The sequence below is a fragment of the Capricornis sumatraensis genome, chromosome 1 (assembly GCF_032405125.1).
Source record: "Capricornis sumatraensis isolate serow.1 chromosome 1, serow.2, whole genome shotgun sequence".
NCBI lineage: Eukaryota > Metazoa > Chordata > Mammalia > Artiodactyla > Bovidae > Capricornis > Capricornis sumatraensis.
The window spans coordinates 46593304-46881661 of NC_091069.1; the positions used below are offsets into that span (position 1 = coordinate 46593304).

At 37.1% G+C, this 288358-nt stretch overlaps 3 protein-coding genes, 1 non-coding gene and 2 pseudogenes across 4 annotated transcripts; 2 read left to right on the forward strand and 4 right to left on the reverse strand.

Moving 5' to 3' along the window:
• The first annotated feature begins 25929 nt into the window (after positions 1–25929).
• On the forward strand, positions 25930–206682 carry USP34 (ubiquitin specific peptidase 34). The gene is given in 79 exon segments (XM_068984030.1): positions 25930–25963; positions 25966–26027; positions 37459–37509; positions 37666–37815; positions 49420–49487; positions 52988–53180; positions 54641–54702; positions 64777–64858; positions 64942–65034; positions 74593–74718; positions 74886–75015; positions 75664–75699; positions 76064–76194; positions 76472–77082; positions 79485–79699; positions 83599–83714; positions 83809–83936; positions 90636–90725; positions 92938–93033; positions 96895–96977; positions 100844–100998; positions 102386–102499; positions 104214–104313; positions 104448–104607; positions 107413–107539; positions 107636–107783; positions 115930–116030; positions 116239–116448; positions 121579–121704; positions 123161–123283; positions 123404–123487; positions 123999–124085; positions 129542–129742; positions 132944–133026; positions 135768–135808; positions 135967–136091; positions 137065–137217; positions 138159–138263; positions 140094–140149; positions 140241–140361; positions 145961–146144; positions 146662–146822; positions 148985–149050; positions 151056–151202; positions 151293–151349; positions 151445–151522; positions 151947–152041; positions 155494–155666; positions 157647–157800; positions 159884–159962; positions 161151–161204; positions 161313–161408; positions 167315–167379; positions 167475–167550; positions 167641–167688; positions 167780–167845; positions 169581–169661; positions 171544–171629; positions 172002–172170; positions 172270–172344; positions 173739–173890; positions 177416–177464; positions 177550–177654; positions 177738–177782; positions 178516–178620; positions 180051–180198; positions 184376–185010; positions 186727–186884; positions 188117–188195; positions 190003–190129; positions 190819–190926; positions 191965–192069; positions 192186–192310; positions 193326–193449; positions 200908–200987; positions 203371–203511; positions 203618–203761; positions 204667–204826; positions 204994–206682. Coding segments are annotated over 79 exon segments (10185 nt in total). The 3' UTR covers positions 205602–206682.
• Positions 68987–69059, reverse strand: TRNAG-CCC (transfer RNA glycine (anticodon CCC)). Its single transcript has one exon. It is a non-coding gene; the product is annotated as a tRNA-Gly (tRNA).
• LOC138090457 (sentrin-specific protease 8-like) lies at positions 99289–99969 on the reverse strand (annotated as a pseudogene).
• On the reverse strand, positions 206460–226167 carry LOC138088687 (activator of 90 kDa heat shock protein ATPase homolog 2). Its single transcript, XM_068984037.1, has 9 exons — positions 226048–226167; positions 224609–224799; positions 212118–212203; positions 210276–210390; positions 209121–209209; positions 208273–208383; positions 207807–207908; positions 207198–207249; positions 206460–207062 (listed from the first exon to the last, which is right to left on the reverse strand). The coding sequence occupies exons 1-9, from the start codon at positions 226125–226127 to the stop codon at positions 206890–206892; spliced, it is 999 nt and encodes a 332-aa protein (XP_068840138.1). The 5' UTR covers positions 226128–226167; the 3' UTR covers positions 206460–206889.
• A 17456-nt stretch (positions 226168–243623) lies between these two features.
• On the reverse strand, positions 243624–245646 carry C1H2orf74 (chromosome 1 C2orf74 homolog). Its single transcript, XM_068966113.1, has 4 exons — positions 245552–245646; positions 245209–245319; positions 244952–245108; positions 243624–243797 (listed from the first exon to the last, which is right to left on the reverse strand). The coding sequence occupies exons 1-4, from the start codon at positions 245644–245646 to the stop codon at positions 243624–243626; spliced, it is 537 nt and encodes a 178-aa protein (XP_068822214.1).
• Positions 245647–280691: 35045 nt separating this feature from the next.
• On the forward strand, positions 280692–281173 carry LOC138096265 (large ribosomal subunit protein eL21-like; annotated as a pseudogene).
• Positions 281174–288358: the final 7185 nt, after the last annotated feature.

Genomic DNA, 288358 nt, shown 5'->3' on the forward strand with positions numbered 1-288358 from the left:
TACCATTTGTCTCTTTTTATAATGGTCGTTCTAACAGATGTGAGGTAATAGCTCATTGTAGTTCATTTGCATTCCCCTGATGGTTAGTAATGTTGAACATCTTTTAAGTACCCGTTGGCTATTTGTATTAATATGTTGTCTTTGAAAGAATGTCTGTTTAGGCCATTTGTCATTTTTAATTGTTTATTTGATTTTTTTGCTTATGAGTTTCTTGTATCTTTTAGATATTAACTGTGTATAAAATAACTGGTTTGCACGTATTTTCTCCCTTTCTGTAGGCTGATTGTTTCTTTTGCTGTGCGGAAGCTTCTTAGTTTGATTTAGTCCTAGTTTATTTTGTTGTCACTGCTTGTGCTTTTGGCTGTGATAGCCAAAAAAACTGTTACCAAGACCACTGTCAAATAACTTTTTCTTTATGATTTTGGTTTCAGATCTGATGCTTGAGTGTCTAATCCATTTTGAGTTCATTTTTGTGTCTGATGTAAGATAAGGGTCCAGTTTCATTCTGTTACATGTAGCTATTCAGTTTTCCCAGCACCCTGTGTTGAAGAGACTGTTTTTTCCCCATTGAATATTCTTGACTTCCTTGCCAAATATTAGTTAACCATTTATGCATAGGTTTATTTCTGGCCTCTTCATTCTATTCCATTCATCTCTATGTTTTTATGCCAGTGCTGTACTGTCTGGATTATCATAATTTTGTAATAGAATTTGTAACAAGGAGTTGTGATGCCTCTAGCCTTGTTCTTTCTCAGAATTGCTCTGGCTATTTGGAGACTTATGTGGTTTCATGTGAATTTTAGGAATTTTTTTCTACTTTTTTGAAAATGCCTTTGAAAGTTTGAGGGATTGCACTGAATTTTTAAATGGTTTTAGGTATTATGGACATTTTAACAATGTTAATTCTTCTGCTCTTTGAAAACAAGATATCTTTCCATTTATTTGTGTCTTCTTTAGTTTTCTTCCTCCTTGTCTTCTAGTTTTCAGATTTTCCACCTTTTTTTTAAAAATATGATGAATATTTTTACTTCGGAATATTTTAAATAATGCTACTGTAAATGAGATTCTTTTTCAGATAATTCATTGTTAGTATATTGGAAAATAACTTATTTCTCTATGTTGATGTTGTATCCTGCTACTTGACTGGATTTGTTTACTCTTAACAGTTTTTTGTTTGTTTTTGGTAGAGTCTTTAGAATTATTTTATTTACTGTGTTTTATTTTGGTCCTTGGCTTTTCATTGTTGGGAGGTTTTGATTACTAACTCCATTCTCCTCCTAATTATTGTTCTCTTCAGATTTTCTGTTTCTTTACGATTCAGTCTTTGTTGTATGTTTTTAGATATTTGTCCGTTTTTGTAGGTTGTCTAATTTGTTGCCTTATATTGTTTATATTCTTGTTGTTCAGTCAGTCAGTTGTGTCTGACCCTTCGTGACCCTGTGTTCTCTAGCATGCCAGGCTTCCCTATCCCTCATCCCCTGGAGCTTGCTTAAACTCAGGAAAACATCAGGTATACATCTTTCTATATCGGGTGTCCATTAACATTATCTTAGTTATATTTATTTTTAGCAGTTTTGCCATTTAACCTTTATGCTAAGAGTTAACTGATTGATACACCACCATATTATAGTAAAAGTCTTCATTTCTGAGGGACAACTTTTCTGGGTTTCTTGGTTGGCAATTTTTTTCTTTCAGCACTTTGAATATATCATCCCATTCTTACTGGACTTCAAGGTTTCTTCTGAGAAATCCACCGATAGCCTTATGGGGGTTCCTTTGTGAGGAAACTCTTTTTTTCTCTTTCAGGTAATTTCATTATAATATGTATGGGAAAATATCTCTTTTGAGTTGAAAGTTTTGAGGAATTATGAGCTTCACGAACCATGGAGGTCCAAATATGTTTATAGATTTGGACAGTTCTCAGCCATTATTTCTTTGTAAACTACTGCTCCTTTATCCTATTTTTTGCATAGATTGTTTCTCTCATTTGTATCCCAGTTTCTGTGGGCTTCCTTTACTCTTTCTTCTTTTTTTGTTCTCCTCTAATTGGATAATTTCAATTGAACTGTCTTCCACTTCATAGTTTCTTCTTAATCAAGTCTGCCATTGAAGCTCATCACATCTTTATTTCATTCATTGTATTTTTTAGTCCTGGAGTATTTGCTTGTTTCTGTTTTATTATAATTTCTTTTAACTTCTCATTTTGTTTGCATTATTTTCTGATTTCATTGAAATTGTCTTTCTGTGTTTTCTTGTAGCTCACCGACCTTCCTTAAAACAACTTCTTTAAGTCATTTATTTAACAAAATTTCAGATCTCATTTCCTTAGAGTTGGTTACTGGAAAATTATTGTGTTCCCTTGGTGGTTTAATGTTGATTTTTCATGTTCTGTGGTGCCTTGAGTTGCTGTTTATGCCTATAGGGAAGAAGTAATCTTCAGTTTCTTTCTGACAGGCTTTGGGAGAGGCATGTCTTTTGTCAGCCCTGTTAAGAATTGTGAAGCTTTCTCAGACCTTTTAAAGTGATGTGTCTGCTCCTCATTTCTTACTCTCTTTTGGAGCATAATTCTAAGATTGTGTATCCTCTCCTGATCATGCAAATCCAGGTTGAGTGCTGACAGCCTTTCATTTGCTTTTCTTGCAGCTGTGCTGAATTCTCAAGTTTGAGTACTTTCTCCCACTTCTGCAGAGTCTGGACAGCTTTTTGCTCATGCTCACTAACTGTCGGTGAAGACTTGCTTTTGCTGCCCTTAGGGATACAGTCAGGGGACCAGCCACAGGGTGAGAGTGTGTGAGTGAGGTACATGGAGAGTGCTGGGTGCTTATGTGGGGTTGGGGCATCTTCAGACAAGATCTCTCTTGGCACTGTGCTGTGCTGCCTTGGGGGAAGGGTGTCACAGGTAAAGTGAAATTGTTCCTCTTAATCTCTTAAGTGTGTCCCAGTCTTGGATATTTTTTGTGTGTGTGTCAGAACTTCTCTGCTGTACTCCTAGACATCCACAGAGGCACTGTTGTCTGTGGTGATGGTCAAAATCAGTGTTCTTTGGAACATGGTAAAAGCTCCCATTTTGCTATTTTGATGACATCACTATCTACTGATGTACTTATACAACCCAAGCTTAGATTTGTCTTTTGTATAATATTAATATAACTAATTAAAATGGAAATAAACTATGTTCTCTATGTATCTGACTTTTTTTTCATTTAGTATATCATTGTATGTTACCCATGTTGCTCATTAGTGTACCAGTAGTCTGTTTCTTTTCACTGTTGAATAGAAAACTATAATTTTTTTCTTCTTTGGACAGGTGGTGTGTTTCTAGTTTAAGACTGCTTCAGTTCAGCTCAGTTGCTCAGTCGTGTCCGACTCTTTGCGACCCCATGAACCGCAGCACGCCAGGCCTCCCCATCCATCACCAACTCCCGGAGTTCACCCAAACCCATGTCCATTGAGTTGGTGATGCCATCTAACCATCTCATCCTCTGTCATCCACTTCTCCTGCCCTCAGTCTTTCCCAGCTTCAGGTTCTTTTCCAGTGAGTCAGCTCTTTGCATGAGGTGGCCAAAGTACTGGAGTTTCAGCTTCAGCATCAGTCCTTCCATTGAACGCCCAGGACTGATCTCCTTAGGATGGACTGGTTGGATCTCCTTACAGTCCAAGGGACTCTCAAGAGTCTTCTCCAACACCACAGTTCAAAAGCATCAATTCCTCTGGGCTCAGCTTTCTTCACAGTCCAACTCTCACGTCCATACATGACCACTGGAAAAACCATAGCCTTGACTAGACAGACCTTTATTGGCAAAGTAGTGTCTCTGCTTTTGAATATGCTATCTAGGTTGGTCATAACTTTCCTTCCAAGAGTAAGCGTCTTTTAATTTCATGGCTACAGTCACCATCTGCAGTAATTTTGGAGTCCAAAAATAAAGTCAGCCACTGTTTTCCACTGTTTCCCCATCTATCTGCCATGAAGTGATGGGACATAGTTTTTATTTATTTTGCTTTTTTGTGTTTTTGTTGTTGTTGCTTCATTGGCTACCTGCCTGGACTGATTGTATAGATTCTGGTTGCCCTGCCGTTTGTAGTCAGCCTTGCTGATGTGTTTGTTGTGTGTGTACACACAGACAGACCAAGACAGCTTTCTGTGAGTCCTTCCTCAGATAGCTTAGTGGTTTTGCTTATTTGTTTCTTGAAACTATTTTAGTTTCCTGGTACCCTTGTTAACCTTTTTTTGGTTTGTTTGTTCTTGTTATTTATCTGTTGAAGAAACTACTGATTACATGGATCATTCCACCCATAAAGGTTTTTCATTTTGGATCTTGTTATCCTTGTGGAATTATTGAACATTTTTCCTGTCTCCTCTATTTTTATAATTTGATTATTAGATTTAGAGGCTGGATCAGATTTAGATTAGATTTCTTGGCAAGAATTTTATAGAATGTGTTGTATTTTGTCAGAAGGCAGATAATGTCATGTTGTTGCTTTTTTTGTAATGCCAGCAGCCATTGCCTAGATCTTTTACTTCATTAGTAGTTGTGAAATAGTGATATTCTTTTAAAAAAAATAATTTTATTTATTATTTTTGGCTGTGTTGGGTCTTTCTTGCTGCATAGGTTTTTCTCTAGGTGCAGAGAGTGGGGCTACTCTAGTTGTGGTGTGTGGGCTTCTCATTGCAGTGGTTTCTCTTGTGGAGCACAGGCTCTCGGGTGTAGGGGCTTCAGTAGCTGTGGCATGCGCGCTCAGTAGTTGTAGCTCCTGAGTACAGGCTCCGTAGTTGGGGTGCGCAGGCTCAATAGTTGCGGCACATAGGCTCAGTTTCTCTGCGCATGTGGAATCTTCCAGGATCAGGGATCAAACCTGTGTCCTCTGCAGTGGCAGGTGTATTCTTTACTACTGAGCTGCTAGGGAAGCCCCTAAATAGTGATATTCTAATCTTGTCTTTTTTTTTTTTTTTAAACTAGCTGGTCTGTCTGTATAAGGAGAGACTTTCTTTTAGAACCTATTACTTTGAATTACTGTTTGTACAGGAAGGAGGATACATTTCTCAATTTTCTCCTTTTATTTACCAGTTTCAAACAGTGAATTCTTTAAAACGTTTAACGTCTGATTGAAATTGGTCCTCTTTTTTTCAGGATTATTATAAAATTATGTCATTAAAAGTAATGTTTTTACTTTTATTCACCTAACTTTTGGGGAGTTATTTTATATTGGTTTATAAAGAGAATCCTCTTTTTTCCTGATGCATAGTTTTCCATGGTCAGGATGAATTTAACTTGTATTGGTAGACTTTTAGGTTATTTCCAGTCTTTTGGTATTCAGAACAGTGTTGAGTTGAGTATCCTTGGGTGCTATTTTAGATGAGAAAAAGTGTGTTAGAAAAGGAGGATTAAAGTAGTACTCAGGGGATCAGTGTAGTTTTCATTTTGATAAATACTGTCGCATTTTTACTGATGTATGAAAGCATAAGTATGTATGTAGGAGGAGAAGGGGATGACAGAGGATGAAATGGTTGGATGGCATCACCAGCTCAATGAACATGAGTTTGAGTAAGCTCAGGGAGATGGTGAAGGACAGGGAAGATTGGCATGCTGCAGCCTGTGGTGTCGCAAAGAGCTGGACATGACTGAGCGACTGAACAACAACAAATGTTTTCTTTTGAGTTTATCAATACTAAGTGTTATTTAAACTTTTTGCAATCTGTTTATAAGAAAACATAGTACTTCAGTGGTATATTTGAATCTGATGTGTATCAGTTCTTCCTTTTAAATACTACTCAGTTTTTCTAATGTTTTCTAATGTTTCTTTGAGCTCAGAGAGGTCACTGTTTTGTAGAGACTTTTCCTGGTTTGTGGTTCCTTTGAGGTTTTGCTTTTTGTTGTTTTTATCTATAATTAAACTTTTTATGTGCTCAGATGTATCAATTCAGAACAGTTTAAAAATGCCACTGCCATCTTCTATGTTATCTAGTATTTCAGTTGACTTTAAAGATTCCCAAACTACAGATAGTACCTGACTTGCAACTTTGTGATGGTGAGAAAGTGATGTACATTCAGTGGAAACTGTACTTTGAATTTTGGTCTTTTCCTGGGCTAGCAATATGGGTATGATACTCTTGTATGAGGATGGACAGCAACAGTAAGCCCCATAGCTTGCAGTCAACCTTGCTCCCAGTCAACTTTGCAGTTTTGAGGGTAAACAGCTGATATACTTACCATTTTGTACCTGTAGATTCACTCTGATTTTAACTTTAAATACATTATTAAATAAATTACATGAGAGGTTCAGCAGTTTACTGTAAAACAGGCTTTGTGTTAGATGATTTTGCCCAGCTGTAGGCTAATATAAGTGTTCTGAGCATATTTAAGGTAGGTGAGGATAAGCTATGATGCTTGGTAGATTAGATGTAATAAGTGAATTTTCACAATTTATGGTATTTTCAACTTACAATGGGTTTATAGTTATATAATCACATTGTAAATCAAGAAAAGTCTGTCATAAGTATTTGTTAATTTTTCATGAGTTTGCTTAGTTAGATTTACCCATGTGCTTATTTCCTTTTTTGGGATTTTTTCTTTTTTTCTTTTTTTTGGTTTTTGCTCTTAGATTCTTTTCCTTTTTTCCCTTTTCCCCACTTTGGAAGTACCTCTTAATATTTTTTAAAATTTGATTTTTCTATTCATGACCTATCAATGATAAACATATAATACATTTGTCCAAAGTTTTGTTTGACCCTTCCTCTTGAGGTCTACCCTTGGTATCAAATTCTAGATTGAGGCTTACTTGGGTGTAAAATGGTAGATTAACCATTATTTTAACATCGTTTTAATGTTTTAAAGAACAGCTTTTTCTTTTGGTCAGAAGTCTGCTTCTCAATCTGTGGTGGTGTTACTCTGTAGTTTTTTTCTCTGAAGATTTTACTAAAATTTTCTTTGGAAAATTTCCAATACGTGCAAAAGAATAATACACTTATTAAAAGGTAAATTTTGTCAGTAGTTCATCCAAGTTCATAACTATGTAGTACCTTTCTTTAATTGGCTTGTATTCACTTAATTGGACCCTTGAATGGTCTTTTAAATGTGTTTGTAACTCTGTCAAGTAGATAACACTTTACCTTGAAGGCAACCAGTTCTAAAGAATTTATGACTTATGATTGTTGATAGAATTTTCTAATAGCATCTTGTTACATTATTTAGTGAATCAAGCCTTAGATAATATATTAGCTGCCTCAACAGCTTTATCTTCACATCCCTTTATTGAGCTGTTATCTAGCACATAATGTTTCTCTTAATTGTCTTTTCCTTTGCACATGATGATCCTTCTGACTAGGATTCCATCCCCTGTGAGCCTCTTTGTCATCACTCCTCCTTCTTATTCCTTTTCTACTGTCCTTCTTGCTTCCCTTTTTACTAATTCCTATCTTTCAGTTATTTCTTTTAGGGAACTTTCCTGAATCCTTTCCAAGACTTAGTTTCCATTTCCTGCTTGTTAGGTTAAGAAAAAAAAAGTTGGAAAGAGTTAGTGATGATGAGTTGTACTAAAAAAGTTCTTTTGAACTAGGTATTGTTCAGATAGGTTGGGAATTGTTTTAAAAGTGTAGAAAGTATTCTATATTTAGACTGCTTTGCAAATTAAGTGTTTAAATTACTGTAATAGCTGAAATGGAAATGACAGCCAGTGTACGGCTTTTATTCTTTTGAAATAAAAGATGCAGAACTCCAGTCATTGAACCAAAATCCTAAGAAAAGATCCTATGTCTAAAGATCGGTGAATATGTATTATTCCAAGTTTTAAAATGATGCATTAGTTGTAATTTCTGTATACCCAAGGAACAACTCAGGCTAGGTGTGCTAGCTGGTTCTGGTCTCCTGGGTTGTTTATACTTATTTTAACCATTTTACTCACCTGTGTAGGTCTCTGTGGCTAACCTTGGTGCTGACTAGGGTTCTGGATAGGGCCTAGCTTCTTGCATGTACCATTCTTTTGGGACTTTGCTGAGAGTATTCTGTCTCCTACATACAAATGTTTCATTCCAAGAGTGTGTTTTTAAGTCCAATGAAGTTAGCCTAGGTACCCAACTAATACAATCAGCTATATCAGTTCAGTTCAGTCGCTCATTTGTGTCCGACTCTTTGCAACCCCATGAATTGCAGCACGCAAGGCCTCCCTGTCCATCACCAACTCCTGGAGTTCACTCAAACTCATTTCCATCGAGTCCATCCATCTCATCCTCTGTCGTCCCCTTCTCCTCCTGCCCCCAATCCCTCCCAGCATCAGAGTCTTTTCCAATGAGTCAACTCTTCGCATGAGGTGGCCAAAGTACTGGAGTTTCAGCTTTAGCATCAGTCCTTCCAATGAACACCCAGGACTGATCTCCTTTAGAATGGACTGGTTGGATCTCCTTGCAGTCCAAGGGACTCGCAAGAGTCTTCTCCAACATATATATAGTACTGTATTATAATAGATTTGACTCTTTTCACAGAAATAATACATACAAGACAAAAATTAAAACATTTTTAATCTTTTAAATTTTAATTTCAAGTACAATGGTGGCTCAGACGGTAAAGTGTCTGTCTACAATGTGGGAGACCCAGGTTCGATCCCTGGATGGGAAGATCTGCTGGAGAAGGAAATGGCAATCCACTCTAGTACTATTGCCTGGAAAATCCCATGAACAGGGGAGCCTGGTAGGCTACAGTCCAAGAGGTCGCAGAGTCGGACACAACTGAGCAACTTCACTTCACTTCACCATACCTTGAAGAGTACAGTAGTATAGTACAACAGTTGGTATGCAGGGGCTGGCATTGAGTGAATAGAAAGAGTTGCTGACTGTGGGAGGGAGAGAAGACGAGAGATGGTAGAGTACTACCGTATTCTATACAGTACTGTACGTATAATAAAGTACACAAGGACAACCACTTGTAGAGGATTCTTGCATGTCATTATATGTGAGGCACGTGAATTAACTTGGGTGATTGGGCATGCAAACACATGTTCACATCTTTGAATGTTTGTAACTTGAAGGTTCATATGTAGGGGACTTTTGTACCCTTCTTACTGGCTTGTAAGAAGTATATGAGGTTGTGTTCAGCACTTTTGGCCTGGTAGTGGTCATGAAGTTTTTCATCTGATAATTGTGAGATTGTGTATGGGAATATTTACCCTTTGCTTGGGGTAGGATCTTGGTCATATCTACTAATGGTTTCTTACTAGATTTGTGGGTTAATGCCTCCTGTCCTCCTATGTTTCCCTTTGGGATTCTGCTTGCCATCATATTATCATAATGTCCATTTGTGGTCTTGAAGTTTTCACGAGCATTTTCTATTTAAATCTTAAGTGATGAGAACCATTTACTTTTCACCTTATTTCTGTCCTGCTACCTCACACATTGTGTCAGTTGGGTACATTTCTTTCAGTTACTGAACTTTCTTGCTTTTGAGGGATGTCTGATTACCCAGCCTTAATGTTTCGAATTCCACTTTGATCTTTTCTCTTGGGCTATTATTTTTGGTGTTCTTTAGATCTGTGTGACAATCCATCAGTCCCTCTTAGCTGTCTGGGTGGTTGTCCCCTGAGAGTTGAAATACAGTTTCTCTTCTATAGGAAATTGCGGAAGGATTTCTTAAAGTTGCCTTCCTTCTTTCCTATATTTATTATATTCTGGACTTTAATGGATCTTTGATTGGTAAAGATCAGTGGCTTCTTTTAAACTGAAGTTTGGGCTTCTCTGTTTTCTTTTTTTATTGTAGAAAACACATAACAAATTTTCTCATCTTAGCTATTAAAAAAAATATTGGAGTGCACTTCATTTATAATGTGTTAGCTCCTGGTGTACAGCAAAGTGACTTGTTTATATATATATATTTTTTCATGATGGGTTATTCCAAGATATTGACTAGAGTTCCCTGTGCTGTACAGTAGGAACTTGTTTATTTCATCTTGCTGTGAAGAAGGCTGAGCGCCGAAGAACTGATGCCTTTGAACTGTGGTGTTGGAGAAGACTCTTGAGAGCCCCTTGGACTGCAAGGAGATCCAACCAATCCATTCTGAAGGAGATCAGCCCTGGGATTTCTTTGGAGGGAATGATGCTAAAGCTGAAACTCCAGTACTTTGGCCACCTCATGCGAAGAGTTGACTCACGGGAAACGACTCTGATGCTGGGAGGGACTGGGGGCAGGAGGAGAAGGGGACGACAGAGGATGAGATGACTGGATGGCATCACGGACTCGATGGACGTGAGTCTGAGTGAACTCTGGGAGTTGGTGATGGACAGGGAGGCCTGGCGTGCTGCGATTCGTGGGGTCACAAAGAGTCTGATACGACTGAGCAACTGAACTGAACTGAACCATTTCTAAGTGTATGATTTAGTGTTAAGAATATTCACATTGTAATGCAACAGATCCTCAGAACTCTTTCATCTTGAAAACGGAAATGCTATACCCATTAAACAATTTCTCACTTCCATCTCCTACTGACAACCACCATTCTACTTTGTTTTTGGTGGATTTGATTACTCAAGGTCTTTTATAAGTAGAATCAACAGTATTTTGTCTTTCTGTGCCTGGCTTATTTACGTAGCATGATGTCTTCAAGGCTTATTCATGTTGTAGCATGTGATGGGATTTTCATCCTTTTTAAGGCTAAATAGCATTCCTCTGTATGTATGCAGGACGTTTTGCTTATTCATCTGTTTGTATACATTTGGGTTACTTCTATCTCTTGCCTATTGTGAATAATGCTGATAGAAACATAGGTGTACAAGTATCTCTTTGAGGTTCAGTTTTCAGTTCTTTTATATATACCCAGAAGTGGAATTGCTGAATCACATGGTAATTCTTTTTGAAATCTTTTGAGGAAGTACTGTATTCTTTCCCATAGTGGTCGCACCATTTAGTATTCCCACCAGCATTGCTCAAGGATTTCAGTTTCTCCACATCCTCATCTATATCTGTTATTTTATGATATTTTAATAGTAGCTATCTTTAAAAAAAAATTATTCAATGGTTGTGCTGGGTCTTTGTTGCTCTTGGCTTTTCTCTGGTGGCGAGCAGAGGCTACTCTCCAGTGGGCATGCATGGGCTTCCCATTGCAGTGGCTTCTCTTGTTGAAGAGCATGAACTCTAGGATGCGTGGGCTTCAGTAGTTGCAGCACTTGGGCTCAGTAGTCGTGGCTCCCAGGCTCTAGAGCACAGGCTCAGTAGTTGTGGTGCACGGGCTTAGTTGCTCTGTGGCATATGGGATCTTCCTGGACCAGAGATTGATGTGGGGCCTTCTTGGACCAGGGATCAAACCTGTGTCTCCTGCATTGTGAGACAGTTCTTTACCACTAAGCCACCAGGGAAGTGGGGAAGGCAATGGCAACCCACTCTAGTACTCGTGTCTGGAAGATCCCATGGTCGGAGGAGCCTGGTAGGCTGCTGTCTATGGGGTTGCACAGTCGGACACGACTGAAGTGACTTAGCAGCAGCAGCACCAGGGAAGCCCAGTAGTAGCCATCTTAATGGGTGTGAAGGGCTAGCTCATTGTGGTTTTTTATTTGTGTACTTTGTTTTGAAATCATGAGATTTGAGCCTTCCATCTTTGTTCTTGTTTTACAAAATTGTTTTGGTTATTTGGGATCCTTTGAAATTTTATATAAATTTAAGAGTAGAATCTTCTGTTTCTGCAAAAACATTGTTGGGATTTTGGTTGGGATTGTATTGACTGTATAGATCACTTTGGGCAGTGTTGACATTTAATGATGTTAAAAGTTCCGTGGATATGAGACTTCTATTTATTTGTATCTAATTTTTGGAACCTGATGGACTGCAGTGTGCCAGGCTTCCCTGTCCCTTACCAACTCCCAAAGTTTACTCAAACTCATGTCCATTGATTGGTGATACCATCCAACCATTTGATCATCCTCTGTTGTCCCGTTCTCCTGCTTTCAGTCTTTCCCAGCATAGGAGTGTTTTCAAGTGAGTCTGTTCTTTGCATCAGGTGGCCAAAGTATTGGAGTTTCAGGTTCAACATCAGTCCTTCCAATGAGTATTCAAGACTGATTTCCCTTGGGATGGACTGGTTGGATCTCCTTGCTGTCCAAGGGACTCTGAAGAGTCTTCTCCAACACCACAGTTCAAAAGCGTCAATTCTTTGGCGCTCAGTTTTCTTTATAGTCCAACTCTCAGATCCTTACATGACTACTGGAAAAACCATAGCTTTGACTAGATGGACCTTTGTTGGCAAAGTAACGTCTCTGCTTTTTAATATGCTGTCTAGGTTGGTCATAACTTTTCTTCCAAGGAGCAGGCATCTTAATTTCATGGGTGCAGTCACCATCTGCAGTGATTTTTGGAGCCCCCCAAAATAAAGTCAGCTACTGTTTCCACTGTTTACCCATCTATTTGCCATGAAGTGATGGGACTGGATGCCATGATCTTAGTTTTCTGAATGTTGAGCTTTAAGCCAACTTTTTCAGTCTCCTCTTTGACTTTCATCAAGAGGTTCTTTAGTTCTTCACTTTTTGCCGTAAGGGTTGTGTCATCTGCATATCTGAGATTATTGATATTTCACCTGGCGGTCTTGATTCCAGTTTGTGTTTCTTCCAGTCCAGTGTTTCTCATGATGTACTCTGCGTATAAGTTAAAGAAGCAGGATGACAATATACAGCCTTGATGTACTCCTTTCCCGATTTGGAACCAGTCTGTTGTTCCATGTCCAGGTCTAACTGTTGCTTCTTGACCTGCATACAGATTTCTATACCCATCTCTTTCAGAATTTTCCACAGTTTATTGTGATCCACACAGTCAAATGTATATAGTCTGATCTAGAATAGGGAGAGGTTTTTATTTTTACAAATGAAAGTTAAGCCATACACAGTTGGTAAATAGTGGAAAGATACTAGTGTAATGGGACATCTTACTAGTTCATATGAGATTTTCCACCATCACATTGTTTTATAGTAATTCATGCAAGGTTTCTTGTGATTAAAGACAAGACACTAGTAGTATATGAAAAAAAGAGTAACAAAGCTGACATTCCTCAAAAATGCCTTCTTGTGCATGTGATTGCTTTATTGCCTTCAAGAACCCCTGTATTTTCTACTTTGTAGAGCTGTGTGGAGATGCAGAGTCATAAAAAAAGGATAGATTCATGAGAATGATTATATTGGATCTTTAATTTTTTGGAAATGATCTTTGTTAGAATTGAATGTCCTCAAGCACTTTGATATCAAAAGATGAAGCATGAACCTCATGGTTTAAAGCTGAAGAATGTTAATTGACACTAGTTAGCACAAATGCCAATGGATTTAACTGTGCTTGTATTTTTTAAAAAAGCTTAAATCAGACTAGTTACTGGTTCTTATCAGTGCTCTGGTTATAGTTTCATAGGTTTTGAGTAGTCTGCTTGTAACATTTTATTGTTAGTCTCATTTTCTTTATTGTAAGATTTTATATTATATGAAGATTCATAGCAATGTTTACATTACATAGTAGGGAATGCTTGTACAGAGAGATTAAATGTTTTCAGTGTGATACTCTTGGCTTTCAGCTATCTGAATGTTGAAAACCCAGCTCTCTTTCTGGTTCAACATCTCCAGAGAAACTTTTGGAGGTCTTGTGTGTGTGTGTGCACGCGCGCACGTGTGTGTGCTTGCGCACACACACAAAGGTGTGTGGGGTGGGAGGGTAGTGAAGGGTATGGGGGTTTGTTTAACTGCTTCTTAATAAGACTCTGCTAGTTTTTAGCCTCACTTATATTCCTCCTTTTAGAAGTACTCAATGTTTCTAATTACTGAGTTTTTCTGAGACTTTGTGGGACAAAGCATCATATTAGTCATTAATTAAACATATCTATTTTCTTTAGTGAAAGCAAAAACAAATTATGTGAAATATTTGTAAATCTAATTTTTTTTAAGTATGGCTTTTTTTTTTTTTGGCCACTGTGTGTAGCATGCAGGATCTTAGTTCCCTGACCAGGGATTGAACCTGTGTACCTTGCAGTGGGAGCATGGAATCTTAGCCATTGGACTACCAGGGAAGTCCCTCTTGACTTTAATATTGATTTAGCATTGTTTATTCATAATTTAAAAGTTACTTTTTCTACTTTCTTTCAGTATCTGATATAGAAGGTGGTGATGGACTGCAGCTCAGAAAGGAACATACTCTCAAAATATTTGCTTATATCAATTCCTGGACACAGAGGTATGCGTCTTTAAGTACTTTGAAGACTAACTTTGTGAGTTGTATTTTATTTTATATTTTAATTTTTTTTTTTTTTTTTGGTCACACCCATGTGGCTTATATTATCTTAGTTCCCCAACCAGGGATTTACTTTCTTGGCAGTGAAAGCATGGAGTTCTAACCACTGGATCACCAGGGAATTTTTAGTTATATTCTTTTTTTAAAAAAAGCTTCATTAATTCATTTAGGCCATGCTGCAGGGCTTATGGAATCTTAGTTCCCTGACCAGGGATTGAACCTGTACCCCTGCAGTGGAAGCTCAAGTACTAGACCCTCAGGGAATTCCCCCTTGTTATATTTTAAATTAACATTGTCATCAAATTTTTTCTTTAGGGTCTTGGTTTATACACCTTTTGTCATTAAATCACAGTTTATCAATATTAAATCTCCAGTTATTCTTGGGATCATTCATGGTTTTCTTTTTAAAACATGAATTGTTAAAAATATGAGAATGATTCTGTCATTACTTAGAAACATGGAAATGATTGAAATGGTAAAAAATAATTATTTTGAGAGACTGAACAATCATTATGTCATAGCTAGAGATTATCACAAACTTAATTTTTTAAAACAGTATTATAGTAGAGGACACTTTGACCATTCTGGAAGCTACTTTCTATTTGTTCCTTCCATAATAAATATGTATATTAGGTTAATTTTAAAATTTCATATATATATATATATAGAGAGAGAGAGAATAAAATTGTACAGAGCAGTCAGTATATCCACAGTGAATAGCAGGGATTTGCAAATTACTGTTCCTCGACATGAGTTTAGCTGGCCATGGCTAAAAAATTCTTTTACTTATGTACATATATGTTTAAAGATTCTTAGCTCTTCTGAAATTTTCTGGGAAAAGAAAATGTTTGAAGCATTGTGTGCAGTGATTAATGAACACATTAAATACAGTAATAACATAAGTGAATGTCATGAGGTAACAGACTGATCATGGAGTTTGTCAGAATAGTTTAATTTCAAACAGCATTTGCTTTATAGTAACATCCCTTTATCCTGTGTTTTCTCTTTCTCTCTTGTCAATGAAGCAGTGCTTGTATTTGTTCCAAAAAGATTGTAGATTTTAAAACATAAGTGCCATTATTATTGGGCATCTCTTTGCTGAGTCTCATTGACTTGAGTTTCTTTTGACTTAAGCTTGCTGTTTGTCCCTTTCATTATGGGTAGGATAGATGATTGGATATTTTGTAATACTAATGATTTAAAATTAACATTAAGAATCTAAAGTATTTGCTGAGAAATGATACATTTGAGTCATAATTTTGAATTTATTGCAGCTACAGCTCGGTAGGAACATGTTACTTACTGGGATAAAATCTTATTCCTGATTTCAGAATTTATAAGGGTGCCACTAAATAGAATGAAATTCAGAGAATTACCATTTTCCTGGCACCTCACCATTAGTTATCAGTGGAGCTGAATGAGTCCTTTCCTAGTTCACATTTATCCTAGATGTATACTCTTAATCCTTGTATCAGGAAACTTTAACTTGGAGTCTGTGGATTGGGAATGAAAATATAAATGAAATTTTGATATGTACAGTTTTAGGCAGTAATTTGTAGCTCTCATTGTAGAGACTCTGCCTTTTATCTGATGCTGTTCCGGAATATAGTGGTTAAGAGTGTGGTCTTGGAGCCAGGTAGATGTGGCTTCCAGTCCTCCATCACCTGTATACTAGGTGATTATGACAAATTAGCTAACTTCTGTAAACTCTTAATTCCTTACTTGTGAAATGAGTAATAATAAAGCTACTACTGTCTTCATGAGGTTGAAGAAACAAGATACTTAGTACAGTATCTAAACAAAGGAACTTAATTAAACACTTATTTTAATTAAAATTGTTAAAACTTATTTTAGAAAATGAAATGTATGTTGAAGGGGTACATAAGCTAAAGAATGAAATGTCAAATTGGAAAACAGTTTGTCATATTTATAATGCTGTTCACATGTTGATAAGTAGCGATAGTTATTTAGCTGATAGTAAAAAGTACCAAAAAGTAGAATATTACACTTTTAATCATTCATACTGATAGAGAAGTGACAGTAAAACATCCAGTTGGATTGCAGTGCTGTATAGTAAAAGTTGTTGCCTATTCGCCTGCTCTGCCCTTCCTGCTCCTATTTCTCTCTAGGGCATCAAAGAATATTGTTGCTTAGGTTAAGATTGTGGTTCTTGTAGGGAATAATTGGCTACTAATAAGACAGAGTTAGTTCTTTGGAAGGAATGATGCTAAAGCTGAAGCTCCAGTACTTTGGCCACCTCATGTGAAGAGTTGACTCATTGGAAAAGTCTTTGATGCTGGGAGGGATTGGGGGCAGGAGGAAAAGGGGACGAGAGAGGATGAGATGGCTGGATGGCATCGCTGACTTGATGGATGTGAGTCTGAGTGAATTCCGGGAGATGGTGATGGACGAGGAGGCCTGGCGTGCTGCGATTCGTGGGGTTGCAAAGAGTTGGACATGACTGAGCAACTGAACTGAATTTACTAAAGAAATTCTTAACTTGGTGGCTCATGACCATGGAAGATCCATCAGTGTAACTTCGTGCGCAAATGGACCCATGACATCTCATACAAAATGTTCTTTATAGGTTTTCTGGGAGAAAAGTGTTAACTTTCATAAGATTATGAATGATGAAGAATCACTTTTCTGATACATTGATTGGCCAGGATATAGGTGAAAGAGAATGTTTACTTGAAAACACAGTATGTTAAAAGTTTAATATTTATATAAATTTCAAAGGCTTTAATATTTTATAATATTGCTCCTGTTTAAAGGATATACTTACTGTGAAAATCTTTTTAGAAAATACAGAAGATCAAAATTTAAAAGAAAAATATGCCGTCACCAGATTAACAACTGGTAAATTTTTTTGTCATAACCTTGGTGTAAGATTGGAAACAGTACAGTTTAAAGTTTTACAAAAATACGATTATAAAACTGTATCTTTTATAATCTAATTTTTTTCATGTGAACTGTGGTCAGTCTCTATATCATCAAATATTCTTTTAAACTGTTTTATATAATCGGTTAACAATGTTCTGGTAGTTTCAGGTGCACAACAGAATGACTGTGTCATCCTTATTTCGTCATCATTTTTAATTGCTTCATCACAGTAATATAGCTGTCACTTCTTTGTAAGATTTAAGAAGTTATTTATGTATGTTACTTTAACAGATTAGCATTATTTTATCACTATTGGAATGGGAAACTGGAATGAAATGGGAAATAAAATGAATTCTCAGAGAACGGGGAGAGAATATTAGAATAAATTTAAGAATATAAATTTGGAAAAGAGCATATATGGATCTGAAAGGAAATGTCATTAATGATGAAGGCATTGATCCTACAAGGCAAAATCCTTCTTGTTGGAATTGCTGCTAGATTTTTGTTTTTTTGACTTGTTTAAAGCCTATTATAAAATAGGCTTATTATATCTTGCCAGATGCCTTAGTAGCCATTCAGGTTTCCTCATTGTCTCCTGCTTGTCTACTTTCTAATCTTATTTCTCCCCTGAAAGAATTCTGAGTGCTAGGTAGGGGGTGATTCTTTGTATTTTCAGGCTAAAAATTGTACCTTTCTTATTTGTCATTTGTTACTTAATAAATATTTGAGGCTATTGCTTATTTTCATTGTTTCAATCAACTTTATTTTTATTTTAAAACTGTTTTAGAATGTTTTTTAGATACTACTGCTTTTGAATAGGTTAATGTATATTCTCCACTATTTAAGAGTTTAGTCTTTATTTTGGCATTAAGAAATGTGGCCAGTGGGATATTGATATTGACCACTATTCAAAGTAGTGCTTTTCAGAAATTAGCTCATAAATAAGCTTTTGCTAAGGTTGGATACTATAGATGAACAGTTCTTTCTCATGTTTAGCAGTACCAGGCCAGGAAAATGTTAGATCTGTTGGAATATTTGTTAGATCAAATTATGGAATCCAGGTTGAAATAATTTGATTTTGACATATAGCTTCCTCATGAATGTGTAGTTAGTATGTTTATTATATTAATTAATGCTACGTATTTTATGTTGGGAGCTTCCCAGGTGGCTCAATGGATAAAGAATCCACCTGTAAAGCAGGAGACATGGGTTCGATCCCTGGGTTGGGAAGATTCCCTGGAGTAAGAAATGGTAACCCACTCCAGGATTCTTGCCTGGAGAATCCCATGGACAGAGGAAGCCTGGTGGGCTACAGCCCATAGGGTCACAAAGAGTCAGATATGATTGAAGTGACTGAGCACACATGCATTTTATGTTATCATTTAGAAATTTTTTTCATTGTGTGTTCTTAAGTGTAACCATACTCCACTCACATAGGCAGCACAAAACTCTACTTAAGTAATAAAGTCTTATCAGGCTGGTAGTAATAGGTGTAGGACTGAGAATGAACTAGCATAAGCTCAGGTAGTCAAAGGTAATGTATGATTTTGGCTTACAAATAAATACAAAGCAATATGTGTAGACTTTAAAAAATAAAATGGGAGGAAAGGCCTGTAAAAAAGTCCATTGTCTCCTGTCTTCTCAGCCCTGTTTCTGTTTTCAGACTCTTTAAAATGTTGGTTTTGACATTAACTTATTTTCTGAAATAATAATTATATTTCAGTTATATTAAAAATCATAATGCTATTGCTTTATTAATTTAGATATAATTTGTGAACTTCCTTTTCTGATGCATAATGGTTTCACCCACTTAACCTTCCCCATCCTCTCAATATAGTTATGTCAGTTCTTGAGGTAGTTCTAAAAATGAAAATAATTGCTCAGTTCAGTTCAGTCACTCAGTCGTGTCCGACTCTTTGCAACCCCACGAATCGCAGCACGCCAGGTCTCCCTGTCCATCACCAACTCCCGGAGTTCACTCAGACTCACGTCCATGGAGTCCGTGATGCCATCCAGCCATCTCATCCTCGGTCGTCCCCTTCTCCTCCTGCCCCCAATCCCTCCCAGCATCAAAGTCTTTTCCAATGAGTCAACTCTTCTCATGAGGTGGCCAAAGTACTGGAGTTTCAGCTTTAGCATCATTCCTTCCAAAGAAATCCCAGGGCTGATCTCCTTCAGAATGGACTGGTTGGATCTCCTTGCAGTCCAAGGGACTCTCAAGAGTCTTCTCCAACACCACAGTTCAAAAGCATCAATTCTTTGGCGCTCTGCCTTCTTCACAATCCAACTCTCACATCCATACATGACCACAGGAAAAACCATAGTCTTGACTAGACGGACCTTAGTCGGCAAAGTAATGTCTCTGCTGTTGAAAATGGATCTAGGTTGCTCATAACTTTCCTTCCAAGGAGTAAGTGTATTTTAATTTCATGGCTGCAATCACCATCTGCAGTGATTTTGGAGCCCCCCAAAATAAAGTCTGACACTGTTTCCACTGTTTCCCCATCTATTTCTCATGAAGTGATGGGACCGGATGCCATGATCTTAGTTTCTGAATGTTGAGCTTTAAGCCAACTTTTTCATTCTCATCAAGAGGCTTTTTAGTTCTTCTTTACTTTCTGCCATAAGGATGGTGTCATCTGCATATCTGAGGATATTGATATTTCTCCTGGCAATCTTGATTCCACCTTGTGCTTCTTCCAGCCCATCGTTTCTCATGATATACTCTGTATATAAGTTAAATAAGCAGGGTGACAATATACAGCCTTGACGTACTCCTTTTCCTATTTGGAACCAGTCTGTTGTTCCATGTCCAGTTCTAACTGTTGCTTCCTGACCTGCATATGGGTTTCTCATGAGGCAGGTTAGGTGGTCTGGTATTCCCATCTCTTTCAGAATTTTCCACAGTTTATTGTGATCCACACAGTCAAAGGCTTTGGCGTAGTCAATAAAGCAGAAATCGATGTTTTTCTGGAACTCTCTTGCTTTTTCGATGATCCAGCGGATGTTGGCAATTTGATCTCTGGTTCCTCTGCCTTTTCTAAAACCAGCTTGAACATCAGGAAGTTCATGGTTCACGTACTGCTGAAGCCTGGCTTGGAGAATTTTGAGCATTCCTTTACTAGCGTGTGAGATGAGTGCTATTGTGCAGTAGTTTGAGCATTCTTTGGCATTTCCTTTCTTTGGGACTGGAATGAGAACTGACCTTTTCCAGTCCTGAGGCCACTGCTGAGTTTTCCATATTTGCTGGCATATTGAGTGCAGCACTTTCACAGGATCATCTTTCAGGATTTGAAATAGCTCAACTGGAATTCCATCACCTCCACTAGCTTTGTTCATAGTGATGCTTTCTAAGACCCACTTGACTTCACATTCACATTGCTCAGTGATTGCCAAGAAAGATTCTGTTTCACTTTATATCTTAAAAGATATAAATTGTTGTTTTTCTTTTGTTATTCTTTGTTTCATTGAGTTTAGTGGCTTGTTTTTCATTTGATTAATTTTCTGGGTGGGAATTGCTTATTCTTCCCCCAAATCTACAGCCTTTCTTAGTGCTAGTTTTTATATTTTATACATCATTAAGTGATCTGTTATTTCTTTCCTTCTCTCCGTCTCCTTTGGACTTCATCTTCCTACTCCAGTCTGTATTGATTTCTCATTAGGGTTACTGAAACAGCTATCTGCTCTTTAGATCATCCTTGAAATTTCTTTTGCTTTTCTATTGTATTGGATCTCTAGTTTCATGGATTGCATGCCATCTTTATTAGTTTACTTCTTTGTTTTGTTTGGATGATGTGTTTTCTGAGAAAAATTACCAGGGAGATAAATGGTTTTTAGACCTTTGTGGCCTAAAAAAGAAGTGTCTCTTCTGCCCTTACTTTTATTTTATTGATAACTTTTGTTAGATATAGAATACTAGATAGAAAATTATTATCTCAGAATATTGAAAGTGTTATTCCATTGTATTTTATCTCTTAGTATTACTTTGAGGAAGTATGCACTGTTTTTATTTCCTGAGCTTTTCCATGTCACTCTTTCCACTCTTCCTGCAAGCTTTTAGGATCTTTATCCCTCCTTGGCTTCAGAAATTTCATGATATGTGTTCTGGAGGCTTTTCAGTTCTGAAGTTTATTTTAGTTTCAGTTTCCTTAGCTCTGTATTTTCTGCTGTCTTCTTGCTAATATCAGTCAGTAATTATACCTCCTTGATTGATAGTTTTTCTTTTTCTCCCCATTGTTTTTCTTTGTCTAGTCTACTTTCTGGGAGATTTTTCCAGTTTTACCTCTGGATCTTCTATTGAATTTTACAAATTGATATAATTTTAATTTCTTTTTAAATTGTCAATGGTATATAAGCAAAAGCTATATAGTGCACATCTGTACACAGTAAATGGCTCTGTTTTGTAACTGGAATGCATTTTTTAACAGTATTCTGTTGTTTCGGTAATTGAGTATCTTTCACTTCTCTGAGGATATAAATTAAAACCTTTTTTCTTGCTGTGTTTTATCTGTTGCCTCTAAATTTCTTTTGTTTGCTTTCATCTGTTTTTAGTGACACAGTTTTTCCTGGAAAGTCTTAGTATCCGTGGCTATCTTTTCATAGTTAAGAGAGGGCCACTGAAAAATAGATTGCAAGTTCTGTGTGAATGGGGCGTCTCAGATTTTGGCCTGTAGTGTATGATGTGGTAAAATGTTGAGCACACTTTATTATAGGCTTTTTCTCTTGCATTGTCCACATTTTCTAAGTCTTTCCCCTTGAGATACATTAATCTGATTGTTGGGCAGAGAAGGATACTTGAGGGAGGTTCACCATTCGGTCATAATTTTACAGAATTCTCACTTTCATTTTCTTATATCTCTATCTTCTTCAGTATCTTACGTTCCTGAGTTTATCTTGTTCATTTTATGTACAGTAAGAATTTCTTCGTTTCCTGGGTCAGGTAGGGGTAGTATTCTTGCTGTCTGGATGGGAGCCTGCAGGTTTTAACAGTACCTTTCATTTAGTCCTATTTCCTATTATGCTTTATTTCTGCCTTCCGAGGTGTTTGAAGCTCTTCAGTACTGAGCTTTTCCAGTGTTCTGTGGGGTGAATCTTTTTGCTGATAGTTTTCTCCTGTGGCCCCTTGTAAGTTTGTTTATTTGGAACACAGTTACTTATTTTTCTGCCCTTTTCTATCATCCAGAATTTCTTGCTGTCATCTTTTCTTCCATTATCCCTTTGATGATTTTTTTCCTTATGTATATTTGTAGTGTGATTTACAACATAGAAGAAATAAGTTTATTTATAAAATCAGATTGGGCTTAACTGAAAAAGTGATGTTTCTGTTTTAAACTAAATTTTTTTCCCTCCTTGTTTTGTGGGTGTGGATACAGAGAGACATGCTGAATTGAGAACTGAGATACGTAGACGTCTCAGAATTGAGTAGGCAGTACAGTGTATAATTTATATAGTATACAATTATTTTAAAGACATGTGTTTGTGTGTGCGTATTCACTTAGATCCTCAACTCTCCTTGAATGTATATTCTACATCTGTAAGGACCTGGACCTAGTTTGTTACTTTGTTCATATATCAATTTAGTATTTTACGATTGGTTTCCTAGTCAGTTATTGCTCATATCATGATAGTGAATTTTAATTTTATTATTTCTTAATTTTGTTGTATACTAGAGTTTAGTTGATCTACCATATTAGTTTCAGGTGTATAGCAAAGTGACTCAGTTACACATATATCTATTCTTTTTCAGATTCTTTTCCTACATAGGTTATTACAGAATATTGAGTAGAGTTTGCTGTGCTGTATAGTAGGTCTTTGATTATCTGTTTTATATATAGTAGTATATATATGTTAATACCAAGTTCCTAAATTATCCCTCCCCCCTACCTTTCCTCTTTGGCAACCATAAATTTGTTTTTGAAGTCTGAGTCTGTTTTGTAAATAAGTTCATTTGTATCTTTTTTTTTTTTTATTTTAGGTTTCACATATAAGAGATTATCATATGATATTTGTCTTTCTCTGTCAGATATACTTCACTTAGTATGATAATTTCTAGGTCCATCCCTGACAGTGAATTTTTAAAGTAAATTTGACTCACTGTTTGGCTTTACTGATCTGAAACCTGATCTGAAGTTTGTTTTTTGAGGAGAAACTCAAGATGCCATTTTCACTAAAGATAGTCAAATGTATGGTTCTTCCCTTTGACCTTGGTTTTTCCTAAACCTAAAGAAAGAAGCTATTCATCAGAAAAATGTTGATTAATGTCTTTATTTTTCTTCTAGTAGATATTATAATATTATAGAACTTAAAGATGGAGGAGGCCTTAGAGATAAAATTCCTTTCATTTTGCCATCTAGAAAATAGTCCTGATATATCATTTATGTATTTCTGTGTAACAAAGTACTCCTAAATTAGTGTTTTAAAAATAACAATAGGAAATTCTCTGGTGGTCCAGTGGCTAAGACTTTGTGCTCCCAATGTAGGGGCCTGGGTTTGATCCCTGGTCATGGAACTACATCCCCCATGCTGCAGCTAAGTTCTGGCACAGCCAAATAAATAATTGAAAAAAAAATACACAAGCATTTATTATCCTGAGAGATACATTTATTATCTCATTTATAAACATTTGTCATCAATCACTGTATGAATAGGAGTTTGGAAGTGGTTTAGTTGGTTGGTTCCAGTTGTAGTCGTGACCTTACATGAGGCAGGAGGATCTATTTCTAAGTTGACTCCCTTTCATGGTTGGCAAATGGGTGGCTAGTGGAAGGCTAGTTTTTTCTCATGTGGACCTTGCTTTGGCCTCCTTGAGTGTCTTACATGTTAGCTGGCTTCCTTCAGAGTAAGTGATCCAAAAGAGCAAGGCAGAAGCAAGGTCTTTTATGACCTAGTCTTAGATGTCACACATTGTCACTTCTGCCACATTCCGTTCATTGGTCATTAAGTCCGGTCCACATTCAAGAGGAGGAAAATTGGGCTTCCCTTTTTAAAGGGAAGAGTGTTAAAGAATTGTGGATATACTTCAAATCTTCCACACCTAGAGAAAGTGAAATTATTCTTACATGGCCATACAGGAAGTTGGTGATCTTTTTGGTACAATAAGAGTTTTGATTTGTTTTGATAAATAGATGCAAATTGTGATAGTCGCTTAACTGTCATTTGTGTTTGGTTACATTATAACGTGGTACTTGTGTATCATTTACTTATTGACTCACCAGACCCCTTTGATTATCTATAAATGCTAGACATTGTTCTAACTGAACATGTCTGAGAGAACTATAATTATGTGTAATAATTAGACTCTTATTATTTTTATTCTTGTTTTTTACTGGAACTGAAGTAAGTGTGTGTGTGTGTTATTCCTAAACACTTTTGATCTGCCAGATAGGGTAGGAATGCCTTCTAAATAGCCTTCAAGTAAATTATTATTTTTGGCTACTGCACAGCTGGCATGTGGAATCTTAGTTCCCTGACCAGAGTGCGAGCACAGAGGCTTAACCATTGGACTTCAGGAAAATCCCAAGAAAATTATTTTTTTATTTTTATTTAACAGTTTTTTTTTTGGCTGTGCTGCATCTTCATTGTGGTGCAGGGGCTTCTTGCGGCATGTGGGGTCTTAGTTCCCCAACCAGGAATTGAACCTGCATCCTCCCTTTGGAAGGCAGATTCTTAACTACTGTACTACCAGGGTAGTCCCCTGCAAATTATTTTAAAATGTAACTTAAAGAAACTTTTGTTGGTGGATAGCTGATTAACGAACAGTGTTCTGATAGTTGCAGATGAACACCAAAGGGATTCGGCTGTACATATTCATTTACCCATTCTCCCCCCCAAAATGTAAATTTTTTTATTAGTTGACAGCAAAACCCCTTATGTAAGATAATGAGTCAAGTTTACCAACAAGGTATTTTATTATAGTCAGTTTTGTAATAACTTATTAAACATGCATTGAGTACTTACTACTTAGAGAAGCAAAGATACAGCCGTAATTCTTGTTCTTAAATAGTTATTTGTCTGGAGGGATAAATAAGTAAGTGTTAGTCGCTCAGTCGTGCCCGACTCTTTGCAGCCCCATGAACTGAAGCCCACCAGGCTCCTCTGTCCATGAGATTTTCCAGGCAAGGATACTGGAATGGGTTGCCATTTCCTTCTCCAGGGGATCTTCCCAACCCAGGGAATGAACCTGGGTCTCCTGCACTGCAGGCAGATTGTTACCAACTGAGCTACAAGGGAAGAGGAGTCTGGAGGGATAGATAAAATACAAAACTGAAGATGATAGCTGTCAATCTAGTGATTTTTTACCAGTATCAGTTTTTGGTGTGATGCTATCTTTTAAAGTTTTTATAGTGCTACTCTATCAGAAGGGAGGAAATAACAATTATTTGAAAAAAATACTTTAGTATCTATTTTTTTAATGCTGTTTTTTAGAAGGATATAATTGTTGCCTCTTTAGGAAGCATTTATTAATTAAAAAAATTTTTTTTCTCTTGTAGGCAATGTCTCTGCTGCTTCAAAGAGTATAAGCATTTGGAGATTTTTAACCAAGTAGTGTGTGCACTTATTAACTTAGTGATTGCCCAAGTTCAAGTGCTCCGAGATCAGCTTTGTAAACATTGTACTACTATCAACATAGATTCCACATGGCAAGATGAGAGTAATCAAGCGGAAGAACCACAGAATATAGAAAGAGAATGTAATGAAGGAAGTACAGAAAGACAAAAATCAATAGAAAAAAAATCAAACTCTACAAGAATTTGTAATCTGACTGAGGAAGAATCTTCAAAGAACTCTGATCCTTTTAGTTTGTGGAGTACAGATGAGAAGGAAAAACTCTTACTGTGTGTGGCAAAAATTTTTCAGATTCAGTTTCCCTTATATACTGCTTACAAGCATAATACTCATCCTACTATAGAGGTATGTAAAAACAGGTATTGCGAATTTTAAGTAATACCCAGTCATGGTTATGTTGGTAATTTCTCACTTATGAATAAATATGAAGATAGTCATTATTGATGGAAAATTATAAAAATTACTGTTATGAAAATTATTTTGGATTTCTTCAGAGCATTTCTGTAGTGACTTGTGTTGAACATTTGCTCAGTGTAGTTCTAGGGAAAGATTTATAAATTGAACTCATAAAAATTAAACTATCAGTGATAGATATTTTGCTAATGTATACCTATGCTCTACTTACTGTGACTTTCAAAAACTAGTAATTGAGGAAAAAGAAGAACATGGGATTTCATTCTTAGAAATGTAGGTTAACAGAATTTGGAATTCCTTTTATAAAGAAAAAATGCTTGACAAATTATCTGTAATTATTTTCTTTTGCACTCAAGATGCTTAACTTATTCCACTAGTGATTTTTTTTCTCTCCCTCCCTCCCTCTCTCCTCCACTAGTGATATTTATACAAGCTTTTCCATCTTAGGTTTATTTAGATAATGGCCTTTATTTCTCCAGATAGTAGGAATTGAAAGAGTTATGTGATAATGTATTGTAATAATGGCTTAAAACAATAGTGATTATTTCTCATGATTCCATGGCTTGCCTGGTCAATTCCTTTGCTGGTTTTTGTATGGCCTCACTTAACGCAGATGCATTAATTTTGGAAGTTGAATGGGTTTGAGAGTCCAAGATGGTCTCGTTCACATGTCTGATTGTGCTGGCTGCTCCTGAGGGCTCCTTGGACTTTTCTCTGCATGACCTCTCATTCTTTACTAGGGTAGCTTGGCTTCCTTACACGATAGTCTTAGCATTGATCCAGGAAGGCAAAATGGAAGCTGTCAGTTCAGTTCAGTTGCTCAGTTGTGTCCGACTCTTTGCGACCCCATAATCACAGGACGCCAGGCCTCCTTGTCCATCACCAACTCCTGGAGTTTACTCAAACTCATGTCCATTGAGTTGGTGATGTCATCCAGCCATCTCATTCTCTGTCGTCCCCTTCTCGTCCTGTCCCCAATGCCTCCAGCATCAGGGTCTTTTCCCATGAGTCAGCTCTTTGCATGAGGTGGCCAAAGTATTGGAGTTTCAGCTTCAGATTCAGTCCTTCCAATGAACACTCAGGATTGATCTCCTTTAGGATGGACTGGTTGGATCTCCTTGCAGTCCAAGGGACTCTCAAGAGTCTTCCCCAACACCACAGTTCAAAACCAAAAATTCGTTGGCACTCAGCTTTCTTCATAGTCCAACTCTCACATCCATACATGACCACTGGAAAAACCACAGCCTTGACTAGCTGGAGCTTTGTTGGCAAAGTAATGTCTCTGCTTTTCAATATGCTGTATAGGTTGGTCATAACTTTGCTTCCAAGGAGTGTCTTAATTTTATGGCTGCAGTCACCATCTGGAGTGATTTTGGATCCCCAAAAAATAAAGTCTGACACTGTTTCCACTGTTTCCCCATGTATTTGCTATGAAGTGATGGGACCAGATGCCATGATCTTAGTTTTCTGAATGTTGAGCTTTATAAGCCAACGTTTTCACTCTCCCCTTTCACTTTCATCAAGAGGCTTTTTAGTTCCTCTTCACTTTCTGCCATAACGGGTGGTGTCATCTGCATATCTGAGGTTATTGATATTTCACCCGGCAATCTTGATTCCTGCTTGTGCTTCTTCCAGCACAGTGTTTCTCATGATGTACTCTGCATATAAGTAAAATAAGCAGGATGACAATATACAGCCTTGATGTACTCCTTTTCCTATTTGGAAGCAGTCTGTTGATCCATGTCCAGTTCTAACTGTTGCTTCCTGACCTGCATATGGGTTTCTCATGAGGCAGGTCAGGTGTTCTGGTATTCCCTTCTCTTTCCGAATTTTCCACAGTTTATTATCATCCACACAGTCAGAGGCTTTGGCATAGTCAATAAAGCAGAAATCGATGTTTTTCTGGAACTCTCTTGCTTTTTCGATGATCCAGCGGATGTTGGCAATTTGATCCCTGGTTCCTCTGTCTTCTGTAAAACCAGCTAGAACATCTGGAAGTTCATGGTTCACGTATTGCTGAAGCCTGGCTTGGAGAATTTTGAGCGTTGCTTTACTAGCGTGTGAGATGAGTGCAATTGTGCGGTAGTTTGAGCATTCTTTGGCATTGCCTTTCTTTGAGATTGGAATGAAACTGACCTTTTCCAGTCCTGGGGCCACAGCTGAGTTTTCCAAATTTGCTGGCATGTTGAATACAGCACTTTCACAGCATCATCTTTCAGGATTTGAAATAGCTCCGCTGGAATTCCATCACCTCCACTAGCTTTGTTCATAGTGATTCTTTGTAAGTAAGACCCACTTGACTTCACATTCCAGGAGTCTGGCTCTAGGTCAGTGATCACACCATCGTGTGATTATCTGGGTCGTGAAGATCTTTTTTGTAAAGTTCTTCTGCGTATTCTTGCCACCTCTTCTTAATATCTTCTGCTTCTGTCAGGTCCATACCATTTCTGTCCTTTATTGAGCCCATCTTTGCATGAAATGTTCCCTTGGTATCTCTGATTTTCTGAAGAGATCTCTACTCTTTGCCATTCTGTTGTTTTCCTCTATTTCTTTGCATTGATCGCTGAAGAAGGCTTTCTTATCTCTTTGCTATTCCTTGGAACTCTGCATTCAGATGTTTATATCTTTCCTTTTCCTGTTTGTTTTTCGCTTCTCTTCTTTTCACAGCTATTTGTAAGGCCTCCCCAGACAGCCATTTTGCTTTTTTGCATTTCTTTTCCATGGGGATGGTCTTGATCCCTGTCTCCTGTACAATGCCACGAACCTCCATCCATAGTTCATCAGGTACTCTGTCTATCAGATCTAGTCCCTTAGATCTATTTCTCACTTCCACTGTATAATCATAAGGGATTTGATTGAGGTCATACCTGAATGGTCTAGTGGGGGTTTTCCCCACTTTCTTCAGTTTGAGTCTGAATTTGGCAATGAGGAGTTCATGATCAGAGCCACAGTCAGCTCCAGGTCTTGTTTTTGCTGACTGTATAGAGCTTCTCCATCTTTGGCTGCAAAGGATATAATCAGTCTGATTTTGGTGTTGACCATCTGGTGATGTCCCTGTGTAGAGTCTTCTCTTGTGTTTTTGGAAGAGGGTGTTTGCTATGACCAGCGCGTTCTCTTGGCAGAATGCTATTAGCCTTTGCCCTGCTTCTTTCCATATTCCAAGGCCAAATTTGCCTGTTCCTCCAGGTGTTTTCTTGACTTCCTACTTTTGCATTCCAGTCCCCTATAATGAAAAGGACATCTTTTTGGGGTGTTTGTTCTAAAAGGTCTTGTAGGTCTTCATAGAACCATTCAACTTCAGCTTCTTCAGCATTACTGGTTGGGGCATAGACTTGGATTACCGTGATATTGAATGGTTTGCCTTGGAAATGAACAGAGATCATTCTGTTATTTTTGAGATTGCATCCAAGTACTGCATTTCGGACTCTCTTGTTGACCATGATGGGTACTCCGTTTCTTCTAAAGGATTCCTGCCCACAGTAGTAGATATAATGGTCATCTGAGTTAAATTCACCCATTCCAGTCTATTTTAGTTTGCTGATTCCTAGAATGTCGACATTCACTCTTGCTATCTCCTATTTGACCACTTCCAATTTGCCCTGATTCATGGACCTGACATTCCAACTTCCTATGCAATATTGCTTTTTACAGCATCGGACCTTGCCTCTATCACCAGTCACATCCACAGCCGGGTACTGTTTTTGCTTTGGCTCCATCCCTCCATTCTTTCTGGAGTTATTTCTCCACTGATCTCCAGTAGTATATTGGGCACCTGCCGACCCGGGGAGTTCCCCTTTCAGTATCCTATCATTTTGCCTTTTCATACTGTTCATGGGGTTCTCAAGGCAAGAATACTGAAGTGGTTTGCCATTCCCTTCTCCAGTAGACCACATTCTGTCAGACCTGTTCACCATGACCCTCCCGTCTTGGGTGGCCCCGCAGGGCATGGCTTAGTTTCATTGAGTTAGACAAGGCTGTGGTCCGTGTGGTCAGATTGTCTAGTTTTCTGTGAGTATGGTTTCAGTGTGTTTGCCTTCTGATGCCCTCTTGCAACACCTAACATATTACTTGGGTTTCTCTTACCTTGGACGTTGGGTATCTCTTCACGGCCGCTCCAGCAAAGTGTAGCCGCTGCTCCTTACCTTGGACGAGGGTAAAAGTCTTAAAAGTCCAGCCTCAGAAGTCACACAGTGTCAACTTTGCCATAATCTGTTGGTTGAAGCTGTTCACAAGGACAGCTCAGATCAAAGGGGTGTGAAGTAGATTCTATATGTGGATGGGAGGAGAGGTAAAGTTTCACTTTAAACTTTAAAGTACATTGTGTTTTTCTGTACATCCACGAATAGGTAGAGTTGTGGGCATTAACAGATCTACCATGTTTTTTTTTTTTTTTTTAAAGGCTGTTTTCTCCAGCTTATTTTTTCTATAACCTCCATACTGACTTCTCTAAGCTTCTTTCTTCATCTAGAAAAAAACTGTTCTTTACTGAAAATGTTTCTAACACTGAATTGAGACTACTTAAAAATATAGTCCAGGAGGTTGGTATTTTCCCTATTAGAATTCTCCATAAGAATACTTTAAATCAGTTTGTTCTCTGTCTTCTAGTATTCTTAATTACTGTTATCGTCCCATAGAGAAACCTTTTAATAAATCTCCTGTATGACATCAGATGTTTATTAATCATTCTAAAAAATGTTACCTTGGTCAACAAAAAGGGGATCAGTTCATGCAAAACTGCAAAATTTAGTCTTAAGAACACCACATGAATCGTGTTTTTAATGCTTTACATTGAAAATTGAAAGATGCTATGAATCATTTGGTTAGGGGTGTAAATATGTGAAATTTACTCAAAATGTTTCAGAAATACTTTTTTGCCCAGTTAAATCTCTTGATAAGAATTATACCAATACTAAATTTGTCATTTTGTTCTTAAAATCAGTTTCCTTGTCAGTTTTTTTAAAAAAGTGATTTTCAGAATCACTTTTGAAATAGGTAATAGGTATAGTCACCCTCCCCTGTACTTTTCCTTGAGGATTGAAATGCCCTAGTAACCATTTTTGAGGGTCATTCCATGTAACTACTTGGTTGAAAGCAATGCCTTTATGATCTTTAGGTAAAATTCTAATAAACACCACTCTTGGATAAAATAAAGGAGGGCTTTCCTTTTACAGAATTCTATATTCTTATACAGAATTCTCTTCTCTTTATATTGAATTTATATGTGCATCTTTAATATTCTGTTCATAATAGCTGTTTCCCAAGTTTCTATTAATGAGATGTTACCAGTATTCTAAAATTTCTAGTTTCTGTCCTATGGGCATGTTATTAAATATGTTAAGGGCCAGTTGTTTCAAAGGTTCTTTGATGTAGTGTACATATATATTATAAAATTATATGTATGTGTTTATACATACAGATGTCTTAAAAGCTAGTATTTATTATGCAATACTGTAGAGTTTACTAATGGTTTAATTCCACCTTTTATAAGGAGGTAGTTCATCTAGTCTTCCCTCATACAGCTCTCTGCATCCTTTCCTGATAAGGCCTTTTACTTTATTTAAGAGGAACAAATTGACCTAGACTCTGAGAAGATGCAGTGCTCGTATGTTAGTGTTTGACACCTTTAGAAACTTAGTAAATATGCTTGTTGCATATAAGAGAAAACGGATTTAGAGAGATTAAAAGTTCTGGTTAGGCTTACATAGCATATTGCTGAGAGAATTCTATAATTCAGGTCTTCATTCTGCATTGCTTCTCACATGCTTCAGTCTAATCACTGTAACTGTTGTAATTCATTGTCAGTAGTGAATAAGATGGGAACTTGGAGTCTCTCTTCCTTCTCCCTTTCTCTCTGCATCCTTCTTTCCCTCCTATCAAAGTTGAAAATATTTTGAAAGACATAATCATTTAAATAGTCAAAATAATAATTCTGAGGGTGAAGGAGGGGAGTGAAACAGCTGGCTAAAAGCTAAATATTGAAAAAAACTTAAGATCATGGCATCTGGCCCCATTACTTCATGACAAATAGAGGGGGGAAAGGTGGAAGTAGTGACATATTTCCTCTTCTTGGGCTCTAAAATCACTGTGGATGGTGACTGCAGCTGTGAAACCAGAGGACATTTGCTTCTTGGCAGGAAAGCTATGACACACCTAGATAGTGTGTTGAAAAGCAGAGACATTACTATGTTGACAAAGGTCCATATAATCAAGGCTGTGTGGTCTTCCCAGTTGTCTTGTACAGTTGTGAGAGCTGGACCATGAAGAAGGCAGAGCACTGCAGAACTGATGCCTTCAAACTGTGATGCTGGAGAAGACTCCTGAGAGTTCCTTGGACAGCAAGGAGATCAAACCAGTCAATCCTAAGGGAAATCAACCCTGAGTACTCATTGAAACGACTGATGCTGAAGCTGAAATTCCAGTATTTTGGTCAGAAGGTGTGAATAGCTGACTCACTGGAAAAGTCCCTGAGGCTGGGAAAGATTGAGGGCAGAAGGAGCAAAGAGCATCAGAGGATGATGAGGTGGCTGGGTGGCATCACCAACCCAGTGGACATGAACTTTGAGTTAGAGGAATGGTGAGGGATAGAGAGGCCTGGTATGCTGTAGTTCATGGGGTTTCAGAGTCAGACACAACTGGGCAACTGAACAGCAACAACTCACAGAAAAAGTTTGTGGAGGCCAGTGACATTGTTTTCCTAATCCTGAATAATACAGGTAATTCTAGCAGATGAATTATTGCCCTAATGTTTCTTCCTCGGTGTTAAATGAGTATAAAAATTATAGAGAGAAGAGAGATTATGCCCTCTCTTGTTATTCAGTCACCAAGTCACGTCCGGCTCAGTGAACCCATGTACTGTAGCACATTAGGCCTCCCTGTGTTTCACCATCTCCTGGAAGTTCTCCCAAGTTCATGTCCATTGAATTGGTGATGCTATCCAACCATCTCATCCTCTGCTGCCTTATGCTCCTTTTGCCTTCAGTCTTTCCCAGAATCAGGGTTTTTTCCAACGAGTTGGGTGTTGGCATCAGGTGGCCAAAGTATTGGCCCTAAGCTTCAGCGTCAGTCCTTCCAGTGAATATTCAGGGTTGATTTCCTTTAGGATTGACTGGTTTGATCTCCTTGCTTTCCAAGGGACTCTCAAGAGTCTTTTCAGCACCACAGTTTAAAAGCATGAGTTCTTCGGCATTAGGTCTTCTTCATGGTCTGTCTCTCACATCCGAACATGACTGCTTGGAAAGCCATAGCTTTGGCTATATGGAGTTTTGTTAACTTTGTTAACCCATGTTGACTCTACATAATACTGAAAATGAGATTATAACACCACCTTAGGGTAGTGGCTTCGTGTATCCAGAGTAGAAATACGAAATGGTAAAACAGATCTTTTGAGGAGCCAAAATACTTATAACCAAGTCTATGAGTAACACTGGGCATACCAGAACAGAATTCTGTTAGGAGAATTTCTCGTTTGGTCCATGATAAGTGCTAGAAATCTTATTCCAGTCTGGTATTCTAGCATGGTTCATCTGGTCCATGAATTGTATTTAGTAATACCACAGGAATTTTTATATTCTGAATTTTTTTTAAAGACAAAAGGTTTGTTACGAATAACTTAAAACTTTAACCATGGCCCTGGTAGTAGAGGCGAATACTTTGGTACAGTTATTTTGACAAGTGTTTTGACCTCTCTGAGAACTTTTTTAGATTGTTCTTCTATGTTCTGAGACTTTTATGTATAATCAGTTTTCAAACTTGATTTCAGCAGTTGAACTTAAATATTTAAAATGGGTAACAGCAATGAATGAATAGGTTCCTTTGGCAGCTAACTTTTTAGCTGAAAATATCTTTCTGATTATGAAAGTAGCAGCTTCAGGATGACTAAAACATAGGACTATACAAAATAATGTTTAAAAAGCTTTGAAACTTCCAATCTTTCCATTTTTTCCTAAAAAAAAAAAATTATGAAATTAGTTCAGATTTTTTCAAGCATTTAAAAAATTATGAAAATCAGATCATGTTTATAAATTCTATTTTTAACAAATATATTATCCTTTTATGCATTTGCATATGGAATTCAATTTTTAAAAAATTGACCTTATTTTAACGGTATTTTAAAGATATACTTTAATCACCCTAAAAATTAGTTGCTTAAAATATATATTATTTTCATAAATTTATGGAGTTGTATAACCATTACCACATTTCAATTTGAGAACATTTTCATCATTCCAAAAAGATCATCTCTCATGCCATTTTGCCTTATTATTTTTGAAGGCTGCATAAGACCTGTGATGGTTATGTCACCATTTATTTAGCCATCCTGTTGATGGACATTTAAGTTGTTTCCAATTTTGAGATGTTATTAATAATTTCCTTGAGCATCATTATGCATATTCTTTACTAGTTGTTTAGCATAAATAACCAAAAGATGAATTGCTAGTTCAAAGGGAATGTACATTTTAAACATTGTTAGGTAACTGCAACGTTATGATTCAGAAAGTCATACCAGCTTTTATTCATACCAACAGTGGATGAGATGCTTTTAGGAAGTTTAAATCTTAATTTCTGCAGACACCTTGTGAAACTTTTGAGTATACCTCTAGAGAATTACAGTTTCTAAACCACTAAACTAAGTTCAGTTCAGTCGCTCAGTCGTGTCCGACTCTTTGCGACCCCATGAATCGCAGCATGCCAGGCCTCCCTGTCCACCACCAACTTCTGGAGTTTATTCAAACTCATGTCCATTGAGTCCGTGATGCCATCCAGCCAACTCATCCTCTGTCGTCCCCTTTTCCTCCTGCCCCCAATCCCTCCCAGCATCAGGGTCTTTTCCAATGAGTCAACTCTTCGCATGAGGTGGCCAAAGTATTGGAGTTTCAGCTTCAGATTCAGTCCTTCCAGTGAACACTCAGGACTGATCTCCTTTAGGATGGACTGGTTGGATCTCCTTGCTGTCCAAGGGACTCTCAAGAGTCTTCTCCAACACCACAGTTCAAAAGCAAAAATTCTTTGGCGCTCAACTTTCTTCACAGTCCAACTCTCACATCCATACATGACCATAGGAAAAACCATAGCCTTGACTAGACGGAGCTTTGTTGGCAAGTAATATCTCTGCTTTTTAATATGCTGTCTAGGTTGGTCATAACTTTCCTTTCAGGGAGTAAGTGTATTTTAATTTCATGGCTGCAGTCACCATCTGCAGTGATTTTGGAGCCCCAAAAAATGAAGTCTGACATTGTTTCCACTGTTTCCCCATGTATTTGCTATGAAGTGATGGGACCAGATGCCGTGATCTTAGTTTTCTGAATGTTGAGCTTTATAAGCCAACTTTCTCACTCTCTCACTTGCATCAAGACGCTTTTGAGTTCCTCTTCACTTTCTGCCATAAGGGTGATGTCATCTGCATATCTGAAGTTATTGATATGTCACCCGGCAATCTTGATTCCTGCTTATGCTTCTTCCAGCCCAGTGTTTCTCACGATGTACTCTGCATATAAGTAAAATAAGCAGGATGACAATATACAGCCTTGATGTACTCCTTTTCCTATTTGGAACTAGTCTATTGTTCCATGTCCAGTTCTAACTGTTGCTTCCTGACCTGCATATGGGTTTCTCATGAGGCAGGTCAGATGGTCTGGTATTCCCATCTCTCTCAGAATTTTCCACAATTTATTATCATCCACACAGTCAAAGACTTTGGCATAGTCAATAAAGCAGAAATCGGTGTTTTTCTGGAACTCTCTTGCTTTTTCGATGATCCAGCGGATGTTGGCGATTTGATCTCTGGTTCCTCTGCCTTTTCTAAAACCAGCTTGAGCATCTGGAAGTTCACGGTTCACGTATTGCTGAAGCCTGGCTTGGAGAATTTTGAGCGTTGCTTTACTAGCGTGTGAGATGAGTGCAATTGTGCAGTAGTATGAGCATTCTTTGGCATTGCCTTTCTGGGACTGGATGAAAACTGACGTTTTCCAGTCCTGGGGCCACTTGTGCTGCTGCTGTTGCTGCTGCTAAGCCACTTCAGTCGTGTCCAACCTGTGCGACCTCATAGATGGCAGTCCACCAAACTCTACCGTCCCTGGGATTCTCCAGGGAAGAACACTGGAGTGGGTTGCCATTTCCTTTTCCAATGCATGAAAGTGAAAAGTGAAAGTGAAGTTGCTCAGTCGTGTCCAACCCTCAGCGACCCCATGAACTGCAGCCTTCCAGGCTCCTCCATCCATGGGGTTTTCCAGGCAAGAATACTGGAGTGGGGTGCCATTGCCTTCTCCAGGGCCACTGCTGAGTTTTCCAAATTTGCTGGCATATTGAGTGCAGCACTTTCACAGCATCATCTTTCAGGATTTGAAATAGCTCCGCTGGAATTCCATCACCTCCGCTAGCTTTGTTCATAGTGATGCTTTGTAAGTAAGACCCACTTGACTTCACATTCCAGAAAGTTTGGCTCTAGGTGAGTGATCACACCATCGTGTGATTATCTGGGTCGTGAAGATCTTTTTTGTAAAGTTCTTCTGCATATTCTTGCCACCTCTTCTTAATATCTTCTGCTTCTGTCAGGTCCATACCATTTCTGTCCTTTATTGAGCCCATCTTTGCATGAAATGTTCCTTGGTACCTCTGATTTTCTGAAGAGATCTCTACTCTTTGCCATTCTGTTGTTTTCCTCTATTTCTTTGCATTGATCGCTGAAGAAGGCTTTCTTATCTCTTTGCTATTCCTTGGAACTCTGCATTCAGATGTTTATATCTTTCCTTTTCCTGTTTGTTTTTCGCTTCTCTTCTTTTCACAGCTATTTGTAAGGCCTCCCCAGACAGCCATTTTGCTTTTTTGCATTTCTTTTCCATGGGGATGGTCTTGATCCCTATCTCCTGTACAATGCCACGAACCTCCATCCATAGTTCATCAGGTACTCTGTCTATCAGATCTAGTCCCTTAGATCTATTTCTCACTTCCACTGTATAATCATAAGGGATTTGATTGAGGTCATACCTGAATGGTCTAGTGGGGGTTTTCCCCACTTTCTTCAGTTTGAGTCTGAATTTGGCAATGATGAGTTCATGATCAGAGCCACAGTCAGCTCCAGGTCTTGTTTTTGCTGACTGTATAGAGCTTCTCCATCTTTGGCTGCAAAGGATATAATCAGTCTGATTTTGGTGTTGACCATCTGGTGATGTCCCTGTGTAGAGTCTTCTCTTGTGTTTTTGGAAGAGGGTGTTTGCTATGACCAGCACGTTCTCTTGGCAGAATGCTATTAGCCTTTGCCGTGCTTTAAAATTTTTTTAAAAATTTTAAAAAATTTGTGGTTTTAAAAGATGTGATAGTGTGATGGAATTTCATTTACCTTTTTTTTTTTCTTTTTCTTAATCAGGATATATCAACCCAAGAAAGCAACATTTTAGGGGCATTCTGTGATATGAATGTAAGTGCTTATCTTTTTTCATTTTTTAATTTATGGAAATCTTTATTATTTTGTTCATACATGTCTGAGTTTATGTCTGACCAGTGTCTTTCCAGTATCGGTAATAAAATGAAAATTACCTCATAAGTTTAAAAATAGTTTTATTTTTTTCTTCAGGATGTAGAAGTACCATTGCATTTGCTTCGTTATGTATGTTTGTTTTGTGGAAAAAATGGCCTTTCCCTTATGAAGGACTGCTTTGAATATGGAACTCCTGAAACTTTACCATTTCTGATAGCACATGCGTTTATTACAGTTGTGTCTAATGTAAGTATTGTTTGAAATTGATTATTGATTTTAATTGATTATTGATTTTAATCTTGGGAACCAAGCCTATTATGTTAATAACATACATTTATACGTCCAGAAAAAGGTTTTGAGTGATTTGTTATGTATAATACTTTTTTTTTCTGGATTATACTTTGAAAAAGTTGAGTATAGAAATCTTTTTCTTTTTTTCAGTCTTCACTAAAGTAAATTAAAATTTGTATCAGTGGTTATGACTCAGTGCTTTCAGTGCATGGCCTGGGTTTAATTCCTGGTCGGAGAAGTAAGATTTCACAAGCTGTGTGGCATCCCCAGAAAAAATTAATGAATTTAAGTAAAATTATAAATTTATCTACCTCTTTTGTTTGAAAGATAACATGGATAGCTTTGTACAGTCTGATTTTTAGCTTTCCTTGTCTAGAATTTTGTACTGGTAAATTTTTGACTATTTAGGGTTTTTGGTTTCTTAAATAATGGTTAGCCTAGCCCAGGGCTTTATTACAGTGTGTTTGACTTCCCTCTGTATTACAGATGAAAAGCTAACATTTCTTTTGCTTTTGTAAAGAAGATAATTCTTCAGTCAGATACTGTGAAGCACAATATGTGGGGAAACAGAAATATTTTTTGTTGTCTGTATATTAAAATTTAGCCTGAAATAACCTTTTATTTTGGTCATCATTTAAAAAAATTGTACAGTAAAATTTAAATCTAACTTTGCCAAAGCCAGAATTCTTGTGTTTAACTGACTCACCGTAAGTAATAACTACTCTGAAATATTTCAATTGTGTATGTAAAATAAAAATACAAGGTGTAAAAAAGACCCAACAAAATAACTTTGTTTCATTGTTTCCAGCGTAGAAGTACACTGGAAAGGACACTGACTTTCTAAAATGTTTTGGATACTTGCACTTCCATATTTGAACCATTTTTAGCCCTGAGATTCCTTGGTTCCTTGGATAGGTTGAAAATACTACCTGTAACGGCAATGTAGCTTTGTAGGTTAGGAATATACGCTTTGAGTTCATAGTTGGCATTTGGATTAACAATTGTGTTTGAATTCTAAATCTGAGCTTCAATTTTTTAATTTATAGAATGGGAATGATAAGTATGGTGATCTGCCTTTAAAGATGGTGGTGAGGTTTTAAGATAGATTTAAAATTCTTATTAATAGAACTTGACAAATAGTAAGTACTTAGTTACTGATAGCTGTTATTTATTGTAGCTGTTATTAAGACTTAATTCTGTTAATCTGGTTGACTTTGTTTGAAAGGAAGTCCTGTTCATTTTGGCTTCCTTTGGTAGAAAAAGGAAAAAGTAAAATTTTGAGTGAATCCTGTGTTGACATTTTAATTTTAAGCTGTAATAAATTTAGACAAGGTGTTTGACTGAGTTTGATATCAAAAATTCACAAAATAATTTATCAGCTATTTTCCTTAGGAATATTACCTTCATTAAATTTATTTCTTGAAATAATTTTACTAATTCTTGGTTAAAATCTTTTACGGAAGTCTTATTAAAGACTAATTTATTACTCTCTCTTTAAAAGGAATCCTTTACTAGAGAAAAAGTTTGAATTCTCTTTCAGTTTTCTGTTCTCAGCCTTTTTGTGACAGCTAACTATGGGCTCTTGTCAGTTTGCATAACATTAATCTTAGAGCTCAACTGAGACCATTAAACCAGAGTTAAAATTAGTCATACTGTTTTAATTAATAATGTAATTGTTTGGATACTAAAATGATGTGTTTTTTTCCTGAGAGTATAACATAATGTACTTTCCAACCAAAGATTTTATAACTTGAATAGGTAACTATCATTTGGCACTGTTTCCTCATAAGAAAATATTTTTTGATTTTGCCCTTTTCATTCTGTTTTTCTAAATACAGTTAATACTTTGGTGCTGTTAGGAGTTTAAAATTCCGGGGTTTTTTGGTAATTATGTTTTCTGCAGACCCTGTAGTTAATTTTTTTCAGAGTTTTGACATTTAAAGCAGTATGAGTTTTGGCATGATTTCTGACCTTTCTTGCGGTTTTGACCACTCTGCCTGAAGTTTATAGAAAGCACTTAGTGATCAGTTTAAGCAGTTGAAATAGACATCACTTTTTAGGCCTTTAAATTTCAGAATTTTCTTGTCACATACAAATTGATTTAGAGCAGAGTAGTTTTCCTTTAGTGGAGCATTGTAAATTATAAACCCTGGTGGTTTAAGTCTCATTTATTTATTTATTTATTTATTAATTGGCTGCACTAACAGGAAAGAAGAACCTATATTATATGATTCATAGTGTTTGGAATTTGATTCTTATAATATTTTGCATTATAATAGTATAAAGAATGTAGATTTTACAGAGAAATAATTCTGGGCTTGAATAGTTCTGTTGTATTATCTTTTTGGTATTGTTTGCTTAGTATTATTTAATACTTTTTATTTATTTTAAAAATTTATTTACTTTTTAATTTTTTTGGCTGTGTTGCATGTGTGTAGCTTTTCTTTAGCTGTGATGAGTGGAGGCTAGTCTTTAGTTGCAGTTTCCATGCTTCTCATTGCAGTGGTTTCTCTTGGCATGGGCTTAGTTGCTCCACAGCATGTGGGATCTTCCTGGACCTAGGATCGAACCTGTGTCTCATGCATTGGCAGCGGATTCTTTACCACTGAGCCACCAGGGAAGCCCACTTTTTATCTAATTTTGATTACATTATAAACTTCACTCCTTTCATCTATCGGAATTATGAGAATATTAAGGGATCAACAAGTGGTAGCTCTTTCTATTAAAAATTTCTTTCCATTGTTGACATTTTCCCTTGTCATTTTCATTTACACTTTTATTCGTTGATGTCTTTATCTGCAAATAAAAGGTATCACTGTACCTATTTTCATCTAATGTATCTTGTATATAATTGAATGTTAACCTTTTAAAAAAAATTTGAAATACACATTGAAACAGAAGAGTACACAGAATAAGGCTTATGATTTATCAGTGAATACCCTTCTAATCACTACCCTTCTAACCACTACTATGCCAAGAAACAAAACACTGTTAACTCCCCAGAAGCCTCCTGTATGATTCCTGTAAGTCACTATCCCATCTCTTTGCCCTTAAAGGCAAACACAATTCATATTTTTATTTCTTGCTTTTCTTTACTGTTTTATTACTTAAGCTTATAGCCTTAAATACTATAATTTAGTTTTGTCCCTTGTTAACCATGTATGGTTAACCATGATTGCTGGGAGAAATACCAGTAACCTCAGAGATGCAGATGACACCACCCTTATGGCAGAAAGTGAAGAAGAACGAAAGAGCCTGTTAATGAAAGTAAAAGAGGAGAGTGAAAAAGTTGACTTAAAACTCAACACTCAAAAAACCTAAGATCATGGCATCTGGTCCTATCACTTCATGGCAAATAGGTGGGGAAACAATGGAAACAGTGACAGACTTTATTTTTTGGGGCTCCAAAATCACTGCAGATGGTGACTGCAGCTGTGAAATTAAAAGACGTTTGCTTCTTGGAACAAAAGCTATGACCAACCTAGATAGCATATTCAAAAGCAGAGACTTTATTTTGCTGACAAAGGTCCGACTAGTCAAGGCTTTGGTTTTTCCAGTAGTCATGTATGGATGACTTGTAGTCATGTAAGGGCTTCTCTTGTGGCTCAGCTGGTAAAGAATTCTCTTGCAATGCGGGAAAGCTGGGTTTGATCCCTGGGTTGGGATGATCCCCTGGAGAAGAGAAAGGCTACCCACTCCAGGATTCTGGCCTGGAGAATTACATGAACTTTATAGTCTGTGGGGTTGCAAAGAGTTGGACACGACTGAGGGACTTGCACTGCACTTCACTGCATGTATGGATGAGAGAGTTGGACTATAAAGAAAGCTGAGCACCAAAGAATTGATGCTTTTGAACTGTGGTGTTGGAGAAGACTCTTGAGTGTCCCTTGGACTGCAAGGAAATCAGACCAGTCAATCCTAAAGGAAATCAGTCCTGAATATTCATTGGAAGGACCAATGCTGAAGCTGAAACTCCAATACTTTGGCCAGCTGATGTGAAGAACTGACTCATTTGAAAAGACCCTGGTGCTGGGAAAAATTGTAGGCAGAGGATGAGATGGTTGGATGGCATTACCGACTTGATGGACATGACTTTGATCAAGCTCTGGAAGTCGGTGATGGACAGGGAAGTCTGACGTGCTGCAGTCCATGGGGTCACAAAGAGTCAGACGTAACTGAGTGGCTGAACTGAACCGAACCATGTATATGAAATTACACATAATGCATTTTTCATGTATGGCTGCTGCTGCTGCTGCTAAGTCGCTTCAGTCGTGTCTGACTCTGTGCGACCCTATAGACAGAAGCCCACCAGGCTCCTCTGTCCCTGGGATTCTCCAGGCAAGAGCACTGGAGTGGATTGCCATTTCCTTCCCCAATGCAGGAAAGTGAAAAATGAAAGTGAAGTCGCTCAGTCGTGCCTGACTCGTAGCGACCCCATGGACCACAGCCCACCAGGCTCCTCAGGCCATGGGATTTTCCAGGCAAGAGTACTGGAGTGGGTTGCCATTGCCTTCTCCTCATGTATGGCTAGTTTTATTTAAAATTGAGATTGCATATAGCTGAAGTAGCTCAATTTCATTGTATAATTTTTAAAATACACTTCTACTGATCTGTTTTACTAGTGTTGGACATTTAGATTATTAATAGTTATGTGCTGTCAGCAACCTCTTACATGTCTTTTGGTGCATATATACATGTGTTTTATTTTGATATATATCTAGTAGTGGAATTTGTTGATGACAAGTTATACATAAAATCACTCTTACACATTAATGTTAAGATTTCCCTAAGTGATTGTATTTATACTCCTACCGGGATTGAGGTTTCCCATTGCTCCATATCCAAGCAAACATCTAGTGTTCTTACTACTGAGGAATGAGTAGTGGTGTCTCATTATGGTCTCCTTTTGAATTTTTAAATGACTAAAGAAATTGAACACAATTTCATGGGCTATTAGCCATTTGAATATTTTTTGAGAAGTGTCAGTTCAGGTTTATTAAATTCATTTAAAAAATCAAATTGTTTGCCTTTCCCTTAACTGATATATGGAGATTCCTGGTATGTTCTTTATACAAGTCTTTTGCCTAACATCCATGGATTACTAATACCTTCTTCAACTCTGGTTTTGCTTTTCATTCTCTTGTATCTTTTAAAGATGATTATTTTTAATATAACTGGCTCAGTGGTAAAGAGTTCATCTGTAATGCAGGAGACGCAGCAGTAGTAGTGGATTTGATCCCTAGGTTGAGAAGACCTCCCAGAGAAGGAAATGGCAATCCACTTGCCTGAAAAATCCCATGGACAGGAGCCTGGGGGGCTACAGTCCATGGGGTCGCAAAGAGTCAGATACAGCTTAGCAACTGAAACAACAAATAGTTGATTTACAATATTATGTTAGTTTTAGGTACACAGCTTCATTTTCACTTTAGGTTAGTACAAAATCCTGAACATAGTCCCATGCGCTATACAGTAAATCCTTGCTGTTTATTTTAAAAAATTTTTGTTTATTGAAATTTTTGGCTGTGCCGGGTCTTTGTTGTTTCATGCAGTTTTCTGCAGTTGCAGTGAGTTGAGGCTGGCTTCTCGTTGTGGTGTGTTCCCTTGTTCTGATACACAGGCTCTAGGGTGAGTGGGCTGCAGTGGAACATGGGCTCATGTATGTAGTTGTGACACAAGGGTTTGCTTAGTTGCTCTCCAGCATGTGGGATCTTCCCAGACCAGAGATCTATCCCATGTCTTCTGCATTGGCAGGCAACTTCTTTACCACTGAACCACCAGGGAAGTCCTTATTGTTTATAAGCCCTTATTTATATCTAAGTTGTGGTATGTATCTGTTAATCTCATTGTTGTAGTTCAGTTGCTCAGTTGTGTCTGACTGTTTGTGACCTCATGAACAGCAGCACGCCAGCCTTCCTTGTCCTTCACTGTGTCCCAGAGTTTGCTCAAATTCGTGTCCATTCTTTGGTGCTCAGACTTTCTTATGGTCCAGCTGTCACATCTGTACATGACTGCTGGAAAAACCATAGCCTTGACTATGCAGACTTTTGTCAGCAAAGTGATATCTCTGCTTTTTAATATGCTGCCTAGGTTTGTCATAGCTTTCCTTCCAAGGAGGAAGCATCGTTTAATTTCATGGCTGCAGTCACAGTCTGCAGTGATTTGGAGCCCCCTAAAGTAAGTCTGTCGCTGCTTTCACAGTTTCCCTTTCTATTTGCATGAAGTGATGGGACCAGATGCCATGATCTTAGTTTTTTTAAATGTTGAGTTTTAAGCCAGCTTTTTCACTCTCCTCTTTCACCTTGATCAAGCTGCTGTTTAGTTCCTCCTCACAGTCTGCCATTAGGGTGGTATAATCTGCATATCTGAGGATGTTGGTACTTCTGGCAGTCTTGATTCTAGCTTGTGATTTATCCAGCCCGGCATTTTGCGTGATGTATTCTGCATAGAAGTTGCATAAGTAGAGAGACAGTATACAGCCTTTTTGTACTCCTTTCCTAATTATCAACCAGTCAGTTGTTCCATGTAAGAGTCTAACTATTGCTTCTTGACCCACATACAGAATTCTCAGGAAACATAATGTTGTCTGTATTCCTATCTCTTAAAGAACTTCCCACAGTTTTTTGTGATCCACATAGTCAAAGGCTTTCACATAGTCAGTGAAGCTGAAGTAGATGTTAATCTCATACTCCCAATTTATCCCTCCCTCTCACCTTTCCCTTTGGTGACCATAAGTGTTCTATTTTGTACAGAAGTTGATCTGTATTATTTTTTTGGATTCTGTGTATGGAGTGATATCATATAGAATTTGTCTTTCTCTGCCTGACTTTCTTCACTATGTATGATAATGTCTGGGTCCATTCCCATGTTGCTGCAAATTGCAAGTTGTTTTTTTTTTTAATGGTTTAGTAATATTCTGTCATATATATATTATATACACATACACACACACACCCCCCACTTAATGGATCATAGTCTTGTGGCCAAGGGGCTTGTGTAAATAAATGAAGTTATGAGCCACACTGCAGGGCCACCCAAGATGGACGGATCATAGTGAAGAGTTCAAAGAAAATGTGGTCCATTGGAGGAGGAAATGGGAATCCACTCCAGTATTCTTGCCTGGAGAACCCCATGAACAGTATGAAAAAGCAAAAAGGTATGACACCGTAAGCTGAGCCCCCTAGGTTAGAATGTCCAGTATGCTATTGGGGAAGAGCAAAGGACAGTTAACTAAGAGCTCAGAAAGAATGAAGGGGTTGCTGCTGCTGCTAAGTCACTTCAGTCATGTCCAACTCTGTGCAACCCCATACACGGCAGCCCACCAGGCTCCGCCATCTCTGGGATTTTCCAGGCAAGAACACTGGAGTGGGTTGCCATTTCCTTCTCCAGTGCATGAAAGTGAAAAGTGAAAGTGAAGCCGCTCAGTCATGTCCAACTCTTTGCAACCCCATGAACTGCAGCCTACCAGGCTCCTCCGTCCATGGGATTTTCCAGGCAAGAGTACTGGAGTGGGTGGCCATTGCCTTCTCCATGAAGTGGTTAGATCAAAGCAGAAATGACATTCAATTGTGGTGAGATGTGGTGAGCTCAGATGATGCTCATCTGGTGGTGAAAATAAAGTCTGATGCCATAAAGAAGTGTATTGCGTAGGAACCTGGAATGTTACGTCCATGAATTAAGGTAAACTGGGTATGTCAAGGAGGAATTGGTAAGATCGAACATTGACATCTTAGGAATTAGTGAACTGAAATGGATGGGAATGGTCAAATTTATTCAAATGACCATTATATCTACCATTATATCTACTGCTGTAGGTAAGAATCTATTGAAAGAAGTGGAATAACCCTCATAGTCAATAAGAGTCCAAAATGCAGCACTTGGTTGCAGTCTTAAAAATGACAGAATGGTCTCTGTGTCAAAGGCAAACCATTCAACATCACAGGAATCTAAGTCTGTGCCGTAACTGCTGATGCTGAAGAAACTGAAGTTGACTGGTTCTGTGGAGACCTACAAGACCTTTGGAACACACACCAAAAAAAGGTGTCCTTTTTGTCATAGGGATTAGAAAGTAGGATTAAAAGTGGGAAGTCAGGAGTTTGACAGGCAAGTTTGGACTTGGAATACAAAATGAACAGGGCAGAGGCTGAGATTTTGTCAAGAAAACATGCTGGTCATAGCAAAAACCCTTTTCCAATAACCCAAGAGACTCTACATGTGGACATCACCAGATGGTCAGTACTGAAATTAGATTGATTATGTTATTTGCAGCCAAAGATAGAGAAGCTCAGTACAGTCAGCAAACACAAGATCTGGAGCTGACTGTGGCTCAGATTATGGATTCCTTATAAAATTCAGGCTTAAATTGAAGAGAGTAGGGAAAACCCCTAGATTGTTGAGGTATGACCTAAATCAACTTCTTTATGATTATACAGTTGAGGTGACAAATAGATTGAAGGGAGTAGATGTGGTAGAGTGCCTGAAGAACTATGGATGGAGGTTTGTCACATTGTACAGCAGGCAGTGACCAAAACCATCCGAAAGAAAAAGAAATGCAGGAAGGCTGTTTGTCTGTTTGAGGAGGCTTTACAAATAGCTTAGGAAAAGGAAGCCAAAAGCAAGGGAGAAAGGGAATGATATACCCAAGTGAATGCAGGGTTCCAGAGAATGGCAAGAAGAGATGAGAAGGCTGGCTTAAATGAACAATGCAAGGAAAGAGGAAAACAATTAGAAGGGAAAAACTAGAGATCACTTCAAGAAAATTGGAGATATCGGGGTACATTCACGCAAGGATGGGGCTGATAAAGGACAGAAATGGTAAAGATCTATCAGAAGCAGAAGAGATAAAGAAGAGGAGGCAAGAATACACAACTATGCAAGAAGTCTTAATCACCTGATAACAAAGATGGTTTGGCCACTCACTTAGAGCCAGACATCCTGGAGAGTAAAATCAGGTGGGCCTGAGGAAGCATTACTATGAACAAAATTAGTGGGGGTGACAGATTCCAGCTGAACTGTTTCAAATGCTAAATGATTCTGTTAAAGTGCTGTGAACAAGAATTCCAGAAAAATACCTACTTTTACTTCATTGATTACGCTAAATAAAGCCTTTGACTTGTGAATCACAACAAACTGTGGAAAAGTCTTAGAGATGGGAATAACAGACCATATTACCTGTCTCCTGAGAAACCTGTATAAGGGTCAAGAAGCAACAGAACCAGACATGGAACAAAGGAATGGTTCAGAATTGGGAAAGGAATATGAAAAGGCTGTATATTGTCACTGTGCTCATTTAATTTCTTTGCAGGGTACATTATGCAAAATGCTGGGCTGGATGAATGACAAGCTCAAATCAAGATTGCCAGGAGAAATACCAACAATCTCAATATGCAGATATCCTTCTAGTGTCAGAAGGTGAAGAGTAACTCAAGAGCCTCTTGATGAAGGTGCAAGAGAAGAATGAAAAAGTTGGCTTGTAATTTGATTGTAAAAAATCTAAGATCATGATATCCGGTCCCATCACTTCATGGCAAATAGAAGGGGGAAAAGTGGAAATGGAAACAAATTTTATCTTCTTGGGCTCCAGAATCACTGTGGCTGGTGACTAGTCCCATGAAATTGAAAGATGCTTGCTCCTTGGAAGGAAAGCTATGACAAACCTGGAGAGTGTATGTATTAAAGAGCAGATATATCACTTTGCCGACAAAGGTTTGCATAGTCAAAGATACGGTTTTTCTGGTAGTCTACAGGTGTGAGAGTTGGACAGGAAAGAAGGCTGAACACTGAAGAATTGATGCTTTCAAATCGTGGTGATGGAGAAGACCTTGGACAGCAAGGAGATCAAACCAGGCAAATTTAAAGGAGATCAACCCTGAATTTTCATTGGAAGGACTGATGCTGAAGCTGAAGCTCCAGTACTTTGGCCACCTGATGCAGAGAGTCAACTCATTGGAAAAGTCCCTGATACTGGGACAGATTTAAGGCAAAATGAGAAGGGCACGGCAAAGGATGAGATGGTTAGATAGCTGCATCAACTCAGTGGACATGAATTTAAGCAAACTCTGGGAGATAGTGGAGGATAGGGGAGCCTGACATGCTGCAGTTCATGAGGTCACAAAGAGTTGTACTTAGCAACTGAACAATAGCAACAAATGTGTATATCCCGTTTTGTTTATTCATTCGTCTGTCGATGGACATTTAGATTACTTCCATGTCTTCACTATTGTGAATAGTGTTCCTATGGACATTGGGGATGGATGTATCCTTCTGAATTAGAGGTTTTTTTTTTTTCTTTCTTTTCAGAATGTATGTCCAGAAGTGGGATTGTTGGATCATGTGATAACTATTTTTAGTTTTTTATCAGAATCTCTAGACTTTTTCATTGTGGCTTCACCAATTTACATTGCCACCTATGCTGCAGGAAGGTTCCCTTTTCTCTACTCTCTTCAGCATTTGTTATCTGTGTGATAATGGCCATTCTGAATTATGTGAGGTGACAGCTCATTGTAATTTGGATTTTCATTAAGGATTGCTTTTAATCTTAATGAAGTATAATTTATAAGAAATTTTTTCCTTATGGTTAATATTTTCATTATTGGTTAAAAAAATCTTATTCTCAGGTTATGAAGATATTTTTCCATTTTCTGGAAGTTTTTTTATGTTACTTTGTCATTTTGACCTGTAATTCCATGGTAATTGAATGTGTGTGGTGTATGTGAGGGATTAGGATTCATTTTCTTTTCATATAGCCAACTACTGGTCCTGTCATTTTGTAGCAAAGACAGTTCTTTCCTCTTTGTTTTGCAGCATCATTTTGTCATAAATCAAGTATCTTTATGTGTCTTCTTGAGCATAGTCTCAGATTTCTGGTATGTTCCATTTGTCTATTTAATTAGTCTTGTGCTGTTTTTCATACTATCTTAATTTCTGCTTCTTTTAAAGAAGTCTTGTTATGTGGTAAAGCAACTTCTGCCTCCTTGTCATTTTTCAAAAAAATTTAAGGTGTAATTGACATACAGGGCTTTCCAGGTGGCTCAGTGGTTAATAATCCATCTGTCAGCACAGGAGACATGGGCTCAATCCCTAGTCGAGGAGCTAAGATGCCACATGCCATGGGGAAGGTCATCTGCACTACAGCCACTGAGCCTGTGTGCCGCGTCTGGAGAGAGGCTGGAGTGCCGCAACTAAGACCCAACACAGCCTGATAAATAAATAAATACATGATTTAAAACCTAAGAAGATTTATGAAAAGATCATATAGTTCTGTTGTATTTGGGTTGCTGCCATGCAAAGAGGTATAGAATAGCAGGTAGTAGGATACTTCTTGGGTTGATGGTTCTCCCTTTTTATCAAGATGCTGATAGTAATTCTTCAAGTTGATTTTAGGTATATGTATTAAAAATGTATAGGTTAAACTACTTGTATGTGTTCAGTCATATTTCTTAGTTTATCCTTTACAAAATATTTAGGTTTTAGATGTAGCAAAATACTAAATGTTCTTGTTCTTAAAGACATGTATTTCATATATTCATTATACATTAATGTTGCTTTTATGTTTCTTTATAGATTAGAATATGGCTGCATATCCCTGCTGTCATGCAGCACATTATTCCTTTTAGGACATATGTTATCAGGTAAGTTTAAAAAACTTTTCTCCCCTTGTTGTCAATATAGTAGTGTTTAAACTGTTCATATAATAGTACAGAATTGTATTGTTTGAAACTCCTTTGTATTCACATTCTCCAGAGAAAATTTAATTGACAATTTATAGTTTTTAATGAACATATGTATTTTTGTATTTAATGTTTACTTTTAAGCAATTCATGTTGGAATTTTTTTCCATCAGTATAAAAAATGAGAGATTAACAGTGGTTCCATGATATTCAGCTATATTTATTCAGTAAGCAAATACATACGAAGTTTTATAGGCACAGGGAATATAGCAGAGAAGAAAAATTACCTCCTTTTGTATAGTCTGTGTACACAATAAAAATAAGAGAGTCCATTAGAAAGTCATGAATACCAGCTATTAAAAGGAATGCATTTGAATCAGTTCTAATGAGGTGGATGAAACTGGAGCCTATTATACAGAGTGAAGTCAGTCAGAAAGAAAAACACCAATACAGTATATTAATGCATATATATAGAATTTAGAAAGATGGTAATGATGACCCTATGTGTGATACAGCAAAAGAAACACAGATGTAAAGAACAGTCTTTTGGACTCTGTGGGAGAAGATGAGGGTGGGATGATTTGAGAGAATAGCACTGAAACATGTATATTATCATATGTGAAACAGATCGCCAGCCCAGGTTCGATGCATGAGACAGGGTGCTCAGGGCTGGTGCACTGGGATGACCCTGAGGGTTGGGATGGGGAGGGAGGTGGGGGGTGAGGATGGGTTCAGGATGGGGAACACACGTACACCCATGGCTGATTCATGGCAAAAACCACTACAATATTATAATTAACCTCCAGTTAAAATAAATAAATTAAAAAATAATAAATTCATGAGTACTACAGAGAAAAATAATGACAAGAGTGGATTGAGAGTTCTAGAAGGTGGGTCATGATTGGTAACTGTGGGTATGGAGAAGGTCTCATTGAGGAGCAAGTGATACTTGTGGTTTGTAAGTCCCAACCTATGAACGAAACCTATAATGAAGATAGAGAAAAAATTGTATTGTTTAAATGTAGGATGTCTGCTGTTGGTGTTCTCAGATTGTGTTACTTGATAATATTTAAGAGTTCTTTATAATTTTTCTTATTCTTGCATTAGCAAAAATTTGAGTGCCTACTGTTTTCCAGTTACTGTCTAAGTTATTGGAGAAAGTATCAGGAAAAGAATCAGATAATGCTGAATCCTGTGCAAGAAAAGATATAAGGTGATAGAGAATATGAGGCCTTTCAGAAAGGTGACATCTGAAGAACATGAATCTGCTCATCAGATATTAATTAGAAGGACATATTTCAGCTAGAAGGAACATAAAGGCATAGGCTTTGAAGTTGGAAAGAATATGACATTAAAAAACTAGAAGTAGATTGGTAGAGAATAATGTACAGGGAAGTTCGATTATGATATGATTGATAAAATTATTTAGGACCGTCAAGCTGATGCAAGGAATTTGAATTTACTTTTAGCAGTGGGGTCTATTAAAGGGTTTTAAGTAGATGAATCCTGATTTTTTTTTTTTAATAGGTTAATTTTCTAAAAAGATTTGGTTATTTTATTTGTGGCTGTGCTGGGTCTTCACTGCCTCAAGCCCATGGGCTCTGTCCAGTTGTGGGGAGTAGGGGCTTCTCTTGCTGCAGAGCACCGGCTCCAGGCACACAGGCTTCAATAGTTGTGGCACACAGGGCTCAGTTGCCTTGCAGCATGGGATCGTCCTGGACCAGGGATTGAAAGTGTGTCCACTGCATTGGCAGATGAATTCTTAACCACTGGATCACCAGGGAAGCCCTCATAGTGGGTTTTAAAAGATCAGGTTGGCCTTTCAGTAGCTTGGAAATTGCCTCATAAATTATAGGAGGGTTGAAGGAGAAGCTGGGAGACCAACTGAAAAGTTAATGCAGTAGTCCTGGAAAGAAATTTTGGATACTTGTTCTAGGATTGTTGATAAGCAATAAACTTGTACAAGGTTATTGTTATGTTTTGCAGATTCACTGGATATAGTTGAGAATGAAAGCAATTAGATTGATGATTGTGGGGTTTTTAGAAAAGGGATAGCATAGTGGATGACACTTAACCCTCTTCTCCTTGATTCCTCTTGTTGCAGTTAGTATCATTAACTGAGATGGGAAAGACTGGGAGAGTTTAAAGACTTCAGTTTTACATGCCTGTGGGACATTTAAGTGACAGTAGGAAATTGGGAGTAAAAGCATGTCATTTAGAACAACAGCATTAATTTAGGAGTTGTCAGCATAAAGAATCACTCTTAGAATCGTCTGGAGTAAATAAATGAACTCATCTAGGGAGAGAATGTAGAAAGAGAATAGAAGTGAATCTAGGATGGAGGCCTGTATCAGGTAGCTTTTGCTGTGTAAGAAAACACCCAGCACTATTTTAAGCACTAGTAGCTTAAAATAACAGCCATTTATCATTTCTCACAGGTCTCCGGTTGGTTAGCTCTTCCGATCTGTGTTGACTTGGCTGGACCTGGATGCTCTAGGATAGATAACTTCATTCGTTTGTCTTGTGGTTGGCAGGTGGATTGGTCTTGGGTGGAGAGAGGTGCTCATATATATTTTGGCATTTGGCTGGATTTTATTTGGGGCATTAACTATGTGTCTTTCATCCAGTAGGCTTTCCTGAGTCCATTTTCTTAGTAGTTGAAGAGTTCCCAGCAATAGAGAGCAAGCCCGAATGCTTTTAAGTTTCTGCTGTGTCACATTTCTTTGTGCCATTGGCCACAGGTACTTTCATGGCAAAGTTCAGGTGCAAGGAAATAGAGAAATGACACTTTTGAAAGGAAGCGTGGCGAAGTCACATTGCAAAGACTGCTGTATGAAGTGATGGGAGGGATATGGAGTCTTTTTGCAATCCATTATGAGCCCTGAGGAGCAGTAATGTTGAAAGGTTGGGTAGAGGAGGAGGAACCAACCAAATAATATAGATAGGGCCTGAGAGGAAAACCAGTGGATTGTGATTTTTGAAACCCAAATAATGCTGTTTAAAATGTATACATTTGGAAGGATTTTGGCTGTGTCAGAAAGTAGATATGTTGTTTGTATGAAGTTATCTGAAACTTATTAAAAGCAAGAGCTGTATACATGACAGGTATTAGAGAATAGAAAGCTTTATTGGAGGTGCAGGTACGGAATCTGATGTTAAACCACTTGTCTCTGTGTAGTTTCTTCCTCCTTCCCTCCCTCCACCCACCTTCTATGTTGTTTTGGACTTTGCAGTTTCTGATTCATGTTGAACTCTCAGCAAAGGACACATTGCCACAGGTCACAATCCTTGAAGCATCACTTAGAAATAGTTTAAATTGGGGATGTTAATCCCAGGATGTCAGGTTCTACTGTACTAAACATTTTGAAGTTAGGGAGCAAAGGAATATTATTAAATTTTTAAGTGGGATTAAGAAATAATTTGCAAGTTTTTGTGTATGTTGTATTTCTGAATCATTTCAGGTATTTATGCAAGCTCTCTGATCAGGAGTTAAGGCAGAGTGCGGCTCGCAACATGGCTGACTTAATGTGGAGCACAGTGAAAGAACCATTGGACACGACGTTGTGCTTTGATAAAGAAAGCCTAGATCTTGCATTTAAGTACTTTATGTCACCTACTTTGACTATGAGGTTGGCTGGACTAAGTCAGATAACTGTAAGCTATTTTTGTTTTATTTTTGGTAATTTTTTGTTTGCTTTCTCAGGGTGTCATTATCATCATCATAATACCTACTGCTTATGGAGCCACCTGTGCCATGCTCGGCATTGTGCTAAGGACTTTAAGTGCATTACTTTGTGTGGGCCTTAGAGATCATTTCTTATGTGTTCTCTTTCCTCCTATTTTAAATGTGAAGATGCAGGGACTTAGAAGGATTTATACCTTAGGTCTTTTTGATTTCCAGGTCCAACTCCTTCAGTTTATATATATATATAGTTATTTTTTGTAAAATTTTCCCCTTCTTTTTTTAAAAAAACATTGATTGTTATTTCATTGTGCCAGATCTTAGTTGCAGCATGTCAGACCTAGATCCCTGACCAGGAATTGAACCCAGGCCCCCTGCATTTGGAGCATGGAGTCTTAGCCACTGGACCACCAGGGAAGTCCTAGCTGTTCAGTTTTTTACATTTAGAAAGCAGTGTTTTCACGGAGAAAAAGAATTGAAGATTATAAGTAACTAATTCATTTCAGGTAGAAGCCACAGATAATTGGGCCATAGGCCAAATTTGACTAACAGAAACTTTTGGTTTGCACAGTAGCAAATACTGTTTTAAATGGTGAGAAACACATATTATTAGCTTCTCTCAGAGGAGCGGTGGCAAGAATATGGTGTTCTTGAATCTGTCTTCTTGCATGGCAATTTGCTTAGAGCTAAGTAGTTAGCTGCATTTTTCAGAATGGATATGCTTACTCTGGTTTACAGAGGTCTGTATTAGATTTACTCCTTTATATTTACTACCTGTTTTTATAGTGTAGTTATTCTGAAGTGGCTAGATTTTACCCATGTATTAGACTGTAAATGTAGAAAACAATGGCAGGTTCCCCAATCAAATCTTAAAAGTATAGGTCTAGGAAGACTTTCTTGAAATTCACTGGGCTTCTCAGGTGGCACTAGTGGTAAAGAACCTGTCTGCCAATGCAGGAGACATAAGAGGTGGCGGTTTGGTCCCTGGGTTGGGAAGATCCTCTGGAGGAGGGCATGGCAGTCCACTCCAGTATTCTTGCCTGGAGAATCCCCATGGCAGAGGAGCCTGGCAGGCTACAATCCATGGGGTAGCAAAGAATCTGACACAACTGAAGTGACTTGGCGTGCACACAATGACACATTACTTGCTGCTTTGCATTAAATTTTTGTGATTTTTTTTTCCCCTTATTCAGCTTTTTTCTAACATTCTCAGTGAAATAAAGCCCAAGTATTGCTTGTGGAATGAATTCATGTTTAAAAACGATAAACAAAATAGGGTAATTGGGAAGTATATATCTGATGATCTTATATTTTATAATTTTGATCTGATTATTGCTTTCTGATCTACATATCAAATACATCAAACTGTGTTTCTTGCCAGTTGCTAACATGCAATAATAATTTTGGAAAAATATGTTTCTTTTCTGCATAGAATCAGCTTCACACCTTCAATGATGTGTGCAATAATGAATCATTGGTATCAGACACAGAAACGTAAGTAATTTATGCATAAGTACACTATTTCAGTGTGTAGCTATTTATGATAAATATAACTGGCTTTATTTGATTTGAAGTGTTCACTGGAAATATTTTGCCTTGTGGTATAGCCTTTAATAAGCTTTCAGAGAAATATATTGCAACACTTAAACATATAGTTATTTTTCACAAAATACAAAGAGAGACTATACAGGAGAACTTAATAGTAAAGAATATGGTACTGATAGTTTTTGGAAACTGCACTTGATGCAGGAAAAGCTCTCATTTAACACTTTTTTTTTTTTTGGAAAAACCAATTTCATGATGCTCATGTATGAAAAGTAGTTTTTATAACCTACAGCTTTTTAAAGTACTTAGAAATGCTTATTTTTCTAATATTCTATTTAGTTGTTCATCCAGTATGGAAGTCATTTTTTAAAATCTCAGTTGGGTAGTAGTATTTTCTGCTTTAACAGAGTTCGTTAGTTTTATTTTTGCTGTGCGACTGCACAGCTTGCAGAATCTTAGTTTCCTGTGGTTGTTTAGTGGCTGAGTTGTGTTGGACTCTTTTGTGATCCCATGGACTGTAGCCCCTCATACTCCTCTGTCCATGGTATTCCCCAGGCAAGAATACTGGAGTGGGTTGCTATTTCCTCCTCTAGTGGGTTCTCCAGAACCTAGGGATTGAAGTCTCCTGCTTGGTAGGCAGATTCTTTACTTCTGAGCCACTGACTTGGGATCAGACCCATACTCTTGGTTGTGAAAGTGTGGAATCCTAACCACTGGATCGCCAGAGAATTCCTGAGTTACATAGTTCTAAGGTGTTAGAAAATTAGTAATGATATAATGAGTCATATTTTTGGTTTACTATAACTTTTATGCATTGATCTTAGTTCTGCTCTGTGGAGCTAATTTCAGTTGAACCCATCCCTTCATGAGTTTGGAAACCAGAGGCTATGCCTGTACTTTTTTTTTTTTCACATATTATGGTTATTAGATATATGGCCAGGCAAGTCATTCACTTTTGGCAACATTCTTTGTCAGTTTAAGTCCCCTTAAAATGTGTGGCCCAGAATTGGTAGTAGCTTTATAAATTCTGGTTCATACTGGAGTACTATTTCACACAGTCAAGATGGTAAGTAGATTATATCCAATGTATATTAAACTACATGTCTGTATTTCCCTTTTGACACCTCAGTGCATCCCCTTGTACCCCTTCAGACTGCCTTTAAGATAATTTTAAAATTGCCAATGAAGTAATCACTCCCCATCCCTGCAAAAAGACAAATTAAAAGTCTTCCAGTGCAGTAACCCTACATGTACAGGGTAGGTTTTTATGTTCCTGTGGATAGAGAGTAAGAAGGAATTCCATTAAAAAAATGTGTGAAGTTTATACATACTAAAGACATGCTTAAGAGGGAGGGGATAAAAGTTTTGAGGAATAGTTAGTAGAGATATTTTAAGTTGGGAAGAGAAGAGTTTGTACAGTGTGGAAAGATTGGAACAAATTCACAAAGTGTGATAAACATTGTTGGAGCCTGTAAATTGTGTCTGTCTTTTTAAGCAGTTTTATTAAGGTATAGATAATGCACATATCATAAAACTCACCTGTTTTTATAATGAATTTTAGCAAATTTACAGAGTTGTACAACTTTCATCACAGTCCAATTGTAGAACATTTATATCACTTCAGAAAGATCCCTTTTGCCCATTTGTAGTCAGTTGTATCCCCTCCACCCTTCCTGTACCATGGCATGTGGAATCTGAGTTCCCTGGCCAGGGATTGCACCCATGCCTCCTGCAGTGGAAGCTCAGAGCCTTAGCCACTGGACTGCCAGGGAATTACGTCAGTCCCGCTTCTTTTTGTTTGTTTGTTTTTTAAAATTAATTTGTTTATTTTAATTGGAGGCTAATTACTTTATAATATTGTAGTGGTTTTTGCCATGCATTGACATGAATCAGCCATGGGTGTACATGTGTTCCCCATCCCTAACCCCCCTCCCACCTTCCTCCCCATCCCATCCCTCAGGGTCATCCCAGTGCACCAACCCTGAGCACCCTGTCTCATGCATCGAACCTGGGCTGGCGATCTGTTTCACAGATGATAATATACATGTTTCAGTTCTATTCTCTCAAATCATCCCACCCTTGCCTACTCCCACGGAGTCCAAACGACTCTTCTTTACATCTGTGTCTCTTTTGCTGTCTCTCATATAAGGTCATCGTTACCATCTTTCTAAATTCCATATATATGCGTTAATCTGTTTTGGTGTTTCTCTTTCTGACTGACTTCACTCTGTATAATAGGCTCCAGTTTCATCCACCTCATTAGAACTGATTCGAATGCATTCTTTTTAATTCCATTGTATATATGTACCACAGCTTTCTTATCCATTCATCTGCAGATGGACATCTAGGTTGCTTCCATGTTCTGTCTGTTGTAAACAGTGCTGTGATGAACATTGGGGTACCCGTGTTTCTTTCAGTTCTGGCTTCCTCGGTGTGTTTGCCCAGCAGTGGGTCAATCCCCAGTCGTATCCCCAGCCCCATTAATAATCTTTGTCTATACATTTGCCCATTTTAGGGGTTTGCTGTAAGTGGAATCATATGATACTGTTTATTTTCAATTGCCACCTTTCACTTACAGTGTTTATTTTGTGGTTCATTCATGTTGTGGTGTGAATCTACGTCATTCCTTTTTGGTGGTGAATAGTGTTACATTATGTAGCTTTATCACATTTTGTTTATTCTTTTACCAAATTGATGGATATTTTGATTGTTTCTACTCTTTGGTTAGTATGAATAATGCTACTTTAAATATTTGTTTATAAGTCTTTTTGTGGACTTATGTTTTCATTTCTCTTGGTAGATATGTAGGTATGATTAGCTGGTTTGTAAGGTCATCTTATGTTTAACGTTTAAAGAAACTGTCAAAATGTTTTCCAGCATTCCTGTATTATATTTCCACTAGCAATATATGAATGTTTCAGTTTTCCCCAGTCTCATCAACACTTGTTTTTACCTGTATTTTTGATTATAGCCACTATAGTGGGTGTTAGTGTCATTTCATTATGACTTTAATTTGTATTTGCCTAATTACCAGGTGATGTTGAGCATCTTTTTATATGGTTATTTGCCATTCTGTTTATTCTTTGGTGAATTGTTTGTTCACTTTTTGGCCTAGTTTTTAGTTGGGTTATTTGTCTTGTTTTACAGATTAACATACAATCTGTACCTCAGAATGTTCATGTGTGCTTAAGAAGACTTTATTCAGCTGTTGTATGGAGTGTTCTATAGGTGTCTTTTAGGTCTAGTGAATTTGTAGTGTTTGTCTTCAGTATCCTTGTTGATTTTTTATCTATTTGTTCCAGTCTTTTATTGAAAGTAGGGCATTGAGGTCTCTTACTTCAGTTTATCCTCATTTTGTGGATTCTGTTTTTATTAATTTGCCTGGGTGCTACAGTTTATTTGTAACCCCCAAATCAATACTTGTGGTTCTTCACAATCTTGCCGAAATGCACAGAGCAATAAGAAAGTCTCCCAACATGCACATTCCCAGCTAAAGTCATATAAAGTGATGCTCTGTTTTCTTGTTTTAGCACTGGTTCCGAAAGGACCAGGGGATGGAAGTGGTAGGAGGCCTGCAGTATAGTGCAGGAAGCTGTGACTCTGGGCCAGTTGGAGGGATATGAGTCTTATGTCTAGTACTTGGTATTGGGGCAGTAGTCATGTATGGATGTGAGAGTTGGACTATCAAGAAAGCCGAGCACCAAAGAATTGATGCTTTTGAGCTGTGGTGTTGGAGAAGACTCTTGAGAGTCCCATGGAGTGCCAGGAGATACAACCAGTCCATCCTAAAGGAAATCAGTCCTGAATATTCATTGGAAGAACTGATGCTGGAACTCCAGTACTTTGGCCACCTGATGCGAAGAACTGACTCATTGGAAAAGACCCTGCTGCTGGGAAAGATTGAAGTCAGAAGGAGAAGGGGATGACAGAGGATGAGATGATTGGATGGCATCACTGATTCGATGGACATGAGTTAGAGTAAACTCCGGGAGTTGGTGATGGACAGGGAGGCCTGGTGTGCTGCAGTTCATGGGGTTGCAAAGAGTTGGACATGACTGAGCAGCTGAACTGAACTGAGCCGTGTCACTGAACTGATGCTCATTTTCTGTTTTGTAAAACGAAAATAGAATCTGAAAAGAAGTTCTTTTTTTCAGAATTTGATATTCAAGAGTTCAATATGAATTTACTCAGTGCAGAGATTTTATAGGATTCAGTTGCCATGAGTAAAAAATGAGAATTGATTATTTATTTGTTCTTTCAGTTCTATGGTTAAATAGAATATACAATGGAATACTATTCACCCATAAGAAGAATGAAATTTTGCCATTTATGGTAACATAGATGGACCTTGAGGGCATTATACTAAGTGAAATTAATCAGAAAGATATCATATGGTCTCATTTATATACAGACTTTAAAAACCAAAAACCCTAAGCTCAAAGAATATATTGGTAGTTGTCAGAGGTGTGAAGGTCAGAGGAGGGCAGAAGAGGTGAGGGAGGTCAAAAGGTACAAATGTCTAGTTACAAAATAAGTTATGGGAGTGGTAATATATAGCATGGTGGCTATAGTTAATAATATTGCATTGCATATTTGAAAATTGTTAGAGTAGATCTTAAAAGTTCTCATCACAAAGGAAAAAAAAAATTTGTAACACCATCATAGTGAAGTGAAGTCGCTCAGTCGTGTCCGACTCTTTGAGACCCCGTGGACTGTAGCCTACCAGGCTCCTCTGTCCATGGGATTTTCCAGGCAATAGTCCTGGAGTGGATTGCCATGTACTTACTATAACAGTCATTTAGCTATATATACAAATATTGAATCATCATGTTGTGCATTTGGAATTAATAATTAATAATTATAAAAAGTTTTTAGAAAAAGAGTATTGAAGAAAACAACATGGTAACACTTAAATGAGAGCCATGTTTCTTTTCCAGAGGGAATGGGGAAGGGGAAGGATGTTGATGAACTTTTTATGATGACAGTTTTACATAAAGGGAAAAGTCTCCCTTGCATTGTTCTGACTAAAGTGGAAATTTCAAAACAAATATTAGTTTTGTGAAACAATATTTCTTTGAAGAAGTTCTGCAAATGAATTGTAGACCAAATTGTGTACTTAATGTTACTATGTGAGATTTGCTTTTAATCAAAGTCGATGTCTTCTTTCAGTCACTCTTAACCAACGAGTCACATTATTGCACTGGGTCATTCTTCCACTCTAGGAAGCCCTTGATGCTAATAACATGTTCTTTTTATTCATTAAAGTAGTGGGTAATAGTAATCTATATTACTATTAGTGGTGGGTAATAATATTCAGGGGTTCAGTATTAGCTAACTCAGTGCAGTGACATTGTAAGATGCAACTACCAGGGGTGATGAGAATCGGCTGTATTACTTTTTCTCCCTCAGTTTTTGTTGGTTTTGGCTGCGTGCACTTTAGGACATTTTGTTGGGTACACTCTGTTTATAGTTACTATGTTATGTTGATAATTTCATCCTTTCATCATCCTAAAATGTCCCTCTTCATCTCTTTAAAACAATATTTGGCTTAGTTCATTTCATTTGGTGTTAGTATATCCAGTGTAACTTTATTATGTTTACTCTTTCCATCCTCTTACTTTCAACCTGTTTGTATTTTTGGATCTAACATACATCTCTTGATGACAGCATTTGGTTGGATTGGGGAAAAAAATCCACTCTTAACAGTACTCCCTTATGATTTATTATTTAATTCAGTCACTGTATAGTTGGAGTTATGGCTGCCATTTTGCTTTTGTTTTTTTTATGTCTTAATTAAAATTTTTTTCTGTTTCTCCTTTACTACCTTATTTTGCAGTGTATATAGTAGTATAGTTGTCTCTTGGTATGTGTTGGAAATTGGTTCTAGACCACCTGAGGATACCAAAATGTAAGTGTTATGTAAATAGTTGTCAGCATGTGGCAAATTCAACTTTTGCCTTTTAGAACTTCCTGGAATTTTTTTAAGAAATATTTTTGATCCTCTTTTGTTTGCATCTATGGATGCAGAATCCATGGATACAGAGAGCCAACTGTATACCATTTTAATTCTATTTTTTTATACTTAAAAAATCAGTGTTTGTTTTAAGGGTTACAGTATGCATCTTTATTACTGTCTACTTCAGATTAATAACAGTTCTAATAAAATATAGGAACATTGCTTCAGTATAGCTCTATTTTCTGATAAAAAGTGCTGCTAATCTTATTGTAGTTCTGTATGTGGCTTTTTTTTTTTTTTCTGTTTTTAAGATTTTTCTGTTGGTTATTGGCTTTTAAGAATTTGATTGTGGTGTCTCTGGGCATTGATATCCTTTTGTTTATCTTAGTTGGAATTTATTATGGTTCTTGAATGTGTAGATGAACATTTTTCTTCAAATTTGGGATGTTTGGCCATAACTTCTTCAAATTTTCTTTCTGCTCCCCTTAGTCCTTATGTGAGTCCCAGTTGTGTGTATGTTTCCACGGTCCTGAATGGTTGTTATTGATAATGTTGTCCAGTTTTACACTACTTTGAATGTTTTTCAAGAAACTGAAAGAATTATTTTTAGTTGTTGAATTATCTTTTTCTGTGTTAAAGAAATCGTGGAGTTGATTTGTGGATCATAGCTTCTGTCAGCCTACTCAGAAATAGGTAAAATATACCACTGGTAGTTTTATTTTAATGTTTTACCCTTTGAGGCCATATGTCTAATTCATAGCTTCTTTTAAAAACTATTTATAATAATTTTAAAATTAAAAATAATTCTTTTGTAGATAAACAAGAAAAGGAATTGTTAATTTCTTCTCAGTTTTTCTGTGTATAATTTATGTTGCTGAAAAAACTTGGAATCTTTTCACTACACATCCTATTTTGAAACCTGTTTTCTTCTACCACAGTATACGTAACACTTCTTTTTTCATTAGGTGTTCTTCTGTGGTAACCATTTAAAAATTTTTAAAAGAATTAATCTGAAAGGGCCTGGATCAATTCAAGTGAATCAACAATTAATAACTTTCCAAAACAAGTACCAGGCCCAGGTGGGTTCACTAGTAAATTTAACCACATATTTAAGGAAGAAATTGTACCAGTTCTCTACAGTTTCTTTCAGAAGATAGCAGAAGGAAGCCGTACTCATTGAGGCCAGCATTACCCTAATAGCAAAACCAGACAGAGACATTACAAGAAAGCTACAGACCAGTATTTCTCATGAACAAACATATGAAAACCCTTAGAAAATATTAGCAAATTGAATCCAACAAGGTATAAAAAGAATGATACACCACAACCAAGTGAGATTTATCTCAGGTGTTCAAGGCTGGTGCAGCATTTCAAAGTCAGTTCATGTAAAGTCAAAATTTGACAAAGTCAGACTTTACTATTCATGGTAAAAACTCTCAGTAAATTAGGCACAGAAGGGAACTAAACCTAATAAAGGACATCTGCAAAACCTCCTACTGCTAACACCATACTTAATGATGTGAAGGTCAAAGTTTTTCCACTAAGATCAGAAACAAAGAAAGGGTATCCCTTCTCACCACTGCTCTTCAGTGTATTGGAAGGTTGGAGGACTGACATTACTCACCTTCAACAGTTACTCTAAATTTACAGTGAACAAGACAGTGCAGTTTTGGTGATAGAACAGACAGATCAGTGGAACAGAATACGGTGCTCAGAAATAGACCCATATAAATATAGTCAGCTGATATTTGACAAAGGTGCCAAGACAGTACAATGTAGCAGAGATAGAATATCCAGCAAATAGCACTGAAACAATTGGACAACCATGTGGAAAAAAAAATCTAGATGTAGATCTCACACTCTTTCCAAAAATAATTCAAAATGAGTCACACGCCTAAACATAGGATGCAAAACTAGAAAACTCCTGAAAGATAATACAGGAAAAAAACCTAAATGACCTAGGCTATGGTGGTGACCTTTTGAATACACCACCATGATCCATGAATTGATAAGCTGAATTCTTAAAAAAAATTCTGCTCTGGGAAAGACAGTGTCAAGAGAATGAGAAGACAAGCCATAGACAGGGGAAAACATTTGCAAAAGACATCTGATAAAGAATTGTTATTCAAAATATACAAAGAACTCTTAAAAATTTAACAGCAAGAAAATGAACAATCAGATTGAAAATACGCTGACTTTAGAGCAGACAACTACACCAAGGAAGCACATGCATACATCAGGGAAATGCAAATCAAAACAACGATGAGATTCTACTAACACACCTATTGGAACAGTCAAAATGCACAACACTGATAACACCAGATGCGGACAAAGAGTAAAGCAGCAGAAACACTCATTCAGCACTGGTGGTAATGCAAGAAGGTACAGCTACTTTGGAAGATAGTTTCATGGTTTCTTAACAAAACTCAGCATAACCATATGATCCAGCAGTCTTGTTCCCTGGCATTTACCCAAAGAATTTGAAAACTTATATCCACACAAAAACTTGCACATGGGTGCTTATAGCAGCTTTAATCATAATTGCCCAAACTTGAGAGAGACCAATGGGTTAATGACAATGAAGGAAAATGGATTATGAAAATTATAAAAAGTTACATACTATATCTTATTTTTACATGAAAGTCTAGAAAATGAAAACTAATAACAAAGCAGATCACTGATTGGGCAGTGGGGGTGAGAGCTGAGAAAAGATAAAAGTGGCATAAAGAAACTTTTTGGGTTGATGTGTTTGTTATCTTGACAGTGCTAATGGATTCATAGATGTATATGTGAGCTTGAGTTCACTGAACTGTATACTTTAAATATGTTCAGTTTATTATGTTTCACACATATCTTAAAGCTGTAAAAGACAAAATTAACTGATAAACTGACACTGTGTATTGTTGGGCCTCCCTGGTGCCTCAGTCAGTAAAGAATGAGCCTACAATGCAGGAGACCTGGGTTTGAGCCCTGGGTTGAGGAGATCCCTTGGAGAAGAGAGTGGCTACCCACTCCAATATTCTTGCCTGGAGAATTCCATGGATAGAGGAACTTGGCCGGCTACATAATAGTTTAATTTCTGTGCCAGTGATTTATTACTCTAAAAGAGAGTTGTTCTTTTCGAAAAATGAAGGAAAATCTAAAACTGTTTAGGAATAAAATGTTCACATTTTGAAATGAAGGGTGAATTGTTCATAAGTGTAGCCAAGTGTTCTGAACAGTCAGTTGACCCGACTCTTTAGCAGAACCTTTTTGAGTATCAGGCAGGGGAGTTACCGTTGGCTTGGAGATTCTCTACCCACCCCCCCACTGCCCCCCGCCACCCTTTGGTAACCTACTTTTATGGTATCTACTCATCGTGGCTCATGCTTGATCACTCAGTGTCTGACTTTTTGTGACTCCATGGACTGTGTAGCCTACCAGGCTTCTCTGTCCATGGGATTTCCCAGGCAAGAATAATGGAGTGGATGGCCATTTCCTTCTCCAGGGGAATCTTCCCAACCCAGGGATTAAATCAGCATCTCCTGCATTGGCAGGCAGATTTGTAATCACTGAGCCACCAGGGAAGCCCAGCCATAGCAGACCTACGGGAAAACCTTCCTTGAATGCTTCAGTGTCTACTGTGGAAATAATGGGAAGGCATGATTTTTGAGCCAGAAAATGCATTGCTTTCTGGGTGTTACCCTTGGTATTCTCCCCTATGTACTTGGCATTAGTTAGCCTAACTTCTCAGAATTTTTTTGTTTGTTCATAAATTTAGGTAGTAATATTATTTCTTGATTTCTGTTTCAATTACTCTTTGTAGTACTGTTAACCGTTGATTGTATTTAGTCACTTGTTTATACTCCAGTATCCTTGCCTGGAAAATCTCATGGACACAAGAGCCTGGTGGGCTGTAGTCCATGGGGTCACAAAGACTCAGGCATAACTGAGCGACTAACACACTAACACTTATAATTTGTATGTGAGCAGTTTTGGGTTTTCACCTGAGTCTGCTTTTAGACATGGGACAGAATGGTACTAATAGTTTTTGAAATGTGTAAACTGTTTTTTTTATTTGACTTTAGGTCCATTGCAAAAGAACTTGCAGACTGGCTTATAAGCAACAATGTGGTAGAGCATATATTTGGACCAAATTTACATATTGAGGTTTGTGGATTTTATATGACTTATCTGCTCTATTAAGAGAGAAAGTTTTTAAAAATTAACTATAATAAGGTTTTCTTTCCCAGATTATCAAACAGTGCCAAGTGATTTTGAATTTTTTGGCAGCTGAAGGGCGATTGAGTACTCAGCATATTGACTGCATTTGGGCTGCTGCACAGGTAATATTGACAACTTACATTTATTAAATACTTCCTTATTATATGTTCTAAGTGCTTACTCCCTTATAAGGTGAATTCTGTTATCATTTTGTAGCCAAAGAAACCAAGACATGGGAAAAATTGGGGATCAAATCTGTGAATCCATGTCTTATCTTACTGTACAAAGTAGTATAATTAAAGGAAGTGAGAGCTAGTCAGTTAGAGGTTCTTGGTTTATTAAGAGACATTTTCCTATTATTATCATTTATACAATCAGTGCTTCTGTCCTGAACATTGTATTCTTATGTTTCTTTTATATATCTTCTTTTTTAATTTAATTTTTGAATAGGCTCATATCCATATGGTTTAAATTTCAAAAAATTAATATCTTTTCAAAAAAGATATGCTATACATTTTCCCCTTTCTACCAGTCTCTCATGTGTGCAGTTCCTTACCTCTCAGGTGCATCATAAATTTTCTGTATAAATTTCTAATTGTAAACAGTAAACATTTTTCTTTCCTTGTTCTCTTTTCCACACATGTATCATACTAAATGGACTTGGTTTTTTTTTCACTTAACATTTTGTCCTGGAGATTATTACTCCATATAAGTAACATAAAGCACTTAATTTTTTAAGGACTGGATAGTGTTTTATTATATGCATATACCATAGTTTATTTAACCAATTCTTGTTCATAGGCACTATCTTTTTCTAATCTTTTCCATTACAAACAATGCCACAACAGGTAACCTATTTACAGTCATTTCATCCAAGTGCAAAACCATTATGTAGGATAAATTCCTACTTGTAAGTAGAATTGTTACATTAAAGTTTATGTGTGGTTTACTTACGGTAGCTCATGGTGTGGTAGTGCCACTTTGCCCTTTCGCTTTTGTTTAGATGCTAAGTCATGTCTGACTCTTTGCAATCCCATGGACTGAGGCATGCCAGCCTTTCCTCTCCTCTGTCTCCCAGAGTTTGCTCAAATACATGCATGTCCATTGAGTTGGTGATTCTATCTAATCATCTCATCCTCTGCCACCCTTTTCTCCTTTCGTCTTCAATCTTTCGCAGCATCAAAGTCTTTTCCAGTGAGTTGGCTCTTCACAACAAGTGGTCCAAGTATTGGAGCTTCAACTTCAGCATCATTCCTTATCTTTTCACCTTTAAGTGAAAGGAAGTCCTTATTCTCATCCTCCTCAATTAGTTGTATTCTTAAACTCCTTTTTATTTGCTAAACTAGTGAGTGAAAAGTATTATCATTGTTTTAAATTTGGATTTCTTTAGTGTGAATCAGGTTGAAAATCTTGTGTTTAAGAACCCTTTTTGTTTCCTTTTTTGGGAATGTTTATATTCTTTGCCATTTATGAATTGCTTTACTTTTTTTTTGTAGGAGATCTTTATATATCAATGAAATTGGACTTTTTGTCTGTTATGAGTTGTGACTACATTCTGCTTTGATGTCTCCTTGCTTAATTCAGGTGGTTTCTGCAGTTGAGTTTCAACTATGTGGTTTCAGACTTGTGGTTGAAGTTTTTATGGCCTGTGGCTTTTGTGTTATGGTTTGAAATGCATTTCAAGATTACAACAAAATTCACCTTTAGTTCCTTTCTGTACATTTTGTTTCAATTTTGTTTTTTAATTTTTGATCCAATAACAATATATCATATACATACCCAGTATTTCCCCTCCCAATTTTTGGTTGTGTTGTCCACATTCCATTTGTTCAGTAATTCTCCTCACTGAATTGAGACACTAGTTTTATCTTTACTGGGTCAATTTCTGAACTTTGTAGACTGACCTTTTTGTGTATATAGTCATGATCTGTATACCAGGGATTGGTAAAGTTACAGCTTGTGGGCTGGACAGTTGATTTTGTAGTTTTTTTGCCCCATAGCTTTGCCTGTTCATTTTCATATTGTCTGTGGCTGCTTCCACACTGCAGTGGCAGAATACAATATCTGTTACAGAGAATGTATCGCCTGTAATCCTAAAATATTTACTGTCTGGTGCATCAAGAAAGCATTTGTTAGTCCCTGCTTTCATACATGTCTTTTCTTTTTTCGCCTTGTGTCTGTGTAACATTTCTTAATATCTGGCAGAGCTGATCCTTTATATATTTTTTAAAGAATCTGTGTCTCATTTATTTTTCCATGTGAGTTTTAGCATTGACTTACTCTTTAAAAATAGTATTTTCATTGTTATAATGATTATTTTGAAAAGTTCTGTCCTCTTATCCAAGTTGTAATATGCCATTTGTTTTACTTTGTATCTTTCAGCATTTCAGAGTTACTTGTGTATAGATTAAGCTCATATATGTTAAGCTCATTCTTAAGGGTTTTAATTTTATATATTATTGCTATTAAAATAGTCGTTTCTCCCCTTATACTTGCTTTCATCCATTATATTTTTGTTTCATCCATATTCTTAATCACAACATACATACATAAACTTTTAATATCCTTACGCTTTTTCAAATTTTTGATTTTTAATTTTTATTTTTTCATAGCAAGGCAAAATGTGAGAACAATGATAACATTAAGTAATACAGAATAAGTAACTAGGAGTAATGAAGCATTGTTTATTGAAACTGAAATTCATCATATTTTAATTGATACTATGTATTAAAACTTCTAGCATTTTATCCTGGCAAAAATTTGAATTCACCTAATAAGGAAATTATTTAAAAATTCTGGCATAATCTGTAATTTAGTCTGAAATAACTTAAAGTATTTATAAAGGATAGTTTAATGAGGTGAAATAAATATATTTGAAAGATTATTTTATTTGAGTATTTCTGTGATTTATAACTTTTGACTGTAGCATAGATTTCAAATTATCAGGAATTTTTACATTTTGAGTTCTTTCTTTTTGAACACCAACTATAACAGACATCAGGTTACAGGTTGTCTAGGGTGGGTTGGTTGGTTTCATAGGGTCTTGCCTGAGTCTTTTTTCCTTCCCTCTGGAGTAAGTTTTTGAAATCACTTTTCACACTTGATATGCATACATACACATACTTCACCCAGTAACAATTGGATTGACTGCTATTTTTTTCACTGTTTGTATCAAAACTCTTCTGTTGGAACCCAAGGAGAAAAGAGATAAGGGTGACATATGGGAAATTGAAAAAAAGTGTAAAGTGGTTTATAAATATTTGAAAAATGCTTATCTTTGATTATAATTAAATGTAAATTCAGCTAACATTACACCATTTTCACCTATTAGATAATTCTCATGTATGACAATACACTCTGTTGACCAGAGTGTGGTGTAACTTTAGGAGAACAACATAGCAGTTCTCTTTCTAGTTATTTGTCTTCTAAATACATGTACATAAAATGTTTGATACACCATTGACTACGCTGCTAGACCATGAATGTCTGTCACTGTGGGACTAGACGAGTTTTGGGAAAGCCATCTAGTAGAATGTTCGGTGGCCATGAGAAGGACTGAACCTGATATATTTTGTTCATATGGAATGACCTCCAAGATACATTTTTATTAAATATTACAGTAGTAGATCTTTTGTTAAGAGAAACAGTAAGTACCCAGTGTATTCTCCCACTGTGTATTAAAACAGTGGTGAAAAGAGAATGTACATACCTGTGTATGTACTCTTTGTACTTGTGAGTGTCTGCAACAATTTTGGAAAAACACACAAGAAGTTTTAATAGGTTTGCTTCTGGGGAAGTGGCTTGAGGTAGGTGGGAGATTTTGCCCATGTTTATGTAAACTTCAAAAATTTTACATGTGTTTACTAATTTTTCAGTAAATATAAAAAGTTGTACATAAAGTTACAGTGAAGATTTTGACATTTAAGTGACTTTTTTTTCAAATATGTTTTTATTTATTCATTTGACTGCACTGTGTCTTAGTTGAGGCACATTGAAGCTTTGATCTTGCTGCAGTATGTGGGATCTTTTTTAGTTACAGCATGCAAACTCTTAGTTGTGGCATGTGTGATCTAGTTCCCTGACCAGGGATTGAACCTGGGACCCCTGCATTGGGAGTGCAAAGTTTTAGCCACTGGACCATCAGGGAAGTCCCAGAGGGTTTTTTTTTTTTTTTTCCTTTTTTTTCCCTTTTTAACTTGTTTTGAATTTTTGGTTCAACAAAATACTTTACCAAGTATTTTATTTAAACTTTTTTTTAATTGTGGTACAAATATGTTCAACATAACAAACCATTAATTTACCATTTTAGCCATTTGTAAATGTACAGTTCAGTGGCATTGAATATACTCAAAATATTTTTTAACCATCACTTACTTACCTGTATACAAAACTTTGACATCACATCCAATGAAGACTCTGTACATATTATTCAGCTTTCTTCACAGTCCAACTCTCACATCCATACATGACCACTGGAAAAACCAAACCCTTGACTAGATGGACCTTTGTTGGCAAAGTTACGTCTCTGCTTTTGAATATGCTATCTAGGTTGGTGATAACTTTCCTTCCAAGGAGTAAGTGTCTTTTAATTTCATGGCTGCAATCACCATCTGCAGTGATTTTGGAGCCCAAAAAAATAAAGTCTGACACTGTTTCTACTGTTTCCCCATCTATTGCCATGAAGTAATGGGACCAGATACCATGATCTTAGTTTTCTGAATGTTGAGCTTTAAGCCAACTTTTTCACTCTTCCTCTTTCATTTTCATCAAGAGGGTTAGTTCTTCTTCACTTTCTGCTATAAGTGTGGTGTCATCTGCATATCTGAGGTTATTGATATTTCTTCCAGCAATTTGATTCCAGCTTGTGCTTCCTCCAGCCCAGCATTTCCCATGATGTAGTCTGCATATAAGTTCAATAAGCAGGGTGACAGTATACAGCCTTGATGCATTCCTTTTCCTATTTGGAACCAGTCTGTTGTTCCATGTCCAGTTCTAACTGTTGCTTCCTGACCTGCATACAGATTTCTCAAGAGGCAGGTCAGGTGGTCTGGTATTCCATCTGTTTAAGAAATTTTCCACAGTTTGCATATGTAAAATTGATTGCTGTTACATAGAAATAGCTGAATTTTGCTTGTTGAGCTTGTACTCAGTACAGTGTAGTGTGTAACTTTGTGAATCTGCTTTTAGCACTGCTTGCTTTCTCTCTATATAAAATCATGTCATTATGAATAGGTTTACAAGTCCTTTCCAATGTATTTTCATTTTTTAATTGATTGATTTTTGTGGTCTATCTGTGGCTAGTATTTCTGTGTACCGTTGAGTGGCAATGGTGAATGTGAGCATCATTGTCTTGTTCCTGATCCTAGGGGAAATTTTTTTCAGTCATTGGGCACTGGCTTTAATGTTAGTTGTGGGATTTATAAATCACCTTTATCATGTTCAGGAGTTTTTCTTCTTCAAAGGGGGAGAAGGCAATGGCAACCCACTCCAGTGTTCTTGCCTGGAGAATCCCAGGGACGGAGGAGCCTGATAGGCTGCCGTGTATGGGGTTGCACAGAGTTGGACACGACTGAAGCGACTTAGCAGCAGCTTCTTTAAAGTGCTGAGAGTTTTTATCTTGAGAGGGTGTTGGATTTTTGTCAGATGCCTTTTCTGTTGTCAGTTGAGATTATATGGCTTTTTTCCTTCTTTTTATTAATATGTTATATTACAGTAATTAATTTTCTTTTTGAACTATCCTTGTATTCCTGAAGTAAATCTCATTTGGTCCTGGTAAAATTTTTTTTACTACGTGGTTGTATTTGATTTGCTATATTTTATGAAGGACTTTTTGTATCATTGAAAGAGATACTGCTCTGTTATTTTCTGTTCTTAGGAAAGTTTTGGTATTGGGTTAGTGCTAGTCTCATAGAATGAGTAAAGTAGTTGATTGTCTTCAGTTTGGGGGAAGTGTTTGAGAATGATTGGTGATAATTTTTCTTTAAATGTTTGGTAGAATTCAAGTTAAACCATTTATTTTAAAATGTAGTTTGGGAGATTGATTACTGACTCATTCTCTTGTTAAAGAAACATTTTTCATTTCTTCTTGAGTCAGTTTAAGTAATTTGTAAGCAATTTTTGGCATACAGTGTCCTTGGTATTTTCTTAAAAAAATTTTTTTTAACCTTTAAGTTTGGTAGTAATATCCCACTTTCTGATTTCAGCTATTTACATTACTCCTCTTTTTATTTTTAAAAATTATTTTTAGTTTAGCAAAAAGTTTATTACTTGTTTAGAAGAACCAGCTCTTGGTTTTGTTAATTAAAAAAGAAAAATTGTTTGGCTGCATGGGTCTTAGTTGCAGCACATGAGCCTGCAGGATCTAGTTCCCTGACCGGGGATTGAACCTGTGTCCCCTGCATTGGAAGATAGGTTCTTAACCACTGGACCACAGGGAAGTTCTGGTTTTATTAATTTTTAAAAATTGTTTTCCTAATCTGTATTTTATTATCTGTGTCCTCACCTTTGTTATTTTCCTTCTTTTAGTTTTGGGTTTAGTTCATTATTTTTCTAGTTTCTAAGTGGAAAAGTTAGGTTGTTGATAATGAGATCTTTTAAAGTTTACATTTAATAAATTTCCTTCTGTGCAGTGTAATGTCAGCATTTCCTTTTCTCCTTTCATGATTATCCTATTGTCTTTGGCTTCTAGCAGTTTGATTATAATATGTCTTGGGGTAACTCAGCTCTTATTAGGAGTTTGTTGAAAATTTTGAATTTGTGAACTTGTGTCTTTCCTCAAGTTGAGAAGCTTTTTGCTATTAGTCTTTAAATATATGTTGTGTACATTTTTTTTTTTTCCTGTGAGATTTCTACAATGATTATATTGGTAGACTGGATGGTGTTCCACAGATCCCTTAGACTCTGTTCATTCTTATTCATTCTTTTTCTTTCTGTTCTTGACTCAGTAATTTCACTTGTCCTATTTTCAAGTTTGTTTATTGTTCTTCTTGCTCAGATCTGGTTTTGAAGTTCTGTAGTATATTTTTTATTTCAGTTATTTTACTTAATAGCATTTCTCTTTTGGCTCCTTTTTATGATTTATGTCTTTAATGATATTCTCATTTTGTTCAGGCAATATTTTCCTGTCTTCACCCTTTTCCTTTAACTCTTTAAACATTAAGATGTTTCAGGATCTTTTGTCTAGTAATTTATAATCTTTGGATTTGCATTCTATGAATGATGGTACTTTTGTGTTGATTTATTTTATTTATTTGAATGTGCCATCTTTTCCTGTTTCTTTTTATATTTTGTGTTTTTCTTTTTTTGGTTGTAAACAGTGTGAAGTTTACAGTATGGTAACTTGGAAAAGATATCTCTTCCTTTTTCAGAGTTTGTTCTTTTCTGATTGTTTTGGGCTAAAGATCAATCTAATGTGAAACTTTATGGACTTTTCAGTTTTTTTTCCTGAACCTGTGTCTTTCCCTTACAATGTGTAGTATCTTTCTAAATTCTTCTATACATTCATTCTTTGTTGAACATCAAAAAGAAAAAAAAAAAAATCCTGGTGTGACTCCTTTGATTTTTCCAGTAGACACTTCACCTTATTTGGGTTGAAACAATGGCAGTTAACCTGTCTGCCTACACCTCAGCCATCCGATGTAGTGATCCAAGTTCAGAACACAGAAATTTATTATTTGGAGCACAAGATCATTATTGCCCACCCATGGCTCCAACAAACTGTACCAGCGTCACATTGCTGTCCCCACAGCTTCTTGCCATAGGGTCAAGGACTGGGAAATGGGTAGCTCCTGTCACTCTGAAGGCTGAAAATGGGCAGCCTTAACAACAGTTTACCAGCCAAGTTTTCCTTTGGGAATGTAAGAGTTCAGATTGGCAACTCCAGAATTTTGAAATAGTTACATCATACAGTTTCTGTAGTACAGTTGCTTTTTAGGTACGGAGATGGATTCCTGGCACTTTCTGCCCTACCATCTTCCCTGACATCCTTTTCCTCTCTTCTTTTCAATAACTAGTGAAGAGTCTGTGAACCAACTCCACACTGCTGTTTTTACCAGTAAATAAAGCTGTCAATCTTAATATTTTCTCCTCACTTTTTGGATGTGTTTTCATAATGTGCATCTTGTAAAGAGCCTTATGTGTCTTTTGCCTCCTCTACAGGATTATGTAATTATCTTTTAAGGGTCTTTATTATTTAAAAATAATCAGTTATATTTATTATGAAAATCCCATTTTATTAATCATTTAAGTGGTCACAAATCATGTTTATTATACAGAATGTTTTAAATCACATTTTAATTAGGAACGGTATAAATCTAACTGTTACTTGTTGACATAAAGCAAGTATAAACTTTTAGTACAGTGTTAATTAGAATGTTAATATATTAAAACTAATATTTTTAGGTAAAATCTGTAAAATGGGCAGACTTACAGCTGATGATTCACTTCTCAAAATCTAATGATGTTTTGGTCTTAAAGTATTGCAATTGTGTAAGTAAGCACTGTTGAATCAAATAGTAGATTGAAGTAAATAGAGTAGTTTATTAAAAGTCACCTTGCCATAGAGGAATTTTTCCAATGTTGTTTTATTTTACCTCTGTTTCAACATTAGGTTGTGTATATTAACCCTGATAAGATGATGCAGTATAGGAAAGTTGCATGATTTATGCCTGAAAAATATGAAAGTCAGTGTTTAGAATAGAAGAATCTATATTTTCTAATGGACTTTTAATGTATTGAAGATAAATAGAATATGTTTTACTTTTGGAGTCCTGAAATTGAGTATTTCTGGCCTAGTCATATTTGTTGCATATCTTGATTTAGCAGTTAGCAGGCTTGTAGCTATAAAACATGCTTATTTTACTGACATTGTAATATTTAGTAGTCATATCTTTTTAAAAATTATATTTTCCCTCATATTTACCTAATTCTGTTTAGTGTAACAGAGGAGACTTTCCTAGTTTATATTATGTAGTCTTTGACTTATAAAGGGGCTTCTGTTTTGACTCTTTTAATAATGAACATGTTATATAAATACTTTATAACCACTTAATATAAGAAATATAATCCAGTTGATCTTTGATCAACGTGGGGATTAGAGGTATGAGCCCTCTGCACAATCAAAAGTCCATGTATAATTTTACAGTCAGCCTTCCACAGTATCCACAGTTCTGGATCTGTGGAACATATTATTAGTGGGGAAAAAAACCAACCTTGTATAACCACACAGTTCAAACCTCTGTTGTTCAAGGGCCCACTGTACACTTAAACAATAATATTTATTTGGTTTTCTCTCCTAATTTAATTTATTTTGTTTTTTATTTCCTGCATTTTAATTTTTTATTTGTTTGTGTATTCGTGATACATTCCTAAATTGGAATTCTTTTTGTACTTGGAACTTACAAATCACTTATTGTGGGCTTCCCTCTTGAGGTTAAAAAGTTGTGCTTGTGGTTTTCTTGGATAAGGTGAAGTTCTGCTAAAGTATAATTTTATTTTCACAATTTTATGTACTGTAACTTACGATATTTGTTAATCTGGTAATTAATATTTTGCTATTATTGAACATATTAGCATACCAGCCACTTTCTTCACTTTTAAACTAACGTAACTTTTTTGCTATCAGCTTATTTATTTATGCAGTATAATTATATTTGACTATTGTCGCTACTTTTATTTTCTAGTTGAAACATTGTAGTCGATATATACATGACTTATTTCCTTCACTCATCAAGAATTTGGATCCAGTACCACTTAGACATCTTCTTAATCTGGTCTCGGCTCTTGAGCCAAGTGTTCATACTGAACAGGTAATTGATTCAAAACATAATGAAATTTTTTTTTTGTTAAGTTTCTTAAATGATTTAACTTGTAATTTACTACTGTTGGTATTTCATTTAAGCAAAAGGGTATTAAATTTGTTACAGTGTTTCCTAAAACCTCTAATTTCAACTTCTCCTTTTATTTTTTTTTTAAGACATTGTACTTGGCATCAATGTTAATCAAAGCACTATGGAATAATGCACTAGCAGCTAAGGCCCAGCTATCTAAACAGAGTTCTTTTGCATCTTTATTAAACACTAATCTTCCCATCGGAAATAAGAAAGGTTCGTAAAGTATTATGTAATTTGAAGTGAGTTGTCCCTAGTTTTTAACTCAAATGTGAAGTAGTTTCTGCAAATTAGTTTAAGTTTAATCTCAATTTTGAAATGAGAGCTGTTGGTGTTGTGAAAAGGTTAATAAATTGGAGTGAGCTCTTGCTTTTGGTATACTGTTCAAGTAATGGCAATGAAGTTTAAGTAGTTATTGGATCTTGTTTCATTGATACTCTTCCCTTAAAAAAAAAGTTTCATAAAATCTGTAGAAATTCAAGTTAGAAAACAGTCAACATGCCTTTTTTAGATATATTTTTTAGAATAGAACATAATAATACATTTATCTTTTCACGTTTTCTACTTCACACTTTTTGGTCGTTTTAGGTGTTTTGTGTGTGCTTTTACACATATAGCTTTCTAGGGTTTTCTAAAACTTTACCAACATTACCCCTCTTTTTGTCTCCTGACATCATATACTATTCTTTGCTTAGGCTTTTCTGTGCAGGCTCCCACAGCTACTGTGGCAAGTGGTGGGGTCTTATATTGTTGCAGGTTTCCCTACCTATATCTTGTTGTTTATGTAATAAGAACAACTGATACATGTCCCAAAGAAATTCAGTCACTTAGAGTATCTCCGTCCTGTTTTTCCTTTTCCTTCAGAGGAAGAAGAGCTCAGAAGAGCTGCACCATCACCTTGTAAGTTGAGTCTTAGAAATGTATGGCAAGATGACTTGTAGTTTTATTTTGATGATCACCTAGAGTTAATTGATTTTATATATGTGTATCAGAGTCATGAAGTTCATTTTGTGCAGGAGATGTAAATCCTTACTAGTTACCGATTTTACTGTTTTTATTTAAATCATTAGTGTCTTGACTTCTAATTGAAATCGTGTATATTCTCTTTAGAAATTATTGGCAAGTATTAACATATTTCCAGATTATATTTTTGGCTACTTGGCATGAAGCTTTGGTATGTCAGAGAATCAAAGGATTATGACATTCTGATAGATCCATAGTAATACAAGTAGAGTTAAAAAAAAAACCCATCGTTTTAATATAGGGTCACCTGCAGCCAGTCCTCAAAGCAGTGATAATAGTGATACCCATCAAAGTGGAGGCAGTGACATTGAAATGGATGAGCAGCTTATTAATAGAACCAAACATGTGCAACAGCGACTTTCAGATACAGAGGTATGAAAACCCTTTTTTCCTCCCCCTTTAAAGAGTTTTTTGGGTTTGTGCCATGTTTATCCTTTGGACTGGGAATATAAACTTGAGCCCTGTTAAGGCCTCTTCTATCTTGTTAGTATCATTTAAGTTCTTTACTTTTCTTTGAGTTTTTAAATTCCATTTTATATTGTTCAAGGAAATATGCCTGTACTATGGCAATCTTTTAAAAAAATAAAGTGTGTTAATGTCATTTCTTACTGGCTTAAATATTTATTTAAATCTTCGTTTCTAAATGTAGGAATCCATGCAGGGAAGTTCTGATGAGACTGCCAACAGTGGTGAAGATGGAAGTAGTGGTCCTGGTAGCAGCAGTGGACATAGTGATGGATCTAGCAATGAGGTGAATTCTAGCCATGCAAGCCAGTCAGCAGGGAGCCCTGGCAGTGAGTTACAGTCAGAAGACATTGCAGATATTGAAGCCCTGAAAGAAGAAGATGAAGATGATGATCATGGTCATAATCCTCCTAAAAGCAGTTGTGGTACGGATCTTCGGAACAGGAAGTTAGAAAGTCAAGCAGGCATTTGCTTAGGGGATTCCCAAGGCCCATCAGAAAGAAGTGGGACAAACAATGGAACAGGAAAGGACCTGGTTTTTAATACTGAGTCAATGCCATCGGTAGATAATAGAATACGAATGCTAGATGCCTGTTCACACTCTGAAGACCCAGAACATGATATTTCGGGGGAAATGAATGCTGCTCATATAGCACAAGCATCTCAGGAATCTTGTATTACACGCACTGGGGACTTTCTTGGGGAGGCTATTGGGAATGAATTATTTAATTGTCGGCAGTTTATAGGTCCACAGCATCACCACCACCACCACCACCACCACCACCACCATGATGGGTAAGTCTACCTAAAAATAAAACAGCTTACGTTTTCTTCAGGGAGTTAATTGTAGCCTCCATTTATTCAGTTGTGATAAATTCTAGATCCGTGCTGTCCAATAGGAATATAATGTAAACTACAAATGCATGTTTCAGATATGTAATTTTTAATTTTCTTTATTTTTCTTTCCTTATTGATTTATGGCTGCATTGTGCAGCTTGAGGGATCTTAGTTTCCCAATCAGGGATCGGACCTGCGATCCCCTGTGGTGGAAGCATGGAGTATTAACCACTGGACTGCCAGGAAAGTCCCAATTTTTAACCTTCTAATGGGCACATATAAAAAAGCAAGATAAAACAGAGAAGATTGATTTTTAATTACAAATTTTATTTAAAGCAGTACTATTCACGTCATCAGTGTAAAATAATTAAGAAACATTCTTTTTTTGTAATGCTAAATTTTCAATAATCTATGTATGTTTACTACTGCTAACATATTCTGTTTAGACCAGCTGCTTTTTCCATGTGCAGGGGCCACAGATGGCTAGTGACTGTTGTATAGGAAGTACAGATTTAGATCTTCAACTCCTTATTATACTTGCCTAAACATAGATAGAAAATTGCTTGTGGATACTTCCATTAACGTATGATCATGAAAAGGGGAATTTTATGTACATTCCATTTTTAGGATATCAGCAGGGTTAAAGCTTCAGCGTAAAGCTTTTTGATCATCTGTGACGTACACCCATTGTGTTTAATAGTGATTCTGTCACTTAGTAGTGTTACAGTATTAGGCAGAGTACTCAGTTGTTCTTTCAACATCATTTTCTTGTGTATACAGTAGGAACAATAATACCTATCTCATGGGCTTTATTGTGAGCATTTCATGGGCTAATATGATTGGCACATAATCAGAGCTTAATAAATATTAGCTACTATTTGTTATTATTGTCATTACAAGTAGTAATATTTGAGTTAATGATGAAATAGGGATGAGTGCTTTCATCAGACTTTTCCTTAGACCTGACTGTTTGCCAGGCCTTTCAGAATTTAAGATGGTTGTTTAGGAGAATTACATATGCATACATGTTCCTACTTTATTTCCTTTGCTTTTTGGTTCTTATCTTTATCCCATATGAGTATATGGTAATGTTTCTTTTTTATTTTATTTATATATTTATTTGTGGCCATGCTGTGTCTTTGTTGCTGTGCAGACTTTCTCCCTAACCCTAATCAGGGTTAGGGTTAGGGAGAAGTTGGGGTTAGTTGGGTTGGTTGTGGTATGCAGGCTTCTCATTGCAGTGGTTTCTCTTTATTGTGGAGGACAGGCTCTTGGGCATGCTGGCTTCAGTAGTTGTGGCATGTGGGCTCAGTGGTTGCAGCTCCTGGCCTGGTGCACAGGCTCAATTGTTGTGGTGCATGGGTTTAGTTGCTCCATAGAATGTGGGATCTTCCTGAAGCAAAGATTGAAACCATATCCCCTGCATTGGCAGGTAAATCCTTACCACTTAGCCATCAGGGAAACCCTGATAATGTTTCTTAGTCTTGGCAGTATTGATGGTTTGGGCCACGTAGTTTTGTGTTTTGGATTTACAGCAGCGTGAATGCTGTCCTGTGCATTGTAGCATGGATGTTTAGCAGCATCCCTAGCCTGTGTCCCTGTATACTAGAGGCATCTCCTATATTGTGATTACCAGAAATTGTTTTCTAGACATTTCCTGGATGTCCCCTTGGCCTCCTGATTGAAGACCACTGGTTATGGTCTGACATTACAGAAATGCACGTTCATAGTGTTCCCCAGGACATACTGAAGACAAAGCAGTTAGTTCATAAAACCAATGTGGGTAGCATATTCAGTTTGGCACATTTTGAATTTCTTTTAGTGTTCACACCAACCCTCACCTGAAAAGACCTAATGATTTAATTTTTTATGTTAGTCATTTCCATATTCTGTGTGTATGGTAACCACTTGTGAAAGTCCCCCAGTTAATACCAACCAAATCTGGATTGCAGCTTTAAATTGAAATTTTTTTTCCTGGTAGTTATTTGATTCTGCAGTGGTTGAACAAAAGTAAATAAAATTTGAGGTTTTACTTTAAGATCTGAGTTTTTAAAATAATTCTAACAGTAAGTTTTACTGATTTTTCTCTAAAATTATTCCCTTTGAAGTTGTTTTAGTGAAGTGTTGATCGACCAGATAATATGTGGATATAATCTAAAGTTAATACATAGTGCTGACTTTATGGGCTTTTATATTTTGTAAAGCTGTCAGTATCTCATAGTGTTAACAAACAAAATGTAGCTTCATTTTTGAGTATGTTGTAACTTGTGCCAAATGTTTTGAGAGAGATTTTTTTGTGAATCACAATGTGTGTTTAAATTGTAATTGCTAACTTTGTGCTGCTCTTCTCTGTTTTACAGTCATATGGTTGATGATATGCTCAGTGCAGATGATGTCAGTTGTAGTAGCTCCCAGGTCAGTGCAAAATCAGAAAAAAATATGGCTGATTTTGATGGTGAAGAATCTGGGTGTGAAGAGGAGCTAGTTCAGATTAATTCACATGCAGAGCTAACATCTCATCTCCAACAACATCTTCCCAATTTAGCATCTATTTACCATGAACATCTTAGTCAAGGTAAGGTTCTGTATTAAGTAAAATGTATTCCTTTATTTAAAATGAATATAAGATATTGTTAAAAGGGATCAACAGTTGATGTTTTTATACTTCATTGTTTTTGCCAAATAACTTTCATATTACAGTTTTTTTTTTTAACAAAGAAATGAAATTATTATGAATGGTCTATCATGAATATGAAGGCTAGAGTTCCACCAAGAGATATTTAATAAGGAAAGGCAATTAAAAAATAATATGTAAAATTATAGCTTTGTATTGGACAAAATGTGTGGCTATATTGAGCTTCCCTGGTGGTTCAGATGGTAAAACCGTGTGCCTACAATGCAGGAGACCCGGGTTCAATCCCTGGGTCGAGAAGATCTCCTGAAGAAGGAAATGGCATTCCAATCCAGTATTCTTGTCTGGAAAATCCCACGGATAGAGGAACCTGGTAGGCTACAGTCCATGGGGTTGCAAAGAGTCGAACACGACTGAGCAACTTCACTTTCACTATGGCTAATTTAGATTTTATATTCCAGAAGCTTAAGACTTAAAAGTAGGCAATTACACAGAATTTCATATTGTATGGTTCCATTTATATCAAATAACTAAGATATGTGGTTAGTGGTTTCCTGTGGCTAGGGGAATTGGGGGAAATAAGAGGAGGGGTGACTGATAAAGGGTAAGGTGTTTCTTTTATCTGGGGTGATAAAAATGTTCAAAAAATGATGTTCTAGTCACTTTAAAATTAATCTTAAAAAAAGTGATAGGACATGACCAAACTTGAATGAATGGAGATTAGAGGTCGTTTAAGAATAGTGGAAAATGAAGGAAGAAAGGGAGAAGTTAGGAGGGAAAACAGTTATAGAATTGGCAATGTCAAGGTCAGTATTCAACCTCTTTCTTGGTTACACACCATCAATACTTGCTAGCCCAGGAAAAATAGGTTTTGGGATGCCAGTAAATGATAAACTAAGTACAACCTGATAGATTAGGTATATGCTGTTAATGCCATGATTAGACATAGAGATGCAATTTGTGAATCTTGGAAACAACTTTATGACTTCAGATGTTACTTGCATAGGATCTAGATAAGGTTACTTCAGGATTTGGGGGAATGGGGGAATTGGGAGGCATGCCTCATAGCCTGCAGGATCTCAGTTACCCATCCAAGGGCCAAACCTGGGGTCTCAGCATTGAGAGTGCAGAGTCCAAACCACTGGACAGCTAGGGAATTCCCTGTTCTGACATTTTTGTTGTGTTATTGTGGTTGCTGAGAAATAAATGGGTTAAGATTGTGCTCAGTTGAATTAGATACTGTATTTATTAAATTTTTTGCCATTCTTCTTCTATTATAAAGAATTCTTCCAACACAGAAAGGCAAACAATTTAAAAATGGGTGAAAGATATGAGTAGTTTTGTTTATACATAAATGAAGATATAGAAATGGTCAGTAAATACATGAAAAGATACTCAATATTGATAGTCATCTGGGAAATGCAAATTAAAACCACAATGAGATACTTCTACTCACTTGGGATGGGTAAAAAATTAAGGACTTAATGCAATCAAATGACGCTAAAGATGGAGAGCAACTAAAACTCTCATATGGTGCTGTCAAGGAGCATAAAATAGTACAGCCAGTTTAGAGTACTGTTTTATCAGTTTCTTACAAAGCTAAATTTGTACTTACCATGTGCCCCTGGAATTCCTATTCTACATATTTTACCCACGATAAATGAAAACATATGTCCACAAAAAGAGTTGTACATGAATGATAACTGGTTCATTTATGAACCTCAACTGGAATTAACTGGTAGATAAACAAAGTGTTGTATATTCACACAATGGAATAAAAAGGAAACAGCTACTGATACATTCAACACCATGGATGAATGTAAAAAACATTCTAAGCGAATAAAGCTAGACAGAAGAGTATATACTATATATTATTTATGTGCACTTCTAAAATTTCTTAAAGTGATTTGCAGTGGTTGATGTCTACTCAATGGTTGGTGGTGGAGACTGATTGTAAAAGGACAGAAGAGAACTTTTGGGGGTGATAGAAGTGTTCTGTATCTGATTTTATATTTACATTGTATTTTAATAAAACTAATTTTAAAAAGCAAATAGCAGAACAGACAAACCAAAAAAAACAAAACAAAACTTGAGTCAAGCTACAAACTGGGAGAATACTTGCAAATCATGTATCTATGGCTTGTATCCAGACCATATAAGAACTTTTACAACTCAGTAGTAAGACAGCCTAATTAAAAATTGGGATTTGATTTATTTCACCATAGTAGGTACACAAGTGGCTTAATAAGCACATGAAAAGATGCTTAGCATCATTAGTCATTAGAGAACAGGTCCTACTGCATACCTATGAGAATGGCTAAAATTAAAAAGAAGGACCATAGCTATGTATCGGGGAGAATTTGGAGGAACAGTAACTGGTGGTACAACCGCTTTGGAAAACAATTTGACAGTTTCTTCAAATTTTAAACGTACGTGTGTTTATGTGTTTACCTTATGATCCCACAATTCTAAATATTTACCCGAAAGAAAAGAAAGCATATGTGTACAGAGACTGGTTGCATCAATGTTAATGGTAGCACTGTTCATATTAGACAAAATTGGAAACTTCAAACTTTCATTAATTGTCAGATATATAAACAAAATAATATTTTCATATGATGGACTTGTTCTGTAATTGTTCTGTAATTAAAAGGACCACACTACTGATAGGTACTTCAGCGTGGACAAACCTCTAAAAACATTGTGCTAAGTGAACAAAGTCAGACATAAGACTATACATGCATATTGTATAATTTCATTTATATGAAATTTCTAGAAAATGCTAATTTGTGGGAATAGAAAAACAGACTAGGGCTTGGGAATGGGCTCAGGGATTAAACATAATTAGGTATGAGGGAATGTTTTAAGATGGTAAAAGTGTTCTAAAACCTTATTCTAGTGGTGGTTGCATAATTCTCATTTTATGAAATCAATGTATGTGTACAGTTTAAGAGAAAAATTTCATGTACAGCTGCTAAAAAAGAAGCAATTTTGCTTAATATAACAGAGCTAGGGAGAATTATTTACTAGAACCTGTGAATTTAATTGAATGTTTTGAATATATTGTCTGCCTACAATGTGGAAGAGCCGGGTTCAATACCTGGGTTGGAAAGATCTCCTGGAGAAAGAAATGGCAACCCACCTCAGTATTCTTGCCTGGAAAATCCCATGGACGGACGAGCCGGGTAGGCTACAGCCCATGGGGTCACAAAGAGTTGGACATGACTGTGTGACTTAACTTTCACTTTCTCAATTCAAAAAAGTGTTTAGATATAAGACACTTAACGGAGTTATGTCCCATGGCTATATAGTTAATTCAGTTAGTGTTAGTTGCTCAGTTGTGTCTAACTCTTTGCAACCCGTGGACTATAGCCCGCCAGGCTCCTCTCTCCATGAAATTCTCCAGGCGAGAATATTGGAGTGGGTAGCCATACCCTTCTCCAGGGCATCTTTCTGACCCAGGGATCAAACCCTCTCCTGTATTGCAGGCAGACTCTTTACCATCTGAGCCATCAATAGTAATTTTTATGTTTAATTTGGCTTTCAGGTATTTGTATATAGTTCTCTTGACATGAGGAAAACATTAAATAATAATACTTAATAGAGCAGAGGCTATGAAATAGTGAAGAGACTATGAAAACTCTTCAGTAGTATCAAACTAAACAATACTATTCTCTCACTTATAAAGCAACTGTTGTAATAATCTTGTTTTATCTTGTGATGTAAGAAAAGATTTATCATTATACTTCACTTTGATTTTGTTGTTTTTATGAGTGCTGTAATTCATTTTACAATTTCAGTCAGCTGCATTCCTCTATAGTGTGGTATATTTTGCCCCTCAGGACCTGCAGTTCATAAGCATCAATTCAGCAGTAATGCTGTGACAGACATTAATTTGGATAATGTTTGCAAGAAAGGAAACACTTTGTTGTGGGATATAGTCCAGGATGATGATGCAGTAAGTTATTTAATAAAGCCAAAAGACTACAAAATTACAGCAGAATGCAATCAGTATAAGTAGTAACTTAATGTATGTACATTCTTTTTTGTAGGTTAATCTTTCTGAAGGATTAATAAATGAAGCAGAGAAACTTCTCTGTTCCTTAGTATGCTGGTTTACAGATAGACAGATTCGAATGAGATTCATCGAAGGTTGCCTTGAAAATTTAGGAAACAACAGGTAAATAGAAATTGAAAGTTTTTTACATGGTAATCATATTCATAATTAATATACCATTATTAGCCTTAAAATTTTTTTTAAGTAGTCGTGGTTTTTGTATTAAACTCTTTCCCCCCACAGTGTTGATATGTTATCACTTGGTCTTGGTTATTTCAACACGTTTTGGCACTCTTGATTAGATCCCCTCTAACAGAAATAAGGGAATAATAATACTGTCTCCTTGATTTTGGGAATGATGGTGATTATTCTCAGATTGAAGTTAAATATTCTTGAGCTATTATATATAAAGGAAGCTAAATAGGATAAGTAAAATTAAACAACTAAGCTGAAATACGTACATTTTGATAATGGCATTTTTCTTCCTTTACAGTGGATTTTTTGACTTCTGTGGTGCATAGAGAATTAGATTAGTGTTTTTTATCTGGTTTGAATTCTGCTGTATATTTGTATACTTCTTATTGGGGCTCAAATTATTACAAATTTCTTCATTTTCAGTTCTGCTTATTGATACAGTTTCCAGCTTCCCTTGTCTTATACTGCTTCGATAATATTGTTTCATTCTCTTTCATAGTGAATTCAGTTATTAATTTAACATATTAACATTTTCATCTTACCTCTGCTCAGGCTCAATATAAATGTCTAATTTTATTGACTATGTAAAAAAAATATTTTTTGACCTAATTGAATTAGAAAAAATATATTCAATATTTTATTTTATACTTTTGGTCTTTAAAGGTCTATAATTTGAACAATCACAGTAGAAAAATTGCTTATTCATGCAGGTGTAAGAAACTACTAATAGGTCCCTGTTAGTGGATCAGTAGCCTCATCCAACATGTGTTTAAAAAGAACACTTTTAATGGGTGGATGATATTTCATAATTTATATACGTATTACACAAGTTAATTTTAAAATGTTAATTGTCTTTTAATAGTCTTCTTGAAGCTACTGAACAGGTTTTTAAGTTGTATCAATTTTTATTCCCCATATGTGCATCTGTATATTGTATGGCCCAGCAATTCCACTGCGAAGTGTGTGCCTTACAATAATACATCCAGATGGTCACCAGAAGACACATTCAAGGATGTTCATAAAAACATTATTCAAAATAACTATTCTTTGTACTGCTGTCCACATGCCAAAAACAGAATAAGAAGGAAAAATTAAATTGTGAACTGTGTGTTAAATAAAATGTTTATAACAGTAGCAGTGAAAGAACTACAACTGCAAGGAAGGGTGTGGTTGAATCTCACGAACATAATGTTGAGTGAAGGAAGCCATATATAAAAAGGCTTATTTTTATTACTCTCGTTATGTAGAGTTTAAAAACAGAAAAGCTTTTTAATAGTTGGGATAATGGTTACTCTTGGGTTGTCAGTCACTGGAAAGGGGGCTCTTCCCAAGGCTTCTGGGATGCTGGTGAGGATTGCTTTCTTAATGTGGGTACATATTACATACGTATGTTCACCTCCTCATTTTGAATTGTCACTTAGGTTTATACATGTTTTTACATGAATGTTACACTTAAATATAAAAAGCTATGTGAAAGAGGAAATATCATGTAGCCTTTGAGTCATATATTTTCAAAAGTTGTATAATAATATGGGCATATACTCACAGGCCCATTTGTTTTTAATAAAAAGATTATAAGCAATATGTGAGGCTGTAGAGTAATTACTTCTAGGAGGATTCAGTTATTTTTTTTTTCTTCTTTATGTCTTTATATTTTCCAGTTTTTCCATAATGAGCACTTTTTCTTCAAGGGTATCTTAAAGAGACAGAAGGAAAATTGTGTATAAAACTGTATGGAAAATTGCCAACTTGAATTTTTAGTAAGCTTTAATTTGTTCAGTCCCAAATAACTTGAAAAAATGAAGCATTTTCATTTGTTGGAGGCAGTCCTATACCCCAGTTATAGTTACTTAATGGTGTATTGAAAATATAGTAAATATAACTATTATATTGATGTTAAATTTGCCCTCAGAATTTACTCCTTAGAGGGTTGTTGTATTTATTATTCTAGTCTTACTACTAATGTATCATATGTACCATTGCTTAGAGCATAGTAGCATTTTTTAGCCTGGACATATACAACATATCCAATGTACACCAACTGAACTTACTGAAGTTACGCAAATTAAAAAATAATTAGTTTTGAAAATCTTTTTAGAAAACCATTATTAGTTTCAGTTTCCTAATGAATCAGTGGTTTTTAACTGGAGTGATTCTTTTCTCCCTTGGCAATATCAGTACTTGGAGATATCTTTGGTTGACACATTGATGAGTGGAATTGGAGATGTTACTTTGAGCCAGGGGTACTACTAAAAATCCTTCAATACAGAGGACAGCCTTTTACAACAGAGAATTGTGTGAAATGTCAGTAGTGACATCAGAGTCTAAGGATTCCTAAGCACAAGAATACTTTCTCCAAGCCTAGCCCCTTGTTTTTGTCATCTTTGTAGGAAAGGGTGTTAATAGGAAAGCTGTTTGTTATGTTTTAACAGATGGACCACTGCAACCTTTACTCATACACCGTTTTCTGACATGTGACCCCAAAATCCCCACAGATATCTATTTCTTGATAATGTCAACTTTTTACATACTTTACAGAGGTTTTAATTTTTTAAAATTTTCTTTGTGCTGACTTTGATCTTCTTTCTAGTTCCTCACTTGCCGTGGTTTATAGACCTTTCAGCAATTTTTTTTTTTTTTTTGCTTTTCTATGATCATATTACAGTTTATTTTACAGAATGAACTTATCTTTCTTTTGAACAGCAGTATGGCCTCATTACTTCTAAGGGGGCTTAGAGATCTGAAAAAGCAAAAGTCTTCCATAAATTGTCCATAATTCTGCCATTTATGTGGAACTCACCATAAACGCTTTAAAACATGTAGCATGTGACTTACGCACTTTTAGCCTTAGGCAGGTTGTTTTATAAGGGTATAATGACATTTCAGTGGCGCAGGAAGTTTAAAGTTATACACATAGTAGACTGGTTTGCAGAATGTTGTCATAAAGTGAGAGCATGAGGTGGACAGTAACTCCCACAATGAAAAGTCCATGACTTTCCAGCTTAGAATTTGTTACTTTGGGTCATTGAGATAAGACTGTTGTCCAGTGAGTAGGGTGGAAGTAGGGGTTGAGTTGTAATCAGCCCCTTTGATGTTTTATGTTTATTAGAAGACAGGTGTTCACATTCTGTGCTACCTAGCACAGAATCAGAATCTGTGCTACCTAGCAAGAATTGATTTGAGACTCTGGGAACCTGTCCGTTTTGTGCTTTTTTTTTTTTTCTATTCTTTTGCACTAGGTAGTTTAATCCATGTTTGAAATTTTTTGCCTTTGAATACATAAGTGAAAATTCTTGTACATATTAGGAATTTTTTTTAGAGGTTCATATAATTAAGAAATGGATGGTACTGTGTACTTTTATTTGGTTTTGTTTTCTCTGTAAAGACAGTATTATATATAGTATTTCATGTCAACTGTTGGTTTATACTATAATTCAAAATGACTGAATAGCATTTTGTAAACACACCAGTCGTCTTCAAATATGGAGTCTAGGAAAAAAAACATCCAAATGTGACTTTTTTAAACTGTGAAGCCCACCAGCAAATGTGTTTATTCTCCTAAGGCAGTATAAAGTTGCATGGGTAATTCTTAGAGTTATACCACACTGTTGTTTAGTAATAAGCATGTGGTTACAACAAAAACTTGGAATCAAGCAAAGAACCAGGGCAGTTTTAAGATGATAGCATTTTTCCTGATTCTAAACTTAGTGCAGTGGTGCCTGGGTATGTGTGGGGCACTAGTTCCTGGATTCCTCTGCAGATAGCCAAATCTACAAGTGCTTAGGTCCTTCATATACAGTAGTGTAGGACAGTCAGCTCTCTGTATCCCCAGATAAGGAACCTGTGGATATGGAGAGCTAACTATATCTTGTTATTCAGGACTGTTGTTCCTTTTTATCTTAAACCTGTTGTTGCCCAGGGTTGTATGTTTTGATATTTAAAATTTTCACTCTTGGAAGAATTTGTGGAATTAAGTATGAATATAATTTATGTTTTTTGTAAGCATATCAGCAGTGAAAACTATTTGGGCAAAAAAGGTAACATAGTTCTTACAGGAGAAGTGCTATAACATTTTTAAAAAATTTAGTAAAGTTTTATTGGAGTGTGGTTGATGCACAATGTTGTGTTAGTTTCTGCTGTACAGCACAATATGATTTTAATTGGAACAAGTTAATATATGTGTTCTTGCGAAGTTTCCATTAACATTGAAATATAAATTATTATTGTCACAAAGTTAATTACATTCATTGTAGAAAACTTGGAAAGTAAATTTAAACAATTTAGACTCTTAACAGCATTGAATGCAAAAGAGGAAATAATATTTTCAGAAGATACGCGGCTGTTGCACAGTATAAGACTTGCTTTAATGAGCTATGGTATATCTAGTCTGTTTGTCTGTATATTTTAAAACTATTGAAATTACACTAGGCAAATAATTTTAGAATGTGCTTCTGTGATTTTAGGTGAAATTTTCCTGTGTCCTTTTTTCGTTGTGTTATCTTACTGATTTTGTGCTTATAAAGTCAAAATAAAGTATATGTGTACATTCTAGTTTTTTATGTCTTAATTTTTGGGAAAAACTCTGCTAATGTTTCTGAAATTTTGACAAAAGATTTCAGATAAATAATCTAAAATTGAAACTGATTTCTCTTGATCATCCTCTATAGTCTATCTTCCCAAGCACCACTACTGTGCAACTTGTTGAAGAATATTAAAAATTTTAATATTTAAAAAGATACAAAATGTTTAAGTGTTTTTGAATATTTAAAGAATCTTTAATTTACACTTACTAGATACCAGGCATTTACTCTCTTTATTTCTTCACTGTATGCTTGTTATTATTGGCCATACCTTGAGACATGAGGACCTTCTCCCTCCAGAGATCGAATCTGTGCCCCTGCAGTGGAAGCCCAGTCTTAACTATTGGACCACTGGGGAAGTCCACTGTATATTCTTAAATATATACTAATGTCGTTTTGATCTTCTGACATTCTCCTAGCATGCTGTCTTCTGGTAGTATTTTCTTCTTTGTACTTCAGAACTGTAATATAACATTGTACATTGTTGTTTTTCTTCGTTCCTTGAAAATCTTGCCTTTAAGTTCTTTGCTGGTTTGTTGTTTGAGGAAATATATACTCAGCACGCACATATGCGGGGATTTTTAATGAATAAGACAGTCTGCTCACTTAGAGCATATTCTAGTGGTCACATTAAATAAAGGAATATTCATTAGGTGGTGATGATTGAATAAAAATTGTAAAGGAGTCAATAAAGAGGTTCGTGGAGCAGTGGGAAGGTGTTATTTAATTATTGAGTTGTCAAGGTCATTGTTTCTGTTGACAGTTGAAGGAACCTTAATACAGTGGGGGAAGGAGTCCTTCGAGTAGATATTTAGGTAAAGAGCATTTCAAGCATAGGCAATAGCAAAGGCCCTGAGGCAGGAATGTGCTTGTGTGTGCTGATGGAACAGCTCAAGGAGGATGGGAAGGAAAAGAGGTTACACTGATAGAAGAAATGGGGACAGATCACATATGGCTTTGTAATCAAATTTAAGTACTTTGGATTTTATTTAGAAACATGAAATTTTGCAGTTTTCTCCTGCTTAGCGTTTGCCATGATTTTCCTCCTATTCAGAAGTGTAGCCCTGTATACTAATACTCCTGGTACTCCTCTTGAAAAGAGTAGGCATTTTTGAGGACTGACTTGTACTCCATATTTGTTAGTAGAGTGCCAAATTTAAAAAAAAGTAATTCTTTCATGAAGCAATACTGCTCCTAAGCTTAAAAATAAAATTAATTCAGTAACTTATTAAAGTTTGTTGTGCTTCTTTCAAGGCTCATGGAAGCAGCCTTCTTGCCTACTAGGAATTCTGGGATTTGTGTATCAGTGTGTTCCCTGTCCCCCTTTTCTTGCAGAAGATAGACATACTCAGATCTTCTTGAGGTCTTTGAGTGATTTCATGTTGTCTTTTGGTTCCTTAATTCTTGAGGTTTATGGTGTGCTTCTGTTATTAACATTGCTCATAATGCAGTGATTGTCAGTTTAGATACAGTTTATATTAAGTGAGAAATAGGGGGAAAGTGATAATTTATGTGGTTTGAAGTGTTGTCTATATTTATTGTTTGTGGTCCACAAACCAGCAGTTTGAGTATCACTTGTGAGCTTATTAGAAATGCAATTCTGAACCTACCCCAGACCTACTGGATCAGAGTTTGCATTTTAAGACTAAACTTTGAGAAGCCCTGCTCTAGATAATTGACTCAACCTGCTGCTTCTTGTTTTCCTTGATTAAATCCTGAGAAACACCTATGACTGTTAAAAGAAAACTTCCATTAAAAAATTTTCTATTTAAAAGTGCTTCACTTTTCTCTTATACTCAGATATTTATATAGTATATTTTACTTTAAATTTTTGGATTGAATTTTTTAAAACTTAAATTTCTTGGCACAGTGGATAATAAGCTGATACTTTAGAGAAAAAACTCTAATGTTTGCATAAAAGCATCTGTAAAATTCATTAACTCTTTTTGTATTTGATTTTAAATAACTGAATTTCTGTTAAGAGCTAGAATTAGTGATAGTAGTAAAAATTATTTTTTTCTATAAATACCTGTTTTTGTTATTTCAGATCAGTAGTAATTTCACTTCGTCTTCTTCCAAAACTCTTTGGTACCTTTCAGCAGTTTGGGAGCAGTTATGATACACATTGGATTACAATGTAAGTAAATAAAAGAAAGTATTCATTTTCAAGACTTTTTCCAATCATAATTCTCAAGGTTTTTGAGTAACTTACTAGCTGTTAATTTGTACAAGGAAAATTTGAATTTTGCATAATTCAAATGTTTTCTTAGATTTTTGAGATGCTATCTCTGCCACTTAGCACCATTAGAGATTATATATACCCCTGTCAGTAGGAAATCTGACCTTTGTATTCATTGTAGCTTGAGAAAAATAGTGTAGAATTAATTCTTTAATTTTCAGGTAAAGATTTTTTAGTGTGTTTGATCATGGCAGAAGACTCCTGAAGAGGATCCACATGTTAAGCATTCTAGGATGCTTTTAATTTTTATCCATTATTGGAATTGGTGTAGACATTACATCATGTTAGGAATAATTTTGAAACCACTGTGTTACTCTTTTACATATATAGAGAACTTATGATTAATGTTAAAGAATTCTTTCAACGATAATGTGCTGTTGATGTGATATTGATTTAATATTTGAGAAAATTCTGGAGAAAGTTCACTATCATGAGCACTTCATTAACCTCTGAGAATGTGTAACTTGCTTTACACATTGCTTTACACAAAAATAGCCTTTTTGGAGAGATTTCAGAAACAAAATTTAGGAAAAATTAGACCTGTTGAAGGATTTATTTATGAAACATGTAGGATGGAATTTTATCTAATTCCTTCTCAAATCTAAGATTAGTTGGTAGGAATACTTTCTTTCATCTAACTAATACGGGAAGCTCCTTTGGAGAAGGGAATGGCAATCCACTCCAGTATCCTTGCCTGGAGAATTCCATGGACAGAGAAACCTGGCGGGCTACCATCCATGGGGTCACAAAGAGTCAGACATGAGTAAATAACTAATACACACACAAATAAGATGAAATTAGTTCTTCTGAGTTACAGTCCTTACTGTTTATTTTTCTTTTAATGGGGTATCTGTTTGACCTGAACCGCTATAACTGTTTTTTAAAAAGCATCTTAGAAAAGCTCTTTCTTTGATTAATTTTTACAGTGAGATTCTAGTGACAATTCTGTTTGTGAGTACAAGGAGAGTCTTTGAGATGCTGGACAGAAGAGTAGGGGAAAGCATTTAGCATCCTTGAAGTACAAGAGTAGCATGACTTTTATTTCATTTACTCTTCTTTTAGTTTTTAAATGGCCAAATTACAAAATTCAAAAGCATTAAAGTGATTCAGCTGTAGCTCACCTGTGCAAGTTGGTATTGCAGTCATTTGAGAAGGTTTATATTAAGGAGTAACAGAGGCTAACATTCTAATGGAAGTGGGAAGCTCTGAATATTCAGTTACTTATCAAGTATATTGGGGCTTCCTGGTAGCTCAGATGGTAAAGAACTGCCTGGGTTGGGAACATCCCCTGGAGAAGGGAATGGCTACCCACTCCAGTGTTCTTGCCTGGAGAATTCCATGGACAGAGGAGCCTAGTGGGCTATAGTTCATGGGGTTGCAAAGAGTTGGACACAGCTGAGTGACTAACACTGCTTAATTATTTATCAAGTATATTGAGTTGAAACCCTTTTAGCTTGTTCTTTGTGTACTGTGTGCTAAGTCACCAATTCCTCCTCCAGGGGATCTTCCCAACCCAGGGATTGAACCAGAGTATCCTGTGTCTTCTGGATTGACTGGTGGATTTTTAACCACTGAGCCACCTATGAAACCCCTAGCTTGTTCCTTATTTAAATATAAATAAGCTCTGTTAATTCTAATGTGAGACTGGTGTCCTTAATCTTACTCGGTGGATCACTTAAAAAGAACTCTGAGCTCCTGCAGTTAATTGGCATCAATAATAGCAAAAACTTGCATTTCGTGTGAGTCTCTTATATACAGTAGCACTCAGCATTTGATTTGATATGTATATCTCTTAAACTCTTAGGGCCCATATTTTAAAATTGGAAACTATCTCTGATCATCTTAGTAAATCTTCAGGTAACCTACAAACTGACAGGCTGGCATGGACTGTATTGTACTGTTTTATAAACTATTAACTCATGTTAGTCATTTATTTAGCATTTGACCAGACATTTTATCCCCTTCACAGAGATTGAATATTTTGAGATTTAAACGCAGTGATACTATAACTTCATAAAAATTAAGGTGCGCTATAGTGTTTTTTCCTGTTCTAGAATAGATTTATCTCACCCTGTGCCTCTGAAATTATTTTTTCTTTTAATTGGTTCAGGTGGGCAGAAAAAGAACTGAACATGATGAAGCTTTTCTTTGATAATTTGGTATACTATATTCAAGCTGTAAGAGAAGGCAGACAAAAGCATGCACTGTAAGTATACTTTAACTAGATAAGGTATGTGTAAGTCTTAATTGTCTTTCCTTTGAAAGATAAGATAATTTTTCAGTTTTCCGTTCCTTTTTTTCCCCATATAATAAATATAATGAAAAATTTAGTTATAAAATTATAAGAGGGCATTTCTTTTTTAAAATGACTTTTATAAGGTTTTTTTAATAATGCTTAACCTTAGGGAAATACAAACTATATAACCTTAGGAGTTGATTTATCTTCACTATTGAGTTCTTTTCATAAGGCAGTGTTTTCAGGAATCAAAAGTAAATACTTTTTTCAGAAGTCACCAGTATCTTTGTATTAGGGCATTCTAAATATAATATAATTTAATATTATTTTAAATAATCCAGTTGTGCATGTGACTGGTGTCAGAAGCAAAGTCCGATGCTGTAAAGAGCACTATTACATAGGAACCTGGAATATTAAGTCCATGAATCAAGGCAAATTGGAAGTGGTCAAATAGGAGATGGCAAGAGTTGAACAGCGACATTTTAGGAATCAGCAAACTAAAATGGACTGGAATGGGTGAATTTAACTCAGATGACCATTATATCTACTACTGCGGGCAGGAATCCCTTAGAAGAAATGGAGTACCCATCATGGTCAACAGAAAAGTCCGAAATGCAGTACTTGGATGCAATCTCAAAAACGACAGAATGATCTCTGTTTGTTTCCAAGGCAAACCACTCAATATCACGGTAATCCAGTCCTATGCCCCAACCAGTAATACTGAAGAAGCTGAAGTTGAATGGTTCTGTGAAGGTGTACAAGACCTTCTAGAACTAACACCCCCAAAAGATGTCCTTTTCATTATAGGGGACTGGAATGCAAAAGTAGGAAGTCAAGAAACACGTGGAGTAACAGGCAAATTTGGCCTTGGAGTACAGAATGAAGCAGGGCAAAGACTAATAGAGTTTTGCCAAGAGAGTGCACTTGTCATAAAAGACACCCTCTTCCAACAACACAAGAGAACATGGACATCACCAGATGGTCAATACTGAAATCAGACTGATTATATTCTTTGCAGCCAAAGATGGAGAAGCCCTATACAGTCAGCAAAAACAAGACTGGGAGCTGACTGTGGCTCAGATCATGAACTCTTTATTGCCAAATTCAGACTGAATTTGAAGAAAGTAGGGAAAACCACTAGACCATTCAAATATGTCTGGATCTAATCCCTTACGATTATACAGTGGAAGTGAGAAATAGATTTAAGGGCTTAGATCTGATTCAGTGCCTGAAGAACTGTGGACAGAATTCATGACATTGTACAGGAGGCAGTGATCAAGACCATCCCCAAGAAAAAGAAATGCAAAAAAAGCAAAATGGCTATCTGAGGAGGCCTTACAAAATAGCTGTGAAAAGAAGAGAAGCGAAAAGCAGAGGAGAAAAGGAAAGATATTTGAATTGAATGCACTCATTTGAATGCACTCTGCACCCATTTGAATGCAGAGTTCCAAAGATTAGCAAGGAGTGATAAGAAAGCCTTCCTCAGTGATTAGGGCAAAGAAAAAGAGGAAAACAATAGAATGGGAAAGACTAGATATCTCTTCAAGAAAATTAGAGATACTAACGGAACATTTCATGCAAAGATGGGCTCAATAAAGGACAGAAATGGTAGGGACCTAACAGAACCAGAAGATATTAAGACGAGGTGACAAGAATACACAGAAGAACTATACAGAAAAGATCTTCATGACCCAGATAATCATGATCATGTGATCACTCACCTAGAGCCAACATCATGGAATGCAAAGTGTAGTGGGCCTTAGGAAGCATCACTATGAACAAAGCTAGTGGAGGTGATAGAATTCCAGTTGAGCTGTTTCAAATCCTATAAGATGATGCTATGGACGTGTTGCACTTAGTATGCCAGCAAATTTGGAAAACACATCTGTGACCACAGACAGGAAAAGGTGTTTTCATTCCAATCCCAGAGAAAGCCAGTGCCAAAGAATGCTCAAACTACCGCACAACTGCACTCATCTCACACGCTAGCAAAGTAATGCTCAAAATTCTCCAAGCCAGGCTTCAGCAATACATGAATTGTGAATTTCCAGATGTTCAAGCTGGTTTTAGAAAAGGCAGAGTAACCAGAGATCAAATTGCCAACATCATTTGGGTTATCGAAAAAGCAAGAGAGTTCCAGAAAAACATTTATTTCTGCTTTATTGAATATACCAAAGCCTTTGGCCATGTGGATCATGACAAACTCTGGAAAATTCTTAAAGAGATGGGAATACCAGACCACCTGACCTGCCTCTTGAGACATCTGTATGCAGGTCAGGAAGCAACAGTTAGAACTGAGCATGGAACAATAGACTGGTTTCAAATCAGGAAGGGGTACATCAAGGCTGTATACTGTCACCTTGCTTATTTAACTTCTATGCAGAGCACATCATGAGAAATGCTGGGCTAGAGGAAGCACAGGCTGGAATCAAGATTGCCGGGAGAAATATCAATAACCTCAGATATGCAGATGACACCGCCCTTATGGCAGAAAGTGAGGAGGAACTAAAAAGCCTCTTGATGAAAGTGAAAGAGGAGAGTGCAAAAGTTAACACAAGTCCTTTGAACTTCAGAAAGGACACTGCAGCAGTAATGAAGCAAATATTCATCTTTTCTTTGCCAGTGTTAATATAAGACAGTAAATAAAAATGAAGATATATCAAGCAAACTCAATTTTTAGGAAAGCTTAACTTTAAACTTCAGTAGCAAATCTAGTGTAATTTTTGAAACCAGCTAACTTTAGGAAGCTTTTAGTATTTTGCACTTGCTTATTGATTTTAGAAATTGAATTAAGAGACTCTATCTGCAAACTGGGATATAGATCATAGGTCAGAGTGGCTTCTGTCTTTTGTTGGCATGCTAATTTGGGCAATTCATCCCCAGCCAGCCTTTGGGTTTGTAACATAAAAACTCATCATTGATTCAGTCTCCTTGATTGGCTACTCAGGTGCTTGTGGGAACTAGAATGTTGTGCTATCACAGTCACAGTTCAGTGTGTAGTTCACAGAGCTGCTAAAGGAATCCTAAAACGCAAATCTGATCGTTACCTCTTTTCTTTCCCCAGCATCCTTCACCAGATAAGGGACTTTCTTGTCTGTCCATAACAGTATCAAACTCTTCTGACATTCAGGCTGACAGCAGTTTGGCCCCTGCTTCCCTCTTCAGACCCATCTCCTACCTTTCCTGTACCGCAGACCAACACTTGATTCTTAAAATGCCTTCCTTTGCAAATGCTGACAAACTGATTCCCAGAGAACCATGTGAACTTACCTACTTAACAATCTTTCAAAGCAATTTTTACATTATACATTGAATTTTGTACATATGAATTACAGTTACTTAGATTTGAAATAACATTCAGAAGTGCTTATTTTGTATCAGCTGTTTTCTTTATGAATTATATTTATGGAAATGATATCTCATTAACATTTCTTGTTTAAGGAATATAGTAGTATCCCTGGAGGGACAATGACAGTGAAACATGGAATTTCTAGATGGAAGTGGATTAAATATTAAAATTAATGTACATATTGCATAATTTTAAAATAACATTTCTTCTACTGTTGTTCTTACCTACTTATCTAATTTGAAAGTTTGTGTTCTAATAATTTGTAGATTTTCATATTATTAAATAATTTTTTCTTGTAACATTTGACTTTGGCCATTTTTTGTGTATGTAGTTAAAGATATAATTTGAAATATTTAATAATTGAGTCCTTAAATGGAAATTTATTTATTTGGTACAATTTAAGATTAGGACCATTAGATCTTTAAAAATTATTAAGAAATAGGATCTCTCAGCTAATTATTTTAACGATTTTTTAAATGCAGGTACAGCCATAGTGCTGAAGTTCAGGTGCGACTTCAGTTCTTAACTTGTGTCTTTTCAACTCTGGGATCACCTGATCATTTCAGTAAGTTTTTAAATCAATATTTTAATAAGTTTTTAGATCTTCATTGATTCTTGAAAGCGTCAATTAAATGTACTCATGCCTTTAGATTTCTGTGGTGATCAAATTATTCTCAGTACTAAACGTCCTATCTGTGTATGGCAATAGCAACTTGTCCCTGACATGTTCTAGTTTCAATCTCTGAATGTGTCGGTTTCTTAATGAATGAATGACTTATTGCATGAACAAAATATTTGGGATAGGAGAACATATCATGTTAGAGTGACTATTTTTCTTTTTTTTAACTTTTGGTTAATAGAATATTCCTTTCACTCCAGTTGGAAACAGCCACTGTCTGTATATTATATCAGGGCTAATCTTATCCCAGATTTGTTGATTTCATAGGTGAAATCTCAAACTCAATTTCATTAATAATTAATCTTAAAAAACAGAGAAATTGGTCTGGTATAGTAAGAGTGTGAACCATTTCTAAATCCACATGCAAGATATCCTCACAAGAAAGGAGAAAGGTCGATTTCCGTTGGCCAGAGTACCTTTCCTCTTGCTGGACTGATGCTCCACATGCCTTGTTTTCTGTATGTCTGTGTCAACAACCTCATCTATTAGAAGGACATTCTTTTTTTTAGCTGTGGTTAATGTCAAACTGCTGGGTGAGTGTTTTGCTAGCCTGAGAGATGTCTTCATGACTCTTAAGTCCATATCTATGCTTGAGGTATGCCATGTGTTTATTGTACTGTTTTAAGTCTGTAATTTCTTTTAAGTCAAGGTGTTTGTAATGAATGTCACTAACATTATTATAACATTATGATACCAGTAGATTTCAAAATGAAGATACCTGTTTTTGATAGAAAACCCCTGTTTCATGTTACTGGGTCATTTATTACACCCATATGGTTCAGGATATACAAGAAATAATATAAAATATTAAAAAATCTTTATACATGGAGAAATCAAACACAAATATTTTCAATATAAATAATTTCACATGACCATTGTTTCATGTTTGTTGAATATAGATTTTCATTGGAAAAAGTTAATCATTTTTTTCAGTATTTGAATAACGAGTTATTTATTTTGCTGCTCCTGTTCCATTAAACACAGAATATGTTCTTTTTGTGTGGGCTTTAAATAGCTACTGCACATTTAAGATCATGTTTTAACTTATCCCGTATCATAATTGTACTTCTCTAACTGGTACAGTTTCTTTCAAGTATAATATGGTTACTCCAAAGTTACAGATTTTTTAAAAAGATTCTTAACTATCTTCATTTATCTCTTCTTAACTACTTAACTGTGTTTAAGTTATACACTAAAGGTTGTTCCTAGTGTTTTTATATTGGCTCTCAGGGGCACAGGCTTTTAGAATGAATAAGACACACATTAACTATTTCTATGAGAAACTGATTGGATACATTTTGTATACATTTTTTGCCTCAATCTCTTCAACTGATACTGCTACTAGGTAAATATTTTCTGAGGTGGTTTTGGATCTCATCTACTTTTTGGAGTAGGGGGAGGGTTGCGAGTGGTTTCTTTTTTTGGGGAAGGAATATTTCTTTTTATTCTTGGTTCCACATTTCAAAAATTTCATTATCTGTATTTTGAATTAAAAGAGTTGAGAAAGGTCACTTTTTCCCTTTATATCTCAAATCAACTTTTAGTAAGTTTCAGATGCAAAACAAGAGGTATACCACATTTATTTTAACAATGTTATTTACTATTCCCTCTTCTTAAAGTGTTCTAGGAATCAGTGGGTGATATGGGCTAACACCATCTTGATAATATCAAGTATTGGCAGAGTTTGTAGCAGGGAAAGCCTTTGCTTGTTGAATGGAAGCGGTATCATAAAACTGAGTAACTGATAATATTTTGATCTTGCATTTGGTTGGGACTTGATCTTCCAGCTAGTTGATCACTTGGAATATGTGGACTGTGCACTAAGTTTTTAGTTCTTCTGTGATTTTCTTGTTGCTTCTAGATTTCACATATTCTTAATTTGTTTTACAGATCAGTCTTTTTTCTTTGGAATAAATCAGTGTGGATAAGGAAGACCAAAAGGGAATTAATAAGTGTTAAGATTGATTAAGATTGGTTTTAAGGTTTTGGTGCATATTTTGAAGACATTTTCACAGAACATATATTGCTCTAAAGTTAGGGTTAAAGCAAAACTTCCCGTTAGGAGAATTCAGAGGATAACATTCTCTCAGGAGAAAGTAAGCATCCGAAGATTTCTTCTCCCAGGCATCTTCCCTCAGACACTGAGACTACAGCCATCCAATACATGGGGACAGGCAGAAAGAGGAGACTTCAAAAGTCAACTATATTTCAACAGCCAATTTTTGGCAGGTCTGGCAATGAGATCTTTCCATTCTTCTCTATTCTTTGTGATGTATGTAAGAGTGAGTAGCTGCAATAGTGATTCTGGCTGTTGTCTAAAGAAGTTCTGACACAATGCCTCAGTGTTACATATCATGTATATCCCACTTATAGCTGTTTTATTGAGCGCTTTCTCTTCCACAGAGGCTAGTTTGTTTCCTTTTCTGCCTGAGAGAGCCTGTAGTTTCTTTATTGGCCTGTTTTGCATGGAATTAGTTGCTACTACTATAAGAATCATAATGAAGAAAGCCATTTTTATCTTGGAGATAAACCAACAGGCTCCAATGGATTCCCCTAGCTGTGTGGTTGGAATTATCATTGATGGCTAAAAATAATAGCTCTTGATTGGAGAGGTCCAAGGGTTCAGGCAACATGGTGATCTCTGCTGGGTTGCCAGTGCACTTGATAAACTGAGTGACTTCGGGGCTAATGAAGCAGACATGGTCAGAGCAGTCATGAAACTGACTATTGGCAAAGTACGCAAAGGCAAACCCAGTAACATGAACATTGAGCCTGCTTGGAGGATCCAGTATGAGACAAATGACTGCCACAGTAGACTGTCCATGTAACTCAAGACAACTGGGTCCATCTTGTACCTACCAGGGCTGCTCAGAAATTCCAGAAGCTGCTTTGGACCTCACCACCCCAACCAGCCTCCAAGCAGCTCTATACTGGCCGGAAAAAGGATGGGGGTGGTGGTTACTTAAGATTCTATCATCTTCTCAATGCCTTCTGATTCTGGGGAATAAGCCCATGCTCTTGAATCCCTTATGGTATACTTTAGAAATCCCTGTGATAATTTTATTCTGTGCTTTTGGATTGCCTCACTTATCAGAGTTGTGATTGCCCTAATGCCTTTTCTTTGATTCTGAATAGTTCTGATTCCTTCTGACACACTTTAGAATTGTCTACTACTTGGGTCAAAGTATTAATACCATACAGATTCTGTCTGATTTCAGTGGCTTCTTAGCTAATTGTTTCCAGTGATATGTTGCTGTTCTGTTTTAGGTAGTCAGTTCCTTTTTGTTTTATTAATTGTAAGGATCCCTTTCTTCATAGTTTACAAAAATGATGCTTATTGGCATTTATTGTTTATCTCCTATGTGCATAGAATTAGCTTTGAATATGGTATCCACTGTATTCTTTACCCTTAAACCTTAGAACTGACTTAACTTTTTGGGGATTACTTCCTTTTAATCATGTTTGCTATAATACAATGATTGTTGATGTCTTAAAGAAAATGACTTTCCAGAACAAATGTCTCTTCTAGGATACTATCCCATATAAGTCTTATTTTTTTAAGATGATTTATCTTTGGAGTATATTTAACTACATTTGAAAGCATAAATTATATGAAGTCTCTACGAAACAGTTTTCATAAAATGCTGTGAAGTATCTCCTTTGTTTTTCTGTATATATTGGTGCTTCTAGTATATTTAATTAGGATGAAAATGTTGCATGTACCAGGATTTAAAATTTGTAATTTTATCTAGGGTTAAGTTTGGAGCAAGTTGATATTTTATGGCATTGTTTAGTAGAAGATTCTGAGTGTTATGATGATGCACTCCATTGGTTTTTAAATCAAGTTCGAAGTAAAGATCAACATGCTATGGGAATGGAAACCTACAAACATCTTTTCCTGGAGAAGGTAATTTTATTTCTTGACTATTTGTATTGTTTTTCTATATTTCCTTTTTCTCTCTTGAAATGTAAACTGTAATGTTCATTTTTTCCTCTTTTGAAATATTTTAATTAAAAAAAAAAGTTTTTTAATATTTATTTTGGTTGGGTCTTCATTGTTGCCTGGGGCTTTCTCTTGTGATGAGAGAGGGTTACTCTTCGTGCCGGGGCTTCTCATTGCAGGGGTTTCTCTTGTTGCAAAGCATGTGTAGCCATGTGGGCTCATTGCCTTGTGGCATGTGGAATCTTCCTAAGTTAGGAATCAAACCTGTTGCATTGCAAGGCAGATTCTTAACCACTGGACCACCAGAGAAGCCCTGGAATTCTGTTTTAAAAAGATAAATATACTGCTTCTCTGCAGTCCTTGTATAATTTTTGCCACTTAGATGTTGCTTTAGTTTTGTGCTCTACAATGTTTGTATATCTAAATGAATACTTAATTTTTAGATTTACAAAAATGTTATGTTCCTTAGCTAAAGTACTTAAACTAACAGTAAGTATAACTCTTGGTGAACAGTAATAAGAGGTGTGTGGGGGGGTTTGTTATATATATTTTAAAATCATTAGTAACATTGTGTTTCAGTATTTGAGGGGTGGTGCCACACCTACTGTGTGAGAGCCCTATTCTGCAATTTTTAATTAAATGGTATGGTTTTAGCCAGTCTTCTGGCAGATATAAGCTAATGTTCAGATTTGTTGATTTCTGGGGGGGAGGGCATTTGTAGGAAGGGCTGTCATGATATTAAAGATACACATCTATCCAATTTTTATTTTTATTTATAAGATGCTGCATTTGGTTCAGTAGGTGATTTTCCATTTAGATTTTAAAACTTTGATAATAAAGCAATACACTTTTTTTTTATATGCTGATTTTTGAGATTATAAAGGCTCTAGAAAGTCTCTGTGGTAGACTTGAGTTCATACGAATGAGTTTTGATAATAGAAACTAAATCACTTAATAGATTCACAACAAAGCTACGAACAAGTCTTCAGTTATCTTGATTTCAAGCTCTGACTTATACAAAACCTGTGTATTTATCTATATGTTGTAAATGTGTCTGGTGTAACTATATAATAACTAATAAAAATTTTAAATTTCCTCTGGTTTGGGTCTATAATACATCTCAAAAATGGAAGCACGTATCAGCAGGTTTCAGTTACATCATGATTAAAATTTTTTATGAAATTATTTTGTTATCACTAAAAATCTCAGTTATTACATTTTCCTATTCAGTGTTTTCAGTAAACTAGATTTGTTAACTTAAATGTGTTATGTTAAATCTAATAAAATGAAATCTGCTAAATTAATTATCACACATAAACTACCTTGACAGCTTTTTTTTTTTTTTTTAAAGATGCCCCAGCTAAAACCTGAAACAATTAGCATGACTGGCTTAAACCTGTTTCAGCATCTCTGTAACTTGGCTCGACTGGCTACCAGTGCCTATGATGGTGGTTCAAACTCTGAGGTATGAATTGAGATTTGTCCTTTTTTTGGGTCAGCTTGTGGAATTTCTTTTGTTGTTCCTCAAACTAGATTACTACCAAGCATTGAATTTACTGATTCTGCAGACTTTTATTCTGAAGTCTTAAGAAGCTTTATCTTTTGGGTTTTAAAAGTTTTATAAAGCAAATATGGTAATTTTTATTACTGAAAATAATCTTGTTGTGCATAATGGAAACTTGTGATACACACTTCAAGCTGTGAAACAAATAAGTCACAAAGATGTAACGTCCACATAGGGAATATAATCAATAATATTGTAACAACTTCATATGGTGCTGGATGGTAACTGATTTTATTTACAGTAATCTATTCATAATGTATAAAAATCACTGTGCTGTATACCTGAAACTGATAGAAGATTGTGTGTTAGTATAACCGAAGTAACATAATTTACTGTATGTTCCTTGGTTAATAAAGGATTTTGTTGAGTAGAAGTTTGATTTATCAAAAATCTGTTTTTCAGGCCATTTTTGTGGCCAAACTTTTAGTTGCTGTTGGGCAACTTCAGAGTTCCTTTCGGTAACTTCTCTTCTGGAATGGAATATACCTAAATCATTAGTGACCATGAGGCATGATCAGTTCATTAGCTGAAGACTGTCACAGATTGCTAGTCTTATTTCTGGCTCTTATTTGGCTAGGTTGGATGACTGTGAGTTTTTGTTGAATGCATTATATATTCCTAGGCTCACCAAACATAGACTGTTGTTTGAAAGTCTTACTTGTTGGACATTTCAGTTTATTAATGATAGCTCTGATTCATGCTATCTGCACTCCACTTATATTTTTCATTAATTTTCTTTAGAGATTGAGTTGTATTATAGAGAGAAAAGTAAACTGTTGTAAAATCTATGTGGTACAGATAACTGTAATTGTATTTAGAGCAAGTAGTTGTATATTGCTTTCATAGTATCTTCCTACCTTCTTTCCTTGTTTGAATAGTGTTTTTGTTTACTTATTTTTGTTTTTAATGTTCTGGTTCAAGCTCTTACTTTGATAGCACTATGAAAAGATTCAATTTGGTGATATCAGATGGTTGGACAGATCTGATTTACCTAAAAGGTCACACTCTAATCTTGAGATAATACTGCTTTTTAAGTAGATGACATGAACACTAAAGCTATTGTGTTACATACCAGAAGGTTATCTTTTCTTCACCATAGTTACAGTTTTTGAGAACTTCCACTGTATACTTTTTCTGTAATTTTCAGTGAAAACTTTTTTTTTCATCTCATAGTTTAAGTCATAAGTTTAATTATCAGTTTCAGTTAGTGAATCTTTTTAATTTTCTGTGAATACCTGAAATCAGTGACTTTCAGAATAAGTTGAATGAAAGCATGTTATGTTAACATGTTACGCTAATAATTATGTCAGTTGTTATTCCTTTGTAGCATGTTTTGAGGACTTGACTTTTTCTCACTGTGTAGTCATAACTTCTGAGTTAAATGTTATACGCATACATGGAGGATTTGTAAGTAGGTATTTTTATAACTAGTACAGGTATATTTCAGAAATTGAAGAAATTTCCAAGGTTTTTATCATTAGGAATTGTCTTTTGAATACTTTATAAAATACTAAACCTCTCTGATATTGAATGCCTCTTAAATTTGTAGCTTTGGTCTTTAGTTAACCATTGTTTGACAGTTAACATTTATAGATGGCATATTCTTGTTTCTTAGCTTTGTGGTATGGACCAATTTTGGGGCATTGCTTTAAGAGCACAGTCTGGTGATGTCAGTCGAGCAGCTATCCAGTATATTAACTCCTATTATATTAATGGTGAGTGATTTGAATTACTGTCTGGTAGGTAATTTTTATCTAAGTATTTTTCTTAGGTATAATTGATATCTCTTTAATACAGCTAAATAAGAATATAAGGTTGATAATACCTATCTAAACATCTGACTTTTTAGGTAAAACGGGTTTGGAGAAGGAGCAAGAATTTATTAGTAAGTGTATGGAGAGTCTTATGATAGCTTCTAGCAGTCTTGAACAGGAATCACACTCAAGTCTCACTGTTATAGAAAGAGGACTCCTTATGCTGAAGACACACCTGGAAGCATTTAGGAGAAGGTAATTTTTTAAAACCTCATTATTAGAATACATTTTAGGCATTTAAAATTGCTGATATGTCCAAAAGTATTCTTAAAACTAAAGGTTTTCTTGGGGGCAGCTAGATAACATAACTTACCGAAAGTGAAGAGTTAGTAATAGAAGTAATTTTTATTCATGATATGTACCATTTCATCGTGGAATCAGCAATATAGGTTCCTGGTAAATACCGCAGAGCTTTAAATATCTTAAGACTCTGAGAAGATGTGCATGAATAAAAATCTCTAGACAGAATTCCATCTCTAAGAAAGTATTACTATGATTGAAATGGCTGAACACCACTACCAAAAAAGTTTTCACTAAAACTCTGACCAGGAACATCAGATAATCTCTCATAGTTGAATCAAGTTGAGTCATTTGTTTCATTTGCTGTTTTTTTTTCTTCCTGGACTAGGAGACAGTATTTTAATTTTGAATTTCCATTTACCATGGAAACATGATCAAAAAATTCTGTGTTAATGAATATCTATATAATTAATTTAGACATACCCTGTGTAATACAGAAATAAAGCAAATTAACATTTATGAATATATCGACTGAATTAAAAGGTGAGTAGATAGTTTTAATTAAGAAATTCTGTTTGTTAAAAATCATGAGTAAATGTAAAAGTACAAAGAACTGTTGAAAAAAATTGTTAAAACTTATTTCAACTTCCAAGCTCAGTTTGATAATGAAAACCTATACCATTTATATATATGACCTCTGTTTAAAATGTCAGAAAATACTTAATAAAGATTTTCTACACATTCCTTATAAATAACATGGCTCTGTGATTTAAAACATTTAGACTTTGCAAAATTCCTTATTTTGATTACGATTGTAAATTGTAGAAATTCTACTTAAATAATTCCTTGTGTTTTTAAAGAATGTGTAAGGGAAGTCTTGAATCTTTTTCAACAGAAACTTCACACTGCCTCATAATTTTTATCACTTTAAAAGCTAAAAATAAAAAAGCAAATGTGGTATGTCTTATTCAAATTAATAAAAAGTTAATACATACTCATTATAAAATTCAGATATTACATTAAGATAATACTAAAGAAAATCAGAGTCTATAATCTACCCTTTCCTATCGGATATTTATTGTTAATGATAACAGTACATCGTCTTCTAAAATTTTCTATGTGCTGCAGGGTCTACAAACAGCAAACCAAAACAGTCCTGTTGGTTCAAGCCCTTAGTCCTCATACAGCGTTAACTCATGTTTTTAAAATAGGTGTTTATTTAAGTCTTTTAAAACAAGTTTTTCCTAGGATTCTAGTGTTGCATTTTATCAGTTTAGTGAATTTTTAGTTCAAAAGTTCCTTCTCAGGTGTACAAACTTTTTCAAACTGAAGAAAATTGATTATTATAACATCCTTAATAGAAACCTTTGTATTTGTTTATGTTTTCCTCTAAAAGTTAATCTTGGTGCTAAATAATTTATATAAATACTTTTTGGGTGGCAAGTAAATAATCTAGGAAACAATTGAATATTCAAAAACTGAGAGCTAGTGTTAAAAAATTATATAGGAATTTTCAAGCAAATTCTTGTGTAGTATCATACAGTTTCAGGTGCTTAATGTGCTTAGTGCTACTCCTAATTAAAAATTGCCTAACATTTATAAAATGAAAACATAAAGTAAATATTGTGTTTATTCCTTATATTAAAAGAGTAAATAAAAATGTCTTTTTAAAAGATTACTGTTTCTAATTTAAAATTGCCTAAACATTTATAAAATGAAAATATGAAGTAATTATTGCACTTACATATTGCTTATTATTAAAGGAGTAAATAAAAATGTCTTTTTCAAAGGATATTCTTTTTTAAAAGAGATAAGGTTATAATCTTAACAGTGGTTCTCAACTAGAAATGATTTTGTTTCTCTGAGAACCTTAGGTAATTCCTGGAGACATTTTTGATTATCACAGCTTACGGGAGAAGAGAAGGCAATGTTGTTGGTATATATATAGTAGATAGACTGCCAGACATCGGTAGTGCACCAGATTATCCCCTCATTACTTAAGAATTATCAGGTTCCAAAAGATTAATTACTAATTTGCTCATAGAAGGTGAACATTGGATCACATCTTGGAAATCAAGTACATTTATTTGCTTACTTGTTCTTTTATTCCAGAATTGCTGATTAGTTTAGACATTGATATTTTATTTTCTTAAATAAATTGAGGTACCCTGGATCCTGTCTTCAACTGAAAATCAGTTAGAAAATTAATATTTAGTGTCATGCTTAATTGCCTGTCTCCTTTGACATATTAATCTTTATCATTCATTTTACGATTTTAGCAGTCATGGAATCGGCGCTCAAAAGTTGTTAGGCTGGTTAACATGTATTTACTGCAATATAGTTCTCTCTTTGAAAAATCTTTCCTAATACCTTTTTTCTTGCTTTGAAACTAGGATTGACAGCTTGCCATTTCACTTACTGGATTAAGTTGTTCCTTTAAATTCCTCCTGCCTCTGCTACTCCTCAGTCCTCCCTTCATCTTGTTAAAAACAAACAAAAACACCCCATAATATTCTTAATGGGCCCTTTTTTTTTTTTTTGGTAATTTTTCTTGGAAAGTAATTTTTAAGGCACTCTTAACTATATTTACACATTTGAGTTTGATTCAATATCATGAATCCAAACTTAAATTTAATGTTGTAAATTGTAATGTATTGGACCCTTTTGTGGGCTCTTTTATTTTGTAAAATAGCAAAAACTTCTGTAACATTAAAATAGTTTAAAATGATGTCCTTCCTGTATGTGGTTTTTGTGTTTTAGGTTTGCATATCATCTCAGACAGTGGCAAATTGAAGGCACGGGTATTAGTAGTCATTTGAAAGCACTGAGTGACAAACAGTCCCTGCCGCTGAGGGTTGTATGCCAGCCAGCTGGACTTCCTGACAAGGTAGTTACATAGTTTTAGTTTCCAAATTAATAACATTTCCCAGTTCAAATATATGTTCTTTTTGTATTTTTAAATTGGTTGCATCTCATATTTCAGATGACTATTGAAATGTATCCTAGTGACCAGGTAGCAGATCTTAGGGCTGAAGTAACTCATTGGTATGAAAATTTACAGAAAGAACAAATAAATCAACAAGCTCAGCTTCAGGAGTTTGGTCAAAGCAGCCGAAAAGGAGAGTTTCCTGGTAAGTCCAAATTTTTCTATTTTCTAGGTTCTATCATATATTGACTTCAAACCTTTACTTCTTTAAATAAAGACTATGAGCCATGTTCTTGACTCCTACCCTCCCACCCTTGGTATGGTGCCATCGATTCTTCAGCAAGAGTTAATAGTTCTCTTTTTCTTTTTTTTTTTTAAAGATGTTATTTGCAAACATTTGTACTCATTTTTCTCCAAAAAAAAAAAAAAAATCTGCTTTTGTAGGTTATTTGATAAACAGTGTGGAAATTAATAAGTTTGTGTCCATATACTACCTAGAACCCAACTTTAAAAGTGAAAGTGTTAGTCACTTCAAGTCGTGTCTGACTCTTTGCAACTCCATGGACTGTAGCCCGCCAGGCTCCTCTGTCCTTGGGACTTTCTAGGCAAGAGTACTGGAGTCGGTTGCTTCTCTAAGTACCCAGTTTTACTCAGTAGTTTTTGGGGTGTTTTTTTTTTTTGTGCTATTTTGATATATTTTTTGAAGTGTATGAAAACAATACATCATTGAGTTCCCACCTATGCATCTCCCCTTCCCTCAAAAAAAGTATCATATTAAGGAATTTTCGTGTGGGCCTGAAAGGTATATTTGATTACTCCCTTTTAGTGTCTTTACATAGCACATAAAATAGGGGCTATTCAGAGGAGCAACCAGAAAAGCTGTTACATTTTACTTACAGGTTAAAGGTCTGAATGAAAATAGGCCAAGTACATATTTTAAAATGCCTACCTGGTAATGTCACTTTGATTGATAACATTAGCGGAAGAAAATCTTGAAGTTTTAAAAGCTTCTTTTTAAGACTTTTAACCTCCCTGTGTGCAGAGTGATAATTGTTACGTCTCTTTTAGTAAGGAGCCAGCAGTTTTACTACATTGTGCTTAAGATGAAATCATATGTATATTTTAAATATATCAGATGTTAAACGGTTTTTAAATAATTAGTGAGTATTCTTGATAGAAGAATAGATGTTGAAAAGTCTCCCTTCTGATCCTGTCTCTAAATCTCCCATTTCCCTTCTCCTGAGGCAGATTTTCTTAGATATTTTTCAAGAGATAACAAGATATTTTTTGACCCTTGAGTTATATGGGGTTTAGGGACACCAACCCTCTGCACAATCAAAAATCCATGTATAACTTATGATTGGCTCTTCATACCCGATGTTCTTTCATATCCATAGTTCTGCATCTGTGGATTCCATCAGCTGGGAATCAGGTAGTACTCTAGTATTTACTGTTGAAAAAAGCGTGCATATAAATGGATTTGTACAGTTCAAACCTATGGTGTTCAGGAGTCAGCTATGTACTTAAAACACAAGTATAGTAGCCTTCAGTTTATACTCTTCTATCCCTTGTTCATTGTGCTTATTATCTTAGAGAACATTCCATATAGTTAAATACAGAAAGTTACCTCGTTCTTTTTAAGATCTATATATTGCCTGTAGTATGGTGGTACCATGATTTATTTTCAGTTCAGTTCAGTCACTCAGTCGTGTCCGACTCTTTGCAACCCCATGAATCGCAGCACTCCAGGCCTCCCTGTCCATCATCAACTCCCGGAGTTCACTCAGACTTGCGTCCATTGAGTCAGTGATGCCATCCAGCCATCTCATCCTCTGTTGTCCCCTTCTTCTCCTGCCCCCAATCCCTCCCAGCATCAAAGACTTTTCCAATGAGTCAGCTCTTCACATGAGGTGGCCAAAGTACTGGAGTTTCAGCTTAAAATGATTTATTTTACTTATTCTCTATTAAGGGATATTTAAATAGTTTCCCTTCTTTTGATTTTATAGTGTTATACAGAGTATTCTTAATACATACATTATCTGACAGGAGTTGGCTAAATACCTAGTTATGAAATTTTCAGATCAAAAAGTATATTTTCGTTACATTGCGATGTATATAAAGAAAATATGAAATGAGTAATAATAAAATGAACCACCAATGCACCTACCACCGAAAATAAGGACTAGAACATTATTAGAAGCTAGTTGTGTGTCCCTCCCTGATGTCATCATTTCCTCTTCCCCTTAACACTATCTTGACTTTTTTTTTTAATATTCTTTATAGTTTTACCTCCAGTGTATCTATTCTTAAAGGATGTATTTAGTTCTGTGAAACATAAGCACAGAGAAACTTGATGGATTAAGGAAAAGGGAGTATGGGCTTGTTAGGCAAAGGGTCACAGAAAATGCAAGCTAAAGAAGGTATACTTTCATCTCTTTAGTAAGAAATGAAAGTGTTAGTTGCTCAGCGCTGTCTGACTCTTTGCAACCTCGTGGAGTGTAGACTGCCAGGCTCCTCTGTCCATGGAATTCTCCAGGCAAGAAAACTGGAGTGGGTAGCCATTCCCTTCTCTAGGGGATCTTTCCAATCCAGGGGTTGAATCCAGATCTCCTGCATTGCAGGCAGATTCTTTACTGTCTGGAGCCACCAGGGAATCCCAAAAGATGTATTATAAAGCCTCATCGAAGGTTACCAGTGGGAAAGTTCTCAAGTTTAGGTCTTGGCACAAGGAAGACATATCTTAGTGCTATGATGTTGACAAGATGCTGAAATGCTCAACAGAACAGTATTTTCTTTTTCTGATCTTTTTATTCGAAATGAAATTTCGTCTCTGTGATGATAGGACTTGAAGGTGAGAGTAGAAACTTGACAGTCCGAGTAGAGATAAAGATCCTCGGCCCCGTTCACTTTTGCATTCCTTCCTTAGACAGAGAAGGTATTGTGAAAATAGCAGAGATTTGCTCTTTTGGCCCTCAGGAATATGTTTTTCTAGTCACACTGATCCTATCGGTTGTTTTCCACATCTAACTCACAGTAGTTGTCTCTCCATTATCATCCTCCTTGTAATTCTTTGTCTTTCTCATGTGTTGACTATTCTGTTTTCAATATCCCATACCTTCCTTATTGGTTCACTTTTTTTATTTGACTGGAATATAGTGCAAACTATCCAGTAACTTCTTGAGAGATTATTTGAATGATTGAAAATATATTTCTGATACTTTAAATGGTAATTTGGCTGAGTATAGAATTCTAGGTCAGAAATAATTTTGTTTCAGAATTTTAGGCATATTAATGCACTTTGTGGTTCTGTTGCTGTTTCAAATTGTGAAGCCATTTTGATTTCTGGTAGTTTTTACACATCCTGTTAATATTTTTTCCCCTTTTCCAGGGCTTACTGAACCTTCTTGTGCCTATTTTACAATACTGTGCCTGAGTATGGATCTATTTTCAGCAGCTGTAATGGGTACTTTATGTTCAGAGGTCCTTTTTAGTTTGGCAACTTGTATCCTTTAGTTTGGGGAAATTTTCTGGAGTTACTGATTCTCCATGTCCTATTTTATCATTTCTTTCTAGAAATTCTTTACATGTTTCATCTCTTGGACTATCTCTAATTTATTTATCTTTTCTTTCCTATGTTTCATTTCTTTGAGTCTTAGCTTTCTGAGATATGTTCTCAACTTTATTTTGAAGTTTTTTTGAGTTTTTCATTTTTGCAGTGATGCTTTTAATATCTGACATCTCTCTCTCTCTTTTTTTTTGTTCTCAGCATACTCCTGATATCTTAACATATTTTTTTGAGAGTATTGATGTGTTTTCCCTTAATTATTGGATCTTTAAAAATCCAGAGTGACGGTGTGTGGGTTTTAATCAGAATGCTTAGCTAATTACCAGTTATTTTCTGTTAACCTTATCTCATCTTTTACCTTATATATATATACACACACACACACAGACACACACACACATATATATACTGCTCTGGCATTCTTCATTCCTTTTGTTTAGATTGAGAAATTTCCATTTATCTTTTTTCTTCTTTCTAATAAATTTCGCTTGAAAATGTTTATATTGCAGATCTAGTAATTTTCTCAAGCTTTTATTGTTTGAATAAAAAGTTTGTTTTGCCTTCATTTTTGAAAGAAATTTTCACTGGATATAGATTTCTAGGTAAAGAAATGCTTTCTTTTCAGAACTTTGTAAAAATTTTCCAGTTATCATTTGGCTTGCAGAATTTCTGACTGAAAGTCTGTCAGTTTTCTTATCTTTTATATATAATATGTCTTTCTAACTGTGCTTGGTTTTAAATGTTTCTTTAACATTGAGTTTCAGCAGTGTGATTATTAATGTGCCTTGTTATGTTTATGCAGTTTGGATTTAGTTCAGCTTCTTAGGCCTGTGTATTTGTAACATTTATCAAATTTGAAAAAGGTTAGCAATTATATGTTTTTTAAGAAAAATTACCCCCCTTAGTCTCACCATAATTTCTGGACCAAGTGACTTCACTTTCACTTTTCACTTTCATGCATTGGAGAAGGAAATGGCAACCCACTCCAGTGTTCTTGCCTGGAGAATCCCAGGGACGGGGCACCCTGGTGGGCTGCCATTTATGGGGTTGCACAGAGTTGGACACGACTGAAGCGACTTAGCAGCAGCAGATGAAGTTTAGCAGTGTTAGTGCCTCATAGATCACTGAGGTGCTGTTTTTCCTTTCCCTTTTCTCTTTCTTTTTGTTCTCTTTCTACCCCTTCCTTCACACTCTCCTTTTCCTTCTTTGTCAGGTGTTGATCTTGTTCCTCTGCCAAATCAGTGTAAATAAGATTATAGATTATAATTTTGTGTCTGCTTTAGGATTTATCTTTTTCAGGTCTTGAAGTTTACTGTAAGTTCATTTGATTGCCAACTTGCAAACCTGTATTATCTATTCCCTTTTTTCTCTGTCAGATAGTTGTAGAATTGTAACAATTTACTTCATTGCAGTTCCAGAGGCTTAAAAAGTAGATGAGTGTTGTATAACATAGCATCATAACCTAAGAATTTTTAAAATTTGTTTCCTTTTCTTGTTCCTTGTTTTTTGTTTCTAATTTGCTGCATTAAGATATTGAATTTTTAAAAGTTAGCAACTTTTTTCAGAACTGTTAAGGAATAAGCAGTTCTTAGGTTAAAAATCCTCTCAAAAGTAGTAGAAGATAGAAAGCTGCTCAGTTAACTCTAAAAACCAATTTACCAATTATAATTAAAGGGTGTACACAATGTATAAGCCTAACTCATATCAAATAGAAACCTGAATCCTAAATAAAGTACTAGCCATCTTAGGTGTATTTTGGAGTGAAGTCATGCATGCTTAGGGAATTTAGAAGGAACCAGGAAGCAAATCAACTCTGTATTATCTTAGCAATCTGACACAACTAAGGATATTTTATCAACTGTTGTAAAAAGATCAAGTTATAGATTGTATTAGATTATCTCAATAACATAGAAATTTAATAAAAATCTACCAAAGTATTAAAGGTTTAGTATAGAATTTCTGTTCTGTGTAGTAGCTCATGTTTTTCTTAAGCATTTACTTTCTGCTAAATAACTGATTTAGATAAAATAGTATCAGAAGAAGGAACTCAGTGATGATTTGCAGGTCATATGATGATGAATAGGAAGCTAAAGATGTCAAGTACTTTGAAATGATTTTTTAAACATTATTTAGGATACTTTTTTTTTTTTTGGTCACGTGGCTTGTGAAATCTCCCCAAACAGGAATTGAACCCAGGGCCACAGGAGTGAAAGCACTGGATCCTAGCCACTAGACTGCTAGGAAAGTCCTTAGTTAGGATACTCTTCATTACTGTGTTTTTGTAATATATGAGAGTAAAACTTTCTGAGATATATGAATGAACACCTGAATAAGTGATTATACCTAGCATTTCTGTGTACAAAATATTGTAGAGATGCCAAGTTAATTTCTTTCTTAATATATTTTACCTAAATCTGAATGAAGTTTTACTTTAACTTGGATGAAACTACTCTGAATAATAAACTGTGTGAAGAAACAAAACAGTATCTATTATAAGCTCTGAGAGATTTAAAGGATAATAGATGAATTTTAATATTAGCTAATCTACATTTAAAAACTACAACATTATGATCTCTTGAAGAGTTGTGAAGTAAATCACAATAGGTAACAAAGAAATATTCTTCGGGCAGAAAGAAAAACTCTGTTTCTTTCTAATAATCAGGGTGAATTCAATGTCTCTTTTTACACATACATGCGTGTGCACATACCCAATAACTATAGGAATATTTAGAAGATACAGGATTGAATATTCATCAAACCACTGGGAGGACCAGGGTTTCTAGGTTTAGAAATGGCAAGAAGGCCCAAGGGTAAGAATCACAGATTTAGCTACACAATAATTAACAATTGTGGTGCAGTTATACTTTAAGAAAAATAATTGAAATGACTTACTAGAGGAACCCATTTTCCTTACCAGAGATATTTTCTGGTAGAATTTCCTGGAGTGGAAGGAAAATGTATTTTAAAATGTTGAATGTCATTATGGAAAGCAGTAGTCCTGGTTCATTCATTACTGAAAGCAGTTATTTTTGTGCCTATCCAATGGAATTTGCCTACATGAAGTTAATAAAATTTAACAATACTTAAGTTTATTCATGAGCTATTTCATCATTTTACTTAATTTTCTTTCTCTTTCAAGCATTTTGTTTAAATTGTTTTTCATGGATTAAACAGTAATTTGAATGCCTCCTGTTCTTATGTTGGGAATACATATGTGCCTTGTGGAACTGTCTTTTTTTTTTTTTTTAATGAGAGACAACTTAAATATCATATCAGATATTAATAAGTGCTATAAAAGATGATAAAGCGGAGTAAGGGGTTAAAAGTGAGATGCAGCTCTTTAGATTTAGGATGAAGGCCTTTTAGAGCTCACATTTTGTGAACAACTTAAACTGTGGAAATGATCCATATGAATTTCTGGGGTGGGGCAGACCTTGAGACGGGAACATACTGGTGCAAGAAAGAACATGCCTGGGTAACTAAAGCATATTTTGGTATGGATGATGGTGGAAAATGAAGATGTAGGCAGCAAAGAGGACTTATGCATTCTAGAAATGTCTCAATCTATTGAGGTCATTGAATTTACTGTAATGTAGAATGTTGTAGCTCATCTTTTTCATTTCACGGCAGAACTTTATATGTGTCCTATATTCTGTTTTATTTAGTTTTGATGGGTAATAATTGGGAAGAGAGAACTGGATCATTTTAAATACATGCTGATCCAGTTCAGTTCAGTTCAGTCGCTTAGTCCTGTCTGACTCTTTGCGACCCCATGAATTGCAGCACGCCAGGCCTCCCTGTCCATCACCAACTCCCGGAGTTCACTCAGACTCATGTCCATTGAGTCTGTGATGCCATCCAGCCATCTCATCCTCTGTCGTCCCCTTCTCCTCCTGCCGCCAATCCCTCCCAGCATCAGAGTCTTTTCCAGTGAGTCAACTCTTCACATGAGGTGGCCAAAGTACCGGAGTTTCAGCTTTAGCATCATTCCTTCCAAAGAAATCCCAGGGCTGATCTCTTTCAGAATGGACTGGTTGGATCTCCTTGCAGTCCAAGGGACTCTCAAGAGTCTTCTCCAACACCACACTTCAAAAGCATCAATTCTTTGGTGCTCAGCCTTCTTCATAGTCCAACTTTCACATCCATACATGACCACAGGAAAAACCATAGCCTTGACTATACATACACACCTTAGTCGGCAAAGTAATGTCTCTGCTTTTGAATGTACTGTCTAGGTTGGTCATAACTTTCCTTCCAAGGAGTAAGCGTCTTTTAATTTCACCATCTGCAGTGATTTTGGAGCCCCAAAAAAGAAAGTCTGCCACTGTTTCCACTGTTTCCCCATCTATTTCCCATGAAGTGATGGGACCGGATGCCATGATCTTCATTTTCTGAATGTTGAGCTTTAGGCCAACTTTTTCATTCTCCTCTTTCTTGTGAACTAAAGCATTAATGAATCTGAGTCTCATGTATTACTGAGGGGAAATGCTGTAGGTTCTCAGAAAGCTCTAGTGGTTTTTTAATTGTAAATTTTTTATATTATTAAGCAAGCAGAAATTGATCTAATTAGACTGGGGCTAAAGGAGGATTTTCTTAGAATTTCTAAGGCTAACCTCGGAAAATAGCAAATTATGCAGGAAGCATACTTAGCACCGTTTCCACTTTGCTCAAGAATTATATTTAAGCTTAATGTCCAGTGGTATTAATTGCTATAATCATGTATTCATGTTGCCAGATAAATTAACTTTTACAAAAAGTTGACTTTCATTTTCTGCTGTTTTTTAAGGAGGCCTTATGGGACCTGTCAGGATGATTTCTTCTGGACATGAATTAACAACAGATTATGATGAAAAAGCACTTCATGAGCTTGGTTTTAAGGATATGCAGGTAAACATAAATGTGGTTTGAGTTTTAATCATTTTTTGACTTACAGTCAGTAGTTGTTTAGTTGAGGTATAGTTCAAAATCAGTCTTAAGTGCTTTTGTTAAAATTTTAAGGGAAGTTATTTTCTACCTCACAGATTTATTAAATCAAAAACTTATTATGTCTGACTATATGTTGTTTTTTTCCCCTCTGTTGCTCCTGTTTTTGTAGATGGTATTCGTATCTTTGGGTGCACCAAGGAGAGAACGGAAAGGGGAAGGTGTTCAACTGCCAGCATCTTGCCTACCACCTCCTCAAAAGGACAACATTCCAATGCTTTTGCTCTTACAAGAACCTCATTTAACTACTCTTTTTGATTTATTAGAGATGCTCGCATCATTTAAACCACCCTCAGGAAAAATGGCAGTCGAAGATAGTGAGGTGACTATATCATTTAATTTTCACAAAATCTTGTTTTGTCTTTGTTGAGTGGAAAATAATTTTCTCAGTAATCTCTTAAATATCAGTAAAACCAAAGAATCCATTTTTTAATTCATTAAGTATTTAAGTGCCTAATATCCCAGGCATGTTGTTTTAAGTACTGTTAAACAGGGATTAAAATAGACACAGTTTCAGCCTTCATTGAGTCCAGTGGGAAAGACGGATAATTCAATGGCACCCCACTCCAGTACTCTTGCCTGGAAAATCCCATGGATGAAGGAGCCTGGTAGGCTGCAGTCCATGGGGTCGCCAAGAGACGGACACGACTGAGTGACTTCACTTTCACTTTTCACTTTCATGCATTGGAGAAGGAAATGGCAACCCTCTCTGGTGTTCTTGCCTGGGGAATCCCAGGGACGGGGGAGCCTGGTGGGCTGCTGTCTATGCGGTCACACAGTGTCCGACACGACTGACGTGACTTAGCAGTAGCAACAGTTTCAAGTAAACTAACAGGTAAACAGTTTTAGGTAGACATAGTTGCCATGACTTGACATTAGAGATTGGTGGTAGACAAAACCCGTGAAATTAAAAGATGTTTGCTCCTTGGAAGCAAAGCTATGACAAACCTAGTTAGCACATTAAAAAGCAGAGACATCACTTTGCCAACAAAGGTACATATAGTCGAAGTTACGGTTTTTCCAGTAGTTATGTTATGGATGTGAGAGTTGGACCATAAAGAAGGCTGAGCACAGAAGACTTGATGCTTTCAAACTGTGGAGAAGAGTCTTGAGAGTCCCTTGGACAGCAGAGAGATCAAACCAGTCAATCCTAAAGGAAATAAACCCTGAATATTCATTGGAAGAACTGATGTTAAAGCTCTGGTACTTTGGCCACCTGATGTGAAGAGCCGACTGATTGGAAAAGACCCTGATGTTGGGAAAGATTGAGGGCAGGAGGAGAAGTGGGCAGCCGAGGGTGAGGTGGTTGGATGACATCACTGTCTCGATGGACACGAGTTTTGGCAGACTCTGGAAGATTGTGAGGACAGGGAAGCCTGGTGTGCTGCATCCCATGGGGTCGCAAAAAGTCTGACACGACTGAGCAACTGAAGAACAACAACATTTATATATTATTAATGTTTGGTCAAGGAAGGTATCTCTGAGGGAGACCATATAAACCTCAGCTTTCAAGATGAAAAGGAGGCTACTAAATGAAGAGAATGAAGAATAATTTGGGTAGAGTAGACTGATTCCTGAAGCCCTTGATAATAAGGAGTTAGGCAGGTCTGGGAATTGTTTGGGAGCCAGTAAGTAGAGTGAGGAGGCAGTGGGAGAGTGAAATGAGGGAAAAATGAAATGAAAAGTTAAACAGCCAAGCTGGTCATGGCAAGCTGTTTCCAGTTCACTCAAAATGGGCAGCATTGGAATGGCGTTTTGTTTTGTTTTGTTTTCAAATTTTATTAATTTATGTATCTATATTTATTTCTTTAGAGTCTTTGTTGGTGAGCATGGGCTTTCTCTAGTTGCAGCAAACAACTGGGCTGGTCCCTAGTTACAGTGCATGGGCTTCTCATTTCAGTGACTTCTTTTTTTGTGCAGCTTGGGCTTAGGGCCCTTGGGCTTCAGTAGTTTTGATACACAAGCTTATTCGCCCTGAGGCATGTGGAATCTTCCCGGACCAGGGATGGTACCCATATCCCTTGCATTGGCAGGAGGATTGTTAATCACTGGCCCACCAGGGAAGTCCACCATTGAAGTATTTTAAGCAGAGGGAAAGACATATATCTTAATTTTTTTTTTTTTTTAAAGGTAATAGGTTTGTTTGACAGGGATAGAAAAAACAATAAGGAACCTCATGTACTAGCATGGAAGTAGTACATGGAGGAAGAATTGACTTTATTTGGTTAGAAACCAACACAATACTGTAAAGCAGTTATCCTTCAATAAAAAATAAATAATTTAAAAAATTGACTTTAAATACCATCTTTTCAGTACTAACTCAAACTCACTTCTCCGGACCAAACTTCTCTTGAATTCCAAACTTAAACATTCAGTTGCTTACTTAACACTTTCACTTGAGGTCCCACAGGCATCCATTCTCCTTCATTGAAATGGAATCCACCCAGTTCCTCAAGTCAGAAACCTGGACTCCATCTCTTCTTTTCTTCTTCCTGAATGCGAGTCTATCCCTCCTCCTGATCCCGTCTACCACACCTGATGTTTTGACCTGTTGTCCTCTTAATTTATATTCACTGCCACCATTCTGTTTCAGGGGACCATCTTTCTTGGAAGAATCATCATTTTGAGATTGGCAGACTGGTGCCTTTATGACTTTTCTATGTTAGGCTAACAGAGTTCTTTGCTAAGAATGTTAAGTGGCTTCTTTCTATATTTCCAGGATGTATTTGCTCATGAATTACCAAATTAAATCATCTGTTCCCCATAACCTGGTTTCTTTTGTGGTGGCACACTCTTAAATTCCCAAGAAATCCCCTTTTTATTCAACCAGAATAATCTTGATAATAATAGATGTCCATAAACCTACATTTCCTCACCTTTAAGTTTTATGCGATACTTAATAACCTTTTACTTCATGTCAGTATTGTATGGCTAGTTTAAAAATAAAAGATAATTATAAGAACTTCCTGATTTTTTGAGGAGGCTGCTAGTAATCTATGAAGTGTGTTATGGGAGCATAAGGAGGAAACAAAAATTTGAAAAACTGGGAGTGTGATTATGATGTAATTCAAATATAAGGACAGAAAGACAGATTGTAACCCATACTACAAAAGACCTTAAGAGGTTTTTATTTGTATTAAAATGAATTGTTATTATCATGAAAGATTTTTAAAGCAACAAAAAGTCACAGAGTTCACTTGTTAGTTTGCAGGATTATTTCAAGAGAAAACAAAGACCAGAGGTAGGCATACCAGTTAGTAGCCCATCGTAATTCACCATTTGAGGCCTAAACCAGAGAGAAAACATTCATTTTGGACAGATAAATTATTGAACATCATGACCAGTATGCAGTTGATGGTGTGGAGTTTCTTTGTTGTACTAGATTGGTTCAGTCTTGCAGATAATTACCAAAAACATAATGGATCTTTACTATGTATGGTGTTGTATGGCCTTCTAGTCACAATGTTAGATCATAGTCATGTACACTTGGAAGATTTTTATGTTCCCCTCTAGATCATCTGCTGCAGAGTTCTCCCCTTCCTTCTCTTTTTCAAACTGGGTATTTACAAAGGAATGAATTCTATTTTCCTGAAGAACTGTCAGTGCCTTCTCTTCAACTAAACTAACAGTATTAACGTGGGTTGCTTCTCTTTTTTCATTCAGTTCATTCGCTCAGTTGTATCCAACTCTGCAGCCCCATGAATCGCAGCACGCTAGGCCTCCCTGTCCATCACCAACTCCCGGAGTTCACTCAGACTCATGTCCATCGAGTCTGTGATGCCATCCATCCATCTCATCCTCTGTCGTCCCCTTCTCCTCCTGCCCCCAATCCCTCCCAGCATCAGAGTCTTTTCCAGTGTGTCAGCTCTTCGCATGAGGTGGCCAGAGTACCGGAGTTTCAGCTTTAGCATCATTCCTTCCAGAGAAATCCCAGGACTGGTCTTCTTTAGAATGGACTGGTTGGATATCTTTGCAGTCCAAGGGACTCTCAAGAGTCTTCTCCAACACCACAGTTCAAAAGCATCAGTTCTTCGGCGCTCAGCCTTCTTCACAGTCCAACTCTCGCATCCATACATGACTACTGGGAAAACCATAGCTTTGACTAGACGGACCTTTGTTGGCAAAGTAATGTCTCTGCTTTTCATTATGCTATCTAGGTTGGTCATAACTTTTCTTCCAAGGAGTAAAGCGTCTTTTAACTTCATGGCTGCAGTCACCATCTGCAGTGATTTTGGAGCCCCCAAAAATAAAGCCTGACACTGTTTCCACTGTTTCCCCATCTATTTCCCATGAAGTGATGGGACTGGATGCCATGATCTTCGTTTTCTGGATGTTGAGCTTTAAGCCAACTTTTTCACTCTCCTCTTTCACTTTCATCAAGAGGCTTTTTAGTTCCTCTTCACTTTCTGCCATAAAGGTGGTGTCATCTGCATATCTGAGGTTATTGATATTTCTCCCAGCAATCTTGATTCCAGCTTGTGCTTCTTCCAGCCCAGCGTTTCTCATGATATACCCTGTGTAAAGCAAAGTTTATCTTGAAATTCCATCTCTAAAATTCTCTTACCTTCAAAGTACATTAGCTTTATACCATTATACAGAAAGAACTGAATTTTTATTTTTTGTAGATGTGTAAGGATATTCTGTTGGCATCTGTTAGCCTGGGTGAATACCTCAAAATCATTATGTGACAGCAGCTAATAGTAAAATAATGAGTACGAACTCACACTCTGGAAAATTCCAAAACTCTAAATTTTAGCTTTCATTGCTTGTTTACCTCTTAGGGTTGTTCTTTAATTAAGAAACAAAGCAAAACACAAAAACCCCAAAACTTGCCGGTTTCTTACATTGTTGTTTTTGTTCAGTCACTAAGTCATGTCCGACTCTTTTTTTCTTAATACTTTTTGTAATATTGTTTAGCATACTGTTATCTCGTACTTTAGACAATTCAAATTTTACAAGTGATAATGGAAAAAAGTAGGTTCTTTAAAAGTGTTTGCTTTTCTTTTATCTCTGCTTGTCTGAGATTGAAATATAAGATATGGATTAGGAGCATAAGAGAAACAGGTGTACTCTTTCCCCAAATGGAAGGTCAAGGATTTAATTAATCAACTTTTTGTCATTCTTGGAATAGTGGCCTGCAAAGAGGAGATAGGTGATAGTCTGATTGAAATTTATTTGGATGATTTCATAAAACATTTTCACTTCTGTTTGAAAAGTTTTTCTGAGGAAAGTGGCCAGAGTTGCAGGTCACTTTTTCCTAGAAAAGTGTTAAGTAACAAGTTGAAAAACCACTGCTTTGACATAACTAACTTTACTGTATAACAAATGGTTTATTCTCACTTTAAAGTGAAATTTTAATATATTATCAAACTTGATAGTGATTTGATGCAGATTGAAATTAAGTTTAATTAAAAAACTGATCTGTTTTAATAAGCAGTTATTATTTTCGTAGAGCTTAAGATGTGAAGAACTTCACCTTCATGCAGAAAACCTTTCTAGGCGTGTATGGGAACTACTGATGCTTCTTCCTACATGTCCTAACATGTTGATGGCATTCCAGAATATCTCAGATGAACAGGTAAGTTCACAAAATATTTTTACTTCCCTGGAGGATGATACCAGTTTACATTTCTACTGGTAGTATATGAGATTGGTTGTTAACCTGTAACCTCAGTAAAATTTTGCCCATTTAATAGGTTAAAAAGTGCCACTTCATTTTAAAGTTCATATATTTAATTATTAGTGAGCTTGAGTAATATGGGCTAAATATAAGGTAAGGATGGTCTATAAAATTATCTCTGTAAACAGTAAATTTGCTTTTATATTAGTGTTTTTTCATATTAGTGTATGTTCTGAATATTGCTTTGTTTTTGACAACAAAAAGTAACATTTAGAGAAAATACTATGGTTTAATGATACTTGCATCAGTGCTTATTTTGGCTGCTTATACACGGCAACTGGTAGAAATAGAGAAAAAGGGAGGCAAAGAAATTTAATATACATTAATATTTCCAGAGGCATGACCTCACATGTATTAAGTATTAACATATCTTTGTAAAGATGTCTGTTAAAATTAAAGACACCTGTTAAACAATAGGTGTTCTGTTGGTACTCGCACTTAGTAACCCCTTATTATAGAACTTTTAAAAATAATCTTTAATTTTACCAGACATCTTTACAAAGATATATTAATACTTAATACATGTGAGGTCATGCCTCTGGAAATATTAATATGTATTAAATTTTTCAGGGCTTCCCTGGTAGCTCAGACAGTAAAGCATCTGCCTACAGTGTGGGAGACCTGGGTTCGATCCCTGTGTTGGGAAGATCCCCTGGAGAAGGAAATGGCAACCCACTCCAGTACTCTTGCCTGGAAAATTCCATGGACTGAGGAGCCTGGTGGGCAATAGTCCTTGGGGTCGCAAAGAGTTAGGCACGACTGAGCAACTTCACTTAAGGTGATTTTTCAAGACTCTGTATTTTGAATGCCTTAAAAGTGAAGAAATTGGGCCTAGAAAATGGGAGTTGATGACTCATTGTAGCTCTGTGAATAACATTGTCCAGCATGCATATTAAGTGTGAATAGCACTTACAAATTGAGAGTAGAAAAGAATAATACTTTAAAGTTTGTGTATTTGTATATGACTTTTTAAATGAGTAGGTGTCACATAAATATTAAATACACACTGCACTGCTGTATCCTTGAAAGTAGACACATTCAGTTAGGCTGTATGTTTTTTATTCAGAAGATGATAAAGTACCTCAACTGTTTTGGAGGATAACAGATATATTTTTTTCCTATGCTGCTATTGTGTATTAATTTTAGCAAAATTTAAGGAATAATTGGTATTTTAAGCATATGATTAGTTCCAATGATATAGTTGCCCTTTGTATATGTAACATTTGAGTTTTTATATATAGTGTCAGTTTCTTTAGTCTTCACCACCCGCCCCTGCCCCTGGGTGCTGCGGAGGAGGTGTGGTTCTCTTAGTAAGTTGGTCGAGAAACCTGTATTTTTCTTTTTTTAATTTAAGAGTAATGATGGACTTAATTGGAAAGAACTGCTGAAAATTAAAAGTGCTCACAAGCTGTTATATGCCCTGGAAATTATTGAAGCACTGGGAAAACCTAACCGAAGAATAAGGAGAGAGTCAACGGTGATTGCATTTCCATTATTATCATCAAATATTTGTTTTCTCTCTGGAGCAAAATTCCAGAGTACATTATCTTTTAATCCTCCTGCCACCCTTCCTTATTTATTTTTGCTATTCCCACAGGGAAGTTATAGTGATCTTTATCCAGATTCAGATGATTCAAGTGAGGATCAAGTGGAAAACAGTAAAAATTCCTGGAGTTGCAAGGTTTGATTATACATGTTTTGCAGTGTCTTGGTAAAAATAATTGATCTCGTGTACCAAAAGTAGGTACCATAATTACCATTTTAAAGTAATGTACCATTTAAATAAAGCATGATTTTTAAATTATATATTACTTTAATCACATTAGTAAACTGAGCTTATTTAAGGCTTTGGTGCTTCTGTTTTTAGCACTTTTTTTTTTCCTTCATTAGAATACTGTGTTAGGACATCCCAGTGCCTGAAATTAAATGGTTAATGGAATACAAAGTATGTATATAGATTTTTGTAAGAATCTTTTCAAAAAATTCTTGAAAATTAGCTAGCTGTTGTTACTTTATTGTATACAAGTTATATTGGTTATTTAAGCCAAAGAATAATTTCCTAAGTGAAAAATATGTGGTATTTTACTTACACACACAGACTTACACACACATCCAGTCACTGAATCAAAAAACAGATTTTACTGCATTATGTAGCTGCTTTCCTCTTACCATACTCTCGCAATTGCTTACAGTTTGTTGCCGCTGGAGGACTTCAACAGTTGTTAGAAATTTTTAATTCTGGAATTCTAGAGCCGAAAGAGCAGGAATCCTGGACTGTGGTAAGTGAAAATTCACCCTTTCAACCAGTTACAGTAGCTGATTGCCACTTCTATAAGCCAAATCCATGAACCACTTGCAAGTGTTACTTTTGCTGCAAACTTTATTGTAGTAAAGGAGTGTGAAGTACAGTAGAAATAAATTTAAGGAAAAATAAGGAATCTGGTGAGCTAATTATGCAGTAAGAGTTCTCAGTGTCAACTCTGTACAAATTTTAAGTGCTAATATTAATGGTGCTGAACTATAACTCATGAATAGCTTTTCATTAGCTTGATGTTATATATTAATGTTTATATAGTCTTAAAATTTGGGATGATTTTTAAGAAAAACTTGTTTTGTCTTTAGTTTTTTGAAAATATTCTTTGTTTTGGTTTGACCATTTTTTCCTTATAAGCAGCACTACTCAAAAATGTATTTCCAGACCATTTGTGACTGCTCTGCAATGAAATAGGTACAGAATTTGAGAGAAAGCCTTTAGAAATTTTTATAGCAATTGGACATTGACACAATTTTTTAAATAGTATTTTACAAAATTATTGATCTTTAACAAAATGGAAGTTTTAGGAAATAGTACTTATTGCTGTTAACTTGAAGAAGCACTGTCCTATAATATTAGGAAAATAAAATTGCTTACTTGTGGAATATTTTAAAATTCATAATGATGGACAAAACTGCGTAATCTAGTTTTGTCTGAAATGGAAGGTATGCTCGTTTCCTGACCTCCAGCAAAGCAGAATAGCATTATCAAACATTGCATTCAAAAATTAATTTCTTAATACTTGTATTTTAGAATTATTTTAGAGTCAAGGAGTCAGATGTTCTCAATTTACTATCGAGTGCTGCTGCATCCAGTATGTTAAAAAATAGATACTTTTTGAGACATGTATTGCTGTTAAGGTTTTGTTAATCTTACCATTTTTTTCAATACTACTTTGCCACTTTTATTTTACATATTTTGCTAGATATTTTCCTTCTTAGAATAAATACCTCTGCAATAGTAGTTGTTTTTTGACTTTTAAAACTCAGATATCTTTTGCTGTGTTTTATTGTTGTGTTTTTGTTTTCTCACTACTCTTTCAGAATTATAAGATGCCTTTTAGTTCTTAGGCAAAGTGAGATAATTTAAAAATTTTAGAGTAGCTATGTGTTGTTCATAGGATTTTTGCTTAAAAATGTCTGTGTTTGCTTTGAATAAAGTTTACAGGTAATCATGTGCTAAAGATTTTCTCTGTTTTGCTTTAAAATTATGGATACTTTTATGAAGTATTAAGAAAAATTTACTACCATATGGCACACATTGTAGCTTGGCAACACTTGAGATGGCTAGATTGATTAAGACATAGATTGCTTTCAGATTGATGGAGATCCACTATTCATAATGTATCTCTCAATATATTAAAAGACACTGTGAATAATCTTACGATTCACAAACTAAATTTTCGTGAAGTCCAAGTTTTTTGTTTTTTCTTTTGTTACTTGAGTTTTTGGTATACTCTCCAAGACATCATTGCTAAATACAATGTCATGACCCTTTGGTTCTGTGTTTTCTTTCAAGATTTTTATTGTGTTTTAGGTCTTACATTTAGATCCTTGATTCATTTTGAGTTAATTGTTGTATATGGTGTTAGATAAAGGTTCAGCTTCATTCTTTTGCATGTGGAGATGCAAGTTTTCCACCACCTTTCCGTGAAGACTCCTTTTGCCACAGTGAATGTTCATGGCATCCTTATCAAAAATCATTTAACCATATAGATGAGGGTTTGTTTTTGGGCTCTCAGTTCCATTCCTTTTTTTAAAGCTATCTTTATGCCAGTACTTCACTTGGTGTCCGTTACTGTAACTTTGTAGTAAGTTTTTAAATCAGAAAGTGTCAGTCCTCCAGGTTTGTCCTTTTCTTTCAAGATTGCCTGTTTGGAGTCCCTTGAGATTCCTTGTGAATTTTAGAATGAATTTTTCTGTTTCTTCAAAAAACGTCATTAGGATTTTGTTAGGGATTGCATTGATTCTGTAGGTCACTTTGGATGGTTCAGTTCAGTCTCTCAGTCGTGTGCGACTCTTTGTGGTGACCCCATGAATTGCAGCACGCCAGGCCTCCCTGTCCATCACCAACTCCCGGAGTTCACACAAACCCATGTCCATCGAGTCGGTGATGCCATCCAGCCATCTCATCCTCTGTCGTCCCCTTCTCCTCCTGCCCCCAAACCCTCCCAATATCAGAGTCTTTTCCAGTGAGTCAACTCTTCGCATGAGGTAGCCAGAGTATTGGAGTTTCAGCCTCAGCATCAGTGCTTCCAATGAACACCCAGGACTGATCTCCTTTAGGATGGACTGGTTGGATCTCCTTGCAGTCCAAGGGACTCTCAAGAGTCTTCTCCAACACCACAGTTCAAAAGCATCAATTCTTCGGCGCTCAGCTTTCTTCACAGTCCAACTCTCACATCCATACATGACCACTGGAAAAACCATAGCCTTGACTTGACAGACCTTTGTTGCCAAAGTAATGTCTCTGCTTTTGAATATGCTATCTAGGTTGGTCATAACTTTCCTTCCAAGGAGTAAGTGTCCTTTAATTTTATGGCTGCAGTCACCATCTGCAGTGATTTTGGATGGTATTGATATTTTAATACTAAGTCTTCCAGTCCATAAATGCAGGATATGTTTCCATTTATTTGTCTTTAATTTCTTTGAGCAACTTTTTTTAGCTTTCATTATAGAACTCTTTCAGCTCCTTGGTTAAGTTCCTTCCTAGATATTTTATTCTTCCTAATGTTTCTGTTATTGCCTTTTCATATTGTTCATTGTTCATGTACAACTGAATTCTGTATTTTGACTTTGTATCCTTCTACTTTGCTGAGATCATTTATTAGTTTTAACACAAACAGATGAATTTATTTCTTTCTTTCCAATTTTGATGCCTTTTATTTTTCTTGTGTATTGCTCAGGCCAAAACTTAACACTGTGGTGTTGAATAGAAGTGATGAAAGCAATTGTCCTTGAATTCCTCCTGATCTTAGAAGAAAAACTTTCAGTCTTTCACCATTGAGTATGGTTTTCACTGAGTTTGTCAATATAACTTTTATTTATTATGTTGCACTAGTTTCCTTCTGCTCCTATTTCATTGAGTATTTTTATCGTAAAAGGGTGTTGAATTTTGTCAAATGCTTTTTAAAGCAGTAATCAAGATAATGTAGTCTTTTCCTTCAGTTTGTTAATATGGAGTATTTACACTGATCAGTGCTCTTATGTCAAACTATCCTTGCATTCTAAGAATAAGTCCCACTTGGCCATCCTTTTACTATATTGCTGAATTCTGTTTACTAATATTTTGTTGAAGACTTTCGCATGAATATTCATAAAGAATATTAGCCTATAATTTTCTTATAGTGTCTTTTGTCTGGCTTTGATATCAGAGTTAATGCTTGCTTCATCAAATGAGTTACGGAGTTCCCTCTTCAGTTTTTGGGAAAGTTTGAGGATTATTGGCAATAGTTCTTCTTTATGTTTGTTAGAGTTTACTAGTGAAGCTGTCAGGTCCAGGACTTTTCTTATTTGGGAGATTATTGATAACTGAATCAATCTCCTCACTAGTTATAAGTCTATTCAGATTTTCTTTTTGATTGAGTTTTTGTAAGTTTTGTGTTTCTAGGAATTTGTTAATTTTGTATAGTGTATTGAGTTTGGGGACATAACAGTTGTTTGTAGTACTCTATTAAAATCTTTTTTATTTCTGTAGAATTAGTTGAAATGTTCCCACTTCTATTTCTGATTTTAGTAATTTGGTTCTTGTTTCTTAGTCCTCCTAGCTAAACGTTTGTGAATTTTGTTCTTTTCTAAGAACTAGCTTTGATTTTCAGTGATTTTTTTTCTTTAGGTCTTTCTGTTCCCTATTTTATTTATCTCTGTTTTGATTTTTATTATTTCCTTTCTGCAACTACTAACCTTGGTTGTAGTTCTTCTTTTTCTAGTTTGTTAACCTCTAAAGTTCGATTTAGTTGACTCATTGGAAAAGACTGATGCTGGGAGGGATTGGGGGCAGGAGGAGAAGGGGACGACAGAGGATGAGATGGCTGGATGGCATCACTGACTCGATGGACATGAGTCTGAGTGAACTCCGGGAGTTGGTGATGGACAGGGAGGCCTGGCGTGCTGTGATTCACGGGGTCGCAAAGAGTTGGACACGACTGAGCGACTGAACTGAACTGAACTGAAAGTTCGATTAATGAGATCCTTCTTTTTTTTTTAATGTAAACATAGTTATAAATTTCCCCATTAACATTTCATTTGGACCATGTTTTTTATCTTCGTTTGTAAAGTGTCTCTAAATATCTTGGGGATTTTTGTTTTGCTTTCTTTGGAGTTTTGTGTTTTTTTTTTTTCTCTTAGTAAAGAGCTGTAAGACCTTTTTCCTTAATGAATTTGGACAAGTTTTTTTGGTCAGGTGTATGTGTTAAGAATATTTGCGTTCAATCGGTGTTTTGTCTTTTCTTTATATTTACAGTGTCTTTTAAGCAGAGAAGTTTTCAGTTTTAATCCTAGCTAAGAAACCTTTTTTCTAAGGTCACAAAGGTATTCTCCTATGTGTTCTTCTGTAAATTTTATCGTGACCTTTTACATTTAGATCTGTGGTATATTTTGAGTTAACTTTTGTATATGTAGAATGAGGTTGAAGTTTTATTTTTCCATATGGCTATCCACTTTTTCTAGCACCGTTTGTGTGAAGACTTTTTTTTTCCTCACTGCAATTTTGTGATGCTTTTCTTGAAAAATCAGTTACATAGTATTGCTGTGTTTCCTGGTATATTGGTATAGTTGTAACACTTAGTAGCGGTATTAGGAAAAGACGAGAACAAGGACCATTAAAGAGAAAGCTCTCTCACATAGATGATGTTCTTATTTATTTGAAGGAATTGTTTTATTTAAAAATTTTTAATGTGGAGCTTTAAATCAATTAGAAATTTTACTTTCCATACTAAGTAGTATTTTATTGATGAGATACTTATTTTATTTTACATGTACATTTGTAAAATGCAAATTTTCAATTGAAAAGTTATCAAATTATTGAGTATAGTTTTCACTCCCAAATATTAGAGTATATGCCACTTAATGTGGAGAGACAGCTTCTAATATTTTTGCCCTTAATGCTAATTTTGTAGGTAAAGTATTTTAATAGTTTTAATATTTGAATTCATTCCAAGCAGTGTTTTTTTATGATTATTTCATGATAGAAATACAAGTATCATTTTCATTTAATCGAATACACATTTTAGTTATCTAGTGTCTATTTTTGTAAGATTGGGTTGTTATTAACTGCAATACATGAACAGGAAAAATTTCATTACCTCATGGATTAAGTACTAGCTATAATTATTTTCATTTTCTAGTCTTTAATTTCAGTTTGTATAGTGGCCATGCGAAATTAATGAAAATTAGGTAAATAACATTTTCTTCTTATCCACAGTGGCAGCTAGACTGTCTTGCTTGCTTGCTGAAGTTAATATGCCAGTTTGCAGTAGATCCATCCGATTTGGATTTAGCTTATCATGATGTCTTTGCCTGGTCTGGTATAGCAGAAAGCCATAGGAAAAGAACGTGGCCTGGCAAGTCAAGAAAGGCTGCTGGTGATCATGCTAAGGGTCTTCATATACCAAGATTAACAGAGGTAAAGTAGAAACGTTACCATTAAACTGTAGTAATACACTCGTCTTTTAAGAGAATTTGTTTATTTTTGTTTTTACAAAGTGAACAACACTGATATCTATGAAATGCTATCCTAGATCACCACAGTATGACCTCACAGCAGAAGTTATGCCTTCATTTTAAAGCAAGCAGTAGCAATTACGAAGGAGTAAAACTTTTCAGTTCATCATCCAAACTGCAGCTTGAATTTTATGCCATTCTATATGTTATCTAACTGTAGGGTTGAGTTCATTAGTTGGTCTCAGTAATTTTTGTGCTGAATGGAGGATCCATTCAGAAAAGCAAACTACACTAGGTATTCCAACAGAGTAGATTTAAAATCGAGAAGTAATTTTATTCTTATGTTTCGGAGTTGTTTAGTTACTAAGTTGTGTCCGATTTTTTTGTGACTCCATGGCAGCCCACTCCAGTGTTCTTGCCTGGAGAATACCGGGGACGGGGGAGCCTGGTGGGCTGCTGTCTATGGGGTCGCACAGAGTCAGACACGACTGAAGTGACCTAGCTTAGCTTAGCTATGGACTATAGCCCCCATCTAGGATTTTACCCAGACAAGAATACTCGAGTGGGTTTCCATTTACCTCTCCAGGGGATCTTCCCGACTTAGGAATTGAACCCATGACTTCTGCATTGGCGGGCAGATTCTTTTCCACTGAGCCACCAGAGAATCCCATGTTTTGAAGGGCTATAAATTAAAAGGGAATGTTAAGGTAATGCAGGCAATTTCACATATTTTTGAGGAATATATGTAAAAGATTATAGCTACCAGAAGTGAGAAGCTTATAGATGGGATCTTGGTGAACTGGAGTTTAGGCCTCTGAGGAACTCATTCTGTTACTGATTCTGAAATCAGTTTCCTCATCTGGTTAAAATATTTCTGGAACAGTGTTAACAGAACAAACAATTCCCTGGTGGTTCAATGGTTAGAGCTTCATGCTTTCACCACCTGGGGGCCCAGGTTTGATCCTTGGTCAGGAACTAAGATCCCACAAGCTGCATGGCACAACCAAAAAAAAAACAAACCCCAGAACAAACAAAAGAAAAAGGACGTAAGGTATCTCTCAAGTATCCCAGATTGACAAACTTAAAAGAAAGCTAGCTGGCAGAGGAGAAATTTACCAGCCATTATAATGGCAGAGCAAGTTCACAGTATGGTGGGTTTGGAGCTGAACAAAAGTGGCACGATAACCAGCACAGCCAGCAATAAAATTAAGTCTTTTTGACTGTGGATTCTGCTGTTCATACAATCAGTATTTGCCCTTCCACTGTTTCTGTCAGTGAACTGAACTGGGGAAGGCTGAAGATAAGTTTTTACTCAGTCTGTTCCTTATTTTGTAATCATTTGAGGACAGCAGCTTACCTCATACCTGTTCAAGAAACTTCAGAGCAATGAGTTGTTACTGATAGAAAAATAAAATACATATACTCATATATGGGGTTTTTAAATAACTGGCTTAAAAAAATTTGTTCAAGTACATAATTACTAAAAATATCTAGAATGTACAAGTGAGGAAATTCCCTAACGGCTCAGTGATTAGGACTCTGCACTTCCACTGCTGAGGACTCAGGTTCCGTCCCTGGTCAGGGAGTTAAGATCCTGCAAGCTGTGATGTGGCGAAAAAGAATATACAAATGAACCTTCCCCAGAGTCACAGGTCATTACCATGGGTTCTCTTTTTATGTGCATGTGTTTTTCAATGCATATGCCAATGTTATAATTCTAGTTTAGAAAAAGCATATATTTTTTCATTTGTTTATCATAATAATTAGAGCATAGTATGTAAATTAAATTATTTGAGGGGAAATTTTTGTTACTCTTTTTCTTGAGACGTCATCTAATAGTAAAAAAGAAACACTAATTGTTTTACTAATTTACTGTCATACAATATTTCATTTATTCTCCTTCAGTAGCCTTTTGAAAGTTTCAGATTCCAAATTTAACCTTCAAATTCCAGCCTAAGCATAGCTTGTCTTTTTTTTTTTTTAACTTTTTATTTTGTATTGGGATAAAGCCAGTCAATATTGTGATAAGAGTCAGGCGAACCAGAAAGGGACTCAACAATACACATACATGTATCCATTAGCCTCCAAACTTAAATGTAGTGTTTCTTAAAGCTCTCCTTATTTTGTCAGGGAAAGCTTTAGTTGCTGCTCTCTTCTGTTGATCATTTGGCACATTGCGTATACTTGTGTTTCAGTGCTTTTTTTAAAAAAAAAATACTGTATTTTTGTCTGCTCTGGGTCTTTGTTGCTGCAAGGGCTTTTCTCTAGTTGTAGCAAGCAGGAGCTACTCTAGTTGCAGTGTGCAGGCTTGTCATTGCCGATGCCTCCCTTGTTGGGCAGCACAGGCTGTAGGGTACGCAGGCTTCAGTAGTTGTTGCCCATGGGCTCAGTAGAGCTCCTGGGCTCTAGAATGTGGGCTCAATAGTTGTGGCTTATGGGCTTAGTTCCATGGCATGTGGGACCCTCCCAGATCAGGGATCAAACCTGTGTCTCCTATGTTGGCGAGCAGACTTCGCCACTGAGCCACCAGGGAAGCTCCTGCAATGCTTTGTATGTTATCTGCTGCATTGGACTAACTTCCCCAGGATAGGAACAGTGCTTTTATAGAGTTTAGTGCCCAGAATGAGTTTGGGCCTGCAGAAGAAATTTAATAATTCTTTATTAAGTTAGCAAATATTTTTTCTATTACATAGATTAAGAACTGAGAAATTCAGTATTAGAGTCATACAGCTTGAAAATAAGTAAACTAATGTTGAACCTCAGGATTTTTAATCTGGATTCCAAGCTTGGTTACCTGTAGTATTTATTTCAAGTGAAAAATATTACTTCATCTACTGCCTCCCAAAATCACTGGCATGTATAATATATAATTTTTCTTGCTCTGTTGGGTGACATGCAGATAATCTGTGGGTCAAATAGAGAGGATTTGCCTGTGTGTTTTCTAAATTTGTATTATTTTCTTTTTAAAGTTGCTATTCTTATGTTTGTTTATGAAAATGTTTTTCTAGTATTTAATTCTTTTGTAGTATTTTCCAATAACCATTTTTAGAGTATTCCTTATATTTTTATAAATAAAAATCAAAGTAATATAGAGTCTGTTTAAAATGCAGTTTTGTGCTTTAGTGTATTTACAGATTTTTTTTTAAATGTTTTTATTTTAAAGGTATTTCTTGTTCTTGTCCAAGGAACCAGTTTGATTCAGCGACTTATGTCTGTTGCTTATACATATGATAATCTGGCTCCTAGGTATGATGTTTTTACGTTATGTATGTATATATAGTAAGAATTCAGTGTTTAAAATTTTTAATTTGGAAAAACTTGAAATGTAACAGATAAATGGTTAGGGTATTTTAGTGCACTTTCATATCATTCATTTAGACTTGCATATTGTTACCAACGTTTTGCAAGTTTTTATAGCGTTTTCTGTGGGTGTCCCTGTGCACACGTTTATTTATATGTTATCCTAAATTCTGTGAGAGTTCAGACATTATGGTCACTTACCCATAAATAGTTTGATGTGTTTCCTAAGACCAAAGACAGTTTCCTGACGACTATAGTGAAATACTCAAATTCAACATTGATATAATATTATCTAACATATTATCGATACTCAAATCCCATTAATATTCTTTATAGCAATTTTTTCCTCATCCAGGATAACATACTGTGTTTCATAGTCATATTTCTTCCATTTCCTGTAATGGGGGATATTTCTTATCTTTTCTTTCATGGAACAGACATTTTTGAGCATCCCAGGCCAGTTCTTTTATAACACCTTTCAGTTTAGGTTTTCCTGATTGTTTCTTACAATTAAATTCAGACTATACATTTTAGCAGGAATACTCAATAAGTAACATACCTTTCCCAGTTCATCCCAGTGATAGCTGTTTGTCTTATTAGTGATTTTGATCAGTCACTCTGGTTTCATCCAGATTTCTCTATAGTGAAGTTTCTGATTTTTCTAATTAAAACTAACCTATGGATTACAGTGATGATGATTCTTGCCTGAATTAAGTATCAGTAGTGTTTGCAAACTAGTGATTTTCTAACACTTAGCCATTCATTTTATGTTTATTAGTTGACATTCTATTGTGAGGAAGAGCTTTCTCTTCCTTTTATTTAGTATCAAGTTGGATTTTTTAATGCAAGATAATTCATTACTATTACTGTTCACTTTGCTTATATGCCTTAGTTCTGGAATCGGTGTTTAGGAAGCCCTAGTTGGCGTGGAACCAGTGTAATATGGATACTCATGACTCCTAATGTTAACTTGCTTCTGGGCTCTCAGTAGATAAAGCTGGAAATATTTATTTAAGAATATAGTTTAAACATGTCATACGATCCAATTTATTTGGGCTACATTGGTGATTTTTAAAAAATAATATACAAAATTTTAATAGTGTATAAATGATACTTGCTAATACATAAAGACCTGATTCTGTATACCTTAAATAATCACATAAATTATGTTAAAGTATGTAGAAATATTTTCAAGTATTGTTTTCTCTAGGTGTTATGTTGGGCGTAAGCTTGCCATTGTTACTCAGATGATTTACAAAGTTCATGTAAGCATGTTTCAAAGTGCTTATTTATGGCTAATAGCTAGTTGTCTCTTTTCAGATGCTTTTAAAAGTCACTTTCATAAGCAATATTTGAATATAAGTAGCATGATTATTTTAAGATTATTTCTTTTTTAGTATGTCTTTCTTTAGTGTCTGTCTCTATTGAATTTGCATTACTTGATTAATACTTGCTTTACCCCACTGGACCGTATAGTTCTGTATGTACTTTATCTGATTTTGCTCACCATTATTAGTGCCAGGCACTTCACCTATTAGTTACAAAACTTATGAATGAATAATGTGGGGAAACAAAGAAAGTGCAGTAACTTGACCTTGGTTTGTATGAGGAAAAATAGATTTTCTGTACCAACTACCAGTTACTCTCCTCCAGATAAATAATTAATAACTTTTTCTCCCTGTCCTCTAACATACGTTCTGTATACTTCCACCTTCAGTTTATATGATGCTGGGAGGTTTATATCAATTAAGGTAGTTAGAAAAAACTTACTGTTACCAAAAATCAGTTAGAAAAAACTTACTGTTACCAAAAATCTTCAAATGCCGCAGATTTAAAAGGTACATGAGTAGGTTGCTCTTGGTAAAGTTAATTATATTAAGCCAATATGATAAAAGTTAAACATGAAATATGACCAGATCTTGATTTATAAGTTTTAACTTTTCAGTATCTTTTACTTTAAATCAGTTACATAGATTTTGAAATTTTCAAAGGCGTTTTTTAATTATCACAATTTAATTATAACAAAGTATGTATCTAGAGATCTGTGCTTTTCTTAAGAAAAAAAAAACACAGCAGTTTATTTTAAGGTGAATACTAAATTCCTGTGTAATGGTGTTATCAAATTGAAAATTTTTACTGTTTTCTTTAAATTGAGGTAATACATTTTCCACTGAAGTTACTAAAAGTATCATGGGGGAAAAAATAGAACTGAAGCAATATAGAATTAAATTAGTTATTTTTCTCTGCTTTTCAATAATTTACTTTTAACTATTCCCAATGAAAATTGAATTTACCCATACCAAAAAAAGGGGCATTTTATGCCAGTGTATGATTTTTTTCCTTTTAGAAGTCTTATATTTAGATTCTAAACCATTATATCCTTTCTCTTTGTAATCCATATCACATCAGTAACCAAATTTTTAGGCACTGTGAGAGTGCACTTAAGTCAATATGGGATTCACTCAGATTTTATTTATTAAATATGAAGTCATTTAGTGTTTGTTATAATAAGATTTTGCCAGTGATTCTTTAAACAAAAAATGAAGACCATGGAAAAATAAATTATTATCTTTCATAAAAATCTATAATCTTTTGGGAAAGTTAAATGATAAATATAGTAGAAATAGAGTTATTTTTTAATTCATTGCTGATTTAACTATTCCTGGTGGTATGTTTTTACTTTACAGAGTTTTGAAAGCTCAATCTGATCACAGGTCTAGACATGAAGGTAAGGGTTCCACAAAGTTGATTTTTAATAGATAAAGATTTAGGTGGCTGGAAACATTTACGTATAATACCCTTCTTTGATAACGAACATTTTGTTTTCTTTATAGTTCAAGTCTTTATAATAATTTTTATAGTAACTTTTTTCCAATTTTTCTTTAGTTTCACATTATTCTATGTGGCTCTTGGTGAGTTGGGCTCATTGCTGTTCTTTAGTGAAATCTAGCCTTGCTGATAGTGATCATTTACAAGATTGGCTAAAGAAATTGACTCTCCTTATTCCTGAGGTAAGCTAAAGATTGAAGATTAGTTCTACTCCTCATATTTTTTCATATATAAGCATTGATAATAAAAAGAGCTAATGGAAACGAATGTGATTCCATAAATATATCCTGGAAAGTAGTTATTAATCCTTTAAGATGTAAGTGTGAATGTTACTGTGTAGCATTCATATTTTTCTTTTTTTGCAGTATTTGTTTACAGAGTGGTTCTTTTGGTTTTTTTTTTTTCCTGAGGCTTTAGAAAGATTTGAGCCTTTATTATTGTAATTTATATTTGAGAAATTTATTTTGCTTTATCTAGTTGAGAGTATCCTTAGATGCAAGAGAGACCGACAATAAGTTATATATATTTCCTTTTGATTTCATTGTTGACAGTGAAGTCAGTATAATTTTCACCAATCATATCTTGATGTTACTCACACCATATCCTAAATGAAATAGTAGAAACACTTATTAGTACACTTAGCCACGATATTCACATCTTTTTTAGAGAACATTTTCTAGAATTATTAGCTTTGTATTGAATGCATATGTGTTCTTGTTCTCACTCTGTCCCAGGTAACTATTCTAACATTTGAACAAGATTCTAAAATCTGTAATATATTTTGGTTTAAATACTTTCTAAGTTGCTTCTAGTTCTGAAAATATTTTTCTTGTTATGTAATCATGTAAATAAATTATTATGAATAATCTCTTCTCAATCCTTTTTGTATTTGTCTGTTCTTGTATTTAGTGTTTTTTTTTTTTTATGGCCATATTTGGGAATTTCCAAAATGTTTTTACATATTACTGTATAACTTTGGGGTACTTCATTTGACTGTGTATTATTTACATGCCTGAGTATGTGATCAGGACATTGTGTTTTAAAATATGTTATTAAAGAAGCCATCTAACATATTATTTCTGGCAACGTATCAACTTTAAGATTAATTTCTTAACACTGACTCGGATTATCTTTGGAACTTGCTTTTTCATTTAGACTGCAGTCCGTCATGAGTCTTGCAATGGTCTTTATAAGTTATCTCTATCAGGGCTGGATGGAGGAGACTCAATCAATCGCTCTTTTCTGCTACTGGCTGCCTCAACATTGTTGAAGTTCCTTCCAGATGCTCAAGCACTCAAACCTATCAGGGTAAGATTTTACTGTGTTCAACAGCAGGTTCTATTTCTGCATGTTCATTTGCCCCACGTTTATCATTATATTATTCTTGCAAGTAATTTTGAATACCTGTTTACTATTTATAGTTTTCACCAGGAGGATGATAGTTACATAGTTCTTAAAGTAACAGCATTGTGACATATTGTGTCCATGTTACACTTTAAGGATAGATTCTATGTGCTTTGGTTTCAGCTCTTTGGGATCTCTCATGGGTATTCTGTTTTGGAAATAACATTTGTCCTTATAGGTTTTGAGCCTTGTGTTGATAAGTTGAATGATAGAGACATCATAAATGTAGCACTCTCCTTACTCAGTCACAGTTGTTTTATCTTTGTGATACTTAGAATTTTCAGCTTTATTCATTACTAGCCTTGTAAACCCCTTCTCTCACATAATAAATTCAGGGCCCATTAATAAGTAAATTATACTAATCTCTAGAAATATGATGCATTGTAGGATATTTCTTCTCCATATTTACTGTCATCAACTGTGTAAGAAATGTAATGTTCTTTATTTTTCAGATTTGAAAACTATAATAGACCATTACACGTGGGTAGATTTATATATACTCATTTTCTGTAGGTTTCTTGTGTTTTCACATTGTCATTGAATTTTTAGTTGACACTACATTATTTAGTATTATACATTATTCATATCTTTACCAAGTAGTTTATAAGTAAGTTGAGAGTAGTGTTTTCCTCAAACTTCTCATCATTGACTTACGTACATAGTAGTTTTAATTTTAAAGAAACCAGGAATGTCTTCTTCAGAACTTTTTCGGTTAAATTTTGAATACTGTTTAGTTTGTAGGGATTTAACTTTTTTTAATAAACCCTAATAGTTTCTAAAATATAATTTTAAGTTCATTTTCCCCTTTTAAACTTTTTTCACAAAGTTTAAATTTTTTTTAATAGATAGATGATTATGAAGAAGAACCAATGTTAAAACCTGGATGTAAAGAATATTTTTGGTTGTTGTGCAAATTAGTTGACAACATACATATAAAGGATGCTAGTCAGGTATGTTCAGAAAATTTTATATTAACTTAATAGAGATGAATTATGTACATGTTTCTTCGTGAATTTATAAGTCCTTATCATTAAGGGCAGTTTTATCAGTCTGTAATGAGTTGAAAATGTCATAGTTTTTCTACTTCATTTGTACCTTTGTGTTTTGCTCTCATTCCTTCATTTTATTTTGACGTTAGTTGAAATGTCTTTACTTGGTACTTATCAGTAGTTTCCTATGTCTTCGGAGTAAGATCTGTGGATATAAAATCTTATTTGGAGTGTGGAATTTAGACTTTAAATATACAGATTTCTGTAATAGTAAGTAGATTTTGAGTATATAAAATAAAGTTGAAGTTAATAGAAATCACTTTAAGCTAAAGAGCACTATCAGTTTTCTGACCTTCTAATTTTGTTATATGAGACTACAGTGATACTGCTGTCTAACAGGCATTTAAAACAAGTCCATTTCGAAGAAAAGCTTGGCCACATAAAAACTTTTTTTTCCTTTTTATAAATTTAGCAAGCTAAAATAAATCTAATTGATCTCACAGAAAAGTGAGAAACACTTGAAAAATTTACATTTAAATATTTAGGGAACCTTTTCTGTCAATTTTTTTCATGTATTTCAATCAAAGTCCAATGTATACACTATATATTTTAAAAGTCCTTTAACATTTGAGCTTTTTAGTTTTAAGGAACAGTTTACATCTGAATTCTTATTCTACTTTACATTTGAGAAATTTAAAAATCAATATTGAACCTGTTGTAGTTTTTTCTTTCAGTTTTACTGAGTTATAATTGACATACAGCACTGTGTAAGTTTAAAGTATACAGCATAATGAGTTATATATATCATGAAATGATTACCACAATAAGCATAGTTGAAGATTATCATCTCATACTGATATAAAATTAAAGAAATGGAAAGAGATTTTATTTCCTTGTAATGAGCACTTTACTCTTTCAACAACTTTATATAACATATAGCAATGTTAATGATATTTATCATGTTGTATATTACATCCCTAGTATTTACTTATCTTACTTCTTTTGATGACCACTTCCAGGTCTTCCTCCCCTTGAACATATTTTAATGTATTTGACTTTATCCATAAAATACTAATGCCAGGTAGACATGGAATTTTTTTTTTTTAAACCTGTGGTTGCCCATTTAAAGTAGGAATCTATTATTTCTTACTTGGTATTCAAAGTAATTTTCCTTCTTGGTGATATGAGTTTCTTTGAGAATCTTCTTCTTTTTTGTTTATGGCCGTGCCACATGGCTATCAAGATTTTATGGCCCCAATCAGAGACTGAACCCACACCCTCTGCACTGAAAGCGTGGAGTCCTAACCACTGTACTGTGAATCCTCTTAAATTAGATTCTGTTTCATGAAATCTGTTTTAATTTTGTTGCTCAGTTATAATGAGAATAAAGATTTCTGAAGTGAACTGTCTATTTAAGTTTATTTCAGAAGGTACTGTTAGAAGCAAACCTTGGTGAATTGTATGTGAATTATATCTCAGTAAAATTGTTAAAAAATAAATCAAACCCAGTGTTTTCTCATTAAATTACTATGGCTGTCATAATTTATTGCCAACATTTCATTGATTTTTTTTGAAGGACATTAATGATGTATTTACAACTATAATTTTATTGATATTATGTACAAGTAAAGAGTAGTTATATATTACTTATAATTTAATTGGCAAGTTAATGAATTTGAAGAATTCTTGTTACCTAAAAGTAAAGGATTTTTTTTGTTTTGTTTTAGTAAATACTGAAATACTAAATGTAAAAATCTATATTTGAATTTTGTATTTTCTTTTTGTATTAAGACAACACTGCTTGACCTGGATGCTTTGGCACGGCATTTGGCCGACTGTATTCGAAGGTAAAATTTGATATGAAATTGACAGTTTTGTTGCATAAAGATAAAGGATGTAACTGTATGACCTATCTTGTTTTACTTGTGTTTTTTGTAGCAGGGAGATCCTCGATCATCAAGATGGTAATATAGAAGATGATGGGCTTACAGGACTCCTAAGGCTTGCAACAAGTGTTATTAAACACAAACCACCCTTTAAATTTTCAAGGGAAGGACAGGTTGGTAATAGTACATCTAAGTATTTATATGAAATAAGACTAAGCTTTTTAATATTGTTTCCTTGTATGTGGATATGTTAAATCTCCTTAAACATACAAATATAAAGTTTATCAGAACTTTATTACTGGTAGGAACAGTGAACTTTGAATAAGATGAATCCTAGAAATACAAATCTTAGCCTTGTTTTAAGAATGCAGAACAAGTTTTAATTACTGTGACAATATGAAGAGGCTATTGTACTTAATAGTTTTTTGTAGAATTGAATATTTTGAATTAATAGCACATGGAATTAATGTAGCCATTGTAGAATACTTATTGATTCATACCTTAAAAGCCCATTTGACACAAATTCTATAATTGACTGTTGATAACACCTAATAACTCTATACCAACAAATGTCTAATTTCTCTTTAGATTGTGTTATATCACTGGCACTTTTGTCCATGCTTTCACTAAGGAAATTAAGTTATGGTTTGGAGGATTGCTTTCCTGGGGTTACTGATCATCTTAGGAAACAGGAATAACCACCAGAATGGAAGATTGTCTGTCTGCCATGAACATAGGCTAAGGGATTCTTAAGATAAACTTAAAGTGATAGTCTTAGCTGTCTTAAATCTGTGCTACTACCCCTATTGCACAAAGCCCTGTTTTGTGGGTTTTCTCCTGGATCTTTAAAAATTTTTCTGTTATTCTCACTGGGAATAACTTGACTTATTTATAGTCTTGATTGGTGGAAGTCTTATGTTATATTTAAAGCAATATGTAATTTTTTTTTTCCAGTGTTTCTCAGCTGGGGTGCTGTTAGCATTTTATTTTATTTTTTTAAGTTTAAAAAAAAATTTTTTTGAGTTTCTTTATTTTTATTTTTTAAATTTTATTTTTACTTTATTTTGATTTATAATACTGTATTGGTTTTGCCATACATTGACATGAATCAGCCATGGGTGTACATGAGTTCCCAATCCTGAACCCCCCTTCCACCTCCCACCCTATATCATCTCTCTGGATCATCCCCGTGCACCAGCCCCAAGCATCCTGTATCCTGTATTGAACATAGACTGGTGATTCGATTCTTACCTGATAGTATATATACATGTTTCAATGCCATTCTCCCAAATCATCCCACCCTCTCCCTCTCCCACAGAGTCTAAAAGTCTGTTCTATACATCTGTGTCTCTTTTGCAGTCTCGAATACAGGGTTATCATTACCATCTTTCTAAATTCTATATATATGTGTTAGTATACTGTATTGGTGTTTTTCTTTCTGGCTTACTTCACTCTGTATAATCGGCTCCAGTTTCATCCACCTCATTAGAACTGATTCAAATGTATTCTTTTTAATGGCTGAATAATACTCCATTGTTTATATGTACCAAGCTTTCTTATCCATTCATCTGCTGATGGACATCTAGGTTGTTTCCATGTCCTGGCTATTATAAACAGTGCTGCGATGAACATTGGGGTACATGTGTCTCTTTCTATTCTGGTTTCCTTGGTATGTATGCCCAGCAGTGGGATTGCTGGGTCATAAGGCAGCTCTATTTGCAATTTTTTAAGGAATCTCCGCACTGTTCTCCATAGTGGCTGTACTAGTTTGCATTCCCACCAACAGTGTAAGAGGGTTCCCTTTTCTCCACATCCTCTCCAGCATTTATTGCTTGTAGACTTTTGGATCGCTGCCATTCTAACTGGTGTGAAATGGTACCTCATTGTGGTCTTGATTTGCATTTCTCTGATAATGAGTGATGTTGAGCATCTTTTCATGTGTTTGTTAGCCATCGGTATGTCTTCTTTGGAGAAATGTCTATTTAGTTCTTTGGCCCATTTTTTGATTGGGTCATTTATTTTCCTGGAGTTGAGCTGCATAAGTTGCTTGTATATTTTTGAGATTAGTTGTTTGTCAGTTGCTTCATTTGCTGTTATTTTCTCCCATTCAGAAGGCTGTCTTTTCACCTTGCTTATATTTTCCTTTGTTGTGCAGAAGCTTTTAATTTTAGTTAGATCCCATTTTTTATTTTTGCTTTTATTTCCAGTATTCTGGGAGGTGGATCATAGAGGATCCTGCTGTGATTTATGTTGGAGAGTGTTTTGCCTATGTTCTCCTCTAGGAGTTTTATAGTTTCTGGTCAATATGTAATTTTTATTCCAAAGTGTAAATATATTAATTGATCTTTCTGATTATGTATCGTTATAAAGCAAAACATCATTTTAAAGAAAAAGGAATTTTTAGGTAGTGCTGATAAAGGTAAGATTCTTATATATTTTAATTTCAAGTGATGTTTTGGTAATGGCCTTCCAGGACTTTATGTGGCTGTATTAAATACAAAGGTATATATTATGTAAATAACGATTCTGTGGTTTGTGTTCATCATTTAAAATGAATCCAAAAAAAGGGGGAAAATACATTAAAAACTTGAATACATCAAAAGAGAAATTATTTAATTTTTATTGACATTGATGTTGTCTATATTTGTTTAAAAAAAAAAACTCCTGTGAACATCTTTGTATACTTGTTCCATTGTATATTCATACTTGTTTTCATGTGTTTTAAAGCCATTTACTTGTATTATTTTTTTCTTCGAGTTGCTCAAATCCTGTCCTCATTTTCCTTTTATGTATGTATGTATGTATGTATGTGGTCCATTTCTTGATAATTTGTAGAATTTTTGTATGTAGAAAAGTGTCCTGTATATTTGGGGATGTTTCTGGTCTTTCTGTTTTAATCTATGGATCTGTTCATTCTCCAGTATTGTATTCTAATTAAGCAGAGTTAAAGTTTTCAGTTAATGTCTTATGGAGATTGTCCATCTTCATTGTTAGTCCTTTTCAGAATTGTCTTGGTTTATTTTTCCACAATGAACTTTAGAATCAGTGTGTCTCATTCTTTCCAAAATTAAAATTCTGATACTTTTCAACTTGGGGTTGTGTTAAATTTATGGCTTGATATAGAAAATATTAAAATTACATTAAATTGCCTGTACAAGAGCAGTATTTGTCTCCTTATTTATGAAGACCAGTCTTTTTGTGTTATCCAATTTAATGTCATTTAGAATTTGAATTTTAGGAATTTTTAATAAAGATTCTGCTTAGGAGTTTTCTTTCTTAGGTATCGTAAATGGACTTTTTTCTTCAATTTTGTTTTCTAATTAGCTGTTAATGAAGAGTAAGGATTTGTGTATATGAATTTGTTGCAGGCCACCTTAAGTTAATTTATTGTTTGCAGATTTTCTCTTCCTACTTTATTTTTCTAGAGATATAAATTGTGAGAAACCTTGTTTACATGTTTACAGTAGGAATGGAAGGAGTTTTAACAATGTTATTTAACTCTTTGAATTTCTTCTGAATTACATGTCAAACATCACACTCAGACCTATTCTCTCAGGTATCTGTTTGAGATTCTTCTTTCTGTGAAGTATACCGGAATGGCTGTACTGTTATAATGGTACATTATAACTTTCGATCTAAGTAGGTCAAAAAGAGTATGATCTTTGACACATAATTCAGAAGAAATTCAAAGAGTTAAATAGCATTGTTAAAACTCCTTCCATTCCTACTGTTAATATGGGCTTCCCTTGTGGCTTTAGATGGTAAAGAATGTGCTTGCAATGCAGGAGATGCAGGTATGATGCCTGGGTTGGGAAGATCACTGGAGAAGGGAATGACTCCAGTATTCTTGCCTGGAGAATTCCATGGACTGAGAAGCCTGTTGGGCTAGAGTCCATGGGGTCAAAAAGAGTCAGACATGACTGAGCTACTAAGACATGTTAATATACATGCTACTCTTTGGCTTAAGGTCACCTGCTTTCCTGGTAAACTCTAGAGTGAGGAAAACAAAAGTACTGTTCATTTCAGCATGGTTTTACCAACCCTAATATTTTAATTAAAATACTTTTATCATAGACCTTAAGTATATTTTGTCAAAACTTTGAAGCTATGAATATTTAGCTTTTTTAGTTTCTATATTTAAACTATCAAAGATAGTTCATTGTTACACTAGTTACTAGCCAATTCTATTTCTGTTTGAGTGAGTGACATATTTCCAGTTCACGTGAACATGCTACTCTGTGTCTGCAAGACAGTCTTCTCCTTCTCAGTTATAGAATAGATGAGACATAACCTTATTGTCAGTTTATCAGCTATATAAAATAAGCCTCTGTTCACCTTCTATACTTCTTAGCCAAACTTACTTCACTTTGCCAAATCAGAAACTATGCACTGTACTCTCTTTGACAACAATGAGATGGAGGAGGTGAGATCATTAATGGGAAAATATTCTAAATTGTCCTTCATTTGGTACCTGTGTCGGAGGGTCCCAAGATCACTACCAGATTTGGTGATTCACTAGAAGGACCCAAAGGACTCAGTATGTAATTGTATTCATGACAAAACTTTTATTCAGCAAAGAAAAAGTATGGTGCCAGATGTGGTGGAAACCAGGTATGCCTTTCTAAGAGTCACCTCCCAGAGGAGTTGCATGGGATGTGCTTAATTCCCCCAGCAATGATTGTGACACTGAGGTGCTGTCTGCCTGGGATGCTCTGTTCAGCCAAGCAGTTCAGGGGTTTTATCAGGGGTTTGGTCATGTAGGCACATAATACCTGCATAATGGACCACAGTTACTGAAATTCAGATGAAAAGCAAGTATTCTGCATAAACTAAATACAGATAGCCATAGTGGGCCACTTTTATCACTTCAGGAAAGTTTTATAACAGAGGAGGGAACTTTTAGCGTTCAAGAATTCAGACAACAGTTAAGAGCCAACCTTAAAGTGCAGCCTTTTCTAAGGGTAGCAGTCTCAGTCTTAACAATATTACCTCTTTTCTACATAGTACTCCAGGAGGTTTTATACCCCAGAACAGTATACCATTGTACTACTTGAGATGGCTGAGGGAGATAACTTGCTTTGGAATAGTAGGAAAGGACCAATTAAAGAACAGGTTGGGAAAAGTGACCCTTTCTCAGGCAGATTAGGGAAAAACACCTATAGGATGTATTTTACATGGTTAAGCCTTGCACCTCAGTTTGAACTTCACTGTTATTGAAGTTAAGAGCTTGATGTTGTAATTCCTGACTGCATCACCTTCCAGGTCTGACACCAGGCTAGATTGTTAACCTTTTTTGTGTTTTGTTTGTTTTGAGGCCTTTGAATAGTATCTGGTACTTGTAAGTGCACATTATAAGTGAGTTGCTGCTGTTGCTACTACTACTATAATTATTAGAGTGAAATAAGGAGAAGCTTAAGTAAATACAGAGAAAGTCAAGATAGGGAGTAATGAGTCCTAGGTTAAAATGTTTAATCACTGAATGGTGTCGAAAACAATATACTGTCATTGGGACTCTAAACGATCAGATATTAGGAAGGGAGAGAAAAGTAAAGCTGAGCGCCTTCTCCCATTTTACTTTTCTCTAAGAGAAACAACGTTAGGGAATACTTTCAGATGATGGTATGTGATGTTCCTTTAAGTTTTAAAACAGTCCTTTAGTAAACTTTTGATTGTCATATAGTCCAGTTTACTCTATAGAATTTACTATATTTGGGATATCATTAATTTCCAAGTTTGGATAATATACTTGGTCTTTCTTTTTATCTCCCCCAGGAATTTTTAAGAGATATCTTCAATCTCCTGTTTTTGTTGCCTAGTCTAAAAGATAGACAACAGCCAAAGTGCAAATCACATTCTTCAAGAGCTGCTGCTTATGACTTGTTAGTGGAGATGGTAAAGGGATCTGTTGAAAACTACAGATTAATACATAACTGGGTTATGGCACAACACATGCAGTGTAAGCATGCTTCTTTTCCTTTAATCTTTGTCAGTTTTGTTCATGGAAATAAGATTTTGGAGGGCATGATTTAAAGACAGAATTCACCATTCATACGATAAAGACAGAATTCATCATTCATACGTTTTAACAGTGTAAAATTGATGCTAGGATGTATGAAGTTAAAAAGGGAATATTGGTTTTTGAATTTAAAGCAACAGTTGTGATGAACTTTTTCAGAGATATGTGAAATACTTTGGCATTTTGGGGTTAAATAATTTAGTGCCAAGTAAAGTCAAGTTCTGACAGTCTTTTGAATATTTAGGAATGAGTTAGTTTTACTGTGTGTTTGAAATGTACCAAATATTTTATGTATGTGAACTAAATATGTATATGAACTAAATGAGTAATATAAACCTAAGTAATATGTATATGAATTAAATAAGTAACAGGTATAGTGGCTGTTAGTGAAAGCAGAATACATTATGTTTAATAGTTTGCTTGGGGGGTGCCTTTTTCTCCCTCCTTTTTTCAGCAGCTCACGCACCTTATAAGTGGGACTACTGGCCTCATGAAGATGTCCGTGCTGAGTGTAGATTTGTTGGCCTGACTAATCTCGGAGCTACTTGTTACTTGGCTTCTACTATTCAGCAACTTTATATGATACCTGAGGCAAGACAGGCTGTTTTCACTGCTAAGGTACAGTTTTCTGTACTTTAAAAGTTAAAACTTTAAAACAGAATTTTACAACTTTGTTGATAGATCCTGATTCAGTTTAGTAAATATTGTTTGAGAAAATAATTTTAATTAAAATTGACAAAATTGGATATTACTAGCTAACTTATATATATTTGAATTATTTTAACATTTCAATTGATTATTCCAAATGCGACAGTATAATTTGTTTAGCAAAGGAAAATACAGTTGTGGAATATACACACTCAGTGTATTGAATGAACACGTTATTTTCAGTAAAAATAAATATAAATTTTACTTACATAGGTAATAAGCAAAGCCTAAAACAAAATAGGAAATTAGAATCACTGAACTTGTTATTTTTTAATATTTTAAGGTAAATTTGATTGTGGCCTAGTTTATTTAAGTAAGCTCTACTTTATGTTATTTTTGTTAATTTGTTCTTTGTAGTTTTCATTCTTTGTTTGCCATGGGCTGTTTTTTAGTTTGCCTTCTGGACTGCTTTTATAAGATTTTGGCAGACTTTCTTTATGCCTGAATTTTTGTTTTCTTCTACATGTCATCTTGATGTCCTTGCTTTCCCACCCCCACCCCCCACCACAAAGTACTGAAATTGTATATCTTTAGTGAATCCGTACTATGTTTTAGGTGTGCTTCGAAGTCTCAATTTACAATATACTCAAATGGATTTCTTTTTTTTTTTTTTTTTTGCTTTAGTTAAATTGATGTCTTTATCATCTAACTGATTATAATTAGAAGTTGATTTCATTAGGCATGTGTAAAGTTTTGTGACTAAATTAGGTTGTCCCCATTTGTATAACTTTATAGAACCACTTATTAAAGAAGCATGTTTTCAGTGATTTTCCTTTTAGGAGATGACTTAACGACACTTTATAGTCTATCTTCTTCATATTAACATCATCTTTTAGCCATTAGCACTGTCAGGAATTAGTATGTAGAAAAAGAAAGAACAATCACATGTATTAACTGTGAATGAATGTCAGAAATGGTAATTTTGGATAAAAACTAAATTTAGACTTGTCTCTACATAAGGAATTCTTACAGAATAGAAATTTGACATGATTTTGGAAAGTGCTCTCGTCAAATGAGCACTTGATTACTTACATGAAAATGTCATTTTTATTATTTCCTTTTCAGATTTTCACGGAAAGATTAAAGAAAACTGCATGTATTTTAATTGTGGCTGAATATACACAGTATAAAATTTATCCTATTAACCATTTATAAGTGTACAGTTGTGTGGTATTAGGTATATTCACACTGTAATCATTAACACATCAATCTCCAGAATTTTTTCACCTACCCCAAGTGAAACTCAGTGCCCATTAAATACTTTGCTGCTCATTCTTTCTTCACCCATATCCCTTGCAACCACTGTTCTACTTCTGTCTCTATGAACTTGACTACTCTGAGTACCTCGTAAGTGGAATCATGCAGTGTTAGCCCTTTTGTGACTGACTTATTTCACTTAGCATAATGTCTTCAAGATTCATCTGCTTCTTCAAAATTATGACAGGTAATAATTTGTAAAGAGAATATTAACTACTTTATTGGTTATTTTAAAATTTTAATGAGATAGAGTATATCTAACAAGTGCCTGGCATGAATGTGAGACTCTCCTATAAGGCTGATGTTCTGAACCAGGTCTCCAGTAAATTAGTGTACCCAGAATCCTAAATCTCAGTTAATGTACTTGAATATTTAGAGGATTTTCAAAGAAATTGGCCAGAATCACCCTGCAGTGTTAAGGATCTACTGTTCTAGAAAAAAATGAAGGTATGACTAGATGAGTTAATTTTTTAATGCGTGAGTTTGTTTCTGGAAAAGATGTTTTCTGTTCTTACAAAATTGCCAACTTGTAAATCAACATTGAACCAAATAAGTACTGATAACTAAAGTAGTTTTAAGATTTCTTTATTTAGTTCCTTACATAATAATGATGGCTGTGTTTGTATAATGAACAAAATACTTCAATTTTTAAAATGCTAAAATTGCTAAAGAAAACAGACTGTGTGTTTTTCCTAAAAGAATGGCTAAAAGAATGAAAAGAGTGTTTAGCACATTTTAATGCTTTCTTTTCTAAAATATCTAATTTACTATCAACGCCAGTATGTTGTAATGGAAGGTTTTTTCTTAATTTACAGTATTCTGAAGATATGAAGCATAAGACCACTCTTCTGGAGCTTCAAAAAATGTTTACATATTTAATGGTATGTTTGAGAATCAGATATGGAAACTAGTTAGATATACCCTTTGACCAAAAAAAACCTTAATTGGAGTTCGAGTGTATTGGCCTATCCTGACTATATACTCTGATTTTTCAGATTGACTTTGGCAGTTGCTGATGTTCTTTATCATAGTGAATTTTAACTTTAATATTTCAGTCATCTGCATTTTGTTAATTTATCCTTTGAAGAATTTCTTACATCCAATCCATTTTTCATCACAAGGTCACCCCCACCCTTTAGTCTTAGGATTTTCTGACTGATTTTTCTTTGTCTTTCTTAGTTTCCACCTGTAAAACTATAAGATTAATCATTACAAAATAGCAAATCTTAAAATACTACTGCCCTAGTTAAAATCCCTCAGTGGTTCTTTATTATGAAATTCGTTTTGGTGTTCAGGTCCAGCCAGGATGGCACGTATCCCCTTCCCTTCAACTTCCTTTTTTGTATCCCCCCCAGCCACTGCCCACGTCCAGCCTCACCCTGTAGTAACTGTAAGCCAGAGAAGTGCATCACCTTGTGCTTCCTTGCTTGTGCAGTTATTTATGCTGCTCCTACTGCCTGTAGCTCTCCTCTACTAACTCTCTTCTCCATTTTCTTCCCTTTCTCATCTTTCAGGAATCAGCTTGGTTTTCTTGAGAAAGTGTCCCCTGAGCGACCAAATTCCAGAGTATTCCTTGTCACCATAATTTTGTTATACAAGTACTTGTATTGAAAGTTACTTGTCTCACTTACTAGAATTTTGAGGAGAGATCTTATTTATTTATTCCTGTGTATTTCATCTTCTGAGACTTAATGAAAACTCAGTACATGAGATTTTTGAAACAAAATTAAAAGATTTGTTAGTTATCCCTTGATTCCACTTAACAATCTTTTAAGAGAGTTGGAACATGCTATCTGAACTGACAAAGCAGTTTTACTGCTTTTTATTATTTTTTAAAATCATTATTTCACAATTTATTACCTGGGGTAAAAAGCTGCCACATGACATCTGGTTAATTCTTTGTAACACAGTAATAATCATCATATATTAGTTACGTAATTGATTTATTTGAATATTAGTGAGCTGTATTATTGATGTGGAAACTTGAGAAAACAGAAACAGTTTTTAAGGTAGCAAATTTGGGGACTGTAGGAAAATAAGACAATAAAAGATAACTTCTGCTGATTCATTATCTTGTTTGGTCAAAGACATACGTGCTGTGATAGGGATGTACCAGAGGAAAATACTTCTGTTTTTTTTTTTTTTTTTTTTTCTCTTGACAAACATCAATTGTTGATAGGCTTGCTAAAGTCACGTTTATTGATTTCTATTCTGCTGTGGGAGAATTCTATTGAATTAGAAGGAGTCACAGATGCAGGCTTTGAGTATTACTGCTGTTTTAAACCACTACTAAACCAAAGTTCAGTTGATAGGAAAGTTTATTCACCCTGTAAAGTCTTAGATTTTATGCTTCCTAATACAAGTCTGCATTCCACATTCCTTCTTAGAAATTCCTAGACTTAAAAAAATGAAAATTTCTTGGCTTATGGTACTTTAAGCATCTTCTGGTACCAGGACTATTAAACTGAAAATGCCATGTGCTGTGCTTAGTCACTCAGTTGTGTCTGACTCTTCGTGACCCCTTGGACAGTAGCCTGCCAGGCTCCTCTGTCCATGGGATTTCCCAGGCAAGAATACTGGAGTGGGTTGCCGTGCCCTCCTGCAGGGGATCTTCCCAACCCAGGGGTTGAACCCAGGTCTCCCGCTTTGCAGGTGGATTCTTTACCACTGAGTCACCAGGGAAGTCCATGAATACTAAAGTGAGAATCAAACAAAAATGAAATAGAGTATTTTCGTTCTTTATTAGTAGATTTACAAAGATTTTATTTACCTGTTTTACTGTTGTTTATTCAAGAACCTTGTGATACTTTTTTTATTGTTATTTGAGAGGTACATTTATTTGATTGTTGGATAAGCCTCTTCCTTACACACCCTTTTCTTTCACAGGAGAGTGAATGCAAGGCATATAATCCTAGACCTTTCTGTAAAACATACACCATGGATAAGCAGCCTTTGAACACTGGGGAGCAGAAAGATATGACAGAGTTTTTTACTGATTTGATTACTAAAATAGAAGAAATGTCTCCAGAACTGGTAGGTACTGTAATGTTCAAGTTCCTTTGAAATTTTTAGAGATTTTGCACAGTTCTAAATTACTGACTTTTGTTCGTTTGTTTTTTAAAGAAAAATACTGTCAAAAGTTTGTTTGGAGGTGTAATAACAAACAATGTTGTGTCCTTGGTAAGTATTCTTCCTGTTTTTTGCTTTTTGAAAATTTTTATGTATGTTTTAGCTTATTATGAGAATTTACCTATTTTTGACTATTGATTGACTAGGATTGTGAACATGTTAGTCAGACTGCTGAAGAGTTTTATACTGTGAGGTGCCAGGTGGCTGATATGAAGAATATTTATGTGAGTAATGTATATATTTTTAAATTTTTTTCCTGTGTTTCAACTATTTGTGTATACACACATACACACAAATTTATATATAGATATAGAGAGAGAGAGAGTGAGAGAGCAGGCTTCTGTTTGTTACTTTGAGAGAAAATTTTCATGTTTTCATCTATTTTCTTCTTGCAATATTACTCAAATAAGAATTAAAGGTAGACCACAGAACTGATTTTTCCTAATCAGAATTTAAATAGTTGAGTTGTAGAAGTATTTAGTAAGATTCAGAGCGCCTTGTCCATATTTTACTAAATTTAAGAGTTCATTTTTAAAAATAAAAACTTTGATTTCCTTTGTGCATTCTGTTCAAATTGTAATGAATGCTTTTTGTGTTTTTTGCATGTTGCAAATAATAATAATATGAAATTCTTAAATGTATAAACAGGAATCTCTTGATGAAGTTACTATTAAAGATACTTTAGAAGGTGACAACATGTATACTTGTTCTCATTGTGGGAAGAAAGTACGAGCTGAAAAAAGGTATGCTTTTTTGAAACCTAATTTTTGTCATTTTGGTAAATCATCAAATAGAAGTAAAATACAAACTTAGGATAAATTAATGTTATGCTTTTATGAAAATTACATGATTACATGACATAATCAGCTGCTTGGAGCTCATTCTTACACAACAAATTTTCATTCAGTTATTCAAGTAAACATTCAAGCACTCTTAGTTTTGTTTTGTTTTTTTTTTAATTTATTTTTATTTATTTATTTTTTAGTTTTTTTTTTAATCAAATATTTAACAAGGTGTGTATGATTGCTTAGTCCTTTCCCATGCACTCAGTGGAACATGATAAAGAATCTACTCATGAGCTGAAGACTTCCTCTGAACTTCGAAAGTGAGATTTTTTTCTTTAGAGCTAGCCACAAGATGGCTGGTTTAGGACAGAGAGTAGTTCAGTAAAGATGTTTCAATCCTACCCTTGAACACTGAATAGAAATTAGATTGAAAGATTATGTAGTTCATTACTAGGAACAAAGGCAGAGAAACAGTAGTGACCTAAGAAGTCCTAGAAGTCTGGGATTTGACCACCTTGCCTTAAGTAGAGGATTTATATTTATGGTAATAGAAAATAAGATTGTTAATATACAGTGACACCAAATGATTAACATCTGGATGTGAGGATTATCTGCATAGTTGATTGAAGCCAGCAAACATTTGCCTGAGAAAGAACATAACCGTTGCAAAGAATTCAGACCTTTGCCAAGCTAAAAATACAGAAGAAAAAGTGACAGAATGAAAGTCAGGAAGGGAAAAGAATCAGGATATTATGGTAACCCAGAATCTGGGGAAGAGAATTTCAAGAAGGTATTCATTCAATTGACATAGTCTGCAGAGAGGAGGGAAAAAATACCAGCCAAATAAAATCATTGAATTTTTCAAAAAGATAGTTCAGTGATATTTCTGTCAGTTTGTAGCAATAGAAGCAGAATCATCAGAGAACATGACGCAAAGTATAGATCATTCATTTTAGAAGTTTGGCAGTAAGAAACAGAAAGAAAGATAGATGTTAGAAAGAACTTTGAAATCAAGCAGAGGAGGAGTTTTCTACATGAAGTAGATCTGAGCATGTTTGAAGAGAGTGAATGAAAAGCTTTCTTTTCCAATTGCTTAATAGAAGATTTTCCCAGATAAATATGCACTTGAAAAGAATGGTATTCTTTTTCTCAGTCTCCAGAAGTCAAGTTGGTTGCAAAAGAGAAAAGTTATAAATGAATACACTCAAAGCATAGCTGTGCAGGCCGTTACACGTAAAAGACAAACTCATCTGATGAGAGGTTAGGCCAGAAGTTAAGGAGTTAAAACAGACTGTAGTCAGGCAAAAGTTTATTACTGTGGAGTAATATAATTAGAAGTCAGTGGAAGATAATTGAGAGTCTTCCTTCTTATAGAATATCTTATTTATTCAATAAGTTTGGAATAAGCTTATTGAATAAATCTGTTGTTCTTGATAACTGTTTCCTTATTGAAGCATTCCTTTAATTTGGCTAATACGATTCTACTGTGTTTTTTTTTTTTTTTTAATATTGTCAAATACGTCCCAAGAAAAGTATTATTCAGTCCTCTTGTACTCTTATCATACTTCTGCTGCTGCTGCTGCTAAGTCGCTTCAGTCGTGTCCGACTCTGTGCGACCCCATAGATGGCAGCCCACCAGGCTCCCCTGTCCCTGGGATTCCCCAGGCAAGAACACTGGGGTGGGTTGCCATTTCCTTCTCCAGTGCATGAAAGTGAAATTGCTCAGTCGTGTCCGGCTCTCAGTGACTCCATGGACTGCAGCCTACCAGGCTCCTCCATCCATGGGATTTTCCAGGCAAGAGTACTGGAGTGGGGTGCCATCGCCTTCTCCATATCATACTTCTAGATGTCTATAATGACATAGTAAGTGTTCAACCGATCACACTCAGTTCTGGCTTCAAGCTCTGGTTTTCTCAGTTACTCATTCTTTGCTGAAAAATTTTATCTACTACCATAATACCACTCTCTGTTGATATGCTGCTGCTGCTGCTAAGTTGCTTCAGTTGTGTCCAACTCTGCGACCCCAGAGACAGCAGCCCACCAGGCTCCCCCGTCCCTGGGATTCTCCAGGCAAGAACACTGGAGTGGGTTGCCATTGCCTTCTCCAGTGCATGAAAGTGAAAAGTGAAAGTGAAGTTGCTCAGTCATGTCCGACTCCTAGTGACATGGCGTGCAGACTACCAGGCTCCTCCGTCCATGGGATTTCCCAGGCAAGAGTACTGGAGTGGGGTGCCATTGCCTTCTCTGACTGATATGCTCAGTTCAGTTCAGTTCAGTCGCTCAGTTGTTTCCAACTCTTTGCGACCCCATGAATCGCAGCATGCCAGGCCTCCCTGTCCATCACCAACTCCCGGAGTTCACTCAGACTCATGTCCATCGAGTCATTGATGCCATCCATCCATCTCATCCTCTGTCATCCCCTTCTCCTCCTGCCCCCAATCCTTCCCAGCGTCAAGAGTCTTTTCTAATGAGTCAACTCTTCGCATGAAGTGGCCAAAGTACTGGAGTTTCAGCTTTAGCATCAGTCCTTCCAAAGAAATCCCAGGGCTGATCTCTTTCAGAATGGACTGGTTGGATGTCCTTGCAGTCCAAGGGACTCTAAAGAGTCTTCTCCAACACCACAGTTCAAAAGCATCAATTCTTCGGTGCTCAGCCTTCTTCACCGTCCAACTTTCACATCCATACGTGACCGCAGGAGAAACCATAGCCTTGACTATATGGACCTTAGTCGGCAAAACAGTGTCTCTGCTTTTGAATATGCTGTCTAGGTTGGTCATAACTTTTCTTCCAAGGAGTAAGCGTCTTTTAATTTCATGGCTGCAGTCACCATCTGCAGTGATTTTGGAGCCCCCCAAAATAAAGTCTGACACTGTTTCCACTGTTGCCCCATCTATTTCCCATGAAGTGATGGGACCGGATGCCATGATCTTCGTTTTCTGAATGTTGAGCTTTAAGCCAACGTTTTCACTCTCCTCTTTCACTTTCATCAAGAGGCTTTTTAGTTCCTCTTCACTTTCTGCCATAAGGGTGGTGTCATCTGCATATCTGAGTTTATTGATATTTCTCCCGGCAGTCTTGATTTCAGCTTGTGTTTCTTATGCTAATGGTTCCCAAATAATCTTACCTAATTAAGAAGACTGTGCTTTGCTCTCCCATCCTCATCATGGCATATTCTACAGTCTACTATAGTTTTTCATTTGTTTTTCCCATCTAGACTTGAGGAAGTGCTTTCAGAATAGAAAGTCATGTAGAAGGAGATGGATTGATAGATTTAATAAGAGCATGATTCAGAGTACTATTTATTATTACTCTGAATTGAATATGGAAATAAGTATAGTATAAATGTAATTGATAATAGCTAGAATACATTTGCAAGATAATTTTTAACAACTTTTTTTTTTGTCTTTCAGAGCATGTTTTAAGAAATTGCCTCGGATTCTGAGTTTCAATACTATGAGGTATACATTTAATATGGTCACAATGATGAAAGAAAAAGTGAATACACACTTTTCCTTCCCATTACGTTTGGATATGACACCCTACACAGAAGATTTCCTTATGGGAAAGAGTGACAGGAAAGAAGGTAATGCAAAATTTCTTTCTCTTGCCTATGTTTACTGTAAGTTGCCATGACAAGATAGTCCTAATTACAACATTATAATTAAATATACATTTAAGGAAATTAAATTGAATCTTAGGAAAATGTTTTTAAAGACAATATGGTATATTCAGACAGTTGGCCAATAAACATTTTGTATCTACTAGGACTGTGTTGCCACAGAAGGCAATGGCACCCCACTCCAGTACTCTTGCCTGGGAAATCCCATGGACGGAGGAGCCTGGTAGTCTGCAGGCCATGGGGTTGCTAAGAGTCGGACACGACTGAGCGACTTCACTTTTCTTTTTTCACTTTCATGCATTGGAGAAGGAAGTGGCAACCCACTCCAGTGTTCTTGCCTGGAGAATTCCAGGGACTGGGGAGCCTGGTGGGCTGCCGTCTATGGGGTCACACAGAGTCGAACACGACTGAAGCGACTGAGCAGCAGGACTGTGTTGCAGGTGCTGTTCTAGGCATTGGGGACACAATAGTGAATGAGATAAACATGGTTCCTGGTCAACAGGGGGTTATTAACATGAAGTGTTGTCAGACTGGTTGAGGGGAATCACAGGGTTGCTTTCAAGAGAAGGTGACATTTAAGCAGAATGGGAATAGATGAGAGAAGAAAGCAGAACTGGTTTAGCCCTTACCTTTTCCATTCTTCTTTGGCAGAGAGAAGTTCTAGTTTACATAAGAGGGAGGCCTGGTGGTATTTTGTTTGTATAGAAAGTTATGCAGATAGAAATTTTTGAGATTTGAAGAGCCAACATATTATAAGAGTTAGGAAAAAGAACCATATTTTAATCTTTATACTATATTTCTGGGCACTTAATGAGCATCCAATGAATGTTTCATTCTTCACTAAACGGGAAATGAGAGATATAAGCAATGAGTGAGCACTGCTCTTTCAAGAGAATAACATATCTTTCTTTGAAAAGAGAGGATGGTGCTTGTAACTATTAAGAGATACAGGGTTAAGGGAGGGAACTTTATAATAAAGTTGAGTACGTTTAGGAATTTCAGGAAGTGATCAAAAAGAGGTAAGTTTGAAAATATAGACAGAGTTAAGAAGTTGACATTGTATATATATGTCCTACTTTTCAGAATGCTTTCAAACTATTTGTAAAATTATAGCAAGACTGCATAGTAACTGTGCTTCACTGTATTTTTCATGATGCCACCATGCGTGAAAATAACAAAAATGCCAAGATAAAGTTTACTAGGCCACAGAATCAGATCCTAGTATACCCAAACTCCTTAGCCCCTGCTCTGACACTGTCAGCCATTTCCTCCTCTTCAGCTAATTGTTGCTTCACTTTTCATGTTAGACTGTGCACTCAGGTGAACCAAATCTGCCCTTTCATACTTGCTTTTAATTACACCTTTTCTTTCTGTGTGATGGTGGAAATATAGATCGTAAATCATACATCATCTGGAGTTTTTTCCTTAGTATTTATTATAATAACCTTTCAAGTTGAAATCTCTATGGTTGGAAGTATGTTTTATTTTGTTTCTTTGGACATAAAGCTTCTAATACACAGAAGCATGCTACCAGGACAGTGCTTCATAGCATAGACTAACAGGCATAAATATGTTAATACCTTTCAGATCTTGTGTTTGCCTATTTCTAATAAAGGTAATATACACTGTTTCATTCAAGTTTACCTATTTCAAAAGGGATATCCAGATCAAACAAACAAAAAATTTACATTTACTTGTTATGTTGAGATTGTCCCTAGTTAAACACTAACAAGTTAGTTGTTTTTCCAGTAATGTGTATAAAAGTTCCTTAATATTGTAGGCTATAAATAGTGAGTGACAGCAAATAGAGTTGTTTTGTGCCTGTTTGAATATATGAAGTATCTGTGCCTATTTCTGTGCATGAAGTATAGTCTATCAAGTGATTCTAAGATATTGCTGTGTGCTATTTTCAAAATTCCTGCCATTTTATGTAAATCATTTCAGGTTTTAAGGAAGTCAGTGATCATTCAAAAGACACGGAGAGCTATGAATATGACTTAATAGGAGTGACTGTTCATACAGGAACAGCAGACGGTGGACACTATTACAGCTTTATTAGAGATATAGTCAACCCACATGCTTATAAAAACAATAAATGGTGAGTTTTAAATATTTTTTTCTTGGGATTTAAAAGAAAAATCTTTTTTAATTTTTAACGTATAAGCTTATGATAGTTTTTTCCCTGAGATATGTTTTCAGATTTTTGTTTTCTAAACTTTATCTATGTCTGGAAAGGGGGCACATAAAATGTTTAAATGAAAGCAGCTTTCAAAAGATAAAATGAATCCATTGTTCTTAAGCTTTATAGATTTCTGCACTTTTTTGAGAACTTGACAAATGCTTACTCAAGAAAAATGAAGACCCTCAAGAGTTTTGCACACAGCTGAAGAGTCATAGACAATATTGCACCTTCTGAATCTTACCTGTGGATGGCCACAAAGTCCTTATTTATTCCAGTTAGAAATTACCTGCATACTACATTTTCTTCACTTTACTTTTCCTCTCTAACACACATTCTTTTTTATCATCTTTTATCAAGTTAATGGCTGGAAGTCAGTCATTCAGTCAGTCCTTAATAGCTGGTTTTTGGCCTTCGAATACTGTTGGGTAAATTCTCGTATGTAGAGACTATTGCTGTTCTAGGCATTGTTCTAAATATTGGGGATATTGCTTTGAACAGAGTGTACATTGGTAAATTGATGTGTGCTTAGCAGAACTCGTGCCTGGAATATTGCATGGACGGAGGAACCTGGTAAGCTACAGTTCATAGGATTGCAAACAGTTGCACACGGCTAAGCAACTGCACTTTTTTAGCAGAATACTTATGTTCAACTATTTTTCTTTAAGCCATCATGTCTATGGTATCTTTTACTTTTTCTGGTCCATTTGAAAATAAATTTTGAAATGGTACCTTTATCTTTGTAAGTTTTCCAGGCTCTTAATATTTTCTTTCGAATAGCTTTACATGTTACATTTATGCAAACTTTTTATTCCTCGCTTATATGAACTCTTTTGTTACTCTTAGATTATAAATAGATCTACCACATTTTAAGGTGGTTATAACTATGTTGTGAAACTATATTCCCAATTTCTAGTGGATTAGAATTGTCAAAAAAAGAGCTTAGTTAGAATTGATTGCATATTAATGTTTGATCAATATTTGTAATATATAGAATGTAATCTAAATATTTAGGCACAACACAGATAAAATACCTATTGTTGTTTAGTTGCTAAGTCATGTCCCATGAACTGTAGCATGCCAGGCTTCCCTGTCCGTCACTGCTTCCAGAGTTTGCTCAAATTAATGCATGTCCTTTGAGTCGGTGATGCTGTCTAACCATCTCAATCTCTGCCGCCCTCTTCTTTTGCCTTCAATTTTTCCAAGCATCAGGGTCTTTTCCAATGAGTCGACTCTTCTCATTAGGGGATGGAAGTATTGGTGCTTCACCATCAGTCCTTCCAATGAATATTCAGGGTTGATTTCCTTCAGAATTGACTGGTTTTATCTCCTTGCAGTCCAAGGGACTCAGAGTCTTCTCCAACACCACAATTAGAAAGCATTAATTCTTCGGTGCTCAGCCTTCCTTATGGTCCAGCTGTCACTTCTGGAGACTACTGGAAAAACCATAGCTTTGACTATACAAACCTTTGTTGGCAAAGTGATGCCTTTTCTCTTTAATACACTGTCTAGGTTTGTCATAGCTTTCCTGCTAAGAAGCAGATGTCTTCTAAGTTCATGGCTGCAGTCACCATCTGCAGTGATTTTGGAGCCTAAGAAAATAAAATCTGTCTTTTTCCACTTTTTACCCTTCTGTTTACCATGAAGTGATGGGACCAGATGCCATAATCTTAGGTTTTTGAATGTTGAGTTTAAGCCAGCTTTTTCACTCTCCTCTTTTACTGTCATCAAGAGGTTCTTCAGTTCCTCTTCACTTTCTGCCATAAGTGTGCTGTCATCAGCGTATCTGAGGTTGTTGATATTTCTCCCAGCACTCTTGATTCCAGCTTGTGATTCATCCAGCCCGACATTTTACATGATGTACTATGCTTATAAATTAAATAAACAGGTTGACAGTATACAGCCTTGTCATACTCCTTTGCCAATTTTGAACCAGTCATATATACATATATTTATATATAGTACATATATACTTGATCAATACATATATGCTCTGCTTTAGGTATCTTTTTAATGATGCTGAGGTAAAACCTTTTGATTCTGCTCAACTTGCCTCTGAATGTTTTGGTGGAGAGATGACGGTAAGTTTTATTCAAAAAATTTTAAGTGGTTTGTGACTTTCCAAGTGCTTTACAGTATCATAAAACCCAAAAACAGTCATTTAACTTTCTTTTAGTTCCTAATTGTATCTAAAATTTGTTATTTGTTTAGTATAGTTACTAAGTTTGGAGCAGATACCAGACATGGCAATTTTTTAAAAAAATATTTTTTAAATGATTTCCTCAACTGATTAAGAAGGTTGACTTACAATTGAAAAGTAAAAGTATAAGAGTTAAATTACACTGATACAAGACATTATTGAATAAGTTGTTCACTTAAATTCTTTGGGATTAGAGCAGGAAGAAATTGCTCTTTATTGACTTACTGTGAGAAATCTTTTACCAGGAAGTTGGCTTAAGGTGAACTTTAAAGATCGTTCCTTGGTGCTTTCTGTAACAATAGCAGCTGTTATTACTAATTATTACTAGTGACAGGATAGAAAAGGGTTATGTCTTATGTAATTAGCAGTTAAGATGTAAAAAAGACAGATTGGAGTAGTCTTAAAATAATTTCACTTCTTCATATGCATTTTACCCTGGTAGCAATTTTCTGAAAACTTTAAATTTTCCCTGTTGATTCTCTAAATCAGGTATTAAAAAGTAATTTATATTTCACAGATAAGCCCAGATAAAGTTATATTTCCCTTTAGTAACTATGTTTATTGTGAATAACTAGTCGCCATTCTGGATTTATATGAAGAGGTTTTCTTATTGCTCTTTGATGCTCTTATGTACTATTCTGAATCGAAAAGGAGAAGTAGAAAAATTCTTAACACTTCGAAAATGAGTAGAAGAAGGAAGTAAATAATGTGTTACCACTGAAGGCATAGCTAAACCTATTGCATCTCTAGGTGTTATTCCTAGAATAGTTCCCTAAAAATAGATTAAAAAGAAAACAAACTTTGCGAAACTCTTCTCTTAAAAGTAGTTTTTCAGATTGCAATCCATTTTATTAAAGTTTATATATTGGTGGTAAAGTACCTTAAAAATATTTTGATCTTTTCTTTGCCAAAACTTTCTGTCAAAGATTTTTATGAGATAATACAATTTGAGAACTGTTTACAAAATTACTGTAAAGTTTTAAATATCTGTTTGTAAAATATTTTGTATATAAATACAGCTGAGTGTACCTATTTCTTAAAGAAGGAAAACTTTCATTTTTTTATACAGACCAAGACCTATGATTCTGTTACAGATAAGTTTATGGACTTCTCCTTTGAAAAGGTAGCCATTTCCTTCATATATTTTACATTGTTTTCTGACTTCCATATTGTCTACTTGTATAGTTAAACTATGTCAAAATGAAAATATACTATTTTTCCCCTCTTGAAGACCCACAGTGCGTATATGTTGTTTTACAAACGCATGGAACCAGAGGAAGAAAGCGGCAAAGAGTACAAATTTGATGTTTCATCCGAATTGCTAGAGGTATGAGTTAATTTAAGTTTAGCAAAAATTTAAAAGCATGTTAAGTATTTATGCAGGTATTCTAGAATATAAAAGCAGGTTTAAACATCATTAGTATCTGTAATCTAAAGTAGACCTTAACACTATTTATTTTACAAATAGTCTTGGTAATACTGACATATGACAGGTGAACATAAAGTGAATGAGGTTAAAGGGAGTGGAAAACAATTATTAGTAACACTGAAGAAAAATAAGAGAGGTAAAAGGTTTGTGGAGTTAGTGCAAGCTCACAATTCACTTGTATGATCGGTGATATATTTGGATTGGGTGATAGGACTGAGAGTATTCCTTTTCTTATGCTTCATATTATACAGAAATGAATTTTAAATGCATTTAAAATGTATGTATATATATATTTTAAAATGTGTCTTATTTGTACTAATGTAGTAATGAAGCTCTCTTCATTTAATAATATATTAAGTGATATTGTTAGGGATTTATAAAAGATATTCATGCTGAGGGTGTTATATCAGTGTTATAAACTGACTTAGCCAAAAGTACAGAAAGTAAATCTGCAGGAAGGTTTACCTGGTAAACGTGTAATCTTCCATCAAGACAATTAAACTTTCATTGATTGACTGGTATTTTGCACTGTGTTGGTCAAGTCTTAAAGCTGAGGAGATTTTGTTCCCTACTCTTAATGGTATCTTGCCTACCTATAATTTTCTGATGTAGTGCCAAGAATATTACCTTCTCCCAAACCCCTTAATTGGGTTTACCATCAGAACGAGAAATCAAACTATGAAACTCACCTGTTTATACAAAAATTTATTTCAGCTTCTATCATAATAGCAAAATTATTATAGACTATCATCATTATTTGCAAGACTTTGTGTTTCCAAGGTATTCAGATAAATGTAGACTATGTTCTAGATGAGGCCCTAACAACATTTTATGATAGTCAACCCACTTATTGAAGTAAAGTAAAATTTTAAATAAAATCTTAATGATGTACAGTTGACATATGAACAGCATAGGCTTGAACTGCAAGGTTCTACTTATATGTGTTCTTTTTTTTTCCAATAAATGCAGGATATATAAGTAAATATGAATTTCTTTTTCACATTATCTTTTCATGTTTGATGTGTAGTTTTCATAATACATACAATATCTACAGTGTTTTGTATAGTACTGTTGAGGGACTTCCTTGATGGTTCAGTGATTAAGACTCCAAGCTCCCAATGCAGAGGGCCAGGTTCGATCCTTGATCAGGGACCTGGATCTTAACATGCTGCAGCTAAAAAAGATCCTGCATGCCAGAACTAAACATCCCACATGCTGCAGCCAAGATCAAAGACCTTGCCTGCCACAGCTGAGACCAAGTGCAGTCCAATAGATAAATATAAAAAAAAAAACAACCCAAAGCTTTGATGCAGGTATTGAAGTTCATCTTGTAAGCAGACAACATAAACATACCAATATAGATGAATACAATACAGTACTGTAAGTATATTTTCTCTAGCTTAGTTGTGAGAATAAAGTATATAAAGTATATAACACATACAGAATATGTATTAATCAACTGTTTATGCTATCAGTCCAAAGGCTTCCAGTCAACAACACAAGTAGGCTATCAGTAATTAAATTTTGGAGAGAAAAGTTATATGCAGATATTTATTGCAGGACTTTGGTAATCCTAACTCCCTCATTGTTTAAGGTTTGGGTCAGCTGTAGGGACTTCCCTGGTGGTCTAGAGGTTAAGACCTTGCCCTTCCACTGCAGGGAATTTGATCTGTGGTCCAGGAACCAAGGTCTCGCATGCCACACAGCACGACAGGGATCAACTGTATATTGCTCATTTACATCTCAAACTTCCTGGTCTCAGGACTTCTTTATTCTTAATATTGAGAACCTTAGAGTTTTAACTATTCATTTTTATGTGGTTATATGTATCAATACTTACCATATTAAAATTAAAGCAAATTTTAAAAATTTATTTAAAAAAATAACCCATGACATTCTGATATAAATAATTTTTTAAAAAATGTTCTTCAGAACAAAACAGTTCAGTGAGGAAAGTGGCCCTGTTTTACCTTTTTTTTTTTACAAATCTCTCTTAATACCTGATTTAATGGAAGACAGCTGGAGTCTCATAACAGCTTCTGCATTTGGTCTCTTGTGATTTCATTCATCATTGAGCCTCTGGAAAACTCCATTGTACACTCAGAAGAGAATGAGGTGGTTTTTTTTTTTTTTTTAAGACTGATAACATTTTAGTGTTACTAATAAAATTGTTTGAGTCCTTTTTTAAAAAATTTATTTTAATTGGAGTCTAATTACTTTACAATATTGTGGTGGTGGTTTTTGCCATACGTTGATATGAATCAGCCATGGTTGTACATGTGTTCCCCTGTCCTGAACCCCCCTCCCTGCTTCCTCCCCATCCCTCTGGGTTATCCCAGTGCACTGGCTTTGAGTGCCCTGTTTCATGCATCAAACTTGGACAGATCATATGTTTCACATATGGTAAGATACATGTTTCAGTGGTACTCTCTCAAATCATCCCACCCTGCCTTCTCCCAGAGTCCAAAAGTCTGTTCTTTACATCTGTGTCTCTTTTGCTGTCTTGCATATAGTGTCGTCGTTACCGTCTTTCTAAATTCCATATATATGCGTTAACATACGGTATTGGTGTTTCTCTTTCTGACTTACTTCACCGTGTATAATAGGCTCCAGTTTCATCCACCTCATTAGGACTGATTCAGATGCATTCTTTTTTATAGCTGAGTAATATCCATTCATCTGCCGATGGACATGTAGGTTCTTCCATGTCTTGGCTATTGTAAACAGTGCTGCAGTGAATATTGGGGTACACGTGTCTCTTTCAATTCTGGTTTCCTTGGTGTATATGCCCAGCAGTGGGATTGCTGGGTCGTATGGTGGTTCTATTTCCAGTTTTTAAAGGAATCTCCACACTGTTCTCCATAGTGGCTGTACTAGATTGCATTCCCATCAACAGTATAAGAGGGTTCCCTTTTCTCCACACCTTCTCCAGCATTACTTGTTTGTAGACTTTTTGGATAGCAGCCATTCTGACCTGCATGAGCTGGTACCTCATTGTGGTTTTGATTTGCATTTCTCTGATAATGAGTGATGTTGAGCATCTTCTCATGTGTTTGTTAGCCATCTGTATGTCTTCTTTGGAGAAATGTCTGTTTAGTTCTTTGGCTCATTTTTTGATTGAGTCGTTCATTTTTCTGGTATTGAGCTGCATGAGCTGCTTGTATAAAATGTTTGAATTTTACAGACACCCTATGAAGGTCACTGTACTTACATGCCACCCCCCCCCCACTTCTCCCCTCCCTAAACCATTCTTTGAGGACCACTGATCTACATTGTGACAAAATAAAATCCCAGACTTTTACTATAATAGAAAAACAAGCTGAACCACATTACTCTTTTTAAAAAAATAATTTATATATTTTCAGCTGTGTTTGGTGTTTGTTGCTACATGGGCTTTTCTCTAGTTTCAGAGAGTGGGGGCTGCTCTCTAGGCATCTCATTGTGATGGCTTCTACTTTGGAGCACAGGCTCTAGGGCATTCAGGCTTTCAGTAGTTGTGGCATATAGGCTCAGTAATTGTGGCTCCCAGGGTCTAGAGCACAGGCTCAGTAGTTGTGGCACACGGGTTTAGTTGCTCTGCGACATGTTGGATCTTCCTGCATCAAGGATTGAACCCCTGTCTCCTGCATTGGCAGGCAAATTCTTTACCACCGAACCACCAGGGACGCCCCAGCATTATTTTTGATTGCAGACCTAAAGCAAACATTTTCTCCTATCATTGTTTTAGCTTATTAATTTAAAATGTTTGGCTGTATATATATTTTACTAAAAAATAAAATATAATATTTTTATTGTGTTATTTAACATCAACATAGATTTTAGACATAAACTAGACTCTGGTCCTTTAGATTTCCTCAGTTAAAATATAGCTGGGAGCAGACTTTCTCAAAGGGAAAATAGAAAATTTTAGAACCATAAAATATATTAAGTAAACAAACATGATAAATTGTAGTGACTGTTATGGATAGAACAAGCAGAGTGCTCAGAAATGGTAGGGAGTTGATCAGGATTGCCGGAGGCGGGCAGGTAAATCTGGATATGTTTTAAGTTAGCCTGAAACTGACTCTTGAAAGTCAGTAAGAAGTTAATTATGTGGTAAGTTCTCCAGGCAAACAGAACATTATGTATAAATCTCTTGAAGAAGGATGGAGCCTATTGGCATGTTTTAGAAGCTGAATGATAATCTCTGTGGCTGTGGCTGTGGTGAAGGAGTGGTCCAAGGTGAAGTTGGACAGATACATATAAAATACCTAGGAATGTTTTCATCAGTGTAATGCAATAATCTAATACTTAGACATACTCAGTTGGCTCCACATACATTGTATGGATATAATGTAAAAATAAAAAGGGCCATCAGAAACCAAAATGAATATTTCTGTAGGACAGAAATTGTGCCCAGTTGCTCAGTTGTGTCTGACTCTCTGCGATGCAATGGACTATAGCCTGCCAGGCTCCTCTGGCCATGGAATTTTCCAGGCAAAAATGGAATAGAATGAAAAGCATTGAGCCTGGTGGAAACCAGGGTCTACCAAGCTCTAAGACCAAAGCAGTAGTGGTTGAGAGTTAAGTTCTTGTGGGGTAAAGGGTGACAAAAATTATGACACAGGAGCTGAGCTTGTGGCTAAAAGCAGGAAGCTTGGAATGGGGCTCTATTGCTCTGAAAAGGCACTGAATTGGGATAGGTAAATGCTGTCAGTCTCTCCCCGGGGCTATAAGAAAGCTGCCGTGGTTGGAAATGCTAGAGGAACAAGAACTCTGAAGCAGGCCAAATCAGGTTTGTGATTTTTTCAAATATTGATAACATGAAGCAGGAGCTCTAATTATTGATTTTAAGACCTGATTCTGGACTGGAATTGTGGACAGGGAAGGCAGGAGAGGTGGTTTCAAATCTTCAGAGGGATGAAGAGAGTAATACCTATAATCAGAACATATGGGACCTCCCTGTGGTGGTAGAGTGGTTCAGAACCCACCTGCCAGTGCAAAGGACACGGATTTGATCTGGTCCAGGAAGATCCCACATGCCACAGAACAGTTAAACTGGGCACCATAACTACTGAGCCCTTGCCCTAGAGCCTGTGCTCTGCAACAAGCGAATCTACCACAATGAGAAGCCTATGCACCCCAAGGAGGAGTAGTCCCGCTCTCTGCAATTAGAGAAAGCCCATGTGCAGCGATGAAGACCCCAGCACAGCCAAAATTAAGTAAAACTTAATAATAATCAAAACTTAAATTGATTCCAGATAAAGATAATTTTATGGAACTGACTGTCAATGACTTAGAGCATGTTTAGGGTATTCAGAGAGGGAAAGGACACAAAAAATAAAGTCAGCAAAGCAATTCTATAGGACAGATGTCAGAAGTAATTTTTCATGATTATTATAAACAAATTACCTCTTATTAGATCTGTGAACCTGAATAATTTTTTTTCCAATTTTTAAACATAAACCTTTATAAAAATACCAACCTACCATCCTTTTCCTGTGTTATCAACATAACATAGTTTTGTTTATATGTTTTCTCTTCAGACAGGTGGAATTTCAGAGTTCGTACTTCAAAAATTTTCATAAGTTTAGAATAAAAACAGTGTGGTGGCTTGAGTTAGCCAGATAAGTAATGATAAATTGGATCAGGTTTAATGACTACTTCCATATTCCATTTACCTGGAAAAAGTCAACATGAATTTTAAGTGCATGTATTTGTTTTGTTTTGGTTCTAGAGCAAGTCTTATTCTGTCTAATAAAAATACTGGTAAAATGTCATGAAACATGCTTTCTGATACCTCATGTTAACATTTTTTTCTTCAGTGGATTTGGCATGATAACATGCAGTTTCTTCAAGACAAAAACATTTTTGAACATACATATTTTGGGTAAGTTTGGTAGATTTTAGTAAGAGATCTTTTGTTACACATTAAAAAAAAATCTTACTTTGTGAAAATTTTAACCTATTGTTTTCAAATTCTAGATTTATGTGGCAGTTGTGTAGTTGTATTCCCAGTACATTACCAGATCCTAAAGCTGTGTCTTTAATGACAGCAAAGGTAAGTAATATATGTATAACCTTAGAAAATTTCTTCAAAATTGATGACTTTAATTAAATCTTTTTTGCTTAACTTTGTCTTTTCTTACAGTTAAGCACTTCGTTTGTCCTAGAGACATTTATTCATTCAAAGGAAAAGGTGCATATTTTATTTTTTAAACTTTTGTGCTCTTTATGTCATTTATCAGATAGCTCTTAAAACCTCCAGTGACTTCTTTTTCTTTTTTTAGCCCACAATGCTTCAGTGGATTGAACTGTTGACCAAGCAATTTAATAATAGTCAAGCAGCTTGTGAGGTGAGGTGAATAATTCAACAAAACAATGCATAGCTTAAGATTCAGTTTCTTGTTTTCTTTTATTCTTAACTTAGATGCTACAGCAAAATCATTTTATCTATTATAAATCATAGAGAGCCCAGTGTCGGTTATTCCTATAATTACTTGATAGCCAAGAGAAATTTATAATTATGTATCAGCTTCATTACACTGAGTAAGTAATTGATTTTTAAGTTACTTAAAAGTTCTTGTGTTCTCCCTGTCATGTATCAGAAGGAAAAAGTATAGAAGACTTAGGACTGTACCAGATATTTCTTAACTACTTTTGCATGTTACTAGAAAATACTGAAAAATACATATCTCTCTTACCCCTTAAGGAAAATGGTAGATCCCTTACCCCCTGAGAAAAATAGGAAAATCTATCCCAGTAGATCAATTTATGTCCTATTTTATCTTTTCCAGAACTGCCTTATAAGAGTAACATATCCCTTAGGATAATATGCACTCTGGTAATAATCACTTAGCCATATTGTCATCTTACTATTGTTAATCATTTTTATGGTCTTGCAAAGTGGTATGTATCGTTCTAGGAATGCAAGTCTTATAAATTTCTAGAAACAGGAGACAGCAACATAGTGTACAATGAAATTAGTTGAAGATTTTTTTCCTATATAGGTTTTTAGAGAGATTTTGAGTTTTTTTCAGTCGGTTTGTTTGAATTAGCATTCAAACAAGATCCTTTCCACATTTTGCTTTTGTCTTATAATTCTTTTCTCACCTATAATACAGTTGACCTGTGGACAACAGGGGTTTGAACTGTTTTGTCCTCTCATACATAGATTTTTTTCAGTAGATATGTACAGTATTGTACAATCTGTCGTTGGTTAAATCTGAGAATGCAGAGGAATCTCAGATACAGAGGGTCAGCTATGGAACTTGAGTATTTGCAGATTTTCGTATATGCTGGGACTCCATACCAAAGAGCAGCTATAGTTACCTTATTTTCCTGCTCCCTACCACTTTGCCATTTGTTCTGCAGGATTTTCCACATGCTGATTTTGACCTACAGCATCTTTTGTGTGTTCTTTGACATACTCCTCTATTCCCCTTCATCTTCATGATTTCTAAGAAGCTGGTAGATGGAGAAACTATATTAGGTCATAAATTTGTGTTTTTTAATAAAGTTGTCACTTTAGTTTTTTCATTAAGGATTTACTTCTGGAACTCTCTCAAGGAGTTAAAATTCTCTACAGTTGTCAGCAATTATATGTATGCATTAATGAGCAGTACAGTTCAGTAAAGGAGTTAAATATGTGATTAAGAGATACCTTGAAATTAATGGGATTGTCTATGCTAAGTAAGTGTAAAATGTTTTTTGTTATCAAGAGAACATAAATTGGTTTTAAACAGAGGAAAAGTGAATCATACTCAGATCCTATCTTATTAATAGGAGCAAAAGATTCTACAGTGTGACATTTAAGAAGTCTAAGAGGAAAATGGTATTCCACTTTGTTAAGCACTTCCAGTTGTTATCATGTGGGTTGTACACTGCAATATAAATGGCATCCATGGAATTCTGTATTGAGAAGACTTTGATTATGACTTTAGGCATTTTAGATTTTAGACTTTGTACCAGTTGAAGACTGTTTTGGTGAGAACTTAAAATAATTCAAATGTCAGTTAAAATTAAAATCCTTGTGTAATGTTTATCCCCAAGTATTGGTTGAATATTAAAAATCACATGATTTTCTTACAGTGGTTTTTGGACCGCATGGCTGATGATGATTGGTGGCCAATGCAGATACTAATTAAGTGCCCTAATCAAATTGTGAGGCAGGTAAGAAAAATTTTCTTTGAAAAAGAAGTAGCTTTCAAGTTGATTACTCTGAATTTGCCCATAAATATACTTTAGCCCAGCATTGAAAGCACTGAAAAGATTGACCTCTTACCACAAAAGTCACTTTGCTGTTATTTTCGCCAGCCTCTTGGCAAATCAGCTATCATTCCATTCGAGTGATTAAAATAACTCACATTTCCAGGTTATGGGAAGATAGCTATAACTGCCTGTTTTCTCAGTTACGTGTGTTGTACTCTGGGGACACAGGATCGATGTGTGATACGTGAATTGTACTGATACTTTTTCAGTTCCTTAGATGCTCTGACCATGGTAGGGTACGGTAATAGCCTTGAAAGTTAAATGAACAGTATATAATTTATTTCTCTGACAGATTCTGAACTATCACATGAATCAATTTATTTTTCTTAAACCAATGGAAAAATTTATTATAAGAAAGAAAAAACATATATATCCGCTTATGATACAAAACCAAAATTTTAATCTGAAAGATGCTACTTTAAGTTATTCCTGATATATAATTCTTATAAAACTTTTTGATGTGCAAAATTTAGTGGTTTTTAGTCCTATTCCCAAACGTGCAACTATTATCTGTCTATAATTTTATAATACCCTGAAAAGAAATCCCATACATATGAGCAGTCACTTCCATTTTATCCTGTTCATTCTCTTCAGCCCCTGGCCACCGTTCATCTACTTTCTATCTCTATGGATTTGCCTATTTTCACCATTTCACTTGAAGAAAATCACACAGTATGTGTTTTTTTGTGACTGGCATGTTGTGGCTTATATCTGTAATTTATTTCTTCTTACTGCAAAATAATATTCCATATATGAGATTTTGTTTCTCTATTCAGCAGTTGATGAACATCTGTGATGTTTCCACTTTGCTAGTTTGAATAACACTGCTGTGAACATTCATGTACAGATATTTGTTTGGACATATGTTTTCAGTTGTTTTGGATATATACATAGAAGTGAATTGCTGGGTTGTATGGTCACTATGTTTGATATTTTTAGAAACCTTCAGATTTTTTATCATGATGTCTGCACCTGTTTACATTCCCAGCAGCAATCTATGAAGGTTCCAGTTTTGCTGCATCTTCTTCAGCATTTGTTATCATCTTGGTTTTAGCCATCCTAATGGGTGTGAAGTAGTATATCATGGTTTTGGTTTGTATTTCCTTTGGAAATAATGATATTGAACATCTTTTCATATGCTTACTGGCTATTTGTATATCTTATTTAGCGAATTCTTAGACTTTTCTTTTAGCTGCACTGGCTGTTCGTTGCAGCACACGGGGCTTCTCTAGTTGTCACATGCCAGCTCAGTATCCCGGCAGCATATGGAGTCTTAGTTCCCCACAAGGGATCAAACCTGTGTCCCCTGCATTGGAAGGTATATTCTTACTACAGGACCACCAAGGAAATCCCACCTCAGACATTTTTAATTCATATATTTTTTTATAAACTTAAATTTTTTCTCTTAGTCATTGAGGTTCTGATAAGCAGATACCCTTCCCTACTCCACTTTTCTGAAAGAAATGGATGCCAGGTTTCTTTCTTCTGTATCTCCACTAGTAAAAAAGGTTTCATGAAGCATTGTAGTTAGCAGTCTCTACTACTAATACCTATAGTTTATTGTTACTTTTTCCATTATAAAACTGAACATTGCTTTTCAAGCTAACTCTACCTTTTTGTCCTCAGTCTGTAGTGAAGACTCCAGGAAGGATTTAGAATGTCAAAAGATAATCTGTGAGAAAAATATAAAAGAGCAACAGAATTTTTGATCATGTTCATTTTTCAGTATCTTTGTAACCTGACATGACTTGTCTCTTAGGTTGTCATATCTTTTCACTTGTAGATGTTTCAGCGTTTGTGTATCCATGTAATTCAGAGACTTAGACCTGTGCACGCTCATCTCTATCTACAACCAGGGATGGAAGATGGGTAAGAAGTATACCTTTTGAACTGAACATTTTAAGCTTTTTGATTACCTGCCTACAAAGTATTTTTAAATATCCACACTGAAATATTTAGGTTCTCCTGTTTTAATAAGTCTATAATAATATAAATCAAGGAGGAAAATTTTTGTTTTACTTTTATTTAATTGCATTTTTGATATCCTCTAGAGGGAACTTTGACTTAGTCTTTTTGTTTTGATTTCAGTGAGAGAGAACTGGAATCCAACTGTTTGTATTGCTATAATTGGTGGTATTCATAATTACAAAGATGATAAATTCAGATTTTAATATTTCTCCTCCCAGAATATCTATCCCCAGACTTCATAGTTTCTCTAAGATACATAAAATTATGTTTCAGGTCTGATGATATGGATGCTTCAGTAGAAGACATAGGTGGTCGTTCGTGTGTCACTCGATTTGTGAGAACTCTGTTATTAATTATGGAACACGGTGTAAAGCCTCACAGTAAACATCTTACAGAATATTTTGCTTTCCTTTATGAATTTGCCAAAATGGGTGAAGAAGAGGTAAGGCTGTATCTTATTTATTTTTGGTATTATATACTTATTTTTGGTATTTAAATCATAATTGTGTTTATATTTTTAAATCAATATTTTTGTTTTCAGAGCCAGTTTTTGCTTTCATTGCAAGCCATATCTACAATGGTACATTTTTACATGGGAACCAAAGGGCCTGAAAATGTAAGTACAGTTCTGCCTCATATCAGGGATATTTAGAGGCCGTGGTTTCAAGTTGTACCATGGAAAGATAATAGATTTCCTTTTAAGTCCCCTCTAGCCCTGATATTAGGAGAAGGCAATGGCAACCCACTCCAGTACTCTTGCCTGAAAAATCCCATGGATGGAGGAGCCTGGTAGGCTCAGTCCATGGGGTCGCTAAGAGTTGGGCACGACTGAGCAACTTCACTTTCACTTTCATGCGTTGGAGAAGGAAATGGCAACCCACTCCAGTATTCTTGCCTGGAGAATCCCAGGGACAGAGGAGCCTAGTGGGCTGCTGTCTATGGGGTCGCACAGAGTTGGACAGTACTGAAGCTACTTAGCAGGAGTAGCAGCAGCAGCCCTGATATTAAATAATTTTAGGAGTTTGTTTGGTTGATATTTTTAATGAATCTAGTGAGAGAAGAAACAGTCAAGTAATACATTTCACTGGTATGACCCGGAATCAAAACCAATAAATTTAGCAAAATGACCATCACGTGCTTTAGTTTCCTGTCAGCATATTGTGTTTTGGTGAACGATTTTTCTGACCACATTTTTAAAGCCCTTTGCTGTATTAAATTTGTAAGTCTTCCAAAAATTCAGGTAGCTAGTCTATTCATAATATTGAAAGTATTTCATCAATTGTATATTGTTTGTAATGACCATATTCGATTGAATGCTCTGTATGTTCTATCTTATTAAATTCTTGTTGCAACCCTGAGAGGTAAGTACTATTGTTATCTCCATTTTACAGACAGGGAACTTGAGGCATAAAGAAGTTAACTTATTTTAGATAACAATGAGTTAGCATTTGATCCATGATTAGACTCCTGGACAAAACTATTAGCCACTATGCGGTCATGGTTCTCCAGATATATACTGTTGTTATCTAATTCCAGCCTAGGTGGTTACTTGTTCAGTAGTGCATTTCAAACTTCTGATGAATATCTCTTTGACATACCTACTGTTTGGATTTTCTGAAAATTGCAAATATAGATTCCTTTATTTGTGTGACTGACATTTTTATTAAATACTTTTTTATCATATTCATATGAACTTTGATCCTGATTTATCTTCCAAAGAACTTACCTATAAGAAAAAGTTATTATTAAAGAATTTATCTCTTTAGGTAAGGTAAATACTCACAGTATTGGGAATTATTGTTCCTTACAGCTCTGCCTGTTAAATCTAAAATTGTCCTGAGTGTCATTTAGACTTTTAAAGTTAGGGTTAGGCCTTTGAGTGTTATTTTTCATGATACATATTCCTGGCACCATCTACCCTGCATTGTTGTATAAAATAATGAAGCTGTTTGCTGTTAACCTAATGTTAAAAAGCGAATATATTAAAAATGAATTGTGTTTATGTTCTAGCCTCAAGTTGAAGTGTTGTCAGAGGAAGAAGGAGAAGAGGAGGAGGAGGAAGAAGATATACTCTCTCTGGCAGAAGAGAAATACAGGCCAGCTGCCCTTGAAAAAATGATAGCTTTAGTTGCTCTTTTGGTTGAACAGTCTCGCTCAGAAAGGTGAAATGTTTCAACATTCAAAATGCTTAAAGCATGTTTGGTTTTATTCTTTTTAAAGATAATTGTTTTATCATTCTTAATTCAGTGGCTTTTGTTACTTAATTTTTTTTAAATAATAACATGATTCATCAACTCTTGTAGCATAAGTATTTCAGTCCTTTGTACCAAACTTTTACCTTGCCTCTGAGTCATGTTAGAAATATACATTGAAGAAATATACAGTAAAATATCTAGCAAAATTATATGTGCATTCATCTTTTAACCTAGCAACCCCACTTCTGGGATTCTGTTCCCAAAATACAGAAAGATGTATATTTATTGAAGCAGTGTTTATAAACAGCAAAAGACTGAAAATGTCCACAAAGATGGGACTAGTTGAAGAAGCAGCATCCCCTCTATAAGAGTACTCCATTGCAGAAAAAAGAAGAATATGGAATCTGTATATTACCATGAAGAGATCTTCAAGATAGATATTACTAAGGTGAAAAAAATGAAGGTGGACAAAAGTATATATAGAATACTAATTTTTTTTATTTTGGGCCGCATGGTTTGGCTTGCAGGATCCCCGAGTCCTAACCATTGGACTGCCAAAAAATTCCCTATAGTATGCTACTGTTTAAGACAGGGAAGGCTGAGAGAGAGAAAATGAGTGAGAGAGAGTGTGTGTGTATGTGTGTGTGTGTGCGCGCGTGCACACACAACCAAGCCTCATTATACATGGATCTCCAATTTGCAAATTTGCCTACTTAACTAAAATTTATTTGTAATCCCCAAATCAATACTTGTGAAGTTTTATATTCATTTGTGGATTACAGAATGTACCAAAAATTTGGAGTTGATGTGACAACACACTTCCCCAGCTGAGGTCAGATGTTGTGACACTATGCCTTCTTGTTTCAGTTCTCATATTGTAAACAAACTTTTTTACAGTATGTGCCACATTTTTCACATTTATGCTCTTTATTTGGTCATTTGGCTGTTTAAAAATGGTCCTAAGCATAGTGCCAAGTGCTATCTAGTTTGTTCCAAAGTTCAAGAATGTGCTAATGGTCAACATTAAATCAGGTGTCTTGAAACAGAAGCACACATATGAAACAAGGTAACATATTGATTTATCAATGAAAATGTTGTGACCCCGAGGTTGACAGGAACAAACTGTGTGTTTTTCCTATAAGCAATGATTTGGTGTTTACTCATTCATGGTTTGCATCTCCGTATAGAGCATAAGCACTGCAAATGACAAGAATTGAGGGTTTTTTTTTTTTTAATTGAAGAGTAAAGTTTTTAAAATAAACTTTAAAAACAAGTTTCCAGTGGTTGGGGGGAGGAGAAAACAGACTGGAGGGGACAGGAATGGAAGTTTGACTTCTTTGAATGTAGTACATTGTTTTGTTTTTTAGATTTATTTTTGGAATCATGTGAATGTTTTATATAATTACAAACTTAATAAAATGCAGTCCCTAAAAATCAAAAGCAGACTGAAATAAATGAGACTAACTGTATATTGAGTTGGTGACATAAACATTGGAGAAGAATTAATTAAAGTGACTTTAGAACACACTGATTTAACTGTAATTTTTAGTGGTATGTACTTCAAAGACAAAGAAAAATTGTAAAATTATCTTAAAGTGTTTTGCTAGTTATATTGTTAGTATTAATATAATTAGAATTATTATTCTGAAACTATGTTATAGAATAAAGTAAATAGATAATTGTTAACATCATTAGAAACCAAGATTTTCAGAAAAAGAAAAGAGGAGAAATATCAATATAAAATTGTAGAATGTTTATTTATCTTCTTTAACACTAAATTTGAATTTGGCAATATCAGTAGAGTTCATGGTATATTTTGTCTTAAGCAAACAAAAAATGTATTATGTATCTCTGTTTTCTGAAAACGTCTAGAAACTCTGTCCAACCCAAAATCAATGAGTGCCACTGGCATCTAGATATCATTTACCACTGAAAAAAAAATCAAGGTTCCTTAGGAAAATGGCCAGTTCCAGGTTTGGGGCAAGAAATGAATGGGAAGCCTTGAACATTTTGTCATTTTGGAAAGCAGGGAGGCTATCAAAGACTGCTGGGGTCGTGTTAAAAGGTCTCAAGAGTCAACTTCAAGTATCTACTGGTCACAGACTGGACAACTTGAACAGCAATAATAACAAGAAGTAAACTGCAAGTGGACTAAAACATGTCACGGATGTTTACATCCATGAGTTCATAATGATAACCAAAAGCAAAATTTTAAAAATTATTGCCAACCTTTGGAGTATATTAAGAAACCAAATGATAATTTTGAAAGCATATTAATAAAGGAACAGTATCAAGTGTTTATCTTACCTGCAAGAATTATACTTCATGGCAACTAGATTGTAAATGAGACATGCTCGTCGTCATAGAGGTATTTGAGCTAATAAATGACCAGGTAGTGCTGGAATTGGGATACTAGTATTTTGCATCCCAAATGAAATAATGGATCTAGGAAATGATCATTGTGGGCTGAGAACATTAGAAAAAGAGGGACAACTTTTCATTGTGCCTCGTGATGAAAGTTCATACCACTGCTTACAAGGTATTCTTAATTAAAAAGTCAAACCTAGATCTGATCAAGTTTCTGGGTTTAACTACCAGTTTACAGGAAATATGGGGACAGAGGAATATGTTAAAACAACACAGTGAGGATATAATCAGTAAAATGGAAATGTGGGAAATTCTGCACGACAAATCACCTACTCTTCAGCAGATTAAATTACAAGATAAAGACAAAATCAGAGGGGAAACCAGTTGTTTAAAAGAGATTTAAAAGACATTTCAACCAATGGCAACAGAGGACTTTATTTGTATCCTGATTCAAACAGATTATAACGTTCTTTTTTTAGAAACTTGAGGAACTTGTACATTGACTGGATCTTGTGTGATAATAAGGAATTTTAATTTAGGTGTGAATAATAGTAGTGTTACATTTTTGAAGTTTATGTTTGAGATATATATTGATTTATGGGCTCAGTGATAACAGTATCTGAGTTGTTTCAGAATAGTTCAAATTGATTAAGTAGGAGGTACAAATAAAACAACACTGACCATGAGTTGCTAATTTGACTGTTGGGATGCTTACACTATTTTTGTATGTGTTTGAAATTTTATTTACTAAGTTGAGGAAATATGCAGTAATTTTAAACTTGAAAGTGAAATTCGTTATTTCTTCAAAGTTTGCTTTGTTTTAAAGATCCTCATGTCAGAAAAGCTCTCTAAATTAAATCCATCCTAGTGCACGAACATACTGAGTTAATTAAATAGAAATAAAATAGATTTGGACTTCTATATATAAATCTTGGAATTTTGAAAAACTGTCCAAAAGGTGTCTAATGAACAAGTCTAGCTAGCAGGAAGTTCAAAAGTCATTTTATGATGGTGTCTTGGTATACTTGTAACTGGATCAACAATGTTGTTATGTGTCATGACTCAAATGGCTCTGAATTAGTAAAGAGGAAAGAAAAACTTATTTCCACTAATGTTTTCTTTCAGGCATTTGACATTGTCACAGACTGACATGGCGGCATTAACAGGAGGAAAGGTAATACCTTCTTAATATTTAGACCAGTTGATAATCCCTAGAATAACAAAACAATTCTTAAATGAACAACTTTTGCTTTTGACAGGGATTTCCCTTCTTGTTTCAACATATTCGCGATGGCATCAATATAAGACAGACTTGTAATCTGATTTTCAGCCTTTGTCGATACAATAATCGACTTGCAGAACATGTAAGTACTGAGAAACAGTCAAAGTTTTTTGGTAATTTTTGGAAGAATATTCTGAAATTCCCCCCCCCTTTTTTTTTTTTTAGATTGTATCTATGCTTTTCACATCAATAGCAAAACTGACTCCTGAGGTATGTAGACATTTGTTAATTCATGTTTTTCAAATTACTGTGAGCACTGACCATGCTTCCAGATGAACCTTTCTAACTGTTCTTGAGGAAAAGTCTATCAAGGCTTCCCCCATAATATAGTAACCTATTTTAAACTATATAACTTGAATAAATTGAATTACCTCTTCATGTCTTATCACAAATATCATTTTCCCAGTTAAATTAACATATAATTCTAACATATCAGTGTGTCACCTAGGTACTAAGCTTTAAAGTTGTTTGGTTTGAAGCATATATCATATTGTACCTTGGAAAAAAGTGAACTAAACTAAAATTCTGCTTAGGTGGATAAGTATGTATTTTTTTCAAAATGTAAATGTTATAGCTACTTTGAGAATACATTTCAAATATTAATAGGAATTCTACCTCAGGGAGCAAAAGTTGCTACAGGAAACTTTTAATCTAAATTTTTCTATAAACATGGTTGTCTCATTAACTAGAGTTTTTTTTTTTCCCCCTAAATTGACATCCAGAAAACTATGTTTTCTGTTACATGTGGCTCCCACACAATTGGCACTGTATCCTGAGCTCATCCTGCAGCCTTATGATAGTTCAGGTTCATATGTATGAATACTAATCTCTCTAACCTAATACATCAGATTTAAATGTGATCTGTAGAGGAGTTACATTTGTTTTCTAGCGAAAGTAATTGATTCACCGTCTCTAAATATGCAGTCATGTATGTGTCTTATAGGCAGCCAATCCTTTCTTTAAATTATTGACTATGCTAATGGAGTTTGCCGGTGGACCTCCAGGAATGCCTCCCTTTGCATCTTACATTCTGCAGAGGATATGGGAGGTAAGTCTTGTAGATGTTCTAGTATTTATTTTTCTAACATAATCACTCCCATTTTCAGTACTAGTTTCTTCTTGCTTGGGTAACTCAGAATGGTTTAAGTAAGTCACCGGTCAAGAGAAGAAAAGATGCTTTAGACAGAAGATCTAGAGGAACGAGAGTTCCTGGCTAGTTAGTGTCTCAGATGTTTAAAGACTTTCTTGTAGAATCATAAACAACCTTTAGTCCATATGAGGTTCTCATTCCCCTACTCTCAAAGATTCCATGAAGTGGTAGAAGCCCTAGAAATAAAAACTAGCTGGTTTTAGTAGTTGATAGAAAATACAGAGGACGCACCAACCACTACCTTTCTTCCAGAACTACTGCTGAGGTTACAGAGTTTCTTACTGAGTGTTGGAAATGCCCACTCGCTGGGCTAGGGGCTAGGTGGACTTTTTCTCTTGATAGGCCAGATAGTAAATATTTTAGGTTTTGTGGGCCATATGGTCTCTGTCAACCACTCAACTGCTGTTTTACCATAAAATCAGCCATAGACAAAATATAAATGAGTGGGCATGGCTATGTTCCAGTACAAACTCAAAAACAAGCAAACCACAGAATTTGTCCTGCGATCCATAATTTTCCAACTTTTGCTCTAGATTCTTAGATTTCCTATTTCCAGGAAAAAAATCTTTCCAGCAGTATACTGAGCTAGTTTTCATTCTCAATTGCAGTAGCAGATTGGTCGAACAATAAGAAAAGTAAAGATGGAAACTTCAGGGAATTAAAGCACTTTAATGTATACTTTAAAAAATTTTAATTTTATTTATTTTTGTCCATGCTGGGTTCTTGTTGCTCCACAGGCTTTTCTCTAGTTGTGGTGTGAGGGCTTCTCATTGCAGTGCCTTCTCTTGTTGCTGAGCATAGGCTCTAGAACATCTGGACTTTGGCAGTTGCAACATGTGAGCTCAGCAGTGGCAGCTCCCAGGCTCTAGAGCACAAAGTGTCATAGTTGTGCTGCAAAGGCTTAGTTGCTCTGTGGCATGTGTTATCTTCCTGGACCAGGGATTGAACCCACGTCATCTGCACTGTCAGGCGGACTCCCATCCACTGTACCACCAAGAAAGCCCTGAAAACACTTCTAAATAAGTTTGTAAACTTAAGACCTAAAAGTCATTGGGTTTCTCTGATTGGTCCTTTGCTAGAATCCTTGGTTAATATAATTTGATTTTGTAAACTATTGAGAAATACTCTTTGAACATATTCCTGTTAATAAAAATGAATTGCTTTAAAAATGGGAGAAAAAAACATGAGTGTGAAACTTCTTTCAGGTTCTAGTTTTCAGTAAACTGTTTTAGCTTTAAAGGGTCTAATGTATATACCAAAAGTAAGTTTGAAAGAGTAACTGCTCATTCACTTAGACTTATATTCTGTTCTTGTCATTTTACTTGTAGGTGATTGAATACAATCCTTCTCAGTGTCTGGATTGGTTGGCAGTGCAGACACCCCGAAACAAACTGGCACACAGCTGGGTTCTACAGAATATGGAAAACTGGGTTGAGCGGTTTCTTTTGGCTCACAATTATCCTAGAGTCAGGACTTGTAAGTCAAATATTCAGAATTTAACAAACCATTTGTTGTTCCAAGTTTTGTTTTTAAGGTGATTACAGTATGCTCATTGTATATAATGCAAAAAGACTCTTAGAGATATAGTTTGTTTATTTTTGAGATACTGTTTTAAAGGCCATAGTTTTATTAGTATTTGAAAACCTATGACAGTATTTTACAAATATCTGTAATTTTTTTTTTAAGTATAGGAAACTGTCTTCTCTTGGGTGACATCACCACCACTATCATCATTTGTTTCCTTTTTTGGTAGAGCCACAAAAGCATGATCAGAATTAGTGAAGAGAGTAAAGATCAGAAAATCTTGTCTTAAAAATAACTTGAGAAGGCTAAGAGTAAAAGTAGCAATAAAAAAAGTACAAGCTGAGAGAAAATATTCTGTAAAGTTTTGAGAGTTAAATGATGACTATCTTTATTATATCCAGGCCAGAAGGGAATAAGCAAAGATCTTGGAAGATAGATGGACAAATAGCAAAAATAGATATTTCACATAATAGGAAACTGCTCATAAATACACAGAGTGTTTTATTTTGATAGTATTAAATAAAAATCAAGTGGTTCATTCTTAAAAATTCTTTAATCATTCAATTTAGTCATTAAAATTGTATTTCCTAGTTTTCTGTTAAGAGCTCAAACAATGAGTGACACTCTGATAGCAGCAAGCACCTTGAATACCCAGATCCATGTTTTTGAATAACATTTCTAGTAAAATGAATCACAGTTCCTGGGAGAAATGGCTGATTATAGGACTGGGGCAGGGAATAAACAAGATGAGTCTGGAGCATCTTGTGGAACCAGAAAGTAATGAAGTGCTCCAAAAACAATGATGAGGCTATGTTGAAGGGACATAGAACCAACCTGAAGATTTCCCAGTCTCCAAACCTGGAACAATTTGGGTCGAAAAATAATTAACATAGCACTGCATCGTAATCCAAAGTATAAAATAAATGTCCATGAGTCCATGCTAAAGAAATGAATGATTGAATAAACAAATAAATGAGGAGGCACATCCCCCATACAGAAGAATTCCAAATCATTTTTGTATATCTTTCCCCTCCAAAGGTGGAGTGTAATTCCATAACCTTTGAGTATCAGCTTTAGTGTCTTGCTTTCAAAGAACAGAGTATTAGGGATAGAGAAAATAACTTTTTAAGTGAAAAAACTTGACAAACATTAACTCTGGCAGGTAATTAAGGTTAAAAGTGTCACTGATAAGTCATACTGATAGCATGTGCCCTTGGTATAATGTGATACAAGGAGCACTTCATAATGTGGTTTTCCTCCCCAAATCCTATAACTTGAGTCTACTCACAATAGACATCATATAAACTCATTTGAGGGACATTCTACAAAAATACTGGACCACTATTCAAAACTACTGTGGTCTTCAAAAGAAAGTCTGACAGAGTGTCATAGTCAAGAGGTTAAGGAGACATGACATCTGAATCTGGTGTATCCTAAATGAGATCTTAGAAGCAGAAGAACATTAGGACAAAACCATTAAAATCGAAAGTGTGGGATTGAGTTGATAGTAGTGTGCCAGTGTTGGAACACTGCAAGTGTGCTGTAGTAATAATGTCACAGTAGAAGTGGGAGAACATGCGTCAGTCATGGGTACACATGGATTGGCAGTGGTGCTCTGCCTATAGGCTTTCCTGTCAGTTTAGGCAACACCACAGTAAAGGGATGTTTGTAAGAGTGGACACATATGCTGGTTGGTGTTTATGTCCTGACTCCGGACCGTAAAACAATTAAAAACCTATGTTGAACCGCCTTTCCTCCTCCCCCCCAAAAAAATGGGAAGGAAAAGCTTTTTACCTAGCTGGTACACCTAACATACATAATAGTGCTGAAGAAAGCATCTCATACATCGCAGTGACTTTGTAAGTAAATATTATCCTTATAAAATGCAGTTTAGCAGTATGTACCAAGATCCTTAAATTTTTTTTTTCCCTTTTTCACCTCCGTAATACCATTTCGGGGATTCTAGTGTAAGTAAGTCATCCAATTTATGAATGTCCAATAGCATTAGTTATAATTGTGAAAAATTAAAACTAGATGTTTAGATAGGAAATAGTTATGCATCATTTAAAAATTAAAATACTGAAGACTCTAGAAATATGAAAGCATGCTTTTGAATGTTTGAACATGGGAGCCAAATATTTAAATAGAGTCAATATAACTCAGTAAGAATTAGGGTAACATGTATAGAAGAAAAGCTACAGAGAAATACTTTTAAATCCTACAAAATTGTAAAGAATAACTGTTTAAAATGTTTAGAGAAAAGGAAAATGGTGACATGATAGATGCCCTAGAATAGTCGAGTTACCTTGTAGAAATGGAAGTTTTATTATAAGTTCTCTATAACTGGGAATTCTTAAGTTATATTCTAGCAAGGCAGTTTTTAGAAAGATGGTCTGTTCTTTCATATTGACCTTCATGTTTGTTCTCAAAGATAGATATAACTTAAAAGTTGTGTTTTTCTCTCTAGCAGAACTTACCTTTTAATTTAAAAGCATGGAACTTTTATAGAAATAAGTAGATTGTTAAGTATCTGATAAAGCAAAACAAAATGTTAATTATAGAATTTATGTGGTGGGTCCATGGGTCATTTATTTGGTAGAGTGTTTTCAACCTTTCAGGGTATTTGAGATTTTTTTTTCACAATAAAATATTGGGTTAAAAATTTTAACTTAAACTGAATAATTTCTTTAATTAAAAATTTTTTTCTCAATTGCAATTTTATACAGAATTATTCAAGATGACACCTACATGCCAAGTTTTTATATTTGAAATACATACCAAATTGAGCCTAACTGAAACAGACTAACCAGAGCAGTGTATAGTTAGTTGATAAATATATAGAAAATGGAGTGTTGTGCAAAAGTCTAATTTGAAGTAAATCTGTAAAAGAGTATACAGTTAATTTAGAAACCCTAACATCATTTGCTTTGGCAGTACAAAGGAAGTTATCAAATTATAGGTAGAATAGTGGAAGACAGAATTAGTAGGTGTATTGAAAAGGGCTGTGCTAAGCCGTTAGATGCCTTGAGAAGGCTCTGTATTGAATGTTGGTAAGAAGATAAACTCATGAGTCTGACAATCAGTGTTTGAATTCCATTTCTGCCATACTGTGTAAAATTGGGTAGTCTTAATATTTTAAGTCTGAGTAAAAGTGGAGATGATAAAAGTAATACCAAGTACATAAAGCTGTGTTGTTAAATTTAAGAATTTGATAAATTTTAGCAGTTCTTGTTTTTGTTACCATTATCATTGTCATCATCATTTCTCAAGGTCAAAACCTGGGCCCCCCTCTTTTTATCTGTGTGATCTTGATCTTTGCTTCTCCAAGATTCAAATTTTCCAATGTATCATCACTTACGTCCAGAATGATTGTGCACATTAAATGAGATAATATTTATAAAGTACCTAGCTCATACTACTTTTACAGATGGACTCAACTAATGAGTCATCCTCTCAGAATTATACCATAGGCTTAATAACATTTTTCAGATATGTTGAAGGAAGGGATTCTTTTCTTTGCACGCAGGGTTAGCCTAGAAGACTTCTAAAGATTTTCCAAAGATGGTGTTCTCTAATAGGCATATGTATATATAATCTTTATACTACAAAATTCTTTTAGATAAATCTCATTGTTTTTATAATGTAAGTTTACCGTTATCTACAAAATAATACTATTTTGTAGTAATTGATAAGGAAGAAGAAAACTAAGGCCTTAAATTAAAGATTTGACCCTGTCAGACAGCATAGGTCTTCTGGTTCCAAATACTGTGTTCTTCCTGTTAAACTGTGTTATTCCCTGAGAAGAAACAAAATGATAAAATAAATGGGAAAATTCTGTATCTTGGGAAAGCTAAACAAAAGAGGTTTAAAACTTTCTAGTAGTTACTGCAGTTGTTGTCACCACTTAAAAATAGTAGTGACAGAATGGAAGGTGTCTGGTTTTGTCATTCCTTGGGATCTTTCTCTGGTACGAGTGGTAGAGCAGAAAGATATTAAAAGAGATGTTCATGTCTCTTTAATTTTTATTCATTTTGATTTTTACAGGGAAGAGTGGCTTTGTGTTTAATGACTGCTCTTCAGTCTATTTATATCTTATAAACATCTGACAGTTTTGTTTTACATTTTATAGCTGCAGCTTATCTTCTGGTGTCCCTTATACCAAGCAATTCATTCCGCCAGATGTTCCGGTCAACAAGGTCTTTGCACATCCCAACCCGTGACCTTCCACTCAGTCCAGACACAACAGTAGTCCTACACCAGGTCTACAACGTGCTCCTTGGTTTGCTCTCAAGAGCCAAACTTTATGTTGATGCTGCTGTTCACGGCACTACAAAGCTAGTGCCCTATTTTAGCTTTATGACTTACTGTTTAATTTCCAAAACTGAGAAGCTGATGTTTTCCACATATTTCATGGATTTGTGGAACCTTTTCCAGCCTAAACTTTCTGAGCCAGCAATAGCTACAAATCACAATAAACAGGCTTTGCTTTCGTTTTGGTACAATGTGTGTGCTGACTGTCCAGAGAATATCCGCCTTATTGTTCAGAACCCAGTGGTAACCAAGAACATTGCCTTCAATTACATCCTTGCTGACCATGATGATCAGGATGTGGTGCTTTTTAACCGTGGGATGCTGCCTGCCTACTATGGCATTCTGAGGCTCTGCTGTGAGCAGTCTCCTGCATTTACACGACAACTGGCTTCTCACCAGAACATTCAGTGGGCCTTTAAGAATCTTACACCACATGCCAGCCAATACCCTGGAGTGAGTAAAATGATAACTCTTGTATCTGTATCCTCAAATTAATTGGAAATGCCTGTTTTTCCCCTTGGGGGGTGTAGTGACAAAATATGGGAGTATAGTCTAATTAACTGTTCTTAAAGGTGTATTTCTTTTCTTGACTATATTTGTAAAATGTTGTTATAAAATTGATAAGTGGGGAAAAAACTGATGTGTATAGATCATTTTTTTTAGTTTGATGATTGAAATTTTCCCTCTAATGGAACATATCTATGTTAATTTGTGGTTTTGTTAATGAGGCTTTCAAATATACCTAATCAGAAAATTCAGCTTTGTGGTATAGTTTTAGGGAAGTGAGTATTTACTGTTTAGATATTTATTATCAAGATGTCCATGCTTTGCTAAGCTGTGAGCTAGACAGTATTTTCTTAGCTGAAAATGTTCCCTGGGGTTTTTTGTTTTTTGATTTCTTTGTTCACGTTTGCTTGCTGGGTTGCTCAGTTGTGTCTGGCTCTTTGCAACCTCATGGACAATTCTCCAGGCAAGAATACTAGAGTGGATTGCCATTCCCTTCTCCAGGGGATCTTCCCGATGCAGGGATCAAACCCAGGTCTCCTGCATTGCAGGCAGATTCGTTATCATCTGAGCCACCAGGGAAGCCCATTCACTTGTTCACATTACATTCAAGTGCATGAAATGGTTAAGAGGTGGGCCTGTCAGAATACAAATATATACCATCTAAGTCATTCCTTTTTCTTTGCAGACTATAGGTTTTATATTAAAGTTTCCTCTCTCCATGTTAGGCTGTCATTCTTGGATATTTCTTTCCATTATTGCTTCTTACTCTTTGTCGTAAACTCAAGTTTACACCAAGAGGGTATAAATCTGGGAAGGAGGTTGGAAGCAGAGTGCAGAACCCTTTTTCAAGCTGTTGTCAACCCAAAGGCCATAAACTGCTAATAGGAGAAATTCTTTGCTAAATGGGAGGTGATGGGAGTGTAGAAGAAGGAAGTTTTTCAAGATTTACTTAAAAGCTCAATCAAATGACTATAGTAAATGGTATTTTAAATATTGTTATCCTTGGATTGGGTGCTGTACTTTTTTCCTGTTGAAGGAATAAAGGACCTTAATTGTCCTTTAGACATAATATAGTGAATTGTTTTTCTCACCCAGAAAGAATAACGTAATTTTTTGTCAAGAAAGTTAGAATGCCTGTAATAAAGAAAGTGAATATATTAAGTACCAAAAGTGGTTCATCATCAGGTGACTTGAACTGGATCATCTGTCAGTCTGGAAAGGTCACTCTAAATATTGCCACAAAGAGTTTCTACAAAACAGTATTCAGGTGTAATTGAGGTGTGTGAAATCTTTGTGACAAAGTAATAATATCTCATTTAAAAGGGACAAAAGATGGGCATTGCGTCTCTGGAACATACATTTGACATTGCAAAACTAGTAATTTAAATAGTTTTAGGACTAAAGTTGAACTGTATTTACTTGTAGTTTTTAATCTTGAAATTCTATTTTAAGATAATTTTCTTCCAGTGAGTAATATATTAAATTTTTAAAATAGAATCCATTGCTAATTTTTTAATTGTTTATGAATGCCACTGCAATTTAAGTTAATTTGTATAATTTTAAGAGCTAGCAAAATGAGCACAACACTTAACAAATGAGAAACAGATACTGTAAAATGTTATAGGGCTAAAAGGTCATCACCATGCTTTTTACCCTTTTCAGGCAGTAGAAGAACTATTTAACCTGATGCAACTGTTCATAGCTCAGAGGCCAGATATGAGAGAAGAAGAATTAGAAGATATTAAACAGTTTAAGAAAACAACCATAAGTTGTTACTTACGTTGCTTAGATGGCCGCTCCTGCTGGACTACTTTAATAAGGTAAAAAGATAATTTTTGATGTTTTTGTTTTGTTTTTCAAAGTAAGGGAACATCATTTTGACACTTAAAGAGAAATAATTTAAATTGTTCATAAGTGAAAGTTTACCAGTTCTTTAAGGTTATTGGGAAAGCATTTAGACCTCTTGACACTTAGGCAGACTTTGTATTTTGAGAGTTAGCTAGCTGCTTTTGAATAGTTTTTATTTTGATTTGGATTGTCTCTGTGTGTTTTATCAGAATCATTAGGGTTAGAAGGAACCTTAATGTATGATCTTCCACCTAAAGCTTGAATCCTTCTCTCTTGGCAGTTCATCCTAACTTACGCTTGGACAGTTCAGTTCTAGAGGCCTCTAGATAGCTTACTCCATCTCTGAATAAGTTTCACTGTTAAGATACTTTTTTTTATTTAGCCCAGATCTATCTTTTTTAACTTTAATTAGCCAAAATAACAAAACATCATCTTTACAGTTAGTTTCAGAGCTCAGAAATTACTGAATAGCTATAAAAGAACTGCTGAAAATTCCCTTTAACTGTAGAAATAAAGTCTATATTAACTTCTTTTCTGTGTATTGCATCTGAGACTTGGGACAGATGTCTTTTATTAGACACACATTTTTTTGGCAGTACTCTCTTGAATACTGTAGAATCTTAAGGTAATCAACCCACAATAGATAAGGTTATCTTCTTCAGAAAACTTTTAAAGTCTGAATCTTTGTTAGTACATAAGATCAAATTAACTGCTTTTGCCAAGACTCTTTAAAGAAACTTTCAAAATTTTAGCATTAATTTTGAAACATTGTTTTCCCAAGGTTTGCTACTTAAAAGCTCATTTTCAAAAGAAAATTTGGAGTTTTCCTGATTATTGTTTTTAAAAAGGAAAGAAAAACATCTCACTAAAGTAGAATTTCTGACTGTACCATATAATAGCAGTTTCCAGTACTAAAGTGAAAGTCTGTTAATAAGAGTAATGAACCTACTTATGGATGATTATTATGTAGATCATTTTCAGCACCAGCAGAAGTTTTGGGGTCCACCCTCCCAGGTTGCATTGAGGATTTCTTTTTACATATTATCTTTTTATTAAATTACTAAGGACTAGATATAGCTGCCTTTTTTCTAGGTAAGAAAGTAGAGAACCAAAATGACAGTTTACTTATTCTTTTTTTTTCCCCCCATGTAAGTGTTCTGTTCTGATTCAGAGTTCTCAAACTGGACTTTATATATTTTTCTAGTGCCTTCAGAATACTATTAGAATCTGATGAAGACAGACTTCTTGTTGTATTTAATCGAGGGTTAATCCTGATGACTGAGGTAAATGCTTTATTGTGTTCCACTGTAGATTTATTCCAATTTAATGTTCTCACCAAAACTTTTTTTGTGTATATTTGAGAGTTTATTATAGGTTGTTTTATAGGTGTCTGGATTTTAAATATGCGAATCAGTAAATGTTAATTTATATTCTAAGAATAACTACATCATGGTACTAAGCTTGCTGTTTTCTTTTTCCATAACAATTACACACATTCATTTCATTTGTAGGACTAGAAATGAATGAAATTTGTAGGATTTAATTGACACACAGTTTCTCAAGAGTGTGCTTATTTGCGTTCCTCATTAGAGGAAGCTAGTGAGGCTGCTATCAGTTCAGTTCAGTTCAGTCACTCAGTCGTGTCTGACTCTGCGACCCCATGAATCGCAGCACGCCAGGGCTCCCTGTCCATCACCATCTCCCGGAGTTCACTCAGACTCACGTCCATCGAGTCCGTGATGCCATCCAGCCGTCTCATCCTCGGTCATCCCCTTCTCCTCCTGCCCCCAATCCCTCCCAACATCAGGGTGTTTTCCAATGAGTCAACTCTTCGCATGAGGTGGCCAAAGTACTGGAGTTTCAGCTTTAGCATCATTCCTTCCAAAGAAATTCCAGAGTTGATCTATAGGTGGTTAAAAATCGACTGTTCATTCTTCCCATAATTACTGAACATCCACAACTCTTAAGATGATTTTAAGTCCACAGAGGTGCATCGTACCCTTTAGTCTAATAATGGAGATAAGGTTAAAGAGTACATACCAAGGGCACTATGACAATTAAGAGGTAGGATAGTTTTTTCAGTTGATGGTATTATAGAATAAGGATACAGTATATGAAATTGTACTTTGAAGAATCTGAACCTGCAGAGACAAAATAGAAAAGGATTAACATAAATGATTTAATCAACACAAAGGTAAGAAAGTATTGGTTGTATTCAACAAGAGCAAAGTCTGTCTGGCTAAAACAAAAGTATGTGAAGAAGAGTAATGAGAACTTAATTCTTCAACAGCTGTTTGAATGTCTCCTCTGTCAGGCATTGTGCTAGGCACAGGGGATATAGCAGTGAACAAGATTGTCATGGTTTCTGTCCTCACAACTAACACATTAAATGTCACATGAGTACATTGTTCAGGTTATGTACTGTCAGCTGTGAATTGCGAGTAGTGTATAGGCTATGGGGAACTGATTTGACAAGATTAGGAAGACGATGCATTGGTGTACAATGAAATAGAAACCAAGGATTTCATTAGCTAGTACATTTAAAGGAATCGAAAGATTTAACAAGCCAATATGATTAAAGGAATTTTACCTTTGGAGTTCTTTTACCTCTTTTAGACCTACCATCTTACTGCTGCTGTTTTAGACCTACTATGACTGACAGCAGTTTCACCATTGTCTTTCATAGAAACTCTTGAAAGTTAGTTAAAGCAGTAGCCTGTTCTCTCCCCAGTCTTCCTGTTGTTACTGCTGCTTTGTAATCCTTGAAACTTGCCGTCTTAGAAATGTGTGCTGAGAGCAAACAGAAACCACCACCCCCTCCCCCATAAAAATCTAATTAAATTAATTATTTGTTCAAAGTAAAATGTAAACACAAAATATCAGACTCTGAGAGTGAGGATTGTTCTGTGCTTTAAAGAGCTGAATGGGGGACTTTGACTTGTAGGTAGAAAGCAGATACATTTGCTTTGTGCACATAGGCACACTCATAGTCTGAGTCTGAAAACATGTCATAGAGGATGAGTGGTACTATTTTGTGTCTGCATAAAGTAAAAGTGGAATGAAGTTTTTCATTTTTTTAATCACTTGTAGTCTTTCAACACACTGCACATGATGTATCATGAAGCCACAGCTTGCCATGTGACTGGTGACTTAGTAGAACTTCTGTCAATATTCCTTTCAGTTTTGAAGTCTACACGCCCATATCTTCAGAGAAAAGGTTTGCTTAATCCTACTTTTTTTTATTAGTTTAACAATTAAAGAGTGAAATAAGACTTTTTAAACCACATGCTTCAGAGAATTTGTCTTTACAAGGCTGATGTTAGCTAACCATTAGGAAAATGTTTGTGACCTCCTGATGTAAAGCTGGAATGTTCTTGTTTATTTTCTTTATTCATGCCTAAAAAATAAGCAAGCATGCTAGTGGCTGATTCATGTTGATATATGGCAGGAACCAGCACAATATTGTAAAGCAATTATCCTCCAATAAAATATTAAAAAAAAAAAATTAGGAGACTGGAAAATGTTTCCAAGCACAGTAACAACATGAGTATTTGTGAAGGTTCTCCAGCTGGAAACTTCCATGGCTTAGGTTAGATCATTTGTTTTCAAGAGAAATAACTGTAAAACAATTATCTCTTGTGTCCCTGTAAAATCATGTAAACTTTGAAATGTATGTGAATTTCTAGAAAATGGGACATAACAATCACTAAAATATGTGTTTTAAGAAATCTAGCAAGTTTAACAATAGTAGCTGTCTTATAAAAATAATCACTTAGCTTTCACTAAAGATGTTTATGTAATAAATTTGAATGTTTTAGTGTTAGCATTCTGTAGTTTACAACAGAAAATAATTGTGAAGAAGTTTGACTTCAGGTGGCATATTTACGTATGCTTTTGTGTTTGCAGACGTGAAGCAAGCATTAATCCAGTGGCAGGAGCGAATTGAATTTGCCCATAAACTGTTAACTCTTCTTAATTCCTATAGCCCTCCAGAACTTAGAAATGCCTGTATAGGTAAGTTACCTGGAAAATAAACCTGTGTAAAAGCCTAATGGAAGAACATTTTTATGGGATCCTGTGTGTGTATGTGTGTGTGTATAAGATGTAATGTTAGTTCTGTAGTGTTTGGAAGACATTGGTACTTTTTATGAGTGACTTAGACTGGCCAGCAGACTCTTAGGAAAATAGAATTCTGTTTCTTAACATATCAGTAATTAACTATGTCATCATAGGCCAGGTCACTTCATATATCTGGGCATGCTGACCTAAGGTTAGATCTCTTCCAGCTCTGAAATCTTCGATCTGTATAAACAGTGTAGAATCATGCAGATGTTTACAGATTAGAACTGACATTGTAAAGAGTTGGGGTGATTATTTCAGTGAGTCTTTTTGCCTAAAGATACTTCCTAGTAGTAGTAGTTCTTGGACTCCTGAGTATTTTAGCTTTTTATTAATTGCATATTTATAATAAAATGATAATTTATATCTATTAAAGGAAACCCTTGGTTTAAATTCATACTGCATATTTTTTTACTGTCTTATAAGCTATTTAAGTTATCTTTAGAGACTGTAGCTATTTGTTTACAGTTTCTTAAAACGGTAGATATATATGAGCAGTTAATCATGGCAGGTCACCTGATGTTCTGTAGAATTACTGGCCTGTACTGCTCCATCAAGAAGAGAGGGTTACTTCAAAGCTGATTAAGGATTTGCAGATCCAAAGAATTTCAAACCTTGCTTTGGTTAATTTTATGAAGAAACATAATCAGTGTGCAGTAAATATTTCCTCCATTGTACTTGTCCCTGGTGCTTCTCTTAAGTTTTAAACTTTGGTTTCTTAATGATGCCCTGTTGTGGTTAATAACTCTGTGGATCTATTTTTGGTTAAGCATCAGACAGTTTGTCCTGGGGCTGAGAGTTCAGACAGTCTGAGACTCATTAAAACTTGTTAGCTGCCACACTACCATCAATTACCCCAGTAGGACTAGTGCATTTGAAGATAGCAGATCCACACTCCAGTTTTTAATGCCCACGTTGTGTTTTTATTTTCAGATGTCCTCAAGGAACTTGTGCTTTTGAGTCCCCATGACTTTCTTCATACTCTGGTTCCATTTCTACAGCACAACCATTGTACTTATCATCACAGTAATATACCAAGTATGTATTCATCTAGCACAGTACTTGAACATGGTTGGCATTTAATCTTTCTGCACACTGAAACATGGAGATTTATTTTTTCCATTTATTCTTATTGTACACTTTTAATGTCTTAGTGTCTCTTGGACCTTATTTCCCTTGTCGAGAAAATATCAAGCTAATAGGAGGGAAAAGCAATATTCGGCCTCCGCGCCCTGAACTCAATATGTGCCTCTTGCCCACAATGGTGGAAACCAGTAAGGTATGTTGGGATGCCAGGAAAACCATGTTTTTCTAGTACACAGTAATTTAGAACTTCCCCTCTGGCCATTATGAGTATATTAGACTTAAATGATCATTTTCTGGATCCTAAGGAGATTAGACTCATTTGGACTTTTTCCTGCTCTGAAATGTTGGTTGAATATTTGCAAAATCAATAATAAGCACAAGTAGTAAGTTTTTTTTGCCCCTCAAAAAATATCCTAACAGAAAATCTCATTAGTATTTGTCACTAGGCTAAATTATAAATGGGTCATATATCTAAATTTGAAAGATGAAGTTAGGTACTGACTACTGTTTATATTTCGCCATATAATCAATGACTCCTTTTACTGCCCTTTAATTATAATTCTTTGACCTAAGCCCAGTTATCACTGATTGATGGATTTATCATCATTTGTAGCCTGATTCTGGTTCTCTAATACTTACTCTAAAATAGTGCTAATTCTAAATTATAGAGAGAAGGAACATCGACACAGGATAATTTATCTTAGTTCTAAGACTTTTCTAAACAGTTTTTTCATTAATTTATCTTTCCTCACCCACTTTATTTACATTCTCTCTTGCCCACTATCTTTGGATCTTAAATGCATTTAAGAAGTTTGTATTAAATAAAATATTTAAAATAGTTAATACAGTAGAAACCATTTCAGAAATAATCTGAAATTTATTTCAAAAATCAAATTTAATTCACTCTTCTTGATGATATGTCTGTAGAACTCAAGTGTCACATTTTAAAATCCTACAGTAGTTTTACTTTATTAAAGTATATAGAAATAAGGGGTAATTTTAATTGATAACATTTGCACACTGAAAATAAACTTGTGACAATTAAGATCTTAATAACATTAATAGAAACTTGGAATTTAAAACTAGGTTCTTATAGAATTTAAATATTTAATCAGCTTTTTAGTTAAATTTATTACATTTGCACAAAATATGCTCTTTAATTTATTATACAATTTAAGTGCAACCATTTTATCATCTTTAACCTTCAGGGCAAAGATGACGTTTATGATCGTATGCTGCTAGACTACTTCTTTTCTTATCATCAATTCATCCATCTATTATGCCGAGTTGCAATCAACTGTGAAAAATTTACTGAAACATTAGTTAAGCTGAGTAAGTATAAAAGATGAGCAGTAAATTCCACTGAATTATTTTAAGCCCCTAGCCATTTAGGAAGGGGAGGAAAAAAATGAGCCAATCCTTTTTTTCTTTTTTAAAGTGAATGTTGAAAAATATTAATATTCTTGGGAACATTTTTATTTTTATTAAGAAAACACCAACTTACTGGTTTCCATTGAATAGTTCTGCCCAGAGTTTCAGCTGGCTTATAAAGGAGTGTGGAATAGGCTCATCACTTTTGTACATAGAAGCCCAAGTCCTCCTCCATCTGCCCAGCAGAATTTAAAAACCAAAAACTGCTCTGTTTAGGGAGGCAGGCTTAGAGAGATGGACTTCCCCAGCCCTGATCTAGAGGATAAGATCAGATCAGTAGTGCCAGCTGTGCTTTGGAGCTGGAAACACCAAGAGCAAGCTAAGTGGACTTGCCAGGGTGAAGCAGAGGTGCATATATGAGTAAATTAGGAGGTAAGTCTCATAAAATAGAGGGATGAGTGAGAAGGGAAATTTGAAAAGGAAGATACGAGAAATAGAAAAAAAATCAGTGAATTATAAAAGGGGGAAAACCTTGAATTATTTTTATGTAATATTGTCTCTCTGAGGATGCAGCTGAGAGCTCTTAGAAGACTGCTCCCTTTGGGTGACTTTTTCTAGCTGATAAGTCTTTAGAAGAAGTGTAGCCCTCCAGGTGTCCCCTGTCTCAAGATCTCCAGAGTTCTCAGGCTCTATGTGTCGTATGAGGCTATTACCTTTAGGGATGGCCCAGGATCCTCTCCATTGTACCATAGCTTTTGTGTCAAGAGAATGGGAGGTGAAATACTCATGGAACCACCATCCAGGTCAAGAAGTAGAATATTACTGCACCCTGGAAGTTATGCATTGTGCTCCTTCTCAGTCACAACCCCCTCCTTCCTTTGGAAAAGGTTTTGATCCATTATAGATAGGGCCAAATCCAAGAAGGAAGTGGTAACAACTGTCAGGGATAATTTCTCTTCAGAAAAACCAGCTTATTGGTAAGTGATTAGAATGTCTTCAGATTTGAAAGGGTGTTCCTTCCACCTGCTACCATTAGCTAGTTTTTTATATATGTGGCTGAAGATCGGGGAGTGGGCAGATGAGGATATGTTCATATCAGCCATTTCATGATTATATAATTGAGTTGTGGCACTTGGCTATAAAAAGCTGAAATCTAGCAGTGGCAACGATCAAGTGTAGGGAAATACCCAGGAGTTCTAATAAGACAGTCTTGCTCCCAGATAAGGAGGAAAAACTTTACAAAGATGTTAACTTCAAGAAAAGTTCTTAGTAATTATATCCATGTGATTTATACCAAAAGTTAAGTGAGGAGCTGTCTTATCTACTTGAAATAATGAATGTTTTCACCCTGTGAGACTGTCTTCCTCACTAACACAAATAGATAGTTCTGGGAAATTAAACATAGGAGAGGGAGGAAAAGAAAGGAGACATACCTAGCCATCCCATTAGCTGACTCAATTTTCATCATATTTTATGCTCCTCATCACTTACACTCAGGAAGCACATTTATGCTGGCTCACAGTGTTTAGTTCTCTACATAGGACTGTTCTTTAGAATTTTCTAGCAGGATGGAAATACTCTCCAACTGTATCACCAACCACAGTATGATAGCCACTGACCATGTGAGTGTTCAGAACTTGAAATGTAATTAAGGAACTGAATTTTTTTATTTTGACCAAATTCATTTTAAATAGCAGATGTGACTTGTGGCTACTGTATTGCATAGGACAGCTTTAGATATATATAAACTGAAACCTTTAACAAATTGAGCAGGAAAAGAAATTTTTCATGGTTATATCTTAATGAAGAAAATTGGACATTATTTTGGATATGAAGTAAAACAAAGAACTAAAAGCATTGCTTTCCTTATGCTTCTTACAAATGGAGAGATTATGTCCCAGTCTTCTAGCTGAAATAACTATTTCCAGGGAGAGGCAATGAGGAGAGAGCTTGAGAAAGCAAAGCCCACATTAACAACTGGGATGGGAAGCAGAGAATTGATAAGGAGTTTTAATTGTATAGTTTCTTCAGGAAACTATATTTGGCAACAAGAGGGGAGGGTTGAAGTGCTATTGAAGTGAGGACAGTCAGGCATGGGGATGGAAGAGACAGAAAGTTGGGAGAGAATCCAGGGAATATGAACAAAGCTGCTGATTGCCAAGTGAAATAGTACTAGTGTGTCTGAGACTGCAGTGTTTTAATATGTAAAAATTTTATTATTATTATTTTTTTACATGAAAACAGCAAGTATGGGTTTCTTTTCTCCTCTTTCTTACTTACATAGGCTTCCCTGGTGGCTCAGAGGGAGGGTCAAGAATCTGCCTGCAATGCGGGAGACCTGGGTTCTATCCCTGAGTCGGGAAGATCCTCTGGAGAAGGGCATGGCAACCCACTCCAGTATTCTTGCCTGGAGAATCCCCATGGACAGAGGAGCCTGGCAGGCTACAAGTCTGTGGGGTCGCAAAGGGTCAGACACAACTGAGCGATGAAGCACAGCAGCACCTATGTAAATATCCTCCATATCCTCAGAAGGCCAACTGTGGATTGAAATTTCCACTGTAATCATTATATTATCATTTTATATAAGGGTCTTCAAGTATCAGGGGCTCCTGGAACCAGTCCCCCATTAATACCCAAGGAATGACTAATGATTAAAACCATACAGTGCAGCTATGGAAACACATGGATGGAACAGCAGAAAAACAGCCCCCAAACAAACATAAGTATACACAGGGATTTGGTAGATAATAAAGATGACATACCAGATTAGTTGAAAATGGGTAGTATTGAGATATTGGGTAGCTTTCTGGGAGAGGAGAGGCAAGATTTTAATACCATCTTTGCTTCTTAGACCAAAATACATCCTAGGAGGATTAAGTATTTAATTGTGAAAAATAAAATCCTAGAAATATTAAATAAAAAACATAGGATCATATGAATACCATCGCATGACACACAACCCAGAAACAATAAGTAAGAAATTGAAATTTTTTATTATGTGAAAATTAAAAATACTGCATATTGAAAATGCCATGAATTGAATTAAAATACATACAGCTAATGAGTGAAATATTTGCCTTCTTATCAGATAAATGGCTAGGAGTACCAGTGTACAAAGAGTTTTTAGGATTCAGTAAAATGGTAAAGAACATTAAAGTAAACAGTTATTTCTATTCCAATCCTCCCAACTATGAGGTAAAGTTTGGATGATACTACAGTTTGGTCAAAGAGGAGATCTATTAATGGTGTTGGTTTGGAGAGGAAGTTTAGATTGTTCATGCCCTTTGCCCCAGCAATACCAGATCTGGGGATCCACCCTAAATCTACTCATTAAATATGTAGTAACATACATAGGATGTTTATTTTAACTTGGTTTGTATTGGGTAAAACTGGGAAAAACCCAAATGTTTGTCAGTAGAAGCTTAGTTAAGTTCATTTGTATAATATAGTCTTTAAAATAAAATGATAGGGAATAACTTTGGATCACATGAAAAAGCAAATTGGAAAATACAGAATATGACCACATTCTTATGAACAAGGGGGAAGATGAGTACATGTTAAAGTAAAAAAATTATATTCTTAACTAAGGATAAAATGATGGGACACTTATTTTCTAGGTTAAGTACAAATTATTTGTAATGATCATGCATTGATCTTACATTTGAGGAAAATTTTTTTCCAAAGCAGAAAATTGGTAATGCAAACCCTAATCATACCAAGTTTTTTAGGTACCTTAGTAATGCACATGAAGCTTAATAAGATATTCAAATAAAATTAACACATCCCTAGATTTCATAATTTTCATTTTTAGACACAAAGCAAAAATCACCTTGACATTAGTTTTTGAAAGCTTTCTTAATACTTTAATAAGTGAAAGGTGGTTTAAAATATTTTTTGCAAGTAACATGATATACCTAGAAAATCCATAATCTTCAAAGTTTCTAGAATTAATATAGTTGATGTAAGTAAACAGATTAAAATTCAATATGAAAGCACAACTGTTGATCATCTTTCAGCTTTTTTGATATCAAGGTGATACTGATTGGAGAAACAGCTCGTCTACATCCACCTATATGAGGTGGTACATCCACCTATATGAGGTCATATAGAATCATTACATTTAATAGACATATGTATAATTTAGGGGTTGGTTACCAGTGTGTTAATTTACAAAGAATGAGCACAGCAATCTGAATGTTACATGGTAGAGCCAGCAGATTTTTTCCTGTAACCTATATGGGAAACCGAGTAAACGACAATAGTTTGCTTAGTGGGTATGAGGTCAGAAATAAGGGAATTAGAAGAATCAAATGTGATATTCTCAGGCTAAAATGTCTTGATTCAGTCTTACAGTGGAGCATTAGCTGTGGGCTTCCATCCGTTGGCCAGAGCTCCCACTTCCCATGAGTAATGCTTGAATGGGATAAATACTCCTATAGAAAGCTGGACAGAGAATCATAACACAGTTGAAAAAGGAGAAACCCCAACTAGTAAATATATAAAGTATTTCATCCTCACAGCAACCATATGTATTACCATTTTACCTACAAAAGATTTTTCTACAGTATAAGGTGCCACTATTGAGGAAAAAATATGTTTGGAATAGCCTTTCATTGTTGAACATGGTTCCTTCGTGGGTGGGAACGGGGTGGGGTAAGGACCTTTGTTGAGGATGCCCGAAGTCACAGGACTGAGAAAGACGAGTGATCATCCAGGAACCAGTATGTTTTAGGTCTGCCCATCCTGTCTGCTGAGGTAAGGCCTGGAAACGTGCCTGCGAGTGCTGGTCTGCATCTCCTTGCGCTTTGCACCCAGTGAGTGAGATTACCCCTATTGGAGGGGGAGTGTGTGGACTAGGATGGCATTGGCCTCCACCTTAAATTAGTAGGGCCGAGATACACCTTATCCTCGGTGCTTTGTGAATGTGCTAGAAAGAAACTAAGCCCTGCTTTGAAGGGATGGCCTTCCTTCCAAAGGTGCAGCTCAGTAGGGATTAGGATGTGAAAGAGGTGTGAGGTGTCTAGCTCACTGTGGGTGGCAGTGTTTTCCAGAATGTAGTGTACAGGATGGCCCAGAGAAAATAATTTTCATGTTAAGAAATAGATCTTACTGTATTACAAAAGTAAACAATTCATACCAAATGCATGATTGTCCTGGATGTTACATTGTCTAGGACAAGGACAACATAGGATTAGCTTCTCTGAGTGAATCTAAAGCACAGTTATCAAGTAAACAGAGAAGATGGACAGATATGAAAACAGTGATGAAAATTATACATAGATGACTAAAGCTTGGGAAACTGGTTATTGAAAAGATGGTGGGCTTTAGACTCAGGTTAAGTCTGGGATAGATACAGCTGTATAACTCACTTGCTTTGGGGATGAAACTGAGCAGATTAGTGATTTCTCTGAGCCTCATTTCCTCATTCAAAACAGTGGGGAATATGAGGGTAACATAACGCCTCCCAAAGTTGATGAGAAAATTAAATATGATTATCTGACTTACCTAGCACAATAGATGTTAGTATGTTTATTCCATTCTTCACTTGTAAAATAAACATATTTGAATCAGTATTATTTGAAAACAATCTTACATCATAGAAGGCCTCTGTGTTTTTTTGTTGTTGTTGTGGTAGTGCTAGCTTTTTAGTAGTTGTGGAAAATCGGAATAAAGTCTAGAGGATCTTAAATTGTAGTTAAAGCCCGCTTTCACAGAGGGTTTTATGTCAGGGCAACCTCTGGTTCAGGGGTTGGCAGACTCTGCGAAGGGGCCAGAAAAAATGGGCTGTGAGCCTATTGCCAACCCCTGCTGTACTTTTATGAGTAATTATAATGCTGAAACATGGGACATAGGAACTTTATTCTCTGTAGCCATCAGTGTTGATGACATGCCTTTGTTTGCTTCTGTGTATTGTGATGTTATGATTGGTAAATGCCTCCAATCCCAACCAGATTAGGTTAGGAGAAAGGTGAGAGTTTTCTTTGGGTCTTTAAAATGGAATTAATCTTGACAGGAAAATAAAAGGTAGGCTTCCCCACAAAAGGGAGTCTAGGCATCCTTTGATGATTAAACTGAATGACTGATGTGGTTTCTCTAAGATTTTCTCAGACCCGTAGTCTAATACAAAGGTTGGCAAACAGTAACCTGCGTGCTGCCTGTTTTGTACAACCAGTGAGCTGCCTGCAAGCTAAGAAGAGTTTATACAATTTTTAATTTTTTTTCCTGAGATTCTGAGTATATTGTGATATACATGAAAATTACACGATACTCAAATTTCAGTATCTTAAATAACATTTTATTGAAAGACCAGCCACACCCATTCATCTAGTGCTGTCAGTGGAGCAGTTGCAACAGTTAAATAGCCTACAAAGACTAAAATACTGGTATTCCCAAATTTCTGAAAGTTTGCTTTATGCCACTTCACTTTTATGAAGTACCTATGTTAGTACCCCTTTTTGCTAACCAAAAGAAATGCAAAGGGGATTTTTGCTTTTATGGAAAAAGGTAAATTGCTTTTTCACTTTGTTGTTTCAGCTTATGAAAGGTTTCATAATTGGGGGAAACCTGTAATTACTATTTGGCCCTGTACTGAAAATGTGTGCCAACTTCAGCTGTTTCTCATAATTTTTTTAACTGTAGGAAGATAACTTGTATTATATTTCTCCTCCATGATTTCCCTGGGGGATGGGAGTGTTGGAGGATGGAAAATTTACTTATGACTGACCGTGGCATTACAACTTCTGTGTTTTGAGAGAGGTAGGATAGCAGGGGCTAGGTGAACTAATTTCTTAAGGAAACATTTGATATCTGGAATAGTCAAGAGAAGGAAAAGTTAAAACCTTGGCCGTTTCAAGTTAGATGCTGACATACAGCAGCTAAGTGTGATCCACCTGAAGGGTCCTGGGGACAAGGCTAGGGGCTGTTAGAGAAGAATTTACCTAAATCTACTACAAATGGAGAAACAAGATAAAAGAGAGAATGATGTGTTTCGTACTTCTTCACATCCTGTTTGAACTTGTACCCCGTCCCCACTGCACTCTAGCAATTCCATGTGATATGATCTAATGTGCGGAGTGTAACTTAACCCAAGAAAGCTTTGGAACCACTTGCAGTAAATTTTATTGTCCCAGATAAAGTTCTGATTCTCAAAAACCTGAATTGGTTTAAGTTCTCAAAGGTCCTTCTAGGAATGAGGTATGGGAGATAAATGAAGTCAAAGTATACTGAACTCTAAAAATTATTTCACTGGTTAAAAACATTGGAATGAATTCTTCCCCTTGAAATACTTTACGTATTTCTAAAACATAGAAAATATGCAGTTACGACTAGAAATAGCCATACTATTGTACCTGCAGAGTTTAATATCTCAGTAGTGTAATTTATAATTATAACCTCTTCTGGTTTCTTTTCAAATATTAGGTGTCCTAGTTGCCTATGAAGGTTTGCCACTTCATCTTGCACTGTTCCCCAAACTTTGGACTGAGCTATGCCAGACTCAGGTAAAGAAAATGAGTTTTAGATGACTTGGTGTTTCATCTCATCCAACAGGTGGTCAGTAATTTTAGGAACACTGGGTTGAAAACTGGCTAGAAATTGGGGATGTTTTCAAATCTTGGTAGGTAAGACACTGTCAATAGAAAAAATAACTATTAAGCAATGGACATCTAGTTGCCCTGTGTAATTTTCTTTTTCCATACATTTGTTATCACAAAGGATATTTCAGACAAGCTGTTTCAAGTTGAATTCCCCATTTAAAGGTCAATATAAATGGTTGTGGTGAAAGTCTGAGACAGGGAGCTATTAGGACAAGAAGCCATGTGCCACTTCTTGGTCTCCCTCACCTCTCCTATTTCTTCTCCCTGCCACCATTCCAAAACCGCTAACAAAACATTTCAGCAGACTCTTCATTACCTCTCGCTTATCTGTTACCTCAGAGCAGTTTTTGGAGGCTGGTGCACTTGTTTTCTTATCAGCAATCTCATTGAGAACAGGAAACACTGTACCCTTCCTATCTTAAGTCTTAAGAGCCAACCCCTTAATGTGGGCACCTAAATAATGCTTGTTAAATTGTGGAGGAAGAATGGTGGGGAAAGAGGAAGAAATCAGATTGATTCTAAGGTTTGGCTCATCCTTGGATCAGGCATAAAGGACCCTACTCTTTAGACTCTGAAAAAACTTCCAGTTTCTTGCCTGAGTGCCTTGCCTATTTGCAGAGGATGATGTGAGTTGATTAATTCCTTTGGCATGGACTTTTACCCACATTTAGCACCCAGAATACTTTGAGTCTGGTCCAGCCTCTTGTCCAGGCTGTTGTATGCTGTATGCTCTCCTAATAGATACATGTCACTTGGTACTGTAATAGTTGATTCTCTGCCTCCCTGTCCCAAACTGAATTTCACAAGTATAAAGACTGCCTGAGTCATCCGTATTTGTAAAGAAATGTCATTTTGTCTTCTATACTAGGAATCTTTGATAGGCTACTCCTATGTCATAGTAAACACACAGAAAACAACTTGCTGGTTGACTTCTGAGCTGAGTGGTCTATTCAGTAAATTGGAACAGATACCTGCGCCCGCCCCCCCCGCCCCCCAGCTCTGCCACTTGCTGCTTTTTTCATTCTTCTTGATTTCCGTGGTTGCTTGCTTTGGTTTCTGTGTTCTGCCACTGCCTGTCGCTTTATCTGCTGCTGCACTGCACTACTCTCTTGGCTTTTTCACACAGAATTCATCACCCTCCCCCCCAACTTCCCTTAAAACAAAGTCAAACCACCTCAAGCTTCCAAAGCCCCTAGCAGCCCCATAGAAAAAGCCATCTGTACTGTGCAGGAATCACAGGCAGAGACTATTACTAACTGGTAGAGTAAGACAGATTTTCCTGACACCAAGGATCTGAAAACCTGGGTGCCAGTTGTACTTGACTCCTAATTTCTTGGGTTGACCTTAAACAGTTTACTTACAAGTATATGCATGTACAGTATTATCTAAACTTTGTCCTATTTTTTAAAAATAATCTACTTTTTCTTCCGTGTAAATGATCTGTTATTAAAACACACATATAAATAATCTAGGGAATATACTTAAAGACATACTACTTGTGTTTAAGAGCCATGACCATTTGAAAACAGGAAAACCAAATTTTAGTACAATTTCTATATTTTGGGACCCACTGATTTCTGTGTGAGACAATTAGAAAAAGAGGTTTGCTGTTTGTCATTGCAATATTTATGAAGGTGTGGGGGAAAGGGATTTACCAAACAAATTACTATTGTTATGACATTATGTAGTTCAAGTTTTAACTCATTTTAGGGAATAAAATTCTTAATCTTTTCTCTGTGGGTGGTTTGGTTATCTCTTTTCCCCTGAAAACATCATCCCATCTGTCTTATTTTTCCAGTCCTTATTAACTCTTGCTAGATAATAAGGCTGCGTTTCTTTTAAAATGTATTTGTTCAGTTTTGCCTTTCAGACTTTTTACAAGTCTTTTCTTAACACTTACCCATTTAAGTTATTGAGAGTATAGTTGTAACCAGGAGTTGAGTAGATTAAAGTATTGGGCTGGCCAAAAATTTTGTTCCGGTTTTTCTATAACATCTTACATGAAAACCTGAATGAACATTTTGACCAACCCAGTAAAAGTGGCTTTTCTGGGAATTCCCCTGGTGGTCTAGTGGTTAGGACACTGTACTTTCACTGCTGAGGGCCCAGCTTCAATCCCTGATTTGGGAACTAGGATCCCACAAGCCACAAGGCATGGCCAAAGAGAAGTGGTTTTTCCAATAAGGATGTTAAGTGACTTTGGATGTATATCTATCATAAGCAGTGTATTTAAGACTTGCACTTACTTCAGTGCTCAACCAATCAGTGCTTTTTTCCCCCCCTTTAGTCTGCTATGTCAAAAAACTGCATCAAGCTTTTGTGTGAAGATCCTGTTTTTGCAGAATATATAAAATGCATCTTAATGGATGAAAGAACTTTCCTAAACAACAACATTGTCTACACATTCATGACACATTTTCTTCTAAAGGTATGTCACAAATTGGAAAGTCAGCTTGTTACTTCCAGTTAGTTAAAGGTGGTGTTTTCATTGTGTTGGTCTTTTGGAGATTTTTTTTTTAAATCATCTCTTTCAGGTTCAAGGTCAAGTGTTTTCTGAAGCTAACTGTGCCAATTTGATCAGCACCCTTATTACAAACTTGATAAATCAGTATCAGAACCTGCAGTCTGATTTCACCAACAGAGTTGAAATTTCCAAAGCAAGTGCTGCTTTAAATGGGGTAAGAACTATACAAGGCAGTAGTCATGTACTTTCAAACTTCCCTTATTACATCAGTTCTAAATCTGGCCTTAGTAAATATGTAATTTTAACTTATTCAAACTCTAGAAGTCACATATGATGAAAAACTAACCAAATGAAAATGTGTTCCCTTGGCCTTTTATGTATGTAGCATACTTTGTCACCTTAAGATATGAGCCAATGTCATAAAATGCTAAGCACAATAAAACCACTAAGAGGAGACATTCCCTTTACTTGCTCAAATTTTTTAAAATGTTACTTGTGGTGTTTCTGTTAGTGCCTGTGACTCATTAGGAACTGAAAATCAAGTTAGTAGTCTGCCTATAAAGCCAGTTAAAGCTGGGCAATTGCTTGCTTGTATAGACTTCCATGAAAGCTGTGTTGTAGAATAATGAAACACCCACCAGCTTGTGCAGGCACATGCCCAGCAGCTGCCTCCTAAGTAATAAAATGCTTAGAGGCCAGGGTGGATTATGGCACTACATGAAGACGACCTGTGGTACCTACCAGCAATCAAGTATCTTTGAAAACTGACTCCTAGATTAATGAGGCCTAAATTGTTCATGGGTCATTCAGGATTTCCTTTTAAAATTCCTGTATAAGTTTTATTACTGATTTTTTTTTCTCCCATTTTCAGAAAACACTGTTTAAGTCTTCAGTCAAGTGGTATGGTGCAAAGAACAATGGTATTAGTGACTTGGAACAAATGAAATATAAAGACAGTAGTATCATAACACTGGCTTTCTAGTTTTAGCATCCTTCTAAAAGTACCAGAGGAACCAGGATGGATTCCTGGAAGAGTAATAAACATGTGCATTTAAACTACTAACAGTTGTGTCAAAATGTTGGCTTTGGAATTTAAAATGTTTGTTTGGATTTTTGTAGGACTTACGGGCACTTGCTTTGCTCCTGTCGGTACATACTCCCAAACAATTAAACCCGGCTCTAATTCCAACTCTGCAAGAGCTTTTAAGCAAATGCAGGACTTGTCTGCAGCAGAGAAACTCACTCCAAGAGCAAGAAGCCAAAGAAAGAAAAACTAAAGGTTAGCCTTGCAGACTAATAAAATATTGACTTTACGGCAAATACACTCTCCACTACTCATTTTACAGTAGTTGTGTGAGCCTCCTGCACATAAATGCTAAAAAATGCAGACACCCCCAAAATGATCTTAATGACTCTTCAGAGAGATTTTCATGTTCGTTTTCACAGATGATGAAGGGGCAACTCCTGTTAAAAGGCGGCGCGTTAGCAGCGATGAGGAGCACGCTGTCGAGAGCTGCATCAGTGACATGAAGACAGAAACCAGGGAGGTCCTGACCCCAACGAGCACTTCAGACAATGAGACGAGAGACTCCTCAATCATCGACCCAGGCACAGAGCAAGATCCTCCTTCCCCTGAAAATAGTTCTGTTAAAGAATACCGAATGGAAGTTCCATCTTCGTTTTCAGAAGACACATCAAATATCAGGTCACAGCATGCAGAAGAACAGTCCGACAATGGTAGGTTTGAAGACTGTAAGGAATTGAAAGACCTCCACTGTTCCAAGGATTCTAACCTCGCTGAGGAAGAATCCGAGTTCCCTTCTACTTCTCTCTCTGCAGTTCTGTCTGACTTAGCTGACTTGAGAAGCTGTGACGGTCAAGCTTTGCCCTCCCAGGACCCTGAGGTGGCTTTATCACTCAGCTGTGGCCATTCCAGAGGACTCCTTAGTCACATGCAGCAGCACGACATTCTAGATACCCTGTGTAGGACCATTGAATCTACAATCCATGTGGTCACGAGGATATCTGGCAAAGGAAACCAAGCTGCTTCTTGACATTAGATGTAGCATGTCTACTTTTAAGGTCACCCCTCCCCCCACCCGATGCTGTTTGTATAAGTTTCGCCTATTTCTGTTTTCGTGCTTCAGTTCGTCCAGTGCTCTCTGCTTGAATGGCAAGATAGATTTATAGGCTTAATTCTTGGCCAGGCAGAAACTTCAGATGAAAAAATTTGCATCTTCAGTATACTTTCTAAAGGGCAATCAGATAATGAATATGTTTTACGTAATTAAGAGTTCACTGTAGTGGCTTTCATTTAATATGGCTGTCTGGGAGGCACAGGGTTCTCTGGCCCTGTACAACGTAATTTAAACTTACAGCATTTTTACTGTGTATAATATGGTGTCCTCTGTGCCAGTTTTGTACCTTATAATAGAGGCAGATTGCCTCCAATCGCTGTGGTTCTTATTATCAAAATTAAGTTTACTTGTATACGGAACAACCACAAGAAATTTGATTCTGTAAAGAATCCTCTTTAGCTGTGGCCTGGCAGTATATAAATGGTGCTTTATTTAACAGAATACCTGTGGAGGAAATAAAGCACACTTGATGTAAAAATGATTGTTTTATTTTTATTGACATGACTGATTGCTATTCTATGCACTTAATTAAACTGACTGTGATGGCTTTTTAATTGTTTACATACCTTGCTTCAGTCTTCTCAGATGAAAGTAATGAGAGAACTGCGAATCGGGAGAGGTGCTTGTCCACTGTACTCTACTTCATGAGAAGTGTAGTGGCAGGCCAAAAAGTACCTTTTTCCATAGACTTTTCGGTCCTCGCCACTCCAAAGCGCATAACTGCTGCGGGGAGAAGCATAACAATACAGCCCGCTCGCCCTCACATCAACATGCTTCCGAATGCAACATGCCACTGGTTCACGACCTAAGAGCTACACACCTTAAAAACCCTGAAGTTAAATAAAGGAAGTACCAACATGCCATTTGTCTCTTCCTGAATTAAAAATTACAGCTAAAAGTAGGCCCGCTAAGACAAGCTTTAGCTTGGGACACTTCAACTATCCATACTCGGAGACGCAATCTGTTCCCGGAGGAGCATCTATGGACGGTAACGTTAACAGTCTGATTTCACATTGCTTGCTTTTAGCTCAGTGCAGAGTCTAGTCATAGTAAATAAAGATTCAAACAGTGCTTTCAGTTCTGTACTAGTCTGTGGATTTCATCTAGTATAAATTATTTTTTTTAAAGGAACACTAGAGGAGGAGGTAAACGTGATACTTCCTGCTTACAAAAAGTAATGCCCTTATAAAATCTTCAAACCAGCTCAACCATTTAGGGTGGTCAGCTGCAGTAAACCTTTTATTTCTTCAAAATGCTGCTTCTGCCAACAAAATTTCATGTTCTCTTCTTCACAGATAGGAACTCCTTCACAGTCCAATTGTAATTCCGTTTGCTCTAGTGTGGGCAGAAAAGTCAGTGTGACTACTGCATAGTGTTCTGGAAGAAAAAAAAGGAAAGGTCATTACCGTACTGTGAAAAGAATTTATCCATATAGTGCCACTGTTTGCTTTTCATAGTAGGGGGTAGAATACTTGAAGTGTTTTTGGACTTAAAAGGTGGCTAATAACATACCTTCTGGCCAGTTCCTACATCTCCATTTCATGACGATCTTTTTATTTGTTAACTGAAAAAAAGGGGAAATTCCACTGAAAACATCTTTTAAAACTTTGTACAATACTACAACAAAGAAAAACACCAAATCCTTTCATGAGCCCCTACGGGAGAAATATGAGAACTAATCAATGGACATACACCCTCAACTTGGTTTATACGCCAGCACCATTGAGGACTGACTGTCCCTAGTGCCACAATGTAACAGCAGTCACACCAGACAGAAGTGTGGTAGCCAGTACAGAGCTGCTGTCAGCAGGAAGGCAGCTGACATTTGGCAACACGCATACTAGTGGCAGAGACCAGAAACTTCTAGACCCAAGAGTTGGGAGGAATTGTACTTGCGTCTTCTAAGAGTCATAAATAGTGGCACAACTGCTGTGAAACTAAGGCTTTATCTTTATTATTATTTAGTAAATACAAATTTTTTATTTGCCGTATAACCAACTTTATAAAGCGCTCAAGTTTCTGTGAGCTCAGATAAAAACCGAAGCACTTTTAAAAACAGCATGAATAAAGCATTTTAACTGAAGAGTCTAGCTTACTTTCCTTTAACCTAAGATTACTTACCAGTTCTGTATATTCACCAGAGATGTTTCCATCAAACATTTGGAATTTCCCTCCCTTTTCAGCTTCTAATACAGCGGAAGATTTAGAAAATTTTTGCACCAACTAACCAAGCAAAACATACACAATAGACGTGTTATTCTGTGCTTACCATGTTTTCAACCTATATGTATAACATAACAGTTACTGTGGTTTTTAATTATGAATACACAGCTTTTAATTACAGCCTCAGTAGATTGTTCCAAATCTCAATGCTGATAAACTCCCCCACCCCGGCTCCCAAACATCCATCTTTTCTGCCCTCAAATCCTTAGGATAGCTTACCCGTCCTTGAGCTACCCTAAAGATTACTAGATCCCTTCAATCAGAAAAACATAAGTCATGTAGGAAACCAAAACCCAGCTTCAGTTCTTAGTGGCATACTCTCTCCCAGTGTCAGCATTTCTGATTCCAGATACTGAGATGTTACATCTTTCACAGTGAAGATTCTGTACAGCTGCTCGATAGCTGTGTCAAAGAGTTCCGTCATGTGCAGGGCCACAGTGGGAATCCTTACACCCAGTGCCACTGGAGAGGAGGCCTGAATCTCAAAAGGTTCCAAAGCATAATTAGCATGACTAGAGATTTTAGAAATTCAGTTTTACAGTCTCAGTAAAATATCACAATGTCCCAAACACTATCCTTCCACTAAAAAGCCTTTTTAAGCACCGCCAATTCTAGTCTTTATTTTGGAAACAGAGCCGCTTTGCTCTGTTCCACTCCCAGACTAGGGCTTCACAGCCCAAATCCTACTTGGATATGTAACTATGGCCCAGGGGGCAAAAAGATAAGCAGGTGAAGGACACAGCACTTAAGGCCAAAAGGTGTCAAACTCCCCATCATTACAGTCTTAAGAACAAGATCTAAAACCTCCCAATCCTCCGGAAGTGGAGAAATGCTCCTTCCATTGTGGTGTGTGAGCTTCAAAGTCACCTTTGTGACTTTGTAGTGTAATGACTACAAAACAGCACTGTCCTGAACTAAATTCAATATCTAACAAAAAGGCTAGTTTATACAGTCCCTTCCATCAAGGATGAAAGTCTCATTTCATCATTTCCCCCCAGGATGGCAGAAGATGCAAGGGCGGATTAACTGGCCCTCCTCAGTATCTTGTATAGTCCTCCACCATCACAGGCTCTTGAAGCTTTGAAGCCTTCGAGCCTGGTGGGCTGCAGCCCAAGGGGTCGCACAGAGTAGGACATGACTGAGCTTGCACGCATGCACACACTAAGCACTTCCTTTTCCCCCTCCCTGCATATCGTCCACCAGAGGCCACACCTGCAAGGCACTGTCACTCAGTTTCCTTTTAACCGTCAATTCCTGGACTGCCATAGCTTTGGTTGGTAAGATCATTCCCATTGTAAATTCTATAAAGGAAACATATGAGAAATGACTTTAATAAAGCACCTTTTCCCTTCCAGCACAAATAGGCAGAAAACTGAAAACAAAATCTAAGAATATAAAGAAACACATTTATAGAAAGAAGTCCTACAGCATTTTGAGAATTTCAAGACCATTCTGTATCTTTATATATAAAACTAATCATTAACATGAGTTCCACAGCAACAAATGCCTTTTATCCTTTTCTTTTTACTGAATGCCTCACTTTTATCTAGTTCTTGACAAAAAATAGCATTTTCAAATGCTGTTTTCCAAAAGGCTCCATTTTATACACTTAACTACTAATAGCTTTATGACTGTCACTATCAAAACCAGACACTTGGCTCACTGCTTCATCAGCACCACCTCACAAAGCTTGGTCTCCATTCAAGCCTGTGGCAGCAGCCTGTGTGATCTCGTGAGAAAAGTAAACCCCAAACCCATCTATGCCAACACTGAGATACTCAGCACAGTCCAAGGATGAGGTGCAGACATACAAGCCCTGCTGGCTATTTTACCTGGCAGGGAGCTTCTCTAATTTAGCAAAGAAGACAATAACCTCAGTTCCACTCAGTGCAGGCATTATCTGAGTAAGTTTCCAACTACACCTGTAATACCTATAGTCACTTTCACTCACTCATTCAACAAAGATTTACTAAGCATCTACTATATACATCAGGCATTGTGCTAGACGTTGGAGATACAGCAGTAGCAAACAGGACAGAGTCCTTCCATGCCCTCATGAAGCTTATAGTCTAGCAAGGAAGACAGACATTAGACATAATTATAAAAACAACTGATTAAATAATTATCATTCCAGAAACTAACAACAATTCTGTAGGCAGAATGGTTCATGCTGTATAAAATACTGATAAGCACTAATTATGGTCTAATTCATGACTAGATCTCAACCTCCAGACTACAATTTATCGTGCAGCATGAAGAGCTGATCTCTGGAACCTGGGACATTGGCCTAACCTGGGAATCCAGTGCAGACCATTATTTGGGTAAATGGAAAAGGGACCCTCTAGTTCACAAGGATGCCTTCTTTACCCGTCTTAAGTGCCTTCAGGTAATCTCCAAGGGCTTCCCTGACCTTGGCGGTGCCTGCAGTTTTCATAAGATCCTTCAGAATATCCCCATCTCCTTTCTTTTTACTCACGTTCACCTACAAATCAGAAAAATACAAACCGAAGAAAAACCTGGTTTGACGTATTCTTACAATACTGGGACAAACGGATGAGGGAACTGTGATGGCAAGGGAAGGGAAAGAACTGATGAGAGAGAGACGTGACAGGCTTTTCCATATAGTTTGAGAAGAGGTAAGAGTTTTTTAATCAAGTGTCTACTGAAACTGGTGGCCAAAACTTGAAGGACTTCTTAGAATGTGAACCCCTGATCTGCATACATTTTATGTGTGTGTATCATACTGGTGATACAGTCCATGGTGTTCAGAGTCTAGAAACGTGCTGTTCAATACGGCAGCCGCTTGGTCACGTGGCTTCTGAGCACCCACTGAGATGGGTTCAAAGTGCAAAATCACACACATACACCAGCCTTTAACGACTTAGCACCAAAGGAATACAAAATAATCTCATGAATAACCCTGATACTAATTACATGTTAAAATGATATTTTTATATTTTGGGTAAAATAAAAAGTATTAAAACTAATTTTATCTGTTTCTTTTAAATATTTCTAAAACGGCTGCTAGAAAATTTTAAGTTCTTTATGTGGCTTACATTATGTGTCTATTGAACAGTGCTCGTCTAGAGTCCCAAATTCAGTTAATTAGGAAAATCAGGTTCCCACATATCCTGGTCTTGGGCTACACTTTTTTTTTTTTTTTTTTGGCAAGGAGGAAAGTTGGGAAAGAGAGGAAGAGGGGGAGGAAAGGAGGGAAGGCCAGGACAGGAGGGGAGAGGGAAATGCCAAAACGCTGCTCTGGGGGTGCCGCTGGTATTCTCAGAAAGAAGAGGTATTGGTTTGAAACTCCCTTCATGTCCCTGCGATTCGGTTGAGGTGGGCCTGCTCCCAGGGCCCAGTTCTACATTAGAGTTTGTTCTGCAGTACTACCAAGGGCTGAATCGAAAAGACCAATTTAACATCCTACTAAAATACTTCTGAGCTGATGGATGTGGACAGAGCAAAGTGAAGTCACAGGCCCTGAGTGCACTGACCACACATGTGAAGCTACCACTTTTAGTGCAGTTCATAGCCTTTAAGAAAGGCAACTCCTGGCAGTTCGGTGTAACTTGCTATCCTGAAGGCCTTCACACTAAATATGTTCACAAATCCTAAAAGACCCTGTCAGACTGTCATCTGGAAATACAGCTATCATACAAAAGGTTTCACCCTACAACCAAGCTTTTAGCTTACAAGTGGACACTGACCGCAAACCAAGCATGGGAGTTACACAGGCTTGCTCTCTCCCGACGATCAGAAGAGCCAGTCAAACCCAACACATACTAACTTACGTCCAAAAAAATATGATACAACCAAGGGATATCATGGCGAAAAGCCAAGAATTTGCACTACTAAAGGGGAAGAGTAAAGACGCGGAGGAGGAGATACAAAATCCCATTCACCAAGCTGTGCACAATACCTGAGCACTTCCCAGAATACATACAGTTGCATGCATCTGATGACACCTTTGAAAGGTGATGAGGAGGCCGTGGAGGGTGCAGTCCATGGCTTCCCAGGCATGCACTTCCCACCACATCACTCGGCCCACACCTCACCCCACCGCCCCACAGCGCAGCCTCCTTCTCAGCAAACAAGCCCTTCACCACTCACCAGAACTACCACACAGGCACAGGTTTTCAACTGCCCAATATGTATAGCAGAAACTTGATTTAAAAACAAAGAAAAGAGAAATACCATCAGATACCTCACCTCAGTGTCATCTACTTCATTCTCTTCAGACAGGCTGGGTATTTCAATCAACCCCTTGTGCTTCGCACCAGATTCTCTAATGATACCTAAAATGAGCGAAATGTCGTCTTCAATTACAAAGTAACAACTAGCTCATGTAAAACTGCCCTGCCTAACTGAACAGCCCACCCTCCTCACAGGGCGCAGCCTTCCCCCACAAGCGCCCATCACATGCATGTCCAAACCAACTCTGCTCTCCTGGCCCACATCAGAGGTTCAGTTCCTAAGAAAGCTGGGCGGGGGGTGGGCAATTAAAATGCAGACAAGGGAACTTCCTGGTGCTTCCACTGCGGGGGGCAAGGGTCTGATCCCTGGTCAGGGAACTAAGATCCCATGGGCCGCATGGCAGGACCAGAAAATAAATAAGAACAGTGCTATTATTAGACTTTTTTTTTTTTAACTGCACATGAAATCAGGGTCCACATGGAAGCATGAGAGTGAAGTAAGTAGGTCTGTTAACCGGTGTTTCTTTTTTCATTCCCCAATATTCTTTAACAAGTCAAAGCATGATAAAGGACTATCCTGAAGAAAAGGCACAGGAAGGCAAAAAGGGACACTGAGTTCTGATCACAGAAAGAGGGTAAGGGAGGGAGGTGGGGAAGTCGGCGTGGATTCCCCCACGCAGCTAATGTCTTTCAACACCGGGTGCTGACTTCAGTGACGTCAAGATGGTGACACAGGTCATTCCCAGCTTCAGCACCCCTCACAAGAGCAGCAACTAGCAACTGCGCAGGGACAGGACACCACTGCGAGAATCCCAAACCCAGGGGTGAGGCTGAGGCATGCTTCTGGACCAGAGACAGAAGAGGGCTGCAGTAGAAGGTGTGAGGAGTGGTGACACTCTGACCAAACCCCGAGGCCAGCACAGAGCCCCACCCAGAGCCCCCACTGCAGTTTCCCAGCAGCAAAGAGGGCAGGCTCCCCGGCATTGCTGGATGCTTCCTCAGAGGCCAACCGGGGTCTCAACATGTGGAAGCCACAGGGGCTCAGGCTTTCAGCAGCCAATGCTCATACCTGGATGGACCGTGTTCCTGCTTGAGGCAGTACACGAGCAGAGCTCAGCTGGCAATTCTGCTTGATGTGGGTCCCCGTGTGACAGGTCAAGGCCAGCTGGGGAGTCTCACAAAGGTGGGGAAGCAAATTCACAGCTCCACTCAACTGCTGAGTGTGGCTTCCAAGCCTGACCATCCAGGAAGCCGGACCAGAGAACCCGGGCAGCCCTGGAGCCCATCCACACAGCCTCCTGGGGCAGGGAGCTACACCAGCAGTCTTGCCCGACTGCAGAGTATAGCCTCCGGCCCTGCGTAGCCAGGGAGCCCAAACAGTGACCCCAAGTGGCCTTGGAGTGGAGCCTACAGCCCTGCCAAATTGCTTAATACAGCTTGGGGCCTTGTCCAGACAAGAAGCTCAGCAGTGACCCTACCCCACAGAGAACAGCCTCTAGCCCCTCAACTGCAGGAAACAGGTGGAAGCCTCTCTTAACCAGAGAGCCCAGCCAGCAACTTTGTTCGATAGCGGAGCATACCCAGCAGCCTATGGATGGTGAAGCCAACCCTGCAGCCCTGCCCAACTTCAAGGCACAATCTGTGTCTCCATCTGATCACAGAACACAATGGAGGTTAAGGTCCTACCAAGAACTCTGCCTGCAGTTTTGCCTGAACAGAGTCCAGCCAGGAGCACCACCTGTCAGGGAGCAGAGCCTGAGACCCCCACTCAACCAGGAGTGATGGCAGAACCCAGCTCAGAACCCTGCCCAACCATGGCATCCAACCAGTGGCACCACCCTGCCAAGGAACACAGCCAGTGACTCTGCCTGACCGCAGGTAACTGCAGAGCACAGCTAACGCCCCATGTAACCATGGAGCACAGCCAGCAACCCTGCCTGGTCCAAGGAGCCCACTGAGCAGCCCTGCTTGAATATGGAGTCAGTTGACTCACCCAACCATAAAGGCCAGCCATTGGTAACCCCCACCCCGACCTCAGAGCACACTCAACTGGAGACCCTGGCAGCAAGTCTTCCCCAGCCATGGACATGACGAGCTGACACACCCAATAACCCAAGCTGAAAGGTGGTGGATTTTCCCTGCCAAAGCAAACCTGTAAAACATGGAAGAGACCAATTAATTCCTCACACAGGCAGCTACTAGTGCAAGGAAACAAGGTTCAAGAAGAAAATCGGGCAAACATGAGACCACCAAAAGAACCTCATAAAGCTCCATAACTGACCCTAAATAGATGGAGATGCATGAACTATGTAATCTGGAATTCAGAATAAATCTCTTAAAGAATTCAGCGAACTATAAGAACACACAGACAACTCAACGGAATTAAGAAAACAATGCATGAACAAAACAAGTTCAAAAAAGAAACAGTGTTAAAAAAGGAAAAAAGCCCACAAACTGTTGGAGCAAAAGAATAGGATGACTCTACTGAAGATCAGAGAGCTTCCACAGCTAACTGGACCTAGTAGAAGGAAACAATGAATACTTATACTAGAAGATGGGTTATTCAAAACTGTCCAGTCAAAGAAACAAAAAGAAAAAGAGTGAAAAAAGAACAGGAGACTCATCTGATACCATCAAATGAAACAAGATGTTCATTATGGAAGTTCCGGAGGGAAGAGAGAAAGAAAGGGCCAGAAAGTCTATTGAAAATAATAATGGTTGAAAACTTTCCAAACCTGGGAAGAGAAATGCACATCCAGGTTCATAACGCCCAACGGTCCCCCAAGTAGGCTGAACTTAAAAAAAAAATTAAAAAGGCTACATCAAGACACATAAGAGTTGAACTGTCAGAAGTCAAAGACAAAAAATTCTGAAAGCAGAAGAAAAGTGACTCTTCACAAACAAGGGAGCTTCCGTAAGGCTACAGGTGGATTTCACAGCAGGAACTTGACAGGCCAGCAGTGGGATGATATACTCAAAATACTGAAAGAAACAGTATGTCAACCAATACTACACCCAGAAAAGCTGCCTTTCAGAAGTAGGAGAGAGACAAAGATATTCCCAAACAAAGAAAAGCTGATGGGGATTCAATGTCATTAGATCTGCCTTACAAGAGACGCTAAAGAACATTCGTCAAGCTGAAATAAAAGGATGCTCGTTAGCATGATAAAAACGTATGAATGTGTAAAGCTCACTGGTAATGGTAGATATATAGTCAAAATCAGATGATCTAAAATTGCAATGGTAATATGTAGTTTTCTTCCAAGTCTGCATTAAAAGTTAAAAAACAAATGTACTTAAATAACCATAACTGAGAATTTAAAGTAACTATAACTATGAAAACTTCTACAATGTAAAAATATGTAAACTGTAACATCAACAAACTAAAGTGTGAGAAGTAAAGAAGTATACATTTCTGTATGCTATCAAAATTAAGTTATCAGTTTACATTGGGTGTTACATTTTATATACACCTCAGGTTAACCACAAAGGAAAAACCACAAAAGATTATGGTCAGACTCAAAGCATATCACCTCAAAAAAGTATCAAAGGACTATGGAGCTAGAAAGAGAGGTGTGTAAGTCCTTACCAATCAATAGTTACTAAACATAAACAGATTAAATTCCTCAATCAAAAGGCACAGAATGGCTGAGTGGATTAAAAAATCAAGATCCAGCAACAAGACAGTATCTCACAATAGACAGTCTCTCTACAAGACTCACTTTACCTTTAAGGATACACACAAACCAAGAGCAGAGGGACGGAGAAAGAAATTTCAAGCAAATGTTAACCAAAGAAAGTAGGAGTAGCTATACTTACATTAGACAAACAGACTTTCAGCTGAAATGATCAAAAGAAAGAAGGTCATTATATAAAGCTAAAGGTGTCAATTCATCAATGATATAACAAGTATATTTAAGCATCTAATAGCACCTAAATAAAGCAATTACTAACAACTTATAAGGAGAAATAAGCAGCAATACAATAATAGTTGGGGACATTAATGCCCTACTCTCAACAATGGATATATATCATCCAGACAGAAAACCAGTAAGGAAATATCAGATCTGAACACTACAGACCAAACACAACTAACAAACATTCTGAACAGTCCATCAGCAATAGGATTTGCATTTTTCTCAAGCACTCACAGAACATTTTCTACAATAAATCATAGGTTAGGCCACAAAACCAGTCTGAACAATTTTTTTAAGATAAATTATAACAAATGTCATTTCCAATAAAAATGATATGTAACTAGAAAATTCACAAGTACATGCAAATTAAGATACTCCTGAACAACTAATGGCTTAAAGAAATCAAAGGCAAAATTTTAATATATCTTGGTACAAATAAAAATGGCAACACAAACACTTATGAGATGCAGCAAAAGCAGTTCTAAGAGGGAAGTTGGAAGCTGTAAACTCATACAACAAGAAATAATCTCATATAAAGAGCCTAACTTTACACATCATGGAACTAGAAAAAGAAAAAAAGTAAGCCCAAAGTCAGCAGAAGAAAATAAATAACAAGCAATCTACAGATTCAATGCAATGCCTGGTAAAATTCCAACTACACTTTTTCACAGAAATAGAACAAAAAAATCCTAAAATTTGTATGGAACTACAAAGAGCCAGAGCAAATAGCCTAAGCAATCTTGAGAGACAACAAAGCTAATGGCATCACACTTCTTGATTTCAAACTGTATTATAAAGATATAGTAATCAAAACAGTATAGCACTGTCATGAAAACAGGCACATAGATCAACAGAACTATAACAGAGAACAGGATAGATAGAAAAAAGAGCCCAAAATAAGTCCATGCTTATGTGGTCAATAAGCTAAGACAAAGGAAACAAGAAAATATAGTAAGGAAAGGACTGTCTCCTCAACAAATGTTGAGAAAACTGGCATCTATAAACAAAACAATGATACTGGACCACTATCTTATACCACACACACACACAAATTAATAAAAGTGAACGAACGACTTGAAACCAAAAAAAAGTCCTAGAAGAAAACACAGATGATAAGCTCCTGGACACTGGTCTTGGCAATGATTTTTGGACTTAACACCAAAAGCAAAAATATACAAGGAGGATTAACTAAAAAGCTTCTGCAGAGCAAAGTAAATAAAGTAAACCTACTGAATGGGAGAAAATATTTGCAAATCGTGTAACTGATAAGGGATTAATATCCAAAGAACTTGTAAGACTCAATAACAAAAAACAATCTCGTTAGAAAATCTGGAGAGACATTTTTCTAAAGAACACATACATACAAATTCCTCTGGGACAACATTAAATGCACCAATATTCATACTATGCTGGGGTCCCAGAAGGAGAACAGAGAGAGAAAGGACCTGAGAAAATATTTGAAGAGGTAACAGCTGAAAACTTCCCAAACATGGGAAAGGAAATAGTCAAGTCCAGGAAGCACAGAGAGTCCCAGGTAGGATAAAACCGGAGAAAGACACTGAGACACATAATAATCAAACCAACAAAAATTAAAGACAAAGATAAAATATTAAAAGCAACAAGGGAAAAATGACAAAAAATATACAAGAGAACTCCTGATTTCTCAACAGAAACTTTACAAGCCAGAAGGGAACAGCATGATATATTTAAGTTGATAAAAAGGAGGAGCTTACAACCAAAAATGCTCTATCCAGCAAGACTCTCATTCCACTTTCATAGAGAAATCAAAAGCTTTAAGACAAGTAAAAGTTCAGAGAATTCTGCATTATCAAACCAGCTTTACAACAAATGTTAAAGGAACTTCTCTATGCAGGAAACCCAAGAAAAGGAAAAGACCTACAGAAAATAGAAAATGAAAGAAAGAAAGAAAGTGAAGTCTCTCAGTCATGTACGACTCTTTGTGACCCCATGGAGTATAGCCTACTAGGCTATTTCATCCATGGAATTTTCCAGGCAAGAGTACTAGAGTGGGTTGCCATTGCCTTCTCCAGGGGAGCTTTCCGACCCAGGGATTGAACCCGGGACTCCTGCACTGCAGGCAGACACTTTACCATCTGAGTCACCAGGGAAGCCCCAACCCAAAACAATTAAGAAAATGGTAATAGGATCATGAAAGTGAAAGTGAAGTCGTTCAGTTGTGTCTGACTCTTTGCGACCCCATGGACAGTAGCCTGCACCAGGCTCCTCCGTTCATGGGATTTTCTAGGCAAGAGTAGGATCATACATATCTATAATTACCTTAAATATAAATAAATTAAATGCACCAACCTAAAAACACAGACTGGGTGGATGAAAACATGTGCACTTATCTCGCTTAGCACATCATCTGCTTGACTATGTAATTATTTTATACTATTAGGTTAATCATGTTCCCATTATGGCTTGCAATTATAATGATCTTTTATATTTTGTCTGATTGATTTTGGCCATTGATTGTGAAAACTGATAAACACTTTTACTACTGTGATTTATTTATTTATTTTCACTTTTTCTATTTCATATTCAGTGTTCCCATTCCATTCAGTTTGTTTTACAATCTCTCCATCTCTTTTTCTATCTTGCTCAAGCCTTTATCAAGCACAGTAAAAAACTTTTGTATATCTATATATAAATATGTATATATTTTAGAAAACTTAGAAGAATTTTTGCCTAACTAAAAAATTTATGACACTTTGATTCCACTTGTTTGACTTAGTAGGAACAGAATGCTAGATTTCTAATTAAAAACAATAGCTATCCAACAAGCAACGAAGGTTTACTGTATAGCACGTGGAACTATAGTCAGTAACATATAATAACCTATAATGGAAAATACTTTCAAAAATAATGTATGTGTATTTATGTATAAATGAATCACCTTGCTATGCATCTGAAACACTGTAAGTCAATTATACATCAACAAAATACACATATTAGAAAACAGCGAAGACACGGAAGCAACTTAAGTGTCCACCAACAGATGCATGGATAAATAAAATGTAGTGTATACACACAATGGAACATTATTTAGCTATAAAAGAGAAAAAAATTTGCCATTTGCAGCAATCTGGATGGAACTTGAAGGCATTAAGTAAAATAAGCAAAAGAAAAATAAATACTATTTGATCTCACTTATATGTGGAATCTAAAAGAAAGCAAAAAAGTCATAGATACAGAGAACAGATCAGTGATTGCAAGAAACAGGGAGTGGCAGAATGCGTAAAATGTGTGAATGTGGTCAAAAGTACAAATTTCCAGTTACAAAAAATAAGTCATAGAGATGGGATACACAGTATGGTACTATAATAAGACTATTTTACTTATTTGAAAGGCAAATCCTAAAAATTCTCATAAGAAAAAAGAAAACCTTGGAACTGTATGGTGATAAATATTAACTAGACTTCTTGTGGTCACCATTTCTTGATGTGTACAAATATAAACATATATATACTCATTATAACCCCACATGAATATAATACTATTTATCAATTATATCTCAATAAAAAAGGGAATAAAGATTAGAACAGAAATAAATGAAACAGAATAAGAAAACAATGGAAAAGATTAATAAAGAGCTGGTTCTTTGACAAGACAAAAATCTTGACAAAACTTTAGCTACACTAACCAAGGGGAGAAAAAAAGGACTCAAATAAAATTAGAAATGAAAGATGAGACATTACAACTGATACCACACAAATACAAAGGATAATGAGACCACTGTTAACAATCAAATGCTGTAAAACTGGACAATCTAAAAGAAATGGATAAATTCCTGGAAATATATTTCATACCAAGCCTGAACCATTCAGCACTAGAAAGTCTGAACAGACCAATTACAATTAAGAAAACTAAATCAGTAATCAAAAAGAACTCCTGACAAAGAAAAGTCCAGGACCAGATGATTTCAATGGAGAATTCTACCAAATATTTAAACAGCTAACATCAATCCTTTTCAAACTCTTCCCAAAAACTGAAGAGTGGAAACACTCCCAGACTCATTTTAAGAGGCTGGTATTACCAGGATACCAAAGCCAGTTAAGGATGCTACAAGAAAAAATTATAGACAAATATCCCTCATAAATAGGGATGCAAAAATTCTCAACAAAATACTGGCAAATTGAATTCAACAGCACATTAAAAGGATCATATACTATGATCAAATGGGATTAATCCCTGGAATGCAAGGATGGTTTAATGCCCAAGTCAAATCATGCATCACATTAACACAATGAATAATAAAGATCATATGATCATCTCAATCCAAGCAGAAAAAGCTTTTGAGAAAATTCAATGTCCTCTGATCATAAGAACTACCAATAAACTGGGTATAACAGAAACATGGAGAAGGCAATGGCACCCCACTCCAGCACTCTTGCCTGGAAAATCCCATGGACGGAGGAGCCTGGTGGGCCGCAGTCCATGGGGTCGCTAAGAGTCAGACACGACTGAGTGACTTCACTTTCACTTTTCACTTTCATAACAAGTGTTGATGAGAATGTGGAGAAGAGAGACCCTTATGCACTACTGGTGGGAAAGTAAACTGGTGCAGTCAACTATGGGAAACAGTAGAGGTTCCTCAAAAAATTAAAAATAGAATTACCATATGATGTAGCAATTCCATTTCTGGATATATAGCCAAAGAAAATGGAATCACTGTCTCAAAGAGATGTCTTCACCCCAATGTACAAAACAGCATTATTTATGGAAGTCAAAACATGGAAACCTAAGTGTCCGTCTATGGATGAATGAATAAAGAAAACATGACATGTTTACACAATAGAATATTATTCAGCCACAAAAATGAAGGGAAATCTTGCCATTTGTGACAACATGGATGGACCTTGAGGGCATTATGCTAAGTGAAATAAGAGAAAACCAAACACTGTGTGACCTCGTTTATATGTGTCATCTAGACAAACCAAACTCATAGAAATAGAGCAGACTGGGGTTTGCAAGGTCGGGAGGAAGGGCGGTGAAGGTGGTCAAAAGATACAAAGTGTACAAACTTCAGCTTACTTGATGAGTAAGTTCTGAGGAAGGTTTAATGTACAGCATGCTGAGCAGTACAGTTTTGTTCACTTGAAAACTGCTATGAGAGCAGATCTTAAAGGTTCTCAACATACGCAGAAAAAACTACAACTCTATGGGCTGATGGATATTTTAACTAACCTTACTGTAGAAGCATTTTGCAATATATGCGGTACAGTAAATCATCACACTGTACACTTTTCACTCATACAATGTTATAAATCAACTATATCTCAATAAAACTGAAAAAAGCTAAATTTAACCAAAATTTAATTAAAAAAAAAAAGTAAGACCAGAGTACTGCCTCCTCCCCAGCAGGTCCCACTAGCTACTTCTAGGACTCACTACTAGAAAAAAGCACAGAGGGTCAGGGAAGCACTGGTGTGCCTGCCCTCTGGCTCGTGCCAGGGACTTATCCTGCAAAGGAGCTGGTTGTTGCTTTGAGCTAAGGGAGATGGAAGAGATACAAGATCAAAAGCTTCCCTGGGGTTCTCAGAGCCCTGTCTTGGGGAGCTGGAATGTATAAGGAACCAGGCCCTGAAAGAGCCAGCAAGAGCCACTGAGGGAGCAACTGATAGGCAACCTCCAGCCAGAATATTCCAAGGCAGGAGTGGGGGGCTGTTTTTGATGCTCATTAAGAGGGTGGCTCAGACGGTAAAGCGTCTGTCTGTAATGCAGGAGACCCAGGTTCGATCCCTGGGTTGGCAAGATCCCCTGGAGAAGGAAATGGCAGCCCACTCTAGCATTCTTGCCTGGAAAATCCCATGGACGGCGGAGCCTGGTAGGCTACTGTCCATGGGGTCGCAAAGAGTCGGACACAACTGAGAGACTTCACTTCACTTCAAACGATGAACTGTGGAAAATTCTGAAAGCAGACCACCTGACCTGCCTCTTGAGAAACCTATATGCAGGTCAGGAAGCAACAGTTAGAACTGGACATGGAACAACAGACTGGTTCCAAAGAGGAAAAGGAGTACATCAAGGCTGTATATTGTCACCCTGCTTTTTTAACTTATATGCAGAGTACATCATGAGAAACGCTGGGCTGGAGGAAGCACAAGCTGGAATCAAGACTGCCAGGAGAAATATCAATAATCTCACATAAGCAGATGACACCATTCTTATGGCAGAAAGTGAAGAGGAACTAAAAAGCCTCTTGATGAAAGTGAAAGAGGAGAGTGAAAAAGTTTGCTTAAAGCTCAACATTCAGAAAACTAAGATCATGGCATCTGGTCCCATCACTTCATGGGAAACAGATGGGAAAACAGTGTCAAACTTTATTTTTCTGGGCTCCAAAATCACTGCAGATGGTTATTGCAGCCATGAATTTAAAAGACGCTTGCTCCTTGGAAAAAAAGCTATGACCAACCTAGATAGCATATTAAAAAGCAGAGACATTACTTTACCAACAAAGGTCCATCTAGTCAAAGCAATGGTTTTCCAGTAGTCACGTATGGATGTGAGAGTTGAACCATAAAGAAAGTTGAGCACTGATGAATTGATGCTTTTGAACTGTGGTGTTGGAGAAGACTCTTTAGAGTCCCTTGGACTGCAAGGAGATCCAACCAGTCCATCCTAAAGAAGATCAGTCCTGGGTGTTCATTGGAAGGACTGAAGCTGAAACTCCAGTACTTTGGCCACCTCATGAGAAGAGTTGACTCACTGGAAAAGACTCTGATGCTGGGAGGGATTGGGGGCAGGAGAAGAAGGGGACGACAGAGAATGAGATGGCTGGATGGCATCACTGACTCAATGGACCTGAGTCTGAGTGAACTCTGGGAGTTGGTGATGGACAGGGAGGCCTGGCTTGCTGTGATTCATGGGGTCGCAAAGAGTCGGACACGACTGAGCAACTGAACTGAACTACCTCCCTGGGCTCTGGCCTGGCTTAAGTCAGCAAGATAGTCACTAGGACAGAGGCCCAAGGCCGCTAACTGGACAGCTCTCAAGAATGGAGATGACTCGAGCTGAGGCCCAAACTTTAACACGGCACAATCCTCCAGAACCAAATCTTACCCTTGCTCCTCGTTTTTTCCACAAGGATTTACTGAATACAGGCTGTCTACCCCGCAAGGAGCTAGGCACCATGGGAGAAATGCATTCATTCAACAAATACACAACCTTTCAGGCAGTAATCTGTAAACAAAACTAATCAGTCCCTGACCCAAAGACCCAAAGAGTGAAAACAACCAAAATGTCTATCAACTGATGAATATATAATCAAAATGTGCTACATCTATACAACAGAACATCAGTCAACCATGAAAAGGAATGAAATGTGCTATAAGACAGATGAACCTTGAAATGATTATGCCAAATAAAAGAAGCAAGTCACAAAAGACCAAAAACCATGTGATAACAGTCGTAAGAAATGTCCAGAATAGGCAAATCTGTGGAGATATAACATAGATCAGTGGTTGCCAAGGACTGGGCAAGTGACAGGTAAATATTTTTGTGGGAGAGATGAAAATGTTCTATAACTGACTGTAGTGATGGCTGCACATTCTGTGAATATACTGAAAACGAGGGAATTGTACACAATAAGGTGTGGTATGTGATTTTATCTCCATAAAGATGTTATTTTTAAAAATCTCTGCCCCAGTGAATGGGGAAAAAAGGGGGATCCAGAACAACAATAATATAACTGCATGTAGTGTGCCAAGTATAAGTGCTTTCAGGAGAAACAAAGCAGAGAAGGGAAACAGTACAAGAAAAGGATCTGACATTTTTATACAATGGAGACAGGTGACATTTTTATAGAATGTACTCAGGATGCAAACCTGAAGGAGCCGAAGGAGCCAGCATGCAACAGTCCAGGGGGAGGGTGGCCCAGGCAGCAGCTCCAGGAAATACTGCTCACAAGTGCCTGGCTGACTGAGTCCTGCTGAGAACAACCAACCAATTCAATGGACATGAGTTTGAGCAAATGAGATGGTGAAGGACAGGGAAGCCTGGCTTGCTCCAGTTCATGGGGTCGCAAAGAGCTGGACATGACTGAGTGACTGAACAAGAAGAAGCTCCAAATGCTGGGAGAGAGGGAAGCCCATGGCAGGCGGGGCAAGAACTCCACATGTAGTAAGGGTGTCTGCAACCGCAAACACCAGTTTAGGGGCCCAAGCAGGAGTTCTAAAAATACCTGTTGGACTTCTCTGGTGGTCCAGAGGATAAGAATCCTCCTGCCAAGGAAGGGGACACAGGTTCAATCCCTGGTACAGTAAGAATCCACATGCCAGCTGAACCACTAAGCCTGTGAACCGCGACTACTAAGCCCACGTGCTGCAACTGCTGAAACCCATGTGGCTAGGGCCTGTGCTAGGCAAAAAGAGAAGCCATCGTAATGAGAAGCCCGTGCAACACAATGGAGTAACCGGCTCGCAGCAACTAAAAAAAGCCCACGCACAGGAACAAAGACTCAGTGCAACCAAAAATAAAAATACCTGCTGAATGAATGACTAATGAGTCAACCAACTCTGCTCCACCAACACTGCACTCTACCCTACCAGTGCCTGGAGGCCCCTGTTACCTTTCCAGCCCAGCTTGATGTTCCACTCATAGAAGAAAATCAGCTTTCCTTTGCGGCTGCTGCAGGAAGCCTCGCCTTCCACCTGCTTCAGCTCACTGATCTCGCAGCGGCCAGCCTCATTCTCCACGGTGATACCCACCAGGAGTTCACGAAGCCTCCCCTTGGACCAGCTGGTGGCATCCCGCTCTGTCCTGCCAGGACCAGAAGAAGGGCAGAGCCATGAATGGACGCTCTTGCTGGTATCCACACGCCCATCCCTGGCTCAGTCCAGATCTGCCCAATTCCTCTCAACCATGTGAGACCTGCCACCCACAAACTTACAAGCACACTTCTCAGACCAGTTTTCTACCAAACATCTTCTAATTCTCATCAGTGATTTAAGATATGCTGGGAGGCATGGCTTATTTGGGAGAAAGGAGGTCTAGAAATTTCACCTGTTGGAAATGGAGGGGCAAAGCCTGGGCCACATGAAAAAGTAATTATAACTGAGATAATTTTTATCGTAATAAGACAAATTATTAAGTGTTTTCACATGTATATTATCTCACACAATCTTCCCAAATAATGTTTCCAATCTAGGGGAATGAAAATAAGCTGAGAGAAGTCTATTAAGTGTTCATGGAGGCAAGGCTGGGAAAGAAGAGGTCAGCCCTTCCCACCCCCAGGCCAGGACGTCCCCTCCCCACCCCCGGGAAAGGCTGCCCTCACAGGCTAAAGCCTTGCTCTGCCCCGGACCTGCCTCAGCATCACCTTGATGGTCCCGAGGTAGCATAGCCCTTAGCCTTCAGGGGAAAGGAGCATAGAACATCACTTCCTGAAAGCTCAGGCGGAAGGGGGAGGGAGGCAAAAATTGGCCCATACTCTAGATGAGATTGAAGACGGATGAGTAACTAGTTCCAACTTCTAGAAGGCAGGCGCACTAGAGACCCATCAAGTTAGATGTGGAGTTCAGATCCAAATTTCTGTTTTCCTGTTCTTTCCACTACAGACGTAAAACACACACACACACACACAAACTTTTCAGCTTCATTTTAATTTCCCCCAAGACTTCAAGGGGCTGGGGCGGAGGGCCACGGGAGGGTAGCTCCTGAGGTCACACAGACTGCCAAAGCTGAAGAGGTAAGTCAGGAATGACTGCTACTCCTGGGGCCCAACCCAACTTTCAAACAGCGAAGTCAAGTCCCAGAGCCAGTGAGGGTAAGACCCCAGGTCTCCAGGCTCCAAGGGCTCCCCAAGCCCCGACGCTAAAGACAAGCATCTGCACCTGTGCAGCCCCACAACCCTCCCCGCTCCTCCCGCGCGGGGCCCGCCGCGGCCGCCCTCCACCCGGGAGCCGGGCGCTCGCTGAGGGTCCCTCCCGTCCCTCCCGTCCCTCCCGGCGGCTTGCGAGCGAGGAGGCCCGCCAGGAAGCCGCGGCCCCGGCCCCCGCCCGACCGCACCAGTGCCAGTTGTTCACGTTGGTCCCGTCCTCCCGCTCCTCCACGATCCAGCGCGGGTCCCCCTGTCCCCACTTGGCCATGGCAGCGTGGCGGCGCGGCCTCGGCGGAGAACCAGGAACGGCCGCGGCGGCGGTGCGGCTCCGTCGCCGACGTTTCCGGCCGGCGAACCCAGGAGCAGAGCGTTCGCGGCGCCCAGAAAGTGCCAGAAATCCCCGCCCCCTGCGCCAGCCTGCCCCGCCCGCCCCGCTGCGGAGCGCCCGGGGAGAGCGAGCCGGGCCCGAGCCGAGGGGCGGGGGCGCGCGGAGCGGCCCGAGGGGCGGCGGGCGGCGGGCGTCTGGGCCCAGGAGGCCGGCGCGCGGGAGGGGGCCGGGCCGAAGGTGGATGCGGCCGGCGAGAGGAGAGGCCACGGCCTGGGAGACCCGGGTGGGGGGCGGCGGCTGCGGCTGGGGGAGAGGTCCGAGCCGCGGCGCTGCGGAGAGGCGCCCCTGGAGGCCAGGGCTCGGCCCTGGAGGCCGGGTCGGGTCTGCGGAGGCTCTGGGGCCTGCCGCGGGACTTGCGAGTGCAGTGGCTGGGAAGGGGGAACCTCCGCCGCCTCCGGAAGGCCGGACGCCTCTCCCCGACTCACTATTATTACCGCAGTGTTGGCAGAGGGGGGCGCTGAGTAAGGGGCGCCTGAGCGCAGCAACCGGGTGCAGGCGGGAACCGCCCGCGCTGACGGCCTTCGGTCCTCCCGGGGTCATTGCCCGAGCACTTGGTTTGCTGCGCGACCGACTTGCCGAGGTCGGAGCGCGCCCTCTTTACAGCACAGCTCTGTTGTGTGGAAAGTTCTCAGGAGTTGGTGCCCTCTGGCTCTTCCCTGGACGCCACCTCTCACGCCTTTCCAACACTTGTCCAAGTAGCACGGGCCACCAAGGTCCCAGTTACTTCGGGTATGTTGACATTCTATTCATGTAATGATCCTTTGGAGATGACAAAAGGAGATTGCAAGAGTGTGTTATTGCAGCTTGATGCAATTGTACAGAAATTAATGATTCCTGTAACGAATTTCTGCATTCCAGCAAAAACTTTGCGTCAACTGGAAGACGCTCCCGACAGGTCTGAGGATGTTTAGTTAGAAGGCAGAACACGTATGAACGTTGGAAGTCTGCAGGTACTTCTGTGTTCTGCTCCACTGTGATGACCTGTCCTCCTTGTGATCTAGTCTTCTCAGAACTGGGGGAGGATATTTTTCTCCATTTGCTTACCGGAGATACTACATTCCAACCTCATTTTCCAAAACTTACCACAATTTTGTAAACAGACTGCCTCAGTGTGTTTTGACCCCCCAAACAAAATGGCATCTTGATTTCACCTTTTACACTTTGTCAAAAGCATGGGAGAGCGAACACAAGGTTTCAAGTAGAGAAGAATTAGATTAGCAATACAATGAAATATTATTCCATCCTTAAAAAGGGAGGGAATTCTTACATAAACCACAACATGGATGAAACTTGAGATTCACGTTATGCTCTTAGTGTGAATTTAGCATCTTAATATTATATTAAGTGAATAGGCCAGTAACAGACAAATACTGCTATGATTAGACTTATATGAAGTATTGAGAGCGAAAATCACAGGGACAGAAAGAACAGTGGTTGCCAGGAGTTGAAGGAAGGGTGGCCATTATTAGTGGGTATAGAATTTCAATTTTACAAGATGAATTCTGAAGATGGGTAGTGGTAATGGTAGCACATTATGAATATACTTAACACCACTAACTGCAAACATAATGGTTACAGTAGTAACTTTTATGTGTGTCTTACCACAATAAAAAAAATGTTGGATAAAAAGCACCTAAATCAATGAGTAAAAAGTTGTTGGGGAAGAAGATAATCATGCAACATGAAGATATGCACACCCACACTTAGCTTACTAACTACACTCAAAAGGGAACAGTAAACTTCACAGGAGAGAAATCTGTAACTCATCACCTTAACCAAATGATCAAACTCAGCATCACCAATAATGGAGCAAAGACATGACTGGTGTACACCATCTACCTAGTATTCCTGCCAAAAATGCTTATTCTGAATCTGATCATGAGGAAATGATCACTTAACAGAGCTTCTGGGTCCAAACAATTTAAAATGACATAAATGGGGAAATTTAAATTTCATTTCAGACTACATACTGGGTAACCTTGTGTCAACGGTTAAATTTTCTGAGTGTTAATCATTGGTTACAAAGAAGAGCATTCTTTATTATAGAAGCGCATTCTTGATCTTGGGAGACATGTTGAAATATTTGTGGGTAAATTGTCATGATGTCTGCAATTAGTACAGAGAGAAAAGAAGACAAATGAAGCAAGTGTGGGGGCAAAAGGGTGACACCTGGTGAGTCCAGGTGAAGCGTATCTGAGGTTCCTTAGACTATTTTTGCAGTGCTTGTGTAAGTTTGAGATTATTAAAAAAAAATTTTGGCAGGAATGAGCCAAGGCATCTTCAGGTCAATGTGTGGGTTCTAGCCTTTTGTAACCATCTAGTACTAGGTGGCTAAACATTACACCACGTTTATCGAGCATCTACAGTGTGTCCAGTTCTGCTGTATGCTCAAGTCATCAGAAAAATGGGTAAGACATGGGGGCTCAGTCACTAGTGAAGAGACCAGTGTGCCTTGGGAGCACAGAAAAGAAAGTGCCTCTCCGTCAGGGAGCGTGGTGCTCACATGGTTCTTTTCTCAGAGGAGGCCTGAAAGTTAGGACTCTCTCTTTTTTTTTTAGCTGCCTCAGGTCTTAATTGCGGGACTCAGGATCTTCACTGCATCAGGACTTTTACTGTGGCGCAGGGACTCCCTAGTTGTGGTGCACAGACTTAGTTGCTCCAAAACAGGCGGGATTTTAGTTCCCCAACCACAGATTGAACCCTCATTCCCTGCATTGCAAGGAAGATTTCGTTTGTTTGTTTTTGTTTTCTTTGTATTTTGCAAGGCAGATTCTTAATCATTGGTCCTCCAGTGGAGTCCATGTGAGGGCTTTATGTTCAATAGAGGAAAGGGGACACTAGGCAGGAAGAGCAGCAAGTGTCCACCCAGGCACAGAAGCCTGGAGAAGCACACTGCACAAGGGGGCTCTAACCGAGACATGGAGTGGGAGCTGCAGGAGATGAGGCTGCAGTGGGGCAAACTGCCACCTCATAACGAGCCCCGTTTGCTCTGCTGAGGATCACAGACTTTGTAGGCAACAAGAGACCACCGAGGCGATATAAATGGAGAAATGACACGTGGTCAGACTTGTGTTTTAGAATCACTGTTATGACAATTTGACAGGAGTGGGTAAAAACTGGAAGGAGGGAATATTTGTCCAAGTGGAGAGGAGACAAGATATGAGAAGCATTTGGAAATGGAAACTAGGAGTGTATCAGATATTGGGTGTATTTGAGGAAGTGTTTTTAAGAGACTGGGACTTTCAGCTTGGTTAGTCTGGAGGAGGACTTAGGTGATTACCTCTGGAGACCAGCCTGCAGGGGATTGGCAGAGAAGATGGAGCTGAAAAGGGAAACCAAAAGAAGCAAGAAGAAAAAAGAGAAGATATTTGATCATGGAAGCCAAGGGCTGAGATGGAGGGAGTGGTCACAATGTTAGCTATGGAAGATGGCAAGTAGGATAATAGACAAATTCTTCTTTGGATTTGACAGGACGGTCATCGGGCTCTTTGCAGGGAGCAGTTTTGGTGAATGAGTGGGCAGAAGTCAAGTCACAGTGTACAGAGGAATGAATGGGAGGTGAGAATGTTGAGACCATGCTTTTAAAATGTTTGACAGGATGGCTAAGACTAGTAGGGAGTAGCTGTATAGAGATATGTGGAGAAGGGAGATTTTGCCTTTTCTGTTTAAATGTTTTCATGTGTTGATGGGGATTAGCTTGTGAAAAGAGGGTCAGGTGGTGGAGCAGAGAGTCCCAGAAACAATGTAAGGAGATGAGCACAAAGGCAGGTGGGGCTCAGCAACTGCTCTCTGAGCTGTGCCCAGCACACAGTAGGCACCAGTAAATGTTTGTTTGGATAACTGAATGGAAAAGGGAATGAGTAGTTCTCAAACCTGTATTTCCAACCTGTGAGTAGGCTGTAAAATCAATTTAACAGGCATTCATCATCATTTTTACCTTAATGAAATAGAATAGAGTTTAAATATCAGAGTGATTACCTGTAGTAAAGGTAAACATTGCTTCTTAAGTGAAAGTCACTCAGTTGGGTCCGACTCTTTGTGACCCCATGAACTATACAGACTGTGGAATTCTCCAGCCCAGGATACTGGAGTGGATAGCCTATCTCCTCTCCAACGGATCTCCCCAACCCAGGAACTGAACTGGGGTCTCCTGCATTGCCGGAGAAGGCAATGGCACCCCACTCCAGTACTCCTGCCTGGAAAATCCCATGGACAAATCCCATGGACAGAGGAGCCTGGTAGGCTGCAGTCCATGGGGTCACTGAGGGTTGGACACGACTGAGTGACTTCACTTTCTTTTTTCACTTTCATGCATTGGAGAAGGAAATGGCAACCCACTCCAGTGTTCTTGCCTGGAGAATCCCGGGGACGGGGGAGCCTGGTGGGCTGCTGTCTATGGGCTCGCACAGAGTCGGACACGACTGAAGTGACTTAGCAGCAGCAGCAGCTCCTGCATTGCAAGTGGATTCTTTACCAACTGAGCTATCAGGGAAGGCCTGATATGTTTAAGAAGAAACATTGCTTCTTAAATCATCCCATATATGAAGTATGCTATGGTTACATTAAGTGAGATTGTTGTTGTTTTTATTTTGTTTAATGTTTGAAAGCCACTGCTGTGGCAAACACAAAGATAAGTACACTAGCTTATAACTAACTTGATCTGTTTTGCACATAGTAGAATCCCCAGTGCTTTGCACACAGCAGATCTCAATAAATTTTGGTTGACTGAGTGAGGGCAAAGGTAACAGAAGGAGTTAAGGGGATTTATTTTAACATGGTTCCCATAGATTAGTTTATATAATAACATGAGAGGCTGTTTAGCACAGGAATTTCCTGTCTTTAGCTTTTCCATATGCTGTGGATTGAGCAAGTCATTTTCACTGACTTCAGTTTGCATGTCTATTATTAGCCTTTCTCAACCAGAGCTCCTCATATGAACTACAGAACACAGAAAATAATTTCAGTGACTGTTTTCTTGATTCTTCCGGGGATGATATATAAGTAGTGTCATTCTTAATACATAGGGGAAAAAATATTGGTTGAATGAATCATTTCATTGGAGTAAAAGAAGATGGGATTGAAGAAATGTGAAAGTGCCTTAAAGATGGAAATGGGAGAAGTCTGTCCAGACCAAGAGAAAAGCATTAGCGAAGATGGGAAAGTAACTGGGGTAAAGTAGGCTGGATGCAAGCAGAATGGGCACTAAGACTTCAATGAGGACATTTGGAAGAGGGTGTGAAAGCCAGAGTGAGGAGTCTCTATACTAACATGAAAAACTGTGTACTGAGCTGTATCTGCCATAGCAGAACCAGACCATGCTGGCAGGCTCTGCTGCAGCTCAGTGCTTGGATGCAAGTCTCAGCTTTCACTTAGCGGGCCGGTGACCTTAGGGAAATTCCCTAACCTCCTTGTCCTTCATCACCTCTTTGTACTTTGTAACATGGGGATAATATCACCACCTGTCTGTGTTATCATTAGATCCAACTGCTAGTAGCAAAGTAGCAATAACAAAATAATACTAAACAAGATAGCCCTTTCCTTTCACATAAAAATTGGCAGTCCATGGTGAGTATGAAAGATACACAATCATCAGGGCCCCGAATTTACATCACCAATCCCTAAAATATGGCTTCCCTATCAGGCTCTGGCTCCAATGAATACAACCATATTCTAACCGGAAGGAAGAAGAAAGAGCAATAGCACATCCTCAACCTGTAAGACACAGCCCGGCACTTCTGCTTTGATGCTATTGGTCAGAACAGTTCACATGGCAACATCCAGCAGGGAAAACTGGGAAGCGTCATCTTTATTCTAGTCAGCTACATGGCCTAGCCAGCCAACACCTGGGAGTTCTGCTCCCAGGAAAAAATAGATATTGGGGGATAACTAGCAGTATCTGCCCCCAACCTCATAGGCAGTGTGAAGTTAAAGGAAATGAATACAACTGGAGCTCTTGGAACAGTTCCAAGCATGAACGAATCGCTTAAAAATGTTTTTGTTGTCTTATCCTCACCCTCCCCTCTGCATAACACCTGTACACCACCAAACTTCAAACAATCCTAAATTTACACCTCTATTACAGTTCATGGGGTCACAAGAGTTGACACGACTTAGCTGCTAAACCACCACCAGTCTAGATTTCCCAGCCATGCCAATGGCAACACCTAGAGCCAGTGTTCTTATTGAAGGAGTCCTGAATTTTGCCAGTAACCCTTGCCAGTTCAGATATTGGTTAGGAGCACCCCAAGGGTGGCCTTGGCACAAATGCATAAAATGGGCAAAGAGGGAAATTCCCTCGTGGTCCAGTGCTTAGTATTCAGTGCTTTCACTGCCAGGGCCTGGGTTCAATCCCTGGTCAGGAAACTAAATCTTGCAAGCCTCATGGTGTGGCCAAAAAGAAATTAATTAAAATAGGCAAAGATAATATGTGTAGACATAAAAGTAAATGGCCAAATTTTTAAATGCTCATCATGACTTCATAATTTTATAAAAATTACCATTTTAAGTAATTTACATTTTTCTTATTTCTATGGGTGAAATAATTCTTATGATTCTGAGTGCTCTTAACAGTTTCTTTATAAATATGGAAATCATCCTTTTGTCACAAATGTTCTTAAAAATAGGCTTTTCCACAGAACTAGAAGAAAAAAATTTAAATTTGTATGGAAATGCAAATTTTGACCCGAAATAGCCAAAATGGTGTTGGAGAAGACTCTTGAGAGCCCCCTGGACTGCAAGGTGATCCAACCAGTCCATCATAAAGGAGATTGGTCCTAGATGTTCACTGGAAGGACTGATGTTGCAGCTGAAACTCCGATACTTTGGCCACCTGATGCGAAGAACTGACTCATTGGAAAAGTCCCTGATGCTGGGAAAGATTGAGGGCAGGAGGAGAAGGGGATGACAGAGGATGAGATGGTTGGGTGGCATCACCAACTCAATGGACATGGGTTTGGGTGGACTTCGCGAGTGGGGTGATGACAGGGAGGCCTGGCGTGCTGCGATTCATGTGGTTGCAAAGAGTCGGACACAACTGAGTGACTGAACTGAACTGAACTGAGTCAAAGCAATTCTGAGAAAGAAAAACAGAGTTCGAGGAACCAGGTTCCCTGGCTTCAGACTATATTGCAAAGCTACAGTAAACAGAACAGTATGACACTGTCACAAAAACAAAAATATAGATCAGTGCAACAGAATAGAAAACCCAGAAATAAACCCACGGACCTATGATCAATTAATCTATGGCAAAGGGGGCAAAACTAGATAATGGAGAAAAGTCAGGCTCTTCAATAAGTGATGTTGGGAAAACTGGATAGCTTCATGTAAAAAATGGAAACTAGAACATTGTCTAACAACATACACAAAAATAAGCTCTAAATGAGTTAAAGACCTATATGTGAGACCAGTTACTATAAAACTCTTAGAGGAAAACATGAGCAACAACTTTTTTCATTCATCTGCTGGAGTAATGAAAATAAACAAATGGGACCTAGAAATAGAAATAGACAAATGGGACCTAATTAAAGTTAAAAGCTCTTGCATAGTAAAGGAAACCATAAGCAAAACAAAGACAACCCACAGAATGGAAAAAAATAGCAAATTAAGCAAGCATACAAGCATCTCATGTAGCTCAATATAAAAAACAAAAACAAACAACCCAATCAAAAGCTGGGCAGAAGATCTAAGTAGACATTTCTCCTGAGAAGACATATCAAAAAGCACACAAAAAGATGCTAAACCACTAATTATTAGAGAATTACAAATCCAAACTATAATGAGAGGGCTTTCCTGGTAGTTCAGTGGTAGAGAATCTTCCTGCTAATGCAAGAGACACAGGTTTGATCCCTAATCTGGGAAGATCCTGCATTCTGTGGAGCAACCAAGCCTGTGAGCCACAACTATTGAGCCCATTCTTTAGAGCCTGGGAGCCACAACTACTGAATCTCATATGCCTTCGAGCCCTTACTCCGCAACAAGAGAAACCCCTGCAATGAGAAGCCAGTGCACTGCAGCTAGAGAGAAGCCCCCATTTGCCACAACTAGAGAAAAGCCTGCGCAAAGACCCAGCACAGACGAAAATAAATTAAAAGTTTTAAAAATGGTCCACATCAAAAATAAATAAATACAATAATTTTAAAAAGCTACAATGAGATACCATCTTACATCAGTCAGAAAAGCCATCATCAAAAAGTCTACAAACAATAAATGCTGGAGAGGTTGTGCAGAAAAGGGAATCCTCTAACACCATTGATGGGGATGTAAATTGGTACAACCACTATGGAGAACTATACGGGGGTTTCCTAAACTAATCAAATCAGAACTACCATGTGATCCTGCAATCCCACTCCTGGCCATATATCTCACAAAGAACATAATTCAAAAAGATACATGAACCCAATGTTCATTATTGCACTTTTTACAATAGTCAAGATATGGAAGCAGCCTGAATGTCCATCAGCAGATGAATGGAGAAAGAAGATGTGGTATATATATACAGTGGAATAGCTACTTAGCTATAAAAAAATAAAATAATGCCATTTGCAGCAACATGGATGGATCTAGAGATTATCATACTAAGTGAAGTAAGTCAGACAGATAAATATCATGAAATCACTCATATGTGGATTCTAAAAAGGTGATACAAATGAACTTATTTACAAAACAGAAACAGACTTGTAGACTCCAAAAATGAATTTATAGTTACCAAAGGGAAAAGGTGGAGGGGAGGGATAAATTAGTATGGGCATAATGTACAGCTACCCACTCCAGTATCCTTGCCTGGAGAATTCCATGGACAGTGGAGCCTGGCAAGCTACAGTCCATGGGGTTGCAAAGAGTCAGACATGACTGAGAAATTAATGTTTACCATTTTAAAACATATACACACTATTATATATAAAATAGATAATTAATAAGGACCTACTGTATAACATGGAGAAAGCAATGGCACCCCACTCTAGTACTCTTGCCTGGAAAATCCAATTGACAGAGGAGCCTGGTAGGCTGCAGTCCATGGGGTCGCTGAGGGTCGGACATGACTGAGCAACTTCACTTTCACTTTTCACTTTCATGCATTGGAGAAGGAAATGGCAACCCGCTCCAGTGTTCTTGCCTGGAGAATCCCAGGGACGAGGGAGCCTGGAGGGCTGCTGTCTATGGGGTTGCACAGGGTTGGACACGACTGAAGTGACTTAGCAGCAGTATAACACAGGGTACTCGACTCAATATTGTATAATAACTTGTTTCGGAAAAGAATATGTAAAAGAATGGGTATATGTATATTATAACTGAATCGGTTTGCTCGGTACCTGAAACTAACTTTGTAAATCAGCTATATCGCCAATATAAAATAAATATTAAATTTAAAAAATATTTTAAAAATAGACTTTCAAAAAAATAAACTTTTTCAGTATAATCACCAAAATCAGTGCAGCCAGGGATATGTGGCCCTGTGTTTGCTCCATAGTGACATACAGTGGGATTGAGAAAATACAGAAATAAATTGAGTGTAATGGGAACCAGGTTTCTCACTATCAGGGAAGGAAATTATGGAGGAGGGGAAGCTAGACTAGACCTTGCTGGATTGGAATTGAAAGTTTGGCATGAGCTCATGATCTTTCATAAGGATAGCTATAGATATTGATACTGCGGTGGTTTTAAAGTAGATCCACATTTTGGTGGGTTTTTAAAAAATTCTTTTCCCTTCAAAAGGTAGAGTATAATCTCCTTGCCCTTGAATGTGGGGTGAACTTAATGTCTCACTCAGTCCATTCGCTCAGTCTGACTCTTTGAGACCCCATGGACTGCAGCACGCCAGGCTTCCCTGCCCTTCACCAACTCCCGGAGCTTGCTCAAACTCATGTCCATCTAGTCAGTGATGCCATCCAACCATCTTATCTTCTGTTGTCCCCTTCTCCTCCTGCCTTCAATTTTTCCCAACATCAGGGTCTTTTCCAGTGAGTGAGTTCTTCCATTAGGTGACCAAAATATTGGAGTTTCAGCTTTAGCTTCAGTCCTTTCAATGAATATTCAGGACTGATTTCCTTTAGGATGGACTGGTTGGATCTCCTTGCAGTCCAAGGGACTCTCAAGAGTCTTCTCCAACACCACAGTTCAAAGGCATCAGTTCTTCAGTGCTTAGCTTTTTTATAGTCCAACTCTCATGTCCATACATAATTACTGGAAAAACACTAGTTTTGACTAGTCAGACCTTTGTCAGCAAAGTAACGTCTCTGCTTCTTAATATGCTGTGTAGGTTGGTCATAGCTTTTCTTCCAAGGAGTAAGTGTTTTTTAATTTCATGGCTGCTGTCACCATCTACAGTGATTTTGGAGCCCCCCAAAATAAAGTCTGTCACTGTTTCCATTGTTTCCCCACCTATTTGCCATGAAGTGATGGGACCAGATGCCATGATCTTAGTTTTTTGAATGTTGAGTTCTAAGCCAGCTTTTTCACTCTTCTCTTTCACTTTCATCAGGAATCTTTTTAGTTCCTCTTCAACTTCTGCCATAAGGGTGGTATCATCTATATATATGAGGTTATTGATATTTCTCCCGGCAGTCTTGATTCCAGCTTGTGCTTTATCCAGCATTTCACATGATGTACTCTGCATGTAAGTTAAATAAGCAGGGTGACAATATACAGCCTTTACAAACTCCTTCCCCAGTTTGGAACCAGTCTATTGTTCCACATCTGGTTCTAACTGTTGCTTGTTGACCTTCATAAAGATTTCTCATGAGGCTGGTAAGGTGGTCTGGTATTCTCATGTCTTGAAGAATTTTCCATAGTTTGTTGTGATCTACACAGTCAAAGGCTTTAGCATATTCAGTAAAGCAGAAGTAGATGTTTTTCTGGAATTCTCTTGCTTTTTCTAAGAGCCAATGGATGTTGGCAATTTGATCTCCAGTTCCTCTGCCTTTTCTAAATCCAGCTTGAACATCTGGAAGTTCGATTCACATACTGTTGAAGCCTGGTTTGGAGAATTTTGAGCATTACTTTGCTAGTGTGTGAGATAATTGTGCAGTAGTTTGAACATTCTTTGGCATTGCCCTTCTTTGGGATTGGAATGAAAACTGACCTTTTCCAGTCCTGTGGCCACTGCTGAGTTTTCCAAAATTGCTGGCATATTGAGTGCAGCACTGTAGTAGCATTATCTTTTAGGATTTGAAATAGGTCAAGTGGAATTCCATCACCTCCACTAGCTTTGTTCATAGTGATGCTTCCTAAGGCCCACTTGACTTTGCATTCCAGGATGTCTGGCTTTAGGTGAGTGATCACACCATCGTGTTTATCTTGGTTATGAAGATCTTTTTTGTGTAGTTTTTTTGTGTATTTTTGCCACCTCTTCTTAATATCTTCTGCTTCTGTTAAGTCCATGCCATTTCTGTCCTTTATTGTGTCCATCTTTGCATGAAATATTTCCTTGGTATCTCTAATTTTCTTGAAAAGATTTCTAGTCTAGAACTTAATGTCTAGGTGACCTCCAATGCTAGGTTATAGAAAGAATATAAAAATTCACCTTCTTTCTCTCTCTCTTTCTCCCTTTCATTGCTTGACTTTGGAATCTAGTCACCAACATGTGAATAAGCCAGGGTCCCATGGCAGGCCATATGTAGGTGCTCCAGGGATAGCTCCTGACCCTGAAAGCCAGCAGCAAGTGCCACACATGTGAATGAACAACCTTTGGACGATTTCAGCCCCAAGGACCCAAACATCATGGCACAGAAACAAGGCATTGCCCATTGTACACACTTTGAATTCCTGGCTCTCATAAACCATGAGAGATAATACAGAATTATTATTTAAGCCACTAATTTTGAGGATCATTTGTAGATAATTTATATGTATTATATGTGTGCATATGTGTGTATTATGTGTTTGTACATACATACATTTCCTACCTCTGTCTACTGAAAAATTCTAGAAACAATGATAACCCAGGAGCTATGAGCATGCCTAGCATGCAGATCTTATTTTTGGAATAGCATTCTCCCCTAAAGAAATAGCTGAGTCCAGGGCTGGGGCAGAGAAAGTATAAGATGAGCTTGGAACATCTTATACAACAGAGTCCTCAAGTATGTCTAAAGGACCAATAGCCAACTGGAAGGGGCTCCCTTGGCCATATCTGGGAACATGTGAATATCCAAATAAATAATGATCGTAAAGGGCTATAACCCATTGAACAAAACAGGATCTAAAAGTTCATACTGATATAGGAGGTAAGAGAAAGCTTTCCGTTCTGTAGGCTGTCTACTAATATTGTTTATTCATAAGTAAAAACCACTTATTAATTTACAGGGGAGAAATCTGACAAAACCAAGTGATAAAAATTAAATTACGTCAATACATATGATAGCACATGCCTCCTGATATGATGCACTGAGATCACAGGATCACCTCTTGAATATTCTTGCTAATGGTACATGACCTGAACCTAATCATGAAGTTACATCAGGCAAGTCCAGCAGTGAGGGACATGCTACAAAGTAATTGATGTTCAATCTTCAAATGTGTCAAGGTCAGAAAAGTCAAGGAAAGTCTGAGGAACAGGGCCAAACTAAAGAGACTAAAGAGACATGATGGCTAAACAGAAAGTGTTATCCTGAACTGGATCCTGGGCCTACAAAGAATATAACTGGGACAACCAGCAAATTTTGAGTGAGGCCTGTGGATTAAATGGCAAGTGTATCGATGTTAATTGATGGTTAGTCAAGGCTATGGTTTTTCCTGTGGTCATGTATGGATGTGAGAGTTGGACTGTGAAGAAGGCTGAGCACCAAAGAATTGATGCTTTTGAACTGTGGTGTTGGAGAAGACTCTTGAGGGTCCCTTGGACTGCAAGGAGATCCAACCAGTCCATTCTGAAGGAGATCAGCCCTGGGTGTTCTTTGGAAGGAATGATGCTAAAGCTGAAACTCCAGTACTTTGGCCACCTCGTGCGAAGAGCTGACTCATTGGAAAAGACTCTGATGCTGGGAAGGATTGGGGGCAGGAGGAGAAGGGGACGACAGAGAATGAGAAGGCTGGATGGCATCACTGACTCGATGAACGTGAGTCTGAGTGAACTCCGGGAGTTGGTGATGGACAGGGAGGCCTGGCATGCTGTGATTCATGGGGTCACAAAGAGTCGAACACGACTGAGTGACTGAACTGAACTGAACTATGTGGGAAGATGTCCCAATTTGTTGGAAATTTGTGCTGAAGTGCTAAGGCTGAGTGACACAGTATGTTTGCATCTGACTCTCAAATGCTTAGAGCATATGAATTTTATGGAGAGAGAGAATGGTAATACAAATATGGTAAAAAGTTAACTGGGGAATCTGAGTGAAAGCATATGTAGTTCTCTGTACTACTTGGGCAACTTTTTTGGTAATTTTTTTTTAATTGAAGGATAATTGGTTTACAATGTTGTGTTAGTTTCTGCTGTTCAACAATGTGAATCCACTATAAGTATACAAATATCTCCTCCCTGCTGAGCCTCCCACCACCCCATCCCACCCCTCTAGGTCCTCGCAGAGCACCAGGCTGAGCTCCCTGTGCTCTGCAGCAGCTTGTCACTAGCTGTCTGTTTTACAAACACGTGTATATATGTCAGTCCTACTTTCTCAATTCGTCCCACCTTCTCCTTCCCTCGCTGCTCCACAGGCCCATTCTCTACGTCTGCGTCTCTATTCCTGCCCCGCAAATAGGTTCATCAGTACCATTTTTCTATATTCCATATTTATGTGTTAAAATGCAATCTTTTTCTCTTTCTGACTCACTTCACTCTGTATGACAGTAAAAGGTTTTTTTTAAAAAATAGGCCTTCCTGGTTTTGTTGTTGGTCTTTTGACTTTAGAAGCTCTTCTGAAAATACTTCAATTTATCTATCTTTTCCCTCTTGGCTTTTGGGTAATGTGTCTTGCTTGGGGTCCCTGGGTCCACAGCTAATTAAAGAGGAAAGTTTGACCCCACTTCTACAAGAGAAATACCAATGGGCACTTTTAACAGCAGCTTTTAACAGGAGCCACAGCTTAGCAGATGGAAATGGGGAATCCCACAGCTTTGGTGCCCCAGGCATCTTCAGCTGAATTTCTGGCAAACATCGCAAGTTCAGCAGAGCTAAAATCTAGCTAATCATTTCCTTCCAAGCAGTCACTTCTTTGGACTTCCCTATTTCTGACAGTCAGGTGTCCAAACTCAGGAGTCACTGTTGTGTCCTCTCAGTTTTCCACATCTAACCAGAAACTGACATTCTTTACTCTTTGTGTTCTGCCGCCTCTCTATTCCTTAAACCCTGAATTGTCACTAGAGTCATCTCCATTTATCTCCCAGGTAATCAATAACCTAATCCTGTAGTAGAATTCTCAGGGACTTACCCCGCAACACACACACAGTGACCTTGAATTGTTCATTTTATATAGTGTTACTTTAAACTGTGTTGAGACATAAAACGGAATATCCATTCCTTAGTGCTCTCATTCAATTCTGAAATCAAAACAGGGACTTCCCTGGTGGTCCAGTGGCTAGGACTGCATGCTTCCAATGCAAGGGGCCTGGGTTCCATCCCTGGTCAGGGAACTGGATCCCATATGCCGTGACAAAAGGCCCCTGTGCCACAACAAAGATCAAAGATCCCAAGTCCCCCAACCAAGACCCGACGCAGCCAAACTAATTAATTAACATTTTTCAGAAAAATCAGAGCTGTCTTGAACATTTTTAGTCAGGTATCTTAAAAAAAAATCAAATCAAAACAAATTTACAAACAAAATACAAACAGAAGCATAAAAACTAATAAAATTCAAGTTAACATTGAATTTGACTCACCCCATAGTGGTGGCACATTGGTTGATCTTTTTGGAATTTCGGATGTGTGTACTATCATAGGCACTGATGGCCCATTTTCCTACCATTTTCTTCTACTGAAAGTTTTACAAAACTTCAGCTAGTACAGTCCACTCATCAGGAAACTGGCCTTTACTTTGACATAGATGCATCATTTATGGATTCATTCCTTCAATACTCTTGTCAGTTTGTGAAAAAGTAACTTGGTTTTATAAATTCAGATGCAGATATAGGCAATGAAATCATGACATCATATGGAAATGAAAAAAGAAAGTGAAAGTGTTAGTAGTTACTCAGTAGTATCTGACTCTTTGCGACCCCATGTGGCTACCCCATGGACTGTAGCCCACCAGGCTCCCCTGTCCTTGGAATTCTCCAGGCAAGAATACTGGAGTGGGTTGCCATTTCCTTCTCCAGGAGATCTTCCCAACCCAGGTGTCGCACCTGGGATCTCCAGCACCACAGGCGTATTCTTTACCATCTGAGCCACCAGGGAAGCCCTCATATGGAAATAAATGGTCATCCAGGTCTGAAATTTCATATATTAGAATTTGAAACACTCAGAGCAGCCTTATTTACAGTAGACAAAAAGTGAAGCAACCCAAAGTGTTCATTAATGGATAAATGTATAAACTTTTGGAATATGCAAAAAAAAAAAAAAAAAGAAATATTATTCAGGCTTTAAAAGAAAGGAAATTCTGACACATGGATAAACCTTGAGGACATTATGCTGGGTGAAAGAAGCTGGTCACAGAAGGACAAATACTGCAATTCCACTTGTATGAGGTACTTAGAGTAGTCAAATTCATAGAGATAGAAAGTAGGTTGATAATTACCAGGGGCTGGGGTGGTGGGAAATGAGGATTTAGTGTTTAGTGGGTAGAGTTAAGAGTTCAGCAAAATGAGGAGTACTGTGGATGTATGTGATGACCGTACAAGGCAAGTGTACTTAGTATTAATTAACTGTGCATTTAAGATCATTAAGATGGTAGATTTTATGTGTATTTTACAATAATTAAATTAAAAAAATTTTAATGTTGGGACTTCCTTGGCAGTCCAGTGGTTAAGACTGTGCTTTCACTGCAGGGGGCACAGGTTCCATCCCTGACGGGGTAAGCTGGATCCCACATGCTGTGGGATGCAGCCAAAAAAATGTAATGTTACCATCAGGTGAAAGATCAGTATTTTTCAGTGCCTGTAGACAGTTCCTGGACTCTAGGGCTCTGGATGGATATTACTGTAGACCCCCACCCCCCAGTGCACACTACTGCATTCCCTACCCAATACCTCTCTCTAGCCTGGGATCCTCAGAGTCACCTTACTCTGACCCCTCACCACACTTCACTGTTAACTCTCGACACTCCTCCAGCTAACTGGTGCCCACCAGACTCGGCACACATTTTCACCTCTCTGCCTTGGCTTGTGCTTGTCACCAATGGAAATACACTCTTCCCTCTGCTTGTATTAGCCAATCCTTCCATTCCGTTAAGTCCCTTCTCTTCCCCACAGTGGAATGGTCCCAGACCACAGGGACTTCTCCCCGTCAAAAGATCTCAATAGTTTCATTTAGCGTTAGTCACACATTCTACATTATTTTATCACTTACTCTCCCAGTCACCCAACAAACATGTATTAAGCATATGACGTATACAGGGCAATGTGCTAGGCCCCTGAATCGGATGCTGTTTTCTGCTTTTTATTTCCTCTCATAGCCCCTTACACATCTCACAAATGTTTACTTCAGTGGTTTGGATGCTGTACTGGTCTGTAATGTCATATTTCACAGATGAAAAGCAAATTTTTAAACTATTGAAATCAAGAATAATATAACCTCAGGATTTGCCTAAGTAACAGGATATTTTGTTGGTGGATGGTATCCACCATCCTTGTCTTGGTATCAATTTTAAAAATCAGTTGTCAGAGGACTTTCCTGGTAGTCCAATGGCTAAGACTCTGTGCTCCCAACACAGGGGGCTGGGGTTCAATCCCTGCTTGGGGAACTAGATTCTACATGCTGCGACTAAGACCTGGTATGGTCAAATATATATATATTTATATTTAAATTAGAAAAAAAGCAGTTGTCAGGACAAGAAAGATTTCAGGACTGAATTCAAAGGGAACTATGTCGAGGAGACCCAAGTCCTACTTACTGGCAGTTTCCATGATGATAGCAGTAATGTTATTTGATTGTAAATGCCTATGATCAAAGCACCAAGAATCAGGCTATTTCCAAAATCCCCCTTGAATATGACTTACCTAAAAGACATCTGCACAAACACAAATAACTTTATTCACATGGTACAACAGTGTTTGAGTAGACAGAGTTTTAAGGACACTTAATACAGTCAATATCTTGAACTCACATTTGAGTTGCCCTGGGTATTTTACTTTTAGAATTTTGCACATAGTCCACCTTTTTTGCACAAAGATAAAATATTATCCATATTTGCTTAATTCCCCATTATTTTGCTGTTTCAATATGATTTTGTACCCCCAGTCATTTCATTGTTAGTCTAAGGTTACATTTCTTTTGCTCTCAGCCTTTTTTGAGCTTCACTTTCTCTCTTTATGTAATCGAGTATAGCTTCGAGCCATAGGATTGTCCTTCCCAAGGTCCACGACGATTACCTCCCTAGAAAATGTTACTCCTTTTAAGGGTCTTTTATGGTTATCAACAACTGAAGAACTTCCAGTGACAGGTATGAGTGGTTTTTGCAAATAGTCATCCTGTAAGAGAATGTAACAAATAGTATCAATGATAAATTTATGAATACAACAAGCCCTGCTTTTAAAAGATGTGGGTTATATGTACATTGTTAGTAAGAAACAGAAAAAGGATTTCTAAATGATACAGAAAAGCAGTAATAATCCATAAAGATATAATTTTTATGTTTCTATGGTTATAAAAGCACACACTGCTATATTCAAATAGCATCTGGCAACATGTGTTGTTTTCTCTACAAAGGAAGTAAACCCGAGATCCACCTGGATCACCATTCTGTCTCCAAGTGGTCATGGGTCTCATGTTAGGAGGGCATATGAGTGGTTGTTATTAGGCAGCCCCAATGCTTTTGAACTGTGGTGTTGGAGAAGACTCTTGAGAGTCCCTTGGACAGCAAGGAGATCCAACCAGTCCATTCTGAAGGAGATCAGCCCTGAGATTTCTTTGGAGGGAATGATGCTGAAGCTGAAACTCCAATACTTTGGCCACCTCATGCGAAGAGTTGACTCATTGGAAAAGACTCTGATGCTGGGAGGGATTGAGGGCAGGAGGAGAAGGGGACGACAGAGGATGAGATGGCTGGATGGCATCACCGACGTGATGGACATGAGTCTGAGTGAACTCCGGGAGTTGGTGATGGACAGGGAGGCCTGGCGTGCTGCGATTCATGGGGTTGGAAAGAGTTGGACAAGACTGAGCGACTGAACTGAACTGAAACATGGAGTTCAAGAAGCCCCAGCAATGTTTACAAGCTATTGTAGAGGGAACCTAGAAGTAGAGCAGGTCTTTGGCATCTGGTCCCGAGCCTGGCCATGGAGCAGGAGTGACTTCAACAATTCACCTTATTTTCTTATTGGTAACATAAGAAGGTGGGCTCCCTAAATGATCTCCTCCAGCTCTAACATCTTAGGATTCTGAATAAAGCAAAATGAAAGGGAATTATTAAGAAAACCACGAATGTAAGGATGAAGATGGAGCAAGTTGGTTTAACAGGATGAACCAATAAGCTAAGAAGGGTGGTTTAAATGGTTGTCAACACTGCACTCCTTCCAGATACAAACCTAACTTACAAACAAGACCATCCTTCAATATACCTAGCCAAGAAATTTACCTCTTCTTTAAACATTAAATGCCTCTTAAGAGTAGAAAAGCGTATCACCTCTTGACCATTTTCTCTAGCATTCTCAGGCTTTTGCTTCTCTTTTATTTTGTTCTCTTCTTCACCTTCCACATCCTCTCTATTTCCTAAGGGCGTGGTCATCGCTTCTTTAGTCCGTCTCTGGACAAGAATGCCATGCCTTGCAGGTGCAAGAGTCCTAGAAAATCAATCAGCAAGGTTTAAAAAATCCATGCGTCTTAGCCCTCATGGTCACACACAATAACGGCATTCCACCACATCCTAAGGTGCGGACTTACTTTTCTTGGTCATCTGTATCTTTCATCTCTGTATTAGCAGCTGGACAACCTTCAATTTCATTTTCTGTACAAGGACCTTTTTCTGTCTCTTCATGTGTCCTGCTTTGGGAACTATAATCACAAAGGAGAAAGTGTGGAAAAGAAAGAAAGGTCTTGATGTTAAGACGTGGAAAGGAACTTCACTTTTAAGCAGGAAATTAGCATTTCTAAAGCCCTGAAATAGAAAAAACAGATAGCTACAGCATTATTATTTGCTCTATTTTAAATTGCCCTATATCATTACTAGATACATTTGCTAGTGTGACTTAACATCTGATCCCAATTTATCAGCGTGGATTTATACCATTTATATAAAAAAGCCACCAATAAAAGGAAGATGCAACTGAGGCAAATTAGAAGGATGATGAAGAAAGTGAATGCTGTGGTTTCAAAGTTCATATGGTTAACTAGAAGACTCATCTACTCTCACAATCACAGATTGTCCAAATATGTTTTCCAGCTCAGTGTGAATGTAGTTCTCTTGTTCTTTAAGTTTTCTAGAAACAGAAGAATAAAAGGATGTTTTTATTGTTGTTCTTTTGATCAGCTTCATAAAAGATGCTCGGCTTGTTCTGATGGTGTGGACTCACCCTGGTTAATTTCTCTCCATAAATGTGGTGGGGGCTGAGGTGGCTAGAGGGGAGACTGAGCTGGGACACGTGGGACTCAGCTCATCTCCCCTCATCCCAAAAACTATCAGAATCCAGAGGACGGAGGAATTGGAGTAGCTGGAGCCAGCCCAGCTCCCCATTCTTCTCTCTTCAGTGACATCATAGAATCATGGAACTGTTGAGTTAGAGGGATCATAGCACCAGCCCAAGCCTGCCCATCACCTGAAATCAGAAGAACCACAAAAACTCTCCCCTGGGCTGCAGTCTCTGGCTATCTATTTTACATAGGTAATGTAGATGTTTCAATGCTACTCTCTCAATTCATCCCACTTTCTGCTTCCCTCGCTGTGTCCGCAAGCCTGTTCTCTATGTCTGTGTCTCTATTCCTGCCCTGCAAATAGATTCACCAGTAACATTTTTCTAGATTTCATGTATTTTCATTAATATATGATGTTTGTTTTTCTCTTTTTGACTTACTTCATTCTGTATAACAGGCTCTAGTTTCATCCACCTCACTAGAATGGATTCAAATTCGTTCCTTTTTATGGCTAATATTTATGGCTAATATGTACCACAGCTTCTTTATCCATTCATCTGTCAAGGGACAGCTAAGGTTGCTTCCGTGTTTGGCTATTGTAAACAGTGCTGCAATCAACAATGAGGTACATGATTCTTTTAGAATCATCCTTACTTCTTTTTTCCTCTACTCTTTCCTTTAATTTTCTTTATTCTAGACATGTGATTAATTAGCTGCCTGTCCTAGAGCATGTACCTCTCTTTGCCTCAGAATGTTCATTGTTAAAACTAGAATAAGAGTAACTTGCTAGTTACTTACTAGCTTTATTATATGGATTTAGTGAGTTAATCTGAGTAAAGCTTTAAATGGTAACTTCTAAGTATTCTGTAAATATTTTACTACATTTAAAATTTTCTGTGAATAGTCTCTGAATGATATGTTAGCTTTACATAATTAAATATTGCATTCAGGTACTTCCTTGGTGGCACAGTGGGTAAGAATCTGCTTGCCAGTGCAGGGAACATGGGTTTGATCTCTGGTCTGGGAAGATTCCACACGCCCCTGAGCAACTAAGCTCATGCGCCACAACTACTGAGCCTGCGCTCTAGAGCCTGTGAGCCACAACTACTGAGCTTGTCTGCTGCAACTACTGGTTATGCATGCCTAGAATCTTTTGTCTAACAGTTATTAAGAAACTCTATTAAGTATCAAATTCCTATTACAGCTGCCTCCTTCACATCTCACATTGCTATTTAGTGGGCATCACAAATTTAATATATATACAGAGTAACCCTTATGTTCCAAATTCTCACAACCAAGCAAATGTGACTATCCTTTCTAATTTTTCTGATTTGGTAAATAGTGTCTATACCTCTCCTTGTCTATTTCAGAAATATGAAGGTTTCCTTGACATTCTTTTTAATTCACATATGCAACCCTCAACACATTGCAAAATTCTGTCAGTTCTACCTCCCCCAAATATCTTAAATTTATGCATCTCTTTCCACGTCCACTGCTGTCACCATTATACAAACCATCACCAATACTTCTTCACACTATATCTACTTGTTACGCTATTCATCACACATTTGTGCTACCCCTGAAATTTCATACAGCTAACGAGGTGATATTTTATTTATTACTACAAATACCTCATTCAGTTCAGTTCAGTTCAGTCGCTCAGTCATGTCCGACTCTTTGCGACCCCATGAATCGCAGCACACCAGGCCTCCGTGTCCATCACCAACTCCCGGAGTTCACTCAGACTCATGTCCATCGAGTCTGTGATGCCATCCAGCCATCTCATCCTCTGTCGTCCCCTTCTCTTCCTGCCCCCAATCCCTCCCTGCATCAACGTCTTTTCCAGTGAGTCAACTCTTCGCATGAGGTGGCCAAAGTACTGGAGCTTCAGCTTTAGCATCATTCTTTCCAAAGAACACCTAGGATTGATCTCCTTCAGAGTGGACTGGTTGGATCTCCTTGCAGTCCAAGGGACTCTCAAGAGTCTTCTCCAACACCACAGTTCAAAAGCATCAATTCTTCAGTGCTCAGCCTTCTTCACAGTCCAACTCTCACATCCATACATGACCACTGGAAAAACCATAGCCTTGACTAGACGGACCTTAGTAGGCAAAGTAATGTCTCTTGCCGGGAGCCAGCGTGAGAAACTCCACCTGTGGCAAAGGTCATGAGGAAGGAGGCTCGGCATTACACAAAGGTGGGATCAAGCTACCCCCAAAACCAGAGTCTGCCTACCTTACTGTTTTATGCTCTCACCTACATCTCTGACTTTATGGGGGGCTGTCCTCCACCACCTCTCTCGGAGAAGGAGTTAACTTGCAGCTCCAGTCAGTAAAAATTCCTGGGCGTGACAAGAGTGTTTTAACTTACAAACTCCTCTGAAGGTTCTCTAGCCTGCCTGAACAGGTTCGTCTGGCCACATGTGATTGTTCACAGCCTCCCACCTGTGACAGGCACGATTTGCTTTAAACTTTCTAAATACAGATTCTTTTGAGAAGTTAGAAAATTATTAGTATATTATAGTGGGTTGATTAGGAATTATATTGGTGAAGAGTTTTTCATTTGTTTGGCCAATGTTTGCTGCCAAGTCTCCATATTCCCTGCCCTTATACACATAAATGAATGTAACTAGCATATAGGAGAAATAAGTATTAACCTTTAAGATTAATCATATTAAACCTTAGGCTAAGTAAATTCCTTTCTCAATTGTAACCCACTACCCCTTCACCCTATAGGAATGCCACTTTATCTGGTGCCTTCGGAGAGTGGCGCCTGGTTTAAGAAAAAATCACCCCTGGAAAAAATGTTTTTCTGGTTGACTGACCGTTATCAGAAAGGGCCATAAAATGTCAGCAGGCCTCATGGCCAGAAGATGATGTAAAACCCCTAAGACCTTTGTATACATTTATATGAAGCACCTGATTTTGATAAAGGTCAGGTCTGCTGACCCCGCGTGACTCTGTATTCATCCCTATGTATAACAAAAAGTATATAAGCAAACCTGAAAATAAAGAAAATGGATCAGTTTCTGGAAAGACTGATTCCCCCGTGTCGTTCTTTCTTTCCCCTTCTGGCTGAATTCCCATCTGGAGCGTGGATACTCGCCAAGCCTGCTAATTTTGCCCTGGCTTCTAAGACCCACACGAGAGGGAGCCCAAGGCGGGGCACGCTCTGCTATTCAAGTGGGCACCGGTGGCCTACGTAGGTGGTGCAAAGTCCTTGTCTTGGAGTTTTATTGGTATTCCACATAAACCAAGTTATTCAGCCTCTTTTTCTCCACTAGTATTTTCCTACTGCACTATTCTTTTCTAACCTCTTTTTGTATTTCTAATTAAATAGCTTTTTCCTAGGACGCTGATTCCATCTCCCCTTCGAATTACCCTGGATCCACCTGGGCTGGACCCTGGCAGTCTCTTCTTTTGAATATGCTACCTAGGTTGGTCATAACTTTTCTTCCAAGGAGTAAGCGTCTTTTAATTTCATGGCTGCAGTCACCATCTGCAGTGATTTTGGAGCCCCCCAAAATAAAGTCTGACACTGTTTCCACTGTTTCCCCATCCATTTCCCATGAAGTGATGGGACCGGATGCCATGATCTTCGTTTTCTGAATGTTGAGCTTTAAGCCAACTTTTTCACTCTCCTCTTTCACTTTCATCAAGAGGCTTTTTAGCTCCTCTTCGCTTTCTGCCATAAGGGTGGTGTCATCTGCATATCCGAGGTTATTGATATTTCTCCTGGCAATCTTGATTCCAGCTTGTGTTTCTTCCAGTCCAGCGTTTCTCATGATGTACTCTGCATAGAAGTTAAATAAGCAGGGTGACAATATACAGCCTTGACGCACTCCTTTTCCTATTTGGAACCAGTCTGTTGTTCCATGTCCAGTTCTAACTGTATCCATCCTTTAAAAATAACTTGATTGAATTATAATCTAATTTAGAATAAAATATAATCCTTTTGGTATTCCCAGATGGTTCAGTGGTAAAGATTCTGCCTACCAAGCAAGAGATGTGGGTTCAATCCTTGGGTAGGAAAGACCTCCTGGGGAAGGAAAAGGCAACTAACTCCAGTATTCTTTCTTGGAGAACCCCATGGACAGAGGAGCCTGGCAGGCTATCGTTGATGGGGTCATGAAAGAGTTGAACAAGACTTAGCAACTAAACAATGACTCTTTTATCTACTGTTGCTCTGTATGATTTTCCTTTCCTTTCAAAAACCATTCCAAATCATTTTTTCTGGCATTCATTGTACTTCATCTATACAGACTGTCTTTTGGTTCTTCAAACACCAATTATTTTCCCAGTGCAGAGAGAGACAAGCTATTTCCTCTCTATATGCAATTTGTCCCAGTGATTTCCCACTAACTCTTCACCTGATTAACTCAACATTTACTTCACAGCTTAAATATCGCTTCTGCTGAGAACTCTTTCCTGACTACCTGGTATAAATTAGGACCCCCTATATCACTACGGGCTTCCCTCATAACTCAGTTGGTAAAGAATCCACCTGCAATGCAGGAGACCCTGGTTCAATTCCTGGGTCAGGAAGATCCCCTGGAGAAGGGATAGGCTTCCCACACCAGTATTCATGGACTTCCCTTATGGCTTAGCTGGTAAAGAATCTTTCTGCAATGTGGGAGACCTGGGTTCCATCCCTGGATTGGGAAGACCCCTGGAGAAGGGAAAGGCTACCCACTCCAGTGATTCTGGCCTGGAGAATTCCAGGGACTATACAGTCCATGGGGCCCCAGTCAGACACGACTGAGCAACTTTCACTTTCTATATCACTATTAAAATTTTTTTTTTCCTTGCACCATTTCTCAAGATTCATAATTTTATAATGTTTTCCCATATGTTGCTTAATGACAATCTCCCTTAATATATGGGAAATCATATGCAATGAGAAATAATAGATAATATAGATGGAAGAAAAAATAATATGAAGAAAGTTTAATGCAGAGAGAGATAAAGTTGAACAGACAAGTGTAATTTGTTTTGATGAAGTCAAGAAGTCAACCAATGGGAAAGAAAATAATGAATTAAAAGTGGTCATGAAGAAACATTCTTCTGATATAAAGGAAAATTATTATCAATATGAAAAGAGAATTATGCTATTAAAAAAAAAATCAGTCCAGAAAATTGACATTTAAGTTCTAGGAAAAGAGAAATGCATATATATTCAGGGAAAATGACAAATTATCTGCAAGGGTGAAAAGCTCTGGCTGACTTCAGCCTTTTCCACTGTAACTTATGGGCCAGAAGACAAAGAAATCATGTTTATAAAATTAAATGAAAAATAAATCTGACAATTATAAATTATCCAGCTGATATGAGTTTCAACTATGAAGGCAATTAACAGACATCCTCAAACATCAGAAGACACAAGAAAATAACATTTAGTGACTCTTCTTGGAAAATTTTCCCAGTGGTCAAATACAGCTAATTGAATATGGAATCAGAATGCAGAAACTTGAAAAGAATAAATTGTGGTAAAGGGAATGATGATGAGCACTTAATTAATTTTCATATAAAATTAAGGCTAAGGACTTGTTGGAACTGAGAATAGAACAAAACATAGTTTCAGTATACCTTGAGAGTGTGAAAGAGTAATAAAAATAATAATATTTGGCAGAGGGGAGGTAGAAGGAAGTATAAGGGCACCAATTATCTCATCTTTTATGATTACAGAGTCAATAAATGCTTAGCATCTAGAAATGGTGTTATAAAGATTCTGTCTTCAGGAGTATTACATTCTAGTGAAGGAAAATGTAAATAAATAATTTAATTTAGTCGTAAATGCTTAAGGGAATCAAATAAGGTTACTTAGAGACTTCCCTGGTGGCTCAGATGGTAAAGCGTCTGCCTACAATGGAGGAGACCTGGGTTCAATCCCTGGGTTGAGAAGACCTCCTGGAGAAGGAAATGGCAACTCACTCCAGTATTCTTGCCTGGAAAATCCCATGGATGGAGGAGCCTGGTGAGCTGCAGTCCATGGGGTTGCAAAGAGCTGGACATGATTGAGTGACTTCACCTTCACTTTACTTAGATAGAGAGCAACAAACAAGGCAAGGAAGAGAAAAATTAGCTAGAGTTTTGAAAAGGGACTCTTTGGGGAAATAATTTAATTTTCTAAGTATCTAACATACTGTTGCTGACACTATCATCTTGATGTCTTAAAATTAAGTTTGTGTATCAGTTCAGTTCAGTCACTCAGTCGTCCACCTCTTTGCGACCCCATGGACTACAGCACGCCAGGCTTCCCTGTTCATCACCAACTCTCGGAGCTTGCTCAGACTCACGTCCATTGAGGCAGTGATGCCATCCAACCAGTTCATCCTCTGTCATCTCCGTCTCCTCCTCCTCTTTCCCAGCATCGGTGTCTTTTCCAGTGAGTCAGTTCTTCACATCAGGTGGCCAAAGTATTGGAGCTTCAGCTTCAGCATCAGTCCTTCCAATGAATATTCAAGACTGATTTCTTTTAGGATTGACTGGTTTGATCTTGCTGTCCAAGGGACTCTCAAGAGTCTTCAACACCACAGTTCTCTTTGGTTATACATGTGTAAATGATTTTTTATATTTTCTTTTTCTCATAGTTCATTATTAATGCAGAGAAATGTATATAATTTTTGCCTATTGATTTCTTGTCTTGTAATTTTGCTAAATTTATTTATTCTAATAAATTTTTGGTCATCTGTAAATAGAGATAATTTCACTTCTTCCTTTCCAATTTGGATACATTTTGCTTTGTTTTCTAATTGTTCTAGCTAGGACTTTCAGTACTGTGTTTAATAAAAGTGATAAAGTGGACACACTTGTCTTGTTCTTGATCTTAAAGGAAAATCTTTCAGAACTTCACTGTTGGGGACATTAAATGTGGCCTTGTCCTATATGACTTTTATTATGTTGAGGTATGTTCCCTTTATGCTTAAATCATTGAGAGTCTTTTTCGTGACAGGATGTTGAATTTTATCAAGTACTTTTTCTTTGTTTACTGGGATGATCATATGATTTTTATTCTTCAACTTTTTAATGTGATATATCTCATTGACTCACTTGTATATGTCGAACCATTCTTGCATCCAAGGAATATATCTCACTTTATCATGGTGTACAATCCTCTTACTCTACTGCTGAATTCAGTTTGCAAATATTTTTGAGGATTTTTTGTATATCTATGTTCACTAGGGGTATTGGCCTGTACTTTTCTTGTTGTTTTCTTGTCTGTCTTTGGTATCAAGGTAACACTGGTCTCATGAAATGAGTTTGGAAGCATTTCTTTCCAGAGAGAAGTCAGAAGATGGGCTTTTTTGCCCACTCCCTCTGAACTGAACCCAGAGGTCATAGCTGCAGAAAATGCTGTGTGCCTAATATGGCTCTATGGACTTGTGGGGACTTCCCTTGAGGCTCAGCTGGTAAAGAATCCGCCTGGAATGTGGGAGACCTGGGTTCGATCCCTGGGTTGGGAAGATCCCCTGGAGGAGGGAAAGGCTACCCACTCCAGTATTCTGGCCTGGATAATTCCATGGGCTGTAGAGTACATGGGGTTGCAAAGAGTCACACATGACTGAGTGACTTTCACATGGACTTGTGAATTCTAAACCTATAGATTTTGTTAATAGACCTAGGTGATTTGAAGTGCTAAATGTGTGGACAAGCTCCTTCCAAGGAGAAGCTGGAGACTTGGTTTTATTGTTGAAGCCATGCAGAGGAAAAATTTGAAGGTAATGCCTGCTGGCTCTTTGGGTCTTCCAGGAGGATCCCAGTCAGCACCTAGATGCAGGCTTATTAGAAACTAGACCCTGGGGCAGAAGCTGGGAATGTATTTAGTCAACTCCTTCCAGGGAGAAACTGGGGAATGAGTGTTTATTTTTCCTGCTCCCTCTGCACAGAGCCTAACATAGAACCATAGGGAGTGCTCAAGTACCAGTTTTAAAACAGAGTTTGTTTGCTATAGTACTGTGAGACGAATGCAAACCCTGTTAACTATCAGAAGGAGATGATTCGGGGGATGTCCCTTGTGTAGCAACCACAAAAGTTGGTGTGCTAGATGTATGAATAAGCTCCTTTCCAGTGGTCATGTATGGATGTGAGAGTTGGACTGTGAAGAAAGCTGAGTGCTGAAGAATTGATGCTTTTGAACTGTGGTGTTGGAGAAGACTCTTGAGAGTCCCTTGGACTGCAAGGAAATCCAACCAGTCCATTCTGAAGGAGATCAGCCCTGGGATTTCTTTGGAAGGAATGATGCTAAAGCTGAAACTTCAGTACTTTGGCCACCTCATGTGAAGAGTTGACTCATTGGAAAAGGCTCTGATGCTGGGAGGGATTGGGGGCAGGAGGAAAAGGGGATGACAGAGGATGAGATGGCTGGATGGCATCACCAACTTGATGGACATGGGTTTGAGTGAACTCTGGGAGTTGGTGATGGACAGGGAGGCTTGGCGTGCTGCGATTCATGGAGTCACAAAGAGTCGGACACGACTGAGCGACTGAACTGAACTGAACTGAGGGAGATGCTGCTGACTTGCCTTTATTGTTGGTGTGAGCTGGAGAGAGAAGGCTAGGGAAGTACCCAATGATCCTTTCAGGCTCTGTTGAGGATTCTAGTCCATACCTAGACACAGGCTGTTATGTGAGTATTTGATGTGGATATTTTCTCAGTCACCCGAATACGTAGGAATCACTCAACTACTTTTGGATTTCTCTCGGGGAATTGATCTGTATGTTAATGTATATCTGTGGGAAAGAGAAAGTTAGAAACCCCTTATGTAACCATCTCAGTGACATACTTAGGGCATGTGGCTACTTGTATGAAAGTGGAGACATTGCTGCCAGCATCTGTGGAACTTGATATTACTTGTTATGACACCTGCATGAACTGTCTGCTAAGTTTCTACCTTATTATGTTATTTTAAAACATATTTATATGTTAGGTTTATTTGCAAATATATATTTTATAACCGATAAATATTTGTTGTGAATTGTAACACACTATATTCACTCTTTGCAGTTTTCCTTTTTAAATGTTATTTATTCAGTCTTGCCATTGTGTCTAAGACATTTTCTGTTGCATTAATTTTATTTTGTTGTTAGTATTACTTTTACGGTGGCATTCTCTGTAGTGTTGATTTTTCTTTCAATTCTTTAACTTTGTCAGTTTGGTTTCTTTTTTTTTTTCTGTTTAATGAAATCCTTTGCTTTGACTTGTACTCTTTTTTAAAAAAATGTTTGTTTGTAATAAGAATTCATGTTCTATGATATCTCTTAGAGAATGAAGAATAGTTCTTTTAATTCTTAGGTTTCCAAGGGTAAACATTGTACATTCTTTTTTTTAAGGTGGCTATAATTATTTTCTTTTTATAATTAAAAAAGAAATATTCAAATGGCATTATTTCATTCTTTTTAATAGATGATTATTATTCCATTATATATATATACACACACATATGTATATGATATCCTCTTTATCCATTGATCTGCTGATGGATATTCAGGCTGCTTCCATGTCTTGGGTATTGTGAAACAGTGTTGAAATGAACAATGGAGTGTATATAAACATTGAGGCAACACTGACTCAATAGACATGGGTTTGAGCAAACTCAGGGAGATAATGAAGGACAGGAAGCTTGGCATGCTGCAGTTCATGGGCTCACAGTCAGAGACAACTGAGCGACTGAACAACAGCAACAATAAACACTGGATATGCTTTAAATTTGCCTTCACTTATATTTTGTCCCCTGGGTTTTCTTTGATTTTATGAATTTTATTAAAATTATAAAAGCATGTAGTATAAAAAGCCAAATAATGCTATCATATAAGGAAAAAAGTTACCTGAATCACCACCACAAATTCTTCATACTAGAGGCAATCTCCTTTAATAATTGTAAAGTGCTCTTTCTGTTATATTCTTCCATATTTTTGTACAAATTTCATCTATCTGATACTTTTAAACTATTTGTTTATTTTCAATGTTTTAGATTATATATGACACACTGCATATATTGTAAACCCATATATACTCCTTTCACTTTATGTAATATATCCCTTTAACTATAACCAGTATCCTTTTCTTTCCTTGAGGCTAATTTACTCTGCAGATTGTTAAGCTATGGCTGCACCCAGGGTAAGAATTAAATACTTTAGAAGTTTTTTTTCACTTATCTGTATACTTCTATGGATCTGCTGACATTGGACAGTTTACTCCTATGCAGCAGATTAAAGTCAGTAGTACTAGGCTGAAGATATTGAACTCCCTCCATGCTGTGATTTAAACAGCTTTATTCCTAAAAAAAAAAAAAAAGATTTTACATATATTTATATAGAAAGTATATTATATAAATGTTATAGGCTTGTATATAATATTTAATATTATAAGTAAATATATATACATGTATATGTTTATCTCCTTCCATACTCACCACCCCAAATTTTTTTCCAGTTGCCTCAATAAATTTATATGGAGAAGGCAATGGCAACCCACTCCAATAGTCTTGCCTGGAAAATCCCATGGATGGAGGAGCCTGGTAGGCTGCAGTCCATGGGGTTGCTAAGGGTTGGACACAACTGAGAGTCTTCACTTTCACTTTTCACTTTCATGGATTGGAGAAGGAAATGGCAACCCACTCCAGTGTTCTTGCCTGGAAAATCCCATGGACGGGGAAGCCTGGTGGGCTGCTGTTTATGGGGTTGCACAGAGTCGGACATGACTGAAGCGACTTAGCAGCAGCAGCAGTATATTTATAACTCAATTTTGTTAAATCATTATATGATATTTAATATTATTATGATTATATAAGCTTTAAAGTGTACTAGGAGCATGTTGCCTTTCTTGTACAGTTCTTTTTCTGCCACTTGGAGCTAAAAATCCTGGACCTTTAATTTAAGAAATATTGTCTTGGTTTCTATGTGTTTATTATTAATTCAACCTATAATTTTCCAAAATAGCAAATAAAACAAAAAATAATACTAAGCACATCAGATTAGTCCTCCATTTGTTGTTGTTTAATTGCTAGGTCATGTCTAACTCTTTGTGACCCCATGGACTATAGCACGCCAGGCTTCCTTGTTCTTCACTGTCTCCCAGAGCTTGCTCAAACTCCTGTCCATCGAGGCAGTGATGCCATCCAACCATTTCATCCTCTGTCATCACCTTCTCCTCCTGACTTCAATCTTCCCCAGCATCAGGGTCTTTTCTTATGAGTCAGCTCTTCCCATCAGGTGGCCAGAGTATGGGAGCTTTAGCTTCAGCATAAGTCCTTCCAATGAATATTCACAACTGACTTATTTTAGTATTGACTGGTTTGATCTCCTTGCAGTCCAAGGGATTCTGAAGAGTCTTCTCCAACACCACAGTTCAAAAGCACCAATTCTTCCGTGCTCAGCTTTCATTATGGTCCAACTCTCACATCCATTCATGACTATTGGAGAAACTATAGCTTTGACTGTACAGACTTTGTTGGCTTTACGATACGTTATCTAGGCTTTTCATAGCTTTTCTTCCAAGGGGCAAGTGTCTTTTAATTTCATGGCTGCAATCACTATCTGCAGTGATTTTGAAGCCCAAGAAAATAAAGTCTGTGACTATTTCCATTGTTTCCCCATCTATTTGCATGAAGTGATGGGACTGGATGCCATGATCTTTTTATTTTTTTATAGTTGAGTTTTAAGCCAGCTTTTCACTTGCCTCTTTCACCTTCATCAAGAGGATCTTTAGTTCCTCTTCACTTTCTGCTATAAGGGTGGTGTCATCTGCGTATATTTATTGATATTAGCTATTATTGACATTTCTCCTGGCAATCTTGATTCCAGCCCAGCATTTTGTATAATGTACTCTGCATATAAGTTAAATAAGCGGGGTGACAATATACAGCCTTGATGTACTCTTTTCCTAACTATGAACCAGTCCCTTGTTCCATGTCCAGTTCTAACTGTTGCTTCTTGACCTGCATACATATTTCTCAGGAGGCAGGTAAGGTGGTCTGGTATTCCCATCTCTAGAAGGATTTTCCACAGTTTGTTATGATCTGCAGAGTCAAAGGCTTTAGTGTATTCAATGAAGCACAGGTAGATGTTTTTTTTCCTGGAATTCTCTTGCTTTTTCTATGATCCAGTGGATGTTGGCAATTTGATATCTGTTTCCTCTGCTTTTTTAAAATGCTGCTTGAATATCTGGAAGTTCTCGGTCACATAGTGTTGAAGCCTAGCTTGAAAGATTTTGAGTATGACCTTGCTAGCATGTGAAATGAGTGTAATAGTGCGTTAGTTTGAACATTCTTTGGCATGGCTCTTCTTTGTGATTGGAATGAAAACTGCTATTTTCCAGTCCTGCGGCCACTACTGAGTTTTCCAAATTTGCTTTGGACTGCAGCACTTTAACAGCATCGTCTTTTAGGATTTGAAATAGCTCAGCCTGTATTCCATCACCTCCACTAGCCTTGTTCATAGTGATGCTTCTTAAGGCCCACTTGACTTCGCACTCCAGGATGCCAGGCTCTAGGTGAGCCATCACACCATCGAGGTTATCTGGGTCATTAAGATCTTTTTTGTGTAGTTCTTCTGTTTGTTCCTGCCACCTCTTCTTAACATCTTCTGCTTCTCTTAGGTCCATACCATTTTTGTCCTTTACTCTGTCCATCTTTGCATGAAATGTTCCTTTGGTATCTCTAATTTTCTTGAAGAGAGCTCTAGTCTTTCCCATTTCTGTTTTCCTCTATTTGTTTGCATTGTTCACTTGACAAGGTTTTCTTATCTCTCCTTGGTATTCTCTGGAACTTTGCATTCAGATGTGTATATCTTTCCTTTTCTCCTTTGCCTTCAATTAGGTGAGAGGAAGAAAGAGAGGCTTACTATACAGTAATGGGTAATGTAATTCTTAGAAATCAAAGTTGTAAAACAGAAAACTAACACATTATTCATTTTATATTAAATATAGCTCACTTTATGCCTATCTAAGGATAGGTATAGTATCCTTATAAATTTTATGCATGCCTAGCTTCCCTTTTTATTAATTTGTTTCATGTTTCTAGTCTACAGAGTTTATCTGCAAGTTTTTCAAACTATCATATATTGCCAAACATTTTTTCCAATGTAGTTATTGAAAAAAATCCATGTATGTGTGGACCTACACAGTCTAATCCAATGTTGTTCAAGTGTCAACTGTATGTTAAACTGTGGGGCCTTCAGTTCCTATGTAGGAAAGAATTCACTGTAGTCATTTGAAAGGCCTATTTCCAGGTGAGGTAAAATGAGGTGCTTTGCTTCAAGTAAAAAAGATGATTTTGTCTCCTTCTGTCTTATTTTTAAAAGTCTTGTTTTATGTAGTGAGTCAGAGAATGTTGTACCTATTAAAACTTTTATTTTTATTGGGTCATTAGATAAAACAAAGCCTCAAGCAGCAAAGATTCTATTTTCATGCAAATTTTATGCTAATAAAAGGTGAGCAAGAAGAAACTAAAGAAAATATCTGTAAAGAGTCACCTCCAAATTTAATAGCGTTTAAACAATTCTCACCATAGTTGACAAAAGAGTCTGAAATGCAGTACTTGGGTGATATCTCAAAAACAACAGAATGATCTCTGTTCCTTTCCAAGCCAAACCATTCAATATCACAGTAATCCAAGTCTATGCCCCAACCAGTAATGCCAAAGAAGCTGAAGTTGAACAGTTCTATGAAGATCTTCTAGAACTAACACCCCAAAAAGATGTTCTTTTCATCATAGGGGACTGGAATGCAAAAGTAGGAAGTCAAGCAATACCTGGAGTAAGAGGCAAATTTGGCTTGGAGTACAGAATGAAGCAGGTCAAAGGCTAACAGAGTTTTGCAAAGAGAATACACTGCTCATAGCAAACACCCTCTTCCAACAATACAAGAGATGACTCTACATATGGCATCACCAGATGCTCAGTACCGAAATACTGATTATATTCTTTGCAGCCAAAGATGGAGAAACTCTATACAGTCAGCAAAAACAAGACCAAGAGCTGACTGTGGTACAGACCATGGACTCCTTATTGCCAAATTCAGACTTAAATTGAAGAAAGTAGGGAAAACCACTGGACCATTCAGGTATGACCTTAGTCAAATCCCTCATGATTATACAGTGGAAGTGACAAATAGATTCAAGAGATTAGATCTGATGAACAAAGTGCCTGAAGAAGTATGGATGGAGGTTCGTGACATTGTACAGGAGGCAGGGATCAAGACCATCCCCAAGTAAAATAAATGCAAAAAGGCAAAATGGTTGTCTGAGGAGGCCTACAAATAGTTGTCAAAAGAAGGGAAGTGAAAAGCAAAGGAGAAAAAGAAAGATATACCCATTTGATGCAGAGTTCCAAAGAATAGCAAAGAGAGATAAGAAAGTCTTTCTAAGCGATCACTGCAAGAAATAGAGGAAAACAATAGAATGGGAAAGATCAGAGATCTCTTCAAGAAGATTAGACATACCAAGGGAACATTTCATACAAAGATGCGCTTGATAAAGGACAGAAATGCTATGAACCTAACAGAAGCAGAAGATATTAAGAAGAGGTGGCAAGAATACACAGAAGAACGGTACAAAACAGAGCTTCACAACCCAGATAATCACGATGGTGTGATTACTCACCTAGAGCCAGACATCCTGGAATGTGAAGTCAAGTGGGCCTTAGGAAGAATGACTATGAACAAAGTTAGTGGAGGTGATGGAATTCCAGTTGAGGTATTGAAAAACTTAAAAGATGATGCTGTGAAAGTGCTGCACTCAATATGCCAGCAAATTTAGAAAACTCAGCTGTGGCCACAGGACTGGAAAAAGTCAGTTTTCTTCCAATCCCAAAGAAAGGCAATGCCAAAGAATGCTCAAACTACTGCAAAATGCACTCATCTAACACGCTAGTAAAGTAATGCTGAAAATTCTCAAAGCCAGGCTTCAACAGCATGTGAACCGTGAACTTCCAGATGTTTAAGTTGGTTTTAGAAAAGGCAGAGGAACCAGAGACCAGATTGCAAACATCCGCTGGATCATTGAAAAAGCAAGAGAGTTCCAGAAAAACATCTACTTCTGCTTTATTGACTATGCCAAAGCCTTTGACTGTGTGGATCACAATAAACTGTGGAAAATTCTGAAAGAGATGGGAATACCAGACCACCTGACCTGCCTCCTGAGAAATCCGTATGCAGGTCAGGAAGCAACAATTAGAACTGGACATGGAACAACAGACTGGTTCCAAATAGGAAAAGGAGTACGTCAAGGCTGTATATTGTCACCCTGCTTATTTAATTTATATGCAGAGTACATTATGAGAAACGCTGGGCTGGAGGAAGCACAAGCTGGAATCAAGATTGCTGGGAGAAATATCATTAGCCTCAGATATGCAGATGACACCACCCTTATGGCAGAAAGTGAAGAGGAACTAAAAAGCCTCTTGATGAAAGTGAAAGAGGAGAGTGAAATGTTGGCTTAAAGCTCCATATTCAAAACACAAAGATCATGGCATCTGATCCCATCACTTCATGGGAAATAGATGGGGAAACAGTGGAAACAGTGGCTGACTTTATTTTTTTGAGCTCCCATATCACTGCAGATGGATATTGCAGCCATGAAATTAAAAGATGCTTACTCCTTGGAAGAAAAGTTATGACCAACCTAGACAGTATATTAAAAGGCAGAGACATTAGTTTACCCACAAAAGTCCATCTAGTCAAAGCTATGGTTATTCCAGTAGTCATGTATGGATGTGAGATTTGGACTATGAAGAAAACTGAGCGCCGAAGAACTGATGCCTTTGAACTGTGGTGTTGGAGAAGACTCTCGAGAGTCCCTTGGTCTGCAAGGATCCAACCAGTTCATCCTAAAGCAAATCAGTTCAGTTCAGTTCAGTTCAGTTCAGTTTCTCAGTTGTGTCCAACTCTTTGCGACCCCACGAATCACAGCACGCCAGGTCTCGCTGTCTATCACCAACTCCTGGATTTCACTCAAACTCAGGTCCATTGAGTTGGTGATGCCATCCAGCCATCTCATCCTCTGTCATCATCTTCTCCTCCCAGCATCAGGGTCTTTTCCAATGAGTCAACTCTTCACATGAGGTGGCCAAAGTACTGGAGTTTCAGCTTTAGCATCAGTCCTTCCAATGAACACCCAGGGCTGATCTCATTTAGGGTGGACTGGTTGGATCTCCTTGCAGTCCAAGGGACTCTCAAGAGTCTTCTCCAACACCACAGTTCAAAAGGATCAATTCTTCAGCACTCAGCTTTCTTCACAGTCCAACTCTCACATCCATACATGACCACTGGAAAAACCATAGCCTTGACTAGACGAATGTTTATTGGCAAAGTAGTGTCTCTGCTTTTTAATATGCTGTCTAAGTTGGTCATAACTTTCCTTCCAAGGAGTAAAGCCTCTTTTAATTTCATGGCTGCAATCACTATCTGCAGTGATTTGGGAGCCCCCCAAAAATAAAGTCTGACACTGTTTTCACTTTTTCCCCATCTATTTCCCATGAAGTGATGGGACCAGATGCCATGATCTTCATTTTCTGAATGTTGAGCTTTAAGCCAGCTTTTTCAATCTCCTCTTTCACTTTCATCAAGAGGCTTTTTAGTTCCTCTTCACTTTCTGCCATAAGGGTGGTGTCATCCACATATCTGAGGTTATTGATATTTCTCCTGGCAATCTTGATTCCAGCTTGTGCTTCTTCCAGTCCAGCGTTTCTCATGATGTACTCTGCATATAAGTTAAATAAGCAGGGTGACAATATATGGCCTTGATGTACTCCTTTTCCTATTTGGAACCAGTCTGTTGTTCCATGTCCAGTTCTAATTGTTGCTTCCTGACCTGTATGTAGGTTTCTCAAGAGGCAGGTCAGGTGGTCTGGTATTCCCATCTCTTTCAGAATTTTCCACAGTTTCTTGTGATCCACACAGTCAAAGGCTTTGGCATAGTCAATAAAGCAGAAGTAGATGTTTTTCTGGAACTCTCTTGCTTTTTCAATGACCCAGCAGACGTTGGCAATTTGATCTCTGGTTCCTCTGCCTTTTCTAAAACCAGTTTGAACATCTGGAAGTTCATGGTTTATGTACTGCTGAAGCCTCACTGGCAGAATTTTGAGCATTACTTTACTAGCGTGTGAGATGAGTGCAATTGTGCAGTCATTTGATCATTCTTTGGCATTGCCTTTCTTTGGAATTGGAATGCAAACTGACCTTTTCCAGTCCTGTGGCCACAGCTGAGTTTTCTAAATTTGCTGGCATATTGAGTGCAGCACTTTCACAGCATCATCTTTCAGGATTTTAAATAGCTCAACTGGAATTCCATCACCTCCACTAGCTTTGTTGGTAGTGATGCTTTTTAAGGCCCACTTGACTTCATATTCCAGGATGTCTGGCTCTAGGTCAGTGATCACACCATCGTGATTATCTGGGTTGTGAAGCTCTTTTTTTTACAGTTCTTCTGTGTATTCTTGACATCTCTTCTTAATATCTTCTGCTTCTGTTAGGTCCATAGCATTTCTGTCTATCGAGCCCATCTTTGCATGAAATGTTCCCTTGGTATCTCTAATTTTCTTGAAGAGATCTCTAATCTCTCCCATTCTGTTGTTTTCCTCTATTTCTTTGCATTGATCACTGAGGAAGGCTTTGTTATCTCTTCTTGCTATTCTTTGGAACTCTGCACTCAGATGCTCATGTCTTTCCTTTTCTCCTTTGCTTTTTGCTTCTCTTCTTTTTCACTGCAGAAAGAATCAAGGGATTGAGCCAAAGCAAAAACAGTACCCAGCTGTGGATGTGACTGGTGATAGTAGCAAGGTCTGATGCTAGAAACAGCAATATTGCATAGGAACCTGGAATGTTAGGTCCATGAATCAAGGCAAATTGGAAGTGGTCAAACAGGAGATGACAAGAGTGAACGTCAACATTCTAGGAATCAGCAAACTAAAATGGATTGGAATAGGTGAATTTAACTCAGATGACCATTATATCTACTACTGTGGGCAGGAATCCCTTAGAAGAAATGGAGTAGCCATCATGGTCAACAAGAGTCTGAAATGCAGTACTTGGATGCAATCTCAAAAACGACAGAATGATCTCTGTTCGTTTCCAAGGCAAACCATTCAATATCACAGTGATCCAAGCCTGTGCCCCAACCAGTAATGCTGAAGAAGCTGAAGTTGAATGGTTCTATGAAGACATACAAGACCTTTTAGAACTGCTACTGCTACTGCTAAGTCACTTCAGTCGTGTCCGACTCTGTGCGACCCCATAGACGGCAGCCCACCAGGCTCCCCCATCCCTGGGATTCTCCAGGCAAGAACATGGGAGTGGGTTGCCATTTCCTTCTCCAATGCATGAAAGTGAAGTCACTCAGTTGTGTTCAACCCTCAGCGACCCCATGGACTGCAGCCTACCAGGCTCCTCTGTCCATGGGGTTCTTTGAAGACCTTTTAGAACACCCAAAAAAGATGTCCTTTTCATTATAGGGGACTGGAATGCAAAAGTAGGAAGTCAAGAAACACCTGGAGTAACAGGCAAACTTGACCTTGATGTACAGAATGAAGCAGGGCAAAGGCTAATAGAGTTTTGCCAAGAGAATGCACTGGTCATAGCAAACACCCTCTTCCAACAACACAAGAGAAGACTCTACACATGGACATCATGAGATGGTCAACACCGAAATCAGATTGATTATATTCTTTGCAGTCAAAGATGGAGAAGCTCTATACAGTCAGCGAAAACAAGACTGAGAGCTGACTGTGGGTCAGATCATGAATTCCTTTTTGCCAAATTCAGACTTAAATTGAAGAAAGTAGGGAAAACCACTAGACCATTCAGGTATGACCTAAATCAAATCCCTTATGATTATACAGTGTAAGTGAGAAATAGATTTAAGGGACTAGATCTGATAGACAGACTGTCTGATGAGCTATAGATGGAGGTTCGTGACATTGTACAGGAGACCAGTATTAAGACCATCTCCAAGAAGAAGAAATGCAAAAAAGCAAGATGGCTGTCTGAGGAGGCCTTTCAAATAGCTGTGAAAAGAAGAGAAGTGAAGAGCAAAGGAGAAAAGAAAATCAGTTCTGAATATTCATTGGAAAAACTGATGCTAAAGCTGAAACTCCAATACTTTGGCCACCTGATGTGAAGAACTGACACATTTGAACAGAGCTTGATGCTGGGGAAGATTAAAGTTGGGAGGAGGAAGGGACAACAGAGGATGAGATGGTTGGATGGCATCACCGACTCAATGGACGTGAGTTTGAGTAAACTCCAGGAGTTGGTGATGGACTGGGAGGCCTGGCATGTGCAGCAGTCCATGCAGTCACAAAGAGTCGGACAAAACTGAGTGACTGAACTGAACTGAACACCATATCTCCTAGGCCAATGGCTGCTGGCTCCCCTGCCTATGTGGCATTGCCAGGGTCCCTGTGATTCAAGCAGCTGTGCCACCTTCTTGCTTGATCCTCAATGGAACAGATCTGCTAGAGGTTAGAAAATCCCTAATGGCATCATATCTCCTGCTCCCCTGGCTGCAGGATCCCCTGTGTATCTGGTGCTGCCAGGGTCATTGTGATCCAAGCAGCTGCACCTCTTCCATATCCAGCCCTCACTGGGACAGACCCAAATCCTCCAGGGCAGCCTTGGGAGCAAACTCCTGTGGATGACCCACATAGAAAGGTGGAGATAAACCCACAGTTGAATCCCAGGGGCAATGTGGCTAAGGAAGAGGGTCAAAAACCTTCCTACAAGCTGTACAAGCTGCAGATTAAATCCACATGATCAAGTAGGCAGACTCTGTGTCTATGCGATATATAAATTGACAACGAGAGCTCCCACAAAGGAAAATTTACTGATTCTGGCAGCTGTGGACCGTAGACGCAAGAACACACAGGAGCAAGGCCAGATGAGACTCTGAGCTGTCCCCACAGCAGGTCCAGAGAAAAGCCCAGTATTGGAGGGCATCATAGGGAGACAGAAGTGAACTGTCACTCACAGAGAAGGACATTTACATCTGATATTTGAGAAAAGAGTTATTATTCTTATATTTTTATTGGTTCTGTAGTTGGTTCTGGAGTTTTTTTCTTCTTTTCTTTCCCCTCTGTTGCTGAGGTTGTTGATTTTATTATTACTATTAACTCTATTTAAGCTTTTGAGAATTTATTTAATCATACTTTTTATTTCCTTTGTAAATTTCTACCTCTACTTTGGCCTTTTTGTGGTTCAGTGGGGGTTTTTTTGTTTGTTTGTTTTTGTTCAATTATTAAAAAAATTTTTTTTCCTGCTGTTCTTTTAATATATATAAATCTGTTTTATATAATTCTGTTTAACTTTGTTTTTCTATGATTTTTTCTTTTCTTTTTTTTCTTTCTTTTTTCAACATGTTTGTTAGTTTGTTTTTTTCCTTTGCTTTATTCCCCAGTTGGCATTCTGCTTTGGTTTATTTTCCAGTTTGCATTTAGTTAGTTTTCTTTTAATTGGTTGATATAATTTCTGGTTTCCTTTGCTTTCTGGGTCACTCTCTTTTACTTTCTTTTTTTGGACTGCTGTGATTTCATTTGTATGTGTGTGTGTGGGTATGTTTCATTGTTTTTGTTATTATCTGTCTTATTTTGTCTTTACCATTTGTGTGGGATCTTCTTTTTATATTTTGTTTATTTTTGTGTTTGTTTTATTCCCTCTTTAATGGCATAACAAATGACTTGTGGAATTTTGGATCTCTGACCAGAGATTGGGCCTGAGCCTTTGGAGTGGGAGCACTGAGTCCAGGACTCTAGGCTGTCAGAAAACTCCTAAATTCAGGGAGAATTAATTAGTGAGAACTCCCACAAAGGCCTCCGCCTGCATAAAAGAGCCAGTATCACTCAACTGCTTGCAGCACCCAGTGCAGGATTCTTCACTCAAAAACAAGCAAGACAAAAATACAAATCCAATCATCAGCATACACTATTCACCCCAAAACATACGACTTTACATATCCTTGCCCATTAGAGAGAAAAAAACACAAACAACAAAACAAAAAACTCAACTTCTCCTGCAGAACATGGGCACAAATCACTCTCAACACAAAGCCTACACAAACAACCAGACCAGCTTTATCTACCAAGGGCAGAAACAAGAAGGAAGGAGGGACACAACCCTAAAACCTAGGAAAAGGGGACCTCAGAGTAAGTTAGAAAAAAATGAAGAGACAGAGAAATACCATGCAAATGAAAGGACAAGGTAAGAACTCACAGACCAAGTAAATGAAGAGGAAATAGGCAAACTTCCTAAAAAAGATTTCAGAGTACAGATAGAAAAGATGATTCAAAACCTCAAAAATATAATGAATAAAATGCTAGAATCAAATAACACATTCATTAAGGACCTAGAAGAAATAAAGAATAAAAAGACAGGGATGAATAACACATTTACTGTAATTAAAAATACTCTAGAAGGAATCAATAGCAGAATAACTGAAGTAGAAGCAGAGATAAGTGAGCTGGAAGACAGAATGGTGGGAATAACTGTTGAAGAACTGAATAAAAGGAAAAGGAGAAAAATTGAGGATAGTCTCAGAGACCTCTGGGACAATATAAAATGGACCAACATTCAAATTATAAGGGTCTCAGGAGAAAAAGAGAAAAATAAAAGGTCTTAGAAGATTTTTGAAGAGATTATAATCAAAAGCTTCCCCAACATGGGAAAGGAAATTAACAATCGAGTTCATGAAGCACAGAGTGTCCCAATAGGATAAACCCAAGGAAAAACTTGCCAAGACACATGCTAATCAAACTAATGAAGATTAAACACAAAGAAAAACTATTAAAGCAGTAAGGGAAAAGCAACAAGTAACATACATGGGAAAACCCATACAATTAACAGCTGATCTTTCAGTAGAAACTCTACAGGCCAAAAGGGAATCACCAGATATATTTAAAGTACACAAAGGAAAGAAAAAAAAATCGACAACCAAGATTACTCTACCTGGCAAGGATCTCATTCAAAATTGATGGAGAAATCAAAAGTTTTACAGACAAACAAAAGTTAAGAGAATTTAGCACCACCAAAACAGCTTTACAACAAATGGCAAAGGGATTTCTATAGGCAGGAAGCACAAGAGCAGGAAAAGACATACAAAAACAAACCCAAAACAATTAAGAAAATGCCAATAGGAACATGCTGCTGCTGCTGCTCCTAAGTCACTTCATATATCAATAATTACTTTAAGGTAAATGGACCAAATGCTTCCAACAAAAGACACAGACTACAAAAAGCAAAACCCATGTATATGCTGTATCTGTTTACAAGAGACCCACATCAGACCTAGAGAGACAGACTGAAAGTCGGTCGGTGGAAAAAGATACTACATGAAAATAAAAAGCAAATAAAACTGGAGTGGCAATTCTCATATCAGACAAAAGAGACCTTAAAAGAATATTATAAGTGATAAAGGACAATACATAATGATAAAGGGATTAATCCAAGAAGAAGATAAAACATTTGAAAACATTTATGCACCCAACAAAGGAGCACCCCAATATATAAGCAAACACTAACAGATATAGAAAAGAAAATTGACAGTAACACAATAATAGTAGGGGACATAAAAAACCCCACTTACACCAATGAACAGATCATCAAAACAGAAAACTGATAAGGAATCATAAGCCTTAAATTAACTTTAAACCTGATGGACCTAGTTGATATTTTCAGGACATTCTATCCAAATGCAGAAGAATATACTTTCTTCTCTAGTGCACATGGAATATTCTCCAGGATAGACCACATCTTGGGTCACAAATCAAGCTTCAGTAAATAAGAAAATTGAAATAATATCAAGTATCTTTTAAGACCACAGTTTTGTGAGACTAGATCAATTACAGGAAAAGACACTGTAAAAAAGACAGATATGGAAATTTTACAATCAGTTCATTCAGTTCAGTCACTCAGTTGTGTCTGACTCTTTTTTTAATATAAATTTATTTATTTTAATTGGAGGCTAATTACTTTACAATATTGTATTGCTTTTGTCATACATTGACATGAATCCGCCACGGGTGTACACGTGTTCCCTATCCTGAACTCCCCTCCCACATTCCTCCCCATCCCATCTGAACAAGTGAGCCTAAAAAAGTGTCCACCACCGCCCTGTTGTGTCAGGGCGGAAATTAGACACTGGAGACCAGCAAACAGAAGATGCTAAAACAGGGAACCGCCTTGGAAGTGACAGGTTTAATAGATTAAAACCCTGTAGTTAGCACCTACTACATAGGAACCGAGAAGGCAATGGCACCCCACTCCAGTACTCTTCCCTGGAAAACCCCATGGATGGAGAAGCCTGGTAGGCTGCAGTCCATGGGGTCGCTGAGTCGGGCACGACTGAGAGACTTCACTTTCACTTTTCACTTTCATGCATTGGAGAAGGAAATGGCAATTCACTCCAGTGTTCTTGCCTAGAGAATCCCAGGGACGGAGGAGCCTGGTGGGCTGCAGTCCATGGGGTCGCACAGAGTCGGACACGACTGAAGCGACTTAGCAGCAGCAGCAGCAGCTCATAGGAAGGGGCTTATAGATCGTGAGAAATAAAAGCCGGATCAAGGAACTATCCGAAAATGAACTGACCCCACACTGTCCACACCACCACCAGAGAAACTCCTAGATATATTCTTACTATTATCACTCTTTAAATTAAAGAAAAATTTTTTATTTTTAAGTCCTCTATTACTTCTTTAATTTTCATTTTTATAACCTACTATTACTTTAGAAAAAAAAGACCCTATTTTTTAAAGCAAACTTCATATATATATATATTTTATAATTTTTGTGACTTTGTTTTTTTCTTGAATATTGTATTTTTGAGAATCCAACCTCTACTCTAGATTTTAAGCCTTTCCTTTTGGTATCTGTTATCAGTTTTGTGCATTTAAGAACCCAATCTTCAGTACCCATTTTTACTTGGGAGTGAGATTACTGGCTTGACTGCTTTTCCCCCTTTTGGATTCTACTTTTTCTCCACCATGTCGCCTCTGTCTCCTCCCTCCCCCTTCTCTTCTCTACCCAACTCTGTGAATCTCTTTGTGTGTTCCGGACTGTGTCTGACTCTTTGCGACACCATGGACTGCAGTATGCCAGACTTCCTTGTCCATTACCAACTCCCGCAGTTTACTCAAACTCATGTACATTGAGTCGGTGATGCCATCCAATCATCTCATCCTCTGTTGTCCCCTTCTCCTCCTGCCTTCAATCTTTCCCAGCACCAGGGTGAGTTTCCTAAATTTGCTGGCATATTGAGTGCAGCACTTTCACAGCATCATCTTTTAGGATTTGAAATAGCTCAACTGGAATTCCATCACCTCCTCTAGCTTTGTTCGTAGTGATAAGGCCCACTTGACTTCGCATTCCAGGATGTCTGGCTCTAGGTCAGTGATCACACCATCGTGATTATATGGGTTGTTTTTTTGATATTTGTTGTTTAGTTCTTCTGTGTATTCTTGCCACCTCTTCTTAATATCTTCTGCTTCTCTTAGGTCCATACCATTTCTGTCCTTTATTGAGCCCATCTTTGCATGAAATGTTCTCGGTATCTTTAATTTTGTTGAAGAGATCTCCAGTCTTTCCCATTCTATCGTTTTCTTCTTTTTCTTTTCATTGATCACTGAGGAAGGTTTTCTTAGCTCTCCTTGCATTCTTTTGAATTCTGCATTCAAATATCTATCCTTTTCTCCTTTTCTTTTTGCTTCTCTTCTTTTCGCAGCTCTTTGTTAGAAAATGATAAAGGCCAATGACATAATGACAGAGTAGAGCAGCATTTGACATAGTGAGGTCTAGGAAGGGGAGGGCAGTATTAGCTTTCAGAGTTAAATGGAGCATTCAGGAGAGGCCACATCAAGAGGGTGAGGATTGAGAAAAACCTTGAAAGAAGTTAGTAGGGGAACTAGGCATGTTTCTAGAGAAAGAATATACTAGGCATCTAAAGCAGGCCCTAAGGAGCAGGTGCAGCTTCCAAGCTGACAAAGACAAGTCTGCTGATTTAAAAAGTTTTATCATTGTCATTATTATGCTCCACTGATTACTTTGAATTTTACTGTTTCTCATATTGGCATGGATTATTAGACACGACTCATGTGCATAGAAACAAAATTTTCCCTTTTAAATATCTAATTTGTCATTTAATATTTTATATCAGTCATGTATGGTCCTAAAATGAGACTAATTGGGATCACACTATGGGTTCAACTCACAGAAATATCAGGAAACACTTCTATTTCCTTTACTCTGGATTTAATGCATTCAACTTTTGGAAAGAAGTGGGTTTTATAAGTGTCCCATGATAAGAAAGGTGAGAAAGGCTTTAAATTTCTGTAAATCATCCTTTTGCTTAAGTGTATTTCTAAAACAATATTGGGAAGCTTTCTCTAAAACCCCCTGTTTTCAAGGAGAGTTACTCAAGGAAAAACATGTTTTCTGGCTTTTAAAATGTAATATATCTGCAAAGAAAGAAGAAAAAAAAAAGCCAGTATTTTAAAATGTAGTATGATATTAAAAGAGAAGAAAAACCAGACCGGAGTCCACCTAGGGGATTTGTAGAGGAAAAAGGAAAAAGAACAAGCATTGCAATTGTTATCCTCCAAAAATATGCTGCCATAAGGACTTAAGTTGTTTTAATCTTCTCTGTATATATCACAAATTTTCTTGACTTTGCAAAGTCATTCAGTATTTGTTCACGTATCTGTGAAAACAAGGGCAATGATCCCTTTTCTTTGTGAATCCTTCAGGATAACTTAGTGACTTTAATATCTAACATCAACTATTATTATTCCCATTGCCTTTGTTCTCAAAACTCACACCACTGACCTAATAATGGACAAAATGACAGTCATGTCTGTAGCTACTTGTAACAAAAGACTCTCAGCAGTGTTGTATTTCGGTTTAATGAAGAAAGATTACAAATGTGTAGAAAGAAGCAACTACCCAGAGACAACCTGAGGCCTGAATGAAAAGAACAGTCTTTATGGTGTCCTTATCAATGTGCCACCTGGCTAACGAGAGAGAAAGCGTGATTCCTAGCTAATTTTCCATATTAGTGTAATGAGAAGAAATAGACAAACTGCCACAGGGCTCATTTATCTAATGTTTCAACCAGCAGACGCAGCACAGCTTCTTCTAAAACAGGACAAAGGTGGAGGAAAAAAAAAAGATTCTAAACTGCTTCTTTTGGCCTTATAAAATAGCAAAGCAGGGCCACTAAGGATGGTGGTTTGAGGATGACACCCATCATTTATAGTTCGTTGTTTCTACATTTATTTTAATAAGCTGCTGGCTGAATTACAGCCAGAGCATCAAGGTTAGCCTCATATGTCCCATTACTATGAATATCTCCCTGGGCAGTCAAATAAATATGTTTTGTTTGTGGATACTTATTCTGTTGCTTTTTGAGTAGTGAGTATTCACTGTACAAACCATATAGCAGCTATTCAACCTAAAGAACAACTTCTCTTGAATTTTGACAAGGAACAAATAAATATTAGTATGTAGTAAATATTTTGGTTACACACTAGAAAAAGTGCCGATTCCTAGCACAAATGCCTGACATTGTAGCCATAGGACAACTGGTTAAAGAATTGTCCTTGTAGGTCTAAACATTGTAGATCCACTGGGAATACAATATTTGTTTTACTTATAGGGGATAGTTTACTAAAATGCTGTGCAATCATTGACTATTTCTGACAACAGTTCCTTCGAAACAGCCCTATGTGAGGTACTATCTGCTTAGCGCCACCTTGGGAAGTAAGGTATACATAGTATCTCTGAAAATTACCCAGAACAATCAGTAATGGAAGGGACTGGGTTGACATAAAGATTTACTGTTACTATCAGTTCAGTTCAGTTGCTCAGTCATGTCTGACTCTGCGACCCCCTGGACTGCAGCACGCCAGGCTTCCCTGTCCATTATCAACTGCTGGAACTTGCTCTAACTCATGTCCATCGAGTTGGTGATGCCATCCAACCATCTCATCCTCTGTCATCCCCTTCTCCTCCTGCCTTGACTTTCCCAGCCTCACAGTCTTTTCTAATGAGTCAGCTGTTTGCATCAGATGGCCAAAGTATTGGAGTTTCAGCTTTAGCATCAGTCCTTTCAATGAATATTCAGGACCAATTTCCTTTAGGATTTACTGGTTTGATCTCTTTGCTGTCCAAGGACTCTCAAGAGTCTTCTCCAACACCACAGTTCAAAAGCATCAATTCTTTGGCACTCAGCTTTCTTTATAGTCCAACTCTCATATCCATACATGGCTACTGTAAAAACCATACCTTTGACTAGATGGACTTTTGTGGGTAAAGTAATGTCTCTGCCTTTTAATATGCTGTCTAGGTTGGTCATAGCTTTTCTTTCAAGGAGCAAGTGTCTTTCAATTTCATGGCTGCAGTTACCATTTGCAGTGATTTTGGAGCAGAAAGTGAAGAGGAACTAAAAAGCCTCTTGATGAAAGTGAAAGAGGAGAGTGAAAAAGTTGGCTTAAAGCTCAACATTCAGAAAATGAAGATCATGGCATCTGGTCCCATCACTTCATGGGAAATAGATGGGAAAACAGTGGAAACAGTGTCAGACTTTATTTTGGGGGGCTCCAAAATCATTGCAGATGGTGATTGTAGCCATGAAATTAAAAGATGCTTACTCCTTGGAAGAAAAGTTATGACCTACCTAGATAGCGTATTCAAAAGCAGAGACATTACTTTGCCAACAAATGTCTGTCTAGTCAAGGCTATGGTTTTTCCAGTGGTCATGTATGGATGTGAGAGTTGGTCTATGAAGCAAGCTGGGCGCCGAAGAATTGATGCTTTTGAACTGTGGTGTTGGAGAAGACTCTGGAGAGTCCCTTGAACTGCAAGGAGATCCAACCAGTCCATTCTAAAGGAGATCAGCCCTGGGTGTTCATTGGAAGGAATGATGCTAAAGCTGAAACTCCAGTACTTTGGCCACCTCATGCAAAGAGTTGACTCATTGGAAAAGACTGATGCTGGGAGGGATTGGGGGCAGGAGGAGAAGGGGACGACAGAAGATGAGATGGCTGGATGGCATTACCGACTCAATGGACATGCGTTTGAGTGAACTCTGGAAGTTGGTAATGGACAGGGAGGCCTGGCGTGCTGTGATTTATGGGGTCGCAAAGAGGCAGACATGACTGAGCAACTGAACTGAACTTGAGCTACAAAAATAAAGTCTCTTACTGATTCCTTTATTTCCCCATCTATTTGCCACGAAGTAACGGGACTGGATGCCATGATCTTCGTTTTTTGAATATTGAATTCCAAGCCAGCTTTTTCACTCTCCTCTTTCACTTTCATCAAGAGGCTCTTTAGTTTCTGTTTGCTTACTGCCAAAAGAGTGGTATCATCTGCATATCTGAGGTTATTGATATTTCTCCCTGCAATCTTGATTCCAGCTTGCATTTCATCCAGTCTGGAATTTTGCATAATATACTCTGCTTATATGTTAAATAAGCAGGGTGACAATTTATTGCCTTGATGTACTCCTTCCCCAATTTGGAATCATTTCATTGTTCCATGTCTGGTTCTAGCTATTGCTTCTTGATCTGCATACAGATTTCTCAAGAGGCAGGTAAGGTAGTCTGGTATTCTCATCTCTTTAAGAGTTTTCCATACAGTCAAAGTCTTTAATGTAGTCAGTGAAGCAGAAGTAGATGTTTTTCTGGAGTTCTGTTGCTTTTTTCTATGATCCAACAGATTCTGGTAATTTGATCTCTGGTTCCTCTGCCTTTTCTAAATCCAGTTTGAACATCTGGAAGTTCTCGGTTCATGTATTGTTGAAGCCTAACTTGGGGAATTTTGAGCATTACTTTGCTAGCTTGTGAGATGAATGCAATTGTGTGGTAGTTTGAATATTCTTTGGCATTGCCTTTCTTTGGGATTGGAATGCAAACTGACCTTTTCCAGTACGGCCTCCTCACACAACCCTTTTGCCTTTTTCATGTCTTCTTGGGGATGGTTTTTATCACCGCCTCCTATACAATGTTATGAACCTCCATCCATGCTTCTTCAGGCACTCCATCTATCAGATGTAATCCCTTGAATATATTTGTCACTTCCACTGTATAATCGTAAGGGATATGATTTAAGTCATACCTGAATGGTCTAGTGGTTTTCCCCACTTTCTTCAATTTCAGTCTGAATTTGGTAATAAAGAGTTCATGATCTGAGCCACAGTCAGCTCCTGGTCTTGTTTTTGCTGACTGTATAGAGCTTCTCCATCTTTGGCTGCAAAGAATATAATCAATCTGATTTCAGTATTGACCATCTGGCGACGTCCATGTGTAGAGTCTTCTCTTGTGTTGTTGGAAGAGGGTGTTTGCTATGAGCAGTGTGTTCTTTGGCAAAACTCTGTAAGCCTTTGCCCTGCTTCATTCTGTACTCAAGGCCAAATTTGCCTGTTACTCCAAGTATCTCTTGACTTCCTTCTTTTGCATTCCAGTCCCCCATGATGAAAAAGACATCTTTCTTTTGTGTTAGTTCTAGAAGGTCTTGTAGGTCTTCATAGAACTGTTTAACTTCAGCTTCTTTGGCATTACTGGTTGGGGCATAGACTTGGATTACTGTGATATTGAATGGTTTGCTTTGGAAATGAACAGAGATCATTCTGTCATTTTTGAGATTGCACCCAAGTACTGAATTTTGGGCTCTTTTTGTGACTAAGAGGGCTACTCCATTTCTCTAAGAGATTCTTTTCCACATTAGTAGACATAATGGTCATCTGAGTTAAATTCAACTATTCCAGTCTGTTATAGTTCACTGATTCGTAAAATCAGTGAAGAGTTCTGACAAACTCTTCTGGAGAGTTCTGACAAAATGTGGAGAGTTCTGGCAAAACATGATCCCCTGGAGAAGGGAATGGCAAATCACTTCAGTATTCTTGCCTTCAGAACCTCATGAACAATATGAAAAGGCAAAAAGATATGACACTGAAAGATGAACTCCCTGGGTTGGTAGGTACCCAATATGCTCCTGGAGAAGAGTGGAGAAATAGCTCCAGAAAAAATTAAGCGGTTGAGCCAAAGCAAAAGCAACACCCAGTTGTGGATGTGACTGGTGATGGAAGTAATGTTCATTTCTCTAAAGAACAGTACTGCATAGGAACCTGGAATGTTAGATCCATGAATCAAGGTAAATTGGAACTGGTCAAACAGGAGATGGCAAGACTGAACATTGACATTTTAGGAATCAGTGAACTAAAATGGACCAGAATGGATGAATTTAATTCAGAAGACCATTATATCCACTACTGTTACTATATCCACAGTTACATCTTTGCCCAAGCTCCTCATTTGAGAAAACAGTTATTGCTTCGTGTTCATCTTTTTCTTTTAAAACACTGAATTCCTAAGACTATTTTAGATAACTCTCTTTTTGTAAGAATCATAAGAATTTAAAGATATTGATTATATATAACTAGATTACCTTTTATTGATTATCCACAATGATCATGACTAATATGCTTGGTGTAACGGAAAGAAGAGAGTATTTAGAATAAAGCCTAGCTCTGCCATTAATTAAATTCCATCAAATCACTTCCTTTTGTCCACTCAAAAGATTAAAGATTTTGAACAACTGATTCCTAAGGTCCTTTCTGGCACTAAAAGTCAGCCATTTTATATCCTTTATGTTCATATAATGGTGAATTCTATAACTGCATTATTTTTTCATGATTATCTTCTGGAAGAAAATCTGATACTATCTAATACTTTAACCCATATTTCAGTGACTGCCTTTTTTGGAAGATGATTATGTGTGAGCTGACAAAGTACTTGATCTTAACTGACACTGGGTTAATGTAACAAGCTCATATCAACAAGAGAGATGAATTGAGGTGCAGGTAGATGACAAGGGACTGTAATTAAATGCAGAACTCATTGTGCATGTTAATAAAACCTATCAAATTTACCCTCAGTGGAAGATAACTGAAGACATGCTCCTACATTAATTACATTCCAAAACCATATGTAAATAGTCCAAAATTGTTTCCAGCTCACTTTAAGATAAACAGTTGTAATGTGGTCATGCTAAAACATCACTTTTCCTTGGATGTCTAATGATCCTGAAATAATTCGAACTAATTTGATGGTGTGAGCTGTTGCTAAGCTTTCAAGCTACAGAGGTAAAATGCTGAAATCTTTGAGCAAGGTATTAGAAGTTTTAATTGGTCATTAACACTTGGGAGAGAATTAATTTCTATCAGACTGTAAAGGAATGGGACATAGACAAGTGGCAGTGTAGGAGACAATACAGTACAATGTTTACAACTAGAGCCTAATTTAAGGAGGGCAGGAATAGATAAGGGCTGCCCTGGTGGCTCAGATGGTAAAGAATCTGCCTGCAATGCGGGAGGCCTGGGTTCAATCCCTGGGTTACCAAGATCCCCTGGAGGAGGACGAACAACCTGCTGCTGAGGAAATGATTCCAGAATCTTCAGATTGATTCCAAAAGAAGAAAGGAGCACAGAAAGATAGAGCAATTTTGGGCATCCTTGTGTCTTTTTCATTTTTGCCTCTGGTTGATTTTGGTTTTATCAAACCTTATATGGAAAATTAAATATTGGTACTGATTTTCAACTTTCCTTGTTGAAAGTGGGCATCCACATCCTTATCATGTCATCATGGTGAAATTCCACAGGATTTTACTTTGGGCTTGGTTATGTGATTTGCTTTGGTCAATGGAATATTAGTGGATGTGATGCTAACAGAGGCTTGAATTATGATTGCTCATTTTCATTTGTACTTTCTACTCAATAATTTGCTATAAGGAAAATATACACCAGATAGGAACTGACCAAAGGAGAATGAGGGGCATATAGACACTAGCTTCACCTTTCAGTTATGTTCAGCTAATCCATAGTATGAAACAGTGCCATAAAACTGCACACTGAACCCAGGTTGTGTTACCAGCAGGGATGCAGTTGGCCTACAGACCCAGGGTAAAAAATTCTTACTATTGTAAAACACTGAGTTTTGGGATCTTTGTTTCACAGTATATTCAACAACCACAGTAAATTATACTTTAGTGGTACCTTCTTATGTTTTCAGAAAAGTCTTTTCTTGCTTTTTTCTTGAATATCAAAACAATACTTATCATTGCAAAAAATTTAGACAGTAATTTTGTATATTCTGTTTTACCAAATATATGTACATATCTAAGCTTATAGCTGTTTTTACTTGAATACCTATCAAAAGCACATAAAATAAACATTGTGTCTATAAGGGAAGTCCATATTAAATAATTCTACTTTCATGAATAATGGCATATGTATTGTAGATCTACAAGATATATTAGAGTTGAAGCTAGTCTTAAGCAGAAATAAAAATTCCTTGCATGTGAACTAATTTAAAATTGGTAATAAGAAAAACTTTGTTACAGAATTTTTAATGAAAGTAAATAATCAGGTTACTTTAAATTTTTAAAACTATATATTGACAGAGTCTGTGTCTATCTGAAAATACAAACTTCTGGAAAATTCCTGATGGTTGACATAGATTTGTTACACATTCTCAAAAATGAGATCCAATAGTTATACATAATTTTCTTAGTAACTGTATTTAAAACCGTAATTTTAATTGATTGTTACTCCATTTTAATTTTACTCAGGGGTCCAAATATCCTTAATTAAAATTTTTTTTAAACAATTTATTTTTATATTGTACTATAGTCAATTAACCATGTTGTGATAGTTTCAGGTGCATGGCAGAGAGTCTCAGCCGTACATATACATTCATTCATTCATGTGGCAATCTCCCATCCAGGTTGCCACATAGCATTGAGTAGAGTTCCCCGAAGTATAGAGTAGGTCTTTTATGATTATCCATTTTAAATACAGCAATGTATATGTATGGATCTCAGACTCCCTAACTATCCCTTCTCCCCTACCTCCCCCGACCATAACCAAAATTTCATTCTTTAAGTCTATGACTCTGTTTCTGTTTTATAAATAAGTTGAAATGTATCATTTCTTTATAGTTTTCACATATAGGGGATATCATATGATATTTCTCTTTCTCTGTCTGATTTTACTCAGTATGACAGCCTCTAGGTCCATCCATGTTGCTGCAAATGCCATTATTTTTTTTCTCTGTTATGGTTAATATTCCATTGTATATATGTGTATCATATCTTCTTTATCTATTCCTCTATTGATGGACATTTCGAAGAAGGCAATGGCACCCCACTCCAGTGTTCTTGCCTGGAGAATCCCAGGGACGGGGGAGCCTGGTGGGCTGCCGTCTATGGGGTCACACAGAGTCGGACACGACTGAAGCGGCTTAGCAGCAGCAGCAGTAGCACTGATGGTCATTTAGGTTGTATCCATATCCTGGCTATTGTAAACAGAACTGCAATAAAAACTGGACTTCGAGTATCTTTTTGAATTAGGATTTTCTCTGACATATGCCCAGGAGTGGGATTGCAGGGTCATATGGTAACTATTTTTATTTTTTAAGGAACCTTTGTATTGTTCTCTATAGTGGCTATACCAATTTACATTCCCACCAACGCTGTAGGAAAGTTCTCTTCTCTCCATACCCTCTCCAGCATTTATTGTTTGTAGAATTATTTTATTTTTTAATTGGAGGATAATTGCTTAACAATATTGTGTTGTATTCTTCCATACACCACATGAGTCAGTCACCCCTCCCCCTTTGAAACTTCCTCCTATTTCCTACACAATACCATCGTGCTAGGTTTTTACAGAGCACCGAGTTTGAGCACCCTGCCTCATACAGCAAATACCTACTGGCTATCAATTTTACATACAGAGAAGTATAAGTTCCAATGCTACTCTCCTAGTTTGCCCCACCCTTTCCTTCCCCAACTATGTCCACAAGTCTGCTCTCTATGTTTGCATCTCCATTTCTGCCCAGGAAAATAGGCTCACCAGTACCATCGTTCTAGATTCAATGAATGCTTGTGTGCCAAGTCGCTTTAGTCACTAGAGTCCATATATATGCATTTGTCTTCTGTCATTAAGTTGTGTCTGACTCTTTGCAACCACAGGGACTACAGCATGTCAGGCTTCCCTGTCTTTCACTATCTTCCAGGGTTTATTAAAAGTCATATCTATTGAGTCAGTGATGCCATCCAACCATCTCATCCTCTGTTTCCCTCCTTCTTCTCCTGCCCTCAATCTTTCCCAACATCAAGATCTTATCCAATGAGTCGGATCTTCACATCAGGTGGCCACATTACTGGAGCTTCATCTTCGGGATAAGTCTTTACAATGAGTATTCAGGGCTGATTTCCTTTAGGATTGACTGGTTTGATCTCCTTGCTGTCCAAGGGATTCTCAAGAATCTTCTCCAGCAACACAGTTTGAAAGCAACAGTTCTTAGGCACTCAGCCTTCTTTATGGTTCAACTGTCACATCTGTATATGACTACTGTAAAAACCATAGCTTTGACTAGATGGACCTTTGTTGACAAAGTGATGTCTCTGTTTTTTAATATACTGTCTAGGTTTGTCATATCTTTTCTTCCAAAGAACCAGTGTCTTTTAATTTCATGGTTGCAGTCATTGTAGTGAGTTTGGAGCCCAAGAAAAGAAAATAAAAAGCTTCCACTTTTTCCCCATCTATTTGCCATGAAGTAATGGAATCGGATGCCATGATCTTTGTTTTCTGAATGTTGAGTTTTAAGCCAGCTTTTTCACTCTCCTCTTTCACCCTTATCAAGAGTAGCTTTGGAAAAAAAAATAAAATAAAATAACACTTTAAAAAAAATAAAAATAAAACAACAAAACAAACAAAAAAAAAAGAGTAGCTTTACAGAACCGCCATCTTCCAGTGATTCGCCAAGATGACCAACACAAAGGGAAAGAGGTGGGGCACCCACTACATGTTCTCCAGGTCTTTCATAAAACATGGAGTTGTTCCTTTGGCCACATACATGTGAATCTACAGGAATGGTGATATTGTAGATATCAAGGGAATGGGTACTGTTCAAAAAGGAATGCCCCACAAATGTTACCATGGCAAAACTGGGAGAGTCTACAAAGTTACCCAGCATGCTGTTGGCATCACTATAAACAAACAAGTTAAGGGCAGATTCTTGCCAAGAGAATTAATGTGCGTATCGAGCATATTAAGCACTCTAAGAGCCGAGATAGCTTCCTGAAACGTGTGAAGGAAAATGATCAGAAAAAGAAGGAAGCCAAAGAGAAAGGGACTGGGGTTCAGCTGAAGTGCCAGCCTGCTCCACCCAGAGAAGCACACTTTGTGAGGACCAATGGAAAGGAACCCAAACTGTTGGAGCCCATTCCCTATGAATTCATGGCCTGATGGGTGTAAAAATAAAGACTTGGACTGTAAAAAAAAAAAAGAATAGCTTTAGTTTCTCTTTGCTTCCTGCCATTATAGTGGTACCATCTGTATATCTGAAGTTATTGGTATTTCTCCCTGCAATCTTGATTCCAGCTTGTGCTTCATCCAGTCCAGCATTTCAAATGATGTACTCTGAATAGAAGTTAAATAAGCAGGGTGACAATATACAGCCTTGAAGTACTCTGTTCCCAACTTGGAACCAGTCCATTGTTTCATGTTCGGTTCTAACTGTTGCTTCTTGTCCTGCATACAGGTTTCTCAGGAGCCAAGTAAGGCGGTCTGGTATTAACATTTCTTGAAGAATTTTCCACAGTTTGTTGTGATCCACACAGTCAAAGGCTTTAGCATAGTCAATGAAACAGAAGTTGATTTTTTTTTCTGAAATTCTTTTGCTTTTTCTATGATCCAAAGGATGTTGGCAATTTGATCTCTGGTTCCTCTGCCTTTTCCTAAAATCAGCCTGAACATCTTGAAGTTCTTGGTTTACATCCTATTGAAGCCTAGCTTGAAGGATTTTGAGCATGAACTTGCTAGCATGTGAAATGAATGCAATTGTGCAGTAGTTTGAATATTCTTTGGCATTGCCTTTCCTTGGGACTGGAATGAAAATTCACCTTTTCTTGCCCTGTGGCCACTGTTGAGTATTCCAAATTTGCTGGCATATTGAGTGCAGCGCTTTCACAGCATCATCTTTTAGGAATTGAAATAGCTCAGCTGGAATTTCATCACCTCCACTAGCTTTGTTTGTAGTGATGCTCCCTAAGGCCCTCTTGACTTCACACTCCAGGATGTCTGGCTCTAGGTGAGTGATCACACCATCTTGGTTAAAATCTGAGTCATTAATATCTTTTTTGTGTAGTTCTGTGTATTCCTGTCCCCTCTTCTTAATATCTTCTGCTTCTGTTAGGTCCATGCCATTTCTGTCCTTTATTGTACCCATCTTTGCATGAAATGTTCCCTTGGTATCTCTAATTTTCTTGAAGAGATCTCTAGTCTTTCCCATTCTATTGTTTTCCTCTATTTCTTTGCATTGATCTCTTAGGAAGGCTTTCTTATCTCTCCTTGTTTTTTGGAACTCTGCATTCATCTTTCCTTTTTTCATACTCTTTCTTTTTCTCTTTTTCTTTTGGGACCCCTATAATTTGATTGCATTGATTTGAGTTATCTCTCTTTTTTCTTGATGAGTCTGGCTGAAATTGATCAATTTTTAAATCTTTTGAAGAACTAGTTTTTAATTTATTGATCTTTGCTATTGCTTTCTTTCCTGTATTTCATTTATATCTCCTCTTATATCATGCTTTCTTTCCTTATGGCAACTTTAGGTTTTCTTGTTATTCTTTTGCTTTAGATATATGTTAGTTTGTTTTTTATTTGAGATTTTATTGTTTCCTGAAGTAATATTGTATTGCTATAAACTTTCTTCAAGGAACTTATTTTGCTGCATCCCATAGATTTTGAACCTTGTGTTTTCATTTTCCTTGTGTCTAGGTTGTTTTTGATACCCTCTTTGATTTCTTTAGTGGTCCATTTGTTGTTTAGTAGAATATGGCTTAGCCTCCAGGTATTTGTGTTTTTCTTTTTAATAGTTTTTTTTGTAATCTGTTTCTAATCTCATAGTGGTGTGACTGGATAAGTTGCTTGATATTATTTCCATTTTCCTAAATTTACCAAGGCTTGCCTTGTGGTCTAATATGTGATAAATCCTGGATACTGTTTCATGTGCACTTGAGAAGAATGTGCACTCTGCTGCTTTTAGGTGGAATGCTCTATAAATATCAATAAAATCCATCTGGTCTAATGTATGCATTTAAGTCCTGAGTTTTCTTGTTGATTTTCTCTTTTGATGATCTGTCTATTGATGAAATTGAGATATTAAAGTACCTCCATTATTTTATTGTTACTGTTGATGTTTCCTTGTATGGCTCTAGCATTTTCTTTATGTATTTAGGTGTTCTTATGTTCAGTGCACATATATTTATAATTGTTATATTTTCTTCTTAATCTCTTGATCATTACATAATTTCCTTTTTTTCTCTTACAATAGCCTTCATTTAAAGTCTTTTTTTTCTGATATGAATATTACTGCTCCATCAGTAATATTGCTGCTCTTCTGATTTCCATTGACATGGAATAGTTTCTTCCATCCCCTTACTTTCATTTTGTATGTTTCCCTAGATCTGAGGTCTCTCTTTTGTAGACAGCATACATATGGGTCTTATTTTTGTAACCATTCAGGCAGTCTATGTCTTTTGCTTAGTGCATTTAATCTATTTATATTTAAGGTAATTATGTATCTATTTGCTATTTTCATAATTGTTTTGGGTTTGTTTTTGTAAGTCTTTTTTCTTCTTTTTCTCTTCTGCTGCTCCTTAGAAGGAGGTGCCCAATGTGCTACTGAAGATCAGTGGAGAAATAACTCCAGAAAGAATGAAGGGATGGAGCCAAAGCAAAAACAATACCCAGTTGTGGATGTGATTGGTGATAGAAGCAAGGTCCGATGTTGTAAAGAGCAATATTGCATAGGAACCTGGAATGTCAGGTCCATGAATCAAGGCAAATTGGAAGTGGTCAAACAGGAGATGGCAAGAGTGAACGTCAACATTCTAGGAATCAGCAAACTAAAATGGACTAGAATGGGTGAATTTAACTCAGATGACCGTTATATCTACTACTGTGGGCAGGAATCCCTTAGGAGAAATGGAGTAGCCATCATGGTCAACAAAAGAGTCCAAAATGCAGTACTTGGATGCAATCTCAAAAACGACAGAATGATCTCTGTTTGTTTCCAAGGCAAACCACTCAATATTACGGTAATCCAAGCCTATGCCCCAACCAGTAATGCTGAAGAAGCTGAAGTTGAATGGTTCTATGAAGACCTACAAAACCTTTTAGAACTAACATCCCCAAAAGATTTCCTTTTCATTATAGGGGACTGGAATGCAAAAGTAGAAAGTCAAGAAACACCTGGAGTAACAGGCAAATTTGGCTTTGGAGTACAGAATGAAGCATGGCAAAGGCTAACAGAATCTTGCCAAGAAAATGCACTGGTGATAGCAAACACCCTCTCCCAACAACACAAGAGAAGACTCTACACATAGACATCACCAGATGGTCAACACCGAAATCAGATTGATTCTATTCTTTGCAGTCAAAGATGGAGAAGCTCTATATAGTCAGCAAAAACAAAACCGGGAGCTGACTGTGGCTCACATCATGAACTCCTTATTGCCAAATTCAGACTGAAATTGAAGAAAGTGGGGAAAACCACTAGACCATTCAGGTATGACCTAAATCAAATCCCTTATGATTATATAGTGTAAGTGAGAAATAGATTTAAGGGACTAGATCTAATAGATAGAGTACCTGATGAACTATGGATGGAGGTTCATGACATTGTACAGGAGACAGGGATCAAGACCATCCCCATGGAAAAGAAAGGCAAAAAAGCAAAATGGCTGTCTGAGGAGGCCTTACAAATAGCTGTGAAGAGAAGAGAAACAAAAAAAATGAGAAAAGAAAAGATATAAGCATCTGAATGCAGAGTTCCAAAGAATAGCAAGGAGAGATAAGAAAGCCTTCCTCAGCGATCAATGCAAACAAATAGAGGAAAACAACAGAATGGGAAAGCGGACTTCCCTGGTGGCTCAGATGGTAAAAGGTCTGCCTACAACATGGGAGACCTGGGTTCGATCCCTGGGTTGGAAAGATCTCCTGGAGAAGGAAATGGCAACCCACTCCAGTGTTCTTGCCAGGAAATCCCATGAATAGAGGAGCCTGTTAGACTACAGTCCATGGGGTCGCAAAGAATCAGACACGACTGAGTGACTTCACTTCAGAGATCTCTTCAAGAAAATTAGAGATACCAAGGGAACATTTCATGCAATGATGGGCTCAATAAAGGACAGAAATGGTATGGACCTAGCAGAAGCAGAAGATATTAAGAAGAGGTGGCAAGAATACACAGAAGAACTGTACAAAAAATATCTTCATGACCCAGATAATCATGATGGTGTGATCACTGACCTAGAGCCAGACATCCTGGAATGTGAAGTCAAGTGGGCCTTAGAAAGCATCACTACCAACAAAGCTAGTGGAGGTGATGGAATTCCAATTGAGCTATTTCAAATCCTGAAAGATGATGCTGTGAAAGTGCTGCACTCAATATGCCAGCACATTTGGAAAACTCAGCAGTGGCTACAGGACTGGAAAAGGTCAGTTTTCATTCCAGTCCCAAAGAAAGGCAATGCCAAAGAATGTTCAAACTACTGCACAATTGCACTCATCTCACATGCTAGTAAAGTAATGCTCAAAATTCTGCAAGCCAGGCTTCAGCAATACGTGAACCGTGAACTTCCAGATGTTCAAGCTGATTTTAGAAAAGGCAGAAGAACCAGAGATCAAATTGCCAACATCTGCTGGATCCTAAAAAAAGCAAGAGAGTTCCATAAAAACATCTACTTCTGCTTTATTGACTATGCCAAAGCCTTTGACTGTGTGGATCACAATAAACTGTGGAAAATCCTGAAAGAGATGGGAATACCAGACCACCTGACCTGCCTCTTGAGAAACCTATATGCAGGTCAGGAAGCAACAGTTAGAACTGGACATGGAACAGGCTGGTTCCAAATAGGAAAAAGTGTACGTCAAGGCTGTATATTGTCACCCTGCTTATTTAACTTCTATGCAGAGTACGTCATGAGAAATGCTGGGCTGGGAGAAGCACAAGCTGGAATCAAAATTGCCGGGAGAAATATCAATAACCTCAGATATGCGGATGACACCACCCTTATGGCAGAAAGTGAAGAGGAACTAAAAAGCCTCTTGATGAAAGTGAAAGAGGAGAGTGAAAAAGTTGGCTTAAAGCTCAACATTCAGAAAACGAAGATCATGGCATATGGTCCCATCACCTCATGGGAAATAGATGGGGAAAAAGTGGAAACAGTGTCAGACTTTCTTTTCTTGGGCCCCCAAATCACTGCAGATGGTGATTGCAGCCATGAAATTAAAGATGCTTACTCCTTGGAAGAAAAGTTATGACCAACCTAGATAGCATATTCAAAAACAGAGACATTACTTTCTCAACAAAGTTCCATCTAGTCAAATCTATGGTTTTTCTAGTGGTCATGTATGGATGTGGGAGTTGGACTATGAAGCACGCTGTGTGCCAAATAATTGATGCTTTTGAACTGTGGTGTTGGAGAAGACTCTTGAGAGTCCCTTGGACTGCAAGGAGATCCAACCAGTCCATTCTAAAGGAGATCAGTTCTGGGTGTTCTTTGGAAGGACTGATGCTAAAGCTGAAACTCCAATACTTTGGCCACTTCATGTGAAGAGTTGGCTCATTGGAAAAGATCCTGATGCTGCAAGGGATTGGGGGCAGGAGGAGTAGGGGGCGATAGAGGATTAGATGGCTGGATGGCATCACCGACCTGATGGACATCAGTTTGAGTAATGTCTGGGAGTTGGTGATGGCCAGGGAGGCCTGGTGTGCTGCGATTCATGGGGTTACAAAGAGTCAGACACGACTGAGCGACTGGACTGAACTGACCTGTCATGGAGTGTACAGGCCTTATGGTGGGACTAAAGGTAGGCTTCATGAGGGCTCATACCAGGGAGTACTACTCAGAACTGCTGCTGCCAGTGCCCTTCTTCCTGCATGAGCCACAGCCACCCCTTTCCTCTGTAGAAGACCCTCTAAGACTAAAAAGTATGTTTTACTCTGTTTTCTATGGGGTCACTGCTCTTTTCCCTTTGGTCCTGGTGCACACAGACGTTTTGTGTGTCCAAGTGTGGAGTCTCTTTTCTGGAAGTCCCGTAATCACATTCTCCTGGCTTTTGAAATTAGATTCTCTGGGGATTCTTACCCCCTTTTTCATATCCCCAGGACGGGAAGCCTGATATGGGGCTAAGAACTTTCACTTTAGTGGGAAAATTTTGTGGTTCTCCAGTTTTCATGTTCCCCACTTGGTGGTTATGGGATTGAATTTTATCATTATTGTACCCCTTCTACCATCTCACTGTGGCTTCTTCTTTGTTTTCGGATGCAGAGTATCTTTTTAGGTAGTTCTAGTGTCTTCCTGTCTTTGGCCACCTCATGTGAAGAGGTGACTCATTGGAAAAGACTCTGATGCTGGGAGGGATTGGGGGCAGGAGGAGAAGGGGACGACAGCGGATGAGATGGCTGGATGGCATCACCGACTCTATGGACATGAGTCTGAGTGAACTCCGGGAGATGATGATGGACAGGCAGGCCTGGCGTGCTGCGATTCATGGGGTCGCAAGGAGTCGGACACGACTGAGCGACTGAACTGACTGAGTGACTGAGTGTCTTCCTGTCAGTTGCTGTTCAGCAGTTTCTTGTGATTTTGGTGCTGTCACAAGAAGAGATGAGCGCATGTCCTTCTACTCTCGCATCTTGAACCAATCTTGAATTTATGCATTTTGGCACTGTATTTGATCTTGGGTGGCCTCAGAGGCTTAAAGCAGGATTTCAGTTCCCAGCCAGAGATTTAAGTCAGGCTGTGGCAGTGAGAGCACTGAATCCTAACCACTTGACTACCAGTGGCCAGTGACAAGGTCCTGGTCCATCAGCTTTGTAGAAATGCATTTCCACATAGAGACAGAAAGTTGTGAAATAAGAAAAGTGTTTATTAGCAGGAAAAAGAGTAGGTGTGGATAGACAAACAGGCAGGCACAGAAAGAGTTGCCAAAAATAATTTATTGTAAATTTATACATTTAATCAGAGCTCTTATTCGTAATGTATTTGTACTGAGTTTTTCCTACTCTCTGAGTTTGCCAGACCATAAAAAATCAAACCATCTCACATCAGATGGTCAATGAATAATGTGTGTTAAGTATGCCATGCTGCAAGAGACATAAGAAGCGTGGGTTCAGTCCCTGGGTTGGGAAGGGATTATTCTTGCTTGGAAAATTCCATGGACAGAGGAGCCCAGGTGGCTAGAGTCCAAGGGGTCACAAGTCATTGGACATGATTGTGTGACTGAGTCTGCATATGCTATGCTATATCTAGAAACAAAATTACATATCAAAACCTTCATCTAATACACTGATGGAAATAAAATTAATTGTAGAAGGAACAATTTTTGAGTGAAGTAATATATGCCCAGCACTGTGATAAGCAT

Bases quoted from the DNA above. Each gene is read 5' to 3' on its own strand.
- LOC138088687 (XM_068984037.1), bottom strand. From the start codon at position 226,127: ATGGCCAAGTGGGGACAGGGGGACCCGCGCTGGATCGTGGAGGAGCGG. The intron at 207,250-207,806 runs GTAAGTAATCTT...CCTTTTTTTCAG, and splicing joins CTGGTGAATATACAGAACTG to TTAACAAATAAAAAGATCGT. The intron at 207,063-207,197 runs GTATGTTATTAG...TTTTTCTTCCAG, and splicing joins ATGTAGGAACTGGCCAGAAG to AACACTATGCAGTAGTCACA.
- C1H2orf74 (XM_068966113.1), bottom strand. From the start codon at position 245,646: ATGAACTTTGAAACCACAGCATTCACTTTCTTCATCATCCTTCTAATT. The intron at 245,320-245,551 runs GTATAAATCCAC...TTGTGATTATAG, and splicing joins GTGGCTTTTTTATATAAATG to TTCCCAAAGCAGGACACATG. The intron at 245,109-245,208 runs GTAAGTCCGCAC...TTGATTTTCTAG, and splicing joins GATACAGATGACCAAGAAAA to GACTCTTGCACCTGCAAGGC.